Source organism: Scyliorhinus torazame, chromosome 15 (genome assembly GCF_047496885.1).
Source record: "Scyliorhinus torazame isolate Kashiwa2021f chromosome 15, sScyTor2.1, whole genome shotgun sequence".
NCBI lineage: Eukaryota > Metazoa > Chordata > Chondrichthyes > Carcharhiniformes > Scyliorhinidae > Scyliorhinus > Scyliorhinus torazame.
Window position 1 is genome coordinate 198084138 of NC_092721.1, and position 288358 is coordinate 198372495.

The 288358-nt window shown below is 47.1% G+C and overlaps 1 protein-coding gene and 1 long non-coding RNA gene across 2 annotated transcripts; one reads left to right on the forward strand and one right to left on the reverse strand.

The window, feature by feature from the left end:
- Positions 1–9714: 9714 nt before the first annotated feature.
- Positions 9715–211252, reverse strand: acer3 (alkaline ceramidase 3). Its single transcript, XM_072477389.1, has 11 exons — positions 211112–211252; positions 174136–174246; positions 135302–135354; positions 115436–115488; positions 106063–106144; positions 101854–101889; positions 36340–36398; positions 33300–33401; positions 26533–26640; positions 15788–15833; positions 9715–13646 (listed from the first exon to the last, which is right to left on the reverse strand). The coding sequence occupies exons 1-11, from the start codon at positions 211212–211214 to the stop codon at positions 13590–13592; spliced, it is 810 nt and encodes a 269-aa protein (XP_072333490.1). The 5' UTR covers positions 211215–211252; the 3' UTR covers positions 9715–13589.
- On the forward strand, positions 210990–220998 carry LOC140392105 (uncharacterized). The gene is made up of 2 exons (XR_011935248.1): positions 210990–211099; positions 220509–220998. It is a non-coding gene; the product is annotated as an uncharacterized lncRNA (long non-coding RNA).
- Positions 220999–288358: the final 67360 nt, after the last annotated feature.

The following is a 288358-nucleotide window of genomic DNA, read 5'->3' on the forward strand; positions in this document are numbered from 1 at the left end:
ATAATTCAGGTGGTCATTCCCGTTTTGTGGAGGGAGCTCTCTCACCTTTGTGGTTTCTGAAAGCAACTCCACATTGAATGGAAGGACGCTTTTAATGTCATCCTTTATCTTCCTGGTCTTCTTGTCTTGATTCTGCTGACATCATTAGGATGTCATTTTCATATGGTGGATAATTATACTGTGTGTGTGTGTGTGTGTGTGTGTGTGTGTCTGAGATAATGACTTAAGTTCACTGTGCAACATAAACACACTCCTGGAACAGATAGGGTATTGCCATTCAAAGCGTGGGTGAAGCGCTGTGGCCTCCATATTATAACCTCATTGAAACATATTCTTACAGGGCTCGCCAGGGTAGATGAGGCAGGTTCTGCAGTCTCAGAATCAGGGGCAGGCCGTTTGCGATTGAGATGAGGAATGTCTTTACTCAGAGGACGGTGAATCTTTGGGATTCTCTACCCCAGAGGCTGTGGAGGCTCAGTCATAGAATCATAGATAGAATCATAGAATTTACAGTGCAGAAGGAGGCCATTCGGCCCATCGAGTCTGCACCGGCCCTTAGAAAGAGCACCCTACTGAAGCTCACGTATGTACCCTATCCCCGTAACTCAGTAACCCCCACTTAACATTTTTTGGACACTCAGGGGCAATTTATCACGGCCAATTCACCTAACCTGCACATCTTTGGACTGTGGGAGGAAACCGGAGCACCCGGAGGAAACCCACGCAGACACGGGGAGAACGTGCAGACTCCACACAGTCACCCAAGCGGGAATCGAACCTGGGACCCTGGAGCTGTGAAGCAATTATGCTAACCACTGTGCTACCGTGCCGCCCTCTATGTTACTGTGCTGCTGTTTAAAGCAGAGGTCGATAGATTTCTAGATACCAATTGTAGAAGGTGAGCGACAATCCAGATATTTGGTGGGACAGACTCGAGGTGGCGAATGGCCAACTCCTCTCCTGTGTTCCTCTGAAATGGGGGATCACAGCACGATGGGGCTGACTAATGTGTGGCTTCCAAATGACAGAGGCAAGTGTGATTTCCACTCCCGTTCCAACTGAGGCAGATTTGGGGCTTCTCTCCTCACCTGTCCCTGAGAATGGAAGGCAATAATAACAAGGGACAGGAGGAGGCCATTCAGCCTATAGAGCCTCCCTTCGCCGTTTAATCAGATCACCCCCCCCCCCCCCCCCCCTCCCGCCCCGCCCGATCCCTGCGCTGGCAAATCAGGAAAGCAGCTCACCATGAGGCAGAAGCAGACAATTAACCGTGAACCCGCCTTTGGGCAGAGCGCACAGGAACTGGCAGACTGGGGAAGGTGCAGAAACAACTCACACGGATGATAACAGGGCCAGGGGCTTATGGCCATCGGGGAAGGCAGAACAGACTGAGGCCCTTTTCATCAGCAAAGGGGGTGTTTCAAATTGAGACCGTCGGAAATTATGAAGGGGTTCAATAGGGTAGGCGTAGAGAAATTATTTCCATTTCTGGGGAAAACAAAAATGGGGCCATCCAAAAAACAAAGAAAGATTACAGCACAGGAACAGGCCCTTCGGCCCTCCAAGCCCGTGCCGATCCAGATCTTCTATCTAAAACTGTCGCCTATTTTCTAAGGATCTGTATCCCTCTGCTCCCTGCCCATTCATATATCTGTCCAGATACATCTTAAATGACGCTATCGTGCCCGCCTCTACCACCTCCGCCGGCAATGCGTTCCAGGCACCCACCACCCTCTGCGTAAAGAACTTTCCACGCATATCTCCCTTAAACTTTTCCCCTCTCACCTTGAACTCATGACCCCTAGTAATTGAGTACCCCACTCTGGGAAAAAGCTTCTTGCTATCCACCCTGTCCATATCTCTCATGATTTTGTAGACCTCAATGAGGGCCCCCCTCAACCTCCGTCTTTCTAATGAAAATAATCCTAATCCACTCAACCTCTCTTCATAGCTAGCACCCTCCATACCAGGCAACATCCTGGTGAACCTCCTCTGCACCTTCTCCAAAGCATCCACATCCTTTTGGTAATGTGGCGACCAGAACTGTACGCAGTATTCCAAATGTGGCCGAACCAAAGTCCTATACTAACTGTAACATGACCTGCCAACTCTTGTACTCAATACCCCTTCCGATGAAGGAAAGCATGCCGTATGCCTTCTTGACCACTCTATCGACCAGCACAGCCACCTTCAGGGTACAATGGACCTGGACACCCAGATCTCTCTGTACATCAATTTTACCCAGGGCTTTTTCATTTACCGTATAGTTCGTTCTTGAATTGGATCTTCCAAAATGCATCACCTCGCATTTGCCCGGATTGAACTCCATCTGCCATTTCTCTGCCCAACTCTCCAATCTATCTATATTCTGCTGTATTCTCTGACAGTCCCCCTCGCTATCTGCAACTCCACCAATCCACATGGGACATTCACTGATAAATTCAATCAGGAATTGAGGGGTGCGATTTAACGGAAATACCTGTTTTGGCTGTGATTAGCCGGGTGATTCCCGATGCCGGCAGTGCCGAAAATGACCCCACTATTAAACGGGACTCTGCTTCATTCCTGGGCCTCGGTGAGGAAGGCCCCTCCGAGACCACACTTTGCCCCATTTCCTGCACGAAGGAGCTCTGCTCACCACTTCAGGAAGAGATCGGGGGCGTCATTTTTACATGGCAGCCTTATCGCTGAACTTTTCCCTACGGTCTCTGGACACCCCCCCCCCCCCCCCCCCCCCCAACTGAAGGGGTCCGTGAGACCCCCGTTCCCCACTCATAAGGGCAGGGCAACCCCGTTGCAGGCAAAATACCCCCTTGCCAGTCCCTGGATGACACCCAGGTGGCACTGCCAGGGTCAGGCTGGCATTGCCAAAGTGCACGGGTGGCATCAGGGGTGCCGGGGTACTACCCTGCCCAGAGCCCGACCACTCCTTAAGTGCCGGTACGTCTGATCCGCTTTGGTGGGGGTCGGTGCTCAACGGCATTTGCTCCGGGTCTCCGAGGCGCTGGGGCTAGATGGGGTCCAAATCGCGACGCTGCGTGAGATCTCGTTAGATCTCGGGAAGCATACCGAGTGCCAGGAGAAGTTTCTTTACCCAGAGACTAGTTGAGAATGTGGAACGTGTAAAATTAAAGCGCATGGGATTAGGAATCGTGTATTGAGATGGATAGAAAACTAGTTGGCAGACAGGAAAAAAAGATAGGACTGAATGGATCTTTTTCCAAATGGAAGGCAGTGACTAGTGGGGTACGACAGGGATCAGTGTTGGGACCCCAACTGTTCACAATATATATTAATGATTTAGATGAGGGAATGAAATGTAATATCTCCAAATTTGCAGATGACACAAAGCTGGGTGGTTTGAACAAGTTGAGTGAGTGGGAAAATGAATGGCAGACGCAGTGTAATTTGGATAAATGTGAGTTTAAACACTTTGGTAGCAGAAAACAAGAGGCAGATTATTATCTGAATGGCCATAAATTAGGAGACTGGAATGTGCAACGAGACCGGGTTGTCCTCGTACACCAGTCACTGAAGGTAAGCATGCAGGCGATAATGAAGGCCAATGGTATGTTGGCCTTCATAGCGAAAGGATTCGATGTCTTGCTGCAACTATACAGGGCCTTGGTGAGGCCACACCTGGAATATTGTGTGCAGATGGCTAGATAGCTGGTTCATGATGCAGAGCGAGGCCAGCAGTGCGGGTTCGATTCCCGGACCGGCTGAGGTTATTCATGAAGGCTCCGCCTTCTCAACCTTGCCCCTCGCCTGAGGTGTGGTGACCCTCAGGTTAAACCACCACCAATCAGCTCTCCCCCTCAAAGCGGAAAGCAGCATATGGTCATCTGGGGACTATAGTGACTTTACTTACTTACCATCGTGTGGCGTTTTGGTCTACTTATCTGAGGAAGGATGTTCTTGCTTCAGAGGGAGTGCAGCGAAGGCTTACCTCGTGTGGAAAATCCCACCTTTAATAATTTGTTAAGAAAAAAAACCACATCCTGAGAATGAATAATAAGTTAAAAAAATCTAAAACATGACAAACTCCCTTCCCATTCGAGACTGAAGAGCAGGTCCATTACATCTGCAATAAAAGATCGTAGTAAAGTCAGGCTTCAATTATTTATGTTACAAGAACATTCTGAATAATCTCGGAAAGAAACTCGGTCCCAGAAAATGTCAGTGTGGCCTTTTCAATAGAAAAACAGACCAGGTGAGTTTCAAACTGCAGCCAGCAAGACGGAACAAGTATGGGCACATCTTGATTATGAATCAAAACAGGTTATTGTAATGTGGCAAGGGCACAGGAAGCCTGGGAACTACCTTGATTTTAAAATTCTCATCCTTGATTTTAATCTCCACATGACCCCCAACCCTCCCTATTTCTGTAATCAGTATCTAGCCCAACAGCCCTCTGAGAGCACCATGCTACTTCAATCCTGCACATCGGTGACCATGCATTTAACTCTGGAATTCTAACACTAAGAACAAAGAAAAGGAGAGAAACAAAGAAAAACATCCTGCTCCAATGTTCCAGTGAAGCTCAACGCAAACTGGAGGAACAACAGATCTTCCGGTGAGGCACGCGACAGCCTTCCGGCCTCAACATCGAATTCAACAACTTCAGATGATTAGCTCTACCTCACCTCGACCCATTTGTTTTCATCCCATTTCATTTCAACTGTCTTTTACCATTTCTTTCTATCTTGTCTTTCTTAATATATATTTAACCCCCCCCCCCCCCCAATCTTATTCACCTTTCCTTACCCTTTCTCCTCTTTGCTTCCCCCTTCCCCTCTGTTCACCCTCTGATGTTAGGTTCTCTGCTGTTTGGCCTTTCACATCTTTTGTTCTCTCTGCCATTAGCACTCTTTCCCCTCGGTTTCTGTGGCCATTAGCACCCGGTTTCCCTGGGTTTCTCTGGCTATGACTCATCTTTCATTCTCACTCCACAGTATAAATATTTCCCGCTTTCTCTGTTAGCTTTGACAAAGAGTCATTGGACTCGAAACGTTGGCTCTTTTCTCTCCCTACAGATGTTGCCAGACCTGCTGAGATTTTCCAACATTTTCCCTTTCGTTTCAGATTCCAGCATCCGCAGTAATTTGCTTTTATTAAGAAAGGTACAGCACAGGAACAGGCCCTTCGGCCCTCCAAGCCTGCGCTGACCATGCTGCCCGTCTAAACTAAAATCTCCCACACTTCCGGGGTCCGTATCCCTCTATTCCCATCCAATTCATGTATTTGTCAAGATGCCCCTTAAACCTCTCCTTATCTTCCTCCAGGTCCCTACCTCTTTGACAATGTGTCCTAATGTCTCCTCAGAGGGTGACCACATTGAAGTGTACAATAGGAACAGGATTAGGCTATTCAGCCCATCAAGCGTACTCCACCATTAAATACGATTGTGGCTAATCAGGCACTTTGATGCCTTTTACAACCATTATTCCCCAAATCCTTCATGTTATTTTAATCGGAAATCTATCAGTCTCTGATTCAAAGATACTCAGTGACTGAGCTTCCACAGCCCTCTGAGGTAGAGAATTCCAATGATTCTGCGTAAAGAAATTTCTCCTCCCTTTGGTTCTAAGTGGTTTCCCCACCATCTTGAAATTGTTCCCCTGGTTCTAGACTCCCCAACCAGGGGAAACATCTTGGGCGGGATTTTCCGAGCCCGCGCCGGGTCGGAGAATCGCCGGGGACGCAGGAAATTGCCGTTATTCCTCTCCAACGCTGGGACTCGATTCTCTGGCGATCGGAGGATCGGCACCAATCGCGTCCGCGCGGTCGCCGGTTGGGGGCCGCTGAAAGAGGCCCCCGTGGCGGTTCTCCGCGGGCGACCAGCCGAACTCCCGCCGAGTTACGGCGGCGTGGTTCCAACCTGGTACCACCCGGCGGAAGCTCGACCCGCGGCCGGGGTGGATGTCCTGGTGGTGGTGGTGTGTGTGGGGGGGGGGGGCGCGGGGAATCTGACTCCAGGGGGGCCCTCCACAGGGTCCAGGCCCGTGATCGGGGGCTTCCGATCAGTGGGTGCCAGCGATCTGGAGGGGGCCAACCTCCTTCTGCGCGGGACCGCTGTAGGTCTCCGCCATGTTGCTCGACGCCAGCGTGAAGACGGCAACCACACGCACATACGATGACCTGCGGCGGCTATGCAGGGCCGCCTTTCGCAGCCAGAGCAGCGCTCAGCACTCTGGCGCTATGCTGGCCCCCTGAAGACCACTGAATTGCTGGGCCAGGACGCCCTTTGACGCCGGCATCAACACTTGGCCGGGATTTCGGAGAATCCCAGCCCTTGCCCCCATTTTCCCTGTCATTTCTTTAAGCATTTTGTAGGTTTCGATGAGATCACCTCTCATCTTCAAAACTCTAGAGAATTCAGGCCCAGTTTCCCTAATCCCTTACGATAAGACAGTCCCGCCACCCCGGGAACAAATCTGGTGAACGTTCCTTGCACTCTTTCTTTGGCAATAAGATCTTTCTCGAGATAAGGAGAATAAATCAGCCCACAGTATTGCAGGTGGGATCTAACCGAGGCTTCTATACAAGTGAAGCAAGACCTCGCTACTCCTGTACTCAAATCCTCGTGATAAAGACTAATATCCCATTAGGCTTCCTAATAGTTTGCTGCACCTACATGTTAGCCTTCAGTGATTTATGGATAAGGACACCCAGGGGCCTTTGTCCATCTACACTTTCTAATTTCTTGTAATTTATGAAATACACATCTGTTCCTTCTACCAAAGTGGATTACCTCACGTTTTTCCACGTTATATTCCATCTGCCATGTCCTTGCCCACTCCCGAAGTCTGTCCAAATCTTCCTGGAGCTGCTCGACATCTTCCTCACAACACACATTCCCGCCTCGCTTTGTATCATCCGTGAACTTGGAAATATTACATTTGGTTCCCACATCCAAATCATTGATATATATTGTGAACAGCCGGAGCCCAAGTATTGATCCTCGAGGTGCCCCACTGGCTGCAGCCTGCAAATGTGAGAATGGCCAGCATGCTGCAGTTTCTTTTTGAACAACATTCTGTTTTCCTATTCTACAGGGGAGGCAGCGGCAAAGTGGTATTGTCGCTGGACGAGTAAACCAGAGTAATGCCAGGTTCAAATCCCGCCACTGCACATGGAGAAATTTGAATTCAATAAAAATCTGGAATTAAAAAGTCCAATGACCACCATTGTCGATTGTTGTAAAAACCCATCTGGTTCGCCGATGTCCTTTAGGGAAGGAAATCTGCCGTCCTTACCCGGTCTGGTCAAGATGTGACTCCAGGCCCACAGCAATGTGGTTGACTCTGAACTGCTCCTCAGGGGCTTTTAGGGATAGGCAGGAAACGCGGGTCCAGCCAGCAACGCCCAAAGTGAATTTGAAAAAAATTTTTATCCTGCCAAAGTGGACAACCTCACAATACCACTGCAGTACTGATGCGAGATAAAACGAGGCACTGCCCAATTCCCAGGTTAGGTAACAACCCCATGGTATTAGTCCATAGAATGCCTTCTGCACTGTAGGACGCCATTTGGTCCACCAAGTCTGCATCAAACCCTAGACCCATTCCCCCGCCTTATCCCCATGACCCTGCGCATTGACCATGACCAATTCATCTAACCTGCGCATCTTTGGACTGTGGGAGGAAACCAAAGCAAACCCTCGCAGACACGGGGAGAACGTGCAGACTCCACACAGTCACCCAAGGCTGGAATCAAACCCGGGTGGGTCCCCGGCACAGTGAGGCAGCAGTGCTAACCACCGTGCCACCCATAAAGGGAAAACCCAGGATTGAACCAGGGAGCTGTAGATCTTCAGTCTAATGCTCTCCCAACTGAGTTTATTTCGGCTGATGTCTTGAAACGTTTACTGAATTAAAATCTCACCATCTGCAGTGATGGGATTACCCTGGGTCTAAGAATTACTCGTCCAGTGACAATATCACTACACCATTGCCTCATACTCCGAGGTTAGTTGATCTGTTTATCATGCCGCTGTTGTGGGAGCTTGCTGTGTACAAATCGGCTGCTATCTTTTCTATAGTATGTTAGAGACTCTTTCAAAAGAAAAGCAGTATATTTCAAAACTGGTGTTTTTGTGTGAATTAACAGAACAAAGGTGATTCCATGGAGTTGAGATTAGCCAAGATCTAACGGAACGGCAGAGTAGGTCTGAGGCTGAATGACCTCCGCTAGTTCCTACGATGCTCTGGAGCGTCTGGCTCCACGCGCCTCAGATTCATGAGTAATAGGGCGGCACGACGGCGCAGTGGTTAGCACTGCTACCTCCGGCTCCGAGGACCCAGGTTCAATCCAGGCCCCGTGTGGAGTTTGCACATTCTCCCAGTGTCTGCGTGGGTCTCACCACCACACGGCCAAAGCTGAGCAGGGTAGGTGGATTGGCCACGCAAAACTGTCCCTTAATTGGAAAAAAAAAAATTGGGTACTCTAAATTTTAAAAAGAGTTCACGAGTAAAAGTTCACCTGCGCACACTGAATGAGCCAAGATTCCAGAAATTGTACCTGCTGTCTGACAGAACAGGTTTGCTGGCCCCATGACCATTTTGTGCTGTGGGCAGCACGGTAGCATTGTGGATAGCACAATTGCTTCACAGCTCCAGGGTCCCAGGTTCGATTCCGGCTTGCGTCACTGTGTGCTGAGTCTGCACATCCTCCCCGTGTGTGCGTGAGTTTCCTCCGGGTGCTCCGGTTTCCTCCCACAGTCCAAAGATGTGCAGGTTAGGTGGATTGGCCATGATAAATTGCCCTTAGTGCCCAAAATTGCCCTTAGTGTTGGGTGGGGTTACTGGGTTATGGGGATAGGGTGAAGGTGTTGACCTTGGGTAGGGTGCTCTTTCCAAGAGCCGGTGCAGACTCGATGGGCCGAATGGCCTCCTTCTGCACTGTAAATTCTATGATGATAATCTCCTTCCATTCCAGGGTCATTGCTCGTCAAGCTAATTGTATTGAATTCTAAACATTGGATCGTATCTGGAATATAATCTCTGAAAAACAGCATCAGCGGCCATAACGTGAATGCTGAATAGGTGCCAGGGTAAACAATACCAACTTCAGCCCTGTTTACATGAGGGCTGACCCAGTTCAGTCAAAACAGACGCCAGACTACATCTTCCCTCCTACCCCTATTGCCATGGCCCAATCTACCTGTTCTGCCCTCACTACCACCCAAATAGCTGCTCAGATTGAAGAATAGATTTGTGTCGTTTGTGCAAGATTGGCTCTCAGAACAGCTCGACCAGAGAAAGGTAGGAATGATAACTTTTTAAAAACAAATTTAGAAAATAAATTGAGCGTGTGTAACTGGGGTAACGGGTGGACCAGCGTCTGCAAACTGTGCCTCATTAAAGACTCACGTGCAGTACCCGACCCTTATCGATCAAACCCATTTCGATGGCAATTAATAAGCTTGTTCCATTATTTAAACATTACTTGTGAGAAGGCATCATTCACATTAGAGGGGTGGTAGGTCTTCTTGAAGGACATTGGGACAAATAGGTTTGGTTTTTTTTGACAATCCGGCATCTTTTTCTGCAGCCATTTTCTCCGTAGCTAGCCCAAAAATGATCACCTGAATTCTAACAATTCGCTTATCATAATTAGCCACCACCGTTGAACTTAAGGACTCCAGGTGATTAGTCCAGTTACAGTTAAAATTATGGACATGCATATACACACACACACACACACACAATGTTCTTTCATTAGCTTTAATTTTTCACAAAAGTTAGTTACATTAATATTGAAATCTTATTATACATAATTCAAAATAGTGTATGATTTGAAGTCGTCATTTTATTCTTAACACTGGTGCTGTTTTTTTAATTAATGTTGTCTGTTCCTGGCACCTCGAGTGCGCCTTCTCAGCACACACCCATAAAGCTGCTATAGTCATCGCATTGGGCGGAGCAACATTCAACAGAGACACACTTTATAAACAAACGATTGCGGAAATTAGGTGAAGACAATTTGGTCAGTTCATGAATTGATTGTGGAATATTCTAATAACCCCTCCCACACGTGCAATACACTTCAGTGGTGTAGGGGTGTGCAGCAAGGGTTAGGGGCCAGTACAGGTTCACCCTGTAAGCCCGATGTGCGTCTGTTGCCAATGTGATCACATTCACATAGCAGATTGGAAGCCCTTTGAATTATCAGATCAGATAGGAAAGAATCGGGTAGCGACAACACAGGTGCACACTTCCAAAGACACATTCAAATAGGTTATGTCTTAAAGTTATAGAGTCACTCGAATTGGAGATTCATAGCCTTGGTCTGTGAGGACAGGGCACTTTGAAGTGTTATTTACTTGGTATCCAAGCAATGACACTGCATTGAGAGGCGAAAGGTCGTGAAGTGCTCCAATCCTGATCAACAGCACGATCGCAGCAATGTTTGTTTCGCTACATTTGGAATGTTTTCCTGCTCGAGTCATATTTTCAGGAGGAAATCCTCATTTTCAAAAGTATGCGAATTCCCCGCAATAGCGAAACAAACTCCACCAAAGTGACAAACCTCTTGTGTGCTCCAGTGTTCTGCAGTTATATGGAGTAGGCTTTACGTAAAGAAATTCTCAAACCCAAAAAGCAAAAACGAATCAATGAACTTCGGGGCCACATGATTTGCAGAAAATTTTGAAATAGTTACACAATATCGTCCTTCTCACAGCTGGCCACTTGGGGGTGTGACAGTGTGAAGTCAGGGTGGTTTCTGAGCATCAAAAGCAAGGAATCGGGCTCTATCCACAGCACCCTTGTGGCACCTCTCACCGTTGACCATTGCTTGAAATTCCGGCCTTCAGTCACAACACTGCTGAAGCATTTCAGCTGGTCAGGGTGAGTGCGATGGACATGGAGGATAGAGGTCTTTATTTATTGTCGTTTATGAAAGGTGCTCAAAGTCTTGATACAATGTCCATTCTTGGCAGAGCCAGCTAGAGATTTTCATTCTCCCCTTTTGAAATTGTCCCAAAATAAAGTCAAGCTCTCTACCCACATCACTGAACCCAAACCCAGCTACAAAACACAAATTTAAAAACAAGGCAATTCAAAACCCAGCGACGCTTCAGTTCCACAGGAACATAGTTCTCACGATGATGAAATGTCCTTTTTCCACAGTCATGTCCGGTCAGTGAAGCTAACAGTTATACAACAAATGCAGTTAAATTGTACTTGGCTAGTCACATTCTTGTTATTGGAGGAAAGAGCTTTTATTGAACTCAATTGTCTGATAATTGGCAGGTGTACGTTATAAAAGCTGCTTCACACCTGGCTGTTAGCTAGGGTTATCAAGCAGGAGGCAGGCAAACTAAATCGAGATGATGTTGCTGACTGATTTAACCCTCTTATTGAGTGTACACAATGCTCACTACGGCCAACCAATTGCAGGGGAGTGGGAGGGTGATGGATTGGTGTGTGTGTGCATGGGGGGGGGTGAAAAAGAGATGTGGGGCTGGGGGTGGGACTTGGGGGGGGGGGGGGGGGGAGAAAGAGATCCTTCTGGACTCGATACCTGGTCCACGTGTCTATTGTTGTGACTTTCAGACTTACAGTCACCTGGAAATAATGCAGCATTCTTAAGATTCCCAACTCCGTCCATTTTATCATAAATTAAAGCCCAGGCGAAGGTATCAGCAGCCCAAAGGAACACGCACAATATTACTGCATAAGTACCATCAACCATTAGTATCAACAACAATTGACAAGGGATTTGTGTCGCAGCCTCCCTGGAAAATCCCTGCAGAATCAACATTGGCACGTACTGTATGTAGCACTGCAGCCAGAGGTTAACAGAATGTGGCTGGCAAAAGGCACTGGACATGTTGACACGAAGAGGTGCAGACTACAGGACTACCGGGCATTCTCTCTGCTGCACTGATGTAGTGCAAAATTACCTCTTTATGACAGTCCCAACCCAAATCAGTAATCCCGCAAAGAACCACTGAACTGGAAAATATTGGGAAGCCGGAATACTTGGTTCCCTCGGCTAGAGTTGACAGAACGGCAGATTTTGAAGTACACGAGAATGCTTCCGTCTCATCTCTTTCTAAATGCAGATGGACAGGCTGTGCATTGCCAACACTCTTTCCTATATCTTTTAATTGAAAAAAAATCCTTGCAATCGCCGTTATTGGGTCCTATTTCACAGCGGCCAACAGGAGGGATGGACTGTGGTTTGGAGCTTTCAAACGCTTGCGTTACCAGGTGCGTGACATCTGGCTCGTTGACATAGGGATGTACTAGAATGGAGGCCCATTCACCCCTTCCATCAGGCCAGGGGCTTTATTCATCCATGAAAAAATAATTTTGGCGCATTCCATGGCGGTCCATTAGACCTACTCAATTAGAATTGATGTGGTGAAGTCTGGTGTGATGAGAGGGAACGCTAAGGAGCAGTTACCTCCCTGGGGAATTCTTATGGAAATTGTATTTACATTTCCTGACGATCCTGCGAATCCTGGCTGCAGAATGGGAAAATCCCTATTGAATTCTAGGCTCTAATAAACTTTAGCTAGAAAGCTCCAATATAAAAGGTTACTGAAATAAAAGTGAACACGATATTCAGATAAATATAATCCAAACGCAAGCACGCACACAATTTTCAGTTTTACTGTGACCGGCACAAACTGATTAAACTCTTAGAAAACAATAGCCCTGTTATGTCTGCACCACCCCCCCCCCCCCCCCCCTCCTCCCCTCCACCCTATCGTGTTTGTCCCCTCCCCGGCCCCACTATTACTGTTTGACTAGTTACTGAGGCGGGGCAGCAGTGACATTAATTCTCACTCGAATTCCCCCCCCCCACCCCCCACCCCCCCAACTACACCCAGCTCAACCGCGAAATATCCCACGCAATACTGAAACTTGGCGACCTGCCTCAGGAGTGGCGTTAAATGATCAGGAGCAAGGTGCTGGAGTAGGAGGAATGAAGGGGAAAAAATGATAGGCGGGGTACAGTTCCATTCTTCTTCACCCCCCCCAACCCAACTGTTTTGGGATTACCAGCCTCGACCCACACTCCAAGATCCAGAATGGCTTCCGCCTGCCCTCCAATGTATGTTTCTGAAACTCTGTGTTGAGGTACTGCACATCTCTCGAGTTGAGAGCGCAGGAATAATCTCAATAGTGAATCTGGTAGTATTGAAAGCGAGACACAAATAAGAAAAATCTGTTAGAAGGAACAGTGGATCAGTCAGTCTCAGTACATAACTTGTTCACTATTTTGGCCACATATATACCACGTTCAAAAGAACAAGAGCTGCTCTCAAATTAAATTGGTTATTGAAGTGTTATCAGAAACTACCAAACATCATCATACAAGCTGCGGTATTCCTTATTTTCCCCCTCGCACATAATTACCTCCCGTTTAATTCTACTACACCCGGCAGCATTTTCAAAAAAATTAAATACAAAAACTCGGCATGATGGAAATTTATCATCAGTGTTTTTTCTTCTCTTCATGATTCCGTTCAAACCTTTTCACTCATGTACACTCGCTCCGTAGAATCAGATAAAACAGCTCTCGGTGCTGAAGAGCAGCTGGCTCTGAATGGCTTTAGATTTCTGAAGTTTTTAGAGCTTCTTAGGAGGAGGTTCCACCCAGATAACAGGCCACACACCAAGCAGAAACTGCAATTAAAAAAAAACATAAAGTAGCAATGACAGAATGTAGAGAGTGCATCGTTATAATATCTTTCGCCATCTCTCACAGAGTCCTTTACTGCCAATGAAGTACTTTTGAGGTATGGTTGATTGTTGTAATGTCGAAACCTGTGACAATCAAAGTGGGCACAGAAAGTTGCCACCGTTCCTGGCCGTTACCGTGTTGTTGGCTTTTTGTAGTGATGTTGGTTGAGAGAACAATACTGGCTCTGGACCCCGTGGAGAACAGCCCAGATCATCTTCAAAATAGTCTCACTGGACCTTTTATATCCATCTGAAGGGGCAGGCAAGGCCTCACTTTAGCATCTCATCCGATAGTTGTTAGAGGTGCGATGATAGTGGATAAATAATCGGGGCCACATGTGCATACGCCGTGTATCAGCGAGCTGTACTAGTGAGTACATGTAAGAGGCTACAGAGACTGCACACAGTACTAGTGATTACATGGTAGGTTGCGCTATCTGTGGATAATTCTAATGAGTGCATGCTGCAAGTTAAAGAGAGCTCACACAAAGCTGGTGAGTGCATGTTAGGGGCTTCAGTATGGGCAGTGTAAATAGGTCTATGTTAGGGACTGCAGACTCTGTGGGCAGGGCTGGCAAATGCATGCTCGGTATTACAGAGACTGTGCTCCCCATACCACAATATATTAAAAGTTGTGGGTCAGGTGAACTCCATGATACACTTTGGGGTTCTCTAAACCCTGGCCCATAACCTAAGTAATCGCTATTTTTTGTGGAGAGCTTTTGGAAGAGAGGTGCTTACAAAAGGGGTGGGCGGGCTGTTGCCAGTGGGAACAGAGAATCCAAATGGCTGGAGAATTCCAGCTAGTATGCTTTTGAACTCGATCACAAGTAGTCGTGGTGAATGGCGTAGATTCATCCAAGGGGAAGTTAGATAAAACACGAAGGCGAAAGTAATTGAATAGCGTTTGATAAAGTGGCTCAGAGGTGGCCCATATGGAACCAGCCGGTCAATATGGCCCTTTTCTGTACTGCATATTTTGGGTAGTACTATGTAAATTTGCATAGTGCACAGTCTTACTCTATCTCATTAGATTCAAACAAGCCATGCTTCAGGTGCAACTGGCCTTACTTTTCTCCTCCCTTTTGCTCAGTGTTGCTACTTGTTCATAAGTTCCTGCATTTCAATAAGGATTTGTAGAAAGAATTGGCAAACACATTTGAGGAAAACATTGACAGAACTTTATACTGGGCCTTTTTTCTTTTGCATATAAAATATCTCCTGCCCCTACCTCCCAAAGGTACTGACTCATACTGGAGTGTAAACCCATCAGCATCGGTGGCCTCCAGCTCAACCTGGCAACTAGGGAACGGGGAAGCAATGCAGCCATGTCCACGTCACTTGAATCACAATTAAATGTATTTAAATAAAAAGGAAATTCTTGCCCGAAGGAATTCCGTATGCCGTGCCTTATCATTACTAGAGTTTGCAGTTACCTAGCACGGTGGGGCAAATGACCCACAGTACGGCTGGACGTTTCAGCAAAGTGCACAAAAATCAGACCAGAAGGTGCAGCTGAGCTGCTGAAGGGTCTCGACAACGTTCGCCAGCAAGCCCAAAACATCGCGAATGTTATAAACGAGGGCTGTGCTCACTGGAATTTAGAAAGATCAACGTTTTGAAGATATTCAGGTAGGGTATTCAGATAGAAACTATTTCCACAGCTCGGGGTGGTTGGGTGGCTAGAATTCGGCAGCATAGTCTAAACGTTACAGTCAGACCTTTCGGAAGTGAATGAGGAAACACGCCTACACACAAAGTGGGGTAGAGTTTGGAACTCCTCTTCCAGAAACAGCAGCAGTTAATGCTTGGTCAACTACTGATCTTAAACGGGAGATTGATAGATTTGGTGCTCACCAGAGGCAATGAAGAGATAGTAAACAAGGTGGGTGAATCAACTTCGGGCACAGAGCTGCCAAATTATCTGTTCTTATCCCTATAAAAGGATGGATAATTTGGCATCTGTACGTGTAATAAAGCCATTTTCCTCCCGCTCAATACAAAGACTGTGGGAAAGTATTACCTTGTTTTACAAAGCCTTTAAACTTATGGCCACCACTGACACATTACCAGTCTTGACTTACCTTCACTTTAGGTCTGTATTTCAAGTATAGAGTTCTTGTATACATACTGAAAAGGATAGAGAAGATAATTGGATCAGAGTTAGCAGTATATAAGTATATATCAGAGTTAGCAGTATATAACTATATATTGGAGTTAGCAGTACATAAATACACATGCAGGGTTGATAACTGAGGGGGTTAAATCACAATAAGTACAAGTGCACTTGATCATCATTATTGCGCTTAAGTATTCATGTTGCAACACTGTTTGACCCAAACCAGAATTCATGGTCGAATGTTCAGTTGCGTGTGCCAGGGCTCTTAATAAATACAAGTTGCAACACAATTTTCCTAATTTCAAGTTGACTCCTCTTCTGAAGGCACTGGCATTCTGCAACGCTGTTCTATGGCTACATGTCATCCTTTGGCACCCTGTCCCATGTCAGCTACGTGGTGTATTACGGATCTTTTTGACTTTGAAAGAATTCAACTCTTGATTGTCAGGTGAGATGTCGAACAGAGGCCCTGTTAGATATGTGAAAAAGATCATGGGTGCAATTCTCCATTCCAACGGCTAAGTGCCGGCGGCTGCGGAGAATCCGCGGGTGGATCACGATGGGAAAATCAGTGCGGTTCCAGGTACCGGCGCGGGGCTTGCACCGGCGCCACGTGAACCACCGCGGATCACGGCCGGAGAATCACCGGGTCCCGGGCCGCGCATGCGCAGGGCTGACGGCATGCCTGAAAACATGGCACCGGCCATGCTGGAACTCTAAACCATCCACCCCGACCCCACAGCCCACCCCTCACTCCCCCCAGCCCTAGATGCCTCCCGCCAGCGGCACGGATCCTGGACGGGTGTGGCGGTGCTGGACACTGTCCACAGCTGGCAGGCCGGGTTCCCGACTGCTGGATCCACACGTGGGCCGTGCCATCGGGAACTCGGCCCATCGGGGGCGGAGCATCGCGGGTGGGCCGGCGGAAGACGTGTCAACGGCCTTGCGACTGTGCGCGGCATGCACCCCGACGACGCTGATTTGGGGGGGGCAGAGCATCGCCAACCAGCGCCTGCCCAGTGTGCAGCGTCGGAAGCCATTCTCCGCCCGATCGCCAATCCCGATTTCGGCGTCTGGCTACGGAGATCTCCGCCCCATATGGCATTACCTCATACAAACATACAAATGAGGAACAGGAGTAGGCCACATGGCCCCTCGAGCCTGCTCCACCAATCAAGAAGATCATGGCCAATCTGACTGTAACCTCAACTCCACATTCCGGCCAATCCCGATAGCCTTTCACCCCCTTGCTTATCAAGAATCTGATTACCTCTGCCCTAACCAAAGACTCTGCTTCCACCACCTTTTGAGGAAGTGCGTTCCAAAGACGCATGACCCTTGGGAGAAGAATCTTCTCTTCATTGCTGTCCAAAATGGGTGACCCCTTATTTTTAAACAGTGACACCTAGTTCTAGGTGACGCCGGTGCAAGCCCTGCGCTGGTACCTGGAACCGCAGGGTCTTGTCTGTTTCAATCAAGTTGATGGCCTGGCGAGTTCCTGCAGGTGCACCGGCCAAAATGTATCACTCATTCAACCTCACTAAAAAAAATTCTGATCATTATCACATTGCCATTTGTGGGAGCTTGCTGTGCTCAAAGTAGTTGCGGCATTTCCTACATTACAATAGTGAATAGATTTCAAAAGTATTTCATGAGCTGTAAAGTGCTTTGGTACACCAGGTTCTACATAAATGCAAGTCTTTTCTTATTTGATATTTACACTTTGTATCTGGGGCAGCGAAATAGGAAAAGCCAGTAAACGTTGCGCCCTCGTAGCCCAAGGATTGCGGAGACAGATGCTAATTTATAGAACTCGGTCAACTCAGCCAAATCAACAGCTTGCATTTCCAATCACATCTTTTAAAAAAATATATTTTTATTCTCCTTTTTCACATATTCTCTCAAATATACACCCAACAATAAACAATAATCAGTAACAAATGTAATGTCAATCCCCATATCAATAACAACAATCCCACCCACCCACCAAACATTAGCCCGCATGTGAACATAAACAAATGACAAAAAGGAATCTGGAATCACCCATAGTCACCATTAACACACACAGTCCCCCTCCCCCCACTAATGCTCGATGTAATCCAATTCTCGAAAGTGCATAATGAATAACGCCCATGAATTGTAGAACCCCTCCATCCTTCCCCTCAGTTCAAATTTGACCTTTTCAAGTGTCAAGAATTCCAGCACGTCCCCCCGCCACGCCAGGACGAGGGTGGCGAGGTTGATCTCCACCCTATCAGGATCCACCTTCGGGCGATCAACGAGGCGAAGGCTACAACATCTGCCTCCGCGCCCGTTCCCAACCCTGGCTGGTCCGACACCCTGAATATGGCCTCCCGAGGGCTCGGGTCCAGTTACACGTGCACCACTTTAGAGATTACCCCAAAACCCTCCTTCCAGTAATCCTCCAGCTTTGGACAGGACCAAAACATACGAACGTGGTTTGCGGGCACCCCCCCCCCGCCCCGTTTTCCAATCACACCTTTAACGTGTTAAACTTCCCAAGGCACTTCCCAGGAGCTCAATCGGAAAACACTGGATTCCGAGCCACAGAGAGAAATTAGGGCGGATGAGCAAAGGGTCATCCAAGGAGGCAAGAGAGAGAAATCTTCCCCCAATTTACCTCTTAATAAAAAAAATCTCATTTTTGCCCGGTTCAACACTGGTCAGATTTATCTTTGCACTGCATTGTACCAAACCAGGATTTAAAAATATTTAGCATGTATGGGGCGGCACGGTAGTGCAGTAGTTAGCACTGCTGCCTCACAGCGCCAGGGACCCGGGTTCAATTTCGGCCTTGCATGACTCGTGTCGAGTTTGCACTTTCTCTCAGTGTCTGTGTGGGTTTCCTCCGGGTGCTCCGGTTTCCTTTCACAGTCCAAAGATGTGCAAGTTAGGTGAGGTTATGGGGATAGGGTGGGGGCGTGGGCCTAGGTAGGATGCTCTTTCAGAGGGTCAGTGCAGATTTAAATGGGCCGAATGGCCTCCATCTGCACGGTGGGGATTCCATGCATACTCGGTTTCTTTATGATATTACAGGTTTATTATAGCAGCTAAAGACTAAACCATGCAGGACCAGCAGGTCCCTTGGACAGAGATTTGGTTTATCTTACCTGCTCCAGTGGTGAAGGTAAACTTTAACGGCACTATTTCAAGAGCAGCATAGAGTACTAACCAAGTGCAGTGGACAATAATCCTCCCTCAACCTATACCACATAGATTGCAGATGATCCAGAACGTGGTTCATTACGATCTTCTCTGGAGCAATTAGCGATGGGCAATAAATGTTGGCCTGGCCTGCGACACCCACATCCCATGAACAAATAGCAAAAAAAAACCCATTAACAACAAAAAGGAAAACTATTGGTTATTCATCTCATCGAAGTTGGTGGGATATTGCTGGTGCAGAATGGTTGCAGTGCCTGCCTGCTAACATACAGACTTAATAGTCACTGCACTCCTAATATGGTATGACTATTCAACTTTTAACTATTAATCATATTGCTCTTGTTTCACTCTCTGCCTAGTACAAAAGGAATTCTTTGCATGTCTGAAAAGGAAAATAATAAAGTCTTGGATTCATAAAGCGTCTTTCTCAATCTCGGAATACCCCAGAATGCTTAATAGCTGGTGGAGTAATTTTTGAAGTGTGGTCACTGTTGTAATGGTGGTTACATGGATACACTGAACGACATTCACTGGTATTCAATTGTTAATAATTAACAAGGAGACATGATCCTCTGCTAGCATTAAACAAATTACAGTCCCACCCCAATTTGATATCGAGAAGCAACTGAGGGTTAACCACTGACATTAACATGCAATCTGAGAAGTTGCTTTCTCATTTGCGAAAGCTGGAAAACAATACTCCACCCCTCCCCTCCCCAACAGGTTCGCAGCAAACCATGGGCTGGTCTTGTGGCACTGGTTTTCAATGGCTGCCTCCCTTCTAGGCCTCATTCTTTTCTCTTCCACCCCTGCTCTTGTTCCTGGAATATGCCACAAAGTTCAGTACATCATTAACGTCAAGTGATATAAATTTGTCAGAATGACTTCACAAATTTGGTTTAAGGGGCTGAAATTTAAATTAGCGAATTCCTTCCCTGATGCGTTCAAAACATAAGCCTGTGTAATTAGAAAAATGAAAGGGAATGTGTACTGAGTTTCTCACAGTCTGAATCTGACCTTGCACATGACCCCAGGTCACCGTCTGGCTTTTTGATTCTAATCATTTCTCTGCAAAGTACCCCTTGACCCCTGCCTTCCACAGAATGTTTTCTAAACATTATGTAAAAATATGGATTTATTCATGTCCTCTTGTTCCAGACAGCGGTGCAGAAGGAATTAATAAGCGTGCTTCATCTGACATTAGCAAACATGTACATCAAACACACAACAGCATGAATATCAAGAGCAAGAAAATACCATTCATCAAGTCACACCTTTCCCATCCGGAATCAATATATGATTACTTTTATGATCTCCTACACGCTCCATACAACCCAACCACCGAATCAGGAGGAGAGACTAAGTAGACTGGGGCTGTACTCATTGGAATTTAGAAGAATGAAGGGGGATCTTATAGAAACATATTAAATTATGAAGGGAATAGATAGGACAGAAGCAGGGAGGTTGTTTTCACTGCGGGTGAAACTAGAACTAGGAGGCATAGCCTCAAAATAAGGGGGAGCAGATTTAGGACTGAGTTGAGGAGGAACTTCTTCACCCAACGGGTCGGGAATCTATGGAATTCCCTGCCCAGTGAGGCTACCTCGTTTAATGTTTTTAAGGCAAAGGTAGATAGATTTTTGAACAGCAAAGGAATAAAAGGTTACGGTGAGCGGGCGGGTAAGTGGAGCGAAGTCCACAAGAGGATCAGTCATGATCTTATTGAATGGCGGAGCAAGCCTACTCCTGCTCCTAGTTCGTATGTTCTTAATTGTTACGGGGCAGGAGGCTATTTGGCCCATCATGTCTGCACCGCCTCTCCAAATGACTGAGTGCCATTCCCCTGCTTTTTCCCCGCACCCCTGCACATTGTTTCTATTCAAATGATCATCCATATCCTCTTTGAATGCCTCAGTTGAACCTGCCTCCACACTTCCAGACAGTGTATCCCAGACCCCAATCATTTGTTGTGTAAAAGAGGTTTTTCTCACATCACATTTGCTTCTTTCGGAAATCAATTTAAATCTGTGCCCTCTCGTTCTTGATCCATCTTTGGGTTGTGGGGGTGAGACCCATGCAGACACGGGGAGAATGTGCAAACTCCCCACAGTGACCCGGGGCTGGGATCGAACCCGGGTCCTCGGCGCCGTGAGGCAGCAGTGCTAACCACTCCGCCATCGTGCCGTCCTATGCCTCTATTAATAAAGCCCAGGATAGGATGTCCTTCGTTAACTGCACTGTCCACCTGTCCTGCCGTCTTTAATGACTTATGCAAAGGCCCCTCTACTCCTGCATCCCCTTAAGAATTTTACTCCTTATTTCATGTTGTCTCTCCATGTTCTTCCTAGCAAAATGCATCACCTCAACACTTCTCCACATTGAACTTCATCTGCCACCAATCTGCCCAATCCACCAAATTGTCTGTGTCCTTTTAAAATTCTACACCATCCTCCTCACAGTTTACAATACTTCCAAATGAAATGAAATGAAAATCGCTTATTGTCACGAGTAGGCTTCAATTAAGTTACTGTGAAAAGCCCCTAGTCGCCACATTCCAGCGCCTGTTCGGGCATCTGCAAACTTTGAAATTGTCCCCTGCACACAAAGATCTAGATAATTAATATCAAGAAAAGCATCCCAATACCGGCCCCTGGGGAATACTACTACAAACCTTCCTCCATCCCGAAAAATATCCAATGACTATTACTCTCTGCTTCCTATTATTCAGCCAATTTTGTATCCACGTTGCTACTGTCCCCTTTATTCGATGAGTTGTAGTTTTTCTCACAAGTCTGTTGTGTGGCACTTTATCGAATGCCTTCTGAAAGTCTATAAACAGCACATCAACAGCATTATCCTCATCAACCCATTCTGCTACCGCCTCAAAAAACTCCAGCAAGTTAGTTAAACACGATTTCCCCTTTAGAAATCCCCTTTAGAAATTCCTAATCCTGCTGACGAAAATTTTCCTGAATACAATCTAGGAACATTTTCCCCTTTTCACCCTTTACACTACCACTGTCCTAGTCTACATTTGGATAATTAAAGTCCACCATTCTAATTACTCTATAATGTTTGCAGCTCTCTGTAGTTTCCCTGCAGACTTATTCTACTACATCCTTTTCACTTGTTGACACTCTATAGACAGAGCAGTGTAATTGTACCCTTACCGTTTCTTAGCTAACCATCCACGAGGGAAATAAGAACTGTATTTTATAAAACACCGTACAATCTCAGGATTGTCAGCAAAATGGTGTCACTGTGGCATATTTTACACATAGAACAGCATTTGAGCTAAACGATTAGATTATCTGTTTTAGGGCTATTATTTGAGGGATGAATGTTGGCCAGGACACCGGAACGGGGTGCGGATGTTGCCGGGGGGGGATACCCCTACTCTCATTAGGATCTCTCGTGACTACCTGAGACATCTAGATTGGGGCTTTGGTTTCACTTATTGTCTGAATGCAGCACCCCGACAGCAAAGCACTCCCTCAGTACTGCTGCACTGGAGAGTCAACCGTGATTACATGCTCAAGTCGGAGGAATGAGCTTTGAACCTACAACTTTCTGAAGCAGAGGTTAGAGTGCTACCAATGAGTCACAGCTGATGCTAACATCATGATTTGCTACTTCATTTTAAATTATTATATCTACATTAGGGAGTTTAAAAATCAAACCAATGATATATCTCTATACCTCTTGATGATCCCCCGCCATAGAAGTTAATTTAATCTAATTTTAAGGGTCCCAGTTAAGTCTAAATTAACTTTCTTCTTCAAGCTTGTTGCAAGTCTCCATTATTCTTGGGATGGGCAGTAAATGTTTTTTTTCTCTTATTTCTAATCTGCTTGTGATTTTTATACATGCCCAGTTGTGTTGTACTCTTGGTCCCTTCATCAGGAGCCAGTTTAGCTCAGTTGGCAGGACAGCTGATGCATGATGCAGAGCGAGACTAGCAGCGCGGATTCAATTCCTGTACCGGCTGAGGTTATTCATGAAGGCCCCGCCTTCTCAACCTGGCCCCTCGCCTGAGGTGTGATGACCCTCAGGTTAAATCACCGCCAGTCAGCTCTCCCCCTCAAAGGGGGAAGCAGCCTATGGTCATCTGGGATTATGGCAACTCTTGTCCAGGTTAAGTAGCCCTTTTCATGTCAGCCTTATTTATGCCTTTCATTATTTTGTTTCCCACTTGTTCCTTCAACCAAAAATATTCATAAATGTTAGTTTTAATTTATAATAAAGGAGGACAAACAAAACTGATATTGCAAAATAAAGTTCAAGCCAGAGTTGGAAGCCACGTCCTCAACTGGCTACATCCTCTTTGAAAGTTGGTTCATTACTTTATTAAGAATCAACATTAATTGCAAAGCTAACTCTGAAATGTGGCACGCAGCTTCACCTTATATCAAAGGATGAATTAAAAATGGGAGGTTTGCAGAGAAAAGTGAGCAGACTAGTTATAAACATTTGGGGACTAAGTTATAAGGAGTCTAAAGCAAAGGTCTAATTTTCGTTAGAGAATGGATAAGGGCATCAGATACCTGGGAACACCACCATCTGGAAACCCCCATCCAAGTCACTCACCATTCTGACTTGGAAATATACCAACGTTCCTTCATTGAGGTTGGGTCAAAATCCTGGAGCCCCCTCCCTAAACAGCACTGTGGGTGCACCTACAGCTCAGGGATGGCAGCGGTTCAAGAAGGCAGCTCCACCTTCTCAAGGGCATTTAGGGTAGGGCAATAAATGCTGGACCAGCCAGCATCCCAGAAATGAATAAAAAATACAACTGAGAGGAGCCAGGTTACAGGGTCGTCAAAACATTTAAAGTTATAGAAAAGGTTGATGTAAACAAGCTACTTAACTTGCACAAGATGGGAAGAAAAATACAAAATTTATCCAGCTCAATCCCGGGGAATTGAGAGTTAATGATATTGATAGTACAACTAAAAAAGCGAATCGCCAAGGGTAAAAGGTTATGTCACAACAATGACACACCACAACCCCCCCCCCCCCCCTCGTCCTTTTTGTTCGACCAGCAGCTACTTTAACACTTTCCCTTTCTCCTACAGACTTGCATCTGACCTTTCAACCCACCGCTGCAACTTGCTTCATCGTTCTTTGGTTTACTTTCTTAGTTATCTCCCTCAGTGCAAAGGTTCCACCTGCTTGCTTTTCTTACTCCTAACCCTGCACTGTTCCACGTGAGCACCTGCTGCTTAAACCCTTCACTTTGAGAAAGTCATTTCTTTTGGCTGATGTGACGGACGCCACTTTTCAAATGTGTAGCGAGCACACAATGAGTTACCAGCACCAATACAATGTGCAAGGAGGGTCAAATCCAGGATTTGTGACCACAATTTCCAACATGTTAAAGGTCACACCTCCATTGAGCTTCTCAACAGGACGATTCTCTAGTATCAGAAGCTTACAAGTCGGACATAGCGAAATAGCATGTTGGAGCAAACAAAACAGGATGCAAGATATTCACCGAAAACTGTCTACATTTCTCTATTCATATTACAATAGGCTGGCAAAATCTGAGTAAATGGTCATTTTGATAGTTAATATATTCGGCTATATTCCCAATTTTCCTTGCGCCAGACCTGGCAACATGCCTTCAGCTACCTAAGCTCTAGAATTCCCTCCTTCAATCTCTCCCGCTCTATCTTCTGCTTTCCATCACTCCTTATAACAAACTTCTCTGACCAAGTTTCAGTCACCTAACCTAGTATTTCTTTCAATTGACTTGGTGTCAAATTTTGCTTGCCAACGCTCCTCAGGCGACACGGTAGCACAGTGGTTAGCACTGTTGCGTGACAGCGCCGTGGTCCCATGCTCGATTCCTGGCTTGGATTGTGCGGAGTCTGCACGTTCTCCCTTCTGCGTCGGTTTCCTTCCACAAGTCCCGAAAGACGTGCTGTTAGGTGAATTGGACAATCTGAATTCTCCCTCAGTGTACCCGCACAGGCGCCTAGGGCCTTTCACAGTAACTTCAGTGCAGTGTTAATGTAAGCCTACTTCTGACACTAATAAAGATAATTATTATAAACACCCCTTGGGTCATTTGATTACATTAAAAGCACTATACAGATGCAAGCAGCTTTTGTTGAATACAAATGCAGAAGATTACCGTGTACAGATGGCCTAGATGGCCTGAAAGACTCCTGCCCGACAGTGTGGCTGTGTCTTTATGTTTCGCTGACAACAAAAACGTTAAGGGATACATCAATACTATTCCAGAGTCAGCATGTGTGGATTACAAATTCTAACATAATCCTCCTCAAAACAGCTCTACCTCAGAGTTTAAGAGTTTTTCTTCTGAGTTACATAGGAGAGTTTTCCCTTCTTTCTTCAAGAGTCTTCCCTCCAATACCTTGAAGTCACAATCTTCCCACCACGTTGCCTAAAACAGTCTTCCATTTGAGGTCATTACAAGATCTCCCTTCAAGTCCTTTACAAGATAAAATTCTCCTTCTGTCTTCCCTCAAGTTCCTTGGTTGCACATACTTACAGTACACTGTACATATAATCACTACCTGTTTCAAAGGCCTAAACCCCGATAGTTCCTCTATTAACCTCGCAGTCACAAACTTCCACATGACTTCCCCTTGCACACAACCTCCTAATTTAACCCTTTGCTACAAATGACCATTTGTGATTGATTAATCTGGTCAACTCCCTTCCAAAACCCGAAGAACTGTCTAAGAATTACAAATTGCAACAGTTTGCCCTCGAGGGCACATTCGTGTGAGTCACTTGTCACAGAATGCTCAGCCTCTGATCTGCCCTCACGGCCATAGTATGTGGCTGGCCCAGCTGAGTTTCTGATGAATGATGGTTCTTTTCTGCCACCTCCACAGCCTTCCTCCTGCACCCCCCACTCCCCCGCAGCAAACATTTTGATGGTGGGAGATCAGATGACTCTCATGGGGAAGTGGTAAGACACTTTCCCCTTGGAGATGGTGATTGCCTGGCATTTGTAGGATGTGAATATTACCTGCCACTTAGTAACCGTGCCTGAACGTTATCCAGGTCTTGCTGCACTCTGGCACAGACTGCTTCATTATCTGACAAGTTGCGAATGGTGCTGAACACTGCGCACTGAACATCCCTATTTCTGACCTTATGACGGAGGGAAGATTATCAATGCACTGAAGATGGCTGAGCCGAGATACTGCTCTGAGATACTCCTTCTGCATTGTCCTGATTGACCTCCAGCAACTACAACCATCTTCCTTTGTGCCAGATACGACTAGAACCGGCGGATAATTTATCTCCAATGCCCCATCCGATTCCAATTCCGAATTTACTAAGGCTCACTGAACACAAGTGTGCCATTCTTGAGGATCTGCGTTGGTGGAGTGAAAACAGGCACAGAGCCCTGGGTCTATGTTCGTTTAACAAACTGGAGACAGTGCATTCTGTATTTTCACGGGGGGGGGAAGGAGCTGAAACATAGTTTTTAAATAATTTTTCATCGTTAAGAAAGACAGCCAAGAACTTTGAAGTGAAACATACCTGAAGAGAATGTGCAAATAGGAGCCTAGGCCTGTTAGAATGTGCCACCAAGCGTGAAACTGTGTCACGGCACCTAGGAGATGGAATGATAACTTTTGCCGGATATCCCTTGGGAGAGGAAAGAATAATTACATTTCAAAAGTCATCCAAGGTCACATATTCTACCAATTTTGATGTCTATTGTTATATTTGCCAACCAATATTGGGATAGTTCCACGGAAGCTGGTGGCGCTTTCTGCCAGGAAAATTTCGCTCAGGAACGCCATTAACTAGTTCAACTTGGCCAAGACCAGCTGTGTCCTCATTTAAAATCAACAGACATAACCAAGGAACTGAGACATATATAATATATACACACAAATAACATGAATATTGGAATACAGAGTGATGTGTTAAGTAAGTTGGTTCAACGTTGACTGCAACTGGATGCAGTGAAACTAGAAACAGGCTTCTGACACAAGAGATGGTCCAACACTGTTTTATTGAACTTCCTGATTGCTGTACATAGTCTGCTGTGAGTTGACACTCTTATCAATCCAATTGACAACCTCCTACTGGCTTGACCAGACTAACTCTCGACCTCATGGTGATAGTGCTCACTGGCTTGTGCACTCTTACTATCTCAGTAGCTGTGTCCTGTAGAGAGAGGGAGAGTCTTAATGCCCTGTGTGCTTTATAGTGGTGGTGTCCTGTCTGGTGATTGGTTGTTCTGTGTCGTGTGTGTTCATTGGTTATCCTGTGTGTCAATCACTGCCTGTCTGCATCTCATTATATACATGAGTGGATATTATGACATCTCCCCTTTTTGAAGTAAATTTTGGAATGTGGCGATATATATACATGCATGATTATATACAAGTGGTGAGTGAATGAAGGTATGTACATGGGAAGGTGTCTATCGTGCAGATACAGAGCAAACTGAACAAAATTTACAAGATTTGAGTCTATAGATTCAGTCTGTGGCGGGCGACGAATTCTTGTCGATCGCCTCAGAGGTGGAGAGGGGACGCCGGCACTTGGACAGGTGGGATTGCTGCCATGTCGGTGGCCTCATGGTGAGGCGGGATCATTGCCAGATTGGTGGCCTCGTGGTGCGAGATGTCCGGAGGAGGCATGATGACATGCGGAAAAGTGCGGTCAGGCGGTGGGCAGGGAACTTTTCGTAGCGCCCTCCTGTTGCGCCGTAGAATGGAGCCATCAGCCATTTGGACAATGAAGGGTCTGGGGGCTGCCTGCCTGACAACAATAGCTGGGGCTGACCAACCTCCCTCAGGCAACTGGACGCGAACAACATCGTCTGGAGCCAGCGCAGGTAGATCCTTGGCATGAGCATCATACGTAATCTTCTACTGGTCCCTGGATCGCTGCACTTTCTGCAGCACCGTGAGGTGGTCAAGGTCTGGAACATGGATGGCTGGAACAGTCATCCTCAGGTTGCGGTTCATGAGCAGCTGCGCCGGAGACAAACCGGTCGACAGAGGGGTTGCCCTGTATGCCAACAGCGCCAGGTTGAAGTCCGAGGCTGAGTCCGCAGCCTTGCACAGCAACCGCTTGACAATATGGACCCCTTTTTCAGCCTTCCCGTTTGATTGCGGGGAATGGGAACTGGATGTGATGTGACTGAAGTGGACGTAATCAAGAGCACGTAATCACGCCCATTTGCGTGAAAGAGGTCTATCCTTTTGCCAGCCATGAGCAAGGTGTTGCATCACGCGCTGTGGTAGAGAATCTTTGGCAGTTTCTTCGCGTATCTGGACAACTCGTTCATCAGTGGCTGGGAGGTTGCTGGCACACAACTGCACCTGTGCCTCGATGTGGCGAATGAAGTCGCCCGGTTCACACGGCATGGTGATGGATCGGGATGGGGCATCCGCGACGATCAGCTCCTTGCCCGGTGTATAGACGAGTTCAAAGTCATATCGGCGGAGACGAAGAAGAATTCGCTGCAGCCAAGGTGTCATGTCATTTAAATCCTTCTGGATTATGTGGACTAAAGGCCTGTGGTCTATTTCCACCGTGAACTTCGGCAGACCGTATACATAGTCATGAAACTTGACTATTCCTGTCAGGAGACCCAGACACTCCTTTTCGATCTGGGCATACCGTTGTTCAGTCGGAGTCATGGCCCTGGAGGCATATGCCACTGGAGCCCAGGACGAGGAATCGTCTCGCTGGAGGAGCACCGCCCCAATGCCGTCCTGACTTGCGTCTGTGGATATCTTAGTATCCTTGGTTGGGTCAAAGAACGCCAGTACTGGGGGTGTGGTGAGCTTCGCCTTCAGCTCTAGCCACTCCGCTTGATGTGCGGGAAGCCACTGGAACACTGTTGACATTTTAACGAGATGCCAGAGGGCCATGGTGTGGGATGCCATGTTGGGAATGAATTTTCCAAGAACATTTCCCATCCCGAGGAAGCGGAGGACCGCCTTTTTGTCCTCCGGTGTCTTCATGGCATTGATTGCCAGCACCTTGTCGGCATCAGGTTGCACACCTTGCTGTGAAATGTGGTCACCTAAAAACTTGATAGCGGACCGCCCAAACGAGCATTTGGCCCTGTTGAGCTGGAGGCCATTTTCATGAATCCTCTGGAAAACCTGTTTGAGGCGAGCAATGTGATCCTCGGGCGTCGTGGACCAGATGATCACGTCATCCACATAGACTCGCACCCCCTCGATGCCCTCCATCATTTGCACCATTATGCGATGAAATACTTCAGAAGTTGCTGTGATACCAAAAGACATGCGGTTGTAGCAATACCTGCAAAAAGAAGTGTTAAAAGTGCACAGCTTCCGACTGGACTCGTCCAGCTGAATTTGCCAGAAGCCACGGGAGGCGTCCATCTTGGTAAAGAATTTGGCGTGAGCCATCTCACAGGTCAATTCTTCACGCTTCGGGATCGGGTAATGCTCTCGCATGTTGTTGCGATTCAGGTCTTTGGGATCAATGCAAATGCGGAGTTCGCCAGAGGGTTTCTTGACGCAGACCATGGAGCTGACCCAGTCTGTGGGTTCCGTGACCTTTGAGATGATGCCCTGGTCTTGGAGCTCTCGTAGCTGCGTTTTCAGACGATCCTCGAGAGGAGCCGGCACCAGGCGTGGTGCATAGATGACTGAGGTGGCATTTGGCTTGAGCAATATCTTGTAGCGATGTGGGAGCGTGCCCATCCCATCAAACACACCGCGGTATTGTGTGAGAATGTCGTCTATCTCAGCCTGGAGATTCGCATTGGGCGAGGCCGTCGCAGGTGTCGAGGACATGGCATGAATTCGCTGTACAAGATTTAGGAGTTTGCATGCGCGAGCACCGAGCAGGGATGCCTTGACAGGCCGGACGATCTCGAATCTCAACGTCGTCTTGATTGCCTTGTGAGAGACACCTAGCTGACACAACCCACTGGCAGCTATGGCATTACCATTGTAGTCAAGGAGCTGGCAGGCTGGTGGAAGAATGCTAGGTTGGTGTCGGATGCTGTCGAGGTCCGACTGTGATATGAGGTTTGCAGACGCGCCAGTGTCCAATTTAAATCTGATGCGAGACTGGTTGACCGTGATGACAGCACACCACTCGTCGTCAGGATCCACACTGAGGATCGAAAGGCGGTTGGCAGACACGGTAGAGACCAACTCACGTGTGGTGATGATGCCCACCCTATATGGAGACTCGAGGCAGTCAGCATCGGGGTCCTTTGGGCTGTCTGGATCAAAATCCTGCATGCCTTGTTGTACGCAGCGGACACGTCTGTGCCGTAGCTGGGATCGCTGGCTGTTGTTCGGTGGAGCGGATCTGCAGAAGGTCGTGTAGTGGCCAGGCTTTCCACACTGTAGACATCGCCTGCCTTTGGCTGGACATTGCCGCTTTAAATGGGCGGAGCCACAATTCGGACACGTCATGACACTGATGTCAGCACGTTCTGTGCGCCATTGCACATGCGCAGTACTGTCGGCCGACGTTCGCGCATGCGCATCAGGGTTTTCGGCCTCATCGTCCACCCGGTCATGGCGCGCATGCCTGGGGACCAGAGAAAAGCGCGCGAAACGGCCACTCTCCTTGATGCTCAGGCCTTGCATTTTCGCTATGGCCTGCACCCTTTCTGCCTCGTGGGAGGCCAGTTTTGTAGTTGCTGCTGCCCTGATGCGGGAGTAGCGATTTCTGGCATGCTCATGGACAACGCAGGTTCCGATAGTGACGGAGAGGGTTAACGGTTTGATTTTGAGGAGCTGCTCCCGCAGGGAGTCGGACTGGACCCCGAAAACGATCTGATCCTGGATCATGGAATCAGTCGTCGAGTCATAATTACATGACTGCGCTAGGATGCGGAGATGGGTCAAGAAGGACTGAAAAGGTTCATCCTTACCCTGAAGCCTCTGTTGGAAGATGTACCGTTCAAAGCTCTCATTCATCTCAATGTCGCAGTGACTGTCGTATTTCAGCAGAACTGTCTTGAACTTTGTCTTGTCTTCGCCATCGGTAAACGTAAGCAAGTTATAGACGTGGATGGCATGATCCCCCGCAGTTGACAGGAACAGTGCGATCTTTCTGGCATCCGATGCTGCCCTGAGGTCGGAGGCCTCGATGTACAGGAGGAACTTTTGTTTGAAGACTTTCCAGTTGGCGCCGAGGTTGCCGGAGATGCGAAGGAGGCTGGATGTTTTCCATGCCGCTGGATGGCTGCTTGCTGGTCGTTGCAGATGCACTCGAGGTAGGTTCGTTCGGATTACTAGCACTCTGGTATCATGATGTGTCAAGTAAGTTGGTTCAACGTTGACTGCAACTGGATGCAGTGAAACTAGAAACAGGCTTCTGACACAGGAGATGGTCCAACACTGTTTTATTGAACTTCCTGATTGCTGTACATAGTCTGCTGTGAGTTGACACTCTATCCAACTGATAACCTCTCACTGGCTTGACCAGACTAACTCTCGACCTCATGGTGATAGTGCTCACTGGCTTGTGCACTCTTACTATCTCAGTAGCTGTGTCCTGTAGAGAGAAGCAGAGTCTTAATGCCCTGTGTGCTATATAGTGGTGGTATCCTGTCTGGTGATTGGTTGTTATGTGTCGTGTGTGTTCATTGGTTATCCTGTGTGTCAATCACTGCCTGTCTGCATCTCATTATATACGAGTGGATATTATGACACAGAGTAGAGTGACAGTTCAAAATTTTCTGATGATCCCAAACTTGGAAGTATGGCAAACAGTGAGGATATTACAAATTGACTGTAATAGGATATATAAGGTAGCACAGTGGGCAGACACGGAGCAGATCGAATTTAATGCAAAGGAGTATGAGGTGTTGTATTTTGGCAGAAGGGAATATCGACAAGCGGACTTAGACATGATGGGAGAAATTACCTCTATGATTCTAGACTCAATGGGTTAATAGTTCTAAAGAGTGTGCACGGACAGATGGACTGGGGGTTCAGAGCTGTGCATTTACCTTTGAAGGTGGAAGGATGTATTGAGAGCAGCTAGGAAAGCATAGGTATCTTGCAATTCATAAAGTACAGAAGCAGGGAAGTTAACGGTAAAGCTTTACAAGACTCACGTTAGGCCACAATTAGAGGAGTGCATCCAGTTTGATCACCACACTTTAGGAATGATGAGAGCACTCTTCAGTGTCAGTGCATACAGAGAAAGTTTACCAGAATGGTTCTAAGGATGTGGGATTTCAGCCACAAGGTTAGGTTGTAGAAGTTGGTGTCATTCGCCTTAGAGGAAAGAGGTTAGATTTGATAGATGTGTACAAGATTAGGAGAAGCTATACTAAGAAAGGTCATTCCCATTATCTGTCGTACAAGGACCGTGGGTCATAGATTTAAGGTTTATGGTAAGAATTGCAGGATGGATGCAAGTGGTGATGATCAGGAACTTGTTGTCAACCTGAGGGAGGTAGAAGTGGAGACCATCAATGATTTCAAAAAGAAATTGGATGAGCCACTCAGGAAAATAAATTTACAGGACTATGGGGATAGAGCAGGGGAAGGGAGCTGACTGGATTGCGCTACACGGAGCTTGCATGAACTCAACAGGCCGAGTGGCCTCCGTTATGACTCTATGGCATAAGGCACTGAGACCAATTTCAGCTGTAATGACGGCACTGACTAAGATCAGCACAGATCGTTCTGGACATACGACCAAATACCACAATAAGCAAAACTACATCAAGTCTTCGAGAAGACTTGAAGGTTTTTTGCTTTGAAAAAATATACTAAGGAACAATTTACCAGCACACCATCCTCCTCCTCCCTACCTCTAAATTACTATCTTGATTGGTTAACTTTAACTCTCCCAGTAAAAGAAAGGATCACTTTAAGGGGCAGGGAGAATCTGCTTTATTCCCAACATTCACCGATACCTTTTGGACACAGCTCATGTCTGGGTTAGCATTCCCTGCATGAGTAGCAACCACTTGAGTGAGGTACCAGCAACAACTGATGAAGCTGAACTCAATCACAGTTGACACCGCCCAAGGATAAGAATGGAGAAAATTGCCAAGAAAGTGAAATAAAATTGAGGAAGCATTTATATTTGAGTCATGTCTTTGAATCATGTAACAAAAAAGGTGGTCTATTGGTCCATCGTGCTTGTACCAACACTTTGATAGGGCTAATCCACTTCATTGTGCATTCCCCATAGACCTGTATACTTTTCTTTTTAAGTATACATCGATTGAGATAGCTTCCATCAACCAGAGCGGCAATTTGCTCCTGGCCATAATAACTTGCTCTGGCAAAAAAATTCTCCCAATTAAAAGGCATAAAACATACCTCAAATTATCGCAGAAGATGTTGTCTACATTCCAGAGAATAAAGCCCATCAGAAATACACCTAATGATGTATAGGCAAGGGGCCTCAGCCAAGGATGAACCCTGGAAGAAAAACATTTTAAAAAATTATAAAGGTGACAAACTTACATCCACGTCTTCCATGCACTCAGAACATTACCGGGCCAGCAAAGTACTTGTGGTGTAGTCAAACGTGGGAGCCAAATTGCATGCAAGCCATAGAGAAATAAATGATTGGAAAATGGTAGTAATAAGTTCAACTTAGATCTGTAATCGCACTGCTTTTCTGAACTTGTATAGAAGATGCTGTGATCAGAGACTGACCCTGGAAATGATAATATTCAACATTCATATGCACTAGGGGCTTTTCACAGTAACTTCACACTTGTGACAATAAAAGATTATTATTGTGTGTCTCATAATGCCACACCAGCTCCACCAGAAACATTGTCTTCAAACAGTGTCACACAACTTCTAACAGATTGCAGGATTATAGAGAGGTCGGAAAATCTGTATAAATTGCCAAAGGTGTCGACAAAGGGATTTAAAAAAAAACTTTTGAAACAGCTTTTGGTTTAATAAGAATAGGCTGTCCTAACAAAACACAATGATTTCTAAACTTCTCTGATCCAATATTATAACCACATTCAGAAGCGACATGCAATGAGGATTCAATTGAAGATCAAGAAATTTGGAATTACTTCAAAGGGGAAGATGCAATGTGAAGCAGTATTTCTCTGGAAACTTTAAACCTCAAGAATAAAAGCCAGACATTCTTAATCCTGCTAATATTGCAGATTTAAAAAAAAACAGAATAAAGACGAAACATTAAGGCTTCCCATCATAGATGTTCCAACGAGTTATTTGTCGACTGCGTTCAGTGATGTGCATTTTGAGCCCAAAGCTACTATGCACAGATTAACGTTTGCTGGTAGGAAAATGATATGCCAGAGGAATGACCCTGTTCTTAATCACTCCTACACGGAATAGAAACATGGAACAAAGTGCTCTCAGGAGTTGAAATGAATTAAGGAGAGTGCCAGCCAAAGTTCAAGTTGACCAAAATTACATCAGAGTAGAGTATCTTTAACTTGTGTTCAAAACAAACAAAATGAAAACAAACATACAAACATCACAGGAAGAAATAATATTTTGGAAACCGTGCTCAGCAATGGATCTTGTATGCTCAATGCTGCGACTCAGCATTATTTATTTCCCTGTTTATCTTGCCTTCTCTATTCTCCTTTTAACCTTGATGGGATGCTGCACTCTTGGTTATTGTCTTTCAACTTGTTGGCTCAGTAACAGAATTGCAGCATTGTGCACCATATCCCTTCGATTTTAAATGAAAACTGCTAACAGATTTGGATTAAAGGTGCCTCGATCCATCTGAAACTACCCTGAGTGACAAGTAGACATTCTAATGCATGTTTCTTGGCTGCAGTGTTCTATTACCTGCCTGCGATCAGTTTAATTAGGACTCTTCCCTCTACAACACAAGAGATCATGCAGTTGATGTGGGATGCCATGCCCTAGAAAGAAAGAATGGACACTGGGCGAATTCCCCTGTTCCTCTTCAAACTTTACATCCACTTGGGAAGCCAAATGGAACTTCAGTTAAATGCAGTGCTGATGAAACATTGAAGTTCCTGCCCGGGTAATGTGCCAAGTCGTTGGAGTAAGGTTCCAACCCATGGTGTTCTGACTCAAGAAGTCATAATGTTACTTCTGGAGCTAAGGTAGACACACAAAACCCGAGTCAATGCTTAATTAGCTGATCTCAGGTGAGACGGTACCGACAGAACAAGAAAAGTCAGGCAGGGCTGCTTTTATTCTTGGGATGTAGGCAGCAATAGTAAGGCAGTATTAATCTCCCATTCCAAGTTGCCCAAAGGCTGTTGAGTTAACCACAGTGCAGTGACTGGAGTCACATGTAGGCTGGACCAGGTAGGTGCGCCAGGTTCCAGAAGAGCATTCAGTGTAATCTGGTAGCATTCATCATTATTTTCCTGGATTCGCACGACTAACGGAATTCAAATTCACAAGTTTCTGTGGTGAGCTGAAAACCTCTGGTTTTCTGGTCGAGGAGCATAACCACCAGGGTACTGTAGAATCACAGAAAGCTGTCCTTTGGCCCATCGCCTGTGCCGGCCATGAAGTACCTAACTATTCCAATCCCCTTTCTCCAGCACTTGCTCTGCAGCCTTGTGTGCGATGGTGTTTCAAGTGCTTATCGAAATATTTCTTAAATGTTATGAGGGTTCCTGTCTCCACCACCCTTTCAGGCAGCGAGTTCCGGATTTCCACCACCCTCTGGGTGAAAAGGTTTTTCCTCAAAACCCTCTAAATCTCCTGCCCCTTACCTTAAAACTATGCCCCTTGGTCATTGACCCCTCAACTAAGGGAAAATATTTCTTCCTTTCCACCCTATCTTCGTCAATCATAATTTGGTACACCTCAATAAGGTCCCCCCCCACTCAGCCTTCCCTGCTCTAAGAAGAGCAACCTTCAGAATGCCCTGCAGTTGTCCAGTGACATCCTGACCCTAGCACCAGGGGGGGTAACACACCATCCTGGAGTCACGTCTGTAGCTGAAGAAGCTGTAGCCTGCGCCCTTCACTACTGAGTCTCATACCACTCTTGCTCCTCCCCCCTAGTGTACCTGAGCCACCCATAGTTCCCCGAACTTGGTTCTGTTTGCACTCCCCAGAGGGACTACCACTTCCACGCTTTTCCATCAGGAAGCGGTTCTGGAGTGTGAAGCACTCTGGTACTTTCCTCCCCACCTCTTCTGACTTGTGGTCAGCCATTTCCTCTCTGACTGTACTTCCTTAAGCTGTGGGGTGACCACATCCACAGACGTGCTACCCTATGTGGTGTGATTTTGAACGGTCCACAAGATCATAATATGAGGCCGAGACCACGGAAAACCTTTGCAAACTCATAGACAGGTCCATGAAGCTCGGTTTGAAAACCAAGGGGCTCCAAAAAAGGGGCCGTGCTTTGTTTGAACGCTACTTACCACGTGACAATATACACCGATCGTAGAACTAGGCAGCCAACTAGAAAGCCGTACATGACCTGCAAAAGAGGATAGAAAAGGAAACATTGAGCACAAATAGGCAAGATACCTCTGAAATTAATGACTGCAAACAAATATGCCTTCCATTCATCAATTTAAACAAATATTTAAATCAGATGATATCAATATTTGTCTGGAAGAAAAAGGTTTCAAACTTTATATATTTCAGCACTGTCACAGATTTTACAGTGTCACTCATCGCTACACCAAGTTTATCTTGGTAGAGAACACTTAGTCTGCTTTAGAACTGTAACGCACCATCCAAGGAATTTTAGCTTGTTTGGGTTGTGGGGGTGAGACACAGGGAGAATGTGCAAACTCCACGTGGACAGTGGCCTGGGGTGGGATCAAACCTGGGTCCTCGATGCCGTGAGGCAGGAGTGCTAACCACTGCGCCACCGTGCCGTCCCAGTTCATTATCCGTTTATGATCCTGCATCATTCGAATGACACCTTACAGCTGAACAGTTGGGCTTGATAGCCCAGTAGGATAAAATTGTCCATCCCTGTACAGCCATATAGAGCAGTTGACAGACACTGAAACTGTAAAAAAAAAGAGTTGATCTTAGCCCAGAGCACAGCAATTGGTCCCAGTTATTCTTTGGGGAGGGAAAGAGAAGAAAAAAGGGGATACACAGAATCTGTGGACAACCATTGAGTGCAGTAACAAAGCTAAGTAGCCAGATTACAATGGGCCCCCCGTGCCCAGTATATCGTAAGGTTGATGATCAATTGCTCAAAGCTGCGATGCAAACATTCCCAAACAAGTTAAAAGAAAAAGGTCCTCTAGAGAGTAATCCGGTTTATTGAAATGCTCATTTATGCCACATCACAAATCACAAAAGATTCTCACTTTAGAAATAAAGACTAGCCAAATAAGGTCTACACCCACAAATCTACAAAAGGCTCAATATTGAAGTCTTTGCAACCTCATAAAAGTCACAGATATAACTCCTCAGTAAGCAGTATGGTCGAGCCAGACATTGTCCAACTGCGGTCTGAATTAAAGAGGTAATAACTAGATAATACAGGTTAGGCAATGCTGAGTTTCAGTTTGAAATCTTGTGGAAGCAACTGTGGAAAGTAAAGATTTCTGCTCATGAGGTACAAGTGTAGAAAACAGTACAATTAAGTTTGATTTGAATTCAGACACGGAGTAGGCAAACTAGAATACGTGGAAGACGAGCAAGGATGCAGAGATTATAGTAGACGGAAAACAATCATGAGTATCTCGGGAGGTAATTGAATATACATTATGAAACCATGATTCAGATAATAAGTTTATTGATGTGACATTAAAATAGTTTCTATGTCTGTGGACTAGGGCAGTTTATTTAACCTATAGCTATCCACATAACATATGGAAAATTCCATTCAGACTAACATCTTTTATTGCTGAGCCAAGGTATTCCTCAAGAACCTCAAATTGCTTCAAGCAGTAGCAAGATCTGTAAGCATAACTACTCCACCTTGTATTTTATGGACCCGAGTCTCATTGTTACTGAAAAACCAGTTGCATAAAGGTTACGGCTGTGCCAACACCCAGTGTTGCCTCTTTCCTCTCCTCCCTTGGGAGCTATAATGATGCATGTCAAACCTAGTAATTAAAACTTCAAATGCTGCCAACCACCTTGTGGAAAAGCTGAACATATTTCTAACCTGACTGAACGTGTGGAAGATTTGCTTCCAGAGTTTTAAATGCAGTGACCTTCCTTTGCTACAGTGTCCAAGTTTTATATCCATCCATTCTGATTCTGACATGAGGAGCTGCTGTTGGGGTTGGAGGGAAGGTGGGGGGAGGGGGGAATCTGCGATGTGCCAAAGGCTTATGGCCAGTCACTTCAAAGCATAATAACGTTTGGCTACTTAAAAGAGCTTGCTTAAGGTTTAGATGGTCCATGGATACAGGACTATTTTAGTCCAATGTAGCAGTTTATACAACTTATTAATATACCTTCAGGTAAAATCCATGAAGAGGGTCTTTGCATTTTTATCCTCTTTGCCAATGTTAACATCCTCTACTAGTTAAGATACAAACTCTTGCAAGGGTATTGTTCCATTGGTGCTACCAGCTCTGCAGGATCTGCCCCAACTCACCATATGGCCTTTCACTCCTCCCGAAAAAACCCGAAGCTTAATTCCAATGTCTGTTCCAGTAGGTTCCCAACAGGAGCCACGGGGATGATTCAAAACTAAAACTCCAATCCGCTCCAGGGTTTTACTAAAGACAAGTGCAGGATCACAACTGTGGTCTGGTTCAAATCACCCAACTCAGGCCGGACTGAGGATCTAAGACTGTCTTGCAGCAGAAACATATTCGCACTCAGCTCTTCATATTCATTCCAAACAGAATCAGACTTTCAGAAGGATGGTTTCCTTCTCTGCAGGACACACTGAAAAAGTTGGGTTTTTACAACATTTATGATCACCTTTCCCAATACCAGTTCTGCTCAATTTGAAGATTTTGTAAATTTAATTCAAATTCTCAAATTGCTATATTGGCATTTGAACTTGCATTCTCTGGATTATTAACCTTGCATCATACCTACTACGTGATTACATTCTTCCAACTTAGTTGCAGGTTTATGATTTATCTTCGAGCTGGATTCCTCAATGGAGCAAAGCATGGCATTTCCATGTCTCAGGTGTTTTATTTTTAAAGGCCTCTCCAAATTAGAACAAAACATGATTTGAATGAAATTAAGGCAACACCGTTGACATGGTGTCCACTGACCCCGCAGTTGAGATTGGCCAAAGGTATTTCTTACAAAACCTACTGGAAGGCAAACAGCATTGATTTTCAAGCTGCCCGTACAGCATGGATTGACATTTGAGGCTTGCAGGGGAATTGAAAGTGCCCAGACCTTTAGTAACCTGTATTTCCGAACGATTGCTTCATTATTAATTGCTCATGCACTCACTGCGCCCTCCTGTACCTCACTGGTTTTTAGTCGAGTCCTATTAAGTTAGTTTGCAGGGCGGTGAACTTTCTTATTCAAATAATTTTTTAAAAACAAGTTTCAAAGGGATTAGAACATGCAATATTCTGATAATAGATTCTGCAATGAAGTATAATAAAGTTCAATGAATTTTCACCTGAGGAAGGAACAGTGCTTTGAAAGCTAGTGAATCGAAACAAACCTGTTGGACTTTAACCTGGTGTTGTAAGATTTCTTACTATTCTTTTGGGCACTCTACTCCATACCATAATAGCTTGCTGCATAAAAAAAGTTCTCCTCAGCTCACCTTTTGCCAATTACTTTCAATCCATATCCTCTGGTTGCCAACCCTTCTTAGGGAAACCAATTTTCTTTAAACACTGCCAAAACCATTTGTGATTTTGAAGTTCATGAATCTTCTCTGTGGGTTAATCTCCGTAAGTGGATCTTACAATCTAGAGAGAACTTTTACTGGCCTGTATCTAGTAATACGGCAGCTTGGCTTAGGGACCGCAACAATAAGCTTCTTCACAATGGGGTACTTTATTCTATGATTCCACATTTACCATTACAAGCTGTCTTAACTCCCACGAGGAAACTATCATTGATCTCTACCTGGCACTTGTGGAGCGCAAGCTCCCCAGATAGGGGGTGGAGGCCACTCGCCTGGGGCTCATTAAGCACTAAGCTGGCCCAAAGCAGGGCCTGGTGTGGTAGCTCTCCCAGCAAGGACTGCCCTGCGAGCAATATGCTGCCTTGAGCAGAACTCTGTAAATAGTTCAATAAGTTAATGTTCATTTGCCACCGGCGTCCCCAAGTTACTAATGTCATGATATTCAAACATACATCATAACACATACATAATGATAGACAGACCAACGGATCAATTAGCGCACATAACACGACAGCCAATCACAGACAAGAGCAGACACAGTATAAGACAAGAAACACGACACTTCCTGGGCAGTCCATCTGGAGACAGCACAGGGCCAGGATCTCATAGCAAGACACTCACACCGTCACAACGTGCTGAGTACCAAGTCTGATGTATAAATAGTTAAATGGAATAAAACTGCGTTGTACCAATCGCAACCGTGTTGGTTCGTCTGTACCTCAGAGCATCCAACATTTCAACTAAACTGGCAACAAGGATTAAAGGAAACTCTGGACTCGATTGTAGAACCACCTGACTACCGCGAATTGCTGTTTGGGATGCAATGCCATAACCGTTTAAGATGCAAGATGCCGTTATTCTGAAAGTTGGATGCCTTTGATGCAGGCCTGCCAGATTGGAACCAGCATGCGGAGTGCAGGAGGTACTTTTTCCAGGCAAACGGATTTTGGGGGAGAAACGGTCAGAAGATCCTCCTCTTGACCCCGTGTAGGGTCCAGACATTTGGGATCATGACTTCTCTGGCGGCTCCAAATCTTTTGATGAGTTAGTCACATTGGTTTCGGAACACTATGATCCCAAGACATCTGTAATTATGCAGCGGTATTGTTTTAACATAGCAGTACGGTCTCCGGGCGAATCAGTTACTGACTCCTTGACCTACGTGAGAGGTCTGGCTGAACACAGAGTTCAAAGATTCTGAGGGACCGAGATGTCTGCAGTATCAACAACACGACCACACAGAGGAAGATATTGGTGGAACCCACCCTAGATTTGAAATGGGCCAATGAACTTTCACTATCACGAGAGCACGTGGAGAAAGGAGCTGTGAGGGCTACGAAGAATCCAGCATGAGTTGAAGGATAGAACATAGAAAAATACAGCGCAGAACAGGCCCTTCGGCCCACGATGCTGTGCCGAACCTTTGTCCTAGATTAATCATAGATTATCATAGAATTTAGTGCAGAAGGAGGCCATTCGGCCCATCGAGTCTGCACCGGCTCTTGGAAAGAGCACCCTACCCAAGGTCAACACCTCCATCCTCTCCCCATAACCCAGGAACCCCACCCAACATTAAGGGCAATTTTGGACACTAAGGGCAATTTATCATGGCCAATACACCTAACCTGCACATCTTTGGACTGTGGGAGGAAACCGGAGCACACGGAGGAAACCCACGCAGACACGGGGAGGATGTGCAGACTCCGCACGGACAGTGACCCAAACTGGAATCGAACCTCGGACCCTGGAGCTGTGAAGCAATTGTGCTATCCACAATGCTACCGTGCTGCCCTTAAGAACAAATTAATGTACACTATATCATTCTACCGTGATCCATGTACCTATCCAATAGTCGCTTGAAGCTCTCTAATGTTTCCAACTCAACTACTTCCACAGGCAGTGCATTCCATGCCCCCACTACTCTCTAGGTAAAGAACCTACCTCTGACATCCCCCCTATATCTTCCACCATTCACCTTAAATTTATGCCCCCTTGTAATGGTTTGTTCCACCCGGGGAAAAAGTCTCTGTCTACTCTATCTATCCCCCTGATCATCTTATAAACCTCTATCAAGTCGCCCCTCATCCTTCTCCGTTCTAATGAGAAAAGGCCTAGCACCCTCAACCTTTCCTCGTAAGACCTACTCTCCATTCCAGGCAACATCCTGGTAAATCTCCTTTGCACCTTTTCCAAAGCTTCCACATCCTTCCTAAAATGAGGTGACCAGAACTGTACACAGTACTCCAAATGTGGCCTTACTAAGGTTTTGTACAGCTGCATCATCACCCCACGGCTCTTAAATTCAATCCCTCTGTTAATGAACGCTAGCACACCACAGGCCTTCTTCACAGCTCTATCCACTTGAGTGGCAACTTTCAAAGATGTATGAGCATAGACCCAAGATCTCTCTGCTCCTCCACATTGCCAAGAACTCTACCGTTAACCCTGTATTCCGCATTCATATTTGTCCTTCCAAAATGGACAACCTCACACTTTTCAGGGTTAAATTCCATCTGCCACTTCTCAGCCTAGCTCTGCATCCTATCTATGTCTCTTTGCAGCCGACAACAGCCCTCCTCACTATCCACAACTCCACCAATCTTCGTATCGTCTGCAAATTTACTGACCCATCCTTCAACTCCCTCATTCAAGTCATTAATGAAAATCACAAACAGCAGAGGACCCAGAACTGATCCCTGCGGTACGTCACTGGTATCTGGGATCTAGGGTGAATATTTGCCATCCACCACCACTCTCTGACTTCTATCGATTAGCCAGCTCGTTAGCAACTGGCCAAATTTCCCACTATCCCATGCCTCCTTACTTTCTGCATAAGCCTACCATGGGGAACCTTATCAAATGCCTTACTAAAACCCATGTACACTACATCCACTGCTTTACCTTCATCCACATAGAAAGAAATAACATTTATTTACAATAACATATATATACAATAGCAGCAGCAACTCCTTTGCTGCTCACTCTCCTCTAGCCGTTCCAAACTGGTCAGCTTTATTTATGCAGGGAATCTGCTAATGGTTTCTCCGCCCCCTTCATTGGGGAAGCTCAAACTCCCAAAGGATTGTGGGATTCCCATTAGTCCCCAGCCTGTAGTAAGCAGGCAGGTTAGAACAGGAGTGCAGGAGCTGCCGGGGTCCATGAACTATGGTGACCATAGTTTGACTCGCCCTTCCTTCCAGACCCACTTGGCATCACGGGATGGGGCCAGTCTGGCCAGATTTGCTCCAAAGTGGCAGTCTGAGAAGCAATTCCGGAGTAGGATTAGAATCCCAGGTGCTACCTCTGACTGAGGATGATGGGGCAGCCGGTTGCATTGCCAATTGTGTGGGACGCAAACGCGTCACCGTCAGGGCCACCAGGTATGGCGCAGCATGTTAGACGTTTTAGTTGCTGTTATATGAAGAGTCTAAAGTTCTGTTCCCTTTTCACAAACACACATTTATTTCCTTCCAACACCCTTTGCACAAAACTCTCACTATACATTACCTGACAGAGGCCACCTGAAGCCCCTTTACATATCAGTGTCAATTAATGGATACTTAACATAAATGAGACAACTAATTGCAATGTCTCTTAACCCATTACTTAACACAGTGAACACCGTCCAGATAGCTGTGAACCAGGGCTTTGCACATGGGCACCCTGGATGAGGAAGACTGTTTAATGCAACTGAACAGTGTCATAGCTCCAAAGGTAGTACCGATCCGAGTCACACTGCAGGTTAATGGTCATCCAGTGACTGTGGAAATGGACACCGGTGCTGCCGTCCCCAGCTGTCTGGTGTTGTCTGTGAAAGCCCTGTCCCCACCTGAGGTGGATGAGGCAATTGCAACTCTCAATTTCATGGACAGCTTGCTGGTGACTGCTGCTCAGTGCGCATGTGGACACAACAAAACCTGGGACTGGTGAAGCTTTGCCTCATGCCGTTGAGTGGCAGGAAAAAGGAGGCCCCTCAGGTAACCCTACGGCCTTTCTCCCAGAAGTTCACTGAGCTTGGTGTAGAAGATGGCGTCATATTGTGGGGAGCCTGCCTGGTCGTCATCCTCCCCCTCCCCCCCCACATAGGGTCAGGAAGCCCTGCTCCAGGACCTTGGCCATCCATGAGCAACTAAAATGAAAATGTTGGCCCACAGTATATCGGGTGGCCTGATATCAATGGGGACACGGAAAGGATCCTGCGCAGCTACCCGGCGTATCAGGAACATACGAAACTCCACCAGCAGCCACCCTTCACCCTTGAAAATGGCCAGGACCCCCATGGGTACACCTACACTTGGGTTTTGCTGGACCGTTTCCGGGCTCAGTGGCTTTGTGGATGCTCACTCAAAATGGTTAGGGGCATGTAAGATGGCCTCCACAACGTCCAGGGCCATGATAGAGAAGCTTCAGGGCGTTTTTAGCACCCAGGGAATCCCAAAGGTCCTGGTGACAGGGGGGGGGGGGTTCATAACCCACACAAGGACCACGGGGAAACTATCATTGATCTCCCTGTGGGGTACGAGCCCCCTAGATAGAGGGTGGAGGCCACCCGCCTGGGGCTCATTATGCACAAATATAAAAACTGGCCCAAAGCAGGGCCTGGTGTGGTTAACTCTCCCAGCAAGGACTGTCCTGGGAGCGATACACTGCTTTGAGCAGAACTCTGTTAATTGTTCAACAAATTAATGTTCATTTATCACCGGCGTCCTCAAGTACTAAACATGCAAATATCCTCTGTCCTGGAAAACGAATTGCTGGTGAGACAAAGTCAATTATAAAACAATAAATCAATCAGCCTGTTTCATATACAAAAGAGGAATAAATAGAATATTTTTCTCAGTGAAGTTCAATCGATTTCACATCACTCCAGGGTCTTCCTCTCTAACATGCAGAAGAAGAAAGTGTGGACTCTTGTGCCAACAAGCAGGCCAGAACCTCTAAGAGGGAAGGGAGGGAGGAAGATATTTAAATAATGGTTGACACCTAGGTGAAGAAGTTCCATCTTCAGCAACAAGAGTTGGACTCTTAATTGATTAATTCATAAAGGAATAATACCAATAACCGCATCAAAACCAAAGACTTGAGTGCAATAGCACCATGAGGCCAGATCATGGAGTATCTTTAAGACAGAGATAGGTTCTTGATTAATGAGAGGATCAGGGGTTATGGGGAAAAGGCAGGGGAATGGGGTTGAGAAAAATATCAGCCATGATGGAACGGCGGAGCAGACTCGATGGGCCGAGTGGCCTAATTCTGCTCCTCTGTCTTTATGGTCTTTATGACAGAAACAATTATCTGGTATTTGGTTTCTTGTTCCACTACAAATGTTTGCCCAATGTTCTTTCGCATGCAGATAGAACCTTATTAAAACATCTAGGCAGCATCTACCCATGTTAAACCATGGAGCCCTTTGAGCCAATGGATGCCAAATAAAATATGATTATTACATCACCTGAAACCGTCAGCACGCTCTAATGCACTCCAATTTCTCACAAGCAAATCTAAATGTTCTTTTGATGCTCTTGGCAACGTTTAAAAAAATTATTACTCATGACTGGAGCATTACTGGCGAGGCCAGCATTTGTTCCCCAATCCTAATGGCCCTTGAGAAGTTTATGTTGAGAAGGTTATGTTCACCTGGTCAGTGATTTGTAAGCAAAACGTACCATGCTCCGATTGTGGCCAAGATCCATCACGTAATGTGGATCATGCAGAGGCTGCTTCATGAGAACCAGAGGGCTGGGGGAATGTTGTTAGCTCATGTTACCACAGCAACCCTGGTTACCCACGTTGAGGTAAAGCGAAGGACATTTACTGTGCAGCTGTAGTGAAGTGGATCGCAGAATGTTTGATTTAGACGAGGGAAAAAAATCCAATTCATAGTGCTTTAGATTAAGGCGCGCAGTGTCTTTATGTTGAAACTTTGCCATTGTCACGATAATTTAGCCTCTCTTTTCCCTTTGCACAATATAACTAACCATCATCAATGGGGCACATATGATGTTCAGCTTAACATCTGAGAATCATACAAATTCAAAATAACTTTTAATAAGCGCCAGAGGTAACCACAAAGTATGCATACATCATGAAATACAGATGAGCACAGTGCTTAGGCCATTCTAGTACATGTAGATGAAGAAATCTATCGCCCTTATCACAGCTTCCAAATACCCTTGAATTATACATTGCAGCTACTACTGTGGCTTCATTCAATAGCAGAACGAAGCTATAATTTCCAGCAAATGGTTAGCAACATCAGTCTAATTACATAGAATTCAAAGCACAGAAATAGATTACATGCCCAAATGGTCCATGCCGGTGTTTATACATCACACAGACCTCCTTTCATCCTATTTCATCTGTCAGCATATCCTTAATTAACAAATATTGCTGGAAATGTTAATGCTTGCTAATTTGCTATTATATATTACTGCAGTGCAGAACTGCAACAGTCCCTAGATTACATCGCAGGTCACTTTCCTAACTTGAGATTGTTAGGCATAAGTCTAGCTTAATTTTAAGAGGGACTCTGGTCTGATAAATTGCAGGTAAAAGCCACTGGACTCTGTCTCAGGTTACCTGATGTCTCTATTATCTATGGGTCTCCCCATGCCCTAGATCCCAAGGATATCGAAACTGGTCAAAACAGACAATAGTGAATAGGCAACCCATTTTGAATGTTTTCAAATTTCTCCATTGCTTCTCTCCTTCCCATTTCTGGACCTTCCTTAAGCCCTGGTAACCACCTAGGACCCAATACATGTGCAAACTGGGGCAGGGCTGCGACATTGCACCAACACTCTTCTCCATATTCCTCGCAGCAACACTCCACCCCGTCACCCTGAAGCTCCCCACTGGAGTGGAGCTAACCAACGGGACAAGTGGGAAACTGTTCAACCTCTGACGCCTCTAGGCCAGAACCAAGACCATCCCAGCCTCTTGTCATCGAGCTGCAGTATGCAGATGATGCCTGTGTGTGCGCACATTCAGAGACTGAGCTACAAATCATAGTCGACGTATTCACCAGGCATATGAGAGAATGGGCCTCAGGCTAAACATCTGGGAAACAAAGTTTCTCTACCAGGCCGCTCCAGCCACACAAAACTGCCCCTCAACTATCAAGATCCACAGTGAGCCCCTGGACAACGTGGATCATTCCCCATATCTCGGGAGCCTCCTCTTGGTGCGAGCAGGCATTGACGACAAAATCCAACATAGACTCCAATGAACCAGTGCAGTCTTCGGAAGCCTGAGGAACCGAGTGTTCGAAGACCCAAATCCAGCACCAAGCTCATGGTCTACAGAGCAGCCGTGGTCCCCGGCCTCCTGTATGCATCAGAAACATGGACAATGTACAGCAGACATCTCAAATCCTTGGAGAGACATCACCAATGTTGTCCCCGCAAAATCCTACCAACGTGACCATCCTACCCCAGGGCGATATCCCCAGTACTGAGGCGCTGGTCACGCTCGACCAGCTATGATGGGCGCGCCAAATTGTCCATATGCCCGACACGAAACAAGTGCTTTACTCCGAGCTCCACAATGGCAAGCAATCACTAGGGAGGGCCGAGGAAACGCTACAAGGACACTCTGAAAGCTTCTGTAAATAAATGTAGCATCCCCATCGACATGTGGGAATTGCTTGCCTTAGAACATAGAACAGTACAGCACAGAACAGGCCCTTTGACCCTCGATGTTAGAACACACAAACTGGAGAAAAAACATCCATGAAGGTGCCAATCACCTCAAACGTCACAGGGTGGAGCACGCGGAGGCCAAGCATAAATAGCGGAAAGAGAGCGCAAAATCCAGCACGTCCCACCCACCTCATCAAGCATCACCTGCCACACCTGTGACACAGTCTGCGGATCTGGGATTGGAATTTGCAGCCACCGCAAAACCCACCTCCCCGGAGTGGAAGCAAGTCATCCTCAATGCTGAGGGGCTGCTAAGAGAGAGAGGGTCTCCCAATGCCCTAGATCACAAGGGGATTGAAGCTGGTCAAAACAGCCAATAATGAATAGGCAACCGATTTTGTATGTTACTTTGTATTTGTTTTCAAATTCCTCCGTCGCCTCTCCCCTTCCTATTTCTGGAATCTCCTTAAGTCTTATTAACCCTCCCAAGACATTTGCATTTCTTCATCTTGGCTCTTGTGAATTCCTGCTGTTCATTGGTCCATCACTGGTAACCATGTCATCAACTGTCTAAGTCAGAAGCACTTGACTTTCCTCTCTAAACCTCTTCTCTCTATTGCTTTCTCCTACTCTTCTTAAAACCTAGCCCTTTGACTGATATTTTAGTCACTTGTTCAGATATTTCTTTGTAGTTTGGTGTCAAAATTTGTTTCGAACACTTTGGTGCGACTTCATCAGGCTTCATTTTACTGGAAACCATTGGCTGCTGGTCGCATTTTTAATTCAGCGTTGTTCAGTTGCAGTGTCGCGTCAGACTAACCATCTCGGGTCATTGACACTGCTTTTCAGAGGCCGAATGTGACCCCATGAGCGGGATTCTCCAACAATGGGGCTATGTCCCCACTCCAGCGACAAAACACGGGCGTTTCATTCTCGACTTTCTGCAGGAAAGTCCAGAGTGATTCACCAACCTGAAGGGGGCTAGCAGGGCCCCGGAGTACTCCTCGCAGCTCTGGCTGGCTGCTGATTCAGGAGTCTGCGCATGTGCACGGTGCAATGGCGGACTCTCACCGTGGACCCTCACCGTGGACCAGCCCCGAAAACATAGGGCCCCCCCCCCCCCCCCACCGAGATTGCATGCGCCCGCGGATCGGTGGCCCTGATCGCTAGCCTGGCTGTCCATGAGGCCCCCTCCCCCCGGGTGAAGGATCCCTCGGCCCCCACCCAGGGCGGCCGCAGACGGTCTCCGAAGCCCCCACTGGCCGTTCCCGACAGGCAAAATGTGGTTAGAACCACGGTGTCGGGAACTCGGCCAGTTTTCGTCTCAGAATCGCCGCGGGGGCCTCTGTCAATGGCCCCCTACCCACGCCGCAGATGGCACGATTTGTGGCAATTCTTCGGGGACCGGAGAATCGCGGGAGTGGCGTCACGTTGGATTTCGGCGTCAACGCCCATTCTCCGTCCTCGCCGATCGCGATTTTGGCACGGAGGCTCGGAGAATTACGCCCCATATTTCTCTGCAGCAGTTGCGAAGTCGTTTAGACTGCGGGTCTTCAGCTTAATGCACCACAAAAACTGCATTCATCCACAAACAGGAGTTCACGTATCTGAACATGTCTCACTTTGGTAGCTGTTCTCATTCCATCTGATCGAGTGCACGATAATACTCATCTCTGAAACCTCTTTCCAGGAAGGCGCACACGAGGACCGAGGAGATGATGTCAAATACAGTAATCCAAGAATATAAACACTGCTTTCATTCCACTCCACATTGTGATGTAGTCAGGTGTCATTCCATTGTAGGTGATTCTGCCTTTAATTTCACAGTGGAAAGATTTCATGATCTGGAGTGGTTCCAATCTGACCCGTGCGTGACTCCAAATGCGCAAGATGGTTGACGGCTTTCTGAAATAGCCTAACAAGCCACTCCATCCTATTCAAGTAGATTCAACACCCCAAAATGGCAATTCAAGCGGACAACGTATTCTGGCCTCGTCAGCCACGCCCACATCCCATAAATGGCTCTAAAAGAGATCCAGGTGCATTATGGCAGCATTATTTTTAACGCGCAGCTGCTGCAGATTCTAGAACAATCTGGTTTGGAGTCACATGCTGTCAAACTTAATGCAATTTTGCAACTCAAGCCTAGTAAAAGTTTCAAAGGAACGACGTGCGGCGATGGCCGGTTTTTCTTCTTTTTGTTTAAAGAAAAAAGCAAGCCAAAGGACGTTGTGCATGATGAAAGTGTCAGTCCACAAGTTAGAGAGCTGGGAGCCATTATTCACTGCAGCAGCGGGACGGAGTGGAAGTGGAATTTTATAAAGTAACAAAGACAGAATTGTCCAGGGTTTCAGTCGGCAAGGGGGGGAAAGAGACCTTTTTGGCATCAGGTTGAAAACTTTCAATTTCTAACCTGTTGGAATGTGCTATAAAAACTGTTCTTTTTGAAAAAGAGAAGTTGCAAACATGGCAAGTAATTGCTGCCATCTTTGGAGGATGTTTTAACATTCACTTAATAGTGTTTTCCATGCTAATCTCTTCCAAAGTCACTAATCGACCCAAGGATGGGTATACAGGTGCAGTGTCTCGAAACTGGCAACCTCAAGACCGAGGTCATACTGGATTTCAGATATTGCCGGATTTCAGGTCGGGCGGTTTGGGTCAAACTGTGTCAGATGGGGTCACGGGTTGCTTATAGCGTACAGGTAGACCGATGCGCAAGCAACAAAGGGGATAACTAGTCAGGTGCCTTATCCCGCCAATGCAGCACCAAGAATTTTCCAGGCAGTTTAAAAAATTTATTTAACTCAATTTAAAAAATTTGATACATGGCATATTTTTAAAACGTCCAGTTTTCAGACTGCCGGATTTGAGACACTGGCACTGTACTTGTCTTGGAGGAGATGTACCTTAGTTTGATCAGATTGATTCCTGGGATAGGAATCCTGCAAGGAGCACGTTTAAAAAAAAATAAAAAAATTGGCCAATGGAATGTTGGCATCACAAGCAAGACCAGCATTTATTGCCCACCCCTAATTGCCCTTGTGAAGGGGGTGGTGAGCCACCTTCTTGAACCACTATAGTCCAGGTGGTTGTAGGTAAACCCACAGTGCTGTTAGAGATGGAGCTCTGGGAATGAAGATTGAATAGAATTATCCTATCGTTTGGAGGTGGAATAATGGGAGAGTTCATTGACAAGTTTTCAGGGGCTGGAGAGTCTAGGAGGAGGGGGAACAGTCTCTGAAAAAAAGGACAACCTAGGACCGAAGAGAGGAATTGTCTCATTCAGAAGGTTGTGAAACTTTGGATTACTCTAGACCAGAGTGCTGCTGAATTGTTCCGTACGTTCATGGCTTCGTGGAGATAGATAAGATTTTTGGGCTCCGAAGAATTAAGGGATATAGGGATCGAAATGAAAGTGGTGAAGGTCAGATCAGGCATGATCTCATTCAATGGCTGAACAGGCTTGAGGGGCCATCTGTTCTGCTTCTTTTTCTTTTAAATGTTTTTACAATTCTTGGAATGCACATCACAATTTCTTCCAAGAGTTCCGACATTAGTTCTGTCGATGGTCTGATTAATAGAGGGATTTGAGCAACCAGAAAAACATCAAGCCAAGTATTAAAGTTAATACGTTCCCAACAGTGCCAGGATACTCTTTAGACCCACACCCTTCTGAAATGCTTGACCAACTGACAATTATAATGCCAATTAGATTTTAAATTACCCCCATCAGTTGTAATAAGCAACTGCACAATACAGGAACTTGGCAGAGTGAGCTGGGTATGCAGCATACCTCTTAACTTGCCCATTTCAGGCAATAAACTGTACCATTGACAAGAAAAGCACCATAAGCGTGTCAGGTTCCCAAGCCAAGAAATTTCAAAAAGACTCACCGGTCCCTCAGGAAATGGCTCTCGCTTCCAAAGTGACTTCCCTTTCAATATGTGGCGGGAGAATTTTGAGAATAAAATGCAAAATCTCTCTCTCTCTCATTTATACCAAAGAACAGAGCCATTCCATTGATATGCAAAATAACCCCTATTGACAGCCAAAGAGGCCATCAGACTAATAGCTGTTCAGGCAGGAGTGTCCCGAAGGACAATGGATCGGGAGCATCCGCTGTACGCCCACTAACAAGTTTTTAAGTCTGACTGGGGCAATGTAACTCGGCCAGGTGTGGGCGTATCCCTCTGACTCCATGCTAGCAGTTTTGTTTTTTTGCTTCAGTCTGTTTAACCCCCTAACTGTCTGCTACATTTTGGATCTATTTTCTGGACCCAAGTTCCTAATATCTCCCTCCCATAACAAAGTCAACATCATCGGAGAAAACAACTGAAAGATTGGGTAAAATCCTCAAGAGATTCAGTTACCCTGAACAACTGGTGAGTGAGTGATAATGGGCCGCAGTTCAGCTCTCAGGAGTTCATAAAGTACTTGAAGGAGAACGGAATTCAACACATCCGATCTACTCCTCATCATCCTGCCACAAATGGACTGGCAGAATGTTTCATCATCTGTACAAAACAATCAGTAAAGGTAACCAGTGAACAAGGTTCATTGTCTAAACGTTTGAGTCAGTTCCTGCTCACGTACAGGAATATTGCGCACTCGACAACCCAAGTTTCCCCGGCGTTGCTAATGGTTAACCATCAACTACACAGAGCATTTGATTTGCTAAAATTACCCAAGATAAAATAAATTGTCGAGAAAAAGCAGCAGGATCAGGTTATACGGTGGGAGAACAAGGCGAAACCTTGCGTTTTGCGCCAGGGTCAACAAGTTCCACCAAGAAATTATACCACAAGTGAAAAGTAGATTCCTGTCACTATCTCAGCACAGACAGGACCGGTCTCCTACAGTACAAACCTGAGATGGTGTAACATGGAGAAGGCACGCAGATCAACATTTGGCGACAAGAACCAATCCGCCAGGGGCAAAACTGACAAAAGTCCAAATCCAGCTGTGCCGAGAGATGACTTGGACTTTCCCGATAACTTGACACTAACCAAAACAACTGGGGAAAATTGGGAATCAAACACCGAGTCAAGCTCGACTATGTCTATGTCGACTCTGGTTAAGATAACACCAAGCCAAGATAACACCAGAGGATGCAGCAAGCATGAAAAGGCAGATGCCTGAAGTTCGCCGCCGACCACACAGAGACTGACGACCTCCAGAACATCTGACGTATTGACTGTTGTTGTTGGTTGATTGTTCATGTTGCTAATTGATTGTTAATTTTATGCTGGGTTTATTGTGTCAGGGAGAAATGTTGCGTGTTTTTAGTGTTCCTCACAAGCTACTTTGCAGCTGAACAGAAGCACTTTAAGAGAACGATGGGGGGGCGTCATTGGCCTTTTGCACATGAAAAGAGGAAGTGTAACATCGCAGCCTGTAGTGTTGACATCTTCTAAATAAAGCTCTACATTTTGGTTGATCCTCCAATTCAATCTAGACTCCACCAGAGACCTGTGGATTACTGGTCCTCCTTTGAGGAAGGACGTTACTAACATCTGGGGGCCTGTGCCAAAATTGGGAGAGCTGTCTTACAGACTAGTCATACTCATGGAACCATATCTTACGGATGACGTCCCAGTACCCACTCCATATGAAATCAAGAAACGGCTGAAGGCCTGAATACCGGAAAGGCTATGAGCCCTGACAATATTCCGGCAATAGTACTGACGACTTGTGCTCCAGAACTTGCCACACCCCTAGCAAAGCTGTTCCAGTACAGCTACAACACTGGCATTTGCCTGGCAATGTGGAAAATTGCCCAGGTGTGTCCTGTATACAAGAAACAGGACAAATCCAACCCAGCTAATTACTGCCCTATCAGTCTACTCTCCATCATCAGTAAAGTGATGGAAGGAGTCATCAACAGTGAGCAGGTTATTATTAAGTAACTGCCACTTGATAGTACTGATGCTCAGTTTGGGTCCCGCCAGGGTCGCTCAGCTCCTGACCTCATTACAGCCTTGGTTCAAACATGGACAAAAGAGCTGAACTCTGGAGGTGAGGTGAGAGTGACTGCCCTTGATATCAAGGTAGCATTTGGCTGAGTATGGCATCCAGCATCCCTAGCAAACCTGGAGTCAATGGGAATCAGGGGAAAACTCTCCACTAGTTGCGAGTCACACTTAGCACAAAGGAAGATGGTTGTGGTGGTTGGAGGTCAGTCATCTCAGTCCCTGGACACCACTGCAGGAGTTCTTCAGGGTAGTGTCCTAGGCCCAACCATCTTCAGCCATTTCATCAATGATCTTCCTTCCAACATGAGATCAGATGTGGGGATGTTCCACCATTCGCGACTCCTCAGATAATGAAGCAGTCCATGTGCAAATGCAGCAAGACCTGGACAATATCCAGGCTTGGGCTGACAAGTGGAGAGTAACATTCGCACCACACAAGTGCCAGGCAATGACCATCTCCAATAAGAGAGAATCAAAACTTTGCCCCATAACATTCAATGGCATTACCACAATTAACATCCTAGGGCTAACCAATGACCAGAAACTGGACTAGCCACAGTAATACTGTGGCAGCACGGTAGCACAGTGGTTAGCACAATTGCTTCACAACTCCAGGGTCCCAGGTTCGATTCCAGCTTGGGTCACTGTCTGTGCGGAGTCTGCACATCCTCCCCGTGTGTGCGTGGGTTTCCTCCGGGTGCTCCGGTTTCCTCCCACAGTCCAAAGATGTGCGGGTTAGGTGGATTGGCCATGATAAATTGCCCTTAGTGTCCAAAATTGACCTTAGTGTTGGGTGGGGTTACTGGGTTATGGGGATAGGGTGGTGGTGTTGACCTTGGGTAGGGTGCTCTTTCCAAGAGCCGGTGCAGACCCGATGGGCCGAATGGCCTCCTTCTGCACTGTAAATTCTATGATTAGGAATCCTGTGGCGAATAACTCACCTCCTGACTCCACACCGCCTGTCCACCTCCTGCAAGGCACAAGTCTGGAATGCGATGGAATACTCCCCACTTGCCTGGATGGGTACAGCTCCGCAACACTCAAGAAGTTCGACACCATCCAGGATAAAGCAGCCCATTTGATTGACACCCCATCCACAAACATTCACCCTTTCCACAAACATTCCCTCCCCTCCACTGGCAACGCACAGTAGCAGCCGTGTGTACCATCTACAAGATGCACTGCAGCAACTCAACAAGGCTCCTTAATCAGAACCTTCCAAACCCATGACCACGACCAAGGACAAGAGCAGCAGTTACCTAGGAACCCCACCCACTGGAAGTTCCCCTCCATTACCCCCGATCTTGACTTGGAAATCTATCACCGTTCCTTCACTGTTGCTGGGTCAAAATCCTGGAATCCTTCACTAACAGCACAATGGGTGTATCTACACCACATGGACTGCAGCGGTTCAAGGCGGCAGCTCACCACCACCACCTCAAGGACAATTAGGGATAAGCAACAAATGATGACCTCGTCAGCGAAGCTCACAGGCTGTAAAAATGAAGGGAAAAAAACCCATACGCACGTAACCACTAAGAAGGTGAATGGGGAGATGGTGGGTGAGTGGTAATGTCATTAGACCAGGAATCCAGACTGATGCTGCAAGGGCATGGGTTCAATTCCCCACCACGGCAGCTGCTGATATTTAAATTCAATTAACAAACCTGGAATTGAATTCAGTCGCAGTACTGGTGACCGGGAAACGAACAATTGTAGTAAAACCCATCTGGTTTGCTAATGTTTTGTCGGGAAGGAAATCTGCCATCCTCACCTGGTCTGGGACTCACAGCAATGTGGTTGATTCTTAACTACCCTCTGAAATGGTCAAACAAGTCACACAGTTCAGGACATTAGGGATGGGCAACAGACTGGCATTGTCATTGATCGCCACATCACATGAAAGAATCAAGAAAAAAAACACATAAATAATTGATACCTATATATAAACGAAGGGTAATAATCAAATGATATCCAATTCCTCCCTCATCCTCTTGATATGTAAAGGAATACGATAAGTAAATACAATTAAAACCATCCTGTTCCACACAAGGGAGAAGTATTTTATAAACTTCATCATCGCTTGTTGCGTTGATCAGTGTACATTCAATAGACTATACAGACCAAAAAAGGCTTCAGGCTCCATTATTCGTCTGCATTGGGTTAGCTGATCGCAAATGAAGCAACAGCAGGGGATTTATAAACAATGGAAGCACCCTGGGGTTCCAGAGGGGTGGGGGTAGAAGAAGAAAGTCAAAATTCTGGTTCTTGTGCTCACAATTCACTGCAGCAAGCAGATGTGCGGGCGTGCCAGTGACAACAGATTACCTCAGCCTGTGATGTCCACTCAAGAGATCAAGACTTCATTGTGAATAATGACCATTTGCCACAGGCAGCAGAGGGGTCAGCAAACCAGCACCTCAGTAAAGGGTCAAACAACCTCAGCCAGGAGAAAAGTTGGCGGAGTATTTTTTTTAAAATTAAGTCTTCAGCCAGCTGGTGTGTTGAGATACTGAGCAAGGGAGGAGGGCTTTTGAAATGGAGCCAAATAGCGTACTTGTGACAGAACACATCTGCAAAGAGGTTGGGGGCAGAGGTGGATTAAACTGGCCCAATTATTAAAATATTCAGCTCAGATTGCACAAAGGATTGCATGTTTAACATGTCCCAACAAGCCTGACAGGTTAATCACAACAATGTGCGCCAGCAGCTCTTGGCTTTCCGTGGTCATAAGATATCGCAGTCATGGGCGAGATAATAATTTCCTTTCGCCATTTGTTATTTCTCTTGCAAGTTTGTTTTTGTTCTTGTGGGTAGTTGGGGGGGGGGGGGGGGGGGGGGGCGGGGGAGGAGTTGACCCCACGTAAAAGCAATAGTCAGAACCATGTATTACCCAGCTGCTGATAAGGAGCCTGTAACTCAATAGATTTATTTCAGGGCCGAATTGTGCAATGAACGTGGTGGAGGCAGTAATGGCCCGATGTATTTTAACTTTCTTTTGAATGAAGTGCAGGCTGATTACTGGTGAAATAGAATATTCAGTTAGATGCCGCATCACAAAAGCAACTTCAATTTCCTCATTTTTATTTTTGTAACATTAGTTTGGCGGTGGGGGAGGAAATGCAGCACACCCATGACTGCTGTGCAGGGCCATAAAGAACAGAAGGTGCCACGTGATTTTGGTAAAAGCATAGTAATGCAGATGCTGAATCGGAAACAAAAACAAAATGCTGGACAATCTCAGCAGGTCTGACAGCAACTGTGGAGCTGACATTTCGAGTCTGGGTGACTCTTTGTTGGTCAGGTCGTCTCAGACAAGGGTGGGAACAGTTCCTGCAGATTGGAGGGTAGCTAATGTAACTCCAGTATTTAAAAAGGGAGGTAGAAAGAAAACAGGAAATTATGGACCAGTCAGCCTGACATCAGTAGTGGGAAAAATTCTAGAATCCATTATCAAAGATTTTATAGCAGAGCACTTCGAAAACAATGGCAGGATCGGACAGAGTCAGCATGGATTTATGAAGGGGAAATCATGCTTGACAAATCTATTGGAATTCTTTGAGGATGTAACTAGTAGAGGTGACGAGGGGAACCACTGGATGTGGCATACTTGGACTTTCAGAAGGCTTTCGTCAAAGTCCCACATAAGAGATTAGCGTATAAAATTAAAGCACATGGGATTAGCGATAGCGTATTGAGATTGTCAGAAAACTGGTTAACAGACAGGAAACAAAGAGTAGGAATTAATGGGTCTTTTTTGAATTGGCAGGCAGTGACTAGTGGGGTACCACAGGGATTGGTGCTAGTACCCCAGCTAGTCACAAATATATTTAGATGAGGCAACAAAACGCAATATCTCCAAATTTGCAGATGATTTAAAGGAGCGAGGGACAATACCCGAGGAGAAAATTGTTAAAAATATCAACCAACATGGGGACAAGGAAGGAAAGTTGGGTGGTCAGGTGTTCATTGGGAATAGAGTCGAGGGAGCAGGAGGTGGACAAGATGATTTTGGAGAGGATAGGAGAGAAACCAGACAAAGCGAGTTCAGGGTTAGAGCAGCTGTAAAGGGAAGAGGAAGTTTGGCCTGGTGGGCACCTGTATGTATGGACTCTACATTAACTCTGTTTCTCTCTCTACAGATGCTGTCAGACCTGCTGAATTTTTTTCCAGCATTTTCTGATTTTATTTCATATTTCCAGCATCCACAGTATTTTGCTTTTAATTTAGGAAGGAGATTGTGCCTTCCGGAAGCTAATTCTGCCAAAGGTCATTGACCGAGTCAACGAGGCGTTTTGAACACTTTACTTTCCCTTTTTTGAATTGGTCCCTTCAGTATCTCAATCATCGGTGCCTGTTGGCCAGCCTTCTCCCATTTCTCATCTACCTACTACCATTCAGTGATATCACCCGAAAGTGCAGTATTTGCTTTCACACATACGCTGAATGCACAGCTCTACCTCACTACCACCTTGCTCGACTCCTCCCTGTTGCTAAATTATCAAACTGTTTATCTGACAGCCAGTACTGGGTAATTGGGCAGAAATTTCCACCAACTGAATATTGGGGGGACCATAACCATTGTTTCCGGCCCCCGTTGCCTAGATACCGTTTCATCCTCGAGTCGGAGACAGAATCAGGCTGTTCACGATCTTGAAATCTTATTTGACCTGGGAGGAGAGCTTCCAACCACATATTTACAGCATCACTACGATCACCTATTTGCCTGACTTTGCCCTTTTCTCATCTTATCCGTTTGTTACCTGACTATTTTGGAGGGTCCACCCTCCAGAAACTTGAGGTATCTCAAAACACTGCTGCCCATGTCTTAACTCGCATAAAGATCTGTTCACCTATTATTCCTGTGCTCGCTGACTTGCGACATAAACATCCCACGAATGAATTTAAAAAGTCGGTTCTCATTACAATATGCTCTGTACTGGGGCAATTTATTATGGCCAATCCACCTAACCTGCACATATTTGGACTGTGGGAGGAAACCGGAGCACCCGGCAGAAACCTACGCAGACAACAAAAAGAAAGTGCAAACTCCACACAGTCACCCAAGACTGGGTCCCTGGAGCTGTGAGGCAGCAGTGCTAACCGCTGTGCCACCGTGCTGCCTCATCAATTTTACATCAATGATAGGCTGATAGGCCTGACCGCGTCTCTGAAAGATGTCACCTTCGACAGTATGGCATTCTGAGACACTACAGTGAAGTATTATGTGCTCAAGTCTTGGGAGCAAGTATGCTACCAGAGGCATGGCTGACATTTTTAATGAATAAATCATAAAATGCGAGGAACCAATACCATAGAATTCCTACAGTGCAAGAGGCCATTCAGCCCATCGAGTCTGCACCGACCCTCTGAAAAAGCACCCTAACTAGGCCCACTCCCCCGGCTTATCCCCGTAACCCCATCTAATCTGTGGGAGGGTACCGCAGTGCACGGAAGAAACCCACACAGGCACAAGAAGATACAAACTACACACAGCCCCCAAGGCCGTAATTGAACCTGAGTTCCTGGCATTGTGAGGCAGCAGTGCTAACTGCTGTGCCATTGTGCCGCCAAGGAGGCAGAAGTTTATGGAGGTGAACAAGGACTAGGTCAACAGGCGGCTGTTATTAGAAGACAGAAATAGAGCTCAGTGAGTTTTGAAAGTAGGGTCAAAGTGATCGAAATCCCTGGTGTCTACAGTGGAGTGAAATATGGCACAGGAAGCCAGAGTCAAAGAACCAAAAGGCACAAGGAAGTCATGTATGACAGGAAAAGGCCATAGAGGCGCAGAACCATGAAGTGATTAAAGATTTTAAATTAGATGTACACAGGGAAGAGATAACCATTGTAGGTCAGTGGCAACTAGGACAACATGTGTGTGGGATTTGATGGGAATTTAATGCTCCGGAATTTCATCTCTCTGACCAGGTTTTTGAGCACCATCCAATACCATTGTGTAGTTCAATGTCAAAAGTAAGATTCATGGGCGGCATGGGGCGCAGTGGTTAGCAGCGGGGCTGCGGCGCTGAGGACCCGTGTTCGAATCCCGGCCCAGGGTCACTGTCCGTGTGAAGTTTGCACATTCTCCCAGTGTCTGCGTGGGTTTCACCCCCACAACCCAAAGATGTGCAGGTTAGATGGAATGGCCACGCTAAATTGTCCCTTACTTGGAAAAAAAAAATTGGTATTCTAAATTTTAAAAAAGGAAAAAAAATATTAAGATTCATAATGTTCCTGTAAAATGCCTAGGGACATTTTACCACATTAAAAGGTGCTATATAAATCCAAGTTGTTGTTACTTATTCAAGTCTTGGTGCCACATAGGCAGAGCAACAGCACAAGATATTAATGGGGTCAAAAACAGGACAAGTTAGAGCTGCCTATCAGTGTAGATATGGAAATTAACCTTTTGTCTGTGGAGGAGAGAGATACCAAGTTTACGGCTATGGTCTGCAATGAGGTTACAGACTTGGTAAGGCCAACAAAATCTGGTTTTAATGGATTTGCTCATGTGTTGCTAAAAGGAAATTTCTATGAAGTTGCCTGGTCTGTATGGATTACTGCACTACTTGCAGCAGTGCCTACAATGTTGTGCTATAAAAGAGCAGAGGCTGAACTTTTAATCGCAAGGCATGCAGGCAATTAAAGGGTTAAGTGTCAACTCCAAGACAGCCTACATCATCTAACAAGACCACATGTTTAATGTTTTACAGAAACAGCATGACTCAAAGGAAACAGATCCCTCACCGAACTGCCAGAGGATTAATGCTGATTGGAACCAGATGAAGGGCTCAGGCAGGAGGAAAGTACCCGCTATAGGAGACCCTAAAGCTACTCCTTTAAACATCCAATGCTGCTGGTACGAGCTTAAAAAGAGTAGTTAAGGTTTTTTTCAAAAAAAGTACAATCTCGAGATTCTCACGAAAAGCTACACGACGACCCTGTCATTCCCCCGACTGTGGAGAAGCAGCTGTATTTTCTTGGTGCATCACCACAGTGAAACAGCAGCCATTCTGGGTAAAAGACTGCAGCCTCCAATTCATAGCTGTGATGCTGTCCATGGCCTAACAGCCCGTCAGCACATGCCATCTGTACTTCCACATGAAAAAGTGGACAAGGCAGTAGGACAGCTGGGGTTGGGTAAACCTCAGCCCAGCAGGAGTCGGTGATTTAAGGAGATCAATGCAGAGAATTGGAACCATACAGAGTGTTTGGAAAGGCACGATTTGTGACCTTGCATCAGGATTGGGAAGGATTACAACTTACAGGCTGAAGGTTATATGTTGCGCCTTTTTTCTCCTTGAGAAAATCAGGCCTTATTCCAAATGCATCACCACAGTAACTCCTTAAGCACCAGCAGCATCAACTGAGAAACAGGGCACACCTGGCACCAGCAAGTCTGGGGGTGCTGCATTTAGTGTTTAGTCTTTACTCCGCATCCTGGACACAAGTGATATATTTTACGAGTTGTTGCTGTTCATTGACGCACAGGCAGGAGTGGGGAGGGGGCTGGGGGCATTGTTTAAACCAACTATATTGTAAGATAGGTTTAATGACTTGAATTTGCTTTTTGAAATTAAACGGGCAGCATTTAAACGTGCTTGTCCGCTGTTGTATTCAGTCCTTCAGGCCAAGTCCCACAGATTCCTAGTCTGTGTAGCTAACTGGGGATAACTATAAAATTATAATTTGGCTGTGCAAGTGAAGCCAGGGAGCACTTCTCTGCACACATACATAACACGTGCTGAGTAGTGGAAGTGTGCATTGCAAGGGTGGCACGGGAGCACAGTAGTTAGCACTGTGCTTCACCCAGGTTCGATTCCTGGCTTGGGTCACTGTCTGTGTAGAGTCTGCATATTCTCCCCGTGGGTTTATATGAAACCCGTGGGTTTCCTCCAGGTGCTCCGGTTTCCTCCCACAGTCCAAAGATGTGCAGGTTAGGTGGATTGGCCGTGCTAAATTGCCCTTAGTGTCCAAAAAGGTGAGGTGGGGTTTCTGGGTTACGGGGATAGGGTGGAGGTGTGGGCTTAAGTAAGGTGCACTTTCCAAGGGCCGGTGCAGACATGATGGGCCGAATGGCTTCCTTCTGCGCTGTAAATTCTCCGACTCTCCTCCATAAAGTGGTCAACTGAAAGTCTTAAAATGGAGGTTGATACGGTTTTGGAGCGATAAGAGCCAGGGTGGGAATTATGAACGTTGGACAAGGTTCAGGAGGCTGAATGGTGCACTCGTTTCACGTTTCCTTTGTGTGTGTGTGAGAGAGAGAGAGCAAGAGCGTGTGAGTGAGAGAGTAAGTGTGTGAGTGAGAGATGGACGAGATTTCGGATTTAAAAAACAGGTTAAAGGGATATGGGGAACAGGTGGGGGGGTGGATTTGATACCAGGAAGAGATCAGCCATGATCTGATTGAATGGCGGAGCAGGCTCGAACGGCCGGATTCCCAACATCTGCTCCCAATTCCTATGTTCCTAAGAGAGAGCGAGAGAGAGAGGGGGAAAGAGAGAGAAACAAAACCAGCCCATATATCTGTTCCTGGTCACCATGGAACAATCTCTGCTGATACTGAATGAATAAATGTTGCATGAGAATGATTGGTTCCTTCAATCAAGGTCAAATAACCAGATGGAACCCACTACCTCACACCAAGAACAGCTAATTAAACAAAGTACCAGAAGGTTCTAGTTAAGACTAGTCAGCACCCTTGGGAGGAAGGGAGAACAGAATTAAAGGGAGAAAAAGCTCACAGTTAGCAGAGATCACGTAGTCATAACTATTGCACACCACAATTTTAACAATCCAGATAATGTGCTTTTCAGAGACACTCATTATTACTATCATGACTGGCAGTTAGACAGCTTCATTTCCTGAAAGGGGATAATAATAAATGCGTGCCTTTAAAGGAATTCCTCTGTCATGAAAACTGCAATGATCATGTGGCCGCAGGAAATGGAATGCATATTGTATTAATTTCTTAACTTAACAATAACCTTGTTGCATGCATTCTGTATTCAGTAGAATACAAGGCAGGCTCACATAACACATGAATTATGATAACTAACATTTCAGAGGGACAAATCTAGAGTAGCCTCCATTCTGTACACCAATCAGGAACAAGATGAAATGAAATGAAAATCGCTTATTGTCACATGTAGGCTTCAATGAAGTTACTGTGAAAAGCCCCTAGTCGCCACATTCTGGGGCCTGTTCGGGGAGGCTGGTACGGGTGATGTATGCAACACCAAATTTACATCTTTTCCAGACCTGTCGAAGGGCAGCACCGTAACACAAGTGGCTAGCACTGTGGCTTCACAGCACCAGGGTCTCAGGTTCGATTCCCCATTGGGCCACTGTCTGTGCGGAGTCTGCATGATCTCCCCGTCTCTGCGTGGGTTTCCTCCGGGTGCTCCAGTTTCCTCCCACAGTCCAAAGACGTGCAGGGTAGGTGGATTGGGCATGCTAAAATTGCCCTTAATGTTCAAAAAAGGTTAGGAGGAGTTATTAGGTTACGGGGATAGGGTGGAAGTGAGGGCTTAAGTGGGTCGGTGCAGACACGATGGGCCGAATGGCCTCCTTCTGCACTGTATGTTCTATCTTTCATACCTTTATCTGTCTCACTACCATCCACCCGTTTTTGCCTTGCACCATCATCCATTCTGCAATTTAATCAGACCTGTCCTCCAGCTTATTACAGACTTTCCTTCCATTCCATCTGGCTCTGCACTTGCACTTTGCTATTTTTCTAACTTCTAATTCTGATGAAAGGCCGTTGGGGCTGCCTGATCTGCTGACGGTTTCCACCATTTGGGTAATTTAAAGTGTTTTTTCAGGGCAGCATGGCGGCGGAGTGGTTAGCACTGCAGCATCACGACGTTGAGGTCCCAGGTTCGATCCCGGCTCTGGGTCACTGTCCGTGTGGAGTTTGCACATTCTCCCCGTTTTTGCGTGGGTTTCGCAGCCCCCCCCCCCCCCCCCCCCCCCCCCCGCCCAACCCAAAAATGTGCAGGGTAGATGGATTGGCCACGCTAAATTGCCTCTTAATTGGAAATAAATGAATTGGGTACTCTAAAATAAAATAAAAAATGTTTTTTCTAAATATTCCTAAATATAATATCTTCTCTGCTCCAACAAACCAAAATGATTAAACGTGGCTAATAATGATCAGACTGCAATGCTGAACCAGTCTCTCGGGACATTGACCCAGTTAAATACGGGTGTATTTCACTAACCTCTCACAGACATACATGTCTAGTATATAATGATATGGCAACAACTTACAATTATTTAGTAGTCACGAAACATCCTAAGATCCTTTACAAGAATTGACACCCAGGTTGTGGAATGCTTTGCCAGGGGAGGTTGTGGAAGCAGATACATTAACGGCGTTCAAAAGGCATCTTGACAAACACATGGATAGGATGGGTATAGAGAGATACAGCACAAGGAAGTCCTGAGGGTTTTGGCTAAGGTTGGCATCATGACCGGTGCAGGCTTGGAAGGCCGAAGGGCCTATTCCTGTGCTGTATTGTTTTTCATTCAGATACATAAAGCTAGGTCAATGAGGTAGGTTTGAAAGAGCATCTTGAAGGAGGAGAGAGAGGTGGAGGCAGAGGTTTGGGGGAAATGGTTTAACGATGAATGGTCGATTCTATGTTTCCATGCTTCTTAATGATAAGGCAACACCACGCAACGCACAGCATATCAAAACCACTTATTTACATTAATTGAACAAGGTTACATTTTGTTTTTATGATGTGTGAAAGCAGTACATCAGCAGCCTTGATTACGTATTCCTTAACATTCACACTGCAACAAAATAATTGCCACAATTTGTGCAGCCGTGCCAAACTGTAAAAGGAGCATTAACAGAGAGCTCAGAAACAGCCCGAAGTGAGAAACAAATATCTTCTTTACGGATTGTGCGTTTGGGATTTGGAATGCAGTGATCTATAGGGTGGGGGAAACAGGTTCAGCAGCAATTTTTCAAAGGAATTGGGAAAATATTTGGAGGAAATAAAACTGCAAGGATATGGTGAAGTCAGGGAATGGGGGAAATAGAAATAACTGCTCATTGAAATTTGTACTTGAGAGGGCTGTCGCAGATTCAATGGGCCGAATAGCCACCTTTTGTGCTGTACTATAATTCAATTTGAATATGGATTTTTATTGCTCCTCATTCTTAAAGCACAGGTAACACAGCACTGGTAGCACGGGGATGGGAATGCGACAGAAAATCAACTTGGCACTTTCCTGATCATTAGCTGTCCTTTTCCAGATATTCCCAGTGTCCCAGCATTATATTTTTGGCTCCATTTGCAGCCAGAAAAGGAAGATCACAGGCTGGAGATTCTGCAGCACTAACTCCTGACTCCCCTAAATCTGTCCACCACCTACAACACACAAATTAGTAATGTGATTGAATACCCTCCTCTTGTCTGAATGAGCACAGCTAAAACATTCTTGACACCCTTCCAGGTCTTATCAGCCCACTTTATCGGAACGCCACCCCCCATCTTAAACATTTCCTCCTTCCAGCAACTACACACAGCGAAGGCAGCGTACCTTCTACAAGATGCACTGCGGCAACATTCAGCAGCACCATCCAAACCTGCAGCCTCCACCACCTGGGAGAAAGGCAGCAGCCACCCAAAAGCTCCCCTCCAATTCACACAGCATCTTAATTTGGAAAGATATCGCTTGTCCTTCACTGTTGCAGTGTCACAAGTCTTGAAAATCTTTCCCCAACAGCACTGCGGCTGTAATTACGCCAGATAAACTGCAACAGTTCAAAGAGGGCGGCTCACCACCACCTTCTCAAGAGCAATTAGGGACAGCAATGCTCACACACAATGAATTATGAAATTGAAAGTTGGAAATAGGCCACAGCCAGTTGGGATGTTTCCCTTCTCCAGCTATCCTTCTCTGGGAGGTTGGTTAAGTGCTAAAATAGGGGTAATTCTGCTCAGTTGGTGGGCAGGGAGAAGAGAATGACAAAGAATTCTTGTTTCAATAACTACTTCTGAATTTGATAGGCTGTCCTTTTCTTCTATTGAGATATTTTCTGGATTGGTCACACAAGTCACTGGATTTTTACACAGGGCCTTTTTCACTCAAAACTACCTGTTTTCCTCTTGTTTCATTGGGATGGCATCTATGGGGCAGCACAAGTGGATAGCACTGTGACTTCACAGCGCCAGGGTCCCAGGTTCAATTCCCCGCCGGGTCACTGTCTGTGCGGAGTCTACACATTCTCCCCGTGTCTGTGTGGGTTTCCTCCGGGTGCTCCGGTTTCCTCGCACAGTCCAAAGACATGCAGGTTAGGTGGATTGGCCATGATAAATTGCCCTTGGTGACCAAAAATGTTAGATGGGGTTATTGGGTTACGGGGATAGGGTGGAAGTGAGGGCTTAAGTGGGTCGGTGCAGACTCGATGTGCCAAATGGCCTCCTTCTGCACTGTATGTTCGATCTGTTCAATTGTGTTTTCTCCCTATTTTATAAAAATGGAAATTTGAGTAAATCCAGTTTTGTATAGACTTTGTATGTCAAAAATGTGAAACTTGGGCTATGACACTGAAATGTAATGGATAGGATGTGTGTGTTTGTATACAGGGACTTGGAACAGGAGGAGGCCATTCATTCAAGCCATTCAATTGAAATATGTCTGATCTGTATCTTAACACTATCTACCTGCCTAGCTCCACAACTGAGAGCACACACTAACAGATTCGAAAACAGCTTCTTACCCGCTGTTACCAGACTCCTGAATGACTCTCTTATGGATCAAACTGATCTCTTCACACATCTACTCTACTGAGTAGTACTACACTCTAGGGTAAGGTAGATAGTCAACATATTTTCCCTAAGGTAAGGGGAGTCTAAAACTAGAAGGCATAGGTTTAAGGTGAGGGGGGGGGGGGGGGGGGGAAGAGATACACAAGGGTCCAGGGGGGCAATTTTTTTCCACACAGAGGGTGGTGAGTGTCTGGAACGAGCTGCCAGAGGCAGTAGTAGAGACGGGTACAATTTTGTCTTTTAAAAAGCATTTAGACAGTTAATTGGGTAAGATGGGGCAAGTGAGATATGGGCCAAATGCGGTCAATTGGGACTAGCTTAGTGGTAAAAACTGGATGGCATGGATAAGTTTGGCCGAAGGGCCTGTTTTCATGCTGTAAACCCCTATGACTCTCTGTGCTCACCCGTTGCCTGTGCCCATGTATTTACATTATGCATGTCCTATGTTTGTTTTTCATGTACGGAATGATCTGTCAGGACTGTATGCAGAACAATACTTGTCACTTTACCTTGGAACAAGTGACAATAAAAGAAATCCAAATCCCTCACTTGCTGTCTAACAAAAATCAGTCTCAGTTTTGAAATGTTCAATTGACTCCTAGTCTTAGCTTTTATTTTATTTTTTGTTGGGGGAGCGAAGGTGTTCCAGATTTCTGACAAAGTTCTTCCTGGCATCAAGCCTGAATGCCTACTTCCAAAGTCAACATTATGACCCTTTGTTTTGGCCTCCCTTAAGCGAGAAGATAATTTTTCTCTATCTGAGCAACATCGTTTATCATCTGAAACACCCGAATTGCATCACCTCTTAATTATCTAAATTAAAGAGGATACTAACCAAGTTTATGAAAACCGTCCTCGTGATACAACCCTTCCAGCCCCAGTAGCATTCTGATGATTCTGCACTGCAACCCCTCCAAGGCCAATATGTCCTTCCTACGGTCAGTGCCCTGAACTGAATGTACAGGTAAACGGAAAGGAAGATAAACCTGCTTTTATAAAGTACTCTTTGACCTCAGAATGTCCCAATGTAATTCACAGTTTATTTTGTACTTTTTAGAGTGTAGTCACTGTTGCAATGGAGGAAACTGGATAGTCATTTGCACACAATAAGATCCCACAAACAGCATTGGAACAATTGAGGGAATAATAGGATTCAGTTTTGCATTGGAGTGTCAAGTCCAGACTTGGTGCTCCTGTCCCTAGACTGGGACTCAAACTCAAAGTGTTCTGATGCATTAAACAACTGCGAGCCACAGATAACATTTTCTTTAATTTGAACATTTATCTTAAACACTATTTTCTGAAGTGAGCATGGACTATCAATTAAACTGATTAAGTTTGCGCTGTTTTATTAATGATCCTTTGTACATAATTTGGTTTCCAACCTTGCTATACAATGCACAATAAAAGGCGGGATGGTGAAATGTTATTTACTGCACAAGTCATCTGCTCAGTGATACTGTAATACTGTACCTGCATTGTGGTCATGCGACAGAAAAAATAATTTTATTTCTCACCTGATCTGTTTTGAACAAGGTGGACAGACTTCTATCTTTAGTTCCAAAAGCCCCAACCGCCCTACACCAATGGATCCAAATGGCCACTGGTGTACAAGTCCACACAGGCTACTTGAGCAGCACATCTGGGAGATATCACCCATGTAACATTTGCAGAAACATGTTATCACAACACCCAGGGCTAGTGCACAATCAAGCCCCACTTGACCCAGAGTTGCAACACGTGTGAAATGAGATTTTATTTGAAGTACCCAAGGTCCTTGGTTCAGTCCAACAAACTACAGTCACCAGCTTTTTAAACTTTAAAACACAAATGACCTTTTATTACATACAGTATTATCATTAAACTGACAGAAAATGTAACTGCGCTATTTAATACCCCTTTCCCAACTACCCCCACCATCTACACAAACACACAAACAATACGTAGGGAAAAAGGTGGTTGAGAGGGAAATAAAGTATTAATAAAAATAAAAGAATAAGGACCCTTAACGCACAGTGATGAATTCCAGTTGATGTCTTTCTGAACAGTAAGAAGCCTTACATCACCAGGTTAAAGTCCAACAGGTTTGTTTCGAATCACTAGCTTTCGGAGCACTGCTCCTTCCTCAGGCTCCTTCCTCAGAAGGAGCAGTGCTCCGAAAGCTAGTGATTCGAAACAAACCTTTGGACTTTAACCTGGTGTTGTAAGACTTCTTACTGTGCTCAATCCAGTCCAACACCGGCATCTCCACATCTATGTCTTTCTGAAGTTCAGGCTTTTGTTTTGTTACTTTGTTCTTTTAGGCTTGGGATGATTTCTCTGGCAAGGTTGTCTACTTTCTCTGCAGACTCTGGATCTGTTCAGGTTCACAGCAAAGGATGTGCCAGGAACTCATTGCTTTCAGAACAATCGAGGAGTTCTTTCACTTCATCCAGAAGGCAAGAGATAGAGAGAGATGGAGAGAGAGAGATCCTTTCACTTCCAAGGTCTAAATACCTTTGCCAGTTCTCTCAGAAGGCATCACGCGACAACCAATCACTGATCGTTGTCAGGCAGAACAATGAACCTGGCTAACCCGCCGTTGCCAGTTAACCAATCAAACTCCAAAGCTGGTTCCTAAGATCCACTCGGCGCCAAAGATGCTGGTTTCTCCTTTCCAAAATACAAAACCTGTTAACACCGTCCTGACAAGCAGGCTGTTTCACTTTGAATCTTCAGTTTAAAGGCACACCCCGATTATAAAAAACAAACAAAAAGAAATGGGAACAAAGGAAATAACAGATAGGACACTCAGATTAGTTTTCAGTTGGAGTCACTGGATAATGACACCAATTAGGAACAAAGTCCTGAATAATCTTTCCTTGGCCTGAAAGAGGTCAATTGCCTCAAGGTAAATCAGAAGCCAGGGATCCGAGTGAGTATTTTCCTGCTCCATTTGGTTCCCTATCATAGCAAGGAACAATGCATTTACTAACACACCGCCATTTTGTCCGACAGCCTCGATCTCTCTCCCCCCCCCCCGGCCCCGGCAGTATCAATCGGGATACCCTCACCCTGCCAGCCTGGGGGCACTGCCAAGGGACTGGCAGGGTGCCACCCTGCCCTGTCCAGACCACCCGGATATTTTGTTTTCTGCCATAACCTTCTTAATCTCTCTTGGTCTTTTGTCCATTACCTATATCTTGTCCTCTGGTTACTGAGCCCCTCTGTCAATAGAAACAGTTTTCGAACAAAACACCCCGCCTTTCTTGAATCTTCTCTCAACCTTCTCTGCTTTAAGAAGAACAATCCTGAGTTCTCTATTCCGAAGTCCCTCTTCCCAGTGACATTTCTATGACATGGGACCCGGGTTCGATTCTGACCTCGGGTGACTGTGTGGTGTTTGCACGTTCTCCCCCTGTCTGCAGGGGTTCCTCCGGGTGCTCCGGTTCCCTCCCACAGTTCAAAGATGTGCAGGTTAGGTGGATTGGGCCATTCTAAATTGCCCCTTAGTGTCCAAAAGGTGAGGTGAGGTTACTGGGATAGGGTGAGAGCATGGGTCTAGGTAGGGTGCTCTTTCGAAGGGTTGGTGCAGACTCGATGGGCTGAATGACCTCCTTCTACACCGTAGTATTTCTATGATTCTTTTTCTATGAAGCCTGGTCCACATGTGTGTGGACCAGTCCCAAACGGCGGGCTGATGAACATTTCTAGGTCCGGTCGTCGAGTCTGGGCGCAGGGTGAATCTGGCATCCGCTGCCTAAAGTTTTCATTGTGGAAATCCAGCAGCAGGTGATGTGTAGGCTATCATAGAATCCATACAGAGCAGAAGGCCATTCAGCCCATCGAGTCTGCATCGATCCACTTGGCCCTATCCGTGCAACCCCATAACCTAACCTGCACATATACCTGGACACTAAGGGACAATTCATTATGGTCAATCCACCTACCCCGTACATCTTTGGACTGTGGGAGGAAACTGGAGCACCCAGAGAAAACCCTCGCAGACACGGGAAGAAAGTGCAAACTCCACACAGACAGTGACCCAAGGCTGGATTGAACCCGGGTCCCTGGTGCTGTGAAGCAGCAGTGCTAACCACTTTGCCAAACGTGCTTGTTACATGTTAAATTCTAACCATATGTCAGAACGATACGGAGGCTCAAAGCTGTATCCATTTCTTTGTCACCTTGAGGCTTGACAGGATTCAATGCATTTCTGGCCAGACTCCCATTTTACGTCTCATCCCGTATTGCAACTCATTGGAAGCATGTCGTCTTGGTAATGGGGAGTACATGGGGTAGTAAACTCAGCTCAGGTCAAACACGATACCAAGGTTCAGAGCAATCACACATAACGGCCACCGAGACAGATGCAGATGATGATTAGGGAACATATCAAAGTTGATGGTTTTGGGTTGGAGAACATTTCTGCTCATGCTAATGTGTTGCACACAGAGTTAATCTACAAGCAACTGTTTGTGAAGCAGGATGAATTCACCACCATAGTGTTCATTTTCGCAGCTGTGAGTGTTTTCATACTTATGTGGGATAACATTAAACATCGGAAACAGCACAAACAACTCTAAGCCAAGTGTGATCTACAAATAAAATATGACAGTCCTTTGCTGGTGTCCTGGTGGCCTTTACTTGCAGACTTGGCATCTGAAGAAAAGTTAAGAGAACCTCTTCCTCAGAAAACAGCAAATATTTTATGCAACTATTCCCTGGAATATTCCCTCGAGGGGGAAGACTACATTTTAATGGCTCACACCCCCAACACCTGCACTGAAAATAGAAAAAAACAATCTGAACTACATCTGTTTGGCATGAAGTACTTTTATAGGGGCTGGTAATTCCTGGTGTGCAGACCTCTTCAGTACTGAAAATCACCTGCTACCGTGTAATGGGACAGTGGAAACCCCCTTTCTTGTCCACCTACAAATAAAAGTGAGAGCTGTGAGACAGACTACACTGGCGTAGCTCTCTTGGAACCCAAATTCCACTCAGATGCAAGAACATGTGTAGATGAGAGACTGTACTCTTGCCTACATACTTCCCCTGCACACTAATTTATTCTGTTTCCTCCTTTTTGCAGAGGGATCAAGAAAGTCAACATGTTTCTGTAGATGGAAGGGCAAAAACATTTGACAGAGAATGAGTAATGAAGAACTGCCAACTCATTATATGGCTTAGCCCATCATGCAGAGCGAAACATAAGAGCAGAGCTAATCCTCCAAAACACTTGATATGCACTGCACAAAGAGCCCAATGCTATTTCATGTGCAGGTTGAGGAATAAAAGTTCCATCTAATAAAGTAAAATTATAATTGAAAAGGGCTTAAATTACAGATTAACCAAGTTCTGAAAGACTGTTGTGAAACAGTACTGAAAACAGTACAGCATCACTAATGCCTGTGATAGGAAGCAGATGCACTTGAATCTCCTAGGGCTGAAATGTCACCACTGCACTGGTTTACTGAATATTCTTGAGGAGCTTTAGGGCCCAATGGTAGAGTGAGGTCAATGCGATCCCAAAAATTGATGATTAAAGTGTAATAAGAAAGACATTCATTGCATTAATTACCTGAATTAATATAATAGAATTATATAGCACAGAAAGAGGCCCGACACCCACTGCTGCTGGCACATTGAAAGATCTATCCAATGGGTCCAACACCCTGCTCTTCCTCCATAACCGTACAAATTTGACCCTTCAAGAATATATCCAATTCTCTTTTACAAGTTACAAATGAATCTGCTTCCACTGCCCCTTCATGCAGTGCTTTCTAGATTATAATGACTTTGCATAAAAATAAATTCTTATAACACCTCTGGTTCTTTTACCAATGATTTTAATCTGTATCTTCCAGTTACCAACCCTCCTGCCAGTGGAAACAGTCAAATTTTCTTCAGAATTCTGAACACCTCTGCCAAATCTCCGTGTGACTGTCTCCGCTCAAAGGAGATCCAGCTTCTCTAGTCTTTCCACATAATCTAAGTCCCTCAACCTTGGATTCATTCCCACAAATCTCCTTTACACTCACTCCAAGGCACTGACATCCTTCCTAAAGTGCTCACAACCAGACACAATGCTCCAACAGGGGCCTAATTATTAATTTATTAAGGTCTGGCATTATTACTTCCTTGCTTTTGAATTCTAGGTTAAAATTTAGTTTACACGTACCATACAATACTGCTGATCCCAGTGATTTCTTTACTTTTAGTTACTTATTACACGCTAATCATCAAAGGTCAAAAAAGGCCATTGTAGGAGATGGTAAAATTAAGAGACAAGTAGATCCCAGAATACAAACATTTCAATGCTTTCTGTAAGCTAAAGCCATCTTTGCTTGTCTGAGACACTTCCTGTGGTTTGCTTATAAAGTATTCACTGTTTTTGTACTCTTCCAGATGTAGTATGTTTAATTACAAAAGTCACTGCACTTTTGAGAGATAATTCATGTGTGAAGTACTGAAAAGTTTTGATATGATGGATGGAACGATCATCACTCTGGAAACCATATACAATCTACTTGCCAATGAAGCAGTCTGCCACAAATTCATCTAAACAGCATCTATAGCAGTTCACACATGAGAAGGGGCTTAACTACCCACACATGAGATGGGGCTTAACTACCAAGCATGATCATCCACAGCAGCACACTGGCTTAATGATGCTCAATAAGAGACCATTCAGAGTTTATGTCTTAAAAATGAAACGCTCGAAGAATCAGAAATCTGCTAAACACATCTCCTATAATCTGCTCCCATATCTGTCAGAATGACAAACTGGTGCCCCAGCTCAATGCCCAGAGATGGAATGACTCAATCCATAGATACTTCCAACAGATGTGGTCTTCTGGGGCAGTTTCACCATGCGCACTCTACAGTTTCGCTCTACAGCCTGTGCTGTCATTATCTACTCCAATATATTGAACCATGGTTATTTATTTGTGATTCAGGAATTCCTTCAAAAGTTACAATATAAAAGATGTAAATCAAATTTCCTTGCTGTTTTCTTTCTCACTCTGCCCCTCGCTATATCACTCAACGTCTCGTATTGACTTTTCTGACAGAATACCTTTTGTCGTCAGCTGCCCCTCGAACCTACGATTCGAGAATGATGTCTACTCGGAGCTGTGGGTCTTCTTGTAACTGAGCAGGCCGATTCTTAATCTTGGGGTACATGGGGCACCCGTCCCACGAAGAAGTGGGATCCAAAGTGCAAGATCTGCTTCCTTCCTTTCCTTCTCAGCTGCCATTTTGCCTTACCATCAAGACATTTGGACTCGAAGCATGATGCAGCTTTAAGTACAAGTTGTCACCATTTTGAACCACTGGGAGCAATGCTGCCATGCTTCAAGGAGAGCTCCACAGCATCGTTCTCCATCCTCACCTGGAATGCTGACCATTTGAGAGTTGAGAAAACAGGACGTGGCTTGGGGGGGGGGGGTTTAGACCTTTTTGGCCATCCGGACAGAATGTTCAGTGCATCATGGATCATTTTGTAGGAGCTTTGCCTGAATACTTGTGGAGCTGGCCTTCCATCACCAATATGGAGCATCACTTGTGGAGCAGGACACCATCGTTTGTTCGACGGTCATAGAGTCGTACAGTGCAGAAAAGACCCTTCGGCTTATTGAGTCTACACCAACAATAACTTACCAGCACTTGTCCCAGATCCTTGAATGTGATGGTGTTTCAAGTGCTCATCCAAGTCCTTTTTTAAAGGCTGTAAGGGTTCGAGCCTCCACTACCTTCATACAGGCAGTGCATTCCAGATTCTCACCACCCTTGAGTGAAACTTTCTTTTTTCAAATCCCCTCGGAATCTCCTGCCCCTCATCCTAAAACTATACTCCCTCGTGATTGACCCCTTAACCAAGGGAAACAGCTGCTTCCTATTTACCCTGTCCCAACTCCTCATAATCTTATATACCTCAATCGTATCCCCCCTCAGCCTTCTCTGTTCTAAAGAAAACAATCCAAACCTATCCAGTCTCTCCTTATAGCTCAGATGCTCCATCGCAGGTAACATCCTGGTGAATCTCCTCTACCACTGCAATCACTTCCTTCCTATAGTGAGGTGAGCAGAACTGTACCCAGTACTCCAGCTGCGACCTAACCAACATTCTGTACAACTCCAACATAACCTCCTTGCTCCTTATATTCTATGCCATGACGGATAACAGCAAGTGTCCCTTAAGCCTTCTTAATTACCCTATTCACCTGCTCTGTTGCCTTTAGGGATCTGTGAACAAGTACCCCAGATCTATCTGTGCCTCTGAGCTTCCTAGTGTCCTGCCATTCATTACATACTCCTGTGTTCTGTTTCTTCTTCCAAAGTACATCATCTTGCACTTATTAGGGTTAAATACTGTCTGCCATTGCTCTGCCCATCTGACCAACCCATCTATATCTTCCTATAACCTACGATTCTCTTCTTTACTGTTAACCGCCCTACCAATCTTAGTGTAATCTGCAAACTTACAAATTATTCCCCCCACGTTCTCGTCCATCTCATTGGAATCTTTAACAACCACCGGCCTCCAGTTACTCAGCCTTCTACCCCCACCCTTTGTGTCTCATTACTAATCCAGTTTCGGATCCATCTCGACAAATTTCCTTAAATTCCATGTGCTTCAACCTTCAGTCTCCCATATGGGACCTTGTCAAAGGCTTTGCTAAAATCCATATGAACTACATCAACTCATCGAATCTGGAGGATGCAGCATAGGCATTTCTGGTGGGATTTCTCCAGTGCTCTAATGTGTCATTGATAAACAATACAGTGGTGTATTGAAGACAACTGTTCTGCACACTAAAACGTTTGCAGACCTGTGGAGGTCTCTGTTGAAAAACCCTTGCTAGTGCAATTTAGAACATAGAACATAGAGTGCAGAAGGAGGCCATTCAGCCCATCGAGTCTGCACCGACCCACTTAAGCCCTCACTTCCACCCTATCCCCATAACCCAAGAACCCCTCCTATCCTTTTTGGACACTAAGGGCAATTTAGTATGGCCAATCCACCTAACCTGCAAGTCTTTGGACTGTGGGAGGAAACCGGAGCACCCGGAGGAAACCCACGCAGACACAGGGAGAACGTGCAGACTCTGCACAGACAGTGACCCAGCGGGGAATCGAACCTGGGACCCTGGCGCTGTGAAGCCACAGTGCTAGCCACCTGTGCTACCGTGCTGCCCTTTGTAGGAAGCTAAGCTGATGCTGTTGATCCGCTGTGGAATCGCCTCGTCAATGATGGCCTTTCAGAGGGATGGGTGCCAAGGTATGGGGAGTACTCAACATATTCCAGAGTCTCTTCAACATATATTGGTGGTGGAATACTCGATTGATCAGGTCTATCAAGTAAGAGCTTTGTTTTGGCAACTTTGAAGAACAGGCCGTGTCTTGTATGTCGAATTGTATGTGGAACCTGATGCAGAGTGGGCAACGACATTGCAGTCATCCACAACTGTATTTATGTTGGTCAATTTAGTTTTGTACAGAGGTGACGGTGGTTAAAGAGTTTTATATCTAGATGGTATTTAATACTCACACCAGAGGGCAGCTGATCTTTGAAGCCACTGTCACGTAGAATGTAATGCCTTCACTGATCCACCCAAATATAAGCCCTAGCTCAAAAGACAGTGATTAAGGACCTTCCGTTGAGGTTCACAGACTAACGAGCATCATCTACCTGTGAGAAATGGTAAGCAATGCTGAAGAAATGGTCTTATCCAAAACAGGCATATTCTTCCACCATAAATGTGGAGAGTCAAACAATTAATGTTTCAAATCAGTGAACTTTCATGAAAAAGACCTGAAATATTAACTGTTCCTCTCTCCTCAGATGTTATCAGACCTGATTCACTCTCAACTTCCCTCTAGTGTGGTCATTCCATCGTATCAAACCGGTCACCAGCAGTTCAAGGAGGAAGCCACCCACCATCTCCTCAAGGTAACTATTGATGGGCAATAAATACCGTTTTTTCTCACACTACTCGTGTTGCCAGAATGGCTGTGTATTTACAGCATTTTATGATTTTATTTAGTTCTGGGGGCCACACTATAAAGAAGGATGTGAACACATTTGGAGAGAGTACAGAAGAGTTTACAAGAATGGTTCCGGGGATGAGAAACTTCAGTTATGAGGAAAAATTGGAGAGGTTGGGACTGTTCTCCTTGGAGGGGAGGCCAAGAGGAGATTTGATAGAGATGTTCAAAACCATTAGGGGGGGGGGGGGGGGGGGGGGGGGGATGCACAGAGCAGATAGGGAGAAACTATTCCCGTTCATAAAAGGATCGAGAACAAGTGGGCACAGGTTTGCAAAAGAAGCAAATGTGACGTAAGAAAAAAAGGTTTTCACATAGCGAGTGGTTCGGGTCTAGAATGCAAGAATGCAAGGCCTGGAAGCGTGGTGGAGGCAGGTTCAATTGAGGCATTCAAGAGGGTATTAGATGATTACTTGAATGGAAACAATGTGCAGGGGTACGGGGAAAAGAAAGGGAATGACACTAAGTCAAAATGCTCATTTGGAGAGCTGGTGCAGCCACGATGGGCCAAATGGCCTCCTTCTGCACCCGTAACAATTCTGTGATTTCCAGCATCTAACATTTCCAGCATCTAATGCATTTTGCTTTTATATTCGTCCACCATCTGCTTTCAAACAGTTGGCATGAGGCGCAGCTCCCATTGCTGGGGTGACGAGATCACTGCTCTGTGAAGCTTGCCGAGCGGGACTTTTTCCACTATAGCAATGATTCCATTGAGTATGGAACAAGCTGCAGGACTGGAACACATTCGTGACTTTTGTGCCGTATAAAAAGGAAAATAAAGTCCTCTTTCTCCATCCTCCCATTATGCGAGAATAAGTATTTGTTCAGCCGTAAGTTTATGCACAAGGCTGTTACATTTTTTAAGCTCTTTTTGACCTCTGTCACCTCAACACTGTCAAGTTGCAAAGTTCAGATGAGGGACTAATCACATATCTGCATAATTCGTTAACTGACCATTTCAAACACTCAAAATATCAGACTGGCTGGTGTGAACAAGATCCATCAATTTATTTTAAAATACTGCCTTTATGTAGCGCTCCTCGCATTAAAGGAATGACAGTAGGATTGAAAAGGTCAAAAGGCAGAGAAAGGGAGCAGAGGGCACAGTTTAAAAATAAATGCTTCAAAGTTAGAGGGAAGAAGAGAATCCCATAAAACTTAGACACGGTGACTGAATGATTGGCCTCTGATCACAGAGCAGAGGGACTGGCAGTAACCCAGAGTTAGGAGAGAGAAGGGTGAGGGCAGAATGCTATGACCACGGAAGAATGCTCAGACAGGGTGGAGAAAGGCCAACAAAGAGCGTCTAGCTGATGGGAAGGATCACTAAAGAATTCTCGAAGCATCCAAGTACACTCTGGAAACATTTATGCCAATGTGAGGCACCAGTGCAGTTGTTAGCTACAAATATAGTTTTAGGCAAATATTATAAACATCAAACAAAGAAAGTGAGCACCAAGTAGGACCTCTAGGCTGGCCTGTAGGTTAAGGAAGGTGCTCAATACTATTCAGCTCATCTTGCTGACTGCTTATTACATTCCACCAGTGACCATGACTGAAGGCAGCTATGGTTAAATCTTTCTTTGATTCCTGACCAGCCAAACACTTTTCAGATTATCAGTTATTTTTATTAAATACAAATAGTGCAAGTTCCAGAAAGGCTGGTCTACAAAATTTCTCCGAAGTGTATGATATTTAAAAGGTGTGCTTGCGATCAAATTATGGTATATTTCATGTTGGAGGACTAAAAATTCCTTAAACTAGTTGTGAGGAACAAGCTTTAAAGGCAATGTAGTGCACTAAGTCACAACTATTAAACAGCAGAAACTTTATATTACAAACATTCAATGAAAGAATGAGTGAAGATGTTGCAAGGGCAGTTGCTTTCAACAAGACCAAGGACTATAGCATAAACCACCATGTATTGTAGTCATGCAGACAGATTGGACTGCAACATGCAGACTGATAGCAAATGGATAATAAAAGCTGAAAATGCTGGAAACCCTCAGCCAGTCTGACAGAATCTGTGGTCCAACCTGAAACTTCAACTGTTTCTCTTTCAGATTTCCAGCATCCGCAGCATTTTATTTCTGTGTTGCGGCAGCAAATTAGTCCTTTGATCAGAAGTTCATAATCTACAACACTGTTGAAGCTGACAAAGGGAGAAGAGCAAGGGGGGGGAAGAGAGCAAGGAGAAGTGGGTGCACTCCCCCAGGACCAACCAGGGAGGAAAGCATGGGGGGTGGGCGGGGGAGATGAGGAGGGGTTAGGGGAAGGGAGGGGGGTTGACACGCCGAACTAGACGGCAGCAATCTGTAAATAAAGTAACTTAAGACAAAAGCCTTTTTCCGTTACACTGTACAATAAATAAACACGAACGCCAATGTACACAATGTCAAAAATGCCCCCAAAAAGATAGTTTTAAAAAGAAGTTCATAATCTAAAGTTGCACCTGCGCCCTAGTTTAGCACTGGGAGCCAGGTAGAGGGGCCCTGCAAAGATAGACGAGATCCCTTGCGCAGTAAGCTACCGTCCTGTCAATTGGTGTCCCAGTGGGCAAGAAAATAAAATCCCACGGTACAATCTGAAAAATGAGGAGTTTGCTGAGAACAGTAGTACAATGCCTCCTCAATCACCAGCAACAACAAAAAAACTACCCACTGGTCATTCACTTCGTCGCTGTTTCTTGAGATCATGCGAGTCCAAATCGACTTACGTGGCATGTGCAGAAGTAATTTGCAACTTGAAAATATTTCACCACACAAGTTATTCCTTATTGCAAAGATTGTCAACCAAGTGGTTAAAATACTTTTTTTAAAAAAAAAACATTTACCTTCCCGCAATAGCCCCCGCCGCACTGCCCCCCCACCCCCACCTGCCACAAATGTGTTTATTCATTCTACTAAATTAACAAAAGCTCTAGTTGTCTGCAAGTGGAATCTGTGAACTCAACAAAGCAGTCACTGTGCAGATTCCTGTTACTGAATCTCCCTTGTGGTTACTGTGGAGTGTAGACTATGACTGCTAGGACCTCCGGTTACCCCCTGACTCAAATGCAAGTCACTGCGAACATCAGAAAATACATAAATCATTTTTGGAGAAGGAGAAAAACATTGTTCTTCAATATAAATGATAGCATTCGGCCTTCTCACAAGTCCACACAATCAGACATACTAGTTTCCAGTCATGCAATCCAAAGGAACAATTGAATACATTCAACAGTGTCATGACAACATCCCAGTCTACTGTTGAAGGCCTGTCAGCGCAGCTACTTACTTCCTCAGCCAAACCTCCAGTTCTAACTCGACACTGACACCTTTCCAATAATTTGGAATATCATCAAGGTATTTCCCACCCACATTAATCAGGCTAAACCAGCCAATTGCCACACCATCATCACAATTAATGCTGGAAAGTCATCGATATCAAGTCGATATCATCGATATTGATATAAAGTCATCAGCAGCGCAATGGCACAGTGGTTAGCACTGATGCCTCACAGCTCCAGGGACCCGGGTTCAATTCCGGCCTCGAGTCAGAGTCTGTGTGGAGTCTGCACGTTCTCCCCATGTCTGCGTGGGTTTTCCTCCAGGTGCTCCGGCTTCCTCCCACAGTCCAAAGATGTGCAGGTTAGGTGGATTGGCCATGCTAAATTGCCCCTTCGTATCCAAAATGTTAGGTGGGGTTACTGGGTTACACGGATAGGGTGGAGGAGTGGGCTTAGGTAGGGTGCTCTTTCCAAGGGCTGGTGCAGACTCGATGGGCCAAATGGCTTCCTTCTGCACAGTAAGGATTCTATGATTCTATGATCCTCGTGCCAGTGGGCAATGTCTAGTTACCAATAACCTGCTTACTGACACTTGGTTAGTGTTCCGCAAGAACCACTCTGCTCCAGAACTCATTTCAGCCTGAATCACGGACAGAGTGGTGAATGCCAGAGTGACGACATAAAGGCAGCACTCAATCAGATTTGATATCATGGAGTCTAAGAGGGCAATGAGTACACCCGGTGCATGTGGGAAAAGTATGACAATTCCTTCACCTTCAGTCTCCCAAACCTCCAGGGGCCCATGTGCTCCATAAACCTCTTAAGCTCATTCGCTACTGCCCCGACAACTTCACCGACCTCGAAAGAAACATCAAACCGCAACCACCCCCTCTTGGCTTCACTCCTGTCAACGAGCCCGCCCAGCTAGTATGGTGGCCCCTGCCCAAGGCCTCCAACTTCCCTGCCCCCCAATTCCCCTCCCACCCCGTCCATACCCACTAAAGAGCAACAAAAGGTACACTCACCCTTGATGTTCCCTGCAGAAACCCCGCCGTCAAAAACTCTTGAAAGAAAAAACTTTTTAAAAAAACAAACACACGCACCAACTTCTCCAAAGGTCAATGTCCTCACTCTTCTCCCAGTCCATTGTCCCTCGTGAACTCCATCGCCTCTTCTGGCATGCCAAAATAGCACCCGCGCTTCTGGAAAGTCACCCAGAGGTCGGTCAGGTACAATACTCTGAGCCTCACCCCCTTTTTAAAGTGGGCAGCCATGACCCGGTTAAACCCGATAATCCTCTTCACCAGCTCCGCACCCAGGTCCTGATAAACCTACAGCTCGTTCCCTTCCCAGGTGCATATCCTCATCTGTCTCCCCCACAAGAGGATTTTCTCCTTATCCAGAAAGCGGTGTAACCCGCACCATCATCGCCCTTGGCGGCTCTCCCACCTGCGGCCTCATCAACAACCTGTACGCTCAGTCGATCTCCAGGGGCAGGTAAAGGCCCCCTCCCCAATCAGCTTTTCCAACATTTTGGGCATGTAGGTGCCGGCTTCTGCACCTTCGATGCCTTCGGGCACCCCCACCATTCTCAGGTTTTGTCTTCTGGAGTGATTTTCCAGATCCTCCACCTTCTCCTTCCGTCTCTTTTGGGTCTCCCGCATCACTCCCACCAACGAGGCCAACTGCTCCTCGTGCTCCCTCACCGTCTCCTCCACTTTCTGGATCACCCGGCCCCGGGACTCCAGCCGCTGCTCCACTCTCTCGATCCACGACTTAATCGGTTCCACCACTTTGGCCAAGTCTTCCAGGGCCTTCTTCCTCTGCTGACGGAACTTTGCATTTACAAACTCTATTAGCTGCTCCATTGCCCACTGGAATTGCCCTCCGCCATCTTATCCTGTGGTACACCACGAAGACTCTCCTGTTCCAGCAGCATTTTTCTTCTTGCCCCACTCCGAGTTCGTGGATCCATCCACCAGCCGAACCAGAGGAGTAAAACCTCCCCCAGGCACTCCTGCATCTCCTGCCATCAAATACTTCACCCTTTCGGTGGGGAAAAGACCAAAAATATCGCCTGGAGCGGGAGCCACCAAATGTGCTACCAACATTACATGGGTGCTTCCAGAAGTCTACATTTTCAGTTCAAAGCAAATCTGACAGTGGTATCGACTCCCAATTTTTACAGGGTCTCCCGATTTGCCACAGGTTCATGAAGGAGACACACTGAACTCCCATTAGTATGCTTGTAACAATGACCTGCATTTATATATCACCTTTGACATAGTAAAGCAGCCCAAGGCGCATCACACGAGTGTTATCAAACAAAATTTGATACCCAGCCATGTAGGCCGATATTAGGATGAGTACATTTTACGGGACAGCCGAGCTGAAAGAGGTAAATAAGGAGGGAGATTTTTGCAGGAACTTAGACTTGGACAGCTGGAGGCAGGGCCACCATTGGTGGAGCGATGGAAATCGTAGATGTAGAAGAAGCCAGTAGTGGTGCAGTGCAGAGGTCTCAGTGGATTGTAATGCTGGAGGAGGTTACTGCTACAAGGGTGGGGAGCAAGGCCCTGGCGGGGTTCTGAAAACAGGGTTAATATTTACATCATGATAGAGATGCTGATACATGTCTGCTCAGTAAATGTTAGCGTGTTGACTTATCGTGCATGCGCAGTAGAAAATCAATGGTGAATGCGTGAAACAATGGGTTTGTGCTGGGGAGGTGGCCTGAACAGAAGCCAGCTCCACTTCAGTGGGTAAATCCAGCAGAATTGCAACCAAAACAACACAGCCGATACTTGGAACCAAACTGAAGGGAGCCTCTCCTGAACTTTTCAGCTTCTTGGCTTTTTGGCTAAGACCAAGTATCGGATCAAGTGAGAGATCAGGTGCAATACCTGTTCCTGTCAGCCTGGATCTAAATATGGTCCTCTTGTGGAGACCATGAATTGAACTTGTTTTTTGTAGCAAGTAAGGAGATGGGTTAGGGGCTTGCCCGGTCCACTCTGCTCATTGCCTTTGTAACTCTGAGAAAGGAACAATATAACATTTTAATTTATAAAAAAAAAAAATTCTTCGGCACTTTAACACAACCAGCTAGCTCGAACAGGGAGCACTAATAATAATAATAATAATAATCACTTATTGTCACAAGTAGGCTTCAATGAAGTTACTGTGAAAAGCCCCTAGTCGCCACATTCCGGCGCCTGTTCGGGGAGGCCGGTACGGGAATTGAACCCGCGCTGCTGACCTTGTTCTGCATTACAAGCCAGCTGTTTAGCCCACTGTGCTAATATAGCTAAACCAGCAACTGACAACAACCTGGAAACAGGTTGCGGAGTTACTCACAGAATGGCAGAATAATGCCGGACAAAAGAGGCCCTTCAGCCCATCGAGTCTGCACCGACTCATGAAAGACACCTAATCCCATCTGCCAGCACTTGGCCCATAACCTTAAATGTTATGATGGGCCAAATGCTCATCCAGGTATTTTTTGAAGGATGTGAGGCAACCCGTCTCTACCACCCTCCCAGGCAATGTGTTTCAGAACGTCACCAGCCTCTGGGTAAAAAAGGTTTGTCGGCATATCATCCTCCTGCTCCTCAACTTGAACTTGTGTGCCCTCGTAACTGTCCATGCATCTCATAATCTTGCACACCTCAATCAGTCTTCTCTGCTCCAGTGAAAACTACCCAAGCCTATCCAACCTCACTTCATAACTTAAAAGTTCCATTCCCAGGCAGCATTTCTGGTGAATTCTCTCTGCACACCCTCCAATGCAATCCTATAATGTGGCAACCAGAATTGCAAAACATATTCCAGCTGTGGCCTCACCAAAATTCTATACAACTCCAACATGACCTCCCTGCTTTTGTAATCTATACCACGATTGATAAAGGCAAGTGACCCATATGCCTTTTTCATCACCCTAATAACCTGCCCTTCTGCCTTCAGAGATCAATGGACAAACATGCCAAGGTCCCTTTGTTCCTCGGAACTTCCCAGTCTCAGGCCATTGTTATGGGCCAGGGCTTAGAAATTCCGAAGTGTATTATGAAGTTCACCTGATCTACAACTTTTATTTTGAATTTGGCTAGGATGAGCCCAAGAGCCTTCACTTCAGGTGTGATTCATCAGACTTCCTAGGCACTTTTATCAAAACAAAGTTTATTATAATGTAGTTAACATATATAAAACACAGCAAGAATTTATCAATTACAAACATAAAGAAAACACAACAGCTACAGTAATCTATGTATATGACTCTTAATGAATCCCCCTTCGTAGCTGTTCCAATTCAATACAAAATCCAATAAACCAAAACCCCTTTCAAGGACGTGGCCCAGCACACTGTAATCTACTTAACTGTGGTTAGCACAGTTGCTTCACAGTTCCATGGTCCCAGGTTTGATTCCCGGCTGGGTCACTGTTTGTGCGAAGTCTGCATGTCCTCCGTGTCTGCATGGGTTTCCTCCGGGTGCTCCGGTTTCCTCCCACAGACCAAAGATGTGCAGGTTAGATGGATTGGTCATGATAAATTGCCCTTAGTGTCCAAAAAAGGTTAGGTGGGGTTATTGGTTTATAGGGATAGGGTGGAAGTGTGGGATTAGGTGGGGTGCTTTTCTGATGGGCCGAAATGCCTCCTTCTGAACTGTAAATTCTGAGGTCCATGGGACTGGTCCTTTCCCTGAGATCCAGCCTCCAACTAGCAGATTCTAAACTCTTTCCGGAAAGGAACTCTATCTTTAAAGTTACCAAGGCAGTTTGCCATACCTAATGTGCTTGCAGTTCCCTGGAACAGCTTTAACATGAAAACAGGGAAACACTGCTTCTCTTCTGCAGTGCGAAGCAACAAACCAAAACTGAAACCCAAACACCGACACCCCTTCTCACCTGACAGCCACAGCCCAACTCCACCCACAAATGCCATCACTGCAGCCGTGCTACAAGGTAAGACAAAACCTTTCTTCAAGGAACACTCACATGACACCATTCATTGAATACTTCCTTATCAATTGTATCACCTCACACTTTTCAGAGTTAAACTCCATCTGCCACTTTTCTGCCCATATGACCATCCCGTCTATATCTTCCTGTAACTCAAGGCACTCAACCTCACTGTTAACCGCCCGGCCAATCTTTGTGTCACCCGCAAATATACTGATTCTACCCCCCTTGTTGAACAGAAAAGCGCAAGAGAACCGGGTTAATAAACTTACGCATTCACACTACATTCATTTTTGCACCACTGAATATTATCACTCTTCTTATCGGCTCCATCACAGTCTGCTTTAAACTCAGTAACCCGCACCAAATCAGTTCCTTTAATGAGGTCATGGCACTCGTTGTTCAAACCTAATTAAATAAATAGTCAGAATATTTCTTTTAATAAAAAGTGATTTGATTGATTTTCTGCATTGAAAAAGCTTATGTGCAAAGTCCTTCCATTCATAGTTAACAGGATTTAACATCTATAAGATTAGCTTCTAAATTGCCCTGTACAGCCCAACTTAAAAAAACAATGCCTATTTCTTATGCGCAGTTTTAAATTTTGTGGGCCTGGAGGTTTAGAGAGAACTCTTAGTATAGCTGGCATTCTGGAGGATAATTTTAAAAATCAGAACAGCAACATGAGATACACCAGATACATAAGAGTTGTTTTGTTCCTGATATTTCTCCTCGTGTGTTTCGTATAATTCCTTCAGGTGAGTTCTTGGTTCCGACATCCTCAAGACAGATACTTAGGGAAGTTTCAAAAGATCTTTTGGTAAATGGAAAACTCTCAAGATTACTTCAGTCATTGAATCAATCCTGCGTTTCCATAGGTTCCTTTTGATCTTTAAAAAGTGGCAATGTAACTCTCTAACAAGTATCAACTGCCAAACAAATTTAACAAATAGCCATTCAAATAAACAGGAACAGAAACATAGTTACTAAGTTTATTCCTACTGCAACAGAAAATAAATAGCTTTCATGCTCAACTGAATTTGAATATATCACTGCATCTAATGTGGAACTATTTGACTAGTCAGCGTTCTCTGCGCTTTTCAGACAGAGTCACTTGAAAGATTACATATTTCTTTGAAAGTTCCAGACAGAAGTCTTGGTTTGAAAAGAACAAGCTGATGAATTCCTTTGAAACAATTTCCGGAGTCAAGTGGAGATCAAACAACCATTTTCCTGAAGAGTCTGTTCAGAAAGCATATTTGAACAAATCAAATAGCATATTTGGTTTCAAATTTTAGGGGCTCAAATTTTACCTCCTTCGGGTAACTATTTGATGAGCCAATCAAGCAATTGTTGCAACAATGCTTTAATTTACACAGGGGCATTATTTGTCTTCGGGGAAGGTAGCTTTTAATACCTTACATTCCTCAATAAGCAGCAAAAACCAAGGAAGCTTTTGGACAAAAATGCAACCTTTTTGTCATGATGTGCAAATTGTTTGCAACATGGTTCTGATGAAAATTCATCGACCTGAAACGTTTAACTCCATTTTCCAACATTTTCTGTTGTTATTAATGAAGGGAACATGGATTTGCAAAGCTCGTGTAGATCTACGGAACATAGCAATGCAAACCACGGAAAACAAATAGCTTTAGCTTGAACATCCCTCTCTCGCCATCCCTCGATATCTCTTGTCTCACAAGAGATGGGGTGGAATGGTATACGATTGGGTGAGAGTCCAATCTCAAGTAGTCTCACAGTTGCACCCTATCCACCTCCTTAAGCAGTCAGTCCCTTCACCAGCTGAGATTCTCTTAAATGTATCCATTCACAGGGTGTGGGCACCACTGGCTAGGCCAGCATTTGTTATCCATCCCTAATTTCCATCAAGAAAGTGCTGAGGTGGGCTGCACGGTAGCATTGTGGATAGCACAATTGCTTCACAGCTCCAGGGTCCCAGCTTCGATTCCCGGTTTGGGTCACTGTCTGTGCGGAGCCTGCACGTTCTCCCCATGTGTGCGTGGGTTTCCTCCGGGTGCTCCGGTTTCCTCCCACAGTCCAAAGATGTGCAGGTTAGGTGGATTGGCCATGCTCAATTGCCCTTTGTGTCCAAAATTGCCCTTAGGGTGGGGTTACTGGGTTATGGGTAAAGGGTGGAGGTGTGGGCTTGGGTAGGGAGTTCTTTCAAAGAGCTGGTGCAGACGCGATGGGCCGAATTGCCTCCTTCTGCACTGTAAATTCTATGATGAGCCACCTTCTTGAACTGCTGCAGGTACACCCAAAGCATTCCAGGATTTTGGCCCAGCGACAGTGAAGGGACAGCAATTTAGTTCCAAGTCAGGATGGTGTGCTGCTTGGAGGGGAATGGTGCGGTTCCCATGCATCCGCTGTTCTTGTCCTTCCAGGTGGCAGATGGTCATGGGTTTGCCATTGGAGTCTTGGCAAGTTGTTGGCGTGCATTTTGTAGATAGTATACCATGCAGCCAATGTGAGTTGGTGCCAGAGGGAATGAATATTTAAAGGTGCTGGATGGGGTGCCAATCAAGCGAGCTGCTTTGTCGTGGATGGTATTGAGCTTTTTGAGTGATGTTGGGAGCTGCACTCATCAAGGCAAATGGAGAATTTCCATCACAATCCCAGCCTGTGCTTTGTGGATGGTGGACAGGCTTTGGGGAGTCAGGATGCGAGTTACTCGCCACAGAATTGCTCGTCTCTGACCTGCTGTTGCAGCCATAGTATTTATATAACTGGCCCACTTTAGATTCTGGTCAATGGTAACCCCCAGGATGTTGATTGTGGAGGATTCAGTGATGGTCATAGCATTGAATATCATGGGGGATGGTTACATTCTCTCTTGCTGGAGATGGCCATTGCCTGGCAGTTGTGTGGCACAAATGTTACTTGCCACTTATCAGCCCAGCCCTGAAGGTTGTTTGCGGATTATTGTACCGTGTACAACTCTATTTGCAATTCCTCAAATACTGAAGCAGTCTGTGCCCACATGCCACAAGACCTGGACAACATTCAGACTTGAGCTTATAACTGGCAACTAAAATGCACCCCAAACAAGTAGCACGTTAGCACTGTTGCTTCACAGCGCCAGGGTCCCAGGTTCGATTCCCGGCTTGGGTCACTGTCTGTACGGAGTCTGCATGTTCTCCCCGTGTCTGCGTGGGTTTCCTCTGGATGATCCGGTTTTCCACCACAAGTCCCGAAAGACTTGCTCTGAATTCTTCCTCACTGCACCCGAACAGTCACCGGAATGTGGCAACTAGGGAATTTTCTCAGTAGCTTCAGTGCACTGTTAATTTAAGCCGACTTGTGACAATATAAACATTATTATTATCTCCAACAAGATACAACCAGACCATCTTCCATTAACATTCAACAGTGTTACCATTGCCAAATTCCTTGCCATCAACATTCTGGGGATTTCCATCGAGAAGAAACTGAACTAGACCAGTCATATAAATACTGTGCTACAAGAGCAAGTCAGAGTCTGAGGCAAGTAACTCATCCCCTGACTCCTCAAAGCCACCATTTACAAGGCACAGATCAGGTATGATGGAATATTCCCCACTTGCCTGGACAAGTGCTCAAGAAGCTCAACACCATTCAGCACAAAAGAGCCTGGTTGATTACTCCCCGTCTCCACCAGCAATACACCATGATTTCAGCGGCTACTGTCCACAAAATGCATTGCAGCCACTTGCCAAGGTATCGGGCGGCACAGTGGTTAGCACAGTTGCTTCACAGCTCAAGGGTCCCAGGTTCGATTCCCGCCTTGCATCACTGTCTGTACCTTCTCCCCGTGTCTGCGTGGGTTTCCTCCGGATTCTCCGGTTTCCTCCCACAGTCCAAAGATAGAACATAGAACAGTACAGCACAGAACAGGCCCTTCGGCCCTCGATGTTGTGCCGAGCATTGTCCGAAACCAAGATCAAGCTATCCCACTCCCTATCATTCTGGTGTGCTCCATGTGCCTATCCAATAAAGATGTGCAGGTTAGGTGGATTGGACATGCTAAATTGCCCTTACTGTCCAAAAAGGGGTGGGGTTACAGGGATAAGGTGGCGATATCGGCTTGGGGAGAGTTCTCTTTCCAGAGGCCGGTGCAGACCCGATGACCCGAATGGCCTCCTTCTGCACTGTAGATTCTATGATCTTCAATGGGGCTTCCCAAATTTGTAGAACCTTGAAGGGCAAAGGCAGCTGGCATGTGGGAATACCACCATCTGCAAATGACAAAACATCTCGGCTTGGAACTATATCACCACTTCTTCACTGTCAATGGGTGAAACTCTCGACCCACACCTCAGAGTATCTGCATGAACTGCAACTGTTTGAGGAGGAGGCACACTTCAACCTTACCAAAAGCAAGTTCTGGTTTCATTTGTGTCACACACATCTCTCATGAGCAAATAAAACTACCTTTCATGTCAACCTCGGAGAGCAGATTTTCTCTCATCTGAACGATGGCACCTTTGACAGTACAAAAGTACTGTCCTGACAGGACAGCCTTGATTCTATGCTCGACTCTGGAGTGGAGCTTGTACCCATTACATTTGGATCCATGTCAGCTGTGAGTGCAACCACTGACCGAAGTCTAAATCAGGAACATCTGGAGACTAATACAGCTGGAGTTTAAAATTTAAAGTTTATTCATCAAAATAAGCAAATCTTTTCTGTTGGCTTTCAGCAGGCAGCCTTTTGGCCAAACAACATCATGTTCAGACATCCTCTAAAATCTACGATGTTTACACTCACAGAGCTACTCCTGCTGGTTTATCCTGTGGTAAATAAAACCTCCAGTTGCTTTTGGCCACTTTAATTGGAAAAGCTTAAGAGGGACTTTGGCACAATAGCCAGTGAAAGTCATCTCACAAATACAACAATTCCAAAAAAGTTAAAGATGGTACCAAACCTAAAGAGAAAATGCAGAATTGCGCAACGATGGATGGCAGGTCAGAAGATTGGACAGAATATAAAAAACAGCAAAGAATAATTAAAACATTAATAAGGATGGTAAAAATAGAGTGAGAGAGAAAGCTAACTAGAGATATAAAGCCAGATCATTAGTCCTATAGAAGGTAGGTCTGGAGAATTAATAATAGAGATGGCAAATAAATTTAACAGGTATTTTGCATCAGTCTTCACTATAGAGGACACAAGTAGCATCCTAGATATGGCTGTAAATCAGGGGTTAGAAGGGAAGAACTCAGGAAAATTGATCACTAGGGAAGTGGCACTGAGCAAAATGTTGGAAGTGCAGGTTGACAAGTCCCTGGGTTGCCAGTGATTTCATCCCAGAGTCTTAAAACAACTGGCTAGTGAGGTTGTTGATTCCTTGCTTTTAATTTTCCAAATTTCACAAGATACGGGAAGGTTGCATCAGATTGGAAAATAGCAAATTCAAATAAAGGAGGGTGACAGAAGGCAGAAACTATGGACTAGTTAGCTTAACATCTGTCATCGGGAGAATGTTAGAGGTTATTATTAAAGAAGTTATAGCAGGGCACTTAGATAAATTCAAGGTGATCAGGCAGAGTCCACATGGTTTTGTGAAAGGAAAATCATGTTTAACCAATTTACTGGAGTTCTTTGAAGTAACAGGTGCTGTGTATAAATGGGAATCAGAAAGCATGTGATAAGCTGCCTCATCAAGGTTGATGGCGGGAAATAACAGGTCATGGTGTAGGGGGTAACATATTGGCAGGAAAAGAAGATTGGCTAGCTAATAGGAAACAGTAGATTTTCTGGTTGACAGGATGTGTCAAATCCTGTGCCACAAGGATCAGTGCTGGGCCTCAACACTTTACAATTTATATAAATGATTTGGATGAAGGGACCAATGGTATGGCTACTAAATTTGTTGATGACACAAAGATAGATAGGAAAATAAGTTCTGAAGAGAAGACTACAAAAGAATATGGATAGATTAGGTGAGTGGGCAAAAATCTGGCAAAAGGATTATAATGTGGGAAAATGTGGGGTTGTCCATTTTCGCAGCATAAATAAAAAAAGCATATTATTTAAATGGTGAGAGACTACAGAGCTCCGAGATGCAGAGGGTTCTGCGTGTCCAAGTGGCTGAATCGCAAAAGGTTAGTATGTAGGTGCAGCAAGTAATTACCAAAGCGGCACGGCGTCACGGGCCGTCATTGCAGTCTCTCCGCACCAGAGGCCCGGTTCAATTCCAGCCTCGGGTCACTGTCTGTGAGGAGTTTGCACTTTCTCCCCGTGTCTGTGTGGGTTTCCTCCGGGTGCTCCGGTTTCCTCCCACAGCACAAAGATATGCAGGTTAGGTGGATTGGCCATGCTAAATTTCCCCTAGTGGGATTACGGCTATTGGGCCTAGGTGGGGTGCTCTTTCAGGGGGCTGGTGCAGACCCGATGGGCCGAATGGCCTATTTCTGCACTGTAGGGATTCTATGAATATTGTTTATTGCGAGGGGAACTGAATACAACAATAGGGAGGATATGCTTCACTTATACAGGTTTTAGTGACACCACATCTGGAGTACTGTGCAATAACTGTTCTCCTTACTTAAGAAAAGATGTAAATGCATTGGAAGCAGTTCAGAGAAGGTTTACTAGACTAATACCTGGAATGGCCGGGTTGTCTCAAGAAGAAAGAGTGGACAGGCTGGTATTTTCTGGAGTTTAGAAGAGCATGAAGTGACTTGATTGAAACACATATGATCCCGAGGGGTACTGACAGCTTGGATGTGGGAAGGGTGTTTCCTCTTGTGAGAGAATCTAGAACAAGGGGTCACTGTTTCAAGAGAGAGAGATGAGGAGAAATTTTGTCTCTCAGAGGATTGGGAGTCTTTGGGATTTTCTTACTCAAAATGGGGTTGAGGCAGAATATTTGAATTTCTTTGAGGCAGAAGCAGGGTGAGGTACTAAATGTGTTCTTTGCATCAGTGTTCACTAAAGAAAGGGACTTTGTGGAAGATGATTCTTGGGTAGGGTGTGTGAACAGTCTGGATCATGTTGACATCGAAAAGGAGGTATTGGTCTTTTAAAAGATATTAAGGTAGATAAGTCTCCTGGGCTGGATGGGATTTACCCCAGAATACTGAGGGAAGGAAGGGAGGAAACTGCTGGGGCCTTGACTGACATTTTTTTATCCTCATTGGCTATAGGTGAGATCTGAGAGGACTGGAGAATAGCTAATGTGGTTCCACTGTTTAAGAAAGGTAGCAGAGATAATCTTGGAAACTATAGATTAGTTTCAAAAGGGAGTAATTCCCTACAAATTAGCTACAAAAGGGAGTAATTCCCTACAAAAGGGGCTGGTTTAGCACCCTGGGCTAAATAGCTGGCTTGTAATGCAGAACAAGGCAGCAGCGCGGCCTCCCCAAACAGGCGCCGGAATGTGGCGACTAGGGGCTTTTCACAGTAACTTCATTGAAACCTACTTGGTGAGCCTCACTTCGGTAGGAGGTAAATTATTGGAGAGAATTCTCAGGGACAGAATTTGGAAACAAATGGACTCATAAACGATGGGCAGCATGGTTTTGTGAAGGGGAAGTCGTGCTTCACTAACTTGATCGTGTTTTTTGAGGAAGTGACAAAGATAATTGATGAGGGAAAGGTGGCGGATGTTGTTTATATGGGCTTCAGTAAAGCCTTTGACAAGGTGCCTCATGGTAGACTGGTACAAAAGGTGAAGTCACATGGGATCAGAGGTGAGGTGGTAAGATGGATACAGAACTGGCTCGGTCACAGAAGGAAAAGGGTAGTAGTAGAAGGGTGATTTTCTGAATGGAAGGTTGTGACTTGTGGTGTTCCACAGAGATCTGTGCTTGGGCCTCTGTTGTTTTTAGTGTACATAAACGATTTGGAGGAAGATGTATCCGGTCTGATTAGTAAGTTTGCGGATGACACCAAGGTTGGTGGAGTGCAGATAGTGTTGAGGATTGTCAGAAGATATAGCAGGACATAGATAGGTTGGAGATTTGGGCAGAGAAATGGCAAATGGAGTTTAATCCGGACAAATGTGAGGGGCTGGTTTAGCACAGTGGGCTAAACAACTGGCTTGTAATCCAGAACAATGCCAGCAGCGTGGGTTCAATTCCCGTGCCAGCCTCCCCGAACAGGAGCCGGAATGTGGCGACTAGGGGCTTTTCACAGTAACTTCATTGAAGCCTACTTGGGACAATAAATGATTATTATTATTATCTTTGCAAGTGGCAACACAAGTGGACAAGGTAGTCAAGAAAGCATATGGAATGCTTGCCTTCATTGGACAAGGCATCGAGTATAAAAACTGGCACGTCATGCTACAGTTGTATAGAACCTTGGTCAGGCCGCACTTGGAATATTGCGCACAATTCTGGTCGCCAAACTACCAGAAGGATGTGCAGGTCTTGGAGAGGGTGCAGAGGAGGTATACCAGGATGTTGCCTGGTCTGGAGGGTGTTGGCTATGAATAGACTCGGACTGTTTTCATTAGAAAGACGGAGGTTGAGGGGTGACCTGATAGAAGTCTACGAGATTATAAGGGGCGTGGATAGAATGGATGGGCAGGCACTCTTTCCCAGGGTGGAGGGGTCAGTCACCAGGGGGCATACGTTTAAGATCCATGGGCAAAGTTTTGAGGAAATGTGCGAGGCAGTTTTTTTTTTTTGCACAGAGGGTGGTGAGTGCCTGGAACGGTTTGTCAGGGGAAGTTGTTGATGCAGATACATTAACGGCATTCAAAAGGCATCTTGACAACCACATGGATAGGATGGGTATAGAGGGATACGGCACAAGGAAAGGCAGAGGGTTTTGGCAACGGTTGGTATCATGACCGGTACAGGCTTGGAGGGCAGAAGGGTCTGTCCTGTTACAGTCAGATCAGCCATGATCTTATTGAATGGTGCAGCAGACTCAAGGGCAGGAGTGACCCACTCCTGCTCCTAATTCATATATTTGTATGTCCGTAATTACAGAGCGTGTACAGCATATGCCACTTTATTTAAGTAGTCCATGTCAGCCTTTATTTTCCATCCAAACGTCCACTCATCCTGCTTCATGTAACTCACAGCATAATCTCTTATTCCATTCTCCCTCATGGGTCTATTTGGCTTCCCTTTAAAAGCATCAATATTATTCATCTGAATAATAATAATCGCTTATTGTCACAAGTAGGTTTCAATGAAGTTACTGTGAAAAGCCCCTAGTCGCCACATTCCGGCTCCTGTTTGGGGAGGCCGGTACGGGAATTGAACCCGCGCTGCTGCCTTGTTCTGCATTACAAGCCAGCCTATTTAGCCCAGTGTGCTAAACCAGCCCCTTTTGTAGGGAATTACTCCCTTTTGTAGCAAGGTCTACATTCTCACCGCTCTCTGGGTCAAGATTGTGCTGAGTTCCCCAGTTGATTTCTTGATGACTATCTCACGGTAGCACGGTAGCATTGTGGATAGCACAATTGCTTCACAGCTCCACTTCGATTCCCGGCTTGGGTCACTGTCTGTGCGGAGTCTGCACATTCTCCCCGTGTCTGCGTGGATTTCCTCCGGGTGCTCCGATTTCCTCCCACAGTCCAAAGGTGTGCAGGTTAGGTGCATTGGCCATGATAAATTGCCCATAGTGTCCAAAATTGCCCTTAGTGTTGGGTGGGGTTACTGGGTTATGGGGATAGGGTGGAGGTGTGGACCTTGGGTAGGGTGCTCTTTCCAAGAGCCGGTGCAGACTCGATGGGCCGAATGGCATCCTTCTGCACTGTAAATTCTATGATTCTATGATTCTGCTCTTCACCTCACTCCCTGTGTCTCCTTCATTAAAATCTTCCATAATTTTGAAGGTTACTGTTCAGCCTTCTGTTTTAAAAGACCCTGCTTATTCATGCTTTCTAGTTATTTATAGTACTTAAGTATTGAGATTGTTCTTGGAAATCTTTTTTCGCATCCTTTCTAGTATCTCTGCATCCTTTTTTGTTGAAACATGGAACCTAGAACGGGCTCCAGGTTTGGTCCAACACATTTAAACAATGTCTCTACTTTTCAATTCTATCCCTCTGGAAATAAACTCCAGTGGTTGGTGCAGTTTAAAAAAAAAAACAGCCTGACTGATTTGCTCAATAAGTCTGGTCCAGGTAACAGTTGTAAAGCCACTAACCAGTACTTATTTATTCCACAGTTCCTCAGATCATACACCATTATTTGTTGGGATTTGCTTGCCACATAGCTACAGACTTCTCGGGCCTCTTTCCCTATTCATTTATAAGCAGTGGTCAACCGAAATAACAAAAAAAGGGTCAATCAGAGAATCACAGAATAATACTGGGCAGAATAGGCCCTTCGGCCCATCGAGTCTGCACCCACGCATGAAAGACTCTTGACCTGCCAACCTAATCCCATTTGCCAGCACTAGGTCCATAGCCTTGAATGTTATGACGTGCCAAGTGCTCAGCCAGGTACTTTTTAAAGGATGTGAGGCAACCCGCCTCTACCACCCTCCTGGCACTGCATTCCAGAACGTTACCACCCTCGGGGTTAAAGGAAAATTTCCTTAAATCCCACCTAAACCTCCTGCCCCTCACCTTGAACTTATGTCCCCTCGTAACTGATCCTTCAACTAAGGGGAACAGCTGCGCCCTATCCACCCTCATAATCTTATCCATCTCGATCAGGTCACCCCTCCAGCGAAAACAGCCCAAGCCTATCCAACCTCTCTTCATAACTTAAACGTTCCATCCCAGGCAACATCCTGGTGAATCTTCTCTGCACCCTCTACAAGTGCATTCATCGTTCCTATGATGTGGCTACCAGAATTGCGCATAGTACTCCAGATGTGGCCTCACCAAATTTCTATACAACTGCAACATGACCTCCCTGCTTTTGTACTCTATACCTCGATTGAGAAAGGCAAGTGTCCCACATGCCTTTTTCACCAGCCTATTAACCTGCCCTTCTGCCTTCAGAGATCTACGGACAAACACACCAAGGTCACTTTGTTTCTCGGAACTTCCCAGTGTCAGGCCATTCATTGAATACTTCCTTGCCAAATTACTCTTTCCAAATTGCATCACCTCACACTTTTCAGGGTTAAATTCTACCTGTCACTTTTCTGCCATTTGACCATCCCGTCTATATCTTCCTGTAACCTAAGACACTCAACCTCACTGTTAACCACTCGGCCAATCTTTGTATCATCCGCAAACCCTAACCCCCAAATAGTCATTAATGTTGTTTTTATAAATGACAAGCAATAGGGGACCCAGATCAGAACCCTGCTGCCCAAAAGAAATGTTCCTGAACTAGAAAGAAATGAAACTGATTCAGTTATAAAATGAAGAGCTTGAAGTTCTGACCTCCATAACACACCAATGTGACAGGGTAGATGTAGAGATCACACCTGAAACAGGAGCAGTTTAAAGTATCAACTCAACCAAGGTAGTTGTATTTGATCATATCCATCCCACCTCATTAAGATTGGCAACTCTGGTTGGCAGCATTCCTAGATGTTTGATCACATAACATCCTGACCACAATACATCCAAACATGGGGTGGGATTCTCTAATCCCGCGGCAGAGTGTCCACGCCGCTGTAAACGTCGTCGCGTTTTTCGACAGCGTGAACGGGCCGACCCGCCGACTAATTCTGGCCCGCAAAAGGGGCCAGCACGACACTGGAGCGGTTCACGTCGCTCCAGCTGCTGATCCCGGCGCGAATTGGGCGCCGCGGGATCCGCGCATGCGCAGTGGCACCGGTGCCAACGCGCGCATGCACAGTGCCTTCCTTCAACGTGCCGGCCCCAAACCAACATGGCGCAGGACTCCAGGGGCCGGCGGAAAAAACGAGGACCCCAGCCAGAGAGGCCGGCCTGCCGATCGGTGGGCCCCGATCGCGGGCCTGGCCACATCGGAGGCCCGCCCTGGGGTCGGACACTCCCTCCCCCTCGCCACAGCCCCCCCCCCCCCCCCCCGACCCTTCCACGCTGGGGTGCCGCCGGCTGAGAGCAGGTGTGGACGGCGCCGGCGGGACTCGGCGTTTTCACGACAGCCGCTCGGCCCATCCTGGGCCAAGAATCGGCCGGATGGCTGGCGCCGCGTCAACCACGCCGGCGCCAATGGCACCGATTCTTTGCTCTGCGGAGAATCGCGTGCTGCGTCGGGGCTCCGTGACACGATTCACGGGGATTCTCCGGCCCGGCCCCGGACTGAGGGAATCCCACCCATGATACCTGATCAAGTGATATCCGATATGATCAAATATACATCCGATTTCCTTTGAAATTAATTTTTCTACCTCAATCGTCATGTGATGAAGGGCCATGTAATCTAATAGCCTTCAGTTCAAGAACCTTTCTCTTCCCCCACCCCTCTCCCCATTTACCCATCAGTATATATTGACACATTCTACCAAAAACGAAATCAGTCAACGTAGACACCAGCCTCGAGTTGGGATTTTGAACATCAAAGCACTCTTATTTCAAATAGTCAATGAGTCATGTCTTTCACCAGAACATCCCCTACCCTCCCCATCCCACCCGCTTTCCCCCACACCTCAGCAAGAGCATGAAAAGAAAACTGCAATAGTCAACAGTAAGGAGAAGCAGCCTTCCAGTTATCTGTTCTCACTTTCCGTAGAACTCAAATAATTTAGTTACATTATTTTCCATGTTTACTTCTGTCAAAGGTTATTCGCCACTTTTATTTTCAAGTACCTCCCCTGCTCCCATTACAATGCCTGACCAGACCCCCAGTGGCTGCATACTGGACCGAAACCTCAATATTTTAGTTTATTTTTAAGACTGTGAAAAGAACGAATTGCTCCAGGAGTGATTGCATGAAGAAATGGAGATTTGGTATTTTTAAAACAAAACTTTATTATGAATACAATATTAACACTTTAAAAAAACTTAAACACCCAAAAGCTTACAATTACCCCCTTAAACACTACTACTCAATTTCTCATAAACAACAAAATAAATATACAGCTCTCAATCTATCTTACTGTGGAAAAATTGTGGACTCAACATCAGGCAGATCAGAATGCAATTCCTCTGTCCAAGGCTTTCTCCAAAAACTGTTCTCTAAAGGTTTTCAAAATGCCTCTTTGCATTCCTTGGCTCCACCCAGCAATGACCTCATCTCCCCAAGCTAAAAAAAAAAAGATCTGTGCAGGCTGGAAAGCACATTAACTCCCCAGGGACTTTCCCAGTCAAACCACAATCCATTAGACCAGACTAAAAAGCACATTCCTTTGTCAATTTCACCTTCTGGCTGCTAAAAACACCCAGGCTCAGCAAATCAGAATTATTTATTGAAAAAACATGACCATTGCAATTAAACACACTCTATCTTCTGGCTTTTAACCTTTAAATTGCCTCAGACTTAGAATCCAATATTCCTAAAGTCTTCCAGTCGTCACATTCCATAAACCCTCCAAACTGAGGTGGAAAATGTAGCCAAAGGCCTCTGGCAATTGATATCAAGCAATTGGTGTTTCTGGAATTGGGTGAGTGATGCCCACAGGGAACTCATTCACCAGCGGTATCCTCCTCTCCAACATGAGGATGTGTCTGCTTCCGTATCCCCAAACATCCGAGAAGGGTAAACATGATCTCTTGTCAAACCATGTCATGCGAAAGAATGAGGATTCTTCAACAGCGTGTTAACTGTTTAATGCAAGATAGGTAACCAAAACATCAACCTACCTATGCAAACAAATAAAGCAATTTAAAACTGAAGAATATTTTCTCCTCTCCCTATTGCTCTGGCACATCATTCCCACCTTTTCACCTGAAGGTCCCGTAGCTGGACTAAGAGGAGAGGCCAGAGGAGTAAATGTGGTATCTTAGCTGATCCTGCTCCCATCCACATGTGCACTTCCCAGAAGGGAGCAGGAATATGAATCGTAGCTGCTTTCTCCTCTTCCAGGCTCTGTAGGATTCAAAATAAATTGTAGTATTCTTACGACTGTCCCAGGTAAATTCTGTGATCTCTCTAACTCAGTGCTATACCATTTATCTCCTAAGCCAATAAGGGACAGTCTTAAATATCATGCTTAAATGGCATGAAATAATTCACTCAAACATAAAGCAACAACTTTTCTTCTTGTAGATTATCATAAGACCATAAAGACATAGGAGCAGAATTAGGCCACTCGGCCCATCGAGTCTGCTCCGCCATTCCATCACGGCTGATATTTTTCTCATCCTCATTCTCCTGTCATCATAGATTATCATAGAATTTACAGTGCAGAAGGAGGCCATTCGGCCCATCGAGTCTGCACCGGCTCTTGGAAAGAGCACCGTACCCAAGGTCAACACCTCCACCCTATCCCCATAACCCACTAACCCCACCCAACACAAAGGGCAATTTTGGACTCTAAGGGAAGTTTATCATGGCCAATCCACCTAACCTGCACATCTTTGGACTGTGGGAGGAAACCGGAGCACCCGGAGGAAACCCACGCACACACGGGGAGGATGTCCAGACTCCGCACAGACAGTGACCCAAGCTGGTATCGAACCTGGGACCCTGGAGCTGTGAAGCAATTGTGCTATCCACAATGCTACCGTGCTGCCCTTTTCCCCATAACCTCGCCCCCCTTATTCATCAAGAACCTATCTATCTCTGTCTTAAAGATACTCCATGATCTGGCCTCCACAGCCTTCTAAGGCAAAGAGTTCCACAGATTCACCACCCTCTGGCTGAAGAAATTCCTCCTCATTTCTGTTATAAAGGATCGTCCCTTTAGTCTGAGATTGTGTCCTCTGCTTCTAATTTTTCCTCCAAGTGGAAACATCTTCTCCACGTCCACTCTATCCAGGCCTCGCAGTATCCTGTAAGTTTCAATAAGATCCCCCCTCATCCTTCTAAACTCCAATGAGTACAGACCCAGAGTCCTCAACCGTTCCTCATACTCTTCATTCCACAGATCATTCTTGTGAACCTCAGATTATTCATTTAATGGAATGGATTCTATCAACACAAGGAAGAAGAGCTGAAGTAGGCCATACAGCCTCTCAAGTTTGTTCCACCGTTCAGTAAGTTCATGGCTGATTCAATTCAATTATACTTCCTGCCTCATCCCCATGTCCCTCGGTTGCCTTCGAGTTAAAAAGTCCATCAATGGCACTCAAAACTGAGCATCTACAATTCTGTGGGGAAGAGAATTACAAAAATTCCCAATGCGGTGAAGGAATTCTTATCTCAGCCCTAAATGACCTGCCTATTCTGCATCCACAAACGCTAGCTCTAAACTATCCAGCCAGGGCAAACAGCCTCTATCTGGTCAAGTCCTCGAAGAATTTTATACATTTCACTAGCTTAGTCGCACTTTTCCAATTACAAACTGCATAAACATTACTCCACCCAGACTTTCCTTCAATTGGTCAAAGGGAAATGTAAGTGTTGCATTTTATTTAGGATAATTTCCCAGTTCCCACGCTCATGTACTTGCCTGCAGCAAAAGCAAAGTTAATTTCATGCTACCCACACCCAGTCTGTGGTTTCCTAGCAGACAAAATAGGGAGTGTCATACCATAAGTGGCAGAGCTAATTGCTTAATGGTGAAACAATGTGGTTTTCAGGATAACAAAACTGTAAGTAGTTTTTTAAAAACTACAGTCCATATATCCATCACAATATAACAGGTATTACCCAATGGAAGTCAACATGATAGAACTCAGAATCAGAAATTGCAGAAATGTTCCCAAATAGTCAAACTCTTAACTCTGCTGCCTTTTGAGACACGTGTGCCATGGCAAGTTGCTCATTAGTGATTTAACAGGATAGGTTTTCCCCCTTCCCCCAAACTACTCAGCTTGCTCTCCTTAAAATGCTGACTTTTAGCAGGTACAGCTCCAAGATTCCAACGGTGCATTGAAAAGGTTACATACAAAATGGATGAAAGTCATCATGGGATTGTTTACCATATGCCCAGGAAACAAGTAGTTATGTTTATAATCCATAAACGAAGAAAATCCATTGATATTTCAAATAACGATTGAGCAGCAGAGAATCAAAGGAGCCCAGAACCGAACAATCACAAGAGAAAAGCTCACTTTGCACTCCCATGAAAGCACCACTGCCTTGAGCTCATGTGCATGCACAGACACAGGCACGCCCACAGCAGGCAGAATTTAAACTTATTTTAAATCTGGAATGCAGCGTTTAGCAACTGACTAATATTCAGGGCGTTCTCAGCAATTTTATACAATGTTATCAGTTAGCAGGAGTACATAGTTTAGTGAGATGGGCAGGCATAGCACATTGATTACATGACTGCAGTGCTGGGTTATTCATTATAGTACTTTAAATACAGGGTGGGTAACAGAAACATATTTTGATACAATATGTATTAGTGCTTGCTCCAGTATAATGCTGAGAGTCCAAACTTCTAGCAGTCAAGCTGAAGCTGCATTCATTATTGCTCAGAACTCGGCTGGAGTGTGGAGTACAATTCCACAAAATAAATGTCTGGGAACAGCAACAAAGTTGATCCCATGTTCCAAATTAATGAACTAAGAATGGCTTGATATACTCGGATTCCTATTCATAAATTACTTTGAAGTGGCCCTTATAGACCTGTAGTGGATACTTATTGGGATATTTACGTCAGGGACCAGTTTAGCTCAGTTGGCTGGACAGGTGGTTTGTGATGCAGAGTGATGCCAAGAGCGCAATGTTCAATTCTCGGACCGGCTGAGGTTATTCATGAAGACCTCCACCTTTTCAACCTTGCCCCTCGCCCGAGGTGTGGTGATCAGCACCAGTCAGCTCTCCCCCTCAAATGGGAATGCACACAATGGTCATCTGGGATTATGTCGACTTTACTTACTTTTATTTGGGGTTGGGGAGCAGGGAACTTAGGACAATACTTTTAGTTATGCCAAGGCAGCAGGACAAAGAAACACTAGCTTGGGCCAATTTAATGAAATTCCAGGAACAATTTCTCTATGGAGAGACTGATCGCAGCTGGAACAGATAAACAATAATGATTTTAAGGGACAGGGCACAGATGAAATAATACATTGCTGCAGCTACAAACTGGGGAATTGTAAAGTTGGCAGTCTGGATCGACATTTGTAAGTTTAATAATATTGAGGTCAAATTGTGAGTATTTAAGGTAAAATCATGACTGCAGGTCATAGGTTACAAGCACGAACTAGTGGGTGTATGTTCAAGACTGAAGTCAGGAAGCAAATCTTCATACAGACTGGTTAATGCTTGGAGTCTTCTTGCAGGTAGAATGGAGAAGGTAAAATTGTTTAAAACTATTCCTGTGATTCAAAGAAGGGGGAGAGAAACACTTGGGAGTTTCTTGAGATGTATAAATTAGATGGGCCAAATGGTCTCCATCGCGATTATGTGATTTTCAGATATGAAGAGAAAGAACCATCATATTTTTCATTATAATTTTTTTTTAAATAAAAGTGATCGCTGTATCTTTCTTCTCATTCAAAGATATTTTGGGCGAGGGATGTTTCCAAAAGCAATCTTTAGCTTTACTAACCTGGTGAAACACTGGCTCCTTCCACTGGAGATATACCTGTTCAAAACAAGAACAAAGTAACTGGAACACAGAACAAACCACAAAGCGTTTAATAATAACTACTGGATCATTAAATATTCAGAATTGCTCTTCGATCAAACACCCAAGGGGCAACAACGAAGACTGCTGGAGCAGTTATTAGAGTAGATTAAGCTGGAAGATAAAGCTTTCTTCCAGTTCCATGCAGAATTCCATAGTTCCAACATGCAAGAGCGCAAATATTTTGTTGCCTTGCCTAAATGCAATGCACTAGAAAAGCAGAGGGAGTGTTTAAATTTCCTCTATTTTCCCTTAGCTACCGTAACTTTTAATTTCACATGTACTGCACTAGATACAGATGTGAATCAAGTTGCAGAGTATGGCATTGCGACAGCACATCAAAATCCCTGAACAATGATGAGCACATGCAATCCCCCATGTTGCCAGGCTTCCCAACACCACTGTGGGCAGGACAGATTACTCAGGTTTTGCCATCATCTTCAAATGGCTCAAGAGCAGTAATGGTGGGATCTCTTACTGTATTTAGACAGAATACGGTCAATGAAAAGCCATACTCCTTAATGGTCAGCTGTGACTCCATTGATAGCCCACTCACCTCGGAGTCAGAATCTCGTTGGTTCAAGGCCTGCTGTAGAGACTAGAGCACAAAATTCAGGCCGACACTGAGAGTGCTGCACTGATGGAGATACCGACTTTCACATGGGATGTTAACCAAGGCCAAATCTGCCCTCTCAGATGAATGTAAAAGACCCTATGTCATAAGTAAAAGGAGGTGAGTTCCCTCCAATGCCCTGGCTATTGTTTATCCAAGCAACACCACTAAAACAGTTCATCTGATCACTTATCTCACTGCAGCTTGTAGGACCTTGCAGTGTGAAAACTGTCTTCCCTACATTACAATGACTACGTTTTAAAAGTATTTATTGGCTGAGAAGCCCTTTGGGGTATCCTGAGATGGTGGTAGCACAGTGGTTAGCATTGTCGCTTCACAGCTCCATGGTCCCAGGTTCGATTCCCGGCTTGGGTCACTGTCTGTGCGGAGTCTGCATGTTCTCCCCGTGTCTGCGTGGGTTTCCTCCGGGTGCTCCGGTTTCCTCCCACAGTCCAAAGACGTGCAGGTTAGGTGGATTGGCCGCGCTAAATTGCCCTTAGTGTCCAAAGGGGTTGGGTGGGGTTGCTGGTTACGGGAGTGGGGCGGAGTTCTGGGGTGCTCTTTCCAAGGGCTGGTGCAGGCTCGATGGGCCGAATGGCCTCCTTCTGCACTGTAAATTCTATGTCTATGTCAGAGTGGAGATGTAAAAAAAACGGGAGCGGAGATGTAAAAAGAGCGGGAGCTTAGAGTCAGAGCAGAGATGTAAAAAGAGCGGGAGTTGAGAGTCAGAGCGGAGATTTAAAAAGAGTGGGAGCTGAGAGTCAGAGCGTAGATGCAAAAAGAGCGGGAGCTGAGAGTCAGAGCGGAGATTTAAAAAGAGCGGGAGCTGAGAGTCAGTGCGGAGATTTAAAAAGAGCGGGAGCTGAGAGTCAGAGCGTAGATGCAAAAAGAGCGGGAGCTGAGAGTCAGAGTGGAGATTTAAAAAGAGCGGGAGCTGAGAGTCAGAGCGTAGATTTAAAAAGAGCGGGAGCTGAGAGTCAGAGCGTAGATGCAAAAAGAGCGGGAGCTGAGAGTCAGAGTGGAGATTTAAAAAGAGCGGGAGCTGAGAGTCAGAGCGGAGATTTAAAAAGAGCGGGAGCTGAGAGTCAGAGTGGAGATGTAAAAAGAGCGGGAGCTTAGAGTCACAGTGGAGATGTAAAAAGAGTGGGAGCTGAGAGCCAGAGCGGAGATGTAAAAAGAGCGGGAGCTGAGCGTCAGAGCGGAGATTTAAAAAGAGCGGGAGCTGAGAGTCAGAGCGGAGATTTAAAAAGAGCGGGAGCTGAGAGTCAGAGTGGAGATGTAAAAAGAGCGGGAGCTTAGAGTCACAGTGGAGATGTAAAAAGAGTGGGAGCTGAGAGCCAGAGCGGAGATGTAAAAAGAGCGGGAGCTGAGAGTCAGAGTGGAGATGTAAAAAGAGCGGGCGCTGCGAGTCAGAACAAAGATTTAAATAGAGCAAGAGCTGAGAAACGACGGTGATTAAAAAGAGCGGGAGCTGAGAGGGATACCTCTCGGCAGCCAGCTGAGTTTTTAAAAAAAAATCCAGGAGTCACTTCATAGGAAAATGGTAAGTTCATTGGCTGGTAAGTAACTGCTAATTTGTATGACCTGTTCTAAATTGCTTTTGGATTAAAAGGTAAAAAGATAAATATTTCACAGATTAGAAAGACTAAAATCTAGCTGGAAATTTTAAAAAACCCAAATTAAATAAAAGAGAGATGCAGGGCCAGATAATGTGTTCTTCCTGCATGACGTGGGAGCTGGTGGACCCCATTGTGGTTCTCAGTGACCACATCGGTAGTAAGTGTTTGTTGCTTGAGGAACCCCGGCTCAGAGTTGATGAGCTGGATTCGGAACTTCGGACGCTGCTACACATCTGGGAGGGGGAAGAGTTACCTGAACACTGTTTCATGAGGCGGTCATACCCCTTCGACTAACTAACTTGAATTTGGATAGTGGTCAGTGACAAGTGGGTGAGTCTTCAAGTGAGGCAGGTAAAGGGATCCAGGAAGTAAGGTGGCAGGAGCCTCAGTCCTTGACCAACTGGTTCAAGATTCTTCCTCTTGGACAGGAACGGGGATTGCAGAGAGGATGAGCAAACTGACCACAACACCATGGTACAGGAGCCACTACTTGTGATACTAATAAAGATTATTATTACAATGTGAAACGGTGTGAGTTGTGCACTTTGGTGGGAAGAATAGAGGCATAGACTATTTTCTAAATGGGAAACGGCTTCAGAAATCAGAAGGACAAAGGGACTTAGGAGTCCTAGTTCAGGATTCTCTCAAGGTTAACATGCAGATTCAGTTGGCAGTTTGGAAGGCAAATACAATGTTCGCATTCATGATGAGAAGGCTATGGCACGGAAGCACAGTGGTTACCACTGTTGCTTCACAGCGCCAGGGTCCGAGGTTCGATTCCCGCTTGAGTCACTGACTGTGCAGATTCTGCGTGGGTTTCCTCTGGGTGCTCCAGTTTCCTCACACAAGTCCTGAAGGACGTGCTTGTTAGGTAAATTGAGCATTCTGAATTCTCCCTCCGTGTACCCGAACAGGCGCCGGAGTGTGGTGACTAGGGGATTTTCACAGAAACTTCTTTGCAGTGTCAATGTAAGCCTACTTGTGACAATAATAAAGATTATTATGATGATTATTTTATTAGAATACAACAGCAGGGATGTACCATTGATGCTGCATAAAGCTCTGGTCAAATCACATTTGGAATATTGAGGAGTTTAGGGTCCCGTATCTAAGGAAGGATGTGCTGGCCTTGGAAATGGTCCAGAGGAGGTTCACAAGACTGACCCCCGGAATGAAGAGCTTGTCGTATGAGGAACGGTTGAGTCTCTGGGTCTGTACTCGATAGCGTTTAGAAGGATGAGGGAGGATCTTAATGAAACTTACAGGATACTGCGAGGCCTGGATAGAGTGAACGTGGAGAGGATGTTTCTACTAGTAAGAAAAACTAGAACCTGAGGGCACAGCCTCAGACTGAAGGGACGATCCTTTAAAACTGAGATGAGGAGGAATTTCTTCAGCTAGAGGGTGGTGAATCTGTGGAACTCTGTGCTACAGAAGGCTGTGGAGGCCAAATCACTGAGTGTCTTTAAGGCAGAGATAGATAGGATCTTGATTGATAAGGGGATCAGGAGTTATGGGGAGAAAGCAGGAGGGTGGGGATGAGCAAAATATCAGCCATGACTGAATGGCGGAGCAGACTCGATGGGCTGAATGGCCTAATTCTGCTCCTATGTCTTGTGGTCTTCCAAGAGGGAAAAGAGAACAGTGCAGTTGCTGGCTTCTTTCCGTGCCAGCACATTAACTGGATTCTGATGCTTACTCTTGCTACCTGGCACCATTCCAACTCTCACTTTAGTTAATAATGTGCTGGGATTAAGGGCAGTGGAAAAACACTTAAACTGAGGCCTTTGAGTCCTTGGTGAATTTTCAATGATCATTGGAAGAAACAGATATCATTATGCAATATAAAAATGAATATCCTGCACAGAAAGCAATTTATAGAAAGGAATATAAACTTACTATAGTCACTAGCCCACTGAATAGTACCAGTATAAAAGCTAGAAGGTAGTTACGCGTGTTCTTGTGTTTGAAGCATTCGTACCTGAACAAAATAACAGAATATTAGACTCAAGACTAAAAGGTCACAAACCCATTGTTGATCAAAATGCTGTCGACACAGTTGGGAAAACAGAGATCATAATTTTCGATGGTATTTGCCGAGGATCAATTTCTATTTTTATTTTGTATTTTGCAGTATTTCACCATCTTCTATGCACACAACATCCAGCCTCAGAAATCGCTCTGGACTCCCAAGATTTTTTGGCTTTCACTATTTCTCGCTTCAAGATAGTGGCCAGCGAGATGGAACTGTTGAGTTCAACAAGGCGCAGGGAGCAGAGGTCTGCTACCCAACCCAAGTGTGCAGTTGTTAATGTGCGTACTCACATAAAGATATCGTGAGGCTACGGTGGTGGGGAAGGTCCGTAGAACTGGATCCTTCCCTTACCCAAAAAAACTTTATGGATGATAATGGCATAGTGTAGGTTAGATGGCTTTTGTTTCGGTGCAACATCGTGGGCCGAAGGGCCTGTACTGCGCTGTATCGTTTTATGTATGCCAGATTTAGGGATAAGGAATGGGAACTCATTTGGATGCTCTCACTCTTTTGATACAGTGCTCTTGGCCAGAAGAATACTGTCCCTGCACCGTTCTAAAAGTTGTCAGCTAGCAAAGGAAAGGGCAAGGATTTAGCACTTAGTCTTCCTTGTCTGAACTGAACAACATCACCTAATGCAATATCCTCGGAGTAAACGGAGGCAGCCTGAAATCACTCCATTCCTCTGCTGGGATTGTGTGCGGGGGGGAGGGGGTTAGTTTATGTTTTTCAGTGCCTTCACAAGTTGAAATATTTGAGGACTGCACCTCCCGCCCTCAAAATATCCTTTAAAAAAAACATACTCACACACCACTTCTCCAAATTAGGTTAACTTGGCAACCTGGCCACGTTTTTAAAAACTCGAGTAGTCAATTTAGCTCAGTCACAAGTACCTCTCGAGACTGATGGCTGGGGTTCAAACCCCAAACCATGGGCTTGCGCTTGTACCCTAGGGCTGACACTCCAATACAGAGATCTGCACTAGCGTTTCAGCTGGATATTAAGAACTTGTTGAAATGTTCAAAGTGGAGTGAGGATACTGGTGGTCTCCTGGTCAAATATTTCCCAGTCTCCCGGTCAAATATTTCACAATCTGCCAGATCAGGAAAAATAAAATATTGATTGGTTTGTGAAAAGTACTGCAGTTGTTACCAAATTTCCATCATTCTAGTCACTGCAGTTCGAAAAATGATTTATTCTGTGAAGTTAACGCGGTGGCCCAGTGGTTAGCACTGCTGCCTCATGGCGCTGAGGACACGGGTTCGATCCCGGCCCCAGGTCACTGTCTGTGTGGAGTTTGCACATTCTCCCCGTGTCTGCGTGGGTCTCACCCCCACAACTTCAAAGATGTGCAGGGTAGGCGGATTGGCCAAACTAAATTACCCCTTAATTGGAAATACATAATTGGGTGCTCTAAATTTTTTTTTTTAAATTCAGAGAAATGTTTTAAGATGTTTCAATGTGGCACGGTGTCCCATTACAATGCATAGAAACAGATTATTCAGCCCGAAAGTTGCATGATGTTTTCATTCTCCACACAAACCTTCACCTGTCGTATTTCATCGCATCCCTTCAAATCCTTCCTTCCTCATGTACGTATCTAGCTTCCCCTTAAATGCACCCACTCAATTTCGCTCTTATGAGACGCTGGAGATATAAAATAAAAGGAAGGATGGAGAGATAAGGGGTGGGTGTACGGAGAAAGATGACCAATGAGGTGAGCAGCACAAAGAGGGGGACTGGAGGGAAGGTCTCACCGATATTGACAAAGTAGCAGACAAGCAAGCAAGTTATATCATAACTGAAAACGGGGGAGTGAGCTCTAAGGGCCAATGTAGAAGAGCATATTGAAGCTGCATTGTCAGTTACCATGATATTACACAAAAAATTCCTCCTGATTCTGTTTATGGTATGTATTGGGCCTCATTACAGCTTAATTGTGAGTTAGGAACTTGAAATGAAAACACCCCTTGCATTTTACTGTAACGTCTGAAAATGGTAAAATGTGTTCAGTTACACCACAAGGCGTGTTTTAAAGAGCAAGAGTAGAGTAACAAACCTCCAAATTGGAATGGTTACAACCTGTACCTTGAATAGGGGGCTGCATTGTGAAATTCTATTAATTACTGAACAAAGAAGTCATTGAGGCAGCAACCAACAATCACTTCATCATCTGTAAAAGATACACTCATCACCTCCCAAACACTGGTATATTTTTTCTCAATATTGAATTTGGAAGCTTGCCCTGTTTAGAGACAAGGACTGAATTGCATGAGACCCGACCACAAGAAATAGGCCATTCGGCCCATCGAGCCTGCTCTGCCATTCAAAATGATCATGACGGATCTTGGACTTCAACTCCATTTTCCCGTCCACTCCCCTTAATTTCCTGAGACACCAAAAATCTGTCTATCTATCCCCAGCCTTAAATGCATTCAATCAGGGGGGGGGGGGGGGGGGGGGGGGGATGTACACAACCCTCTGGGGCAGAGAATTTCAATGGTTCGCAACCCTTTTGAGTGAAGGAATTTCTCCTCATCCCAGTCCCTAATCCTGAGGCAGTGCCCCCTTGTTTTAGGTTTCCTAACCAGGATTTTGTTCCTCAAGGTCAAATTCATTATGGGGGCCCAAACGGCTGAAAGATTGGTGAAGGTAGATTTGTTCTCTTCGAGCAATGCAACAAAGGTTTGCTAGACTGATCCTTGGGATCAGAAGGATTGTCCTGTAAAATGAGATTTGGTGGACTCAGCTTATACAGTCAGGTCTACAGCTCAGAAAGGCCCTTCGGCCCATCGCATCTGCACGTTCAAAACCAGTCACCCAAGTATTCTAATCCCTTTTTGCAGCACTTGGTCCATAGCCTTGTGTGCCTTGGCATAGGAAGTGCACATCTAAATATTTCTTAAATGTTAGGAGAGTCTCTGCTTTATTTCCTATAATTGAGAAGGATGGCAGACGATCTAATTGAAGCATGTAAAATTAAGGGGTTTGACAGGGTGGATACTGGCAGGATGTTTTCCATGGCTACAGAGTCTAGGGCAAAAGTCTCAGAATAAGGGGCGTCATTCTCCGACCCCCCCATCGGGTCGGAGAATGGCCGTTGGCCGCCGTGAATCCCGCCCCCGCCGGTTGCCGAAGTCTCCGGTACCGGAGATTGGGCGGGGGCGGGAATCGGGCCGCGCCAGTTGGTGGGCCCCCCCGCTCGATTCTCCGGCCCGGATGGGCCGAAGTCCCGCCAATAAATTGCCTGTCCCGCCGGCGTAAATTAGAGTTGCTATTTACCGGCGGGACAAGGCGGCGCGGGCGGGCTCCGGGGTCCTGGGGGGGGCGCAGGGCGATCTGGCCCCGGGGGGTGCCCCCATGGTGGCCTGGCCCGCGATCGGGGCCCACCGATCCGCGGGCGGGCCTGTGCCGTGGGGGCACTCTTTCCCTTCCGCCTCCGCCACGGTCTCCACCATGGCGGAGGCGGAAAAGACTCTCCCCACTGCGCATGCGTGGGAAACTGTCAGCGGCCGCTGACGCTCCCGCGCATGCGCCGCCCGGAGATGTCATTTCCCGCCAACTGGCGGGGCAACAAACGCCGTTTCCGCCAGCTGGCGGGGCGGAAATTCCTCCGGCGTCGGCCTAGCCCCTCAATTTTGGGGCTCGGCCCCCAAAGATGCGGAGCATTCCGCACCTTTGGGGCGGCGCGATGCCCGTCTGATTGGCGCCGTTTCTTCAGTGTCAGAAATAGCGACCATGGGGCAGATGATCAGATGGGACAGTACTGGGATTGGCTTGGAGGCCCCTTGACTTTCCTTCCATCATAAGGTCAGTAGTAGGGATGTTCACTGAAGACTGCACAATGTTCAGCACTATTCACTACTCCTCAGATACTGAAGCAGTCCATGTCCAGTGCAGCAAGATCTGGACAATGTGCTGGCAAGTGGCAAGTAACATTCGCACCACACATGAGCCAGGCAACAACCACCTCCAACAAGAGGGGATCTAACCATCGCCCCATGACATAAAATGGCATTACCATCGCTGAAACCCCCACAATCAATGGGAGTTACCATTGAGAATAAACGGAACTAGAACTAGCCATATAAATACTGTGGCTGCAAGAGCAGGTCAAAGGCTCGGACTCCTGCAGTGAGTAACTCACCTTCTGACTCCCCAAAGCCTGTCCACCATATACAAGGTGTAAGTCAGGAGTATGATGGAACATTTTCCACTTCCTGGATGAGTACAGCTCCAACAACACTCCAGACGCTCAACACCATCCAGGACAAAGCAGCCTGCTTGATTGCTCCCCCTTTCACAAACATTCAATCCCTCCACCACTGACAAACAGTGAAAACAGTGTGTACAATCTACAAGACACACTGCAGTAATTCACCTTAGGCAGCGTCTTCCAAACCCATGATCACCACCATCTAGAAGAGCAAAGGCACCAAATACCTGGGAACACCACCTGAAAGTTCCCTTCCAAAGTCACTCACCATCCTGACTTGGGAAAATATCGCCGCTCCTTCACTGTCGCTAGGTCTAAATCCTGGAATTCCTTCCCGAAGGGCAATGGCAGTATACCTACACATCAGGGACTACAGCGGTTCAAAAAGGCAGTTCACCAACACCTAGCCAGCAATGCGCACATCACGTAAATGAATTTTAAAAAGAAAATGCGCACACGATTTTCTTTCTTGCCTTTATCATTGCCTGGCTAAATTAAATCAATTCCAAGACCTGATCACTGCCTCCAATAGACCCTGCAAAATGGTGGGTGAACAAACCATTGCTGCCCGTTCTCCAATGCCACCCCCCACCCCTGCTCTCAAAGCTCTACCTGCCCTTCTCCCACCCACCAGCTGAGGCAATTTTTAAACTTCAAAATGGGGTCACAGTGGGAGCAAAGTTTGGAAGCACTGTCTTATGTTCTTATCTACAGTTCCATCTTTTTTTTTTTTTTTTACAAGGCTTGTAGGTGCATTGAGCTCTTCTGTAAAATTTAGGGACCTAGAGTACAAATAATACCCGTTACCTGTTTGACTCACTGATGGGCTGTAACCTGACAGACGATTCATTAACCCACACATATATGGGTTAAATTCTGCCTCCAGATATGTTGCTACATTTTTGGTTGAATTATTTAAATCGGATGAATCTGGAATTCAAATATACTGCTCAATGACAGTTCTACAAAAATAAAATGGAAGGAAAATTCTAAGTAAGGGAATCTCACAATTTCACACAATTCCAACTAATGGTATACCACTCTTTTCCTTTTGGATGCAAGGCCGAGAATTTTTTTCTTTTTAAATTTAAAGTACCCAATTCATTTTTTCCAATTAAGGGGCAATTTTAGCGAGGCCAGTCCACCTACCCTGCACATCTTTTGGGCTGTGGGGACGAAACCCACACAAACACGGTGAGAATGTGCAAACTCCACACGGACAATGACCCGGGGCCGGAATCAAACCGGGTCCTCAGTGCCGTGAGGCAGCAGTGCTAACCACTGCACCAAAGGCCGAGAAAAATTACATCAAAATATTACATGTTCAATAAGAAGAGGATAGGGTGGAGGCGTGGGCTTAAGTAGGGTGCTCTTTCCAAGGGCCTGTGCAGACCCGATGGGCCGAATGGCCTCCTTCTGCACTGTAAATTCTATGATTCTATGATATACTCTATGCCCCTATTAATAAAGCCGCAGATGCTGTATACTTTATTAACCGCGCTCTCATCCCGTCCTATCACCTCTACTAATTTATGCACATAAATATCTGGGTTTCCATGTTTCTGCAAACCCTTTAAAATACTTAACCCTCAATCAGCACCACTAATAGGGACCCCCCCCCCCCCCATCTACATCAATGGCTCCGAAGTGGAGATGGTTGATAGCTTTCAGTTCCTGGGGGTCACCATCACCAACAGTCTGTCCTGGTCCACTCGCATTGATGCAACAGTCAAGAAAGCCCAACAATGTCTCTAGTTCCTACGGAAGCTAAAGAAATTTGGCATGTCTGCATCGACTCTCACTTACTTCTACAGATGTGCCATGGAGAGCATCCTATACGGCTGTGTGGTGAGCTCAGCCCAACTCATCACACAAGCTTGCCATCCTCCTATTGATTCTGTACACACATCGCGCTGCCTCAGAAAGGCAGGCAGTATTGTCAGAGACCCCTCCATCAGGCAGAAGATACAGAAGTCTGAAGATCCGCACATCCAGACATAGGAACAGCTTCTTCCCCACAGCTACTAGACTCCTCAATGACTCTCCCTTGGACTGATCTGTTCCCTGTAAGAACACGATTCACGACGCCCTACGCTGCTCTTGTTTGGCCTTGTTCCACACTGTAACCAATCACTATTTGTTGATGCACCACTGTCAATGTACTCTGTAGATTATTCTTTTGTCTACTATATACGTACTGTGTACGTTCCCTTGGCCGCAGAAAAATACTTTTCACTGTACTTCGGTACATGTGACAATAAATATCAATCAATCAATTTATTCCACTGCATCCCTGCTGCCATGACTTACTTTGAAAGTGCAATTGTGCATAACGGGCCCATTTACCCAGTCATAAAATCCAGATTCTGAGTATTGCCAGTTGCATCACAGATATGAGCAAGTCAACCATTCATGTGTAAAAATGTATTCAAACCCGAGAGTTTAGTTTTGCCTGCCAAGCCAAGGCAAACAATGCTTCATGAAAGAAGCACAGTCCAGTCAGACAGGAATCCGCAGAAATACCTGCCTTACCGACTTAGGATTCACAATTAGTTAAGGGCTCAAAGTAAAATGAGTTCAGTTTATTTTTCTAAGTCATCCAGGCGTGTGTCATATATTAACTGGTGCTCCTTAATGTTTGAAATAACTGACTGGCATGTGTCCCTGGTTTGACTAATGCTGAGAATCAAAGTAATCCTTTGCTCCAGCAAGGAAACAAGTAGTCCCCATCATGCTCAGAAACATGCAGCCATTCAACCCATCATGTCTATGCTGGCCCTTTCTCCAGAGCCCTGCATTGTTTTTTTACTCTTAATAAATATTTATTTAATCCTCTTTTGAAAGTTACGATGGAATCTGCTTTCATTATTCTTTCAGGAAGCTCTTTCCCATTGTAATTCTGCATTAAAAACTCATCTTTTCCCAGGCTTTATTGCCAATTATTTTCAATCTGTGCCCTTTGGTTACTGAACCTCCTGCCAAAGGAAATGCCTTTTCCCATCTACTTCATCAAATGCCTTTAAATATCCCTTTAAATCTCCCAGAATTCAAATACAATTCTAGGTAGCTTTGGATTCTCGGTAGCTCTGGATACCATTTTAAGACTACCCTATCAGAATCTCTGAATGGGCCTCACCACCAGGGGACACAGGATCAACCTCCAAGTGGAAACAAGAGGAAACAGTGCGACTATCACAGAAGGTCATCAGTTCGAATATGCAAAATACTACAAAAAGCCTTTACTCCCCAAACAACCACTTTATTTTTTTCAGTACTTTCTTTGTGGTATCATGGGAGTGTACCTTTAAGAAATGTTTTTGTCTCTTCACACATCGCTTCAGTGATGTCAATGTGTCGGTGGAGCTGGGCTGTGGCTCGGACAGTTTTTACTTTTGGACTGGTTTGAACTGCACAGGTTGAAAGAAGTGTCTCTCTATCTTCATTTTAAAAGCTGTTTCCGGACTGCTTGATAACTTAAAAGAGATAATTGCTTTCTGGAAGAAATTCAAACCTGCTGTTTGAAAAGGGGAACAGAGTATCAATAGCAAACTTATATCAGTAAGAATGCCGTGTGCTGGGCAACACCTTTGAAAAGGGGTTTCTGGTTTTACTTGGATTGTGTTATTGAATTGGAACACTTATGGGGGAATTCATTAAGGATTATACATAGATTCCTGTAACTGTGGGTCTTTATGGTTGTAGTTGATAAAAATTCTTACTGTGTGTTTATACAAATGTTAAGGCAGCACGGTAGCATAGTGGTTAGCACAATTGCTTCACAGCTCCAGTGTCCCAGGTTCGATTCCCGGCTTGTGTCACTGTCTGTGCGGAGTCTGCACGTCTTCCCCGTGTGTGCGTGGGTTTCCTCCGGGTGCTCCAGTTTCCTCCCACAGTCCAAAGATGTGCAGGTTAGGTGGATTGGCCATGCTAAATTGCCCTTAGTGTCCAAAATTGCCCTTAGTGTTGGGTGGGGTTACTGAGTTAGGGGGATAGGGTGGATGTGTGGGGTTGGGTAGGGTGCTTTTTCTAAGAGCCGGTGCAGACTCAATGGGCCGAATGGCCTCCTTCTGCACTGTAAAATCTATGAAAATTAACTAAATTTGTAGAATAAAGATTGTTTTTTGATTAAAAATGTCTAAGAACTCTGTTGAATAACACCTGAAAGGCAGGCTCTTGTGCTCATCGTAGCCAAAATCAATAAACAGTTAGAGGTCAGGTGAACTCCATGATATACTTTGGAGTTTTCTAAGCCCTGGTCCATAACAGTGGCAAGTAACTCACATCCTGACTCTTCAAAAGCCTGTCCACCATCTACAAGGCACAAGTCAAGAGTGTGAAGGAATATTCTCCACTTGCCTGGATGAGCGCAGCTCCAGCAACACAAAGCAGCCCGCTTGATTTGTATCCCGTCCACCTTAAACATTCACTCTCTCCGCCATTGGCATATGGATGGTGTGTGTGCACTACTATTCATTAAGCAACTCGCAGAAAACTTTATTTAACAAGATAACTGCTTTCCCAACTCTGGATTTGTCTGTCAGGCTGGTTTCATATTGTGGCTCCTTTTGTTTTGACCGGAGCAGCTTAGCAGTGAGAGAGAGAAGAGAAAGAGAGAGAGACTGCAGTTGCCTCCAAGAAAGGTGAAAATGAGAGCTTTTTTTAAAAGGTTACGTACTTCAATTGCAGTATAACGAAATATGCAAAGCGGTAGTCTTTTGAAATAAAAGTGCTTATATATTCCTTCCTCTTTCAATGTGCTAATTATAGCCAAAATACAGCCACTGTACTGACAGGTACACATACACACTGTCAAAAATGTGCACTTTATGGGAACAGAAGCAGTTAATACAACGGAAAAGGGAGAACACTGGGGGAGAAATTGCGGTTAAACTAGATTTCTTCATCACAGGTCAGTCTGTTTAATTAAGAATTTGAATGATTCACAAGACCTGGATTAGGAATTCTAATTGCCATTATTAGTTAGCAACTCTGATGAGAATCCATACTAGTCAAGTACTTACAGGCAGTAGACAAATATACAGCAGCTGTAGATCATGGGAAGTTCATCCAACAACTGGAACAAAGATTTAAAAAAATAACAGAATGAGTTTCACCAGTAACAGAGTGTTTCGAACAAACTCCCTACATAAAATACGCCACTAAATGAATGTACCTGTTATATTGCATTTTTAATGAGAATAAAATGGCTTCTACAGATGTCATCAATGGAATAAAACACTTTTTTGAAATCAACTTGCATTTCCATTTAAAAGCCACATAATTAGCTTTCACACATTTCCTCAAATTGCTCATCGCTCATGCCTGCATAATCAATTTGAGCAGCAAATACGCCCATTGGTTATCCAACGCTTTAAGTGTGCACGTTGGGAGAGGAGCAGAGATTTGAAAATTCAAAGCAAACAGTGCAATGCAGAATTACTATTTTAATCACTTCAACGAGACTTCTTGTGAAGGTCTTGGAAACCTTTTTAAAGAATAGCAATAACGTGCCAGTCAATGCCATCAAATTTTCACAATCCGTGACGCTGGTGGAAAAAAAGGTTATAATTCTTTACAAAATTACCTGATTTTAGCCGATGATTTTATACTTAAGTCAACTTTTTCTAATTAACACATTTGGAGAGGAGAAAGATGGGTATTGAAGACCACAATTAGCACTCAAAGGGCTGGAGTATCATCATAAAATAATTTTCTTCAGAAAGAAACTTATCACAAAATAAATTTGATTCACTTTTTAAAAAATGTACAAAAACTGATTTTAAACGCTCCTATTTCAAGGAAACCTTCTTCCACATTTTCCCCCTACTTTATGGATGCAGCAGCTCCCAGTGAATAATGACGACGAGATTGATGAGCACCACCACCAAACCAGGGACCCATCAAATGTATTAGATTGCAGGAAAACATTGCAAGTCACACTTTTATCTGTGTGTCAAATCCATGAGCCTGTAGGTTACGCAGATTAGGGCAGAATGATGAGATTTCTTCCCCAGTCACCTTCCGGATTTGGATATTGCCGGCAAAGCCTGTCCTTATTGCCTATCCCGATTTGTTATTTGAGAAAGTGGCAGTGATCTACCACTTTGAACTGTTATAGTCCATGTACTAGGTAGGGAATGCCAGGATATTAACCCAGTGATGATAAAGAAACCATGACGCATGTCCAAGTCAGGATGATGTGGGACTTGGTTTTACCCCATGCTCCTCCTGCTCTTGTCCTTTACCATAATAAAATGGGAAGTGGATTAAATTGGACGATGGAAGGGGAAGAGTTAAAATTGGAGAGATGGCAAGGGGCAAATCTGAGATGTGGTGAAAGAGTAAATTAGATGGAAATGTAGGAACCTCTGAAACGTGATTTATTCATGGCCTACGGCGTATAAACATTTACTGGTGAAGAAAAGAAGCCCTTCGGAAGAAGAATGTCCAAGTCAATGAGAGACCCTCATTTCCATAGTTTCAACAGAAAAAAATCTAATGAATGAGGGCTCTGTCTCTACACAGAAGTGCATCGAGTGGATTTAATTCCTGCAAGAGCCAAGAACAACGTGCTTAAAAAATTTCTGCTCTTGGCAGATTGCATGCCTCAGTGTGTAAATGCACCACCTCGGACTTCCGGTGGCGCCCTCGAGGAAGCAGGTCGCAGGTTGGATCGATCTCGCCCGCGATGGGCAAACGGACCTGTTCAACGGACTTTTGTGGGACCTGGCGACCTGGTTAGGTTGAGGGGACGATAGGGAAGAGGCCCCCCCCCCCCCAGCCCACCGGGTATGAGCAGCTGGACCAGCAGGGACCCCAAGCCAGGCGGCGAAACATGCCGGACGGCAGGGACCAGGGAGCGGAGGCTCACTGGCCAAGGGAGCAGCAGATGGAGTTTTTAAAGAACTGCTTCGCCGAATTGAAGAGGGACGCGTTGGACCCGATGAGGGCGGTGATGGACCGAATGGTTGAGGCACAGGCGGTCCAGGAGAAGGCGCTCAGGGAGGTCGAGGTGAAGCTCTCCAGCCTGGCGGACATGGTGGCGGAGCTGGAGCATGAGGTGGAAGAGCTGAACGCCTGCCAGAGGAGGATGCAGGAGCAGCTTGAAGAGCTGGGGAACAGAACCAGGAGGCAGAATTTGAGGATCATTGGCCTCCCCGAGGGCTGCAAGGGATCGGATGCGGGTGCATACGTGACGGGTATGCTCGAGGCGCTGATGGGGCCGGAGGCCTTCCCCCGACCCCTGGAGTTGGATGGGGCACATAGAGCCCCCGCAAGGAAGCCCAGGATGGGCGACCGACCGAGGGCCTTGGTGGTCCGCTTTCACCGGCTTGCTGACAGGCAACGTGTGCTGCGATGGGCCAAGGCGGAGAGGAGCAGCAGATGGGAGAATTGTGAGGTGCACATCTACCAGGACTTGGGAACGGAGCTGGCGAAGAGGCGTGCAGGATTTATCAAGGTAAAGGCAGTCCTCTACAAAAAGGAGGTGAGGTTTGGAATGCTGTATCCTGCGAAGCTTTGGGGTACGTTTGAGGAACTCCATCACTACTTTGAGACACCAGAACAGGTTTGGACTTATTTTAAAGAAAAGAAGCTGGACTTGAACTAACGGGCACTTAGTTTTCTCAGTGCTGTACAGTGACGGCGGTCTGTTAACCTAATTTGCTCTGACTAGATGTGGACATTTATTAAAAGAAGAAGCTGGACTTCCGGGTGCGGCGATGACCAGCTGAGTCGCACGTTTCGGCAGCTCCCTGTGAAACGGACTTTTGGGCTCTTGATAGGAGCCCCAACGGCAATTTTGACGGCTAAAAACACTGTGCGGTAAACCAGAAGGGAATCCCCCCTGGATACGGATGGAAAAAGGAGGAGTGGCCAGATTGCAGTGGATCCTTTAGAACAGCGGCAAGGAAGGCAAGCAAAAACCAAGATGGCGTCGGAAGGTGGCAGTTTAACATGGGGCCCTGAACAACAAGAGTTCTTGAAATGCTGTGTGGAAGAGATCAAAAAGGAAATGAAGAAAGAGCTGTTGGCCCCGATACTACAGGTGATCGAAGGGCTAAAGGAGGAACAAAAGACCCAGGAGCGGGAGCTTCGGGTCGTGAAGGCAAAGGCAGCCGAGAATGAGGACGATATACAGGGCCTGGTGGTGAAGACGGAGACGCAGGAGGCACATCAGAAACGATGTGTGGAAAGGTTGGAGGCACTGGAAAAAAACGCAAGGAGGAACAACCTGAGGATTCTTGGTCTTCCTGAAGGTGTGGAGGGAGCGGATGTTGGGGCATATGTGAGCACGATGCTGCACTCGTTAATGGGAGCGGAGGCCCCGGCGGGTCCATTGGAGGTGGAGGGAGCATACCGAGTGATGGCGCGAGGACCGAGAGCAGGAGAAATTCCCAGAGCCATAGTGGTGAGATTCCTCCGTTTTAAGGATAGAGAAATGGTCCTTAGATGGGCGAAGAAAACTCGGAGCAGTAAATGGGAGAACGCGGTGATCCGCGTTTATCAAGACTGGAGTGCGGAGGTGGCGAGAAGGAGGGCGAGCTTTAATCGGGCCAAGGCGGTGCTTCATAAAAAGAAGATAAAATTTGGAATGCTGCAACCGGCAAGACTGTGGGTCACATATCGAGGGAGGCACCACTACTTTGAGACGGCGGATGAAGCGTGGACTTTTATTGTGGAAGAAAAACTGGAATGAGCGGGTTTTTAAAAAGAACGTTCGAACAAAGTGGTGGGGCGAATGTGGGGGGCAAAGAGGGGTTTTATGTACTAATCCTGCGATGTGGTAACTTTTCTCTCTCCCACAGGTGGTGATGGAGGGAGGAGGGGAGGTGGAGGAGATGGGGCGTTGGCCATTGGGGGCGGGGCCAAGGGAGAAGCACGGGCTTGGTTCCCGCGCTATGATAATCATGGCGGGAATAGAGAAGCAGGAAGGAGGGGGCGTCGCACGGTGCGAGCCGAGGTCACGGGGGGAAGCCGAGGTCAGCCAGAGTTTGCTGACTTCTGGGAGCAACATGGGGGGAGTAATTACGCTAGCGGGGGATCTAGCGGGGGGGGTGGGAGGGGGGAATTACTGGGTTGCTGCTGCTGGGGAGAGGGGGGAGCTGGTATGGGAGAGGATGGGCGGGGGGGCACCGCCTGGGGGAGATACAGCTGCGTGGGAACCGGGTGAGGAGCTGGAAAAAGGTGATGGCTAATCGACAAGGGGGGGGGGGGTAGGAAGCCCCCCAACTCAGCTGATCACGTGGAACGTGAGAGGGCTGAACGGGCCGATAAAGAGGGCACGGGTACTCGCACACCTTAAGAAACTTAAGGCAGATGTGGTTATGTTACAGGAAACGCACCTGAAACTGATAGACCAGGTTAGGCTACGCAAAGGATGGGTGGGGCAGGTGTTCCATTCGGGGCTAGATGCGAAAAACAGGGGGGTGGCTATATTAGTGGGGAAGCGAGTAATGTTCGAGGCAAAGACTATAGTGGCGGATAACGGGGGCAGATACGTGATGGTGAGTGGCAAACTACAGGGGGAGACGGTGGTTTTGGTAAACGTATATGCCCCGAACTGGGATGATGCCAATTTTATGAGGCGGATGCTAGGACGCATTCCGGACCTAGAGATGGGAAAGCTGATAATGGGGGGAGATTTTAATACGGTGTTGGAACCAGGGCTGGATAGGTCGAAGTCCAGGACTGGAAGGAGGCCGGCAGCAGCCAAGGTACTTAAAGATTTTATGGAGCAGATGGGAGGTGTAGACCCGTGGAGATTTAGCAGACCTACGAGTAAGGAGTTCTCGTTTTTCTCCTATGTCCATAAAGTCTACTCGCGAATAGACTTTTTTGTGCTGGGTAGGGCATTGATCCCGAAGGTGAGGGGAACGGAGTATACGGCTATAGCCATTTCGGATCACGCTCCACACTGGGTGGACTTGGAGATAGGGGAGGAAACAGGAGGGCGCCCACCCTGGAGAATGGACATGGGACTAATGGCAGATGAGGGTGTGTGTCTAAGGGTGAGGGGGTGCATTGAAAAGTACTTGGAACTCAATGATAATGGGGAGGTCCAGGTGGGAGTGGTCTGGGAGGCGTTGAAGGCGGTGGTTAGAGGGGAGCTGATATCAATAAGGGCACATAAAGGGAAGCAGGAGAGTAAGGAACGGGAGCGGTTGCTGCAAGAACTTTTGAGGGTGGACAGACAATATGCGGAAGCACCGGAGGAGGGACTGTACAGGGAAAGGCAAAGGCTACATGTAGAATTTGACTTGCTGACTACAGGCACTGCAGAGGCACAATGGAGGAAGGCACAGGGTGTACAGTACGAATATGGGGAGAAGGCGAGCAGGTTGCTGGCACACCAATTGAGGAAAAGGGGAGCAGCGAGGGAAATAGGGGGAGTGAGGGATGAGGAAGGAGAGATGGAGCGGGGAGCGGAGAGTGTGAATGGAGTGTTCAAGACATTTTATAAAAAATTATATGAAGCTCAACCCCCGGATGGGAGGGAGAGAATGATGGGCTTCTTGGATCGGCTGGAATTTCCCAAGGTGGAAGAGCAGGAAAGGGTGGGACTGGGAGCACAGATCGAGGTAGAAGAAGTGGTGAAAGGAATTAGGAGCATGCAGGCGGGAAAGGCCCCGGGACCGGATGGATTCCCAGTCGAATTCTATAGAAAATATGTGGACTTGCTCGCCCCGGTACTGACGAGGACCTTTAATGAGGCAAAGGAAAGGGGACAACTGCCCCCGACTATGTCTGAAGCAACGATATCGCTTCTCTTAAAGAAGGAAAAGGACCTGCTACAATGCGGGTCCTATAGACCTATTTCCCTCCTAAATGTAGATGCCAAGGTCCTGGCCAAGGTAATGGCAATGAGAATAGAGGAATGTGTCCCGGGGGTGGTCCACGAGGACCAAACTGGGTTTGTGAAGGGGAGACAGCTGAACACGAATATACGGAGGTTGTTAGGGGTAATGATGATGGCCCCACCAGAGGGAGAAACGGAGATAGTAGTGGCGATGGATGCCGAGAAAGCATTTGATAGAGTGGAGTGGGATTATTTGTGGGAGGTGTTGAGGAGATTTGGTTTTGGAGAGGGGTATGTTAGATGGGTGCAGCTGTTGTATAGGGCCCCAGTGGCGAGCGTGGTCACGAATGGACGGGGATCTGCATATTTTCGGCTCCATAGAGGGACAAGGCAGGGATGCCCTCTGTCCCCATTATTGTTTGCACTGGCGATTGAGCCCCTGGCGATAGCGTTGAGGGGTTCCAAGAAGTGGAGGGGAGTACTGAGGGGAGGAGAAGAGCACCGGGTATCTTTGTATGCGGACGATTTGCTACTATACGTGGCGGACCCGGCGGAGGGGATGCCAGAAATAATGCGGATATTTGGGGAGTTTGGGGATTTTTCAGGGTATAAATTGAACATGGGGAAAAGTGAGTTGTTTGTGGTGCATCCAGGGGAGCAGAGTAGAGAAATAGAGGACCTACCGTTGAGGAAGGTAACAAGGGACTTTCGTTACCTGGGGATCCAGATAGCTAAGAATTGAGGCACATTGCATAGGTTAAATTTAACGCGGTTGGTGGAACAGATGGAGGAGGATTTCAAGAGATGGGATATGGTATCCCTGTCAATGGCAGGGAGGGTGCAGGCGGTTAAGATGGTGGTCCTCCCGAGATTCCTCTTTGTGTTTCAGTGCCTCCCGGTGGTGATCACGAAGGCTTTTTTTAAAAGGATTGAAAAGAGCATCATGGGTTTTGTGTGGGCCGGGAAGACCCCGAGAGTGAGGAAGGGATTCTTACAGCGTAGCAGGGATAGGGGGGGGGCTGGCACTACCGAGCCTGAGTATTATTGGGCCGCTAATATTTCAATGGTGAGTAAGTGGATGGGAGAGGAGGAGGGAGCGGCGTGGAAGAGATTAGAGAGGGCGTCCTGTAGGGGGACTAGCCTACAGGCTATGGTGACAGCCCCATTGCCGTTCTCACCGAGGAACTACACCACAAGCCCGGTGGTGGTGGCTACACTGCAGATTTGGGGACAGTGGAGACGACATAGGGGAAAGACCGGAGCACTGGGGGGGTCCCCGATAAGAAACAACCATAGGTTTGCCCCGGGGGGAATGGATGGGGGATATGGAATGTGGCAAAGAGCAGGAATAACGCAACTGAAAGATCTGTTTGTGGATGGGAAGTTCGCGAGTCTGGGAGCGCTGACCGAGAAATATGGGTTGCCCCAAGGGAATGCATTCAGGTATATGCAACTGAGGGCTTTTGCGAGGCAACAGGTGAGGGAATTCCCGCAGCTCCCGACACAAGAGGTGCAGGACAGAGTGATCTCAAAGACATGGGTGGGGGATGGTAAGGTGTCAGATATATATAGGGAAATAAGGGACGAAGGGGAGACTATGGTAGATGAACTAAAAGGGAAATGGGAAGAAGAGCTGGGGGAGGAGATCGAGGAGGGGCTGTGGGCAGATGCCCTAAGCAGGGTAAACTCGTCGTCCTCGTGTGCCAGGCGAAGCCTGATTCAGTTTAAGGTATTACACAGGGCACAAATGACTGGAGCACGGCTCAGTAAATTTTTTGGGGTGGAGGATAGGTGTGCGAGGTGCTCGAGAAGCCCAGCGAATCATACCCATATGTTTTGGTCATGCCCGGCACTACAGGGGTTTTGGATGGGGGTGACAAAGGTGCTTTCAAAAGTAGTAGGAGTCCGGGTCGAACCAAGCTGGGGGTTGGCTATATTTGGGGTTGCACAAGAGCCGGGAGTGCAGGAGGCGAGAGAGGCCGATGTTTTGGCCTTTGCGTCCCTAGTAGCCCGGCGCAGGATATTGCTAATGTGGAAAGAAGCCAAGCCCCCGGGGGTGGAGACCTGGATAAATGACATGGCGGGGTTTATAAAGCTAGAGCGGATTAAGTTCGTCCTAAGGGGGTCGGCTCAAGGGTTCACCAGGCGGTGGCAACCGTTCGTCGAATACCTCGCAGAAAGATAGACGGAATGGGAAAAAGAAGGCAGCAGCAGCCGGGGGGGGGGGGGGGGGGGGAGGAACCAGAAGGACTCTCAGGGTTGTTAATATATACTGTATAGTATGTATAGGTCGTTGCTACAGATAATTATATATTGGACTGTTAAATTATATTTTTGGAGAGTGTTACTTGTGACAAGGCAGTTGCCAATTAGGGTTAGTTTTCATTTTTGTTATTTATTATTTATTCATTTTTTGTTCATAAAATAGGTCATTGTTATTTGTGTTGTTATAATATAGTGTAAAGGATGCACAATGTACTGTGTTGGTTGACCAAAAATTTTCAATAAAATATTTAATTAAAAAAAAAGAAGAAGCTGGACTTGAACTAAAGGACTCTGGGCTCACAGAGCTTTTGTGTGGCGGCGGTTCGTTAAATTATCCTGTACTGTAATGTTCTATCCAAGATTGTTTTCAGCCGGGACAGAGAGCAGGGGCTGGAGGGCGCATTGTGTAGGGTGTTCTTGGAGGATAGCATGGGGGGTTGGGGGGCGGGGAGCCCTGCAAAGGGGGCCCTGCACTTGGTACTTTTTGGCGGGAGATCGGGGCCTCGGAGAGGGGAATGGGCTAGGGGCTGGTTAAGGGACTTGAAAGGGCACGGGGAGATACAATCAGGATAATGGTGTGTGGGGGGAGGGCCGGAGCACTCGGGCGGGAGACCGACAGGCGCCAAGGGCAGGGGTCAGCGTGGCTAGCGTAGGTCAGGGTGCCCCAGGGAGAGTAGGAGGAGGGGCGGGCTAGGGCCAATCGCAGGGCTGGCCTGGCAGGTCGGGCCTCGGGGGGTAGGGGAGGTTGGGAGAGGGCAGCCGGGAATGAGAGCAGAGAAGACTTAAGTGGGCAGGGGGGGGTCTAGGGATCCCCGGGGTGGAAGGTGGCTTGCAGACTCTCAGGGAACAGCGCAGGAAACTGACAGCAGCGGCACCTGAGGGGGGGGGGGGGGGGGGGGGGGGGGGCTCGGAGCCACGTTAGTTTAGTTGAACACGTGGGGCATGGCAAACAGAGCTGACAGGGGAAGTGCTTCATTAACATGTTTATTCTTTCCCACTGTTTGTTTTCACTATGTTAAGGCTCTTTGCATACGGCCTGTTTTCTCTCTGGAAATGTTACAAATGTTTTAAATAAAAAATTTTAAAAACAAAAAAAGTAAATGCACCACCTCGCAATTAGCAGGTCTGGACTATGATAGCAATGCTAGCTGGATTGATCAGTGTGCTCCTGAAATAACATGGGAACACAAAGGCAGCCAGGGCTCCTAGCCCCAATTTGTATCCTTCATTCTTGCTGGAGACTCTGGACCCAATTTGTTGTGCTCTCCTATTCAAACAGCTTGTCAACTCCAACAGCCTAGCCTCACTCCTTTGTGAGGGATACCAGAAGGCTGTTGCAACCTGTGGAAGTGTATCTCAATAACTGGAGGAGAAGGAAGAAATCATTTATGTTTTAAAAGGTCTATTCAGCACATATGTGATAGTGGTTGTCAGAATATGTGGATTTCACTAGATGGTGCTATAGAGCAACCATATAAATATCACACGCCTCCTTGACTCCTGGGAGAGTGGGAGAGTGCAAGAGACGTAGAGAGAGTAGGTGTGAGATAGTTTAACTGATAGCATAGTTTTGTATTGTAGATGTGTAGTGTAATCTTTATTTAACTAATTCCTTAGTAATATGCTTAAATCTAATCCAGTGTAGTGTAATAAATTAGCTTTGTTTGTTAAACACTGCTTGCTGTTCTTTGTTAACACTACAACCTTTACCCTTTACCATCCTGGGAGAACAAAAACAAAGAATACAACAGCGGCCTCTACAAGATTTAACAGCAGGTCAAATTTCTGGATTACGTCCATCACGTACAAAAGCTTCACACTGTGGTTTATAGAGTCATGAACTTTAATTGAAAGATTCCTTTATAACAATTGACTGTCATTTAACCATAACCTTAGTTAATTATATCAGAATTTTACAAGCGTATGCCAACAGTGAACAAGCTAACTGTGGTCACTGGGCTGAAATTAATGGCAACATGAGTTATTTGAAAATCAATCCACAGCAAGTGCATAAAATTAAAATAAATGGATCATCTGTATTCTCTCAACATTCGTACAAGCACGGCAAGCAAGGTTGAAATTCAGAAAAGATGTCTCCAATAAAACGGAAAAAGAAAAGGAATCTCATGAGAGTTTGTACACAAATAGAAAGCATCCTATCTGGCTGCATCACAGCTTGATATGGCAACTGCTCGGCCCAAGACCGTAAGAAACTACAGAGTCGTGAACACCGCCCAGTCCATCACACAAACCCGCCTCCCATCAATTGACTCTGTCTACAGCTCCCGCTGCCTTGGGAAAGCGGGCAGCATAATCAAAGACCCCTCCCACCCAGATTATTCTCTCTTCCATTGGGCAGAAGATACGAAAGTCGGTGAACACGCTCATATAGATGGACCTTAACAAACCCATCACACTATTGGAAGATTAGCAAGATATTCTTCTGGCGTCATATTACCCCACGTTAGAAAAGCAAATTAACTTGTCATTCATTCATCTCATTCGGTATTGGTGGGACAGTGTGTACAAATTGACTGCCCTTCCCTGACACTGCACCTCAAAAATGCTTAGTTGGCATTAACTACTTCGAGATGCCCCGAGCATGTGAAAGTTTGCTCTTCAAGTGCAAGTTCTTTGGTCAGCGACAAAGTTGACATGCAGGAGCTCACCAGAATATTTAAAAATCACAAAGCTAAGCACTGAGAGATGGAATGCACACTCGCTCCCTAATGGGATACTTCACAAGTCCAGAGCCCATTTCTACACATTGTAGAGCCAAAGGTACATTTCAGCTTCTAGTCAATGATGCAGAAAAACTGGACTCAGACTAAGGGTCGGGGATAAGGGGTCGCGGTGGAGGGATGGTTGGGGATTGTTGGATTGTGTTTCGAGGGGGGGGTTCTTTGGTTTTTTTGGGGTTGATTGGGCATTGTTTTAATTAGGTCTACCGGGCGGGCTCGTGGGGGGGGTAGGTAAACTGCTTGGGGGGTTGATGGTCAGTAGGGGAGAAGGGGCCCCGTGGGGTGGGGGGCAGAGGCCTGAGTTGGGGGTAGTGGGACCGGGCCTGGAAAGGGTGCTGCGCCAGTGGAGGCGGGGTCGGGCGAGTGGAAAGCGCAAGGGGGGGGGGGTAGCCTCCTGATCCGGCTGATAACCTGGAATGTAAGGGGACTGAATGGGCCGGTCAAGCGGGCCCGGGTGTTCGTGCACCTGAAGGGGCTGAAGGCGGATGTGGCCATACTTCAGGAGACGCACCTGAGGGTGGCGGATCAGGTAAGGTTGAGAAAGGGGTGGGTAGGGCAGGTGTTTCATTCGGGTTTGGATGCAAAACATCGGGGGTTGGCGACCTTGGTGGGGAAGAGAGTGTTATACGAGGATTCGAGCATTGTGGCAGACAATGGCGGTAGGTATGTGATGGTAAGTGGCAAGCTGCAGGGGGAGCGGGTGGTGTTGGTCAATGTATATGCCCCGAATTGGGACGATGCGGGGTTCATGCGGCTTATGCTGGGCCGGATTCCGGACCTGGAGACAGGGGGCCTGATAATGGGGGGGGGGATTTCAACACGGTGCTGGATCCGACATTGGATCGCGCTAGGTCTAGGGCAGGAGGCCGGCAGCGGCCAAGGTGCTGAGGGGGTTCATGGACCAGATGGGAGGGATGGATCCGTGGAGGTTTGCGAGGCCGGGTGCCAGGGAATTTTCATTCTTCTCCCATGTTCACAAGGCCTACTCCCGGATTGACTTTTTTGTCATGAGCAGGGCGCTGATTCCGAGGGTGGAGGATACGGAGTACTCGGCGATAGCCATTTCTGATCATGCTCCGCACTGGGTGGACCTCGAGTTGGGGGAGGAGAGGGACCAGCGCCCTCTGTGGCGCCTCGAGGTGGGGTTGCTGGCGGACGAGGAGGTGAGCGGGCGGGTCCGGAAGTGTATAGAGAGGTACCTGGAGGCTAATGACAATGGGAAGGTGCAAGTAGGGGTGGTCTGGGAGGCTCTGAAGGCGGTGGTCAGAGGAGAGCTGATCTCCATTAGGACACACAAGGAGAGGGGGGAAGAGGAGAGAGAGGGAGAGGTTGGTGGGGGAGATGGTGAGGGTGGATAGGAGGTATGCGGAGGCCCTGGAGGAGGGATTGTTTAGGGAGCGGCGTAGCCTCCAGGCTGAGTTCGATTTGGTGACCACCAGGAAGGAGGAGGCGCAGTGGAGGAAGGCGCAGGGGGCGGTATATGAATACGGAGAAAAGGCGCACCAGCTTCGGAAGCGAGAGGCAGGTAGGGAGATCGGGGGAGTTAGGGATGGAGGAGGGAACACGGTGCGAAGTTCGGTGGGTATCAATGGGGTCTTCAGGGACTTCTACGGGGAACTGTACCAGTCTGAGCCCCCACGGGAAGAGGGAGGGATGGGTCGCTTTCTGGACCGGCTGAGGTTTCCGAGGGTGGAGGAGGGGCAGGTGGCGGGGTTGAGTTGGAGGAGTTGGTCAAAGGGCTAGGGAACATGCAGGTGGGGAAGGCACCGGGGCCGGATGGGTTCCCAGTTGAATTTTACAAGAAGTATGCGGACCTGCTGGGCCCGCTGTTGGTAAGGACCTTTAACGAAGCAAGGGAAGGGGGGGCTCTGCCCCCGATGATGCCTAGAGTGCTAGACATAGGGAGCGCTGATTTCCCTGATCCTGAAGCGGGACAAGGGTCCCTACAGTGTGGGTCATACAGACCGATCTCACTCTTAAATGTAGACGCAAAGTTGCTGGCAAAGATTTTGGCCATGAGGATGGAGGACTGTGTGCCGCAGGTCATACACGAGGATCAGACGGGGTTCGTGAAAGGGAGGCAGTTGAATACCAATGTACGGAGGCTCTTGAATGTTATAATAATGCCGGCGATGGAAGGGGAGGCGGAGATAGTGGCGGCGATGGATGCGGAGAAGGCCTTTGATAGGGTGGAGTGGGGGTACCTGTGGGAGGCGTTGGAAAGGTTCGGGTTCGGGGAGGGGTTCGTCAGGTGGGTGAGGCTGCTGTATGAGGCCCCGGTGGCGAGTGTGGCCACGAACAGAAGGAGGTCAGAGTATTACCGGCTACACCGGGGGACGAGGCAGGGGTGTTCCCTGTCCCCCCTGCTCTTTGCGCTGGCGATTGAACCCCTGGCCATGGCGTTGAGGGAGTCGAGGAACTGGAGGGGGCTGGTGCGGGGTGGGGAGGAGCACCGGGTGTCGCTCTATGCAGATGATTTGCTGCTATATGTGGCGGACCCGGTGGGGGGAATGCCGGAGGTGATGAGGATCCTTCGGGAGTTTGGAGATTTCTCCGGGTACAAGCTCAATATGGGGAAGAGCGAGCTGTTCGTAGTTCAGCTAGGGGACCAGGAGAGGGGGATTGGAGAGCTCCCACTAAAAAGGGCGGAGAGGAGCTTCAGCTATTTGGGGGTCCAGGTGGCCAGGAGCTGGGGGGCCCTGCATAAGCTTAATTTCACGAGGCTGGTGGAGCAGATAGAGGAGGAGTTTAAGAGGTGGGACGTGCTGCCACTCTCCCTGGCGGGTAGAGTGCAGTCAATTAAAATTTTGGTGCTCCTGAAGTTTCTGTTCCTGTTCCAATGCCTCCCCATCCTGATCCCTAGGGCCTTCTTCAGGCGGATTAACAGGAGCGTTATGGGGCTTGTATGGCCGCAGAAGACCCCGAGGGTGAGAAGGGTGTTCCTGGAGCCGTGCAGGGATATTGGGGGGGGGGGGGGGTTTGGCGCTGTCTAACCTCTGTGGTATTATTGGGCCGCCAACGTGGCAATGGTGCGTAAGTGGGTGATGAAGGGGATGAGGCAGCATGGAAGAGGCTGGAGATGGCGTCCTGTGTGGGCACGAGCCTGCAGGCGCTGGTGACGGCGCCGCTGCCACTTCCTCCAACGAGGTACACCATGAGCCCGATGATGGCAGCTACCCTCAAAATGTGGGGGCAATGGAGACGTCACAGGGGGGAGGTGGGGGCCTCGGTGTGGTCCCCGATTCGGGGGAACCACCGGTTTGTCCTGGGGAGGATGGATGGAAGGTTTTTGAGCTGGCACAGGGTAGGTATTAGAAGGATGGGGGACCTGTTTGTGGACGGGAAGTTCGCGAGCCTGGGTGAGCTGGAGGAGAAATTTGGGCTCCCCCCGGGGAACATGTTCAGATATATGCAGGTAAGGGTGTTTGTTCAGCGGCAGGTGGTGGAGTTCCCACTGCTGCCGCCACGCTGGGTCCAGGACAGGGTGCAGTCGGGGGTGTGGGTTGGAGAGGGAAGGATCTTGGCAACGTATCAGGTGATGCAGGAGGAGGAGGAGGCCTCGGTGGAGGAGCTAAAGGGTAAGTGGGAGGAGGAGTTGGGTGAGGAGATTGATGAGGGGATGTGGGCGGATGCCCTGGGGAGGGTGAACTCTTCCTCCTCTTGCGCGAGGCTCAGCCTCGTACAATTTAAGATGCTGCATAGGGCTCACATGACTGGGGCAAGGATACGCCGTTTTTTTGGGTGCAAGGACAGGTGTGCTAGGTGCTCAGGGAGCTCAGCAAATCACACCCATCAATCCCTGCCCAGCGCTGGAGGACATTTGGAAGGGTGTAGCAAGGACGGTGTCGAGGGTGGTAGGTTCCAGGGTCAAGCCGGGCTGGGGGCTCGCAATATTTGGGGTGGCAGAGGAGCCGGGAGTGCAGGAGGCGAAAGAGGCCGCTATTCTGGCCTTTGCGTCCCTGGTAGCCCGGCGAAGGATTCTTCTTCAGTGGAAGGATGCGAGGCCCCCAAGCGTGGAATCCTGGATCAGCGATATGGCGGGGTTCATTAAATTGGAGAGGGTGAAATTTGCCTTAAGGTCAATATGGGGTGGTAGGATCCAGGGTCAAACCGGGCTGGGGGTTCGCAATATTTGGGGTGGCAGAGGAGCCGGGAATGCAGGAGGCGAAAGAGGCTGGAATTCTGGCCTTTGCGTCCCTGGTAGCCCGGCGAAGGATTCTCCTTCAGTGGAAAGATGCGAGGCCCCCAAGCGTGGAATCCTGGATCAGCGATATGGCGGGGTTCATTAAATTGGAGAGGGTGAAATTCGCCTTGAGAGGGTCGGTACAAGGGTTCTTTAGGCGGTGGCAACCGTTCTTAGACTTCCTGGCAGAACGATAGACATTGGTCAATGGCAGCAGCAGCTCGGGGCGGGTTTACTTTATTTTTGTTTATGTTATTTATATTGGAAGGGTCTGAGTGGCCACCTGTTGTGTTAAGTCGGGGTGTTAATGTTAATTTATTATTTAGGTACGGGGGGGAGGGGTTTGGGGGGTTGCTTTTTTAGATTGTGTTTTGTACTTAACCCTGTTGGGTTCTTTTTTCTTTCTCATTTTGTTATTGATATTTTATGAAAACCTTTAATAAAAAATGTTTTTTTTTTTAAAAAAGGGACTTGCAATGTTACAAACATTATTATGTTTCAGAAAACAACAAAGGGCCACCAAAATGCTGATCAAATGGGGGGGGAAATAGCGTGAGAGTACAGTAGCCAGGAATTCAAAAACAGATCGCAAGATCTTCTACAAAGGTATATGAAAAGGGAGAGAGCAGTTAAAGCACTGTTGCTTCACAGCGCCAGTTTCAATTCCGGCTTGGGTCACTGTCTGTGCGGAGTCTGCACGTTCTCCCCGTGTCTGCGTGGGTTTCCTCCGGGTGCTCCGGTTTCCTCCCACTAGTCCCGAAAGGCGTGCTTGTTAGGTAATTTGGATATTCTGAATTCTCCCTTAGTGTACCCGAACAGGTGCTGGAATGTGGCGACTAGGGGCTTTTCAAAGTAACCTCATTACAGTGATAATGTAAGCCTACTTGTGACAATAAAGATTATGTTATTATAAATGACAGGCACATTCACGTATTTTATGCCTGTCTTCACAGTAGAAGGCATAAGTTCCATACGAGGATTAGAGGGGAACTGAGAGGTTAATGAGAGAGTGAAGAAATAAAGGTAATTAATATTTGCAGAGAAAAAGTATAGGAGAGATGCAAGGACTAAAATCCAGCAAATCCCCAAGACCTGATGGGGTGCAGCCGAGGGTTCTAAGAGATAGCTGCAGAGATTGTGGATGAGCCAGCTACGATTTTCCAGTTTGTAGATTTTTGGCTTCATTGGATTGGAATTTGCAAACGTAACACTGCTTTTGAAGAGAGGGAGAGAGAAAACAGGGAACTGAAGGCCAGCTAGCAAACACAGGCTTGTCCAAGCTTTTTGCTCGGGGGGCGGGCTACATTTGTATGTTTTTCCCACTCAAGGGGCCGATAAGTAAATTTCCGAAAGGATGGTTTGGCACAACAATAAACTGAATTTCAAAAAAAAGTTGAGGATTTAAGGAAAGAAACAATTCATAGAATCATAGAAAGTACAGTACAGAAGGAGGCCATTCGGCCCATCGAGTCTTCACCGGCCCTTGGAAAGAGCACCCTAATTAAGCCCACACCTCCACCCTATCCCCGTAATCCAGTAACCCCACCTACCCTTTTTGGACACTAAGGGCAATTTAGCATGGCCAATCCACCTACCGTGCACATTTCTGGACTGTGGGAGGAAACCGGAGCACCCGGAGGAAACCCACGCAGACTCAGGGAGAACGTGCAGACTCCGCACAGACAGTGACTCAAGTCGGGAATCGAACCTGGGCCCTGGAGCTGTGAAGCAAAAGTGCTAACTACTTTGCGACCGTGCCACCAAGGAAAGTTGCCTTGCGAGCACCAGGCCAGCTGGGAGTGCTCTACATCAACTGGAAAGGGTTCCGCTCCCTGAATATAAAACAAATCATGGACGTGTGTGCACGCTTCCCAGGGAATGTGCACGACAGCTACATGCCGGGGCAGTCAGACATCCCCAGCCTCTTCGAGGACCATCCCAGGATGGCCAGTTTGCTCTTGTGGGTAAGGAGGACGCCAGTACGGAGGCCGGAGACCCGATACAACGAGGCCCATGTGGCCGCCCGAGCTTCCATTGAGCAGTGCAGTGCATCGGACGGCTTAAAATATGCTACCGATGCCTCGACCGCTCTGGTGGTGCCCTGCAGTATAACCCCTGGAGGGTTGCCCGCTTTGTGGTGATTTGCTGTGTCCTCCACAACCTGATACAGCAGCGAGGCTATTTTCTGGAGGTGGGAGATGAAGAACCTGTGGCCACCGAGGAAGAAGAGGAGGATGAGGGTGATGATGAGGCACCGGGGCTGCAGGACGATCCAGGCTGCAGGGCAGGCAGCCATGGCAAGGGTCCGGTTAAGGCCGGAGGGCCAGGAAGGCCCTCATACTCACCCACTTCACGTAGGGTGTGGCATGGTCGGGAGGGGGGGTGGGGGTTCATGCCTGAAGAGAAGGGCCAGAAGTTCAGAGGTCGGTCTGCATCGAGGAAGAAGGTGACCGAGGAGTCATACTGATTGTGGTGAAGGGTTTCTAATGTATCATTAGTGTCCCACAATGCCCCACTCTCCCCTCCATGCACTCACGCCTCCCTCATCCCCGACCTACCCCCTTATTCCCCACCCCCCTCACCCAGTGATCCTCAACACGCCTTCCTTGCTCTACCGCTGCGTCTAGGTGTGTCCCCAGGATGGACATCAGGTGGAGGCAGCCAGCTGCTTACCACGTCCCGTGGGCTTCAATGCCCCTGGTGGGTGTCCTCTCGGGAATCTGGGGCCTCGGCGCACTTGTCAGCAGCACATGCAGAGCCTTTCGACCCTGTCCCATGTGCTGACTGCGAGATGTGCTGAGCAAATGTAAATCAACGCCATAGTAATAAACTGTTGAGTTTTTAAAAAGTAACAAAAATGATCAGAATGTTTGGAGGGTCAGTGTATGTGGATACATGTGTGTGCATGTGTTGGTGAGAGTGAGAGTGAGGAAACGGAGACTGGGCGCAAGGCAGACTCGCAATCATCCCCACCCACTCACTCAGTCACACAGAGTTATTCAATCTTTCTGAAAAATACTCAAGACAAAACAACGGCAAAAACACAGACCAATAGTTAGCTTAACAGGGCAAATGCTATCATTATAATGCATGAAACTGTTCCTTGGCTCTCTCCCAGGAAAAACCATTATCCAGGCAAAATGTGCACTATACAGTGCTTTACCCTTATGTCTGTTGACAAATTTGTATATGCTTTATTTATTCAACCATAGTCATATTTTTCTCAGTTCCTTGCACATCGCAATCACATTATCATTCAAATTTACCAAGTGAAAGAAAATCTCCTTCAAGTCACTGCTCCACAGGACCCCACCACAACACTAGCACCAAGGAATATCTCATTACAAACTCAAATGTAAAGTGGCAGTGTTTATTGGAGAGAGCTGTACATCACCTGCATATACAATAGGGCAGAGTTCTAAGCCGCTCCTCCAGTACTTCAGTTCTTGGTCAGTATATATACTTTGTCAAATCTTTAAGCCAACAGTTCAGTTCTGCTGAACCTACCGCAGTTATAACAGAACATGATTCATCAAAAACAACCAATGGTGTGTGTGAAATTCATGCATGCATTGTTTTTTCTAATAAATTTAGAGTACCCAATTCTTTTTTGCCAAATAAGGGGCAAATTTATAATAATAATCTTTACTGTCACAAGTAGGCTTACATTAACATTGCAATGAAGTTACTGTGAAAATCCCCTTGTTGCCACACCGTGCCTGTTCGGGTACACAGTGGGAGAATTCAGAATGTCCAATTCAGCGCTAACCACTGTGCCACAGTACCATTAACACAGTAAAATGTCTCAAGACACTACACGAGTATTGTCAGCAGAAATTGGTCCCATGCAAAAGGAGATATTGTAACCAACGTTAGACCAAAAGCTTAGTCAAAGCGGTAGGCATTAAGCAGCATGTTAAAGGAGCGTCAGTAGAGATTTTGTAAAAAGAATTCCAGAGCGTCAGTCTCAAGATGGCTGGAGGAGCATCATAAGTTGCATATCTAACCAGATGACTCTGACTGTAGTTCTCCTCTGATATCATGGGAAGTATAGTGAAGAACAAAGTCTCAATCCAAACATGAACACACAGATGGATTTCACAACAAATGCACCTGACTATCTAAGGCAACCATGTGGTATAAGACGAGGTAGAGGATGAATGAATGGTCATTTATTCTGAAGTAAATCCTAATAGGCAATTGTGTCAAAAGTGACGTGGATTCAATTAGCTGAATCAGATGTCAAAGCGGATAGTGGGTATTTGTGTTTGTTTGGAACTGGACATTTTTTATATTTACAATCTACGTCAATGACTTAGATGAGGTGACTGAGTGTAACGTATTCAAGTTGCTGGCGATACAGAGTTAGGCAGGAAAATAAGCTGTGAGAAGTGCACAAAGAGACACGTGCAGGTTAAGTGAGTGGGTAAGAACATGGCTGATGGACTACAGCGTGGGTGCGTATATAAATTTATCCACTTTGGAAGGGAAAGTGGAAAAGTAGAATATATTTTTAAACAGTGAAGTATTTAAAGTAGGATGTTGGCATTCACCATGGCCTTAGTACCATTGCAAACAGATCACTGAATGTCAATATGCAGGCACAGTAAGCAATTAGGAAAGAAAATCAGCATAAATAAGGGAACTAAAAGCAATATGCAGATACTGTGGGAAGGTGGAGTTGAGGTAGAAGATCAGCTTGATCATTATTGTATAATGGAGCAGGTTTGAGGGGCCAAATGCTCTTATCGGCAATGGTGCTCATGTGTCAAGTTATGATGTTAACAGGATGTGTGTTAAAGCATTGTAATAACCAAGAATATTCAAAACGTCAATTGGGTCTGAAAGGCAGTCAAGAAACCAAAACTGAATTGAATAAGATGGTTATGCAGTTGCTCACCTGCATTTCATATTTCAATGTCATGTGGAAGCACCAGGAACCTATTCCCACAGCTGAAACAATAAAAGGACAAGAATTAAAAGACATTGATGGGAGAAACATAGGGTTAAAATGGACAAATTTTAGTATTTTGACATAACAATGGCTGCACAGAGCACAGTAAATTGCTCCACAGCTTGCATATGCTCCAGATGAATGTCAAAAAGTTCTGTCATTTTGTACCATTGATATTACAAGCAGCACGGTAGCATTGTGGATAACACAATTGCTTCACAGCTCCAGGGTCCCAGGTTCGATTCCCGGCTTGGGTCACTGTCTGTGCGGAGTCTGCACATCCTCCCAGTGTGTGCGTGGGTTTCCTCCGGGTGCTCCGGTTTCCTCCCACAGTCCAAAGATGTGCAGGTTAGGTGGATTGGTCATGATAAATTGCCCTTAGTGTCCACAATTGCCCTTAGTGGGGTTACTGGGTTATGGGGATAGGGTGGAGCTGTTGACCTTGGGTAGGGTGCTCTTTCCAAGAGCCGGTGCAGACTCGATGGGCCGAATGGCCTCCTTCTGCACTGTAAATTCTATGATCTATTACACTGGAGGTTTTAGCTCATTTTTAGCATTGGTGAATCGCATGAGATTTTGCCATGTTTCAGTTAAATTAAAAAAATTGGTGCTTCAAAACAACTCTGTTGTCTGCCACGGTACCATGCTGTCACAGATGTGCAGCACAGCAGAAAGCTAACCAGCACCCATTTAAGATGATTCCATTTGAGCACGTCCATTGATGGAAAATGCAGGTGGGCTGAAAATCCCACAGAACAAATTAAAAGCTGGTTCTTGTGGCGCACATTATTTTGTTAACTGCATGTTGCTAACAAAAAAACACTCCTCCATTAATAACACTGATTCCTTTGGGTAGCTGACACAATTCGGCATAAATGAGTACACAGTTGCCTATAAATAATAATAATATTCGCTTATTGTCACAAGTAGGCTTCAATGAAGTTACTGTGAAAAGCCCCGAGTCGCCACATTCCAACGCCTGTTTGGGGAGGCCGGTACGGGAATTGAACCTGCGCTGCTGGCACTGTTCTGCATGACAAGCCAGCTGTTTAGCCCACTGTGCTAAACCAGCCCCAATGCAGGTGAGATGTGGGCGGGAGACCACTTGGGGGCACATCAGGATTCAACCTCCTTGAAAAATGTGAAACTGTTTGAAAAGTTTAGAGTGGGAGATTTTAGCACCAAAAGAGGCTCTCCAGCAAGTGTCAGCTCTGAGACGACAGCGTGTTATTTGGATCCCCATATCTGCTCTCTTCTCATGCACTTTTAGGTGGGGTTACTGGGTTATGGGGATAGGGTGGTGGCGTGGGCTGAAGTGGCGTGCTCTTTCCAAGGGTCAGCGCACTCGATGGGCCAAATGGACTCCTTTTGCACTGTAAATTCTATGAAAAAGAAAATGTAAAATTTGTTTTGCACCCTTTAATTTTTCTTGGAACTATTTATTTAATTCCCTCTTGCAAGTCCTCATTCACCTGGTTTGAATAACAGCAGTTGGCAAAATATCCTAAGTGCCTTTTCCACAAAGAAAAGCTCTTTTTCCCTCAAGTTCAAGCTCTCTCACAGCACTAATCCTGAATTAGTGCCAGTTGTTATTTGGCAGGACATACTGAGGGGCTCATCACTTCTCCACTTCGGTTTCCTTCTCCTCTGTATATGATCCTGGCCGCAACATTTACACATACGCAAGGTTTAGAGTTTTCTCAGACAGAACGTAGAGAAATGCTGAGCTGGCACCTTCAGCAACTGTGCTTCAGTAAAACCATATTCTCTGCACCCCACCAGTCCCCACACATTGCCAACACGGATTACCCAAACATCCATTAAACTTACTTCCTGTCTAAAATCACAACAGAGGCTATTTAATTGCTAGTAAACTGCTTGAATTAACTCGGTTTCATTCTAATTGCCCATTTATGTTACACAGTCACATTTGAACGAGACTTTGTGCTTTGAGAGTTCTTGGCAGATATAGAAAAGCAGGTCCAGGCATCCTAATGAGTCAGGATACTTTACTCCTCAGCCTCGTTCCAATACCAGGGACAAGAGCTTTTCATTCACACCTCTTAGTACATATTTCTCCACGAGGTTTCTCTGACAAGTCTTCAGGAGGGAAGAAATATCTCATTGAAATTCCAGGTTGCTGGATTTTTTTGTAGACTAAACAGATTAATTAGGTCATTGCCTAAACCTCCACTTTATTCCTTACCTAATTGGCGCCAACATCTCAGCCGTCCATCAGACCTCACCTCTTCCCAATGTCCTGATCTCCTTGGTCCAGATGCCCAAATCATCATCTTCTTGGGAAATCCCTTGGGATCAAGGATGACATGGTTCCACTCCAGGGAGGTGGGTTCTGCTATGGCTGAATAGTCCGATCCTGGATCTGCAAACTCTGCCACAGGTTTGGCAGGTGGTGTTTGATGAGGTGGGTGGGACGCTCTGGATTCTGCGCTCTCGATCTGCTATTTATGCTTGTCCTCCTCGTGCTCCACCCTGTGACGTTCGAGGTGATTGGCACCTTCGCGATGCTTCTTCTCCAGTTTGTGTGTCCTAAGGCAAGAGATTCCCATGTGTCAATGGGGATGTTGCATTTATTTACAGAAGCTTTCAGAGTGTCCTTGGAGCGATTCCACTGCTCTCCTAGTGATCGCGTGTCATTGCGGAGCTCAGAGAGCACTTGTTTCGGAGTCTTGTGTTGGGGATGCGGACAATGTGGCCCATCCAATGCAGCTGGTCGAGCACGGCCAGTGCCTCGATATTGGCCTGGGAGAGGACGCTAACGTTTGTATGCCTAGCCTGCCAGTTGATTTGCAGGATTTTGCGGAGGCAACTTTGGTGATATCCTCCAGAGATTTGGGATGCCTGTTGTACATTGTCCATGTCTCTGATGCGTACAGGAGAGTGGAAACCATGGTTGCCCTGTAGACCATGAGCTTGATGCTGGATTTGAGGTCTCGGTCTTCAAACACTCTGTTCCTCAGACTGCACAGGTGCACTGGAGTCCATGCTGGATTTATTCAATGTCTGCTCGCGCAGAGAGCAGGCTCCCGAGGTATGGGAAATGATCCACATTGTCCGTGGATCTTGATGGTCGGGGTGGGGGCAGTTTTCTGTGGCAGGAGCGGGCTGGTAAGGACCTTTGTTTTCTGGATGTTTAGTCTGAGGCCCATGTCTCCTATGCCTGAGTGAATGCATCGACTATGGTTTGTAGCTCAGCCTCTGAACGTGCGCACAGGCAGGCATCATCTGAATACTTCAGCTCGATGATAGAAGTTGGGATGGTCTTGGTTCTGGCCTGGAGGCGTCGGAGGTTGAACAGTTTCCCGTTTGTCTGGTAGGTTAGCTCCACTCCAGTGCGGAACTTTAGGGCGATGGAGTGGAGCGTTGCAGTGATGAATATGGAGATGCGCAGCCCTGTTTGACCCCTGTTTTCACACTTATTGGGTCTGCGGTGGTTACATTGGTGAGGATCACAGCTTGCATGTCATCGTGGCACTGGCAGAGAAATGTAACTTTTTGGGGGGGCAGGCGAAATTGAGGAGCTTGTTCCACAATCCCTTATGGTTGACAGCCTTTGGGAGATCGAAGAAGGACATGTAAACAGGTTGATTCTGCTCCCTGCACTTTTCCTGGATTTGTTGCACGCTGATGATCAGGTCCATTGAGCCTCTTGATGGGCGGAAGCCGCACGGAGATTCAGGGAGAAGCTCTACAGCCACCTGGAGGAGGCGGTTGAGGAGGATTCTCGCGATGATCTTTCCCGTGGCAGAAAGTAGGGAAATCGTCTGTAATATCCGCAGAAGGACAGGTCTCCTTTCTTGAAGGTAGTCACAATTAAGGCATCTTGATTACCCGACATGATATATTCCTTCAAGATAAGGGTGATGAGGTTGTGGATTCTTGTCAAGAATGTTTCTCCGTCACTTTGAATACTTTTGCAGGGATTCCATCTGCACCTGAGGCCTTGTTTTCAAGCTGTCAGGTGGCTTTTTGACCTCACGGAAAGCTGGGCTTGCACCGAAATGGTGGCAGGTAGCGTGTTGCGGGATGGTGTGGAGGCCACCTGCGTCTTGGTTCAGGAGGTCCTCAAAGTGCTCTCTCCAGCAGGCGCTGACTGCCTCGCCGTCATTGAGGAGGTCCTCGAAGTGCTCTCTCCAGCAGGCGCTGACTGCCTCGCTGTCATTGAGGAGGTCCTCGAAGTGCTCTCTCCAGCAGGCAGACTGTCTCGCTGTCATTGATGATCACTTCTCCGTTTTTGTCTCAGAGGGGTGGTTCCCTGGGTACTGGTGGTTTTAATTGAACTGAAGCGGCGCACATTGTGGCTGTCAGCAGGTTGCCGAGTCTCCTGCACTCTTTTCACCCACCATCGGTTCTTTAGGTCACGCATTCTTTGTTGCACCTCGTACTTTAGTTGCCTATAGGCTTGCTTCCTTTGACTTGGGTTTTAGTGGAGCTGCCAGCTCAGGAACGCCTTGCATTTGCGGTCAAGATCCTGGATCGCCTGGTCATTCCCGTTGAACCAGTCTTGGTGTTTCCTGGTCAAGAGCCCGAGCGTCTCCTCGCAGCTGCTGACTACGGTGGCTTTTAAGGCGGACTAGGCATTGTGGGAATTCTGCGGCTCCGGCTCGTTGGTCATCGCCAGGTTAGCTGTGAGAGGCCAACTGAGTAGCTCTTTCTTCTCAGGGAGAGTCCAGGTACATGGAGTCTCCTGTGGCTGATTTGTTTCTGCCTGTGCCACTTTGGGGCCAGGGTGATGGAGATGGTAGAGCGGATTTGTCAATGGTCAGCCCAGCGGTCATTGTGTCCAATCATGGCCTGGGTGATGCAGACATCTTTGCCGTCTCTTGCTCGGACGATGATTCGTCTATTCCGTTCCAGTGCTTGGAACAGAGGGTTTGTAATGACCAGGTCATGTTCTAAACATTTTGTCAGGAGGAGAACTCCGTTGCCATTTGTTTTCCCCACGCCTTCCCTGCCGAACACACCTTTACAAAAGTTTGCTTCCCTCCCGACACTAGCATTGACATCGCCGAGGAGAACCAGTTCAGCTCCCTTCGGGATGCGGGACAGCAATTGGTCACGGCTAGGGTCGGATCACCTGTCAAGAGGCTGAGTGGACAAACCTCTGTTCTTATTTGTTTCCTGATTAAACGCTAAAAGTCAATATTATGGACTTCTTCTGGATAGACCCCACTCGTCGAATAGATATCACTTACTGCTTCACACACTACGTTTGCTTAAAATATTCTGATAGAATTAATTGAATGAAATTCCAGAAATAGAGCTTAAAGCGATGGAGAAAGGCTGGATGGTTTTCACTAAAATACGGATTGAGTGGGTTTGAGGTTTTCAAAGATCCAAAAGATTTTCAAATGGAAATGGAAAGAACTGTTCCACTGGTTAACAAATCAGTGACAAGGGTCATGGACTCCACGAGAAGAATAGTGGGAAATTATAGAAATAATTTTTCAGGCAGAGTAGCTGTTGAGTAAGAAATAAAAACAATTAAGATGGAATTGAATACAATTAGAAAAAGCATCTAAAAATACTGAATATAAGGAAAGGATAGTGAATGAAGAAGGAAACAAGAATGGATAGCGGCACAATGGGCTTGTGTATTGTAACCTCCTTAGATTTTGGGTTTAAAAACATACAATATCCAGGATTTTGGTAACTTCAAGATTTTACTGCATCCACTGCAAGTCCCTAAGCCCGCAGTAAATGGGGAGCTGTTAATTTGGGGTTAGTTGTTTCCCGAGGGAGGAGGTAAATCAAACGCCAACTTCCAATGAAACCAACTTAGTGAAGACTTTGGCCCAGCTTAAATGTGTGCTACTGCAAAATGTTGGATTGGAACAAAACCGGGGCAAAAGTCATAAACTATCTGCGCTCCCACATGCTTTTAATCTGCAACTGGCAAAAAAATGAATTTCAACTTGTATCTTTCAAAACTGCTGCATGACTTAATGCACTTGAGATAATGAAGGTTTTTTTTTTAAAAATGTGTCGTCAATGCCGTAGCAAGAAACATAGTAGCCTACTTGCGCACAGCAAGCTCCCACAAACAGCAATGAGACAAGAAGCATGATAACCTGTTTCACAGTGGTGTTGATTGAGTGATAAGTATTTGCCAGGTCAACGAGGAGAATTTCACTGCTTTTTAAAAAATCATGTCCACTTGAAACTGCAGACAGGGAGCTTGGTTTAATGCCTCATCCAAAAGGTGTCGCCGGAGTGCAGCACTCCCCCAGCTGAAACATCCGAGTTACTGATTTGCCTTTGTTTTGCTCCACAACTCAAAGAAGTAATGTGATGCCAATCAAAGTCTACTAATCTCTGACCCGTCTTCATGTTGTGTGCTAAAACAGGAAACCGATTTGTCTGGAAACTGCCAGTAATTTATCTCAAACTGCATTGCAACTTTAAGTCAAGTTGGCTGCAGAACAAAATGTCTGCGCTACACAACGAGGAACAATATCTATGAAATTGCAAGTACACAAAAAAGTTAAACTTGGTACAACAAAATCCTGTTGATAAGACTTCTTTCTGCAATGCTTTCTGGCTACCGTTTTCAATCAAAATGGAACTGGCAGAGAAAGTGAGATTAAAAAATGGCCGGGGGGGGGGGAAAGAGAGAGAGAGAAAGAGAGAGAGAGAGAGGGGGGCGGCTGGGATGGAAGGACTGGAAAGACTGGAGGAAATACCAGGAGGCATTACACTCCTAGCTGCAAGCTCAGAAATTATATGAACAGTGTTCCTGGCATGGGTGCAACAAATGCACAAAGAACTCACTCAATCTTTGAATCCATAACCAAAAACAAATGGCATCCGATCATCTCTATCTTGTCTCTCCCTCAAGTTCTTTCACATCACAGTAATCTCAGCCAAACTCCTCTATTAGATTTGGATTCCAGGGTATAGCAGGAAAAGACCATTTGGTCTTAAGCATTGCTTTTTAAAAATTAAATTTAGAGTACCCAATTATTTTTTCCAATTAAGGAGCAATTCAGTGTGGCCAATTCACCCACCCTGCACACCATTTGGGTTGTGGGGGTGAAACCCGCGCAGACACGGGGAGAACGTGCAAACTCCACACGGACAGTGACCCAGGGCTGGGATTCGACCCGGGTCCTCAGCGCCATAGGCAGCAATGCTAACCACTGCACCAACGTGCTGCCCGGTCTTAAGCATCGCTGAAATGTTGCCGAAGCTTTCAGTCCTGCACTCATCAACACTAACACACAAACGGTCACAACAATTTATACCACAGGAGAAAAGGGTGCTGGTTGGTTGGCAAGTCAGCTCTGACCGGCCAAGGCATTATCATGGAGAAAGCAACAGGGGACAAAAGGGGCTCCCAACGTTCCCAGGTAATTCAAAAAGTGGAGCATGGTTTGAACATTTGCATTCAGAGAACAGGTCCCAGTGCATGAGGGTTTGCTGCTTAATCTAGCAAATGCAAAGGAGCTACATTGTGAGATCAAAGTCACGTCTAACTGCCGACAGTTTGGGTGGGATTCTCCGTCAGCCGACGCTGGAATCGGGAAACATGATTGGGCGGAGACTTCGGCGTCAGCTGAAAATAGAGTTTGCAGCACGGAATAATAATAATAATCTTTATCGTCACAAGTAGGCTTACATTAACGCTGCTATGAAGTTACTGTGAAAAGCCTCTTGTCGCCACATTCCGGCGCCTGTTCGGGTACACGGAGGGAGAATTCAGAATTTCCAATTCACCTAACAAGTCCTTCGGGACTTGTGGGAGGAAACCGGAGCACCCGGCGGAAACCCATGCAGACACGGGGAGAACGTGCAGACTCCACACAGACAGTGACCCAAGCTGGGAATCGAACCTGGGACCCTGGAGCTGTGAAGCAACAGTGCTAACCACTGTGCCACCAAAATGCCATGCTCCGGTGCCTCAACAGCGGCGTGAATGCGTTTCATGCCGCATGTCGGCGTGGGCATGCAAATTAAACAGTAAAAGCCTCTGGCATATTAGCAGGCCCGACTCAGCATTTTCCCAGCCTGGTGATGCTCCACCTCTGCTAGCAGGAATTACCGACGGCGAGGTTCACTTGTGGTATTTCATATCGGGACATCGGCGCCATGGCTGCTGAGGGGGTACAAACAGTGTCCAACATCGCTATACTTTCTCCCAAAGGCACTGATTCTTCACTGGAACATGGTTCCATAGGTGCCAGCAGCATCAGTACTCCCTCAAGTAGATCTGATTCATGTGCGAACTGGAAAGTAATATGATGGTGAAGGTTAGCAGAGAAGAGCAGGGATTCCATTCTCATCTCGCATTCCAGAAGGATGGTGAGCAGAAAATGGCAACCTAGACTGGTTTGACTTTGAACTGTAGCATCCTAACCTCTGACCTAGCTAGAACAAGCATTCACTAGCTGTGAATTTCCGATTCATTTCTCTCTGGACAATCCCAGCCAGGGGATTCATCATTTAAATGGTCAATTACCACATCAAGTGCTAACTTTACCCACAATCATTGGAGGAACTATTAGCCACCTTTATAATGAAGCTCACATTAAGGATGAAACTCTGTTGCACTATTCTGATCAGAAAGATGTCAGGTGGGGGGGGGGGGGGGGGGTAAGGGAGCAAGATGCAAGGAGAGGGGTTTAGAAACTGATCAAACATAGAACATACAGTGCAGAAGGAGGCCATTCGGCCCATCGAGTGTGCACTGACCCATCCAAGCCCTCACTTCCACCCTATCCCCCTAACCCAATAACTCTTCCTAACCTTTTTGGACACTCAGGACAGTTTATCATGGCCAATCTACCTAACCTGCACGTCTTTGGACTGAGAGAGGAAACCCGAGCACCCGGAGGAACCCCACGCAGACACGGGGGGAATGTGCAGACTCCGCACAGACAGTGAGTGACTATGGCCTGTAAGGACAATCTGTCTATTGTCTCTACTGGCAATGAAAGAAAGACTATTTTGGGAGTGTATGTGCACAGACTTAGACGGTGGCAGGGCAAACTGAGACAGCTGGTTTTATAAATAGGTGCGCAGAGTTATGCTTCACCTTTGTAGAACACTGGTTAAGCCCAGCTGGGATATTGCGGTCAAATTTGGACACCAAACTTGAGGAAGGATGTCAAGGCCTTGCAGTGGGTGCAGATGTGATTCGCCAGAGTAGCCCAAAGATGAATGGTGTCTGTTACATGGAGAAAACACACTTGTTGCAACTTGTCAAGATACCTTTGATGGCACTTCCCAAGCCCATGACTTCTATCATTTATAAGGACAAGGGCAGCAGGCACATGGGACCACCACCCCCATGTCTCCCTCTATCCTGACTTTGAAATAAGTCACTGCTCCTTTATTGCTACTGGGTTTAATCCTAGAAACCGCTGCCTCACAGCACTCTGGGAGTACCTTCATCACACAGTTGTTCAAGGCAGTGGCTCACCACCCCTTCGCAAGGACAATTAGAAATGAGTAGCAGATGCTGGCCCGACCAACGCAACTCACATTACGTGAATGAATAAATGGTTTAAAAGATTTTCGGTGCTCTGTTTCTCCTAGCATGGCAATATCTTTCGAAACACATTCTCCCTCTTTTAAGACTGGAAGATTTGAGCTTTCAATGCGTCTTATTCAGCAGGTTATTCAAGGTCAGCATGAATCAGGAAGTGAGAACAAAATACATTATTTGAGCACTTGAGCAGTCTGGTTTCAAAGTTAGATTTCACAGACATACTGTGTTATTCAACTTGAAAGCAAGACTGCAATATTTCTCAAAGTGCAGCCAATGTCATTGTTGTGACTAGAATTTCAATAATTGCAGTGCAGGGTGTGTGCAAGTTTCACAGTCAGGCTATCTGAAATATGGAAATACATTGCACTAAAATCATGAATTTTGCTCTTCCAAGGATGGTTTGTGATTTTTTAATTAAATCTTCCACATATACAATGTCTTTAATGTAATTAAAAAGTCCCAAGGTACATTACAGGAGCATCATGAAGTAAAACTTAATATCGAGCCGTATAAAGAGGTATTAGACCAGACAACCAAAAGCTTGCTTCAAATGGTACATCTTAAAGAGCTTCGGAAAGAGAGGACAACACAACAAAGTTATAACTGAAGGAAATCCAGAGTTCGGGCCCAGGCATTTGAAGCCACATTCACCAACGACAATGTGATTAAAATCAGGGATTTGATTTGATATTATTTGATTTGATTTATTATTGTCACATGTATTGGTATACAGTGAAAAGTGTTGTTTCTTACATGCTATTCAGACAACGCATACCGTACATAGGGAAGGAAGGAGAGACTGCAGAATGTAATGTTACAGTCATAACTAGGATGTAGAGAAAAGATCAACTTAATACGAGGTAGGTCCATTCAAAAGTCTGATGGCAGTAGGGAAGAAGCTGTTCTTTAGTCGGTTGGTACGTGACCTCAAACTTTTGTATCTTTTTCCTGACGGAAGAAGGTGGAAGAGAGTATGTCCGGAGTGCATGGGGTCCTTAACTATGCTGGCTGCCTTTCTGAGGCAGCGGGAATTATAGATAGAGTCGATGGATGGGAGGCTGGTTTGCGTGATGGACTGGGCTACATTCACGACCTTTTGTAATTTCCTTTGGTCTTGGGCAGAGCAGGCTCCATACCAAGCTGTGATACAACCAGAAAGAATGCTTTCAATGGTGCATCTGTAAAAGTTGGTGAGAGTCGTAGGTGACATGCCAAATTTCCTTAGTCTTCTGAGAAAGTAGAGTCGTTGGTGGGCTTTCTTAACTAGTGTCGGCATGGGGGGGACCAGGACAGGCTGTTGGTGATCTGTACACCTAAAAACTTGAAGCTCTCGACCCTTTCTACTTCGTTCCCATTGATGTAGACAGGGGCATGTTCGCCACTACGCTTCCTGAAGTCGATGACAATCTCCTTCGTTTTGTTGACATTGAGGGAGAGATTATTGTTGTCGCACCAGTTCACCAGATTCTCTCTCTCATTCCTGTACTCTGTCTCGTCATTGTTTGAAATCCGACCCACTATGGAGGCATCATCAGCAAATTTGAAAATCGAGTTGGAGGGGAATTTAGCCACACAGTCATAGGTGTATAAGGAATATGGTAGGGGGCTGAGGACATAGCCTTGTGGGGCACCGGTGTTGATGATGATCGTGGAGGAGGTGTTGTTGCCTATCCTTACTGATTGTGGTCGGCGGGTTAGAAAGTTCAGGATCCAGTCAAAGAGGGAGGAGCCGGGGCCATGGCGTTTGGAGATGGGTTTCATAGAACATACAGTGCAGAAGGAGGCCATTCGGCCCATCAAGTCTGCGCCGACCCACTTAAGCCCTCACTTCCACCCTATCCCCGTAACCCAATAATCCCTCCTAACCTTTTTGGTCACTAAGGCTAATTTAACATGGCCAATCCACCTAACCTGCATGTCTTTGGACTGTGGGAGGAAACCGGAGCACCCGGAGGAAACCCACGCAGACACGGGGAGAATGTGCAGACTCCGCACAGACAGTGACCCAGCGGGGAATCGAACCTGGGACCCTGGCACTGTGAAGCCACAGTGCTATCCACTTGTGCTACTGTGCTGCCCAACGGAATAATAGTGTTGAAGGCTGAGCTGCAGTCAATAAATAGGAGTCTGACATAGGTGTCTTTGTTATCTAGGTGTTCCAGTATTGAGTGCAGGGCCAGGGAGATGGCGTCTGACTTCAGGAAGCATTGAGGAGAACATGCCCCTATCTAGATCAGAGGGAACGAAGTAGAAAGGGTCGAGAGCTTCAAGTTTTTAGATGTCCAGATTACCAACAACCTGTCCTGGTCCTCCCATGCCAACATTATAGTTAAGAAAGCCCATCAACGACTCTACTTTCTCAGAAGACTAAGGAAATTTGTTGCAGCTGTAGGCGAACTGTAGTGGATCATGGCAATCCAGGAGGCTGGAGTTGATTCGTGCCATGACTAACCTTTCGAAGCACTTCATAATGATGGATGTCAGAGCCACTGGACGAGTCATCAACGCACGCTGCTTGCTGAAAAGGCCAGAATTAAAGAAGCATAGGCATCTCGGAGACATGCAGAGCTGGAGGAGATTATAGAGAGAGGGAGGGACAGGGCCATGGAGAAATCTGGAAACGAATATGAGGGTTTTATAGTCAAGGTGGTGCGTAACCATGCGAGAACATAGGTCAGCAGGCTCAAGGCTAACAGCTGAATGGGACTTGGTGCAAGTAAGGGCGCGGGGCAGCAGAATTCTGGATGTCCTCAAGTTTATGGAGGGTAGTGCCAACATTTCAGATTATTTGGTCACACATGTATTTGCTGTTTATGAGACCTTGTTGTGTGCAAATCAGCACGTACCTTTGTAACAACAGTGACTAGGCTCAGACCGACTCACTTGGTTGTAAATTACTTCGGGGCACTGAGAATTCAGAAGGTGACCAAAACAATGTTGAAAAGATAAGCTGCATAGAATTTTTAATATATGTCACAAGGCAGTAAGGTTTAGGGAGGGAATACCCGAGGCTAGAATTCTAGAGACTGACGTCTCAACCATTAATGAAAGCACTCTGGAGAGTGGATGGGGAGGGAAGGGGAACAGGATGTGAAGGATGGGAGTGTTTGGGAGTTAATTGCCAGCGCCATTAAGTGAAAGTTGTGACATAGGATTATCGGGGGTTGCAGAAACATGCCTAGCAAGGTCATAAACGAATATGAGAGTAAGGAAAAGGATTCCAAACATTGTGTGTTGAAGGAATAGAGAGCAAACGTTGGCTAGTAACAAGTGAGTGGAACTGATCTCTTAGTCCCAGTAAACTAATTTCACCTCATCAGAGAAATCTTTTTCAGTTGCCATCCCACTCCACACCCCCATTCCTCAATGCTGGAATATTTATTCTGACTCTTCGTTCCACTTTCAAAGGCCAATGTTCAGTCACAATACTCTACCATTTGGAGTGTAAAAAACAAATTCAAACAAATTCCTTGCATGATTGGAGCAGTACCAGAAATACGGAATTGGTATAAAAGGAAGAAAAGGGCTGGGGAGGGAGGTTGTCCAAACAAGTAGCTGCAGAAAAACTTCCCCACTTTTATATTTCTCCTGCAAAGATTGCCAACATTAATTTTCCTTTCCGATCACTTACTGTAACGTATATTATGGGATTAATGTGCTAGGACACCCAAATCCCTCAGTGCTGAGTTCCGCACCTTTCTCCATTTAAATAGTATGCTGCTTTTCGATTCTTCCTGCCAAAGTAGGCAAGTTCACATTTACCCACTTTGTATTCCATCTGCCAAATTTTGGTCCACCCACCTAAACCGGCTAAATCCCTTTGCAGACTCCCCACTTCTTCTTTACAACTTGCTACAATTGAAGGAGAATTTGATTGTTAACTGGAACGGAAGAATGTTCAGGGTTACAGGGAGAAGGTAGGGGAATGAAATTAGGTGAGTTGTTCATTCCGAGAGCTGATGCGTACGCGATGGGCTAAACGGCATCCTTCTGCGTCGTGACTATTCTGTGATTCGGTGATACTTTCCTACCTCCTACCTATCTTGATGTCATCGGCAAATTTAGGGATCGTTTCTTTGGTCTCTTCATCCAAGTCATTAATGTCGATTGAAACTGTTGAGAACCCAGCACGATCCCTGTGGCACTTCACTAATTACAGCTTGCCAATCTGAAAAAGACCCATTTACCCCTACTCTCTAGTTCCTGTTAGCCGGTCAATCCGTTATCCATTCTAATATGTTACCCCCTACACCATACTCCCTTATCTTGTGTAGTAACCTTTGATCTATCACCTTATCAACTGCCTTTTGGAAATCGAGGTACACCACATCCACTGGTTCTCCATTATTCACCTTGCATATTACTTCATACAAAAGCTCTAATCGATTTTCCTTTGAAAAAGCCACGTTGGCTCTCCCCGACCACATCCTGATTTTCCAAGTGTCCGGATTGTTGCTCGTTTTAGCCTTAGTTTAATTGCTCTTGTTCTATCACCTTTGCTCGAGTCGTCAGGTATCTTTCTGATACCGCCACGTGGTTCAAGTCTGAGTAATGATCAATAATCCAACACACCGCTTAGTAAGAGTTAAATCAACGCACATTTATTATATACAGCAATCAATATTTATACATTAATTCTACTTCTAAGCTACTTCCTACAACAGGCCAATACTTAACTTTGGAAATGGCCCACCAGGTCAGGGAGACGAATGGCCTTTCGTATGGGTTCTGAGCCTGCGGGATTCAAAGCGGGTACAGGTCGATAGTCAGGAGTGCCTATCTCGTAGCGAGCGTTGGAGTAAGACTTACGGTTCTCGCGGCTGTTGTAGGTCAGCAGAAGGGTCTCGAAGGGTGCGGAGAGGAGAAGAAGGGTCGATTTGAACTTGGCCCCTATTCTTATAGTCCCCAGGGCTTCCCGCCTTTCGGGGCGGACCTTGTACCTGGTTCCAAGTAATTGGACTTGGTCCCAATCACTTGGTTCGATATTCTCCAATGCTGGAGCGATTCCTTGATCGATGGGCAGTTTCGAGGTGGTCATTCACCTCTCTTTGTGTAAGCTCCTGTTGGCGCCAAAAAGTCTGGGTTGGCTTTGTGTGTCTAATTTGTAGCATATTGTTCCCGGGGATTGTTAATTAGTATTCAGATGGCTGGTGTGTTGTTATGTTGATGGCTGCAGGTATCGATTCTGTCTGGCCTCCCCAGAGGCGAATACACAGTTTTGCCTGCAGCTGCCTGTTTGAGTCCTACATAGAACATAGAACATAGAACAATACAGCGCAGTACAGGCCCTTCGGCCCACGATGTTGCACCGAAACAAAAGCCATCTAACCTACACTATGCCATTATCATCCATATGTTTATCCAATAAACTTTTAAATGCCCTCAATGTTGGCGAGTTCACTACTGTAGCAGGTAGGGCATTCCACGGCCTCACTACTCTTTGCGTAAAGAACCTACCTCTGACCTCTGTCCTATATCTATTACCCCTCAGTTTAAAGTTATGTCCCCTCGTGCCAGCCATATCCATCCGCAGGAGAAGGCTCTCACTGTCCACCCTATCCAACCCCCTGATCATTTTGTATGCCTCTATTAAGTCTCCTCTTAACCTTCTTCTCTCCAACGAAAACAACCTCAAGTCCGTCAGCCTTTCCTCATAAGATTTTCCCTCCATACCAGGCAACATCCTGGTAAATCTCCTCTGCACCCGCTCCAAAGCCTCCACGTCCTTCCTATAATGCGGTGACCAGAACTGTACGCAATACTCCAAATGCGGCCGGACCAGAGTTCTGTACAGCTGCAACATGACCTCCCGACTCCGGAACTCAATCCCTCTACCAATAAAGGCCAACACTCCATAGGCCTTCTTCACAACCCTATCAACCTGGGTGGCAACTTTCAGGGATCTATGTACATGGACACCTAGATCCCTCTGCTCAGCCACACTTTCAAGAACTTTACCATTAGCCAAATATTCCGCATTCCTGTTATTCCTTCCAAAGTGAATCACCTCACACTTCTCTACATTAAACTCCATTTGCCACCTCTCAGCCCAGCTCTGCAGCTTATTCTATATCCCTCTGTAACCTGCTACATCCTTCCACACTATCGACAACACCACCGACTTTAGTATCGTCTGCAAATTTACTCACCCACCCTTCTGCACCTTCCTCTAGGTCATTGATAAAAATGACAAACAGCAACGGCCCCAGAACAGATCCTTGTGGTACTCCACTTGTGACTGTACTCCATTCTGAACATTTCCCATCAACCACCACCCTCTGTCTTCTTTCAGCTAGCCAATTTCTGATCCACATCTCTAAATCACCCTCAATCCCCAGCCTCCGTATTTTTTGCAATAGCCTACCGTGGGGAACCTTATCAAACGCTTTGCTGAAATCCATATACACCACATCAACTGCTCTACCCTCGTCTACCTGTTCAGTCACCTTCTCAAAGAACTCAATAAGGTTTGTGAGGCATGACCTACCCTTCACAAAGCCATGCTGACTATCCCTGATCATATTATTCCTATCTAGATGATTATAAATCTTGTCCCTTATAATCCCCTCCAAGACTTTACCCACAACAGACGTGAGGCTCACCGGTCTATAGTTGCCGGGGTTGTCTCTGCTCCCCTTTTTGAACAAAGGGACCACATTTGCTGTCCTCCAGTCCTCTGGCACTATTCCTGTAGCCAATGATGACATAAAAATCAAAGCCAAAGGTCCAGCAATCTCTTCCCTGGCCTCCCATAGAATCCTAGGATAAATCCCATCAGGTCCCGGGGACTTATCTATTTTCAGCCTGTCCAGAATGGCCAACACCTCTTCCCTACGTACCTCAATGCCATCTATTCTATTAGCCTGGGGCTCAGCATTCTCCTCCACAACATTATCTTTTTCCTGAGTGAATACTGACGAAAAATATTCATTTAGTATCTCGCCTATCTCTTCAGACTCCACACACAATTTCCCATCCCTGTCCTTGACTGGTCCTACTCTTTCCCTAGTCATTCGCTTATTCCTGACATACCTATAGAAAGCTTTTGGGTTTTCCTTGATCCTTCCTGCCAAATACTTCTCATGTCCCCTCCTTGCTCGTCTTAGCTCTCTCTTTAGATCCTTCCTCGCTACCTTGTAACTATCCATCGCCCCAACCGAAACTTCACACTTCATCTTCACATAGGCCTTCTTCTTCCTCTTAACAAGAGATTCCACTTCCCTGGTAAACCACGGTTCCCTCGCTCGACGCCTTCCTCCCTGTCTGACCGGTACATACTTATCAAGAACACGCAGTAGCTGATCCTTGAACAAGCCCCACTTATCCAGTGTGCCCAACACTTGCAGCCTACTTCTCCACCTTATCCCCCCCAAGTCACGTCTAATGGCATCATAATTGCCCTTCCCCCAGCTATAACTCTTGCCCTGCGGTGTATACTTATCCCTTTCCATCATTAACGTAAACGTCCCCGAATTGTGGTCACTGTCCCCAAAGTGCTCTCCTACCTCCAAATCCAACACCTGGCCTGGTTCATTACCCAAAACCAAATCCAACGTGGCCTCGCCTCTTGTTGGCCTGTCAACATATTGTTTCAGGAAACCCTCCTGCACACACTGTACAAAAAACGACCCATCTATTGTACTCGAACTATATATTTTCCAGTCAATATTTGGAAAGTTAAAGTCTCCCATAATAACTACCCTGTTACTTTCGCTCATATCCAGAATCATCTTCGCCATCCTTTCCTCTACATCCCTAGAACTATTAGGAGGCCTATAAAAAACTCCCAACAGGGTGACCTCTCCTTTCCTGTTTCTAACTTCAGCCAATACTACCTCGGAAGAAGAGTCCCCATCTAGCATCCTCTCCGCCACCGTAATACTGCTCTTGACTAGCAGCGCCACACCTCCCCCTCTTTTGCCTCCTACTCTGAGCTTACTAAAACACCTAAACCCCGGAACCTGCAACATCCATTCCTGTCCCTGCTCTATCCATGTCTCCGAAATGGCCACAACATCGAAGTCCCAGGTACCAACCCACGCTGCCAGTTCCCCTACCTTGTTTCGTATACTCCTGGCATTGAAGTAGACACACTTCAAACCACCTACCTGAACGCTGGCCCCCTCCTGCGACGTCAAATCTGTGCTCCTGACCTCTATACTCTCATTCTCCCTTACCCTAAAACTACAATCCAGGTTCCCATGCCCCTGCTGCATTAGTTTAAACCCCCCCAAAGAGCACTAACAAATCTCCCCCCCAGGATATTTGTGCCCCTCAGGTTCAGATGTAGACCATCCTGTCTGTAGAGGTCCCACCTTCCCCAGAAAGAGCCCCAGTTATCCAAAAATCTGAAACCCTCCCGCCTGCACCATCCCTGTAGCCACGTGTTTAAATGCTCTCTCTCCCTATTCCTCATCTCACTATCACGTAGCACGGGCAACAACCCAGAGATAACAACTCTGTTTGTTCTAGTTCTGAGCTTCCATCCTAGCTCCCTGAAAGCCTGCCTGAAAGTCCTGTTGGCTGATTTTCTCATCAGCCTCTTCCGTTCGCCATTTTAAATCGGGGTTTGGCCATTCTAATCGGGAGTTAGCCATTTTAACCGGCTACAGGATATAACCTCCTTAACAATGGATTTTAGCACTTTGCCATTGACATATGTTAAGCTAACTGGCCTATACATTTCTGCTTTCTGCCTCCCTCCTTTTTTGAATTATGGTGTCACATGAGCTACTTTCCAATCCACTGGGACCCTTCCAGAATCTAAAGAACTTTGGAAGATTATAACCAATGCACCTACTGTGCTGTCACTCATTGAGACCCCAGGATGCAGGCCATCCAATTCTGGGGACTACTGCTAGGGGGCCTATAAACTACTCCCACAAGTAACCTCTTACCGTTATTATTTCTCATCTCGACCAAAACTGATTTTACACCCTGATCGTTCAAGCTAAGATCACCTCTCAATACCAAACTAAGGCTACCCTTAATTAACAGAGCTACCGCGCCACCTTTTCTTAGATTCCAGTCATTGAGATCTGTCAAACACCCTTCAACATTTAGGTCCCAGCCTCGGTCACATTTCAACCATGTCTCTGTAATGCTTATCAGGTCATACATGTTTTTACCTAACTGTGCTAACAATACATCCTTCTGCACTGTAAATTCTATGATAATCTATGATAATCCCTTTTGTTACAAATGCGGTGTGCAATTACAGGGCCTTTAATAATTTCTGCAATCACCTGCCTTATCTGCTGATGCACTCATCCGATTGTATGTTCTGTCCCTTCTTGTCACTCCCTGCTTTATTACTTTCCTGTTTCTCTTGCATGATCCCTTATCCCACTTTTTGGTTTAAATCTCTCTCTACTGCCCTAGTTATATGATCCGTCAGGACCCCCGTTGACTGCAGAGATCTCTGGCCGTATAGCTGAAAGCTATTGCTGCTCGGGAATTGACAATTGTGGTTAAGTGAGCACTTCACACAACCCAAGTGGATTCCTGTGGGTTGGTGGGCCATGTAGCATGTGGGAGTCATTGCCAAACATCCCAATCACACCTTGATGCCTGGACATTGTGCTTGAACACTGCGGGAGGCAACACCACACACACAGTAGCCAACATCCAGGGTATGGGACACAGCTCCGGCAATATATCCACGGCCAAAGGCTGGGTGAGTGCTACGGGGAGGGGGCGATGCCTGGAGAGATGGGCCAAGGGTTCGGAGGTCAGGCCACATTGCAGAAGAAAGTGATAGGAGGCATCATAGTCACAGGAAGGGCAGCACGGTGGCGCAGTGGTTAGCACTGCTGCCTCACGGCGCCGAGGTCCCAAGTTCGATCCCGGCCATGGGTCACTGTCCGTGTGGAGTTTGCACACTCTCCCCGTGTTTGCGTAGGTTTCGCCCCCACAACCCAAAGATATGCAGGCTAGGTGGATTGGCCACGCTAAATTGGAAAAAAAATGAATTGGGTACTCGAAATCTTTTGGCCCCTTAATTGGAAAAAATGAATTGGGTACTCTAAATCTTTTTTAAATGTGTCACAGGTGTCCAACAATGCCCCACATTCCCGAAGGTGCCGCCGCCTCACTCTCCTCCCGCTCGGTGCTCACCTCACAACGGAGGGCAACTGGTACAAGCCCCGGCTGCCGCTGCATCTTCTGGCCCTGCCAGCTTCCCGATGTCTGCACCATCGTGTTGACGCTCTCGTTAGTAATTGCATTCTCTGCAGCACCTCGGCAATGCCCATCTGAGACAGGGACAGGCTGCGCATGCCTTGGACACCTCCACTAATGGTGGCGACGTCATGCGCCAGGCTCTCCACTGTGGTTGCCACCCTGGCAGTATTGGCCTCAAGTGCCACGCATCGCTGGCGACGTCTCCTCCTCACGTAGCCTCTGGGACTCCTCCAATCAGCTATGGACCTGCTGCAGTGTCGCTGACATCGCCCTGTGAATGTCCCAGCTGCTCCCGAACGTCTCCATCAGCTCCGGGTAACCCTGTCCCAGAGGCTCAGCATCTGGCTAGTTCCCAGCTGGGAGGGGTGTACAAAATTATGAGGGATATAGGTAGGGTAGATAGGAAGAAACATTTTCACTTAGCGGAGGGTCAATAACCAGGAGGCATAGATTTAAGGTAAGAAGATTGAGAAGGGATTTGAGGGGGAACTTTTTCCACCAAGACAGTTGTGGTGGGAATCTGGAACCCACTGCCTGAACAGGTAGTAGAGGCAGGAACCCTCAGCATTTAAAAAAAATTTAGTTGAGCACTTAAAACACCACAGCATATAAGGCTACGGACCAAGTGCTAGATATGGGATTAGAATAGATAGGTGTTTGATGACCAGCACAGACACAATGGGCCGAAGGGCCTCTTTCTGTAAAACTTTGACTCTAAGGAAGCTTTAGTGATGGAAACAGCAGTAGTTGACACGTGCTCGGAAACAGCAACAGTCAGCACCTGCTACTGAACACAATCCAGGGACTGTCATCTAAACACAAGCAAAACGCAGAACAAATATGGCTTTCAGGATGCATCCAACAGCTCTCTTCTGTCGCAGGAGTCTTCCTACTGAAGCAGAATAATTAATTAAATTCAGCCTCAGCAGATCCAAATTGCTTAATAAGCCAAACATCCTGATTTGCTTTACTGTCACCAATGACAGATGTCCAGGAGTTTCTGCTATTGAAGGCATTGTGCACCATCAGAAAAGGAGAAGGCATTGGCCTGCATTCCACAGCACTGCCTCAGGATCCTGGTTACATGGAAATTGCAGAGGCAATTGTTTTCAGTCTTAAGTCGAGACTTTACTGGGACCAACATAGTTTCATCAGTGGCCTGGAAGTAAATGTGTAGAAAGCCAGCAGATACAAATAAAAACAAAAAATGCTAAACTCCACATCTGACAGTATTCATTTTAACTCTTGTGTTGCTCTGTCCATAGATGTAACCTGACCTGCTGAACATTTCCAGCTTTTTCTGACTGTCTTGTGTGGAGTTTGCACTTTCTCCCCGTGTGTGCGTGGGTTTCCTCCGGATGCTCCGGTTTCCTCCCACAGTCCAAAGATGTGCAGGTTAGGTGGACTGGCCATGTTAAATTGCTCCTTAAGTGTCCAAATGGTTAGTTGGGGCTGCTCAGTTATGGGGATAGGGTGGAGGTGTGCTCCTCCCAAGGGATGGTGCAGACTTGATGGGCCGAATGGCCTCCTTCTGCACTGTAGGGATTCTATGATTTTATGTAGTGGTCAATTTAGGGGTTAACAGCCTGAGGGCAAAACTCCCACACCTGGTCTGCATTACATTATCACATTCAGACTTGAACACATTAATGGGAGATAGGATACCACTGTTCAGCCGGCGTGATTCACTCAAGATCCATTGTCCTCTGGGACACCGTCTGACCAGCCATGAGCCCATTGCGGAGTATGATGGCCTTTTATGTCCATAAATTGGATGTTAGTTGCATATTCATAGCATAGCCCTGTTCTTTTGTGATAACAGGAGTGGCTAATCAAAAGTCAGATAGCGATGATGAGTTAAAACCATCTTTGAGGGGCTGAGTGGAGCTGAGAGTGATAAAAGAATCCTGTTTGAACAGGTGGGAGGAGGAGGATTTGGAGAAGAATCGGGAGAAGTCATGAAAAGCTGTCACAGAGACAGGCTTTCGGACAGGGTCTGAAGGAGCTTCACTCCCAGCAGGAATATGCTCTGTAATTCTAGCATCATTTTGCCTGCCTCTGTAAGTGGAGTTGAGAGCTGTATTTTCATTTTATCTGCTGTTTAATAGGAAATTGTGTGTTATGGTTGAGAAGTACGTGCAAGCTGTTCTGGTTAGGTTTGAAGTTTAAAAGTTTAAATATTGTTTTTCCTTTTGTTATAATAAAGTTTTGTTTGCAAAAATAACTGCGCCCTATTTCTCATGCAATCACTCCTGGAACAAATCGATCTTTCCACACAGTCTCAAAAATAAAAAACATTGGGGTTCTGGTCTAGTACCTTAGATACTGTTGAGATCTGGTCAGGCGTCCGTAACACTAGGCGTTGGAAATGACAACAGCAAACCCAGCCCTGACAAACCTGCAAAGTCCTCCTTACTTCTTGCGCTTGTGCCAACATTGGGTGAGCTCTCTCACAGACTGGTCAAGCAACAGCCTGATGTAGTCATACTCATGCAATCATGCCTTAAAGATAATGCCCCAGACACCATCATTCTTGAGTATGTCCTATCCCATCAGCAGGACAGACCAAGGAGAGAAGGTGTACAGCCGGGAAGGGTTTGAGCTGGGAGGGGTTTGACCTGGGTGTCCTCAATATCAAGTCTGGACCCCATGAAGTCTCATTGCATCAGGTCAAACATGGGCAAGGAGCCCTGCTGCTGATTATCACCCCCCGTCCCCCTCAGCTAATGAATCAATAGACTTCCGTTTTGAACGCCACTTGGAGGAAGCACAGGGAGTGGCAAGGGCACAGAATATGCTCTGGGTGGGGGACTTCAATGTCCATCAGCAAGAGTGGGACTCGGTAGCACCACCCAAGACCAAGCTGGTTAGGTCTTAAAGGACATAGATGCTGGACTGGGACTGCAGCAGGTGGTGGGGGGACCAACAAGAAGGAAAGACATACTTGATCTCATCCTCACCAACCTGCCTGCCGCAGATGTATCTGTCCATGACAGTATCAGTAGGAGTGGCCACCCAACAGTCTTGGTGAAAACAAAGTTGTGTCTTCACATTGATGATATTGTAGGCCTCGTCAAAAAGAAAAAGGAGGCATTTGTCAGGGCTAAAAGGCTGGGAACAGACGAAGCCCGTGTGGAATATAAGGAAAGTAGGAAGGAACTTAAGCAAGGAGTCAGGAGGGCTAGAAGGGGTCACGAAAAGTCATTGGCAAATAGGGTTAAGGAAAATCCCAAGGCTTTTTACACATACGTAAAAAGCAAGAGGGTAGCCAGGGAAAGGGTTGGCCCACTGAAGGATAGGCAAGGGAATCTATGTGTGGAGCCAGAGGAAATGGGCGAGGTACTAAATGAATACTTTGCATCAGTATTGGTGGACGGAATTGGTGGACGTTGAGTCTGGAGAAGGGTGTGTAGATAGCCTGGGTCACATTGAGATCCAAAAAGACGAGGTGTTGGGCGTCTTGAAAAATATTAAGGTCGATAAGTCACCAGGGCCTGATGGGATCTACCCCAGAATACTGAAGGAGGCTAGAGAGGAAATTGCTGAGGCCTTGACAGAAATCTTTGGATCCTCATTGTCTTCAGGTAATGTCCCGGAGGACTGGAGAATAGCCAATGTTGTTCCTCTGTTTAAGAAGGGTAGCAAGGATAATCCAGGGAACTACAGGCCGGTGAGCCCCTACGTCAGTGGTAGGGAAATTACTGGAGAGAATTCTTCGAGACAGGATCTACTCCCATTTGGAAGCAAATGGACGTATTAGTGAGAGGCAGCATGGTTTTGTGAAGGGGAGGCCGTGTCTCACTAACTTGATAGAGTATTTTGAGGAGGTCACAAAGATGATTGATGCAGGTAGGGCAGTGGATGTTGTCTATATGGACTTCAGTAAGGCCTTTGACAAGGTCCCTCATGGTAGCCTAGTACAAAAGATACAGAACTGGCTAGGTCATAGAAGGCAGAGAGTAGCAATGGAAGGATGCTTTTCTAATTGGAAGGCTGTGACTAGTGGTGTTCTGCAGGGATCAGTGCTGGGACCTTTGCTGTTTGTAGTATATATAAATGATTTGGAGGAAAATGTAACTGGTCTGATTAGTAAGTTTGCAGACGACACAAAGGTTGGTGGAATTGCAGATAGCGATGAGGACTGTCAGAGGATACAGCAGGATTTAGATCGTTTGGAGACTTGGGCGGAGAGAAGGCAGATGGAGTTTAATCCGGACAAATGTGAGGTAATGCATTTTGGAAGGTCTAATGCAGGAAGGGAATATACAGTGAATAGTAGAACCCTCAAGAGTATTGAAAGTCAGAGAGATCTAGGTGTACAGGTCCACAGATCACTGAAAGGGGCAACACAGGTGGAGAAGGTAGTCAAGAAGGCATACGGCATGCTTGCCTTCATTGGCCGGGGCATTGAGTAGAAGAATTGGCAAGTCATGTTGCAACTGTATAGAACCTTAGTTAGGCCACACTTGGAGTATAGTATTCGATTCTGGTCGCCACACTACCAGAAGGATGTGGAGGCTTTAGAGAGGGTGCAGAAGAGATTTACCAGAATGTTGCCTAATATGGGGGGCATTAGCTATGAGGAGCGGTTGAATAAACTTGGTTTGTTCTTACTGGAACGACGGAGGTTGAGGGGCGACCTGATAGAGGTCTACAAAATTATGAGGGGCATAGACAGAGTGGATAGTCAGAGGCTTTTCCCCAGGGTAGAGGGGTCAATTACTAGGGGGGCATAGGTTTAAGGTGCGAGGGGCAAGGTTTAGAGTTGATGTACGAGGCAATTTTTTTTTTTTTTTTTTTTTTTACACAGAGGGTAGTGGGCGCCTGGAACTCGCTTTATCTTAAAAACATTTAATGAAGGAGCCTCGACTGCTTCACTGGGCAAGGAATTCGATAGATTCACAACCCTTTGGGTGAAGAGGTTTCTCCTAAACTCAGTCCTAAATCTACTTCCCCTTATTTTGAGGCGATGCCCCCTTGTTCTGCTTTCACCCGCCAGCGGAAACAACCTGCCTGCATCTATCCTGTCTATTCCCTTCATAGTCTTATATGTTTCTATAAGATCCCCCCTCATCCTTCTAAATTCCAACGAGTACAGTCCCAGTCTACTCAACCTCTCCTCGTAATCTTAGTAAACCTAGTGAATCTCCTCTGCACACCCTCCAGTGCCAGTACGTCCTTTCTCAAGTAAGGAGACCAAAACTGAACACAATACTCAAGGTGTGGCCTCACTAACACCTTATACAATTGCAGCAGAACCTCCCTAGTCTTAAACTCCATCCCTCTAGCAATGAAGGACAAAATTCCACTTGCCTTCTTAATCACCTGTTGCACCTGTAACCCAACTTTTTGCGACTCATGCACTAGCACACCCAGGTCTCTCTGCACAGCAGCATGTTTTAATATTTTATCATTTAAATAATAATCCCTTTTGCTGTTATTCCTACCAAAATGGATAACCTCACATTTGTCAACATTGTATTCCATCTACCAGACCCTAGCCCATTCACTTAGCCTATCCAAATCCCTCTGCAGACTTCCAGTATCCTCTGCACTTTTTGCTTTACCACTTACCTTAGTGTCGTCTGCAAACTTGGACACATTGCCCTTGGTCCCCAACTCCAAATCATCTATGTAAATTGTGAACAGTGATTGCCAACCAGAGAAACACCCATTAATCCCCACTCTTTGCTTTCTATTAATTAACCAATCCTCTATCCATGCTACTACTTTCCCCTTAATGCCATGCATCTTTATCTTATGCAGCAATCTTTTGTGTGGCACCTTGTCAAAGGCTTTCTGGAAATCCAGATATACCACATCCATTGGCTCCCCGTTATCTACCGCACTGTTAATGTCCTCAAAAAATTCCACTAAATTAGTTAGTCATGACCAGCCCTTTATGAACCCATGCTGCGTCTGCCCAATAGGACAATTTCCATCCAGATGCCTCGCTATTTCTTCCTTGATGATAGATTCCAGCATCTTCCCTACTACCGAAGTTAAGCGCACTGGCCTATAATTACCCGCTTTCTGCCTACCTCCTTTTTTAAACAGTGGTGTCACGTTTGCTAATTTCCAATCTGCCGGGACCACCCCAGAGTCTAGTGAATTTTGGTAAATTATTACTAGTGCATTTGCAATTTCCCTAGCCATCTCTTTTAGCACTCTGGGATGCATTCCATCAGGTCCTGGAGACATGTCTACCTTTAGCCCCATTAGCTTGCCCATCACTACCTCCTTAGTGATAACAATCCTCTCCAGGTCCTCACCTGTCATAGCCTTATTTCCATCAGTCACTGGCATTTCATTTGTGTCTTCCACTGTGAAGACCGACCCAAAAAACCTGTTCAGTTCCTCAGCCATTTCCTCATCTCCCATTATTAAATCTCCCCTCTCATCCTCTAAAGGACCAATATTTACCTTAGCCACTCTTTTTTGTTTTATGTATTTGTAGAAACGTTTACTATCTGTTTTTATATTCTGAGCAAGTTTACTCTCATAATCTATCTTTCTCTTCTTTGTAGCTTTTTTAGTAGCTTTCTGTTGCCCCCTAAAGATTTCCCAGTCCTCTAGTCTCCCACTGATCTTTGCTACTTTGTATGTTTTTTCCTTCAATTTGATACTCTCCCTTATTGCCTTAGATATCCACGGTCGATTTGCCCTCTTTTTACCGTCCTTCCTTTTTGTTGGTATAAACCTTTGCTGAGCACTGTGAAAAATCACTTGGAAGGTTCTCCACTGTTCCTCAACTGTTTCACCATAAAGTCTTTGCTCCCAGTCTACCTTAGCTAGTTCTTCTCTCATCCCATTGTAATCTCCTTTGTTTAAGCACAAAACACTAGTGCTTGATTTTACCTTCTCACCCTCCATCTGTATTTTAAATTCCACCATATTGTGATCACTCCTTCCGAGAGGATCCCTAACTATGAGATCCTGAATCAATCCTGTCTCATTACACAGGACCAGATCTAGGACCGCTTGTTCCCTTGTAGGTTCCATCACATACTGTTCTAGGAAACTATTGCTGATACATTCTATAAACTCCTCCTCGAGGCTGCCTTGACCGACCTGGTTAAACCAATCAACATGTAGATTAAAACCCCCATGATAACTGCTGTACCATTTCTACATGCATCCATTATTTCTTTGTTTATTGCCTGCCCCACCATAATGTTACTATTTGGTGGCCTATAGATTACTCCTATCAGTGACTTATTCGCCTTACTATTCCTGATTTCCACCCAAATGGATTCAACCTTATCCTCCATAGCACCGATGTCATCCCTTACTGTTGCCCGGATGTCATCCTTAAATAACAGAGCTACACCACCTCCCTTAACATCCACTCTGTCCTTCCGAAAAGTATGATACCTACTCTGACTAGCTCGTGGCACTGGTAGCAATCCTGAGATTACTCCCTTTGAGGTCCTACTTTTTAGTTTAACTCCTAGCTCCCTAAATTCAGCTTGTAGGACCTCGTCCCGTTTTTTACCTATATCGTTGGTACCTATGTGCACCACGACAGCTGGCTGTTCACCCTCCCCCGCCCCCCCCAGAATGCCCTGCAGCCGCTCCAAGACATCCTTGACCCTTGCACCAGGGAGGCAACATACCATCCTGGAGTCTCGATTGCGTCCGCAGAACCGCCTGTCTATTCCCCTTGCAATTGAGTCCCCTATCACTATAGCCCTGCCATTCTTCTTCCTGCCCAGCTGCACAGCAGAGCCAGCCATGGTGCCATGAACCTGGCTGCTGCTGCCTTCCCCTGGTGAGCCATCTCCCTCAACAGTATCCAAAGCGGTATATCTGTTTTGCAGGGAGATGACCGCAGAGAACACCTGCACTGTCTTCCTACTCTTGCTCTGTCTTTTAGTCACCCATTTTCTATCTCCCTCAGTACTTTTCACCTGTGGTGTGACCAACTCGCTAAACGTGCTATCCACGACGTCCTCATCATCGCGGATGCTCCAAAGTGAGTCCATCCGCAGCTCCAGAGCCATCAAGCGGTCTAACAGGAGCTGCAACTGGACACACTTCTTGCACGTGAAGGAGCCAGGGACAGTGGACGTGACCCTTAGCTCCCACATCGCACACGAGGAGCATGACACGGGTCTGAGATTTCCTGCCATGTCTTAAACCTTCGGTTAACTTCAACAACTACAATTTCAACAAAAAATAACAACAAAGAAAAAATAAATAAATATACCAATGAAAAGAAACAGAAAAACAGAAACACTACTTACCAGTCACTTACCAGGGATAAAAAGCACTTCCTCCCCACCCAGCTTTGAATTCCCACCTAGATTCAAATTCCCAAACTCACTCTTAGCTGTGTCTCACTCCTGGCTCTGTCTTCTGTGGCTCACTGGGAGAACTCACTGGGAGTGAGTTTACAAGTTGCTCTTTTTAAACTGTCCTGAATTGACTCCCCTCCCCCACCTGCTTTTAGATCAAGGTAGATTTAAGTGACTGACACTTAACTGCCAACCAGTTATGTGAGTGGGTGGGGCAGCCCTTGTTAACCCACACTGCACAATACTAGCTTAATTTAAACTCCTGAAATTTAAAAGGAGCTGCCTTGCTGATTTAATTCAATTCCCACCTAGATTCAAATTCCCAAACTCACTCTTAGCTGTGTCTCACTCCTGGCTCTATCTTCTCTGGCTCACTGGGAGAACTCACTGGGGATAGGGTGGAGGCATGGGCTTAGGTAGGGTCCTATAAGGGGGAAGGGAGGGGGGGGGGGGGGCAGGGAAGATAGGGATGATTGTATGCTGAGCCAGACGGCGACAGACTGTAAAAAGAGAAACCTCAGAAGAAACATTTGTGACTGTACAGTAAATGAAATCGAACGACAATGTATATAATTTTGAAAATGCCAATAAAAAGATTTTTTTCAAAAGTAGGGTCCTCTATCTGAAGACTGGTGCAGACACGATGGGCCGAATGGCCTCCTTCTGCACTGTAAATTCTATAATTATAGGAAGGATCTAAAAGTAATGGTTAATATCTGGTGAATATTCACTAGAATAATGGCAGAAATGAGATGCTTGAAGTTTTTCACTGAAGCTGAGAGTGTCCAATAAAAGGTTTTCAAGATTATAAACGGTTACGATAAGTTTGTTTCCATTGTCCTATAACATGGCACAAGGATACTATTTTTTTTAAATTAAAATGAAAGCCAAAATAAATTCTGACAAAGTGTTGGTTTAAATAGAGTTTATACGGAATTTTAAACAATTTGGTTGTTGATTGAAAAATGAATATTAAAAAGGGGTTTCAGAACAAGTGAGAGTGGTATTAGGGGGGGCGGGGCGGGGCACCAATACAAACTTGGTTGGGTACAGCGAGAGGACACCTCAGAGGGCAGTGAGGCTATATGGGTAGAGATCAGGAATAAGAAGGGTGCAGTCACAATGTTGGGGGTATACTACAGGCCTCCCAACAGCCAGCGGGAGATAGAGGAGCAGATAGGTAGACAGATTTTGGAAAAGAGTAAAAACAACAGGGTTGTGGTGATGGGAGACTTCAACTTCCCCAATATTGACTGGGACTCACTTAGTGCCAGGGGCTTAGACGGGGCAGAGTTTGTAAGGAGCATCCAGGAGGGCTTCTTAAAACAATATGTAAACAGTCCAACTAGGGAAGGGGCGGTACTGGACCTGGTATTGGGGAATGAGCCCGGCCAGGTGGTAGATGTTTCAGTAGGGGAGCATTTCGGTAACAGTGACCACAATTCAGTAAGTTTTAAAGTACTGGTGGACAAGGATAAGAGTGGTCCGAGGATGAATGTGCTAAATTGGGGGAAGGCTAATTATAACAATATTAGGCGGGAACTGAAGAACATAGATTGGGGGCGGATGTTTGAGGGCAAATCAACATCTGACATGTGGGAGGCTTTCAAGTGTCAGTTGAAAGGAATACAGGACAGGCATGTTCCTGTGAGGAAGAAAGATAAATACGGCAATTTTCGGGAACCTTGGATGACGAGTGATATTGTAGGCCTCGTCAAAAAGAAAAAGGAGGCATTTGTCAGGGCTAAAAGGCTGGGAACAGACGAAGCCTGTGTGGCATATAAGGAAAGTAGGAAGGAACTTAAGCAAGGAGTCAGGAGGGCTAGAAGGGGTCATGAAAAGTCATTGGCAAATAGGGTTAAGGAAAATCCCAAGGCTTTTTACACTTACATAAAAAGCAAGAGGGTAGCCAGGGAAAGGGTTGGCCCACTGAAGGATAGGCAAGGGAATCTATGTGTGGAGCCAGAGGAAATGGGCGAGGTACTAAATGAATACTTTGCATCAGTATTCACCAAAGAGAAGGAATTGGTAGATGTTGAGTCTGGAGAAGGGGGTGTAGATAGCCTGGGTCACATTGTGATCCAAAAAGACGAGGTGTTGGGTGTCTTAAAAAATATTAAGGTAGATAAGTCCCCAGGGCCGGATGGGATCTACCCCAGAATACTGAAGGAGGCTGGAGAGGAAATTGCTGAGGCCTTGACAGAAATCTTTGGATCCTCGCTGTCTTCAGGGGATGTCCCGGAGGACTGGAGAATAGCCAATGTTGTTCCTCTGTTTAAGAAGGGTGGCAGGGATAATCCCGGGAACTACAGGCCGGTGAGCCTTACTTCAGTGGTAGGGAAATTACTGGAGAGAATTCTTCGAGACAGGATCTACTCCCATTTGGAAGCAAATGGACGTATTAGTGAGAGGCAGCACGGTTTTGTGAAGGGGAGGTCGTGTCTCACTAACTTGATAGAGTTTTTCGAGGAGGTCACTAAGATGATTGATGCAGGTAGGGCAGTAGATGTTGTCTATATGGACTTCAGTAAGGCCTTTGACAAGGTCCCTCATGGTAGACTAGTACAAAAGGTGAAGTCACACGGGATCAGGGGTGAGCTGGCAAGGTGGATACAGAACTGGCTAGGCCATAGAAGGCAGAGGGTAGCAATGGAGGGATGCTTTTCTAATTGGAGGGCTGTGACCAGTGGTGTTCCACAGGGATCAGTGCTGGGACCTTTGCTCTTTGTAGTATATATAAATGATTTGGAGGAAAATGTAACTGGTCTGATTAGTAAGTTTGCAGACGACACAAAGGTTGGTGGAATTGCGGATAGCGATGAGGACTGTCTGAGGATACAGCAGGATTTAGATTGTCTGGAGACTTGGGCGGAGAGATGGCAGATGGAGTTTAACCTGGACAAATGTGAGGTAATGCATTTTGGAAGGGCTAATGCAGGTAGGGAATATACAGTGAATGGTAGAACCCTCAAGAGTATTGAAAGTCAAAGAGATCTAGGAGTACAGGTCCACAGATCACTGAAAGGGGCCACACAGGTGGAGAAGGTAGTCAAGAAGGCATACGGCATGCTTGCCTTCATTGGCCGGGGCATTGAGTATAAGAATTGGCAAGTCATGTTGCAGCTGTATAGAACCTTAGTTAGGCCACACTTGGAGTATAGTATTCAATTCTGGTCGCCACACTACCAGAAGGATGTGGAGGCTTTAGAGAGGGTGCAGAAGAGATTTACCAGAATGTTGCCTGGTATGGAGGGCATAAGCTATGAGGAGCGATTGAATAAACTCGGTTTGTTCTCACTGGAACGAAGGAGGTTGAGGGGCGACCTGATAGAGGTATACAAAATCATGAGGGGCATAGACAGAGTGGATAGTCAGAGGCTTTTCCCCAGGGTAGAGGGGTCAATTACTAGGGGGCATAGGTTTAAGGTGAGAGGGGCAAAGTTTAGAGTAGATGTACGAGGCAAGTTTTTTACGCAGAGGGTAGTGGGTGCCTGGAACTCACTACCGGAGGAGGTAGTGGAGGCAGGGACGATAGGGACATTTAAGGGGCATCTTGACAAATATATGAATAGGATGGGAATAGAAGGATACGGACCCAGGAAGTGTAGAAGATTGTAGTTTAGTCGGGCAGTATGGTCGGCACGGGCTTGGAGGGCCGAAGGGCCTGTTCCTGTGCTGTACATTTCTTTGTTCTTTGTTCTTGTTCTTTGTTTCTGAGCTCCAGCCTTCTATGATTCACTCTTTCCCTGCTTCATCAGCCATAACCCAAAAGTATATATTTTAGAGCACTTGAGTGGCAGCCTAACCTCAGTGGTTGACATAAAAGCAAAATACTGCAGATGCTGGAAATCTAAAATAAAAATAGAAAATGCTCTAGCATCTCTGGAGATAAAAACAGAGTTAAAAAAGGTCTTTGATCTTTCACCAGTGTCTTCTGTTTTTATTAGTCAGTTTAATCCGATTCCTATCCAATGTGCAAAAAAAACAATTAGAGCAGGTAGGTATTTGACCCACCTTTGTTCATCCTTCCTAAAGGTTCTGCTGTTCCACCCCACATTCAACTTTTTCTTAAAAGATTCCAAGGTCTTCATCTATAGTATCCAAACTGCAAGTGCAATGTGTTCATCACTTTCTTTGTGAACAACTTCTTACATTCGTCCCAGCTTGATTAGTTTTAACATGCAACATAAATGAAGGATCTTTAGTGCTATGTAAGGGAGTTTTAAAAATTGCACAGAGCACCCATTTTAAGATTACAACTATCGCAATTGTTAAGAGCATAGCTGATGTTAAATGCTAGAGCATTTCAAATCTCAGAAGGGAAGCTTGAAATGCCTGTTCTCAACTGTATTTTGCAATTTGGTATGTGAGGAAAGATGTGAAGACCAGCGAAGGATGTCCCAGATGCTTTTAAAAAGAATAAATATTTTTTAAACCATAAAACACAGAAGAAAGTCAACTAAAAATACACTTAACTAGATTAACACGGGGAGGCGGTGGCGTAATGGTATTGTCACTGGGCTAGAATCCAGAAACCCAGGGTAATGCTCTGGGGACACTAGTTCGAACTCCAGATAGTGGAATTTGAATTCAATAAAAATCGAGAATTTAAAAGAAAAATCTAATGACCATGAAACCATTGTCGATTATCATAAAAAACCCATCTGGTTCATGACTCCAGACCCACATAAACGTGGTTGACACTTAATTGCTCTCTGTAGTGACCTAGCCAGCTACTCAGTTCAAAGGCAATTAGGGTTGGCCCTACCAGCAATACCCACATCCCATAAACTAATGAAATTAAAAGTATTAATTTAAATTTACCCAGTTCCACATCCCTCTATTTTCCTAACCAGAGAGCTAAACCTCCCCAAACAACATCCCATAAGTTGAATAAAGCAATAGTTATCACACCAACCCTCTTGGGCTGCTTCTGACTTCGGATAGAGATAACTGCCCGACTTCTTAAACACACTTTCTCCAGCCACAGCTTGTTTGGCGTTGACACAGCTAGCTACTTGCGGAGTGTGGGCTGCAGTTTCAAACCAGTTCCCTTAGGGTGAATTTGCGTCTGATAAGCTGTTTTTCCTTTTGATCTTCCCTTACCCAAACTAACCTTCTCAGAAGTCACTCTTAAAGAATCGTTTTTTACCAGTTCACCTTTTAGACTGCAAGTGTGAAATTCACCCCATCTTCTCTTTTAAACTCTTACCATCTTTAACACTATGTCCCTTTGTTACCAACATGCCTCAAGGGAGATAAGTATTTGTTCACGATTTCCGAACACAATAAGTGCCTTGTCTAAACTAGATGCACGAGGGAGAGGATAGGTCTTTACATTCATATGTAAAATGCTAAAAGGAATTAATTTTGTGTTTGCGTTTGACAGGCAGCTTTCAACAGGTTTTCATTCACATCAACCAGTGCAGAAAACAGAGACAAAACAAATTAATCAGTTTATGTAGAATTCAAAAGGCATCAGATTACTATCTAATCTGAATTGCAAGTGGTGAAGTATTATGATCGTCAGTAACAACCAGTCAATAGGCAGAGAGGAATAAGCCTGTAACATTGTCAATTACTTTCTTTTGATATGACAGAGACCTTGTCCCAAATCTTCCTTGAGGTCTGTGATTCAGGAGGGAACTAGACGGGTTCTTCACAGGGGCAGAGTTCGCATAATATCAAAATCAAATGGTTGAAGAACAAAAGAAATTGAAGCTGGAGTATGCCATTCAGCCCTTCAAGCCTGTGCCACTGTTCAATAACATCACGGTTGTTGTGCGACCTTAACTTCACCTACCTGTACTATTTCCATAACCTTAATTCCCTCAGTATCCAAAAGCTATCTATCACAGTCAACGAATGAGCATCCAGAGCTCTCTGGGGTAGAGAATTCCAAAGATCCTCAAGCCTGGGAGTTCAGACATTAATTCCCTACAGAGATAACACTTGCTCCATAATTTCTCCTGGACTGTCTTCAAACACCCGAGGGAGTCGGAGCTAGATTTTTCCTGAGTTTTGTTCCACGTACTGGTCCTCTTTGCTATATTTCTGTCTCTCCAAGGATACTATATTAGGGAGTGCGTGTGTGTGTGTGTGTGTGTGTGGTGGGGGGGGGGGGGGGACAGGGACAGAGGGTGGAATGGAAGGATATCTAAATATGATGCTCTACCCATCATGATGTGGGAAAGTTTGATTGATATTTTTTATCAAACGTGATCACTGCGGTCAAACACACTCTAACCACTGACTTTTAACCCTTAAATTGCCAATACTTAGAATCCAACATTCGTAAAGTCTTCCAGTCTTCACAGTAGGCACTGACTTTAATTTTTTTTTTTTTTTAAGTGTTTCAGTCCAAATCTCTCACCTATTTATGCTGCTATACATATAAATATGTAACAGTAGGAAAGTGGAGCAGCAACAGAAGCAAAGTTGGCATAAAGAAGTGGTATTAAGAACGCAAAGTCAATTTCAGCACTGTGTGTCAGCAATAACCAAAGTAGCAATATTAATGTTTTTTTTTAAACAACAAGATAAAGGAATCCAGAGCATCAGATTTAACCTGCGTCATCAGGTCTGCATTCATTTTTCTATAGAAACAGATTTTTAAGGCAGCACAGTGGCTAGCACTGCTGTCTACGGCTCAGAGGACCCGGGTTCGATCCCGACCTCGGATCACTCTCTGTGTGGAGTTTGTACGGTCTCCTTGTGTCTGCATGGGTCTCACCCCCACAACTCAAAGATGTGCAGACTAGATGGGTTGGCCATGACAAATTGCCTCTTAATTGGAAAAGAATAATTGGGTACTGTAAATTTCTTTTTAAAAAGACACAGATTTTTAGCATCGCATAAAACCAAGATGGTAATAGCTCACATGGAGATATGCTTAATGCATGTGGACTTGGTGCCAACTCAGGAATACACCAAGATGTAGAATCACACCGAGGTAAACTCAGCAACCGCATCATTCAATGTGCCTGCCACCCAGCTCACTAAATCAATCCATTTCCATTCTTTCACCAGATACAAACCATGAGTAATTTTAAATTCGACCTGAATCACACATCTGCCATAGACCCAAGTGTTGCAACTTCCCAGGTTGGCCTCCATAAAAGGTACCATTGAATTTTGACTGCAAACTACAATCTTCTGCGGGTTAGGGCAGCACAGTGGAGCAGTGGGTTAGCCCTGCTGCCTCACGGCACCGAGGTCACTGTCCATGTGGAGTTTGCACATTCTCCCCGTGTTTGCGTGGGTTTCACCCCCACAATCCAAAGATGTGCAGGTTAGGTGGATTGGCCATGCTAAATTGGCCCTTAATTGGAAAAAAGTAATTGGGTACTCTAAATGTTTTTTAAACATCTTCTGCAGGTTAATTTTTAAAAAAAATTTATAGTACCCAATTCAGGATCGAACCCGGGTCCTCAGCGCCATGAGGCAACAGTGTGAACTGCGTCACCGTGCAGCCCCTTCTGCAGCTTAATATTAATGAGCATTTGCACACATTACAAGTAAAGAACATGTGCTTAATATTAATGAGATTTTTGGATTCTGGTCTTGGCACAGTGAATTCCATGCACCAAGACCAGCCTCCATTTGAAATTCCATATCAATCTAATCTTCACTTTGTGGCTTGTGGTCAAGGCATCACAGAATATTCTCTTTAAAATGTTAGTTGCTGTGCGTGGTCTGTTTTATTTATTGCGTGGTCCCTTTTAATTTTCTTTGCACGCCTGCAAACAAGACTGGCATGGCTGTTTTCAGGTAACATTGAACTGTCACACAGATAAATCCCAATTGGATTTAATGTTACATTCCTAACGTTTTTTTTTGAATCAAGCAAGTGGGTGGCACGGTGGTTAGCACTGCTGCCTCACAGGACCAGGAACCCGGGTTCAATCCCAGCCTCGGGAGACTGTGCGGAGTCTGCACGTTCCCCCCATGTGTGCGTGGGTTTCCTCCGGGAGCTCCGGTTTCCTTCCACAGTCCAAAGATGTGCAGGTTAGGTGGATTGGCCATGCTGGCACGTTAGCACAAGTGGTTAGCACTGTTGCTTCACAGCGCCAGGGACCTGGATTTGATTCCCGACTTGGATCACTGTCTGTGCGAAGTCTGCATGTTCCCAGTATATAATTCAAGCCAACTCTGCGATACTATCAAACATAAACCGAGATACGGCTCTTGAGAGAATACTGAAGCTACTGTTAAAGATATGCTTGGTGGGTCAGAGGATTAGAATTCTGTAAGGATTAGATTAAATAGGTCAAAGGACCACCTCTCCTAAACAGATCTAATTTAAATTTAACTTCAAGGATACCTAAATTCTCTGTACAAAAGTAAACTTCCAATTCAGTTACTGGACTGTCATTACTTTTTTGTTTAAATTTAAACTCAATTCTTGTTTTCCAATTAAGGGGCAAACTCCATACGGCCAGTGACCCGGGGCGGGGATCGAACCCGGGTCCTCAGTGCCGTGAGGCAGCAGTGCTAACCACTGCGCCATCATGCCGCCCTTGTGGTCTGTCAATCCTGTAATGGTTCAATCATCCGTTTCATCTTTTTCACATTTTGTGTTAAACCACAAATATTAACAGGGAAGAGAGAGCTCAGCTAAAATACATACATAAACAAGTTCAAAAAAATGGAACTAAACTGTGAATCATTCCCTCTGCTTAAAAGCTCCCTCCTAATGTGAAATAGGTCTGTGGATTAACATAGAAAATACAAGCCACAAACGTTCACGGGGTTGATAGTTTATCTGTGCTATTAGCTAATCTCTGCCACACCAGTCATGCGACAGTAAAAACCGCCTTCAGCATTCCAAGCGTGCACACAAGCGGGGATCTCTACAGTTCCACACCTGACTGTTGTCCAAAGTCCCTTTTGGAGTGTACAAAACTGTGGCCATGCAGTTTAGGTCAAAATCCAGGAAGCAATGTCAACACAGAGCTTGATCTGGATATCTCAGTCTCCACATCTGAGTAATCTGTCAACACTCAGTGTTATGAGGCAGTAACCTGGGCTAATATTTATCTTACAACCAACATAAAAGAAACAAATGGCCCAGTCATTATTACATCGCTGTTTGTGAGACATTATTGTTCAAACTGGCTGCCAAGTTTCTTACATTAAAACTGTGACCACACTTCAAAAACAACTAATTGGCTGTAATGTTCTTTTGAGATGTCCTGAGGTTACTAAAGGCACAATATATTAATATATAAATTAGAGTCCTTTTTCGTTTCTTTCACAACCAGTTATTTTTGGCAATCATAGAATCCCTACAGTGCAGGAGGCCATTTGGCCCATCAAGTCTGCACCGACACTTCGAAAGACCACCCTACCTAGGCCCAGTCCCTCACCCTATTCCTGAAACCCCACCCTAAGGAAAAATTTAGCGTAGCCAATTCACCTAACCTGTACATCTTTGGATGAAAGACTAGACACCACTGACTTAGCAAGACTCCTTTCCCCTCCAAGAAGTTTCATGTTTGTATGAGTGATTTCATCCTGGGTTTCCCGACTGCAGCCTGCTGAGCAGAGGATTAAACAGCAGATGGTCGGTGTGGTGTAAACTAGTACAGAATCAACCACAGTCTCCAGTAGACCCTCACCTCCAGTGATTAATGTCATGAGGCACACAACAGAAATAATCATTTTGGTCATTTTTAGGATGATTTTCTCGGACAGCCAGGAGCAAAATTCGAGCAGAGAGACACACAGAGGGCGGGATTCTCCCAACGGGAGTCTAAGTGCCGACACCAGAGTAAAAACCGGAGTGTTTTACTCCGGCGTCGGTGCCCGTTCCCAGACCCCTATTCTCCCCCCTCCGTGGGGCTAGCAGGGGCGTTGCACAATTTACGGGGGTGGGGCCTCGGTGCGGCGTCAGCCGGCGCCTTGGGCCCCGCGCATGCGCAGTTTGGCCGGCGCCAACTAGCGTATGCGCGGTGGCCGTCCTCCCCCAGGCTGCCCCGCACAAACATGGCGGATGGATCCAGGCTCGCCGGCAGAAGAAAGGAGGCCTGCCTACAGAGAGGCCAGCCCGCCGATCAGTGGGTCCCGTTCGCATACCAGGCCACTCCGGAGGTCCCCCCCCAGGAGCCCCCCCCCACCAGGCCGTCCCCCAAGCCTTGTACCCGCCCGCAGCTACCAGGTGTGGACGGCGTCGGCGGGACTAGGCCGTTTATGCGCGGCCGCTCGGCCCATCCGGGCCGGAGAATCGCCGCTTGCGGCGATTCTCTGAGCGGCCCGGCGCGATTTGCGCACCGCTGGTTTCGGGGGGTGGGAGAATCGCGTGCGGGTGTCGGGGCGGCGTGGCGCGATTCGCGCGGCGCCCCAGCAATTCTCCCACCCGGCGGGGGGGAAATACCGCCCAGAGTATGGGCTCCCTAAGCCAGCTCTTCCAGCGCCATCAAAAGAAAAATATAAATTCTCTTTTCAATTGAAGGGACCAAAGGTTGTGGTCAGTGGACTTAAAACGTACCTTTGTGATTTATGGAAGTCACCATAGTATTTTTTCACACGAGGGTGAAGATTTTATGTATTGTTAGGGCATTTTGGAGGAGGGCAGGGAAGAGAGCAGAGAGGAGTAAAAAGAGTACTCAATACTAGTATTGGGAGTAAGTTGTAGAAAACATGTTCCATTCCCCAGCACTTGTATTCCTCAGTGCTCAGCAGTAAATGGAAATACACAAATATGCAAAATGGAACATTTCCAGTTCTTAACACCAAATATCACAAATGGGAAAAGAAATAACATTTTAAATAAGTGAACATGAACATACCTGCAAGACCCAAAAATGCAGCTATGTAGCGAGTTTCAAGGCCATCTTTTACAGTCTGAATCGCACCATAGATAGGAGGCAGAATCATAATCAGGTTACTTACAGTATTCCCTGCAGAATGAAAAAAAATGGAGAAAGTGAGGGTTAGTGCCAAGTACCCAACAACTGCTGCTGTGTCTGGTCTGCACATAAAGTACAGCTGAATTCAGTGTGCAAATGAATATGTTGGGGTTTAAGTACAAATCTTGGCCAACAATTTCCACAAATGAGTTAGAAAGCTCCTCTGGTGATATAACAACTTTAACAAACCAAGTAGCTGAGCCACACAAACCAGAAAGGCTGTGATCCATGCTAAGTGAGAACTAGCTGATCTCAGCCAGGACGGCAGAGATACTATAACTAACTTCAGTACACTGCATGTTTCTTTTGTTCTACTCGGAATATCATAACATCTTTAATTTCCACCTGAACCACTGGGACAAGCCTCAAGATTATATTTGAGTCATTTTTAATTCAATAAGAGGGTTTTGTCACTGGCAAGGCTGACATTTATTTCCCATCCCTAGATGCCCTTCAAAGGTGGTGGGCACGATTCTCTAATAATGGGGCTATGTCCCCACTCCGGCGTGAAAATCGACGCCAACGACTCCGGCGTCAACGGCCCCCGAAAGTGAGAAATTCTCCCTTTTCTAGGGGGCTAGATTGCCGCTGGAGTCGACCCCGCAGCTCCAGCCAGCGCGGAACGGCCGGCGTATTTCCGCGCATGCACAGGGATCCCCTTCTCCGCACCGGCCCCCGGGCAATATGGCGGAGCCCTACAGGGGCCCGGCGTGGAGTAAAGAAGGCCCCCAAGGAACCAGCCTGCCCGCTGATCGGTAGGCCCCGATCGCGGGCCAGGCCACCGTGGGGACACCCTCCCCCTGGGGTCGGATCCCCCCCTCCCCCATGATGGCCCCCGCACACCCACCTTCCAGAGAGAAGTTGCTGAACTCAGCGGGTCTGGTGGCTTGAAGTGCATATGTTTTAATGCAAGAAGTAAGGCAGATGAACTTAGAGCTTGGATTAGTACTTGGAACTATGATGTTGTTGCCATTACAGAGACCTGGTTGAGGGAAGGGCAGGATTGGCAGCTAAACGTTCCAGGATTTAGATGTTTCAGGTGGGATAGAGGGGGATGTAAAAGGGGTGGCGGAGTTGCGCGACTGGTTAGGGAGGATATCACAGCTGTACTACGGGAGGACACCTCAGAGGGCAGTGAGGCTATATGGGTAGAGATCAGGAATAAGAAGGGTGCAGTCACAATGTTGGGGGTTTACTACAGGCCTCCCAACAGCCAGCGGGAGATAGAGGAGCAGATAGGTAGACAGATTTTGGAAAAGAGTAAAAACAACAGGGTTGTGGTGATGGGAGACTTCAACTTCCCCAATATTGACTGGCACTCACTTAGTGCCAGGGACTTAGATGGGGCAGAGTTTGTAAGGAGCATCCAGGAGGGCTTCTTAAAATAATATGTAGACAGCCCAACTAGGGAAGGGGCGGTGCTGGACCTGGTATTGGGGAATGAGCCCGGCCAGGTGGTAGAAGTTTCAGTAGGGGAGCATTTCGGGAACAGTGACCACAATTCAGTAAGTTTTAAAGTGCTGGTGGACAAGGATAAGAGTGGTCCAAGGGTGAATGTGCTAAATTGGGGGAAGGCTAATTATAACAATATTAGGCGGGAACTGAAGAACCTAGATTGGGGGTGGATGTTTGAGGGCAACTCAACATCTGACATGTGGGAGGCTTTCAAGTGGCAGTTGAAAGGAATTCAGGACCGGCATGTTCCTGTGAGGAAGAAGAATAAATACGGCAATTTTCGGGAACCTTGGATAACGAGAGACATTGTAGGCCTCGTCAAAAAGAAAAAGGAGGCATTTGTCAGTGCTAAAAGGCTGGGAACAGACAAAGCCTGTGTGGAATATAAGGAAAGTAGGAAGGGACTTAAGCAAGGAGTCAGGAGGGCTAGAAGGGGTCACGAAAAGTCATTGGCAAATAGGGTTAAGGAAAATCCCAAGGCTTTTTACACATACGTAAAAAGCAAGAGGGTAGCCAGGGAAAGGGTTGGCCCACTGAAGGATAGGCAAGGGAATCTATGTGTGGAGCCAGAGGAAATGGGCGAGGTACTAAATGAATACTTTGCATCAGTATTCACCAAAGAGAAGGAATTGGTAGATGTTGAGTCTGGAGAAGGGTGTGTAGATAGCCTGGGTCACATTGAGATCCAAAAAGACGAGGTGTTGGGCGGCTTAAAAAATATTAAGGTAGCTAAGTCCCCAGGGCCTGGTGGGATCTACCCCAGAATACTGAAGGAGGCTGGAGAGGAAATTGCTGAGGCCTTGACAGAAATCTTTGGATCCTCACTGTCTTCAGGTGATGTCCCGGAGGACTGGAGAATAGCCAATGTTGTTCCTCTGTTTAAGAAGGGTAGCAAGGATAATCCAGGGAACTACAGGCCGGTGAGCCTTACTTCAGTGGTAGGGAAATTACTGGAGAGAATTCTTCGAGACAGGATCTACTCCCATTTGAAAGCAAATGGACGTATTAGTGAGAGGCAGCATGGTTGTGTGAAGGGGAGGTCGTGTCTCACTAACTTGATAGAGTTTTTCGAGGAGGTTCACAGAGCTGATTGATGCAGGTAGGGCAGTGGATGTTGTCTATATGGACTTCATTAAGGCCTTTGACAAGGTCCCTCATGGTAGACTAGTACAAAAAGTGAAGTCACACGGGATCAGGGGTGAGCTGGCAAGGTGGATACAGAACTGGCTAGATCATAGAAGGCAGAGAGTAGCAATGGAAGGATGCTTTTCTAATTGGAGGGCTGTGACCAGTGGTGTTCCGCAGGGATCAGTGCTGGGACCTTTTCTCTTTGTAGTATATATAAATGATTTGGAGGAAAATGTAACTGGTCTGATTAGTAAGTTTGCAGACGACACAAAGGTTAGTGGAATTGCGGATAGCGATGAGGACTGTCAGAGGATACAGCAGGATTTAGATTGTTTGGAGACTTGGGCGGAGAGATGGCAGATGGAGTTTAATCCGGACAAATGTGAGGTAATGCGTTTTGGAAGGTCTAATGCAGGTAAAAAATATAAAGTGAATGGTAGAACCCTCAAGATTATTGAAAGTCAGAGAGATCTAGGAGTACAGGTCCACAGGTCACTGAAAGGGACAACACAGGTGGAGAAGGTAGTCAAGAAGGCGTACGGCATGCATGCCTTCATTGGCCGGGGCATTGAGTATAAGAATTGGCAAGTCATGTTGCAGCTGTATAGAACCTTAGTTAGACCACACATGGAGTATAGTGTTCAATTCTGGTCGCCACACTACCAGAAGGATGTGGAGGCTTTAGGGAGGGTGCAGAAGAGATTTACCAGAATGTTGCCTGGTATGGAGGGCATTAGCTATGAGGAGCGGTTGAATAAACTCGGTTTGTTCTCACTGGAACGACGGAGGTTGAGGGGCGACCTGATAGAGGTGTACAAAATTATGAGGGGCATAGACAGAGTGGATAGTCAGAGGCTTTTCCCCAGGGTAGAGGGGTCAATTACTAGGGGGCATAGGTTTAAGGTGAGAGGGGCAAGGTTTAGAGTAGATGTACGAGGCAAGTTTTTTTTTTTACACAGAGGGTAGTGGGTGCCTGAAACTCGCTACCGGAGGAGGTAGTTGAAGCAAAGACGATAGTGACATTTAACGGCATCTTGACAAATACATGAATAGGATGGGAATAGAGGCATACGGACCCAGGAAGTGTAGAAGATTGTAGTTTAGTCGGGCAGCATGGTCGGCACGGGCTTGGAGGGCCGAAGGGCCTGTTCCTGTGCTGTACATTTCTTTGTTTTTTGTCCCGCTGTGTGGGAGGTGAGTAATCCACGCCGGCAGGACTGGGCAAACTCGTCGCCCACTCAGCCCCCGACCGGCGTGGCGGCACTCGAAAATCAGCGTCGGGCCTGACAATCCCAGCCGGTGAGTAGGGCCATCCTGCTGAACCACTGCAGTGTGTGTATTCTTTGTATCAGCTTGATACGACTGACTAACTTTCTAGGCCACTCCAGAAGAGTTTTGCCATGTTGGCATGGGACTGGATAGAGGCAAGACTGATTAAGGACAGCAAGTTTCCCTCCCCAAAAAATGACCTCAAGCAAACCAGCTGGGATTTTCATGGTCACCTTCACTGATGTTCTTGTCAAGCAGGTGCAAGGCCGTGGAACAGCCTGAAAGGTACTGTACCGTGCAGGCCTTATTCAGTGAAAAAAGGATTCAATAGCCCATGCACACTGACCAAATTTTAAAGGGATCATTGAGGACAGCTTCAAGATTTGTTTATTTTTAATAATAATAATCTTTATTGTCACAAGTAGGCTTACATTTACACTGCAATTTAGTTACTGTGAAAAGCCAAAACAGAATTTCAACACTTCAAACTGCTATCGAGTGATCTGAACATCTGGATCATTAACCCAGGACTGTGGACCCCCAGTCTAGCAACATAACCACTCTTCTACATTGCACATTTAATATTCGCTGGAAGATGTTTGGAACAGAACAGCGTTCCCTCAATACTGCAACAGGCCACCACCATAGATTGAGTTCAAACCCTCAAAGTGGAACTTGAGCCCATGGCACTTAACTGCACGATAAGAAAGCTACCGTTGGCCAGTTGGTATAGAAAGTCACAAGGCCCGTCACGCAATGCCGTGACTCAAGCATTCATTTGCTCAATCTGAAACACATTTTATAATAACGATAAGGTTTATTTACCAATCACCTCTAATCATTGAGCAGATAAGGAGCCACTAAAAATTACAACAGTAGATGGCTGTCGGTTACAAAATTTGTTACCTGCTGTTGTGTAGCATTCTGCAGGTAAGTGAGAAACAAAAGGAACAGCGCTACACAATAAACTGCCACAACAGCCTCTCATGCATAACACTTTCATTTGTTTGGAGCCTGCCGCACTTTTAATTTTTTGTTTGCAGCTTTGAAAAACGTAACCAAACAGAATATAAACTTGTTCCTCTCCATCGTTTACAAGGCTCAAGTGAAACATGTTATTGAGCATTCACCACATTCCTGGATGAGTGCAGCTGCCCTCAGGACCCAAAGGATGCACTGGTGCAACTCACAAAGCTTAATTCACCAGCATCTCATAGCCCGGCAACCTCTACCACCAAGAAGAAAAAGAGCAAAAGAACATCGCAGGAAACTTGCAGGTAATGATACTCCCTGCCACGTACCTTCCCGATTTGGATATATGCCAGTGGTCACCAGATCAAAATCCGAGCTTTCTTATTCATCAACACAAGAACAAAGTAAGACTACTACCAAGGCTATAAAATAACTTGTTGAGTTAAGTTCAAATAAAAGTTTTAAAAGGAAAGTTGGTAATTCTTTTAAAAATAAATTTAGAGTACCCAATTATTTATTTTCAATTAAGGGGCAATTTAGCATTGACCTGTTTTAATAATCAGAGTATCCACAGCCCCCCCCCCCATCCCCGTACATTGGTAGTGAGGGGAGGGTACCCTGTTTCTCCAACACAAAATTAGTGTTTGTAACGTTTGGCCTTGTATATATTTTTTACTGTTTTAATAAAAAGATATGGCCAATCCACCTACCTTGCACATCTTTGGGTTGCGAGGGTGAAACCCACGCAGATACGGGGAGAATGTGCAAACTTCACATAGACACTGACCCGGGGCCGGGATCAAACTGGGGTCCTCAGCGGCACTGCACCACCGTGCCGCCACAGTAAGATTTTTGTCTCAGAATATTTAAGACTGAGATGAGAAGAAATTTCTTCTCTCAGAGGGTTGAGAATCTTTGGAACTCCTGGCCACAGAGAGCTGTGGGCAGAATCTGTGCGTATATTTAAGGCGGAGATAGATAGATTCCTGATCAGCAAGGGAATCTAGGGTTACAGGGAAAGAGCAGGGAAGTGGACATTCGGAATGCCAGATCAGCCATGATCCTATTGAATGGCAGAGCGGGTTCGAGGGAACAAACAGCCTTCTCCTGTTCCTATTTCTTAAGGTTTTTTAAAAATAAATTTAGAGTGCCCAATTAAGGGGCAATTTGGTGTGGCCAATTCACCTACCCTGCATATCATTTTGGGTTGTGGGGGTGAGACCCACGCAGACACGGGGAGAATGTGCAAACTCCACACGGACACTGGCCCGGGGCCAGGATCAAACCCAGGTCCTCGGCGCCATGAGGCAGCAGTGCTAACCACTGCGCCAGGACTTATGGTCTTAGTATTAAATAGTAGAGAATGTTGAGGTACAGGTCAGCCATGATCCAGTTGAATGGTGAAACAGATTTGACCTACGTCTGCTCCTATGTGCGAGGGCAAGGACTGAAGCAGTTCAAAGAGTAGGCTTACCAAGGCCAGCTACGGGCAAAAGAGGAAGGAACAATTAATGTGACATGTCCAGTGTCATCCACGCCCTGAGAACATATGATGTCACCTTTATCGTAGAAAAATATCCATGGCTTCAGGGAAAAGAAAGATACCATCAGATAGGATGACTAAAAGTTTGGTTACATTAGAGTTGTATTTAAACTAGTGTTCAAAGGAGACAATGACAGGAAGCTATTGAAGATGCTGAGACTTGCTGGTGAGAGCCATGCCACTGCCCCAGCAGTTCGGGCAGCATCCTGAGCTAACAAAGAGATCATAATAAAGATATCAATGAATGCCAATTGAAATTGCATCTTTTCTAAGGCATAAAACAGCATCAAGGTCCCTCAACCCTCCAGAAGATTATTAAACCACTGATCCCAAGTAAACAATGTTGCACTTGCAACACCTCCAGAGTCTACAGGCCTAACCACCACTGGCATACTGAAGTCAATGTGGCTTGCTGCAGTCACAGCCATCTAAAGAGGAGTTCCACCAGTGCTCTAAGCTGCAGCAGCCTCCCCCACACATCCAATATAGATCCCATCACTGGAAGACCAAGGAAAGTGGACAGAGGGCTTTACTTTCAAGCAACTGGGTCTACAGATCAGTTTGTCCTTCCAAACTTCATTCTAGGGATGTGGGTGTTGCTGACATATGTCATTTATTGTCCATCCTTGGTTGTCCTGAGGTGTTGCACTGGCCTTCTTCTTCATGGTCATTTTTACTGATATCAACTTTTAGTTCCAGATTTTCTCAAACTTCCATGATTTACATCCACTAGATTACCAGTCTCGGCCTCAGATTCCCAGTCTAGTAACATCCATAACACTACCCGCGATATCCTCTGCTCAGATGCTATGACGTCTATCTCCAGCAACAGTTTCCTCATATTCGCCATCAAGACAACAGACGTAGCACCACTCTGCATTACTGGACTCCATAAGTCTTCTAGCATCAAATGTTAGAATTCCTACAATTCAGAAGGAGGCCATTCAGCCCAATTTTTCCGGACCGACCCAGGGCGGCACGGTGGCGCAGTTGCTAGCAGCGCTGCCTCACGGCGCCGAGGACCCGGGTTCACTGTCCGTGTGGAGTTTGCACATTCTCCATGTATCTGCATGGGTCTCCCAAAGATGTGCAGGGTAGGTGGATCGGCCACGCTAAATTGCCCCTTAATTGGAAAAATAAAGAATTGGGAACTTTAAATTTATTTGTAAAAAGTCTGCACTGACCCTCCGAAAGAGCAGGCCCACTCCCCCGCCCTATCTCCGTAACCTAACCTGCACAACTCTGGACACTCAGGAGCAATTTAGCATGGTCAAACCACCTAACCTGCAAATATCTGGACTGTGGGATGAAACCCACGCAGACATGGGGAGAACGTGCAAACACCACACAGACAGTCACACAAGGCTGGAATCAAACCCGCTCTGTGGCTCAGTGAGGCAGCAATGCTAACCACTGTGCCATCGTGCGTCCACTAATGCATACTACTCCTGGAAACAACTCAACACATTCTGGTATACTGTCCGTTTCTCCTGTTCTAGTGAGTTTCTCCTGTTCCATCTCTCTGGAATTCTCTCCCTTCCTTCGAAAGCCTCCTTAAAATCTACATCTCCAAACTAGTATCCAGTTACTTCGCCACGTCCATACCACTTCAGCAATGCAACTTACATTTATACAGTGTCTTTATTGTAGTAAAAGGTCCAAAACCTTTTGCAGGAGCGACATCAGATAAAATTTGATTGAGCCAGGTGAACAAAAGCTTGGTCAAAGAGACAGATTTAAGAAGAATGAAAATGAGAGTCCGAAAGATTTATGGAGAGAATAAGGAAGAGAGGTGACTTGGTGTACAAGGTGATGAGAGGCATGGATAGAGTGGATAGCCAGAGACTTTTCCCCAGGGTGGAAATGGCTGTCACGAGGCGACATAATTTTAAGGTGATTGGAGGAAGGTATAGGGGTGATGTCAGAGGTAGGTTCTTTACACAGAGAGCGGTGGGTGCGTGGAATGCACTGCCAGCAGAGGTGGTGGAGTCAGAGTCATTAGGGACATTTAAGCGACTTTTGGACAGGCACATGGACAGCAGTAAATTGAAGGGGTGTAGGTTAGGTTGACCTTATATTAGGATAAACGGTCAGCACAACATCGTGGGCCGAAGGGCCTGTACTGTGCTGTACTGTTCTATGTTCTATGTTCTAATTCCAGAGCTTAGAGCCTACACAGCTGAAATTCAGCTACCTCCTGGAGCAATGAATATTGGCCATGCTCTGGGCCAGAGGTGAGAATTTTGGGAGTGCAGTGAGCCTGAAGAGTTACAGGGCTATAGGAGGTTACAGAGATAGGGAGGTTTGAATCTATTAAGAGCTTTAAAAGTAATGATCCAATTTTTAAAAAAAAAATTTTTTTTTTTTTTAAATGTTGCTAGACCAGGAGGCAATTCTGTAAATTGAGTACAGCATTTAGTTTGTGCCCCGACAATAAAATAATCTTTTTTAAAACAGCCCAACTGGAATCAGTGGATTCGAAGCTTGCAGTTTTTGAGACAGGGATTGAAAAGGGAAACTGTTCCAGATTCCAAGGAGGATTGGATTTTGCTTATTGTCACATGTACCGGGGTACAGTGAAAGGTATTTTTTTTGCGAACAGCTCAACAGATCATTAAATACATGAAAAGAAAAGAAAATGCATAATAGGGCAACACAAGGTACACAATGTAACTACATAAACACCGGCTTCAGGTGAAGCATACAGGGTGTAGTGTTAATCAGGTCAGTCCATAAAAGGGTCGTTTAGGAGTCTGGTAACAGCGGGGAAGAAGCTGTTTTTGAGTCTTGATAAGGTTTTGATACGGCTGAAATGGAGATTGGAAACCAAAACTTCTGTTGAGTCAGGAACTGTCCTTAGAAAGGACATTTAATGTAATTTCATGATCAAATTATAATCAAAGACCCCTCCCACCCGGCTTACTCACTCTTCCAACTTCTTCCATCGGGCAGGAGAAACAAAATTCTGAGAACTCGCACCAACAGGTTCAAAAACAGCTTCTTCCCCGCTGTTACCTGACTTCTAAACGGCCCTCTTATGGATTGACCTGATTCACACTACATCCCTGTATGCTTCACCCGATGCCGGTGTTATGTAGTTACATTGTGTACTTTGTGTTGCCCTTTTATGTATTTTCTTTTTCTTTTCTTTTATTTTCTTGTACTTAATGGTCTGTTGAGCTGCTCGCAGAAAAATGCTTTTCACTGTATCTCAGTACACATGACAATAAACCGAACCAAATTTAGTTTATAATCACCCGCAATTTCCCTGTTAATTCATGATTAACCCAAGTTGATTCTGGATTTTAGAATCTGGTGCCACCCAAGAGAGTAATTACCATCCGCCTTGTTTGACTCTTGTTTAGTAAAAATTCTTTTGGTTTCAATAATGGAATCTTGTGGCTTTGTTCTTTCAGTAAATCACTGGGATTTCAGATTTCTTCTCTTTCATGATCTGAGTTTTTGCTTTGCTCTATTTCTTTCCGATTCAAGTTGCTGCATCTTAAACTGAATCTTAGTTAACTCAATTTGTTATCAGACTTCTCTTCGTTCAATTCCAAATGTTGCTCTATTGGCCGAATTGCTTCTGCTTTTTTATGCCCCGTCCTTAACTGTAACTTCCGCTTTTCTGCTAATGCTCTTAACTTAATTTTTGTTAATTATTGCAAATCACTTGGGGATGAAACTTCCCTCTTTCCTCTTCAGGAAAGTCTTAGCTATTGCCAAAGACATTCTGCTTTCCAATAAGTACAGTAAAATTCACCACAAAATACTACTAGCCTAAACATTGATAAATCCCATAAAAGAGCCCCCAATTTTGTTACAAACTCGGTCAAGACTTCTTTTTGAAAAGTAGAAGAAATGAAAATCCAAAATCCCAGTGATTTACTCAAAGAATTAAGCCACAAGAATCCATAGTTTAAACCAAAACAGTTTTCACTACACAAGAGTAAAACCAAGCTAACGCTAAATCCTACCTTAGGCAACCACCTATATTCTAGAACCTCGATTCAACTGAAGTTAAACATGAATTAACAGGCAAATTGCACTCAATTCCAAACTAGAAATATTAAGTGGCAAATAGATGTTACGAAATGCCTCAGCATATTTACCACCAATCTTGGTCAACCATGTTCTCCAAAACTCTATCTTTCTCATACAGAATTATAACTCTATCTAGGTTTTAGCCTTATCGCCAACTGACAGCAGCATGCAACTGGCGTTCCACAGGCCCTGCTTTCACCATAAATGATGTGGAGATGGCGGCATTGGACTGAGGTGGGCTCAGTAAGAAGTCTTACAACACCAGGTTAAAGTCCAACAGGTTTGTTTCGAATCACTAGTTCTCGGAGCGCAGCTCCCTCATCAGGTGAGTGAAGAGGTGGGTTCCACACACACATATATAGACAAAGTCAATGATGCAAGATGATACTTTGAATGCGAGAAAGAGGTGTGTACAGTACTTTGCTTCCTGAACGCAATGACCAGCTCTTTAGTTTTGCTGGCATTGAGGGAGAGATTGGTGTCGTTACACCACTCCACTAGGTTCTCTATCTCCCTCCTGTATTCTGACTCGTTGTTGTTCGAGATCCGACCCACTATGGCTCTAGCATATGATATAGACAAGAAATCGGTGGCGCAATCTGAGAGGAAGACCTGGATGAGGTGACTCCCACTGGAAAACTGACCATTTTACACTTTTGTCTCTAACTTCTCAAAACTCTTGAGATTTGGCTGGGTAGAGATCTTTCATCTCGGAGATACCCAACGGAGGCAGAGTCTGAAAGATTTGGTCCGAAACTCAACGACTGACTCTGAAGCCACTCAAGAACTACTGGAGGTAAGATGGCAGAGTCAGCATCTTCTCCAACCACTCCACGAACGGCCCGAGCTATCACCAAATTTTGGCGATCAAGCTCAATAAACGCTGACAAAACACGTTGGTGGATCTTAAAAGATCAATTGAAGAGGCCTTGGCCCCCATTTGTTTAGTTCTTGAAACCACGAGTAAGCCACAATTCAGGGCATGGAGGCCGCATGGACACTGAGAAACATTTGACAGGGTGGAGTGGAAATATTTATGAGATTCTCGGGAGATTTGGAGTCGGCCATAAATTTGCCTCTTGGATTGGCTTATTATTTCATAGAATAGATTTCATAGAATTTACAGTGCAGAAGGAGGCCATTCGGCCCATCGAGTCTGCACCAGCCCTTGGAAAGGGCACTCTAACTAAGCCCACACCTGCACAACCCAGTAACTGTACCTAGCCCTTTTGGGACACTAAGGGCAATTTAGCATGGTCAATCCACCTAACCTGCACATCTTTGAAATGTGGGAGGAAACCGGAGCACCAGGAGGACACCCATGCAGACACGGGGAGAACGTGCAGACTCCACACAATGACCCAAGCTGCAATCGAACCTGGGACCCTGGGGCTGTGAAGCAACAGTGCTAACCATTGGGGTACCGAGCCACCCATGATCAAAGATGGTAGCCATAATAGGGAGTGACAAATACATAGAGATTTTCCCAGCAAAGAGAGAGTTAAATAAATGTATTTTATATGAATGTAACATGTTTAATGTTCATCAAAGTTGACAAACTGGTCGACAGTCTTCTTTGTTGTCAGACGCTGCCACATTTGCTACACTTAACAGGTTGGACTATTAGCAGTGGTCATGGTTATGTGTTCCTACCCAGTATCCCAACACCTCTTTTTCACCTTTAAATTCCCCTCCCCACTCACCACCCCACAAATGACTTTAATTGTTCATAAAATTTCTGAAAGAAAACATTTCTATTCATTGCTTAACCACAGCCTGGTCAAGTAAAGGTGCCGACTGACCCCACGTCCACTGCTGCAAGTGAATTTTCAAACCAGAAGTAGCTACGGCTCAGGAAAACAGGATCGCTCATGACAGAAAATATCATGGCCCCTTGGCCAGCGTTCACATAAGCCCCCAGACTAATATTGTTTGGTTGGAGGTCTCCCAATCCACCCAGTGCCTCTGGCTGGGTTGGGGATGTCCTTCTTACACTTGGAGGAAATTAAATTCGCCATCAGGGGTTTAGTGGAGAGGTTCGACCCGTGATGGCAACCATTTATTTCCTTCTTTAAGGATCTAGGGTTTTAGATGTAGTGTTTAAGTTAATTGGAATTCTTATTTTTGTCGTTGCTTGTACTTTTTGCATTCTTGTGTTTTAGTTGGTTGTTTGTTATTATTTAAAACTTTAATAAACATCTTATTAGGGAATAACTCTTTAGAGATTCGGAAATGAGAAAAGTAAAAACATTATCTCACATGACGGGATACTTTTCATCAGGTGCACATGTAGAGACAAGAGTGCTGAATTTGGTGCATTTTGAGTGCTATAGTAAGAGTTTGGTGACCGAGGGAGTGCTGAATTTGGTGCATTTTGAGTACTATAGTAAGAGTTTGGTGACCGAGGGAGTGCTGAATTTGGTGCATTTTGAGTGCTACGGTAAGAGTTTGGTGACCGAGGGAGTGCTGAATTTGGTGCATTTTGAGTGCTATAGTAAGAGTTTGGTGACCGAGGGAGTTAGGTGAGGAGGGAGTAAGGTGCTCCTTTCATTTTGTTTCCGACATTTCCGCAAAGAGTGAGAAGAGAGCCAGGAGTTTACAGAAAGTGTAGCTGACTGGGAGCAGAGTCGGAGGGCGGAGATCTAGTTAGTCCACAGGGCAGCTATATTCTGTCAGGTAAGAGGGGATGGAGGCTAGGCCAGTTGCATGCTCCTCCTGTAGGATGTGGGTGGTGAGGGATACCACCGGTGTCCCCGTTGACTATACCTGCGGGAAGTGCACCCAAATTCAGCTCCTCAAAGACCGTGTTAGGGAACTGGAGCTGAAGATGGATGAACTTCGGATCATCCGGGAGGCAGAGGGGGTGATTGAGAAGAGTTACAGGGTGGTAACCACACCTAAGGTACAGGACAAGAATAGCTGGGTTACAGTCAGGGGGAAAAAAACAAACAGGCAGACAGTGCAGGGATCCCTCGTGGCCGTTCCCCTTCAAAACAAGTATACCGTTTTGGATGCTGTTGGGGGGGGATGACCTACCGGGGGAAGGCCCTAGCGGCCAGGTCTCTGGCACTGAGTCTGGCTCTGGGGTTCAGAAGGGAAGGGGGGAGAATAGAAAAGCAATAGTTGTAGGAGATTCAATGGTTAGGGGAATAGATAGGAGATTCTGTGGTCCCGAGCGAGACTCCCGGAAGGTATTATGCCTCCCGGGTGCCAGGGGCAGGGATGTCTCGGATCGTGTCTTCAGGATCCTTAAGGGGGAGGGGGAGCAGCCAGAAGTCGTGGTGCACATTGGTACCAACGACACAGGTAGGAAAAGGGGTGTGGAGGTAATAAACGAGTTTAGGAAGTTAGGCTGGAAGTTAAAAGCCAGGACAGACAGAGTTGTCATCTCTGGTTTGTTGCCGGTGCCACGTGATAGCGAGGCTAGGAATAGGGAGAGAGTGCAGTTGAACACATGGCTGCAGGAATGGTGTAGGAGGGAGGGCTTCAGGTATTTGGATAATTGGAGCGCATTCTGGGGAAGGTGGGACCTGTACAAGCAGGACGGGTTGCATCTGAACCAGAGGGGCACCAATATCCTGGGAGGGAGGTTTTCTAGTACTCTTCGGGAGGGTTTAAACTAATTTGGCTGGGGAATGGGAACCGGATTTGTAGTCCAGCAACTAAGGTAGCCGATATTCAGGACACCAAAGCGTGTAATGAGGCAGTGGGGAAGGGAACACTGACAAAGGAGAGTACTTGCAGGCACGGAGATGGGTTGAAGTGTGTATACTTCAACGCAAGAAGCATCAGGAATAAGGTGGGTGAACTTAAGGCATGGATCGGTACTTGGGACTAAGATGTGGTAGCCATCACAGAAACTTGGATAGAGGAGGGGCAGAAATGGTTGTTGGAGGTCCCTGGTTATAGATGTTTCAATAAGATTAGGGAGGGTGGTAAAATAGGTGGGGGGGTGGCATTGTTAATTAGAGATAGTATAACAGCTGCAGAAAGGCAGTTCGAGGAGTATCACCCTAATGAGGTAGTATGGGTTGAAGTCAGAAATAGGAAAGGAGCAGTCACCTTGTTAGGAGTTTTCTATAGGCCCCCCAATAGTAGCAGAGATGTGGAGAAACAGATTTTGGAAAGGTGCAGAAGTCACAGGGTAGTAGTCATGGGTGACTTTAACTTCCCAAATATTGAGTGGAAACTCTTTAGATCAAATAGTTTGGATGGGGTGGTGTTTGTGCAGTGTGTCCAGGAAGCTTTTCTAACACAGTATGTAGATTGTCCGACCAGAGGAGGGGCAATATTGGGTTTAGTACTTGGTAATGAACCAGGGCAAGTGATAGATTTGTTAGTGGGGGAGCATTTTGGAGATAGTGACCACAATTCTGTGACTTTCACTTTAGTAATGGCGAGGGATAGGTGCGTGCAACAGGGCAAGGTTTACAATTGGGGGAAGGGTAAATACGATGTTGTCAGACAAGAATTGAAGTGCATAAGTTGGGACCATAGGCTGTCAGGGAAGGATGTCAGGGAAGGACACAAGTGAAATGTGGAACTTGTTCAAGGAACAGGTACTACGTGTCCTTAATATGTATGTCCCTGTCAGGCAGGGAAGAGATGGTCGAGTGAGGGAACCATGGTTGACAAGAGAGGTTGAATGTCTTGTTAAGAGGAAAAAGGAGACTTATGTAAGGCTGAGGAAACAAGGTTCAGACAGGCATTGGAGGGATACAAGATAGCCAGGAGGGAACTGAAGAAAGGGATTAGGAGAGCTAAGAGAGGGCATGAACAATCTTTGGCGGGTAGGATCAAGGAAAACCCCAAGGCCTTTTACACATATGTGAGAAATATGAGAATGACTAGAGCGAGGGTAGGTCCGATCAAGGACAGTAGCGGGAGATTGTGTATTGAGTCTGAAGAGATAGGAGAGGTCTTGAACGAGTACTTTTCTTCTGTATTTACAAATGAGAGGGGCGATATTGTTGGAGAGGACAGTGTGAAGCAGATTGGTAAGCTCGAGGAAATACTTGTTAGGAAGGAAGATGTGTTGGGCATTTTGAAAAACTTGAGGATAGACAAGTCCCCCGGGCCTGACGGGATATATCCAAGGATTCTATGGGAAGAAGATGAAATTGCAGAGCCGTTGGCAATGATCTTTTCGTCCTCACTGTCAACAGGGGTGGTACCAGGGGATTGGAGAGTGGCGAATGTCGTGCCCCTGTTCAAAAAAGGGACTAGGGATAACCCTGGGAATTACAGGCCAGTTAGTCTTACTTCGGTGGTAGGCAAAGTAATGGAAAGGGTACTGAAGGATAGGATTTCTCAGCATCTGGAAAGACACTGCTTGATTAGGGATAGTCAGCACGGATTTGTGAGGGGTAGGTCTTGCCTTACAAGTCTTATTGAATTCTTTGAGGAGGTGACCAAGCATGTGGATGAAGGTAAAGCAGTGGATGTAGTGTACATGGAGTTTAGTAAGGCATTTGATAAGGTTCCCCATGGTAGGCTTCTGCAGAAAGTAAGGAGGCATGGGATAGTGGGAAATTTGGCCAGTTGGATAACGAACTGGCTAACCGATAGAAGTCAGAGAGTGGTGGTGGATGGCAAATATTCAGCCTGGATCCCAGTTACCAGTGGCGTACCGCAGGGATCAGTTCTGGGTCCTCTGCTGTTTGTGATTTTCATTAATGACTTGGATGAGGGAGTTGAAGGGTGGGTCAGTAAATTTGCAGACGATACGAAGATTGGTGGAGTTGCGGATAGTAAGGAGGGCTGTTGTCGGCTGCAAAGAGACATAGATAGGATGCAGAGCTGGGCTGAGAAGTGGCAGATGGAGTTTAACCCTGAAAAGTGTGAGGTTGTCCATTTTGGAAGGACAAACATGAATGCGGAATACAGGGTTAACGGTAGAGTTCTTGGCAATGTGGAGGAGCAGAGAGATCTTGGGGTCTATGTTCATACATCTTTGAAAGTTGCCACTCAAGTGGATAGAGCTGTGAAGAAGGCCTATGGTGTGCTCGCGTTCATTAACAGAGGGATTGAATTTAAGAGCCGTGAGGTGATGATGCAGCTGTACAAAACTTTGGTAAGGCCACATTTGGAGTACTGTGTACAGTTCTGGTCGCCTCATTTTAGGAAGGATGTGGAAGCATTGGAAAAGGTGCAAAGGAGATTTACCAGGATGTTGCCTGGAATGGAGAGTAGGTCTTACGAGGAAAGGTTGAGGGTGCTAGGCCTTTTCTCATTAGAACGGAGAAGGATGAGGGGCGACTTGATAGAGGTTTATAAGATGATCAGGGGAATAGATAGAGTAGACAGTCAGAGACTGTTTCCCCGGATGGAACAAACCCTTACAAGGGGACATGAATTTAAGATGAAAGGTGGAAGATATAGGAGGGATATCAGAGGTAGGTTCTTTACCCAGAGAGTAGTGGGGGCATGGAATGCACTGCCTGTGGAAGTAGTTGAGTCGGAAACATTAGGGACCTTCAAGCAGCTATTGCATAGGTACATGGATTACGGTAAAATGATATAGTGTAGATTTATTTGTTCTTAAGGGCAGCACGGTAGCATTGTGGATGGCGCAGTTGCTTCACAGCTTCGGGGTCCCAGGTTCGATTCCGGCTTGGGTTGCTGTCTGTGCGGAGTCTGCGCGTCCTCCCCGTGTCTGCGTGGGTTTCCTCCGGGTGCTCCGGTTTCCTCCCACAGTCCAAAGATGTGCAGGTTGGGTGGATTGGCCATGATAAATTGCCCTTGGTGTCCAAAATTGCCCTTGGTGTTGGGTGGAGGTGTTGAGTTTGGGTAGGGTGCTCTTTTCAAGAGCCGGTGCAGACTTAAAGGGCCGAATGGCCTCCTTCTGCACTGTAAATTCAATGATAATCTATGATTAATCTAGGACAAAGGTTCAGCACAACATAGTGGGCCGAAGGGCCTGTTCTGTGCTGTATTTTCTATGTTCTATGTTGGTCAAAGGCGCGAGTTTCAAGAAAAAGGTTTGAAAGGAAGAATCAGAGGTAGAGATGGAGAGATTTAGGGAGGGTATTGCGGAGTTTAGGGCATTGACAGTAGTTAACGGTGGAGTAATTAAAATCAGAGATGCTCAAGTGATCAGACAGGAGCTCAGATTATCCCAAAGGGTTGCGGGAGCACAAGTGCTTCTGAGTAAACTCTGTTTTCTTTGCTGAATAAGTGAACCCTCTCTGCTCCAAGTCCTGCCCCATATCCAATTCATTGATTAGCATAGTGGTGTCAAGCCAGCACGATTATGCAATTTTAATGTTACAAAGGTGTCATGATGATTATGGGGACATGCAAATTTAAGTTATCGTATTTTATCATTACAGCAAATATCCTTGTCCCTTTATTAATATTTACTGTAAAGTCATTTTCAGGTTGTAGTTGTGTGTGGCAATTTCCAAACACTGATATCCGTACATAAGAAATAGGAGTAGGCCATTCGGTCCCTTGACCCTGCTCCGCCATTCGCTACGATCATGGCTAATCTTCTTCAATTCCACAATGCCTGATTTTTCGATTCCTTCCCCACCCCTGAACATATTCAACAATGGAGCATTCCACAATCCTGGTTCCAAAGACACACAATCCTTTGAGTGAACAGTTTTCTCCTCATCACAGTCCTAAATGGTCGATTCCTTACCCTGAGGCTGTGCCTGTGTTCTAGATACCTTGGCCAGGTAGAACAACTTCTCTGCGTCTAACCTCTCAAACTTCGTCAGGAGCTTGCAGGTTTCAATTAGATCACTTGTCATTCTTCTGAACTCCTGAGAGTATAAGTCCAATTTACTAGGCCTGTCATCTTTGGGCAATCCTCACCCCACAAACTATTCCAGTGAACATTCACTGTATCACCTCCAACGTAAATATATCCTTCCTTAGATGTGGAAATCAAAACTGCACACAGAGCGTTTAGCTATATAATAATTATGCCACAGAAAAATCAGCGGCAGTTCCTAGGTAAAAATTATGATTACAGCTAGAGGGCAGCATGGTGGCGCAGTGGTTAGCATTGCTGCCTCACGGCGCCAGTTCCCAGGTTCGACCCCGGCTCTGGGTCACTGTCCGTGTGGAGTTTGCACAGTCTCCCCGTGTCTGCGTGGGTTTCGCCCCCACAACCCAAAGATGTGCAGGGTAGGTGGATTAGCCATGCTAAATTGCCCCTTAATTGGAAAAAATGAATTGGGTACTCTAAATTTATCCAAAAAAAATATGATTGCAGCTAGGGCTACCTGCAATCATAGCTACAGCACAGTGGTTAGCACTGTTGCTTCACAGCGCCAGGGTCCAGGTTCGATTCCCGGCTTGGGTCATTGTCTGTGTGGAGTCTACACGTTCTCCCCATGTCCGCGTGGGTTTCCACCGGGTGCTCCGGTTTCCTCTCACAAGTCCCGAAATACATGCTTGTTAGGTGAATTGGACATTCTGAATTCTCCCACTGGAATGTGGCGACTAGGGGCTTTTCACAGTAACTTCATTGCAGTGTTAATGTAAGCCTACTTGTGACACTAATAAAGATTACCTGGTGCTGAGAATGAATGCCTGTGTTCTGTGGCTTGCTCTCACTCCCCTCCCCAGAGTTCAGAGTCTCCATGGGGTATGGTTGCACCAAGCATCTACACGTGTGCCCACTGCAGTCAAGAGATAGCAATCAGGAGTGAGAACCGCTCTCCCTCCTTGTCCACTTGGACCAACTGCAACATTCCAATTGGTGCTCTCGCCGAGATAGGCTAATTGTGCATGCCAGGATAAAAGATCAGACAGAACTGCTTCAATACAACTTCTCTCAGAGGTGGTCACGAGGATCCAGAGCTATGCTTTTTACAATTGTATTACTCTGAAAAATAGTTAAATGGCACTATTGTTCTGCAGGGAACAGTTGGCCAGAAAATCTGACACCCACATAAAACACCAAACAATCAATAGCCTTAGCTGCAGCATGTAAAATTCTGCAACAAAGCAACTATTGGCCCACCACTGCTTCAAGTTTTGAGAAAAGATTTCGTGTTTGCCAGATTAAAATTTCAAAAGTGCAGATATTTCTTACAGACCTCCCCCAGCAGTAACTGCAAATTCCACTTGCAGTGTCAACAATGAACAGAAATGGTTGATACTTTGGGATCAACATTAACTACACAGACATAATTTGATGGTGGGGCAATTGGCTCTGGAAGAGAGAAGGCGGAGAGGTGACCTAAAAAAGTTATGAAAGGGTTTGATAGGATAGACAGAGAATCATAGACACAGCAAGTCATACAGCACAGGAGGCAGCCATTGAGCCATCCAGTCTGTGCCGATGTGGGGGTGGCTAAAACTAGAAGTCATAAATAAAAAATTGCTACTATTTAATCCAATGGGAAATTTGAGAGAAACTTATTTTACCCTAAGTGTGGCAAGATTATGGAATTTACTACCACAGCGAGTGGTTGAGGTGAACAGCAAAGATACATTGAAGGGGAAGCTATATAAACATAAGGGAGAAAGGAGTAGAAGGATATATCAATATGCTGAGATGAAGTAGAATTGGAGAAGGCTCTGGTGCAAACACCAGGACAGACCTATTGGGCCAAACAACCTGATTCTGTGCTGGAAATTCTATATGGGCAGATTCCTCTTTGGGTAAGTAGCTACTAATTCAGCTGAATTGTTGTTCCACTTCAAACACCTCTTAGTTGTAGCACTTTTCATACCTACCAAAGCATTTTGCTTCCTCTTTCCTGCCAAACACTTCCCTCCACCCCTTCAAATCAACATTTAGTCTGGCAACATTGGGTGGCACGTGGCGCAGTGGGTAGCACAGCTGCCTACGGCGCTGAGGACCCAGGTTCGAATCCCAGCCCTGGGTCACTGTCCGTGTCGAGTTTGCACATTCTCCCCGTATCTGCGTGAGTTTCACCCCACAACTCAAAGATGTGCAGGGTAGGTGGATTGGCCACGCCAAACTGCCCCTTAATTGGAAGAAAAAATAATTGGATACTCTAAATTTTGTTTTTTAAATCTGGCAACATTTGACTCTTTATAAGATGCCAATTCAACAAAGACTTCAACACTATCTTCCATATTGGGGGAGGGGGGGATGCTCTTTCTATTCGACTTTGTATCTATTATGCTTGTTTATCCTCTCTTTAGTGTCAATGGCAGCTAAGGGGCTTTTCACAGTAACTTCATTGAAGCCTACTTGCGACAATAAGTGATTATTTTACCCAGTCAAATGGTTGTGGGTTTAGGTGTACTCCTGTGATTCAAGCACAAACTGGGCTGACACATCCCAGTGCAGTACCAATGAAGTGCTACAAGTCAGGTGTGCGGTCTATCAGATAAGATATTAAGCAAAGTCTCAGTCTGCCCTCTCAGCTGGACAGAAATTATCCCATGGTTATTCCCCAAAATAACAGGGGAACAGTAGCTGCTCCACGTTTCCTACAGTATAACAGTGACTATTAAAACAATTTACAATATCCAGTTATATTTTAACATTCAGGGTTAATGTATGGTACATGTGAAGTACAGTGAGGACGGAACAATTGGCCAAACAAAGCAAATACATGAGCAAGAGCAGCATAGGGCATCGTGAATAGTGTTCTTACAGGAAACAGATCAGTCTGAGGGGGAGTTGTTGAGGAGTCTTGAGCTGTGGGAAGAAGCTGTTCCTATGTCTGGATGTGCGGGTCTTCAGACTTCTGTACCTTCTGCCTGATGGAGGGGTCTGGAAGAAGGCAATGCCTGGGTGGGAGCGGTCTCTGATAATGCTGTCTGCCTTCCTGAGGCAATGGGAGGTGTATACAGAATCAATGTGGGGGTGGCAAGCTTGTGTGATGCATTGGGCTGAGTTCACCACACTCTGCAGTTTATTGCGATCCTGGACCGAGCAGTTGCCATACCAGGCTGTGATGCAGCCGGATAGGATGCTCTTTATCGCACATCTGTAGAAGTTTGAGAGAGTCGATGTGGACATGCCAAATTTCTTTAGCTTCCGTAGGGCTTTCTTGACTGTTACATCAACGTGAGTGGACGTGAGTGGACCAGGACAGACTGTTGGTGATAGTGACCCCCAGGAACTTAAAACTGTTGACCATGTGCACTTCGGAGCCATTGATGTAGACTGGAGTGTGTGTCGTGCTACGCTTCCTGAAGTCGATGATCAGTTCCTTGGTCTTTCCAACATGTAGAGAGAGGTTGTTTTCAGTACACCATGCAACCAAGCAATTTATCTCCCTCCTGTAGTTCCAAGTGAACGAGATGTCAAACCCACAAGGCGAAGAAACGCCGGCGACACCGGAACAAGAGGGATCAACAAGCCGCACATGGAGCTTCCCATCGCCAGAGGGTGGATGGAAACCGTTCCCCACCAGGGAGCTAAGGGAGCTCAAAGAAGACATCAGGCCAAAATAAAAGCAGCAGTCAGGGTGACGGTCACGGAGGCCCTGGCCACCATGCAGGTGGCCCTGGACAAGGCAGAGGAGGCAACTGGAGATCCAGGAGAACACCATTAAAGAATTGGAAAGGGTCTCAAAAGACCAGAGCGAACGGATCGTCACCCGAGAGACGGAGATAGTGAGGTCAATGGCGACACAGAGAAGCCTAAAGGCGAAGATAGAGGACCAGGAGAACTGATCTGAGGATAGGGATCCGTAGGGAACCAAAGGCAGGAACCCCAGAGACTACGTGGCCCAGATTCTGGGAAACCTGGTGGGAAGGGAGATCTTTCCCAACCCGCCAGAGATAGAGCCCACAAGTCACTCCGAGGCCAGGGAGCAACCGAGGGCCATAATTGCCAAGATGTACCGGTACCAGGATCGGGAAAGAATCCTGCGCTGGGCCAGACTGACAAAGGCCTGCAACTGGAAACGACACCATATATGGATAAATCGGGACATTGACGCAGACCTGTCCAAGCCCAGAGTACTTAAGAAAGTGGCCTGAGAAATAGTGGACGCATTGGTGATCATTTTCCAGCATTCCATAGACTCTGGAAATGTTCCAATGGATTGGAGGGTAGTTAATGTAACCCCACTTTTTAAAAAAGGAGGAAGAGAGAAAATGGGGAATTATAGACCGGCAAGCCTGACATCAGTGGAAAATGCTGGAGTCAATTGTTAAGGATGAAATAACTGAGCATTTGGAAAGTGGGGACAGGATCGGTCCAAGTCAGCATAGATTCACTAAAGGAAAATCACGCTTGACAAATCTTCTGGAATTTTTTGAGGATGTGACCAGTAGAGTGGACAAGGGTGAACCAGTGAACGTTGTGTATCTGGATTTCAAAAGGCTTTTGACAAGATCCCACACAAATGATTAGTGAGCAAAATAAAAGCTCATGGAATTGGGGGTAATGTATTGACTGGTTGGTAGACAGGAAGCAGAGAGTGGGAATAAACGGGTCCTTTTCAGAGTGGCAGGCAGTGACTAGTGGTGGGTATTGCAGGGTTCAGTGCTGGGACCCCAGTTGTTCACAATATACATGAATGATCTGGACGAAGGAATTACATGCAATATCCCCAAATTTGCAGGTGACACTAAGCTAGGAGGCAGTGTGTGCTGTGAGGAGGATGCAAAGAGGCTGAAGGGTGTCTTGGACAGATTGGCTGAGTGGGCAAATACTTGGCAAATGCAATATAATGTGGGTAAATGCAAGGTTATCCTCATTGGTGGCAAAACAGGAAGCAGATTATCTGAATGGTGGCAGTTTAGGAAAAGGGGAAGTGCAAAGAGACCTGGGTGTCATGATGGAACAGTCTCTGAAGGTTGGCACGCAGTTACAGCAGGCAGTGAGGAAAGCTAATGGTATGCTGGAGGATTTGAGTATAGGAGCAGGGATGTCTTGCTGCAGTTATACAGGGTCTTGGAGAGGCCACACCTCGAGTATTGTGTGGGTCACTCTACTGTATGGCCCCTGCGGACACAGACATATTTGTCCAAGAGAACGGGAAGGCAACGGTGAAAAGTTCACCCGGAGAGACGAAAGCACTAATTGACAATTTGAGCAGGACTGTGCCATCTTGCTCTGAACCTGGGAGCCAAAATGCAGAAAAGAAGGAGAGAGGACAGCTGAGCACAGGAGAGGGTGAGGAGGGAAGAGAAAAGTAGGTGAAGGATAGGCTTAGAGCGACCCCAGGATGGGGGCCGCCACACTAGCAAGGAAGCTAGCGCCAGGTGGATGAGTGAGGGGGTGGGGATACACACTATCAATGGGGAGATAGTTAAGGGGGTAAACCGAGGGGGGTGTAGGAGAAGCAGAACAAAGGGGGAAGGGTTATAGGCTAGCTACAACAGGTCGCACATGACAACAAGAAACAAATGGGAGGGCAGCACAGTGGCGCAGTGATTAGCACTGGGACTAAGGCATTGAGGACCCGGGTTCCTGGCCCTGGGTCACTGTCCGTGTGGAGTTTGCACATTCTCCCAGTGTTTGCGTGGGTCTCACCCCCACAACCCAAAGATGTGCAGGTTAGGTGGATTGGCCACGCTAAATTGCCCCTTAATTCGAAAAATAGAATAATAATTGGGTACTCTAAATTTATGAAAAAAAGAAACAAAATGGGACTGCAGACAGCCACTTCGGAGGGTCCCCAAAGGGAAATGCTGGTGTGCAGGGGCTCACCCACATGGCGTACACATGGTTGGCGGTCATGTTGGATATCCCTGGACAAAGGGAGAGGGGCCCGACCTCATGGTGAGAATGGTGACCGCAGCCATTTTGCATGGCCCCCTAACAAAGGGAAACCCCGGAGTGCAGGGGCGCATCCACCAGGTAAGTATGGTTGATCCCACAGGACGGGGGGGGGGGGACAAAACAACCCCATCAGAATAGTCACCTGGAATGTCAGGGGACTTAATGGCATGAAAAGATTCAGAGTCTGCACCCACCTGAAAAGTATAAAAGCCAACATAGTCTTCCTCCAAGAGACACACCTGAGGCAGAAGGACAGACTGTGGGTAAGAAAATGGCTGGGTGGGACAGACATACCATTATTGCAACGGGACGAGAGTTTGGGGATAGCCATACTGCCTAATAAGATCAAGGTGGTTACTGCAACAAGGACGGTTACGGACCCAGGTGGATGGTACGTCATGGTCAGCGGTGTCCTGGAAGGGGCACAGTGGTTCTCGTTAATGCGTACGCTCCCAACTGGGACAACACGGAATTCACAAAGAAGACCATGGGAGGAAATCCCCGACATAGACATGCACCGTCTAATCATGGAGGAGGAGGATAGTAAGAGTGGAATACTCCACGATCGTGATCTCCGTCCACACTATATGGATGTGAGGTTGGAGAGGGGCCATGCCCAACAATTTCCCTTTGTTTGGGGGCCCTCTAAAGTGGCTGTCTGCAGTGCCATTTCGTTTCTTTTTTTTCATAAATTTAGAGGTTGGACACAGCCCTCCTTGCCGACAAGGTTTTATACCACACACATGGACTGATCTTCATGGGTTTACTTAAAATGGAATATTCTTCAAATCACAGGAGACTTGTAGGTGCATGCTAATATACAACATCCATTACATCATTCTCTCTCAATGTCTCTCTCTTCAGCTTTCTCCTCCCCACCTTCTGCAGGTAACGAGACATGCTGGGCTATAGTTCCACTAAATTTTTAGTATCTTACCTAGGTGACCAATCACAAGTGATTTTTGGCAAGGAGTGGCAGCAAGCTAAGAGGCCCATCAAAGCTAAGCAATAGCCTGTCCTCATCCAACCTTGACACTAGTGCATTTTGCAGCAAAAGTCACTGGTTAACAATCAGGAGCAGAAAATCCTCCTGGAAGATTTTATTTTACTCCATATTATACGGATGCTGAAGCCAATTGTTCTACCTCGACTACAGTCTCAGCTGAGATTGGAAAACTCAATACAGACCAGGATCAAACCTGCGACCACGCTCATCTGTATCACACTAGATTAAGCATTTGCCTACTGACTCTCAGAGGGACTTAGGAGAGTCCCAGCATTTGACATTATTTACGATTATTTAATTGTTGGAATTAAGGGTGGCAAAGTAGCACAGTGGTTAGCACTGTTGCTTCACAGCTCCGGGGTCCCAGGTTCGATTCCCGGCTTGGGTCACTGTCTGTGCGGAGTCTGCATGCTCTCCCCTTGTCTGCTTGAGTTTTCTCCGAGTGCTCCAGTTTCCTCGATCAGTCCAAAGATGCGCAGGTTAGGTGGACTGGCCATGCTAAATTGCCCTTAGTGTCCAAAAAGGTTAGGTGGGGTTACTGGGTTACGGTGATAAGGTGAAGGTGTGGGCTTAAGTGGGGTCCTCTTTCTAAGGGCCGGCGCAGGCTCGATGGGCCGAATGGCCTCCTTCTGCACTATAAATGTTATGTCTATGATCTACATTCATTTCTGCAGGGGAGGTAACTGATGCAGAGGTTGCCCGAAATGCTGCTGAGCTAAGGAGATCACCTAGTCAGGCAGGCCTATCCGCATATTGGCCGAAACGCCCAGTCAGCTGTTTTACCAGGGCATGTATCTCGCAGCTAATTTCCCTCTTTTCCCCGACATGGCAGTCTCCCCAGTGTTATCGGCAGTATTTCAGCCAGCCTTGGGACTCAGCTGTTCTGCCAGAGCGTAAACAAAGAGGGTGAAAAGAATGATCACAAGGCATTACATCATGCCCTGTTCACGCAATGGTTAGAAGAGACATTCTCAAAACTGATTCGAATGTTGGCGTTGGTTTGGGGAGAAACGTCACAGAGTAAGAGTCAAACAGCAACAGTCAGCTGTGATTTCCATATGATGGACAAATTGATAGATCAATTTCCATAAATGATATATTTTTTTGACAGACATGTCCCAATTTGGCAGCTTTTATATTGATAAATCTATTTTTAGCTATTCTCTACCATCCTGTGACATGCATGATTGCTCACCCCAGTCACCAGCTGCAGAATGACTACATTTCAGTATAGCACAGTCCGTATCTTAGATCATGTCATTGTCTCCTGTCACAGCAAGTTCCTACAGAGTGAACATACAAAAAAAAACGCTGACAGGAAAAGACCTGCCACCGAGCATGTCCTATAGGATTTTGATACTTCGCGCCAAAACCTGGGCATCTCATCTCCTGGAGGAGGTGAAAAAAAAGTGTTGTAAAGCAAGGTTAATTAGGGAAAATAAATCTGTGAAATTTCTCTCCAGCTTCCACCGATCGCCCCCACCAATAACACTAAACCAGTAGGCCACTCTAGCCCAGAGTGATGTAGTTACACCTCCTGTACAAAATGATTTCATCCCAGCCAGAAGACATTGGGCCATGACTTCCACCAAGTGACAATCAGCAGAGGAGGCTTACCTGCGCTTAAATTCTTAAGCACCTGTCTCGCTCCATCTTCCCAACTCAGGCTGGGTGAAACTCAAGCAGCGAAGCGCGTTCCCGGCACCAGCAGGAAAGTGCAAAAGAATTGGATCTAAGGAGGGAAAACACCTCTTTTTACAGCACTAGCTTCCGTCGTGAAGCAGGTGAGTTTAAATGTCCCATACAAAATAACAGTCCAGGCAGAAGGTAAATTTCCACGGCAAGTGAATGGAATGTGGGATTCGGACATAGGTTGTGGGGAAGAGGGCGGGGGGGGGGGGGGGGTAGGTCAGACTGGGGCTATGTTGGGGAGGAGCGATTGTCAGGCTGGTGGGGCTTTGGGTCTGGTCAGGTCAGGGGGTGTCAGGTGTCAGAAGGGGGCACGGTGGTTAGCACTGCTGCCTCACGCCGCCGAGGACCCGGGTTTGATCCCAGCCCCAGGTCACTGTCCGTGTGGAGTTTGCACATTCTCCCAGTGTCTGCGTGGGTCTCACCCCCACAACCCAAAAGATGTGCAGGGTAGGATTGGCCACGCTAAATTGCCCCTTAATTCGAAACAAAAAATAATTGAGTACTCTAAATTTTTTTTTAAAAAGGTCAGTGGGTGTCAGGTCGAAGGGAAAGTGGGACTTGGCCTGGGTCTTTAAATTGTTCCGCTGAAGTTAGAAGTGCTTTTATTTCTTCAACTCTTTCCGAGTAACTATCAGTGTAAGACTGGCAGTACCGCCCAAAGTTAACGATTCAAATCGCTTTGTTGGATGATTCCCAGCACAGCGCAATTGTCCAGGGGAAGTTAGCGAGTCTGGAGAACTGCTGGTTAAACCCTTACCTGGGAACTTATTTATCTTTGGTGCAGCTCCCAAATCTGACACTGGGAAGCCAGGAAGTTATGGGCCATTTTAAAATAAGTTTGTAATCGAAGCTCGCACAATATAAAAAGAGGATACGCAACCTGAGACTTGTGGAAATCTGCATTATTCACAAGCTTAGGAAACTGAGCTAATGAAGTATGGCAAATACCCCTGAAGCCATGGAAATGTTTATGTCTTTGCCTCAGAAATATATCTGTGGGCAGCACAGTGGTGCAGTGGTTAGCACTACTGCCTTACGGCACCAGGTCCGATCCTGGCCCTGGATCACTGTCCGTTGTTCTCCCCGTGTTTGCATGGGTTTCGCCCCCACAACCCAAAGATGTGCAGGGTAGGATTAATTAGAATAAATGAATTGGGTATTAAAAAAAAGAAATGCATCTGTTAACACGGGTCTCTGCATTATACATGTCAACTCCTCTTAATTCAAAGGCATTTAATTCAACTGATTTCATTTTTGTTAAACAATACAATCGCATTTTGCAGTGTTATTTACATTGCTTAATTCTAATTATTGGACCCAGAAATTAGTATTTTGTGTAAAGATTCTACTAATTTGCCAAAAGTGTTCTGCATCAAAGATTTAGTTGATGCTAAAACACTGAACAGATTTGCTGAAAGCTTTTCATCTTGCCCTCATTAGGACAAATTTCAAACAATCACAATTTCCAATGATCTGATCAGTGTAGCCTTTATCCTGCTGGATAGTTTTAATGTGCCTTTTTGGGCTTTAAACATGCATGTTGAGCAAATGGCTCAGGCCCTATTTACCAGATTGCCGATAAAGTAAATCTTATGTGTTAAAGCGATAGAAACTTTAATCCCAGAAACAGATTTTCATTTAAAAAATTCACAGGTGCAGAAAAATTATGTAGCACACAGCGAGACGCACAACATGTGATTGAATAGACTGATTTTATATTCCATGAGACTTATGCTACTACTGCAAGTTCCAACACAGCCAGTGAAAGTTTCAAAATAAATTCTTTAGGTCGGCTAACACTTGCTGTTGAGAAAACCCAAGACAAAAAAAAAACCTTTCTAATAATAAAAAACCTTTCTAATAATAATCTTTATTATTGTCACAAGTAGGCTTACATTAACACCTCAATGAAGTTACTGTGAAAAGCCCTTAGTCGCCACACTCCGGCGCCTGTTAGGGTACACCGAGGGAGAATTCAGAATGTCCAAGTTATCTCACAAGCACATCTTTCGGGGCATGTGGGAGGAAACCGGTGCGCCCGGAGGAAACCCACGCAGACACGGGGAAAACGTGCAGACTCAGCAAAGGCAGTGACCCAACTTTCATAAGCAAGCATCTAATTGGTCATTATTTTATTTCTAAATTTAGAGAACCCAATTATTTTTTTTTCCCAATTAAGGGTCAATTTAGCATCGCCAATCCACCTACCCTGCACATTTTTGGGTTGTGGGCATGAAGCCCACACAGACACGGGGAGGATGTGCAAACTCCACACAGACAGTGACCCGGGGCTGGGATCGAACCTGGGTCCTCAGCGCTGTAGACAGCAGTGCTAACCACTGCGTCACTGTGCCACCCACTAAATGGCTTATTAAACTGTAAATAAATTGCAATTTGCAGGAAGCAAAAGGAACAAAAGATTTCAATAGAAGCTGGAAGGAATTTTACTATAGTCTCACATCATCATTCGATGCTGCTAGTGCATCTGCTGCAGATTAACACTGTCAAAATAAGCTTCTTTCCAAATACATATTTTGAGGTCACGGATAATACCATTACTTTTTGACCAACTTGAAGCCGATTTAAATAATAGTACTGAGATGACCTTGGATTGTTAGATTAATAGATTGTGCAACTGTAAATGTTGCAGGAAAACACTGGCATCTCCCCGAGAATGTGGAAAATAGCCCAGGTCTGGCCTGTCTACAAGAAGCAGGGCAAATCCAATCAAATCCATCAGTCTACTTTCAATCATCAGCAAAGTGATGGAAGGTGTCATCGACAGCACTATCAAGCAGCCCTTACTCACCAATAACCTGTTCACCAAAACTCAGTTTGGGTTCTGCCATGGCCACCCACTCAGCTCCTGACATCATTACAGCCTTGGTGCAAACATTGACAAATGAGCTGAACTCCAGAGTGAGCTGAGAGTGACTGTCCTTGACATCAAAGCAGCATTTGATCAAGTATGGCATCAAAGAGCCCTGGCAAAATAGATCAGGAGGAAATCTCTTTGCTATCTGGAATCACAGCCAGTACAAAGGAAGATGGTTGTTGAAAGCCAACCATCTCAGCCCCAGGAGCTCCTCAAGGCAGCAACCTAAACACATCTCTCTTCAAGTGTATACCTCCCCTTCATCTTAAAAGATCAGAAAAACAGATGCTCACTTTGGATTGCACAATATCCAACTCCAATTGCAATGAAGCAATCCGTGCCCACATCAAGACAAAGAGAATCCAAACATCTCTCCATCACATTTAATAGCATCACCTTCACAAATTCTCCAACCCCCTGGAAGTCATCATTGACCAGACGCTCACTGGACCAGCTGCATTAGTGCAATGGTCCTAGATCAAATCACCATCTGGGTATTCGGTTGCAAATGACTTGACTGTCCACACCATCTACAAATCATAAATCAGGAGTGTGATGGGTCCAGCTGCAATAAGATGCTTGACACCATCCAGGAAAAAGCAGTATACTTGATTGACAGGTTGTCCAGCATCCATTCCCTGCAGTGTCACTGCAGCATGTATCCACAGGATGCAATACAACAACACACCAGCACCTCCCAAAACTGTGCCCTCTACCACTGAGTAGTACTACCTAGCAGAACAAGGTTAGCAGGTACATGGGAATGCCACTAACTACAAGTTCCCCTCCACGTGAGAACGACCCAGACTATAATCGCTATTCCTTCATTGTTGCGGAGTCAAAATCCTAGAACACCCTCCCAGCAACACTGCAGATGTATTTACACCATGTGGAGTGCAACAGTTTAAAACAGCGGCTCACCACCACATTCTCAAATGGCAGCAAGGACAGCCAATAAATGCTGGACTTGCCAAAAACATTCATATCCAGAGAATGTTCTTTTTACCAAACTTGCGTCATTCTGAAAAAAAAAACTGTTGAAATTTTTCATCTTGAATTCATCAGGAGAGATGTAAGAATGCCAAATCTCATGAGGAGAAATAATTTATATTGCAGGAGAAAAGGTTGCTGACTGGTTAGCAAGTCAACTGATTGGCCAAGCCATCGCCATGAAGAACGCACCAGGGAACTATTGTCCCCCATGTTTCTGTTTAATCAAAAAATATATAATGACTGAACATGTTACTTTTGTCTGCAGAGGACAAGGTCTTTGGCAATTAATCTATGTAGCTTCTAGCAACATTACAAGCTTGATTGATAATGATAGTTCAGCAAGTGCTGCCCAATCACAGAATCACATCATGCCCCTTTCTTCAACTAAGGAACATAGGGGCAGGAATAGGCCATTTGGCCCTTCAAATCTGTTGCACCATTTGATAAGATCATGGCTAATCTTGTTCCGGTCTCAGGTCCACTATTCTGTCTGTCAGACTCCCTTGCCTGACAGAAATTTGTCTTACTCAGCCTCCACTGTTTCTGGGGAAAATAATTCCACCTACCAATGACCCTTTGGAAGGAAAGAAAATTCCACATCTCGGTCTTAAAAAGGCAAACCTTTTATAAACTTCTATCAGCCTCCATCTCTCGAGGGAGAACAATCCCAGTTTATTCCATCTCGCCTCATAGCTAATACCCTCCCTATCAGGCAACATCCTGGTAAACCTTTTTTGTACTCTCTTCTGGAAGTACAGTGGCCAGAATTGGACACAGTATTCCAAATGTGGCCTAACCAACGTTCCCGTACCGGCCTCCCCGAACAGGCGCTGGAATATGGCGACTAGGGGCTTTTCACAGTAACTTCATTGAAGCCTACTTGTGACAATAAGCAATTATTATTATATAATTGTAACATAAATTTCGAGCTTTTATACTCTTTACCCCGTCCTATGAAGGCAAGCATGCCAAATGCTTTCTTTACCACCATTTCCACCTGTGCTGCCACTTTTAAGGATCTGTGGACCTGCACGCCCAGATCTCTCTGTGTCTCTATGCTCCTGATGGTTCTGCCATTTATTTTATAGCTCACACCCGAATTGGATCTAACAAAATACATCACCTCGCATTTGTCCGGGTTTCATTCCATCTGCCATTTCTCTGCCCAATTTTGCAGCCTATCTATATCCTGTTGCATTCTCTGACAATCTTCATCATTATCCGCAACTCCTGCAATCTTAGTATCATCCGCAAATTTGCTAATCAGACCCGTTACATTTTCTTCCAAGTAATTTATATATATTACAAAGAGCAGAGGTCCCAGTACTGATCCCTGGGGAACACCACTAATTACAGACCTCCATTCGGAAAAACACCCTTCCACTGCTACCCTCTGTCTTCTATAGCCAAGCCAGTTCTGGATTGATCCAGCTAGTTCACCCCTGACCCCATGTGATCTAATCTTTTGCACCAGTCTGCCATGAGGGACCTTATCAAATGCTTTACTAAAGTCCATGTGGACAACATCGACAGCCCTTCCCTCGTCAATCAATTTTGTCACCTCCTCAAAAAATTCAATCAAATTAGTGAGACATGACCTCCCTCGTACAAAACCATGCCGCCTGTCGCTAATAAGACCATTCATTTCCAAATATGCATAGATCCTATCTCTGAGAATCTTTTCCAATAACTTTACTCTCACTGACATCAAGCTCACTGGTTTATAATTACCCGGATTATCCTTGCAACCCTTCTTAAAAAACAGTACAATATTGGCTATCCTCCAATCCTCTGGGTTCTCACCTGTGGCCAGTGAGGACACAAAGATTTCTTTGTCAGAGGTCCAGCAATTTTGTCTCTGGCTTCCCTCAGTAATATGCGATGGATGCCATCTGGCCTTGGGGATTTGTCTACCTGAATGCTTTTTAACACACCTAACACTTCTTCCCTCGTAATAACGACCTGTTCTAAAGTGTTTACACATCCCTCTGAGACACCACCAATCAGCGAGTCCCTCTCCTTTGTGAATACAAAAGTAAAATACTCATTAAGGACCTCAACCTTCTTCCTCTGCTTCTACACATAATTTCCCTCCTTTGTCCTTGAGTGGACCAACTCTTTCTCTAGCTACCCTCTTATTCCTAATATACATAACAAATGCCTTGGGATTCTCCTTAATCCTGTCTGCCAAGGACATTTTGTGACCCCTTTTTGCCCTCTAACTCCCTGCTTGGGCTCTTTTCTACTTTCCTTGTATTCCTCAAGTGCTTTATCTGTTTTTAGTTGCCTGTACCTCACATATGCATCTTTTTTCTTTTTGACAAGATTCTCAATTTCCCTGGTGATCCATGGTCCCGAATCCTGCCTTTCCTGTCCTTCCTTTTTACCAGTACATGCCTGTCCTGCACTCCCATCAACTGCTCCTTAAAAGACTCCCACATGCCAAATGTGGATTTACCCTCAAACAGCCTCTCCCAAACAACAGCCTCCAAATCCTGCCTAAGTGGTTGTAGTTAGCCTTCCCCCAATTTAGCACCTTAACCCTAGAACTACACTCGTCCTTTTCCTTGAGTATACGAAAGCTTACGGAATTGTGGTCACTGTTCGCCACATGTTCTCCCAGTGCAACTTTGATGACCTGGCCAGGCTCGTTCCCTAGTACTAGGTCCAGTATAGCCCTCTATCTAGTCGGACTATCCACATATTGTTCCAAAAAACCTTCTTGGACCCAGTTAACAAATTCCTCACCATCCAGTCCCCTAGCCCTAAGGGATTTCCAGTCAATGAGGAAAATTAAAGTCTCCCATTACAACAACCCTATTATTTCTACATCTATCCAGAATCTAATTACATATCTGTTCTTCAACTTCCCGTGGGAAGATCTGTAGTACACCCCCATCATAGTGGCTGCCCCCATCCTGTTTCAGAGCTCTACCCACAGTGCCTCATTACTTGATTCTTGCATGATTAATTGTAATATTTCCAAATTTGCTGATTAAATCAAACTGAGCAGGGATATTGTGAGGGCGATACAAGGAGGCTTCAAGAGGACTTGGACAGGCTAAGGGAATGGGCTAAAATATTCCTACATTATCCATCTGCCATAAGTATGAAGTTATTCACTTTGGTAGAAAAGGAGGCAGAATATTATTAAAAGGTGACAGATTGGGACGAGACGTCCAAAGGGCCTTGGGTGTCCTTGTTCATGAGTTACTAAAAGCTAGAATGCAGGTGCAGCAAGTAATTAGGAAGGTAAATGGCATGTTGGCCCTCATCCCGAGGGAAACTTGAGTGCAGGAGAAAGGATTTCTTACTGTAGAGTCTTGATGAGACCTCACCTGGAGTGTCCTTATCTAGGAAAGGACATACTCGCCAAAGAAGGAGTGCAACAAGGTTTGCCAGATTAATCATAGAATTTACAGTGCAGAAGGAGGCCATTCGGCCCATCGAGTATGCATCAGCTCTTGGAAAGAGCATCCCTACCCAAGCCCACACCTCCACGCTATCCCCATAACCCGTAACCCTACCCAACACTAAGGGCAATTTTGGATACCAAGGGCAATTTATCATGGCCAAGCCACCTAACCTGCACATCTTTGGACTGTGGGAGGAAACCGGAGCACCCGGAGGAAACCCACGCACACACGGGGAGAACATGCAGACTCCGCACAGACAGACAATTATTAATGCATTGGAATGTGGGATTGTTTTACGAGGAGAAACTGAGATTATTGGGTCTGTATTCCCTAGAATTTTGAAGGAGGGGTGGACTCATTGAAACTTACAAAACCTTTTACAGGCATCTAACAGGGTGCATGTTGATAAATTGCTTCTTTTGGCACCAGGGAACACAATCTCATAAGGGGCAGGCAATTCAAGACTGACACGAGGAGAAATTTCTTCACTCAGAGGATGGTGAATCTTTGGAATTCTCTATTAGAGGGGTGGTGGAAGTTCAATCATCGAACATGTTCAAGACAGGAAGATTTCCGGAGACTAATGTCATGGGCGGAGCGGTAGCAGTGGTTAGCACTGTTGTTTCACAGCGCCAGGGTCCGAGGTTCGATTCCTGGCTTGTGTCACTGTCTGTGCAGAGTCTGCATGTTTTCCTCCCACACGTCCCGCAAGACGTGTTGTTAGGTGAATTGGACATTCTGAATTCTCCCTCTGATTACCCAAACAGGCACTGGTGTGGGGGGATTTTCACAATATCATAGCAGTGTTAATGTAAGCCTACTTGTGACACTAACAAAGATTATTATTACATTAAGGGAGGGGGCAGCACGGTGGCACAGTGGGTTAGTCCTGCTGCCTCACGGCGCTGAGGTCCCAGGTTCGATCCCGGCTCTGGGTCACTGTCCGCGTGGAGTTTGCACATTCTCCCCGTGTTTGCGTGGGTTTCGCCCGCACAACCCAAAAATGTGCAGGGTAGATGAATTGGCCACACTAAATTGCCCCTTAATTGGAAAAAAATGAATTGGGTACTCTAAATTTATTTATTTTAAAAAATGATTACATTAAGGGATATGGAGATAGAGCGTGAAAGTGGTAAAAAGACAATTGGTATTGAGGCAGACGATCAACCAGGATCACATTGAATGCTGGAGCAGGCTTGGCCAGCCTAAAGGCCTATTCCTGTGTCAAACATTAAAGTTAAGCCCTTTCAACAGACTGTATCCTTGCCATCAACTCTATATTCTTCTCTGATTTCTCTCCAGTTGAGTCGAATTGCATGTAAACTCCAGATTCTATTTGGCCCCAAAACCTATCAAACTTCCATTTCTGCCCATCTACACCTTTACGTTTTTCAAAACGTATACCTTGACCACCTGTTGGCTAAACTTTTCTATCCAAAGATGTGCGGGTTAGGTAGATTGGCCATACTAAATTGCCCATAGTGTCCAAAATTGCACTTAGTGTTGGGTGGGGTTACTGGGTTATGGGGATAGGGTGGAGGTGTGGACCTTGGGTAGGGTGCTCTTTCCAAGAGCCGGTGCAGACTCGATGGGCCGAATGGCCTCCTTCTGCACTGTAAATTCTATGAAATTCTACGATCTTAAAAAGTGGCTTAGAAATGTACGATTGCTTGGCCATATATTTTTGGCACACTCTGAAGTAACCTGGGTTTAAATTATCAATACCATTTTATATAGCTTTCATGCTGTTAAACTGCCTCCACAATATCACTGCAGAACCATTAGGAAAACTGACATTGGAAAAACTAACAAATATTTTGGCACAAATTACTATACTGTAGTAGTTTTGTTTTGTCCAAATATGGATGTTAAAATGTTATTTTTAAACATAAAATTTTCCTGCAACTATATTACTGTACACACCCAGCAAACTGATATTGCACAGTGACAATTCTACTCGCCCCATGCTTTCCATAGCAGAGGGGGACCAAAACAACACAGCAAAATCATGGAAACACCCCAGATAAACAGCTTAGGCGCACTCCACCTTTCTAATATTGCTGAGCCAAAAGTCTTGACAGCCCCACCTAATACCATCACCCCAAAGGACTGACAGTTGAAGGACACACCTTCAATAAAAAAAATAACTTTGTCAGTGTCCCCCAACACCCCCAGAAAAACAAATTATTATTTTTTTAAAACTAGGAAGCTGGAAATCGTTTTTTAAAATGTTTTGAAGGATCAAAAGTAGTTTTGTACAACAGATGAATGGCATACATATTTATTTCACTGAAGTCATTTAAAGGACAAATGAAATGCAACCAGTATTCAGGGGCATGCCAGCCCTTACACCAACGTTTTACACATAACACATAAAGACAATGATGAAATAAGCGTGCCACAATCTAAAGAGAGCGAAAAAGGGGGAAACTTTGCGATTCCAACACAATTCCCTTGAAAATAAAAACTTATAAGGCGGCCGGCACATGCGCAGTAGCATCCGGCCGGCACGTTTCGCTTCCTTTTAAACTAAAAAAGGTTAGAAATAATTTTATATTTCATGAGGGGGTGGTCGGGGTTTTTTTTAAATAAAAAGGCGCTGGTCGATTTTTAAAAAAAAAAAGAAAATAAAGGGTGAGGTTTGGACTCCGGGTCACTTGGTGGAGGAGGTCGGGAGGGTGGCAGGCCTCAGGCTGCTCGGAGGATTTATCTTTCTGGAGGAGGGTTAAAATAAAAAGAGAGCGAGAGAGAGAAAATAAAGACTCGTCAGGGAAAGGTGAGGACTTACAGAACTCGGCAATGTAATAGGACACGGCGTAATTCTCCTCGCACCAGTCCAAAGTGGAGGTGGGCTCCCCCCAGAAGCCTGGCCGGTCATAGACGGGCGCCATGTTTGAAGGAGGAGGAGGCGCGGCGGGACTAGGCCCCGTCACCATGGCAACCCTCCCCTGCCCTGCAGCCAGCTCCAGCCCAGTCTCAGCCCTGCCTCACTGGCACCTTCACAGTCTCTCACTCTTTCTGAAACATTCCTTCCTGATTGAAATAAGAAATAGCTTCCCTCACTCGAAAGTTTTTTTGTTAAAACTTAAAGTAACCAATCCTTTCTCTGCTCCCCCCCCCCCCCCCCCCGAAAAAAAAGGGGCAATTTAGCTCCACCAATCCCACGCATCTTTTTTGCTGGGGGCAGACACACGCAGACAGGGGGGGGGGGAGAATGTGCAAACTCCACACGGACAGTGACCCGGGGCCGGATCGAACCTGGGTCTTTGACGCTGTGAGGCAGCAGTGTTTCATGGAATTTACAGTGCAGTAGGAGGCCATTCAGCCCATCGAGACTGCAACGGCCCTTGGAAAGCCCACACCTCCACCCTATCCACATCACCCAGTAACCCCACCCAACCTTTTTGGACACAAAGGGCAATTTAGCATAGCCAATCCACCTAACCTGCATATCTTTGGACAGTGGGAGGAAACCGGAGCACACAGGGAGAACGTGCAGATTCCGCACAGACAGTGACCCAAGCCGGGGATCGAACCTGGGACCCTGGAGCTGTGAAGCAACTGTGCTATCCACTGTGCTACCGTTTGCCGTCCTCCCCCTTGTTCAAAAGTTGACCTCCGCTTCACTTGTAGAGATAGGTTGGAGAAGTTAGGACTGTTTTGGTTGGAGAAAGGAAGGCATGTGCTGGGGGGGGGTAGGGTGCTCAAAATCATGAGGGGTCGGGACAGTGTAGACTGGGAGAAACTTGTTCCGGCTCACGGAAGGATCACGAACGAGAGGGCACAGATTTAAAGCAAAAAAAAGTGGCATGCGGTGAGTGGGTTGGGGTCTGGAATGCCACTGGCTGAGTGTGTGGTGGAGGCAGGTGCAATTGAAGCATTCAAAAGAGAATTTGACTCCTATCTGAAAAGGAAGAATGTACAAAGTTACGGGAAGAAGGTGGGGTGGGTGGCTGGAGGGGTGAGTAGATCATCTGGAGAACTGGTGCAGACACAATGGGCAGGATTCTCCGGCCACACCAGCCCTACAACCGTAAATTCCTGCCCGATGTCAATGGATCTATATGGCCCGCGTCTCGCCCATGGCGATCTTGCGGCGGGCGGAGCGGAAGAATCCAGCCCAATGGGCCAAATGGCCTCATTCTATGCCATACCAATTCTTTTCCAATCCTCTCCCCCAAAATTCTAAAGGATGAGATTCTGCATTTTCAATAATTATGTTCCCATTGGCAGGAGTTTGTTTTTTAATGTTTTTTTATTCAAATTTTTAACATTTGAAAAACATTACATCACAAAGATAGTAATAATAATCTTTATTAGTGTCACAAGTAGACTTACGTTAACCTTGCAATGAAGTTACTGTGAAAAACTCAACACAAAACCTCACCCCTGTTTTCCCCCCTATTCCCCCAAACCACCTCTTTTTTTCCCCCCCCATCCCCCGCCCCAAACAGTTGACGGTAACTAGTTCTCCAAAATGCAGAATGAACAAACCTCGCCTCTTATAACCCCTCATTCACCCCTCTTGGGGTAAATTTCACCTTCTCTAAATGCAGAAACTCCATTACATCACCCAGCCACACCGAGGCACAGGGTGGAGAAGCTGAGCTCCACCTCAACAAAACCCACCTGCGAGCGATAAGCGAGGCGAAGGCTAAACCATCAGCTCCCACACCTGCCTGCAACACTGGCAGGTCTGACACCCCGAATATGGCCCCCAGGGGACTAGGCTCCAAGTCGACATGCAAGATCACCGACATGGTGCTGAAAAACAACCTCCAAAATTTCTCCAACTTCGGGCAGGATATGTACATGATGTACATATGTACATGATTAGCTGGGCCCCTCCCTCACTGTTCACAAATATCCTCTATTCCTTCAAACTGCCGGCTCATCCTCGACTCCATCAGGTGCGCCCTGTGTACCATCTTTAGCTATATCAACCCCAGCCTCGCACACGTGGTCGAGCCATTCACCCTCCACAGCACTTCACACCACAATCCTTCCTCTAGCACCATCCACAGCTCCTCCACCCACTTGACCTTAGCCCCCTTCCAGAGACACCTTGGGCGGGATTCTCTGTTGGTCGACGCCAAAATCAGGAAAGGTGATTCGGCGGATTTTGTGAGGGCCACGAAGAATCCAGCACGAGTTTTAAGGACACAAAGTAAACATTTATTTACAATAACATATATATGTAGCAGTAACTTCCCTTGCTACATACTCCTTCCTGCTGGTTCCTGAACTGGCCAGCTTTATTTATACTAGGAGTTTACTAATGGTTTCTCCCCCCCCCCCCTCATTGGGGAAGCTCATACTCCCACAGGATTGTGGGATTGTCATTAGTCCCCAGCCAATGGTAAGTAGGCAGGTTATAACATCCCCCCCCCCAAAGTCCAAGGAATCCACCAAAGACCCTGGCGAAGGAGGGCGTCGGACTCGTTTGGCCGCAGGCCGGACACCATTTGCACGCGGCGCTGTGTCAGGCGGCGTGTAACGAGACAGAGACCGGCGCTTCCGTGATGAACGGCGCAACGATTGTACATCCACGGCCCGTGGACCCGAGGATTCCCCCTCTGATGCATCCTGTGTCTCCATCTCGGAGTCAGAGTCTGCTGCCTCCGTCATGTCAGCGTCTCTATCTCCATTCGGTTCCATAACGACCTTCGCAGTGCTTCGAGTGAGGCACCAGTGGAAGATTGTGAGGACTACCTTCCTTTGTCTCTGGTCTCTGCGGCTGTAGAAATGAGCTCCGGGGGCAGGGAATCTTTTGAGGGGATAGTCTTCTAGACCGAACGTGGTCTACATGTTTGCGCTGGAGACGACCCTGGGCTTGCACCTGGTAAGATATAGGGCCCGTTTGGCGAAAGATTACACCAGGAACCCATTGGGCACCACCAGCAAAATTCCGAACGAACACTGGGTCACCGGGCGCAAACTGCCGAATCGGCCGATGCCGAGAACTTCCCTGTCCCTGCCGTTCTTGTGTGAGGCGTACCTTTGCGCCAATGTCCGGGAAAACCATACTAAGGCGGGTGCGAAGTCTCGGGCCCATTAGGAGTTCTACGGGAGCTACCCCAGTCACTGCATGGGGGGTGGTCCTGTACGTAAACAAAAAGCGAGCCAGTCTCGTGTCCGTTGATCCGGAAGACTGCTTCTTTAGGCCTCTTTTGAATGTCTGCACTGCGCGCTCTGCCAACCTATTTGAAGCCGGGTGGTAAGGGGCAGTGCGGATATGGCGGATGCCGTTCATCTTCGTGAACCTCGCAAACACCTCACTCGTGAATGGAGTGCCGTTATCCGTGACCAGCACCTCGGGGAGGCCATGCGTACTAAACAATAAACAAATCTTTTCAATTGTTGCGCAGGACGTTGTCCCCTGCATCTTATGCACCTCTAGCCATTTAGACTGGGCGTCAATTAGTAGAAGGAACATGGATCCTTGAAAAGGGCATGCAAAATCTGCATGCAAGCGTGCCCAAGGCCGCCCTGGCCATTCCCAGTGATGTAGAGGCGCGGCCGGCGGAAGCTTCTGATGCTCCTGGCAAATGGAGCAGTTTTGGGCCACCTTCTCAATGTCGGTGTCGAGGCCTGGCCACCAGACATAACTCCGTGCCAACATTTTCATTTTGGTCACACCAGGATGCCCATTGTGCAAGTCTGTCAGTATCAGCTCCTGGCCTTTTTCCGGGACAATCACACGCGTCCCCCACAAGAGGATGCCGTCTTCCACGCTGAATTCTGACCGCTTGGAGGAAAATGCCCGCAACTCGCCTGGGAGCTGTCTATGCTGCCCACCATACAGGACTATGTGCCGAACCTTTGACAGGACTGGCTCCGTCTGGGTCCACTCACGGATCTGTGATGCCGTGACAGGCAAGGTGTCCATAAAATTTAGGGTTGCAACCACCTCACCGGTCGTGGGGGTCGACATGGGGCCTGTCGATAAAGGCAATCAGCTCAGTGCGTCGGCATTTGCTATCTGCGTACCTGGTTTGTGCACCAGAGAATACTTGTATGCAGCAAGCAACAAAGCCCAGCGCTGGATCCGTGCAGAAGCAATGGGCGGTATTGGCTTATCCTCTCTGAAAAGTCCCAGCAGAGGCTTATGATCAGTCACGATAGTGAAATGGCGGCCATACACGTATTGGTGGAAGCGTTTCACCGCAAAAACCACTGCCAGGCCCTCCTTCTCGATCTGCGCGTACTTTTTCTCCGCTGCAGTCAATGTGCGGGAGGCAAAAGCTATCGGTCGCTCGGCCCCGTTCTCCATCTTATGGGACAGGACGGCCCCAATACCATGCGGGGATGCATCACATGTGACGAGCAAAGGCTTTCCAGGATCATAGTGGGTTAGTAACCCAGACGATGACAATTGTTGCTTTACCCGCCGGAAAGTGGTTTCTTGCGGCTGGCCCCAAACCCAGGTGTGATTTTTCTTTAGCAGAAGGTGCAAAGGGGCCAGCGTAGTTGGCAGATTGGGGAGGAACTTCCCGTAATAGTTTACGAGACCGAGAAAAGAACGAAGATGCGAAGTGTCAGTCGGGGCGGGGGCATGTTGAATTGCACGCACCTTCTCTGCGACGGGGTGCAAACCTTCGCGGTCCACCCGATAACCTAGGTAGACTACTTCCTTTGCCTGAAATACGCACTTTGTGCGACGTAAACGGACTCCAGCCTCCGAAAGGCGTCTAAGGACAGCCTCCAGATTTTCCAAATGTTCCTGCTCCGACGTCCCTGTAATCAAAACGTCATCTAGGTATACAGCCACACGTGGTAAACCTCTCAAAATGCCCTCCATAACACGTTTAAAAATTGCGCAGGCAGAGGATACTCCAAAGGGCAACCGTGTATATTCATACAGGCCCCGGTGTGTATTAATCGTTACATATGGTCGGGAGGCAGGGTCCAGCTCCAACTGCAGGTAGGCGTGACTCATATCTAATTTTGTGAACGAGAGTCCACCTGCAAGTTTCGCGTAGAGATCCTCTATGCGAGGCATTGGATATCGGTCGAGTCAGGAAACTGTATTCACTGTAAGTTTATAGTCATCACACAAGCGAACTGTGGCATCTGGCTTCATTACAGGTACAATTGGTGCTGCCCAGTCAGCAAAACGGACGGGCCTGATAATACCCAAACTCTCCAAACGAGTGAGCTCCCCTTCTACCTTCTCGAGCAAGGTGTATGGCACTGGGCGCGCCCGGAAATAGCGCGGCATGGCTCCTGGTTCGACTTGGATACGGGCTACGGCCCCTTTTATTTTCCCCAAACCAGGCTGGAATACATCTGGGTATCGTCCTAGCACCTCAGTCAACCCTTCAGAAACTGTTTGGAGGATGTGCTGCCATTGCAACCGCAAATGGCGCAACCAGTCCCGACCCAACAGGCTGGGCCCATGGCCGCGCACCACGATAAGTGGGAAACGCCCCTCCTGGCGTCCATAAACAACAGGGGTCATTGTAGTTCCTGCAATGTCCAGTGGTTCCCCCGTGTAGGTTAATGTAAGGGTCTGTATACCCTGCTTGATGCGGTCGAATGTCCTCTGGGCGATCACGGAGACCGCTGCGCCAGTATCCAACTCCATCTCAAGCGGGTGGCCATTCACCCGTACTGTCACCTTTTTGGGGGCCACACGGGGAGCTGCCACACAATGCAGCTGCAGGCAGTCGTCCTCCGTCTCCACGTCCTCAGGAGTAGTCGCCACAGGTTCATCCACATGGAAGGTAGGCCCCTGGGCTGGTCCCAGTTACGGCCCCTGGGCTGGTCCTAGTTTTGGTCGGAACGACTGCGCCTCTGGACCCCCCAGGACCGCCGTCCGCGACGGGGTCGGCGCCTACAAGTCTGACACGGACATGGCTCCTCATCCATTGGTTCTGGAGAAGGCTCCCTTCGGGGAGGAATGTCCGACGGCCACTGGCGTCGGTCCGGACGTTGCCTCGCCCAAGGTCCGCAGGAGTGCGGGGGGACGTTTTCGGACGGAAGGGGTTTCGCCCCAAGGCATGCACTTCCATTCCCTGTAGCTCCTGCACTCCTCGTTCTGTGCCCTCTCGGGACAATACTATTTGAATGGCCTGTTGAAAAGTCAATGTTGGCTCAGCTAACAACTTTCTCTGGGTGGCCGCATTGTTAATACCGCAAACCAAACGGTCGCGTAACATTTCTGACAAGGTCTCACCATAGGAGGAGGTGCTGGAAGTCTTAAAGCGCATCAAGGTAGATAAATCCCCGGGACCTGATGAAATGTATCCCAGGATGTTGTGGGAGGCTAGGGAGGAAATTGCGGGTCCCCTAACCGAGATATTTGAATCATCGGCAGCCACAGGTGAGGTGCCTGAAGATTGGAGAGTGGCGAATGTTGTGCCCTTGTTTAAGAAGGGCAGCAGGGAAAAGCCTGGGAACTACAGACCGGTGAGCCTAACGTCTGTAGTAGGTAAGTTGCTAGAAGGTATTCTGAGAGACAGGATTTACAAGCATTTAGAGAGGCAAGGACTGATTCGGGGCAGTCAGCATGGCTTTGTGCGTGGAAAATCATGTCTCACAAATTTGATTGAGTTTTTTGAGGGAGTGACCAAGAAGGTAGATGAGGGTAGTGCAGTAGACGTTGTCTACATGGACTTTAGCAAAGCCTTTGACAAGGTACCGCATGGTAGGTTGTTGCAGAAGGTTAAAGCTCACGGGATCCAGGGTGAGGTTGCCAATTGGATTCAAAATTGGCTGGACGACAGAAGGCAGAGGGTGGTTGTAGAGGGTTGTTTTTCAAACTGGAGGCCTGTGACCAGTGGTGTGCCTCAGGGATCGGTGCTGGGTCCACTGTTATTTGTGATTTATATTAATGATTTGGATGAGAATTTAGGAGGCATGGTTAGTAAGTTTGCAGATGACACCAAGATTGGTGGCATAGTGGATAGTGAAGAAGGTTATCTAGGATTGCAACGGGATCTTGATCAATTAGGCCAGTGGGCCGACGAATGGCAGATGGAGTTTAATTTAGATAAATGTGAGGTGATGCATTTTGGCAGATCGAATCAGGCCAGGACCTACTCAGTTAATGGTATGGCGTTGGGGAGAGTTATAGAACAAAGAGATCTAGGAGTACAGGTTCATAGCTCCTTGAAGGTGGAGTCGCAGGTGGACAGGGTGGTGAAGAAGGCATTCGGCATGCTTGGTTTCATTGGTCAGAACATTGAATATAGGAGTTGGGACGTCTTGTTGAAGTTGTACAAGACATTGGTACGGCCACACTTGGAATACTTTGTGCAGTTCTGGTCACCCTATTATAGAAAGGATATTATTAAACTAGAAAGAGTGCAGAAAAGATTTACTAGGATGTTGCCGGGACTTGATGGTTTGAGTTATAAGGAGAGGCTGGATAGACTGGGACTTTTTTCCCTGGAGCGTAGGAGGCTTAGGGGTGATCTTATAGAGGTCTATAAAATAATGAGGGGCATAGATAAGGTAGATAGTCAACATCTTTTCCCAAAGGTAGGGGAGTCTAAAACTAGAGGGCATAGGTTTAAGGTGAGAGGGGAGAGATTCAGAAGGGCCCAGAGGGGCAATTTCTTCACTCAGAGGGTAGTGAGTGTCTGGAATGGGCTGCCAGAGGTAGTAGTAGAAGCGGGTACAATTGTGTCTTTCAAAAAGCATTTAGATGGTTACATGGGTAAGATGGGTATAGAGGGTTATGGGCCAAGTGCGGGCAACTGGGACTAGCTTAATGGTAAAAAACTGGGCGGCATGGACTGGTTGGGCCGAAGGGCCTGTTTCCATGCTGTAAACTTCTATGATTCTATGAGTCACAGTACTCCGCAATCCTGCGTAGCCTGGATAGTAAATCGGCAAGGGATTCTCCAGGGGTCCTCTCAGCGGTATTAAACCGGTAACGCTGAACTATCGTGGACGGGGTTGGGTTAAAATGTTGCCCCACTATATTCACAAGTTCATCAAACGTTTTGGTGTCCGGCGCAGCTGGGTACGTAAGGCTCCTAATCACTTCAAACGTATGCGGGCCGCAGGCGGTGAGCAATATGACCACCTGGCGCTCGTTTTCGGTGATATTGTTTGCCCGGAAATAGTAACGCATCCGTTGTGTGTACTGGTTCCAGCTTTCCAGTGCAGCATCAAAAACATCCAAACGTCCGTACAGAGGCATGATATAATAGAAAACAACTTCCAACCTGTATCCAGCAAAAATCCAGGGAGGTGGCTTCAGCAGTGTAGACAGCTATTCACTTTAACCTTCGTCGCCAGTTTTGTGAGGGCCACGAAGAATCCAGCATGTGTTTTAAGGATACAAAGTAATCACATTTATTTACAATAACATATATATATATATATATAACAGTAGCAGTAACTTCCCTTGCTACATACTCCCTGCTGGTTCCTGAACTGGCCAGCTTTATTTATACTAGGAGTTTACTAATGGTTTCTCCGCCCCCCCCTCATTGAGGAAGCTCATACTCCCACAGGATTGTGGGATTGTCATTAGTCCCCAGCCAATGGTAAGTAGGCAGGTTATAACAGCGGAGAATTGGCTCTGACGCCAAAATCGTGGCATGCGCTGATTTGATACCAAATCGCGATTCTCTGTCACCTCGATAGTGGACTCAATGCGTACAGTACAGTAAATACCGTTTGCATGCCATTAGCGGGCCCGATCTGGTGTTCTCAAAGGGCCTCCATGTTTCTCCGCCTCCGATGGGCCGAGTTCCCGAATGCGCGGTTCACTTGTGCTTTTAAAAATCGTGAAACCGGCGTGGTGGCTGCTGAGCGAGAGAGGGAGAGGAGGTAAGACTCGGAAAGGAGCGGCTGCAGGCTGCCGGCCCGGACACTGGACGTGCTGACACCGGCTGCACGGGTGCCCCCATCCCCGCACACCACCCCCTGCGTCAAACCCCCTTTCCCTCAACCCCAACCCGGCCACCACACACTGGCAGCCCATCCAGGACGACACCCACAGTAGTCCCTGGTGAGGGCAGTGCCAACCAACAGTATCCCTGGCATTAGGGACAGGCGCCAGAGCCAGAGGTCCCCATGATGCCGGGTACCGATGGGACCAGGGGTGGGGGGAGGGACATGTGGGGGCAGATTTCACAGTGCCAACTGGGGCCGCCATGTAGCCCGATGGACCTGGTTGGGCACGCGGGTATGCAACACGCTAACATGCCGACCTTTCCCCCCTGCAGACACAAATATTGGAATACAACCAGCAACGATGGCCTTCCTGCTGGTCGCCACAGCTCTGGGGGATGTCCTGCGGCTGTACGAGCAGGCTCTGCTCGAGGAGGAGGAGGAAGGTGCAACAGTAGAGTGTGCAGAGCGGGCAGCAGCAGTGTGTGCAGCAGAGGGGCAGGTGGCAGCCGCCCAGGTTGGAGAGCCGGCTGCCCAACTGACCGAGGAAGAGGAGGAGCCAAGGAGGTGCCACATGCAGCCTCTTGTGTACCGGCACCGCCTGTCATTCGAGGACCTGCCAGACCAGGCATGCCGTCGAAGATTCCAGAGAGACAGTGCGACATATCTGTCAGATGATGGCGCACCTGGCACCGTAGGGGTATGGGGGAGGACACCCATTCCCAGTCGCAGTTATGGTGACGGTCACCCTGAACCTTTACGCGATGGGGTCCTTCCAGGCGCCGAGTGAAATGAAAATGAAATGAAAATCGCTTATTGTCACAAGTAGGCTTCAATGAAGTTACTGTGAAAAGCCCCTAGTCGCCACATTCCGGCGCCTGTTCGGGGAGGCTGGTACGGGAATTGAACCGTGCTGCTGGCCTGCCTTGGTCTGCTTTCAAAGCCAGCTATTTAGTCCTGTGCTAAACCAACCCCAGAGTGGGGACCGGTCCGGGATCTCACAGTCCTCTGTGCACAGGTGCATCCACGTCGTCACGGAGGCCCTATATGCCCAAGCGGATCAATACATCTATTTCAAAGTCGACCAAACCCACCAGGATGCATGGCGGCACGGTAGCACAGTGGTTAGCATTGTCGCTTCACAGCTCCAGGGTCCCAGGTTCGATTCCCAGCTTGGGTCACTGTCTGTGCGGAGTCTGCACGTTCTCCCCGTGTGTGCGTGAGTTTCCTCCGGGTGCTCCGGTTTCCTCCCACAGTCCAAAGACGTGCAGGTTAGGTGGATTGGCCATGCTAAATTGCCCTTAGTGTCCAAAGCGGTTGGGTGGGGTTGCTGGGTTACGGGTATGGGGTGGAGTTCTGGGCTTAAAATGGGGGTGCTCTTTCCAAAGGCCGGTGCAGGTTCGATGGGCTGAATGGCCTCCTTCTGCACTGTAAATTCTATGTAATCTATGATGCCCGGGCAGCAGGGTTCACCGCCATCACTGGGAGGCTCTGGGTCCAGTGGGTGGTTAGCGGGATGCATGTCCCCCTACTAGCACCTGCAGATGACAGGCTGCTCTACAAAAATCTAAAAGGATTCCACTCGATGAACGTGCAGCTGATATGTGACCATCAGCTGCTTATCATTCACGTCTGCGCCCAATATCCGGGCAGTGTGCACAACGCCTTCATCCTGGCACATTCGACGATTCCTGACATGTTCAAGACATCGTTGCCCCCCCTCCACCCCCTGGCTGAGGGGTCGGCTGCTGGGTGACGGGTTGTCCACTGGTCGTGGCTGTTGACACCTATCCGGAGGCCACAGACCAATGCGGAGACCCGCTACACGACACCCATGCAGCGACCTGGAGTGTGATCGAGCGGTGCTTCGGCGTCCTGAAGATGCAGTTCAGGTGCTTGGACCGTTCTGGAGGCGCCCTCCACTATGATGCTGAGAGGGTCGCCCTCATCGAGGCGACCTGCTGCGTCCCCCACAACACCGCACAGCAGAGGGGCGACCTGCTGGTGGAGGAGGAGGAATGCCAGGCTTCGTCCGATGAGGAGAATGTGAAGGAGGGCGAGAGTGGGCAGAACATGGAGCCCAGGCAGGCACGGGAGGCCGCACGACGTGTGCTCCACGTCCAAAGCGCACGGAATGCTCTGATCGCCTCCAGGTTCACCGACTAAGAGGGGGGGGGCGACTTGCCAGGGGCACAGACACTGCATACCAACCCCACACCACCTCACTTCCCATCCTGCACACCCCTCCGTTATGCATACATGCCGGTGGGGGCCCTGGGTTGGCAGTAATACCGGGTCTGGTCCATGGGATAGAGGCTGATGACAACCCGCTCTGCCCACGATAGCACTTTCCACCATCCACCTTTGTATCTTCTACCCAGTGGAAGAGGTTGGAAGAGAGAATAACCCGGGTGGGAGGGGTCTTTGATTAACGCTGCCCGCTTTCCCAAGGCAGCGGGAAGTGTAGACAGAGTCATTGGATGGGGGCGTGGGCCCGTGTGATGGACTGGGCTGTTTTCACGACTCTCTGAAGTTTCTTCCGCTCTTGGGCCGAGCAGTTGCCATACCAGGTTGTGATGCAGCCAGATAGGATGCTTTCTATGATGCATCTGTAAATATTGTAAATTTATTGGTCCCAGAGGTTCATTTTTTAAGAAAAAGAAAAGATCGGGGCAACAAACTACATCCAGTGAGCATTATTTTCCAGATTGGGGCAAGTCAAAAGAGGCTATGTCTTTATTCTGCCAAAAGAAACAATTCACCCTCCCAAAGGTGGATGTTTTGGAAAAATCATTAAAGCAATCAAGCACCTGGTAATTACACATAGCGAATCAATGGTATTAGTCAGCAGAGACAGGAGGTTTAATTGGTCAGCACTTTAGCAAGCAGGAACACCATGCCTGAATTGTCACCAAGTCGGAAGGATTCGGCCCTTAAGAATAGTGGGCAGGTGCGGATTCTGGGATTACCGATCCCATTCTTGGGCTGTCCAATTTTTGGAAGTGCCTTTAAAGGGTGTGGAATAGTTCCTGTCAAGAGCACACACCCGACACTCCTGACCTGGCCGGTTCCATTGCAGATAGAGGCATGTCCTACTTCACCACAATATTCATGGAGTCAGGCCAGGTTTTTAAAGAGTTGTGGTTTTCATGGTGCCTCAGGTGAGTCATGAACCCTGGTGTCCATGAGGAGACCTTTTAAAAAGTGAATTCTAAAGATCATCCTCACGCCTCCTATATCAAGGTAAGCGGCGAACCCCCAATGGCCCCTCCCCCCCCCCCAAGCCAATGTAGGACCCCCACCCAACTCCTCGTGGCCCTTCATGCATCACTGTCAGAGTAAGCACGGTAGCATAGTGGTTAGCACAATTGCTTCACAGCTCCAGGGTCCCAGGTTCAATTCCCGGCTTGGATCACTGTCTGTGCGGAGTCTGCACATTCTCCCCGTGCCTGCGTGGGTTTCCTCCGGGTGCTCCGGTTTCCTCCCACAGTCCAAAGATGTGCAGGTTAGGTGGATTGGCCATGCTAAATTACCCTTAGCGTCCAAAATTGCCCTTAGTGTTGCGTGAGGTTATGGGGATAGGGTGGAGGTGTTGACCTTGGGTAGGGTGCTCTTTCCAAGAGCCGGTGCAGACTCGATGGGCCGAATGGCCGTCCTCCTGCACTGTAAATTCGATAAGGCCCACACCCAACACGACGTTTCAAGCCCCCATGCCAAGCGATACCCACTGCCATGGCCACTCATACCCCCATAACAAACTCTGGCTTGCCACTCATTCCCCCTCCGCATCCATGGCCCCTCATGTACCCTATAGCAAGCTATGCTATCGCATTTCCATTCCCGATCACGGAGGAAAGGGTGGGGGAGGGTTAGATAGGAGGAGCAAGAGCTGCCACGCTGGCAGGTAATGCTGGTGAACGGAAGTGAGGTGGGGGAGATGGTGGCAAAAGTTGGCCGTGGGGAGGGGGTGGAGAGGGGGATGCGATGTGGCAGTGTTGGAGGAGACGCGTGGTGATGGGCAGAGAAGGGGGCCATCTTGGATGGGGCCGGGTATCGGGTGAAATTGAAGGGGACAGAAGCGACAGGGAAGCATGCCGGGCAGTTGAGGGGAATGGAGACGCAAGCCGAGAGGTGTTGATCAATGTGGTGTGGATGGAGTATGTGGGAATCGTAATTTCTACGGACGCGGAGAAGACTTTTGACTGAGTGGAGTTGCGGTACCTGGTCGAGGTGCTGGGATGCTTTGGGTTTGGGCCGAAGTTTGTGGTACGGGTGTGTCTGCTGTATGTGGGTCCAGTGGCCACGCCATTGTGTAAGAACCACGTGTTCAAGCGGGGGGAGACGATGGCATGTACAGGAGGTGGAGTGAGGTGAGGCTGGTGAAGGCAAGGATTTATCTTTGGAGGAGAGCTTCACAAGTTTGGAAGACCTGGGGAGAGGAGAGAGCTCCCAAAGGGAAGTGAATTTAGGTATACACAAGTGAGGGACTTTGCACGGAAGGTGTAGAAAGGGTTTCCCAGGCTGCCAAAATATGCCCTATTGGAACGGTTGCTGCTTCCAGGGGGGGGAGGGGGGGGGGGGGGGGTGGTAGGATTGGGGACATATGCGTAAGGGCGGGGAGGCAGGTGGTGAGGATTAAGGAGAATTGGGAGGAGTTAGAGGGGGAGATAGGGTGTGGAGTGAGGTGCTGCGCAGGGTGAATTCGACCTCTTCATGTGCGAGGATGAGTTTGATTCAGTTTAAGCTGGTACACAGGGTACACATGACTCGGGCGAGGATGTGTGTGTTCTTCCAGGAGGTGGCAGATGGGTGTGAGAAGTGTGGGCGAGGGCCAGCAAACCACACGCATATGTTTTGGGAGTGTGAGAAGTTGGAGAGGGGACTGGGCAGGGGTGTTTGGGACGCTAGCAAAGATCGTGGGGGTAGAGTCCGGACCGGAACCCTTTAGTGGCGATTTTTGGGGTGTTGGAAATGCAGGAGCTGATGGAGGGGAGGAAGGCCAATGTCGTGGCCTTCACCTCTCTGGTTGCCCAGTGAAGAATTTTGGTGGATTGGCAGTCGGCAACGCCTCCGGGGCTGGCAGCCTGGCTGCGGGACCTGTACAACTTCCTCCGGTTGGAGAAGATTAAGTTTGAATTGAGGGGATCAGCAGAGGGCTTTTAGCAGGACCAATCCATCTAACCTGCACATCTTTGGACTGGGAGGAACCCGGAGCACCCAGAGGAAACCCACGCAGACACGGGGAGAAAGTGCAAACTCCACACAGACAGTCACCCAAGACCAGAATCGAACCTGGGTCCCTGGCGCTGTGAAGTAGCCGTGCTAACCACTGTGCCACCGTGCTGGACTGACTGCAACCCCAGCAATGAAGATCCAGCCTTTGCAGCCACTTCTCCCAAGATGGGTGGGCCTAGCTGACAATTTACCTAACTCCTGCTACTTGCCGCAGGGATGGAAATTCAGGCCCATAGGTAGACGCCCATGGAGATTTGGTGGAAAATATTCCAGCAGATATGAAGTCCAAAATTGAAATACAACAGCAGAATAGAATATTCAACACAGCAACAACAACTTTCATTTATACAGCACCTTTAACATAAGGAAACATCCCAATGCACTTCATAGAATCCCTATTGAGCATGCACCGATCCTCTGAAACACCCCACCTAGGCCCCCACCTTATTCCCATCACCCAATAACTTCACTCAACCTTTTTAGAACTGAGGGGCAATTTTAGCATGGCCAATCCAACTAATCTGTACACCTTTGGACTATGGGAGGAAACCGGAGCACCCACAGGAAACCCCCACAGACATGGGGATAACAAACTCCGCACAGACAGTGACCCAAGGTCAGAATGGAACCCGGGTTCCTGTGAGGCAGCGGTGGTATAACCGCTGTGCCACCACTTCACAGAAGCATTTCGTAACAATGTAGTGTACCAAACCACAAAGGAGAAATTAGGTTAGATGATCAAAGATTTGGTCAGAGAGGTAGGTTTTAAGAAGTGTCTTAAAGGAAGAAAGTGAGGTGGAGAGGTGTCGGGAAAGATTTCCAGAGCCTCGGGGCTCAGGCAGCTGAAGGCACTGCCGCCATTGGTGGAGCAATTGTAATCGGGATGCACAAGGGGCCAAAATTGGAGGAGGGCAGACATCTTGGGGGATTCTGGGCTTGAGATTCCAGACATAGGGAGGGGCGAGGCCATATAAGGATTTGAAAACCTGCAAACATTAGCCATTAAAGCATTAAATAAGCAACAGTGGCAGAGTTTGTTTATGCCGCATTTTAAGGTTGCCAAATCTCCAGGATCGCCCTGGAGACTCCAGGGTTTAGATATTAATCTCCAGGACATGTCTTTGATCAACTCTGAAGAAAATCAGAAGGTCACTTTTTAAAAATGTGTTTTCCTTTAAACATTTCAGTTGATTAGCCATAAAAACATTGCAGATTCGTAAAAAAATAAATTGCTGTTTGAGCGATGGCATTCATCCATGAAGTCCTTTTTATAAAAGAAGGAAGGACTTTAATTTATCTAGTACCTTTCATGCCTTCAGGACTTCCCAAAGCTTTGGGACATTTACTGTATTAAATGTACTCCACGATGCAAGCTATTGTTGTCATTGTGTTATTATTCTAAAGGTACCATAAATATATGGTGGTCACTAATACAATAAGGAATTCAGGAGAAACATCTCTACCCAGAGAGTTTTAAAATGTAGAACTTCTTACCCCGAGGAGTAGTTGAGATGAACAACTTGGGTGCACTGAAGGGGAAGTTAGGTAAGGATATGAGGTGATAAGGATATGCAGACAGGGTGAGGTGAAGTGGGTTGGAGGAGGCTCTTGGGGAGCATTAACACTTGCATGGAATCAGTTGCCCTGTTCCTGTGCTGTAAATGCGATGGAATTTTACATGTTCAAGAATTCATTAACTGGGCCAGCATTTAGCCCACCTTAACTCCCCTCCATTTTAGAGGGTATTTGAGAGTGAACCACATCGCTGTGGGTCTGGAGTCACATGTAGGCCAGACCGGGTAAGGATGGCAGATTTCCTTCCCGAAAGGACGTTAGTGAACCTTTTTCTGAATATAAATTTAAAGGACCCAATTCTTTATTTTTCCAATTCAGGGCAGCACGGTGGCGCAGACCTGCTGCCTCACGGCCTCGAGGTCGCAGGTTCGATCCCGGCTCTGGGTCACTGTCTGTGTGGAGTTTGTACATTCTCCCTGTGTTTGCGTGGGTTTCGCCCCCACAACCCAAAGATGTGCAGGGTAGATGGATTGGCCACGCTAAATTGCCCCTTAATTGGAAAAAATGAGTTGGGTACTCTAAATTTATAAAATAAAAAATAAAAATTTCCAATTTAACGAGGCACCTAACCTGCACATCTTTGGGTTGAGGGGATGAGACCCACGCTGACACGGGGAGAATATGCAAACTTCACACAGACAGTGACCCGGGGCCGGGATTGAACCCAGGACCTCAGTGCCCTGAGGCAACAGTGCTAACCACTGCGCTGCCTGGACATTAGTGAACCTGATGGGTTTTTACAACAATTATTTTTTGGTCATCGTTAGACTTTTAATTCCAGATTTTTATTGAGTTAACATTTCAGCATCTGCCATGGTGGGATTTGAACCAGGTCTCCAGTTCTCACCTCGGGCCTCTGGATTATTAGTCTGATGACAATACCAGTATGCCACCACCTCTGCTAAATGTAATGCGTGCCTAGTTTTGTTCTTATACTGCAGGCAGTCCAGCTGCCAACACTTCCTTCCTCGAGAACACTCACACTCTTGCCGTTGTTTCCAAAAGACCAACACCAATTCCAGGTTTTGCTATCTGAAGTCACCGCGGTCGGTTGGATCTCCAAACAACATCTTCCAACTATCCTTGCCAAGGTCATAGCTACTTCTCCCATACATATGCAATCAATACTAGCCTTGATATTTAAAAAAATCATTGAATCCTGTAGGACCACTCACGCCTTTCAACACAAAAATCTTTAACATTTCTTAGGTTCATAATTGAATTGTTCAAAATGATAAAGAGATTTTGTGTCCACCGGCAGGAGGGTTGTTAACCAGATTTAAATAATTGGTAAAAGAACCAGAGAGGACCTGAGGAGAATTTTTCTTTAAAAGTTGTCGGAAACTTTTTTAATTGAATGCACTGAGTTGATAGGGGGCTGGTTTGCTCAGTTGGCTAACGTGTGTGTTTCAGAGAAATGCCAAGTTCCTGTTCAGACTGAGGTAGACTTGGAACCTGGCCTCTCCTCGTCCTGTCCCTGAGGGTGGGACACGCTGGCAAACCACAACTGACAAAAACTGCCAGGAAAAGCGGCTGAGGATGCAGCATCATCAGACAATGGGCCAATGATTTATCTGCCTTCAGGCAGAGCATACACAAATTAATGAGGGAGTTGATATGATCTGGAATGCACTCCATGAAAAGCTATCTCTCTCTACCTCTGGTCACTAGTCACTCCAAACACGAAGAGGCACAAACTCTCCTTGAGTTTATCTTTTATACCCATCTCTTGTGCTGCTATCAAGTGGTTATCTAGCTGTTACTTCTGTATATTAACCCTTTACATATACACAGATATGCAGATCACTACATCCCCCCCTTTTTTAGACATTTTTTATACTTGTAAAGAAAATTGTACAACACATTAAGATAAATAGATAAATAATGATATGTATATCTGGACAAATATGACGATAATGATGACTATAAATAGCATTTATGAGTCCATTCTTTACAAATTGAGTCTGTTAGGTTTTTTACCTCCTGCTGTTTGATCTTCTCAACTGTTGAAGTGGTGAGTCTGAAATCTTTGTGAATGTCATCTGTTTTCTTGCTGTTAAGTAGATTTTGTCAAAAAAGTGATTCATTGAAACTTAATGGAGGAAAAGTCTGGTTGAAGTTGAATCTTCAGTAAATCTCGTCTGTTGCATTGAAAGATTGCTCCATCAGCAGATTTGATGATATTGTATCAGGGTGCTGCTTGCCTGAGTACAGTGGCTGGAGCAGACCATCCTCCCTCTGTATTCTTTAGTCTGACAGTGTCATCTTTTGTCAGTGGGACTAGTTTGATCGCATGCTGATCATAGTATAGCCTCTGTTTTGAACGTTGTTCAGTGATTTTCTTGAGAACTGGTATGTGATCAGGATCTTGAAATTGTATTGCTGGGGGGCAGCACGTGGCGCAGTGGTAGCACTGCAGTCTTACAGTGCCAAGGTCCCAGGTTCAATCCCGGCTCTGGGTCACTGTCCATGTGGAGTTTGCACATTCTCCCTGTGTTTGCGTGGGTTTCGCCCCACAACCCAAAAATGTGCAGGGTAGGTGGATTGAACACACTAAATTGCCCCTTAATTGGAAAATAATTAATTGGGTACTCTAAATTTTTTTTTAAAATTATATTGCTGGTAAAGAGGTTCTGATGTCTCTATTAAAATGAATTTGTGCTGGTGATAGTCCTGAAACTAATGGAGTTGCTTTGTACTTTAATAAAGGCTAATATATGTCAGATTGTGAATCACTCGCTTTCTTGATAATTTGTTTAATGATGTGAACACCTTTTTCTACCTTTCCCTTGGATTATGGAAATTCCTCCTCATGTCTGTTTTAAAGGATCATCCCTTTAGTTTGAGATTGTGTCCTCTGCTTCTAGTGTGGACTAGATGTCACAAGTCGAAAATTGTAGTTGTTTGAAAACTCTGTCCGTTCCCAACTAGCGAAACAAGGACCATTATCCGACATTACAGTTTGTGGAATTTATGTCGCGAAAATGTTTCCTTACATGCCTTGATGACGGATGAAGACATAAGATCATGAAGTTTCATAACCTCCAGATAGTTTGAATAGTAATCCATGATGAGAACATAGTCACGACCAGTTGCATGGAAAGGGTTGATCTCTACTTTTGTCCATGGTGATCTAATTAGTTCATGTTGTTGAAGCTTGGTTGGTGCTCCTGACAGGTTTCACATGTTATGACCATGTATTCACCAAAGAGAAGGAATTGATGGATGTTGAGACTGGAGAAGGGTGTGTAGATAGCCTGGGTCACATTGAGATCCAAAAAGACGAGGTTTTAGGCGTCTTGAAAAATATTATGGTGGATAAGTCCCCAGGGTCTAATGGGATCTACCCCAGAATACTGAAGGAGGCAAGAGAGGAAATTGCTGAGGCCTTGACAGAAATCTTTGGATCCTCACTGTCTTCAGGTGATGTCCCGGAGGACTGGGGAATAGCCAATGTTGTTCCTCTGTTTAAGAAGGGTAGCAAGGATAATCCAGAGAACTATAGGCCGGTGAGCCTTACGTCAGTGGTAGGGAAATTACTGGAGAGAATTCTTCGAGACAGATCTACTCCCATTTGGAAGCAAGTGGACGTATTTGCGAGAGGCAGCATGGTTTTGCGAAGGGAAGGTCGTGTCTCACTGACCTGATAAGAGTTTTTCGAGGAGGTCACAAAGATGGTTGATGCAAGTAGGGCAGTGGATGTTGTCTAAATGGACTTCAGTAAAGCCTTTGACAAGGTCCCTCATGGCAGACTGGTACAAACGGTGAAGTCACATGGGATCAGAGGTGAGCCTGCAAGATGGATACTGAACTGGCTAGGTCATAGAAGGCAGAGAGTAACAATAGAAGGGTGCTTTTCTGATTGGAAGGCTGTGATTAGTGGTGCTCCGCAGGGATCAGTGCTGGGACATTTGCTGTTCATAGTATATATCAATGATTTGGAGGAAAATGTAACTGGTCTGATTAGTAAGTTTGCGGACGACACAAAGGTTGGTGGAATTGTGGATAGCAATGAGTACTGTCAGAGGATACAGCAGGATTTAGATCGTTTGGAGACTTGGGCAGAGAGATGGCAGATGGAGTTTAATCCGGACAAATGTGAGGTAATGCATTTTGGAAGGTCTAATGCAGGTAGGGAACATACAGTGAATGGTAGAACCCTCAAGAGTATTGACAATCAGAGAGATCTAGGTGTACAGGTCCACAGGTCACTGAAAGGGGCAACACAGGTGGAGAATCATAGATTATAGAATTTCCAGTGCAGAAGGAGGCCATTCGGCCCATCGAGTCTGCACCGGCTCTTGGAAAGAGCACCCTAACCAAGGTCAACACCTCCACCATATCCCCATAACCCAGTAACCCCACCCACCACTAAGGGCAATTTTGGACACTAAGGGCAATTTATCATGGCCAATCCACCTAACCTGCTCATCTTTGGACTGTGGGAGGAAATCGGAGCACCCGGAGGAAACCCACGCACACATGGGGAGGATGTGCAGACTCCGCACAGACAGTGACCCAAGCCGGAATCGAACCTGGGACCCTGGAGCTGTGAAGCAATTGTGCTGTCCACAATGCTACCGTGCTGCCCGTAGTCAAGAAGGCATATGGCATGCTTGCCTTCATTGGCCAGGGCATGGCATTGAGTATAAAAATTGGCAAGTCATGTTGCAGCTATATAGAACCTTAGGCCACACTTGGAGTATAGTGTTCAATTCTGGTCGCCACACTACCTGAAGGATGTGGAGGCTTTAGAGAGGGTGCAGAAGAGATTTACCAGGATGTTGCCTGGTATGGAGGGCATTAGCTATGAGGTGAGGTTGAATAAACTCAGTTTGTTCTCACTGGAACAACGGAGGTTGAGGGGTGACCTGATAGAGGTCTACAAAATTATGAGGGGCATAGACAGAGTGGATAGTCAGAGACTTTTTCCCAGGGTAGAGGGGTCAATTACTAGGGGGCATCGGTTTAAGGTGCGAGGGGCAAGGTTTAGAGGAGATACACGAGGCAAGTTTTTTACACAGAGGGTAGTGTAGTGGGTACCTGGAACTCGCTGCCGGAGGAGGTGGTGGAAGCAGAGACGATAGTGACGTTTAAGGGGCATCTTGACAAATACATGAATAGGATGGGAATAGAGGGATACGGACCCCGGAAGTGTCGAAGATTTTAATTTAGACGGGCAGCATGGTCGGCGCAAGCTTGGAGGGCCGAAGGGCCTCTTCCTGTGCTGTACCTTTCTTTGTTAAGTTGCAGTGGGCCTTGGAGTGCAACATTCATGTCTCCCTTGGTTAATGAGTGCCCATGGAGCATCATTGGCATGTACTGTGGCACTACAGGCGGAAGTCAATGCGGTCTTACGACCTGTTGGCTGGCACCCTCTTTTGGAAGTTCGTCAGGATAGATGGAGGGAGTCTTTTTCTTTTAAAAATTGCACATCCATGGAATGTTCAGGGGTCAAAATTCTACTTTTTTTATTCATTCACAGGTTGTGGGCATTACTGACAAAGCTGGCATTTATTGCCCATCCCTAATTGCCCTTGGGAAAATGGTGATTTTGAATACAACTGAGTGGCTTGTTAGACCATTAAGAGTCAATTACATTGCTGTGGGTCTGGAGTCACATACAGGCTGGAGCAAATAGGTGTACATAGATTACATTCCCGGATAACCAGACTGGTCTGTAATGAGAATGTAGCGTTTTCATAGATACCATAATTGCACTGGCTTTTTAATTCAAGATATATTTAATTGCATTTAAGTTCTCCAGTTGCCAAGGTGGGATTTGAACCCTGGATCATTACTCTAAATTTCTGGATTGCCACTTTAGTAACATAATCACTATGCTGCTGAACCATTTTGAGTTGTGGCTGAGCCTGACCCATGAATCATTATTCCGCAGCGATTGTGCTTCAAAGTTCCTGTGGCTGTGTAACGTGGCAATACCGAAATTTTCCTCAACCCATGAAAATGAATTTACCATTCTTAAAAATGACAAATGCTCTGAATATCTGCTGAGACAAAGATTCTCCAATCCGAGTGCTCAAGTACACAGAAATGTAACATCAATAATACTGCAAAGGTCAGCTGTTGTTTCCTGAATTGCTATGGTAACCCCTCGGGCAGCATTATGCATCAATTGCAGTATTATGCTCGTCCGTCATTTCCATTCTCTTAAATTCTGAAATTAAACATGTAAATCGAGGGAGAAAGAAAGACTTGCATTTGTATAGTTCATTTAGCAACGTCACAACGTTCCAAAGAGCTTTATGGCCAATGGAGTACTTTTGCAGGGTCATAGCTGTTGTGATGGTGGTGCAGTGATAACATCGCTGGACTACTGATCTAGGCTAATAGCTTGGAATAAGGATTCAAATCCCTCCAAGGCAGCAATTTAAGTGTAATTTAAAAAAAAAAAAAATTTAGAGTACCCAATTCATTTTTTCCAATTAACGGGCAATATAGCGAGGCCAATCCACCTATCCTGCACATCTTTAGGTTGTGGGGGTGAAACCCACGCAAACAGGGGGAGAATGTGCAAACTCCACACGGACAGTGACCCAGGGCCAGGATCAAATCTGGGACCTCGACACCATGGAAGGAATAACAGGAAGACAGAGTACTGGGCTAATGGTAAGATTCTTGGCAGTGTGGATGAGCAGAGAGATCTCGGTGTCCATGTACATAGATCCCTGAAAGTTGCCACCCAGGTTGAGAGGGTTGTTAAGAAGGCGTACGGTGTGTTACCTTTTATTGGTAGAGGGATTGAGTTTTGGAGCCATGAGGTCATGTTGCAGCTGTACAAAACTCTGCAGCCGCATTTGGAGTATTGCGTGCAATTCTGGTCGCCGCATTATAGGAAGGATGTGGAAACATTGGAAAGGGTGCAGAGGAGATTTACCAGAATGTTGCCTGGTATGGAGGGAAGATCTTATGAGGAAAGGCTGAGGGACTTGAGGCTGTTTTCGTTAGAGAGAAGAAGGTTAAGAGGTGACTTAATTGAGGCATACAAGATGATCAAAGGATTGGATAGGGTGGACAGTGAGAGCCTTTTTCCTCAGATGGTGATGTCTAGCACGAGGGGACATAGCTTTAAATTGAGGGGAGATAGATATAGGACAGATGTCAGAGGTAGGTTCTTTACTCAGAGAGTAGTAAGGGCATGGAATGCCCTGCCTGCAACAGTAGTGGACTCGCCAACACTAAGGGCATTCAAATGGTCATTGGATAGACATATGGACGATAAAGGAATAGTGTAGATGGGCTTTAGAATGGTTTCACAGGTCGGCGCAACATCGAGGGCCGAAGGGCCTGTACTGCGCTGTAATGCTCTATGTTCTATGAGGCAGTAATGATAACCACTGCGCCACCATGCTGCCCTAATTTGATAATTATTCTAAAAAAAACGGAACAAAGGCTACTATCTATAATGGTGACCACGATACAAACCACCATCAATTGTTAAAACCCAGCTGTTTTACTAATAGCCTGAAGGGAAGGGAATCTGCCGTCCTTACCGAGTCTGGTCGACATTTGACTCCAGACCCACAGCAATGTGAATGAATCTGAACTGCCCTCAAAGGGCAATAATGGTTGGGCAACAAATGCTAGCCTTGCCAGCAATGCCTAAATCTGTGACAGAATTTAAAAGATATTGAAAACACAGCTGCCAAACTGTGGACAACAGTGTGATACTGGTCAGAGAATCTGCTTCTTAGTGATGGGGTGAGGGATAAATATTGGACAGACACTAGGGAGAACTCTCCTGCTGTTTTTCTTCGAAAGTATGTAACATTCACCTCAGAGGCAGGACAGGCTTTTAACACATCAGCTCTGCAGCACTCCCTTCATACTGCACTGAAGTGTCAACCGAGAATGATGTGCTCTGGTCTGGAACGGGAAGTGAACACATGCCTTTTAGCTGAGAGAAGAGTGCTCTCAGTGAGTCAGAGTTGACACCAGATCGAGCTGGCTCAGGAAGCTTCCCTGGCCTACACACACACACACACACACACATCAGTACACATACAACTGCATCCATATCTATGTTTATATTAGTGCTTGTGTTAAATGGAATTATGAGAGACCAGCGCCCATGAGATGCCTCCTGGAGTTTACGCAAAAAGGCACCAGCCTACTTCTGATGTTTACTCATGGTTAAAAAGTAAAAGGAGGAGCAGTGACATGGCTGTACTTGATCCTGACCTAAATTCTGGACCATTCTCCTAGTCGAATTGACAATGCATCCTCAGAGTGGTCTGACCAGAGCATTGTAGAATTTGACCATGATGAACTTGGAGCAGGAGTGGGCAATTCAGCCACTCGAGCCTGCTCCGCCATTCAATATGAGAATGGCAGATCTCATCCTCTGGACATTCCGCTCTCCCGTGTTAAATTTTACCTTTTGCAGGCTGTTCCACCAGTGCCTATTCCCTAAAATCTGGATTTCACTCCCCAAAACCCTCCACCTCGCTTACATCCTTTAAGAAGCTTGTTAAGTCCTGTTTCTTTGACCAAGTTTATGGTCACCTGCCCGAATAAATCCTAATGTCAAATTTTGTCTGAGAGTGACTCTTGTGAAGTGCCGTGGGACATTTTACTCTGTTAATGATGCTATATGAATGCAAGTTATTACAGTCATAGTTTTACAGCACAGAAAGAGGCCATTCTGCATCAGCCAATTATTCTTCACTTTCATGATGTTACTCTAGAGGGCCTTGAAATAAGGGGCGCGATAAAACGGAACATTTCTATGTGTCATTTTGGGCGTGATTGGCGAGGTGTTTCTCGACGATTGTGTTGGCAAGACCGCGGCCCATGTTTAAGGGCACCTGGTGCCAGAAATGAGCCTCCATGAGCTTTTCACCATTATTGACTGTCTCTGCCGTCTGATTCGCCAGACTCGTGCCTCAGCAGCTCAATACAAACAAGGGGGAGCTTTTAAATGCTCCCTCAACACTCACTCCCAGTCAACACACAAGCATGACACCACGTAGACCTGCTCCTTGCTTTGGCACGCTGTGGAGGCAAGACGGGACATCCTGTTCCCCCTGAGGGAGTCAGAGGGCCAGCAGCAGGGCTACCAATACCATTTGGAGGCAGGGCAGTGGCTGTCAGGGCAGGCAGCATGACCAGGAGGACAGCCGTCCAATGTAGGAAGAAGACCAACGACCTCCACTGAGCTGCAAGGGTGAGTTACCACCTCTCTCCTGGCATCAGTTCCGCCTGCCACCCCTCAAATTCCCAACCCCCCCGCCCCCAAACACACCTCGCACCCTCCCCACATCCAATCTTCGTGCTTGTTATTCAGCACCCCCTGGCACCCACAAGCATAAACCTCACATGTCTAGTTGCGATGTCCACACATCCCACCTGCCATAGACACCCCCAGATCCATCAAGTGCACGGCTCACAAAGCCCTCTCTTCGTCCCCGCAGGAGAAGATAGCACATAATAAGTGGGAAAAGTCCAAGATGGGGCGGGATGCCAGAGATCCAAGTCCTCACCCCCTATGAGGAACAGGCCCTGGAGATCGCGGGGTTGACCAAGGAAAGAGCAGTCACTCCAGAGCGTGTCCCAGTTGCTGAGTGATATATCCCAGATGCAGGTGAACATTGCCAGGGCACTGCAGAACACGACCCAGTCACTGAGGATCATCACTGAGGCCATTGACACCATGGTGCAGACAAAGGGGAGCCACCAGGGTGAGCAGAGCCAGATGATCCAGAGGCCCCTGGAGCTCATTCCAGCTGCCCCTCCATCTCACGGAGACCCCAGGCCCTGGGAGACCCCGCCATGGTGCCATTTAGCACTGGTGCACACAAATGTGGAACAGGTGTAGCAGCACCTAGGGGAGTCTCATGATCCATCGGAGGCCCCCTGGGTGGTTGGGCTCTGGGTAGGGTGGTACCCTGCCACTCACACTGGCGCCTGGGCACCTTGGAACTGCCAGGTTGGCAGGGGCATTGCCAGGTTGGTAAGGCACTCAGGTGCTAAGTTCTTGCCCGGGATCAGGCCCGGGGATGTCCTGCCCTTATGAGGTATGGTGAGGGGAGGCTCGAGGACCCTCTAATAGGTATATTAGGGCATTGGGGGGGGGGGGGGGGAGAGGGCGTCTGGAGGTCACGGTGGGGAATCCGAGGGGAGTCGAGAGATCGAGGCAGCATTTCAAAACGGTGCCCAATCTCTTCCTGCACCGATCAGCTAAACTCGTCAGTGCAGGAAGCAAGGTAAGTGCGGCTTTGGCGGGCATTCCTCACCGAGGCCAAAAAAAGAGAACTGTTTGATAGCGGGGTCATTCTTGATGCTGCAGGCGCAGAGAAACACGCCGCTAAACGTGTCTAAAATGGGACTCTGTTTTTCCCCGTTGAATCACGCCCTCTGTCACGTTAATCTTCACAGCAGGCCTGCCTTCATCCCCCACCCCGTATTGACCTCTTTTCCCCCCAACCACTGCCTCCCGGGCACAATGGTCCAAAATCAAACCCTCTTGAAGCAGACCCCATTCAGACGATGGGTGTAAGTAGAAAGACAGAGTCAGACTTTAGCAGAAGCTAAGGAGCACCAGATATTTCCTCACAGTGAGTTCTCATCACTCTCCTGCCTTGTATGTTGTCCCACTGAAAATGGGGGGAGGGGGTGAGCTGATGGACAAAACCTCGCCCTACGAGAAGCGGGTGAGATTGAGACCTCTCTGGTCCTCCAGGCATGCCGGGCCCTTACCTCCGTCTGTCCTCTATCCTCTGGCTCCTCCTGCAGGTCCTCCCCAGGCTCCTCCACCATCCCCTCCTGGTCCGCCTCCTTGGACGAGGCTGCATGTCCATCCTCCTCCAGCATGCTGCCCCACTGCTGTGCCAGGTTGTGGAGGGCACAGCAGACCACCACCCTCTGGAGTGTACATTGCAGCGCACAACTAGAGTGGTCCAAGCATTAGAAACGCATTTTCAAAAGTCCGATGCACCTCTCAATGACAGCACGGGTGGCAACAAAGGTCTCGTTATATCGAGTCTCCACCTTTGTCTCCGGCCTCCGTACTGCAACATTAGCCAGGACCTCAGCGGGTACCGCTTCCCATAAAGGCCAATCCATCATCTTGGAGTGGTCCTCAAAGACGCCAAGGATCTCTGAGTGTCCTAGCATGTAGCTGTCATGACCGCACCCTGTGAAGCATGCACACATGTGCATGATCCGGATGTTTTGTCATGCTCTTGACGTAGCATAAGCTGCTTCCTTGATGTGCACTCTGACAAAGGAAAGTGCAGACTTGGAGATAGCTTTAACACGATTATTAAACTATTAACAATTCTCCTACTTGGATTCAACGCTACTGTTAATCCTTCTATAGCTACTCAGACTGACGAACCAGTCTGCTACAATCCATGTGGTGGGTGTGATGTTCAATCAACCCTGTGTCTACTCACTGAGTGTCTCCACTGGAAAGAGGAAGATCATGGGTGGGATTCTCCACTCCCGCGCCGAAGTGCCCACGCCGTTGTGAACCTCAACGGCGTTCACGACGGCGCGAAATGGCCCCTATCCCGACCGATTTAGGGCCTGATAATGGGCTAGGAGCAGGGCCGTGTCATTTACACGCGCCAGGCCTTGTCGGCACGTAAAGGCGGTGCCGCATACATGACGCGGCCGGCGACGCATATCTGGCGTCACCCGCGCATGCGTGGTTGCCGTCCACTCCGAGTTCGCCCCGCAAGAAGATGGCAGGCAGATCTTGCGGGGCTGCGGAAGAAAGGAGGTCCTCCTTCAGAGAGGATGGCCCAACGATCGGTGGGCACCGATAGCGGGCTAGACCCCATTTGAGGTACCCCCCGGTGCAGATTCCCCCCCCCCCCCCCCCCGCAGGCCACCCCCCCCCCCCCAGCGTTCCCATGCTGTTCCCGACGGCAGCGACCAGGTGAGGATGGCGCCGGGGGGAACCCGCCATTTTGGCCTGGCCGCTCGGCTCATCCGGGCCTGAGAATAGCAGGGGTGCCGGAGAATCGCCATTTTGGGTGTCTCGGGCGATTCTCCGGCCTGCGCCACGCGGAACTCGACAGGGCCGTTCCTGCCACTTGGGAGAATCGCGGGAGGACCTCGGACCGGCGTCACGGGAAAATTTGGCGGCCCAGGCAATTCTCCGAACCGGCGCGGGAGTGGAGAATCGCGCCCCATGTGTGCTGTGTCCTTATATATGGGTTGGTGTAATGCCCTCCTGTGGTAATGTCACCTCTATGTGTATCGTGAATGCCCATTGGTCGTGTCCTATCTTACTGACCTATTGGTTGAATGTCTGTGTGTCATGTCTCTGGTGCTCCCTCTAGTGTCTAGCTAGTCTACGTGTATTTACATTAACCCCTTGTGTACTTACAGTGATACATATCACCACACCGGAGGCAGTGGTCGCACACAAGTTGAACATTCAGGGAGTGAAACTCCTTCCTGTTAATGAAGGGCGCTCCCATCCTTATGTGTCCCGTCTTCTCTCAGAGTGCCATCCAACAAGTCAGCCGTACTGGAAAATCTCGCTCTGCACACTCACCCTCAGCCCCAGCAGGAGCCCCTAGACCCCAGACCACTGATGGGAACATGTTCAGGTGCCCTCCCCTGATCCACACACTCACCCTTTGGTCACAAGGATATCCCCAGTGCTGAAGCCCAGCTCTTGAATGTTTGATTGTTGGCTGCTGCCTCTACGCTGTTGACACTTCTAGAGTTTATGCAAACTATTCGGACTTCAAAGTTTGATTGAAATGCAATGCAAAAATCATCATCTGAGACATGGCACGTGTGCCCGTGAGAAACACTTGAGGATATTTTGTTTAATAAACTGTCAACAGTAACAAAGATTTGAAAATCGATTACATAACATTCCACATATCACACTAACCATTAAATAACAAGGAAATGTCACCGTTCAATCTTGATACCAATTCAAAGCTATTTCACCTAATTTTCACACAAAAAACAAATGGTATCACCCCTCGCAGGTTCCTCAACAGAAACGGAGGATAAGCCTCAGAATGTGTCAAGTGTCGTAGAAATGATCTGTCCATCAATGTGTGACTTGTTCCACGTATCAGTGCCATTCTCCGTCCAGGAGCCAAGGCTGTGCAGGCCCCTCCCACACGGCCCAATCTCACCGGAACCAAATCACATGTTGAACTGGTGCTTAAGGTGCAGTTGAACATCCTTGACTTCCAGCGGTGTTTAACTTGCGGTGATGTGCCAGTTACATGCAGCACTCACCACACCAGCAACAAAAGCATCACCAATCTGCAACGGTATGTCTTCAATGGCGTCATCAGTGGCCCATTTGGCTCAATGTCGCACACCAGGTCCTGCAGCATCTTCTTGCTACAAACCGGATTGCCTTCTGGACTCAAACGTCCCCCTGAGCCCAGTGTTCCAGGACCTAGGTATCTTATTAAAAATTGTCCTTCTTTCCGGCTACAGAAAAAGACGGAAAGAGCAACAGCAGCCTCCAGGCTTCAGCAGCCACCAACAGGAGCAAGCAGCAAACACAACCTGCAGCTGCGAAGTGCTCGCACAACTAACAAGGCTTATTAGCAATATTAGCTCCTTATTAGCAAAAGCCTTCAGCTGTGAAGCTAAAGGCTACTCACAGTCAAAGGGAGTTAAAGTGACCATCAGCACAGAACCAAGATCAGGGCTCTGTCCTGGGAGTGTTTATTCAGACAGGCGGCAGATGTAGTTACCCCTGTTATGGGCATCCATAATATTTAAAGATGGCTTGAAGGCCTCACATACTAAAGCCCCTCAACAACCACTCTTGGGCCCAGGGGTGACCCATGACCTGGAACGCTTCAAACCCTGACCAAGCCCAACCCCCTCTGAAGCTCTCCCCCCCCCCCCCCCCCCCCCCCCCCCCCGCCCCCGCACTGAGCACTGGTGTAGCAGCTCCGGTGCCCTTGAGCTGCGTGCTGAAAAATGGAAATGGCTACTCACCTCCTCAGTTCCGTTCCGCAGCCATTGTGCCAGCTTCACGTTTTGTGATTTCTCACTAGGGAGCCGGTTAATTCCCGGGATGCCATTACATTTGACTTTAATCTCACTAATGAGATAGAAATTGATGCAAACTGGGGTCAATGATATGCTTGCCATATTCGGGTGTGATCCGGAACTCGGCATTGGGAGTGGGCCGGTTCGATAGCAAAGGATCGAATCTCGATTTTGGCCTGTCCCGTTATTTAACCAGCACGGCCAGACCCGCGGCGGGCGCAAGGTGGTGGTTAAACTGCGCCTAAGGTCTCAAAAGTGGCATCTTAACCATCTTCAACCTACTACAAGGTTGAACAAGGAAGAGTTCCCGTACCAGCCTCCCAGAACAGGCGCCGGAATGTGGCGACTAGGGGCTTTTCACAGTAACTTCATTTGAAGCCTACTTGTGACAATAAGCGATTTTCATTTTCATTTTTTTTTTCACATGGACAATAATGGGCAGAAATTCACAGACCTCATTGCTGTTGGGTTAATAGAGATATGAAGGGGGGGCGATGATTGTTGATTCTAACTTTCAGGAAAGTAATGATCTGATTGCTGGGTATAAGTAAAGTCAAATGCAATTTATAATTTCAAATTTGAAAGTAATCTGTCAAATTTTGAAGTTCAAAAAATATTTTTTTTTAAAACCTGAAAGGTTACATTCTAAATTTCCCGAAGGAGCAAATCTATGAAAATAGGTAAACAAATCAGGTACAAAGAAGACTTGGAAGGAGTTAATACAATTTTAAATTTGTTACAAATGCCACTGATTGTATGTGATTCAATCTGAAGCACTCTGAGTGATTGATAACACACAGCACAGATGTCAAGTTTTCCTTATCTATTCGCATTCTTGACCTATCTCTGTTGACCTCACATGGAACTCTATCGACTCCTACAAGTAGCTCAGTTTCTTCTTTTGTGTCAAACACCCGTTCTCCCTCGACAGATCTGATCTCACTGTGAAGCAGTTACTTCCCTCTGATGCTTTTCTCAACCACCTTATATCTGTGCCTATCGACCCTTTAGCCAATGGAAACAGTTCCCTTTTATTTACTCCATGGAAACCCTTGATGATTATAAACAGTCTGTCTGTTCTCCTCTTAGCCTTCTCTTTTTAAAAAAATAATTTTTATTAAAGGTTTTCATAAAATATCAATAACAAAATGAGAAAGAAAAAAGAAACCAACAGGGTTAAGTACAACTTAACCTTCTCAATGAAAAGTAGAACAACCCCAGCTTCACCAGTTTATGTACATAACCGTGTAACCCCTGAAACCATTTCAGTAAATCTCCTCTGCAACCTCTTCAAACCCTCTGTAAAATGTGGTGCACTGAGTTAGACACAATGTTCCATCTGGGATTGTTTTTTTTTAGATTTAATATTAAATCTTGGCTTTTCACTTCTAAGGCTGGTGGTAATGTCTAGTATTAAGTCTACAAGGCGATGTGTTGCGACCTTGAATTACCTTGCCAAGGTCAATGCCGACCAGCTGTTCCTGTAAGAGTGTGATACTGCAGCTCAGCTCCTGCAGGCAATGGTTGCATTGGTGGTCCCAGGGGCCACCAATCTGGTCAGGAGGAAATGACTCGCATTCCTCCGGCCTTGGTATTCTGTTGTGGGGGTGGGGCAACTTCGCCATCTCCGAAGTTGAGGTGGTGGGTGGGTGGGTGGGTGGGTGCCTCCTAGTAACAGACATATTGTACAAGAATGAATTAATGTGTATACCCCGGCTAAAACAGTGAGCAGCTGGTTGTCCTTCAGCAGCTTCCACTGGTGCTGGCGACTTACAGGCCGGTCATTCAGGGCGATGACTTCAACTGCGTCATCGATATAGCTGGACAATCCGGCAGTGCTAACAGGAGACTGGACGCCACATCCAGCCACCTGATGGAGACAGTACAAGATGCCAACCTGCATGACGCCTTCAACCCTGCAGACTGAGCAAAACATAGATACACCTGGTCCAGACCAGATGGATCCATCCGTTCCAGGATAGACTTCCTGTTTGTGTCCCGGATAATCAGGCTCAGATCCACTGATGTCAAGCCAGTGTGCTTCTCACACCTCCTACTGGCCACCTGACACTTCCAAGAAGACCAGAAGGTTGGCAGGGGCGACATAGAAGCTGAAAGTGCACCTGTTGAACACAGAGAACATTGAGGAGCTCAAAAGGGGTTACAAAGATTGGAGAGTCTCAGAGGCCTCGATGTACTGGTGAAAAGTGATCAAGGAGAACGTCAAGAGGTTTTTCATCCTCAAAGGTGTTCAGAAGGCTAGACAGGAACAGAGAGAAATGACCCAACCCCAGAAAAGCATGCAGAATCTGCTCCAGCTGGAGTCAATGAAGGTCAATGTCAGGGAGGATTTCCAAGAGTGAAGAGCCAGCAAGCCTCACTCATATCCCCGGAGGCCTCCTTAGTCAGCTTGTAGTCCAGAATCCTCTCCTAGGAGCAAGATGAGACATGCTCACTTTTCTTCTTTCAAAGCTACACAAAGAGAAAATTCTGTGACGAGCAGCCTGAAGGGGGAAAACAGCTCTGTAAAGTCATTGCAGCTGACATTTTGAGGATTAGCAAATCCTTTTATATCAGAATGTATGATGTTAAGCCCGTAGACAGCACAATCTTTCAGTCTTTGTACCCTCTGTCATGGAGGTCTTAGATGACAGCACGCAGGAGAGTATGGGCAAATGCTGACTCTGGATAAGCCAAATAAGGCCCTCGAATCCTTTGAGAAGAGTAAAGCTCCTCGAAGCGGTGGATTTCTGGCTGAGTTGTATTCAGCTCTGTCGGACTGGATCAGCCAGACGTCCTGGAAGTGTACAAGAATATGCTCCTGGACAACAGCATGACAGACGCCATGAGGAAAGACATCATTACCTCATCTACAGGCAGAAGGGGAAAAGGGATTGTTGCTGATTTTCTCCTTGGTTCAATTGCTCTGTTTTATTACCTTTGCTCTCGAGTCACCACGTATCTTTATGATACCGCCACGAGGTTCAAGTCCGAGTAATGATCAATAACCCAATACACCGATTAGTAACATTTAAATCAAAGCACATTTATTATACACAGTAATCGCTACTCATGCACAAATTCTACGTCTAAGCTACTTCTAACTAACAGGCCTATACTTAACTTCGGACTGGCCCACCAGGCCAGGGGAACAAATGGCCTTTCGTTCGGATTCTGAGTCTGCGGAATTCGAAGTTGGTACGGATTGGTAGCTAGGAGCGCCTGTACCACTGCACCGGTCACGGTCAATGTTGGTTCGTATTGCTGGGTGACCCGGGCAGGAAGAAGAGAGAGCGATTTGAACTTGAGGCTCAACTCTTATAGTCCCCAGGGGCTTCCCACCTTTCGGGGCGGACCCTGTACCTGGTCCCAAGTGATTGGATTTTGTCCCAATCGCTTGGTTCGATTTTCTCCAATACTGGAGTGGTTCCCTGATCGATGGGCAGTCTCGAGGTGCTCGTTCACCTCCTTTGTGTTGGCTCCTGCTGTTGCCGAGGAGTCTGGCTTTGCTTTGTGTGTCCAAAATGTAACTTATTGTTCCCGGGGTTTGCTCATCAGTATGCAGATGGCTTCTACTTTGTTATGCTGATGGCCGCTGGTATCGATGTTGTCTGGTTTTTGCAGAGGTAAATACACAGCAAACCTGCAGCCACTGGTTTCTGTCTTGTTGGCTGACTTTCCCATCAGCCTTTGCCGTTCGCTATTTTAAATCGGGAGTAGGCCAATTTAGGTGGCTACATTCCCTCCTTGTGATCCTAACTCGAAGCGTGAAGGATCACATAACTATGTTGCTCTCCATTCCCTGACCTGGGGGGCACTTCTTTCATGGCCTCTACACTGACCATAACTATGCAAAAAAATTTTTAACTGACAATTCTAAGGGGCGCTATGTCAAATAGGGACATGCATTACAAAACAATAAAAAAGGGAAACTCTAACTATTCTTAATACACTACACTCACTTAAACATTTCATTATTCTAACTTCCTCAACCATACAAACAAAATCATAGCAGTTTATACACATTTTTCCTGGCTTGGCAGTCAAGCTCAGGATCGTACAATTTGCTCATGAACATTTCTTTACATTTCTTTATTTACAATAAAACCGCAAATGAATGCTCTTTATTTTAGATCGCGGGGGTCGGGGGTCTGGTCGTATCCGAAAATAGGGGATCTGATCCTATATACCGGGGTTCGAGCGCGGTAGGCTCTCCTTCTCCATTTTCTTAGACGCATAGTCTGCATGATGCAGCAGAGTATCGCCAATACTAGTAAGGCACAGGATTCTCCGATATCGGCGCGATGTCCGCCGACCGGCACCAAAAACAGCGCGAATCAGTCCGGCATCGCGCCGCTCCAAAGGTGCGGAAGTCTCCGCATCTTGAGGGGCTGAGCCCTCACCTTGAGGGGTGAGGCCCGCGCCGGACTGATTTCCGCCCCTCCAGCTGGCGGGAAAGGCCTTTGGTGTCCCGCCAGCTGGCGTGGAAATGACTTTGCCGTGCGGCGCATCCGTGGGAGCGTCAGCGGCCGCTCACAGCATCCCCGCGCATGCGCAGTGGAGGGGGTCTCTTCCGCCTCCGCCATGGTGGAGACCATGCCGAAGGCGGAAGGAAAAGTGTGCCCCCACGGCACAGGCCCGCCCACGGATCGGTGGGCCCCGATCGCGGGCCAGGCCACCGTGGGGGCACCCCCCGGGGCCAGATCGCCCCGCGCGCCCCCCAGGAGCCCGCCCGCGCCGCCATGTCCCGCCGGTAAGAAAGGTGGTTTGATTCTCGCCGGCGGGACAGGAATTCCAGCAGTGGGACTTCGGCCCATCGCGGGCCGGAGAATCGCCGGGGGGGGGAGGCCACCAACCGGCGCGGCGCGATTCCCACCCCCGCCGAATATCCGGTGCCGGAGAACTCGGCAACCGGCGGGGGCGGGATTCACGCCAGCCCCCGGCGATTCTCGAACCCGGCGGGGGGTCGGAGAATCCCGCCCATGGTTTCTATTACATATGACAGAGAGTACCAGGTTATAAACCTGGCACACCAAGATGGTGTGGCGTCGCTGGTGACTGGGCTCTGGATACTGTGGTGAAGTGAAACATTAACGGATGGGGGGCTCGAGGTCATGGGGTTCGCGTTCACTCGCAACCAAATGTCCATTAGCATGATGATGACCCATGTGAAGGAAGTCCTCATGGCTCTTTTTTCTTTTGAAATGAAATGAAAATGAAAATGAAATGAAAATCGCTTATTGTCACAAGTAGGCTTCAATGAAGTTACTGTGAAAAGCCCGTAGTCGCCACATTCCGGCGCCTGTTCGGGGAGGCTGGTACGGGAATCGAACCGTGCTGCTAGCCTGCCTTGGTCTGCTTTAAAAGCCAGCGATTTAGCAGAGTGTGCTAAACCAGCCCCTTTTCTTCTCTTCTCCGGTCCTGGAGCTTCTGGAGTTCTGTGGAAACAAGCATAGTGTCTGTAACTATCTTGGTTTAACATCTCGTACGATAGTCTGTCTGTCCCTTAGTGCCAATTACTCCCTTTATAATTGGTCACTATGTGTGACTCCCTCATTTTTTTTCAAAACCGAATTTTAGGACAAGACACACTTCCAACTAATGAACCAATGCGAGCCGTCTCGCAGACTGTGCAATTTACCATCCAAATGTTTCAGGATGTAAATAGCATGTGGTTGGCAACCTAAAGGTTACCTGAAACAAAGCAAAACTTTTTGAACTAACATTTCCAAAATGAGGTGCGTATGGGCCGCGACGGGCAAGAGTTGGATGGAGTCCCCGGGTAGGACAGCTACCAATGCCGTGTCTCCCCTACCCGAGCGTAGTTGACCAGAGGGGGGTTCCCAGGCAGGGCGGGTCCCAAGCCGTTTCTCCACTGCTTGAGCAACCGACAAGAACGTGCAAGAAATGTAGTCATCGTGGCGGGGCTGCCGTAGTGGTTCTTCCCTCGAACCAGAAGGGCAGTTATGAACGGGCGTGTGTTACCTTAACAAGTCTCCACAGACAAACTAATTCCGCTGAACTAGCGTCTGGCCAATAGCAAATCTCTGTGGGCAAGTCCTCCGAGGTTTCGGCCGAAAAGACGTGGGGCTGTGAAAAAAAAATTTGTGGTCTGACATACAACATTTAGCAAAACGTTACAAACAACATAAAACATGCTGCAGGTTCCATCAGAAAGGACATCACTTCTCCCAAGCGGTTCCTTTTAAAACATCATCTGGACACCTCAGTTCTCGGTTGCGAACAGGGTCATAAGAACATAAGAACTAGGAGCAGGAGTAGGCCACCTGGCCCCTCGAGCCTGCTCCACCATTCAATGAGATCATGGCTGATCTTTTGTGGACTCAGCTCCACTTTCCGGCCCGAACACCATAACCCTTAATCCCTTTATTCTTCAAAAAACTATCTATCTTTATCTTAAAAACATTTAATGAAGGAGCCTCTACTGCTTCACTGGGCAAGGAATTCCATAGATTCACAACCCTTTGGGTGAAGAAGTTCCTCCTACACTCAGTCCTAAATCTACTTCCCCTTATTTTGAGGCTATGCCCCCTAGTTCTGCTTTCACCCGCCAGTGGAAACAACCTGCCCGCATCTATCCTGTCTATTCACTTCATAATCTTATATGTTTCTATAAGATCCCCCCTCATCCTTCTGAATTCCAACGAGTACAGTCCCAGTCTACTCAACCTCTCCTCGTAATCCAACCCCTTCAGCTCTGGGATTAACCGAGTGAATCTCCTCTGCACACCCTCCAGTGCCAGTACGTCCTTTCTCAAGTAAGGAGACCAAAACTAAACACAATACTCCAGGTAGGGCCTCACTAACACCTTATACAATTGCAGCAGAACCTCCCTAGTCTTAAACTCCATCCCTCTAGCAATGAAGGACAAAATTCCATTTGCCTTCTTAATCACCTGTTGCACCTGTAAACCAACTTTTTGCGACTCGTGCACTAGCACACCCAGGTCTCTCTGCACAGCAGCATGTTTTAATACTTTATCATTTAAATAATAATCCCTTTTGCTGTTATTCCTACCAAAATGGATAACCTCACATTTGTCAATATTGTATTCCATCTGCCAGACCCTAGCCCATTCACTTAGCCTATCCAAATCCCTCTGCAGACTTCCAGTATCCTCTGCACTTTTTGCTTTACCACTTATCTTAGTGTCGTCTGTAAACTTGGACACATTGCCCTTGGTCCCCAACTCCAAATCATCTATGTAAACTGTGAACAGTTGTGGGCCCAACACTGATCCCTGAGGGACACCACTAGCTACTGATTGCCAACCAGAGAAACACCCATTAATCCCCACTCTTTGCTTTCTATTAATTAACCAATCCTCTATCCAGCTACTACTTTCCCCTTAATGCCATGCATCTTTATCTTATGCAGCAACCTTTTGTGTGGCACCTTGTCAAAGGCTTTCTGGAAATCCAGATATACCACATCCATTGGCTCCCCGTTATCTACCGCACTGTTAATGTCCTCAAAAAATTCCACTAAATTAGTTAGGCATGACCTGCCCTTTATGAATCCATGCTGCGTCTGCCCAATGGGACAATTCCATCCAGATGCCTTGCTATTTCTTCCTTGATGATAGATTCCAGCATCTTCCCTACTACCGAAGTTAAGCTCACTGGCCTATAATTACCCGCTTTCTGCCTACCTCCTTTTTTAACCAGTGGTGTCACGTTTGCTAATTTCCAATCTGCCGGGACCACCCCAGAGTCTAGTGAATTTTGGTAAATTATCACTAGTGCATTTGCAATTTCCCTAGCCATCTTTTTTAGCACTCTGGGATGCATTCCATCAGGTCCAGGAGACTTGTCTACCTTTAGCCCCATTAGCTTGCCCATCACTACCTCCTTGGTGATAACAATCCTCTCAAGGTCCTCACCTGTCATAGCGTCATTTCCACCAGTCACTGGCATGTTATTTGTGTCTTCCACTGTGAAGACCGACCCAAAAAACCTTTTCAGTTCCTCAGCCATTTCCTCATCTCACATTATTAAATCTCCCTTATCATCCTCTAAAGGACCAATATTTACCTTAGCCACTCTTTTTTGTTTTATGTATTTGTAGAAACTTTTACTATCTGTTTTTATATTCTGAGCAAGTTTACTCTCATAATCTATCTTACTCTTCTTTATAGCTTTTTTAGCAGCTTTCTGTTGCCCGCTTTCTGTCGCAAAGGGGTTCTCGGTTTGGGAGTCAGACCCAAGGTCGTCATCTTTTCCCAGGTGCCAAACTCTTGAGTATATCAGGGCTGAAAGGGCTGCATAGTGTGAGGTGGGATTGCTCTCGTCGTTGCGGATGAGTCGGAACGAGTTATCTCGGTGCCAATAGTTGGTGTCTAGATGTGTGGGGACAGAATCGGGGTCGTCATGGTAGTTCGGTGGTCGGTGGTGGGGTTTGTTTAGGAAAGTGATCATGAAGGGATCACTCGGATCATAGTCGGAATCGCTGGGTGTGGGTCCTGTTGCATGGGGATAGTAGGGAGGCGTGCTGTGGCTATCTTCCAAGTCACAGTCGCTGTCTCTGCTGCTGCAGTCTGTATATTTCGGGGGTGGAGTCAAGGTCGAGTCCGTGGCTGGGCTGGACGTGGGGGATGGTAGGGTTACATTGGCTTTGGGCGGGGCGTGGTGTGCTGCGTCGAGCATGACGTGGAGTGCGTGGTTAGACTGTTCCGTATGCCTTCAGCTGGTTGATATGGAACCACGCAGTCTTACCGTTTGGGATACTTTATTTTATATACGGAAGGGCTTTGTCCGCAATGGAGTACGGACCCGAGTATTTTGGTGACAGGAATGTGCTGGGGTTATATACGGAGAGCATGACTTGCTGTCCTATACTGTACTCAGTCGCATGCACTCTCTTGTCGAAACAAGCCTTGCTCTGTTTCTTCCTTGTGCCCAATTTTACTGCGGCTGCTAGCTGAGCCGTTTTAACATTTTCAACTAATTGCTCTACTGCTTTCTCGTGTGTGAGGGCCGTCACCTCGGGGCTGGTCAAGTCTAAACCTAACAAAAATTCCGTGCCTTTCTTGGGGCGTCCGGTCATGAGGGTATGTGAGGTGTAACCTGTGGAAGTAGAAATTGTGTTACGCAAAAACATCAGTGCAAAGGGGAGGACGGAGTCCCAAGTGGTGTTGTATTGCAGGACCATTTTTCTGAGGGTGGATTTTAGGGTCCGATTCATGCGCTCCACGATACCACTCGACTGTGGGTGATATACTATGTGGAATTTTTGGGTGATGCCAAATATCGTGAGGACATTCTGCATGACACGTCCCGTAAAATGGGAACCTTGGTCAGATTCAATGCTTCGGGGGAGTCCCCATCTTGTAAAGATGTGGTGGGTCAAAATCTTGCCTGTGGTTTTTGCAGTGTTTGTGCGGGCTGGGAATGCTTCCACCCATTTCGTAAATGTGGCAATCACCACGAGTACATATTTATAGCCATTCCTGCAAGGGGGCAATGGTCCTATAAAATCGATCTGGAGGTTAGTCCAGGGTCCATTAACGGGTCAGGAGTGGCTGAGTTGAGCCTTTTTGGCATATCTGTCCGGATTATTCTGGGCACAGATAAGACAATTCTCGATGTAGTGGTTTAGATAATCCTTTAAATTCGGCCACCAACAAAGCTGCTTGAGATGGGCTGTAGTGGGATCGATTCCCTGATGTCCATGACCGTCATGGAACAAACAAATCAGTTGATTCCTGTCCTGTTCAGGAACCACATAAAGGGTGTCTTTTAACACCACACCGCATGTGTGGTCAGTGCATTTTTGAACCTCTCATAGGGTGCTGGATATTTTCCTTTTACAATCTCCCTGAGATTGCTGTCCTGCTTCTGGCCTCCACTAGATCCTCGATCTTTGTCTGTGAGACCTGAACTGCACTCACTGGTGCGCTTTCGAGGGGTGTCCAAAAATATCCATGTCTGGAACCTGCTTTAGCCAGTGCGTCGGCTTTCACATTTCCAGGGGGGGAGGAACGATGGTGACTACGAACCTTGACTATCCCAAAAGTCCTGTTCTGTGCTCTCTCTGAAATGTGACGGAGCAATGGGGCTGAGGGGAGGGGTTTTCCATCTGCGGAAACAAATCCTCTTGCTTTCCACAGGGGCAGGAATTCCGTGAGGCTGTTGCAGACATAGAGGCTGTCCGAGTATATGTCTGCTGGGCTGGGGAAGGAATCTGGGTGTTCCACTATATACACGATGGCCGCGAGCTCTACTGCCTGCGCACCTGAAAGTTTTAACGATATTTCCTCAAGGGCGCGTCCCTGCCCGTCCTCGACATAGATACCGCAACCTGTTATGCGCTTCCCATCCAAGACACGTGTTCGTGTGCTGGGGGCTCTGGGTTGAACTACCTATCTGTCTGGGGGGTGTTTTAGCGATAAAGGGGCCTGTGTTGTGGTGTGGAGAGATAATTTCACATTCATGGGGGGTTCCGGGGTACTGTAAGTTGTCGGCTAAAAAGGTGTGCGTCTTTGTCCTTTTCACAGTGATGTCCCGTCCCTGCAAGAGAAGGTTCCATCTAGCTGCTCTAATCTGGCTTACTGTACCGTCCTTGAGTCGTCCGTTCAGTAAAAGTTGGGTGGGGGTGTGTTCGGTGAGAATTGTGATGGGGTTCAGTCTGGTAATATATGAAAAATACTGCACTGCCCAAAATACTGCGAGCAGGTACCTCTCACAGGCTGAAAATCCCTGCTCCACAGCATCTAAAATTCTGGAGGCATAAGCTACGGGCCTCAACTGGTCGTGCCGTTCCTGGAGGAGCACGGGCGAAAGGGTGCGGTCTGTGGTCGCTACCTCTATGGTGTAATGGGAAAGCGGGTCTGGAACTTGTAGTGCGGGGGGCTGCTATGAGTGCCTGTTTTAAAGAGTCCACAGCATCCGTCTGCTGCGGAAGCCATTCCCAGGGGGCTCCTTTCTTTAGGAGGTCTGAGAGGGGTGCTGCCTTGCTGGTGAAACCGTCAATGTGGTTTCGGCAGTAGCCAACCAGTCCTAAAAACGACCAGAGGGCTGAAACGTTCTGGGGAAGGGGAAATTTAGCAATCGAGTCAATCCTTTTATGCTCGTTCTCGTGTTTACCATGTGTGATAATTGTTCCCAAATATATCACTTTATCTTCCAAAATCTGGGCCTTTTTGGGGTTGACTTTACAACCGATTGAGTGTAAGAGTTCCAGGAGTTCGGACAGAAGCTCAATGTGCTCTTCCTTGATGTCTGTCTGCAGTAGTAGGTCGTCTACGTACTGAACGAGACATTTGGGGCGAGAGAATTTGGCTAAGCCATTTGCCAGCCGTCGGTGGAAAATGGAGGGGGAGTTGTGGAAGCCTTGTGGCAGGCATGTCCACATGTACTGCTGTGCTTTAAAGGTGAAGGCAAATTTGTACTGGCACGCCTTTGCCAATGGAATGGACCAGAATCCATTACTGACGTCCAAAACCGTAAAGAATCGGGAATTGAGTCCCTGCTTGAGCATGGTCTTGGGACTTGTGGCTACTGTGGGGGCTGCTGCGGGGGTGATTTTGTTGAGTTCCCGGTAATCGATGGTCAGTCGCCATGATCCATCGGGCTTTCTCACTGGCCAAATCGGGGCATTATTAGTGGAGGCTACTGATCTAAGTACGCCCTGCTCTAATAAGCTTTCTATTACCGTGGAGATTTCTCCCTCTGCGTCTTGGAGAAATCCATACTGTTTTTGGAGTCTAGTGTCAGGTCCTGTTATTTGTACGGAGCCAGTCATCCGTCCACAGTCGTGCTTGTGGGTCGCGAATGCTGCCCTGTTCTTTTGCAGAACTGCCCTAACCTGCTTATCCGTACTAAGCGTGGTCGGGTTGAACCAAAATTCGCCTACTGCGCTAATTTTGTTTGCGTACTCTCCTATGTTGAGCATTGCGGGGGCTCTTGCGGATTTTGCCATCTTCCAGACACACTGGTTGACTGGATCAAATGAAAGATTGTGGGAATTCATGAAATCGATTCCCAGAATGTGTTCTGCTGTGTGGGGCAGGTCAACTAAAACCATGGGGTACTTGGTGGTGATGGTACCGATTTGAATTGGTACAGGGGCTGTGATGAGTCCCTGCTGTGAGTGGCCTGTGAAGCCGCTGAGGGTGATAGTGGCTGTAGTGGGCCACGTGTCTTTTTGAAACAGGGTGGAGGAATTTATTTTGGTGTGGGACCCTCCTGTGTCCCAGAGAAATTCGATGGGCTGTCCCGAATTTTTGCTGCAACTACCGGTCGTCCGGACCTATCCCAAAGGGTGTCGCAGACCCTACTGGGGGAGCCCGTACACCGTCAGTCCGTTCCGGTCATGTCCGTCTGATCTGAATGGGCACTAACTGTGGTAGTATGTATTGGGGGTCATGTGGGACTGGAAGCCCTAATGTCATTGGCTGACAGATCCCGGGTCCTGGTTGGCCGTTGACCTCATGCTCCGCCCTGAAGGCGAAGTATAAGAAGCCGGTGCCTTCCCCCGCAGGCCAGTTTACTATCGGGCTGCTGGGGAACAGACACGCTTTATAAAGCCTCATCGACTTCACTCTATTCGTCTCACGGAGTCTTTGTGCGCTACAATTTATTAAGCGTGCCTAAAAAGGACTATGGAGCTCAGGATCATTCCAGAATGCCTGAGGATCAGCCCCCACGCAGTGAATGCGGCAGCAGCCTTCAAACACTGGCAGACTTGCTTCGAGGCCTACATCAGATCGACCACAGGCCGAGTCTCAGACGAACAAAAACTGCAGGTCCTGCACTCGAGGGTGAGCAAGGAGATTTTCACCCTCATTGAAGACACCCACGATTTCCAGACGGCGTTCACAGCACTGAGAAGTCTCTACGTTCGCCCAGTTAACCAAATCTACGCTCGCTACCAGCTCGCGACAAGACGGCAAGCTCCCGGAGAATCGATGAACGAGTTCTACGCCGCGCTGCTGATTTTGGGAAGAGCCTGCAGCTGCCCGTCGGTGAATGCAAACGAACATACGGACATGTTAATGCGCAACGCTTTTGTGGCAGGTATGCAATCCTCCCAAATCCGCCAAAGACTTCTAGAAAAAGAGTCGCTAGGACTCTCAGAGGGACGGGCCCTGGCAGCCTCGCTGGACGTAGCCGCGCGTAATACCCGCGCTAACGGCCCCGACCGCGCGGCAGGCCATTGGGCCCCGTACGTACCCGTCGCGGCAAACCCCCTACCCTCCCCCCCCCCCCCCCCCCCCCGGACACCCCACAGGCTTGCGCAGTCCAAACGCCGAGTCGCACCGGGGGCGCCCGCTGTTATTTCTGCGGCCAGGCGAAGCACCCCCGACAACGCTGTCCGGCCCGCGCATCCATCTGCAAAAGCTGCGGGAAAAAGGGCCACTATGCGGTTGTGTGCCGATCCCGCGAGGTCGCCGCCGTCCCGGGGCCACAGGGAGCCCTACAGGCAGTCTATGCCTCCCAACCCCCCCAGCACGCCATGTGCGACCCGCAGACGCCGCCATTTTGGGTCCCGACCACCGCGGTCCCGGGAGAACTGGGAGCCCTGCACGCCGCCTACGCTCCCCAACCCCCCTCCCCGCAGTCCATGTACGACCCGCCGCTGGCGCTCCCAATTTGGGTGCCGGCCAACACTCTCCATGGAGAGGAGGGGGTTTTTCGCATCTCTAACGCCACCCTCACCCCCGTCCCGCGCCCCACGCCTGACCCGCCGGCGCAACCTACCTGGACCCCGACCACCGCTGCCCCCGGCGAGGGAGCTCCGCACGGTCCCAGCGCTCGCGGCCCCACGACTGACCCGCCGGCGCCACCGAACTGGGCCCTCACCCCCGTCCCGCGCCCCACGCCTGACCCGCCGGTGCAACCTACCTGGACCCCGACCACCGCTGTCCCCGGCGAGGGCGCTCCGCACGGTCCCAGCGCTCGCGGCCCCACGACTGACCCGCCGGCGCCGCTGACCTGGGCCCTCACCCGCGCCCCACGCCTGACCCGCCGGTGCAACCTACCTGGACCCCGACCACCGCTGTCCCCGGCGAGGGAGCTCCGCGCGGTCCGAGCGCCCGCAGCCCTGGCGCTCGCGGTGAGGGAGCTCCACGCGGTCCTAGCGCCCGCGGCCCTGGCGCTCGCAGTGCAGGAACTCCGCGCGGTCCTAGCGCTTCCCAGACCCCCCAGCACACCCTGTGCGACCCGCAGACGCCGCCATATTGGGTCCCGACCACCACGTGGGGAGGAGGGGCGCCGCCATCTTGGATCGCCCCCGACCTGTACGACGCATGGGGGCGGCCATTTTGTCCACCCCCGACGCCATCTTGTGACCCCTCAGCCACGTGCGATGTATGGGGGTGGCCATTTTGTCCATCCCCGACGCCATCTTGGACGGCAACAACGGACCCCACCCCACTACTACAACCACGGCTCGCTTCGGTTACGCTCGATCAGGCTCGGCCCCGGACTCTCCAGACGACGACGACGACAACGGTCCTAATTAACGGCCACGAGACGCCATGCCTCGTCGACTCCGGGAGCACGGAAAGTTTTATACATCCCGACACGGTAAGACGCTGTTCCTTAACTACCTACCCCAGCGCACAAAAGATTTGCCTAGCTGCAGGATCCCACTCCGTACAGATCCAGGGATTCTGCATAGTTACCCTAACGGTACAGGGGAGGGAATTCAAAAACTACAAACTTAACGTCCTTCCCCAACTCTGTGCCCCCACCTTGCTGGGCTTAGATTTTCAATGTAACCTACAGAGCCTTACGTTTAAATTCGGCGGCCCCATACCCCCACTCACTATCTGCGGCCTCGCCACCCTCAAGGTGCAACCCCCGTCCTTGTTTGCGAACCTCACCCCGGATTGCAAACCCGTCGCCACTAGGAGCAGACGGTACAGCGCCCAGGACCGGACCTTCATTCGCTCCGAAGTCCAGCGGCTACTAAAGGAGGGCATAATCCAGGCCAGCAATAGTCCCTGGAGAGCGCAGGTGGTAGTAGTGAAGACAGGGGAGAAACAAAGGATGGTCATTGACTATAGCCAGACCATCAACAGGTACACACAACTAGACGCGTACCCTCTCCCCCGCATATCCGACATGGTCAATCGGATTGCCCAGTATAAAGTCTTCTCCACCGTGGACCTCAAGTCCGCCTACCATCAGCTCCCCATCCGCCCAAGTGACCGCAAGTACACAGCCTTCGAGGCAGACGGGCGATTATACCATTTCCTACGGGTCCCTTTTGGCGTCACAAACGGGGTCTCGGTCTTCCAACGGGAGATGGACCGAATGGTTGATCAACATGGGTTACGGGCCACGTTCCCGTACCTCGACAATGTAACCATCTGCGGCCACGATCAGCAGGACCACGACGCCAACCTCCAAAAATTCCTCCAGACCGCCAAAGCCTTGAACCTCACGTACAACGAGGACAAGTGCGTTTTTAGCACCGATCAGCAAGCCATTCTAGGCTACATAGTGCGCAATGGGATAATAGGCCCCGACCCCGAACGTATGCGCGCACTCATGGAATTTCCCCTCCCGCACTGCCCAAAAGCCCTGAAACGCTGCCTGGGGTTCTTTTCGTACTACGCCCAGTGGGTCCCCCAGTACGCAGACAAGGCCCGCCCCCTAATACAGACCACGACTTTCCCTCTGTCGACAGAGGCTTGCCAGGCCTTCAGCCACATCAAAGCGGACATCGCAAAGGCCACGATGCGCGCCATCGACGAGTCCCTCCCCTTCCAGGTCGAGAGCGACGCCTCTGACGTAGCTCTAGCGGCTACCCTTAACCAAGCGGGCAGACCAGTGGCCTTCTTCTCCCGAACCCTCCACGCCTCAGAAATCCGCCACTCCTCAGTGGAAAAGGAAGCCCAAGCCATAGTGGAAGCTGTGCGACATTGGAGGCATTACCTGGCCGGCAGGAGATTCACTCTCCTCACTGACCAACGGTCGGTAGCCTTCATGTTCGATAATGCACAGCGGGGCAAGATCAAGAACGACAAGCTCTTGCGGTGGAGGATCGAACTCTCCACCTTCAACTATGAGATCTTGTACCGGCCCGGAAAGCTGAACGAGCCGTCCGATGCCCTATCCCGCGGCACATGTGCCAACGCACAAATTGACCGCCTCCAAGCCCTCCACGAGGACCTCTGCCACCCGGGGGTCACTCGGTTTTACCACTTCATCAAGTCCCGCAATCTCCCATACTCCTTAGAGGAGGTCCTCCCGGACGCTCTCCATTCCATCCGGTCGTTATTATGTACAAGCACTAATCAAACGCCTCACGAGCGTCTCCTTGTCTTCCCTAGCAGGTCCTCCTCTGGAACGTCGCAGCCGACCTGGCTGGCGGCCCCAGGACCCATCCTGCTCCGAAAGCACGTGCGGGCACATAAGGCGGACCCGTTGGTCGAAAGGGTTCACCTCCTCCACGCAAACCCCCAGTACGCCTACGTGGAGTACCCCGACGGCCGACAGGACACGGTCTCCCTGCGGGATCTGGCGCCCGCCGGCACCACGCACACCCCCCCAACACCATCAACCCAACCGCCCCCCTTCCTGCCACCGCCGCACCCCGCGACCGCCCCCTTCCCAGGAGGATCAGTCCCCCTCCCCTTTGCACCGACAGCTGAAACCGTGCGGCTCCCGGAGGCGACAACGCTGGTACAAGCACCACCACCGCCGGGGCCGAGGCGATCGACACGGACGACCAAACCGCCCGACCGACTCGTGGCGTCGATGTAAAACAAAGATGGACTGTCCAATGAACATTTTGTTTTCCTATACCCTCTGTAAATAGTTGTAACAGGACGATACTGTCCAATACTGTACTACCATGTAACTGTTCTATCCTCCCAGGACCAGCCCTGTAAACCCTTACCACCATACGAAGCATCACCCCGCCGGGTTCATTTTTGACAAGGGGTGAATGTGGTAGTATGTATTGGGGGTCATGTGGGACTGGAAGCCCTAATGTCATTTACTGACAGATCCCGGGTCCTGGTTGGCCGTTGACCTCATGTTCCGCCCTGAAGGCAAAGTATAAGAAGCCAGTGCCTTCCCCCGCAGGCCAGTTTACTATCGGGCTGCTGGGGAACAGACACGCTTAATAAAGCCTCATCGACTTCACTCTATTCGTCTCACGGAGTCTTTGTGCGCTACACTAACATTATGAATGGGCTCTGTCTTCTTCTTACTCAGAGTGCCCGTCTGCTGGGCTCTCTGTGGCTTTCTAGGGGCATTGCACTCTCTTGCGAAGTGTCCCAACTGTCCACAGTTGTAACACTCCTGTGACTTGGGGGGGGGGGGGGGGGGGGGGGGGGCGCTGTTCTTTCCTTCATTCACCCATGCGGGGTTCTGGTGTGTTGTAACTGCCTGTATATCTGCGGCTGCCTGCTTTTCTTCGGGATTCTTGACTGCGGGTTTGCTTTGTATAGATTGCTCCCAAGGGCGGGACAATCATTTCACTACCCACTTCTCGTTATGGGCCTCCTCTGAGGGATCATAACTCGCGCAAGCTTTCTGTCCTGTTTCTGTGGCATGGGAGATAAGGGTGCGGGTCCATTTGACCATGTTGTCTGGGGACAAATGGGCACGGTCTAAGTCTCCAAAAACTGCTGCAAAGTGGATCCACAGGCGTCCAGCAAACGCTGTGGGGTGCTCAGATTTCTTTTGCCTACATTTGTTGAGGCCATCTACGGGCTCACCCCGGTTATACCCGATCGCATCCAGGATCGCGGTATGCATTTCTGCAAGGGTGCCTCCTCCTACATTCTGTGGGTCGGGAAGGGCTGCTGCTACTGAAGGGTCTAAACTTAAAACTGTGAGCTTTACATGCTCTCGCTCATCCAGGCCGTACATGGTCGCCTGATGCTTTACAGTGGCAAAGAAATGGTGGGGGTCTGAGGTGGGGAGGAACAGTGTGATTTTCTCGCACGCGTCCGGTAATTGGGTCACTGTTAAGGGGGTGGAGTATAGAAATTCTGCATCATCCGAAGAGGCTGTGCGGTGGGTGGTGACTGGGTTCATTGGAGCCTGAACTATCTGCTCTGTGGGGGGTTGGGGCACTTTCCTCTTTTGTGGCTTTCCCTGCGCACATATTCCCTGAACATATCTCTGCGCTGTTTCATTCAATTCTTCCCAATCAGGGCCGTCTTCCTGATCTAATTTCGCTCCAAAGATTTCTGGAAGCCTTTCTGAATTGAAAGCAGCGATTGCAGCTCTGCAATCTGCTTCCGCCACTTTGCATGATAGAACATAGAACATAGAACAATACAGCGCAGTACAGGCCCTTCGGCCCACGATGTTGCACCGAAACAAAAGCCATCTAACCTACACTATACCATTATCATCCATATGTTTATCCAATAAACTTTTAAATGCCCTCAATGTTGGCGAGTTCACTACTGTAGCAGGTAGGGCATTCCACGGCCTCACTACTCTTTGCATAAAGAACCTACCTCTGACCTCTGTCCTATATCTATTACCCCTCAGCTTAAAGCTATGTCCCCTCGTGCCAGCCATTTCCATCTGCGGGAGAAGGCTCTCACTGTCCACCCTATCCAACCCCCTGATCATTTTGTATGCCTCTATTAAGTCTCCTCTTAACCTTCTTCTCTCCAACGAAAACAACCTCAAGTCCATCAGCCTTTCCTCATAAGATTTTCCCTCCATACCAGGCAACATCCTGGTAAATCTCCTCTGCACCCGCTCCAAAGCCTCCACGTCCTTCCTATAATGCGGTGACCAGAACTGTACGCAATACTCCAAATGCGGCCGTACCAGAGTTCTGTACAGCTGCAACATGACCTCCTGACTCCGGAACTCAATCCCTCTACCAATAAAGGCCAACACTCCATAGGCCTTCTTCACCACCCTATCAACCTGGGTGGCAACTTTCAGGGATCTATGTACATGGACACCTAGATCCCTCTGCTCATCCACACTTTCAAGTACTTTACCATTAGCCAAATATTCCACATTCCTGTTATTCCTTCCAAAGTGAATTACCTCACACTTCTCTACATTAAACTCCATTTGCCACCTCTCAGCCCAGCTCTGCAGCTTATCTATATCCCTCTGTAACCTGCTACATCCTTCCACACTATCGACAACACCACCGACTTTAGTATCGTCTGCAAATTTACTCACCCACCCTTCTGCACCTTCCTCTAGGTCATTGATAAAAATGACAAACAGCAACGGCCCCAGAACAGATCCTTGTGGTACTCCACTTGCGACTGAACTCCATTCTGAACATTTCCCATCAACCACCACCCTCTGTCTTCTTTCAGCTAGCCAATTTCTGATCCACATCTCTAAATCACCCTCAATCCCCAGCCTCCGTATTTTCTGCAACAGCCTACCGTGGGGAACCTTATCAAACGCTTTGCTGAAATCCATATACACCACATCAACTGCTCTACCCTCGTCTACCTGTTCAGTCACCTTCTCAAAGAACTCAATAAGGTTTGTGAGGCATGACCTACCCTTCACAAAGCCATGCTGACTATCCCTGATCATATTATTCCTGTCTAGATGATTATAAATCTTGTCTCTTATAATCCCCTCCAAGACTTTACCCACTACAGACGTGAGGCTCACCGGTCTATAGTTGCCGGGGTTGTCTCTGCTCCCCTTTTTGAACAAAGGGACCACATTTGCTATCCTCCAGTCCTCTGGCACTATTCCTGTAGCCAATGATGACATAAAAATCAAAGCCAATGGTCCAGCAATCTCTTCCCTGGCCTCCCAGAGAATCCTAGGATAAATCCCATCAGGTCCCGGGGACTTATCTATTTTCAGCCTGTCCAGAATTGCCAACACCTCTTCCCTACGTACCTCAATGCCATCTAATCTATTTACCTGGAGCTCAGCATTCTCCTCCACAACATTGTCTTTTTCCTGAGTGAATACTGACGAAAAATATTCATTTAGTATCTCGCCTATCTCTTCAGACTCTACACACAACTTCCCATCCCTGCCCTTGACTGGTCCTACTCTTTCCCTAGTCATTCGCTTATTCCTGACATACCTATAGAAAGCTTTTGGGTTTTCCTTGATCCTTCCTGCCAAATACTTCTCATGTCCCCTCCTTGCTCGTCTTAGCTCTCTCTTTAGATCCTTCCTCACTACCTTGTAACTATCCATCGCCCCAACTGAAACTTCACACCTCATCTTCACATAGGCGTCCTTCTTCCTCTTAACAAGAGATTCCACTTCTTTGGTAAACCACGGTTCCCTCGCTCGGCACCTTCCTCCCTGCCTGACCGGTACATACTTATCAAGAACACGCAGTAGCTGATCCTTGAACAAGCTCCACTTATCCAGTGTGTCCAACACTTGCAGCCTACTTCTCCACCTTATCCCCCCCAAGTCACGACTAATGGCATCATAATTTCCCTTCCCCCAGCTATAACTCTTGCCCTGCGGTGTATACTTATCCCTTTCCATCCTTAACGTAAACGTCACCGAATTGTGGTCACTGTCCCCAAAGTACTCACCTACCTCCAAATCCAACACCTGGCCTGGTTCATTACCCAAAACCAAATCCAATGTGGCCTCGCCTCTTGTTGGCCTGTCAACATATTGTTTCAGGAAACCCTCCTGCACACACTGTACAAAAAACGACCCATCTAATGTACTCGAACTATATCTTTTCCAGTCAATATTTGGAAAGTTAAAGTCTCCCATAATTTCTACCCTGTTACTTTCGCTCTTATCCAGGATCATCCTCGCCATCCTTTCCTCTACATCCCTAGAACTATTTGGAGGCCTATAGAAGACTCCCAACAGTGTGACCTCTCCTTTCATGTTTCTAACCTCAGCCCATACTACCTCGGAAGAGGAGTCCCCATCTAGCATCCTCTCCGCCACCGTAATACTGCTCTTGACTAGCAGCGCCACACCTCCCCCTCTTTTGCCTCCTTCTCTGAGCTTACTAAAACACCTAAACCCCGGAACCTGCAACATCCATTCCTGTCCCTGCTCTATCCATGTCTCCGAAATGGCCACAACATCGAAGTCCCAGGTACCAACCCATGCTGCCAGTTCCCCTACCTTATTTCGTATACTCCTGGCATTGAAGTAGACACACTTCAAACCACCTACCTGAACACTGGCCCCCTCCTGCGACGTCAAATCTGTGCTCCTGACCTCTATACTCTCATTCTTCCTTACCCTAAAACTACAATCCAGGTTCCCATGCCCCTGCTGCATTAGTTTAAACCCCCCCAAAGGGCACTAACAAATCTCCCCCCCCAGGATATTTGTGCCCCTCAGGTTCAGATGTAGACCATCCTGTCTGTAGAGGTCCCACCTTCCCCAGAAAGAGCCCCAGTTATCCAGAAATCTGAATCCCTCCCGCCTGCACCATCCCTGTAGCCACATGTTTAATTGCTCTCTCTCCCTATTCCTCATCTCACTATCACGTGGCACGGGCAACAACCCAGAGATAACAACTCTGTTTGTTCTAGTTCTGAGCTTCCATCCTAGCTCCCTGAAAGCCTGCCTGACATCCTTATCCCCTTTCCTACCTATGTCGTTAGTGCCAATGTGGACCACGACTTGGGGCTGCTCCCCCTCCCCCTTAAGGACCCGGAAAACACGATCCGAGACATCACGTACCCTTGCACCTGGGAGGCAACATACCAAACGTGAGTCTCTCACGCTCCCACAAAATCTCCTATCTGTGCCCCTGACTATCGAGTCCCCAATTACTAATGCTCTGCTCCTCTCCCCCCTTCCCTTCTGAGCAACAGGGACAGACTCCGTGCCAGACGCCCGTACCCCATGGCTTACCCCTGGTAAGTCCCCCCCCCCACAAGTATCCAAAGCGGTATACTTGTTTCTCAGGGGAACGACCGCAGGGGATCCCTGCACTGACTGCTTTTTCCCAGTCCCTCTTACAGTTACCCATCTATCTCCAATCTTTGGTGTAACTAATTCCCTGAAGCTGCTATCTATGACCCCCTCTGCCTCCCGAATGATCCGAAGTTCTTCCAACTCCAGCTCCAGTTCCCTAACTCGGTCTTGGAGGAGCTGGAGATGGCAGCACTTCCTGCAGGTAAAATCAGCAGGGACACTAACGGCATCCCTCACCTCAAACATCCTGCAGGAGGAACATTGCACTCCCTTCCCTGCCATCCCTCTAACTTTCTACCAAGATCTGGCTAACAACTAAATTAAATTTTAAAAACAAAAAAAAAATTAATAACAATAATAAAATATGGTACTTACCTCACACCAATGGGTTTTGTTATTAGGTTAGAGGAGGAGGGCGGGTGGGAGACACTACACGTGTAGTGTCTCGGGTTTCCTCTCCACCAGAATTTATTGGTGAGGGTCTTCCCAGAAGTCCGCGGGTCGACTTCCTGTTCCCACCTTAAACACTAAAATTAAAAAAAAAAAATTTAAAGGAGAGACTTACCTCCCAGAAATCACTTCCGCACTGCCCCCGCTGAAATGGACTAGCCTGCTCCGCTCCTGCTGAAATCGACTGGTCCTGCAAGGTAAGTAAGTAGTTAATCAGTACTTACCTCACCCAGGCAGCGACCTTTTAAACGGTCCCCTCTGCCTCGCAGCTCCCCCGCTTTTTCAAATTCCCGCGCTGTTTCTAAGGTCCCGGCTCTCTCTCCCGAACTAAACAGCTGACCTGCAAGGTAAGTAAGTAGTTAATCAGTACTTACCTCACCCAGGCAGCGACCTTTTAAACGGTCCCCTCTGCCTCGCAGCTCCCGCGCTTTTTCAAATTCCCGCGCTGTTTCTAAGGTCCCGGCTCTCACTCCCGAACTAAACAGCTGACCTGCAAGGTAAGTAAGTAGTTAATCAGTACTTACCTCACCCAGGCAGCGACCTTTTAAACGGTCCCCTCTGCCTCGCAGCTCCCGCGCTTTTTCAAATTCCCGCGCTGTTTCTAAGGTCCCGGCTCTCACTCCCGAACTAAACAGCTGACCTGCAAGGTAAGTAAGTAGTTAATCAGTCTAGCGTACTTTGTCTTTGTTCTGTGGTGGCAGCATGGAGTGCTCTTAATGCTGCCTTTAGGTCACTACACTGTCTCTGTAATGCCTCTACCTGATTTTCTGTTTCTTCACGTACCAGGACTGCACGTTGCGTGTCCTGATAGGCCTTTTCATATTGGGACTGGAAGCTGCTTAAGTGCGCCAGAGAAGACTGGTGCGCCCTTTTGGCATCCTCCACCTCTCCATCTTTTGCTGCCAACGTCCTTCTCAATTCCAAATTCTCCTTTTCTACCTCACTTACATCGATCTTACTCATTCGATCTATGCCCTCAACTTCTTTCCAGAGCGTCCTAACGATCTCCTCTGTGCCTCGCAATTGTGCCAAGCAGGACACGATTGCCATCGGCTTGCGAGCTTTCCCTAAGCTCTTTTTGTGGATCTCGCTCAGGTTCTCCCACCAAGTATGTCCTATACTCCCGGGACCTGATTCCCCGTTGTCACAGAATTCATTCCAAAGGGGCCATCCTTTCCTTTTGAGATATTTCCTGATCTCTTCCTCCCAAATGGGACATTGTCCCACTCTACTGCTGCTGGTCGCTGCGACCGCAAATTCCTCTGGGTTCATTAGGCGCTGCATTGCCTGCATTGCCATCTTTCCTATCCGAATGCTGCTCTTCAAATTTGGGACAGGGGTATTAATCCGAATGCTGCTCTTCAAATTTGGGACAGGGGTATTAAGGCGGTGCTATAAATACGGGTACGGCTTCTTTCCGATATACAAACTTCCGACAGTTTTGTCGCAACAAAAAATCTATCAGTTTTACCTTATCGCCCTGTTAGTTACGCATGCATACACACGCTTCCGAATTATGAGTATTGATCAGAACTGCTTGAACACTGGTGGTTTTCTGTTTCCAATTGGATCTCTAATTCAAATTCTGGGTTCTCCCGGAGTGGTTTTCCAATTCTAGATTGGGTCCCGTCAGCTGTCGCCAAATAATGTTGCTGATTTTCTCCTTGGTTCAATTGCTCTGTTTTATTACCTTTGCTCTCGAGTCGCCACGTGTCTTTATGATACCGCCACGAGGTTCAAGTCCGAGTAATGATCAATAACCTAATACACCGATTAGTAAGATTTAAATCAAAGCACATTTATTATACACAGTAATCGCTACTCATGCACAAATTCTACGTCTAAGCTACTCCTATAACTAACAGGCCTATACTTAACTTCGAACTGGCCCACCAGGTCAGGGGAACAAATGGCCTTTCGTTCGGGTTCTGAGTCTGCGGGATTCGAAGTTGGTACGGATTGGTAGCTAGGAGCGCCTATCTCGTAGCGAGCGTTGAATTAAGACTTACAATTTCGATGATCACTGGAGTCACTGCACCGGTCACGGTCAATGTTGATTCGTGTTGCTGGGTGACCCGGGCAGGAAGAAGAGAGAGCAATTTGAACTTGGGGCTCAACTCTTATAGTCCCCAGGGGCTTCCCGCCTTTCGGGGCGGACCCTGTACCTGGTTCCAAGTGATTGGACTTTGTCCCAATCACTTGGTTCGATTTTCTCCAATGCTGGAACGGTTCCCTGATCGATGGGCGGTCCTGAGGTGGTCGTTCACCTCCCATTGTGTAGGCTTCTGCTGGCGCCAAAGAGTCTGGTTTGGCTTTGTGTTTCTAAATGTTGCTCATTGTTCCCGGGGATTGCTCATTAGTATGCAGATGGCTGCTACTTTGTTATGCTGATGGCCGCTGGTATCGATGTTTTCTGGTTTTTGCAGAGGTAAATACACAGCAAACCTGCAGCCTCTGGTTTCTGTCTTGTTGGCTGACTTTCCCATCAGCCTTTGCCGTTCGCCATTTTAAATCGGGAATTGGCCAATTTAGGTGGCTACAGGATGAAATTAGAAATTGGCGGCCTATTTCACTATTTTAAAAAATAAATTTAGAGTACCCAATTCATTTTTTCCAATTAAGGGACAATTTATCGTGGCCAATTGTCCTACCCTGCACATCTTTGGGTTGTGGTGGCGAAATCCAACACAAACACGGAGAGAATGTGCAAACCCCACACGAACAGTGACCCAGAGCCGGGTTTGAACCTGGGACCTTGGTGCCGTGAGGCAGCAGTGTTAACCACTGCGCCAACTTGCTGTCCCTGGCCCATTTCACTGTTGACCATAAGACCATAAGATATAGGATCAGAATTAGGCCATTCAGCCCATCGAGTCTTCTCTGCCATTTGATCATAACTGACATGTTCCTCATCTCCATTCTCCTGTCTTCTCCCCATAACCCATGATCTCCGTATTAATCAGGATATCCCGTTACTAATCAAGAACACCAGATGTGTGTTTGAGGTGCTGTTACCTACAGGGCTACAGATCAAGAGCTGGAAGGTGGAATTAGACAGAATAGTTCTTTCTCAGAATATAAGAACTAGGAGCAGGAGCAAGCAATTTAGCCTCTCGTGAAAGTTTTTTTGGTTCAATTAAGGAGCAACTTAGCATGGCCAGTCCACCTAACCTGCACATCTTTGGGTTGTGGGAATGAGACCCATGCAGACACGGGGAGAATATGCAAACTGAACACAGACAGTGACCCGGGGTCGGCGCCATGAATGTGGACTATAAAGCTAAGTCCAATATCATCAGCAATTAAGTCAAGTCTGCTGTGCAGTTGATTCACCCTGACCAGACCTGCACTGTACCTGGCAGGAAGATCTCTGATAGCCTTGCATTACTGAGGATACGATTGTCTATGTACAGGACAGGGGTGTGGATACCTGCCTTATTTGCCGGTACCAGGAGTATGACCTTTGACAGAATATCGCACACGTACATGATGGATGTGCTCTCCAAAACGGGGTTTGGAGAGGGAATCCACAATTGGATCCAACTGCTGTAATAAGCATCAGTAGGGCAGTTTCAATCAATTGATGGCAACTGGAATCTTTCCAATTAAATCTGGAGTCAGGCAGGGTTGCCCTCTCTCCCCTATCCTGTTCATGTGTTGCATAAAGCCCTTACTTGAGCCCATCAGGCCGTACCAGCCTCCCCGAACAGGCGCCGGAATGTGGCGACTAGTGGCTTTTCACAGTAACTTAATTGAAGCCTACTCGTGACAGTAAGCGATAATAATAATTATTAATTATTATTAGGAGGAGTGACAATCCCAGGCAGTGGAGGCATTCAGGTGAAAGTTTCCCTGTACATGCACAATGTCACCGTCTTCTGCTCAGATTGGCTGTGTGCAGACTGATCACATCTGTGACCAGTTCAAATAGGCCTCAGGAGCCAAAGTAAATCGTGGCAAGAACGAGGTCATGCTCTTTGAGAACATGGCTGACCGATCCCATGTCGCCTTTACCATCAGGTCAGGCGGCCTGAAGATGCTGGGGATATGGTTTCGAGGGACCAGGGCATGTTTTAAAACTGGAAGGAGCAAGTAGCTATAGTCAAACAAAAACTGAGCATGTGGGAGTGATGCTCCCTCTCCGTTGCAGATGAGAACTTGGCCATCTGGTGTGAGTGTTGCTGTATGTACATTGAAACATAAATAGAAAATAGAAGGAGAAGGAGGCCAATGGGCCCTTCGAGCCTGTTCCGCCATTCATTATGATCATGGCTGATCATCGAGTTCAATACCCTGATCCTGCCTTCCCCCCATATCCCTTGAACAATTTAGCCCCAAGAGCTATGTCTAATTCCTTCTTGTAATTATACAATGTTTCGTCTCAACTACTTTCTGTGGTGGCGAATTACACAGATTCACCACTCTCTGGGTGAAGAAAGTGCTCCTCACCTCAATCCTAAAAGGTTTACCCCTTATCCTCAAACTATGACCCCGAGTTCTGGATTGCCCCCATAATCGGGAACATTCTTTCTGAATCTACCCTGTCTAATCCTGTTGGAATTTTAGAAATTTCTATGAGATCCCCTCTCACTCTTCTAAATTCCAATTAATATCATCCTAACCGATTCAATCTCTCCTCATACGTCAATCCTGCCATCCCAGGAATTAGCCTGGCAAACCTTCGCTGCACTCCCTCCATAGCAAGAACATCCTTCTTCAGATAAGGACACCAAAACTGCACACAATACTCCAGGTGTGGCCTCACCAATGCCCGAGACAATTGCAGTAAAACATCCCTATTCCTATACTCAAATCCTCTCGCTATGACGGCCAACATACCATTTGCCTTCTTTACTGCCTGCTGTACATGCGCACTTACTTCCAGCAACTGATGCACGAGGACACCAAGGTCTCGCTGAGTATCCACCTCTCTTAATTTACACCCGTTCAAATAATAATCTGCCTCAAGGCTGACCCATTCCTCATTCCTGTCCTGTAGTGATCACCCAAACCATAATCTGCTTAATCTGGAGGTCAGAAATGGACCACATTTGCATGGACACGATGTTCAAATCTCTAGATAAAGGGGAAAAAAGTACCAAACATTACCCTCATCCTGATGGCCATCTTTGTGTGTGGCTGCATCAGGCTGTACGTAGATCTACGGGATGCAAACACCATATGCTGAGGATCTTTTTAAAAAAAAAATTTAGAGTACCCAATACTTTTTTTTCCAATTAAGGGGTCATTTAGTGTGGCCTATCCACCTACTCTGCACATCTTTGGGTTGTGGGGGTGAGACCCACGCAGACACGGGGGGAATGTGCTAACTCCACACGGACGGTGACCCGGGGCTGGGATTCAAACTCGGGTCCTCAGCGCCGTGAGGCAGCAGTGCTAACGATTGCGCCACCGTGCCGCCCGACAAACACCTTTGAACACAAGTCCCCCAGGCAGTGGTCTGCACATAACATCCTAGAGGCCCTGTGGGAAAAGGAGATGGTGGATCCTGTCGGATGGTGCCCTGAGCAGACTGTGAAAATAATTTTGCAAAACACCTCTGTGGTGAATGTATTCACCAAAGTATGAACTGTCTGTATAGTGCTGTGACCTATGACCTGGAAATGATAATACGGTCTACTTCCAGGTACTGTACTGGAACCCCGGTGGGCTCCGCCCTCACCGGGGGGGGGGATATATAGACCGGCCACCTGTGGGTGGCACTCAGTTGTACAGCAGATACTGGCAAGCAAGTTCCTGGATAGTAAAGCCTTAGATTCACTCGTTCTCAAGGTCTCACAGTGGATTAACGGTATAACAGCCTCACTGCCAGAACTTTCCATCAAGTTCCTCCTCCTTCCCTGCCACCCCCCCCCCCCCCCCCCCCCCTCTCCGGTCTGCCTTGTTTCAGTGTGCACAGCACAGGCTCTGAACTGTTTAGACCTAAAATAGTGATTGGGGCCCTACTCATATTGTAATAGACCTGGTAAAATGGGATTTGAAGGCACTACTAGTATTAACGAGGCAGGTAAAACTCTTTGGGCTTGAGCTGTACATCACACACATGATTACCCAGTGAAGCTCTTTGAAGTGAATGGCACATTTTTTTAAATAAAGAATTTTTGAGACTATTATTGTCAGTTGAAGGCAGTGAAAATCTACCCCGGGTAACTATCCAGTGGCCTCTGCTGGGAACCACGAGGGGTAGTTCAGCCTACCCTGCAATGCCCTCAACAGTTTCATAGCCTCTCGATACCCACCAGTGGGGCAGGGTGAATGGTCATATGAGTGAGGATGTGGTTGGAAGTGGCCCTCTGATGGATTTGTACTCCAGCAAGATGTATCAGAGGGTGAGGCAGACTGGTATTGAGATAGGCAAATGGTGAAATGGCATTTTAGAGCAGTGTAGAGTAGCGTTTTTTTTCCTGAAACCCATTTTTACCAACCAGTCAACTTTCGGGACCCACGCCAGCTGACTTTCGCGACCCACGCCGGCTGACATTTGTGACCCACCATTTTCTCTTATGTCTAATGCAAGAGGTGAGCCTCCTTAGTCCTCACAATCTCACTCCAATCAGGTTCAGAGGAGGAGAGGGTTATGCGCATATTGGGTGCAGGATTCAGCCGGTTCCTTTGTGCTGGCTTCATCTTTGTGAGGACGGAAAATCCAACCTCGCACAGGTAGGTCGTTGTGAAGGGCAAAAGCAACAAAGTTATTGTTTTACTCAGCTCCGGTTACTCCTCAGGGATGCTACTCCAGAATGCTGACAACCTCATTGACTTGTGCCGTGTTTATAATGTGCTGTCACAGCTGAGGCGCAGAAGCTCAGTTTCTTCATTTGGAGTCAGCTGCATGTTAAGAACTGATTCTGGGGTCTCAAACTCAAAGGGATTTTTCACCCATCTCTTCTCTCTCAAAATCTTAAACTTCTCCTCTGGAAAGTAGTGACCAAAATTGTTGATCAGCGCAGCCAGATGCAACTGAATAAGGCTTGCCAGTCCATTTACAGTTTCCTTACTAATGCTGTTTTCTTTGATGTGTCGTAGCATTGTGGCAAACGTGTAGTAATTTTGGCTTTGCACTCGCAATTGCCAAACTTTCAATGTCTTTTGGAATGCTTCGATTTCTTCACAGTGCCGAAAGCAATCATCATCCTTCCCTTGCAATTTCAGGTTCAGTTCATTTAGAATTTAAAAGATGTCTGCAAGGTAAGACATAGTTAGCATGTAAGTTTCATCAGCAAACAAATCAGCTAGAGGGGACAATTTCTCGAGGAGGAAAGCGTGGATCATGTACCTCAGTTCGTAAACTCTGAGTAGCACCCGACACCTTGACAGCCAACGTACGTCTGTGTGGAACAATAAATATGTGTGCCCAGCCCCCATATTGGAACACAGAGTGTCAAAAAGTCTGGTATTGAGTGGGCTGCATTTAATGAAATTCACAACTTTCACTATTCCTTTCAACACCACTTCAAGATCGATGGAATTCCTTTCGATGCCAGTGCCTCATGATGAATAAAACAATGATTCCAAACAAAGTCCTGACCAGCTGCCTCCTTAATCCTTACTGTAACGCAGCTGTTTTTCCCAGTCATGTTGGCTCCATCTGCAACAAACCCAGTCAGGCCCGCATTTTCCAACCACAAAACTATTCAACGCTTCAAAAATCTCTGCGCCAGTCGTGTGGGTTGGTAAAGTCAGGTTGCACAGCAAATCTTCAACAAATTCAACAATAATTGTGCCAAACATACCTAACATAAACTAGCAAGGTTGCCTGAAACGTCTGTACTTTCACCCAGTTGTATTGAGAACTCCTGCGCTGATTTTAAATGAGAAATAAGCTGGGCTTCTAAATTCTCAGCAATATCACAAATTCGGCGAGCTGATGATTTAGGTTCTCGTTGTCTCCTTTGACAAATATCAAGAGGTTTGTCCTCGAACTCGCCATGTTTAGTCTTCAAATGTCTTTGAAGTTTTGAGGATTCTAAACTTTCATTTGCCAGCACTTCCCTGCATAAAACACACATGGGCCTTGCATCCCGATTTGCATCGGCACAATTAATAAATCCATACCTAAAGCAGCACGTGGTGCAGTGGTTAGCACTGGGACTGCGGCGCTGAGGACCCGGGTTCGAATCCCGGCCCTGGGTCACTGTCCGTGTGGAGTTTGCACATTCTCCCCGTGTCTGCGTGGGTTTCACCCCCACAAACCAAAGATATGCAGGTTAGGTGGATTGGCCACGCTAAATTGCCTCTTCATTGGAAAAAAAAAAATTGGGTATTCTAAATTTCAAAAAAATAAATAAATCCATACCTTAAAAAATCGTCTTTAGACTGCTTTGTGCCTGATTTCAGATTCTTCTTAATGAACTGTTCACCAGAGGTCCTTGAGCTCACACCAGCACTGCTTTGTCCTGTTGTGGATTCTCATGTACAGCTCACATCACCACTGCTTTGTCCTGTTGTGGATTCTCATGTACAGCTCACATCACCACTGCTTTGTCCTGTTGTGGGTTCTCCTGGAGCTCACACCAGCACTGCTTTGTCCTGTTGTGGATTCTCTTGAACAGCTCACACCATCACTGCTTTGTCCTGTTGTGGATTCTCCTGGAGCTCACACCAGCTCTGCTTTGTCCTGTTGTGGATTCTCTTGAACAGCTCACACCATCACTGCTTTGTCCTGTTGTGTATTCTCCTGAGCCACTCTCTCCAGCAGGTTTAGTTGTGAGATCCTGGCCTGTTTGTGTCTCTGGCCCTCTCTTCCTGATAACAAAATGATCCATTTTAAATATTACTTGTTTGCTGCTGACACAATGGAGCAACCACAATCGCCCCCAAAGCACGTGACGCTAGTGTTCGGGACGCGTGACCTGCTCTCTGCCATCACTTCAGGTAGGAAGATTACAATGAATTAAAAACAAAATCTGCTCCTCTGCCAGCGCGCTGATGTCAGGAGGAGGTGGTGCTTCTCGCTGGGTTCTGCACATGCTCACCGATGAGCGGGCAGGCGTGCGCAGTGTGTCCGCATTTTTTTATCTGGTCTCTGCCGTCATTTTCAAAGCCGCTCGCAGGCAGCATTATTAAAAGCCGGCTGCTGCAGCTGGTCCCGCGATTGGGAACACTGCGATGGACGGCTCCGCGACCCTCCCAACACCAGCCCGTGACCCACCCGCAGGTCGCGACCCCCACTTTGAAAATGCCTGGTCTCGGGTAAGCAACCAGTTGTCAGTGGTTTTGCAACCTTTCCAACCAACCGAGTACTTTTGAAGTAGTCATTGTTGCAATGTAGGAAACATGGCAGCCAATTTACGCACAGCAAGCTCCCACACACAGTAATGAGATAATAACCAGATAATTTGTTTCAGCGATGAAGTGATAAATATTTACCAGGAACCTGAGGGGCAACTCCCTCACTCGTCTTCCAAGCAGTGCTGTGGGATCTTTAATGCTCACCGGAGAGGGAAAATGGACCTAGATTTCATATCCCATCCAAAAGCTCTGATTAGATTCAGCTTCTCAACAACCTTAATCATTTTCATGCATTATTATGGGGGATGAATAACAGGACTCAATGGCAAGCATATAAACCAATGGGTGTGTTGTATTGTGCCAATTCAAATCACCTAACCAAAAGAAGTACAAATAAGTTAAACGTTGGTTTAATATTTTGTAAGAGTCGCATCGTATTCAGCCAGGTGAATGTGTGCTGCCATGCCATTGATAAAAGTTTCTTGCTTGATATGCTGATCAGGCTGTAATGTTCTCTTTTTTTTTTAAATGCAGTTCCCTTCATAGAGCTCCACTGTGCAATCCCATTTGTGACGCAGGGCTCAAGCCCACAGAGCCTCCCTATTAAAATGTTCCAGTCCCTCACCAGCTCCTCCTCTTTCTTGCAAACACAGTGCCTCATGCATTCTATGCCCAGCAGGAGCTTCAAAGACTATTTCAGGAGCACAACTTGTTTTTTCTTAAAATAACTCGCATTGGAACAGCTCAGCTTCTTCCCCATTACTTCGGTGCAAAGTACCTTCTGTCAATACTTGCGTGCATTTGGTGTGTTTGTTGAAGGGGTGGAGAGGAAGATCACGGTTTGGTGTGGGTGCAAAGCAAGGGAAAAAAGATGCAGTTAAAGCTCGCCATACAGAGGGACCAGTAGGATTGTGACTGAAACACTTTTACTGTTGTGAGGTGGCAGATGCAAACGGCTTTCTGCATGGAGCGAAACAGCTCCGTTAGTCCAATTATGACCAAATTGGGATATCACTTCTTGGCCTTTTGGCTAAGATCGAGCATAGATCAAGTCCGAGATCAGGCGTAATGCCTGTGCTTCTCAGTTTGGATCTAAGTACGTCTCTTGTGGGCACCATGAACTGGATTCAATTTGAATTTAAATTATTTTGGGGGGGAAGCAAGGAGATGGATTAAGGGCTTGCCCTGTCCACTCAGCACATTGGTTTGTAACTGAGAAAGGAATACATTTTATTTTTAGAATTTAAAGAAAGATTTGCATTTTTATAAAATGCTCCTAACAACTTCAGGATGACCTCATAGGCTTTTCTATCCAATTATGTACTTTTGAGGATGAACCACTGTAGTAATTCAGGCAATGCTTACATGCTTTTCAAACCTGGAGGCACTTTCAGGCATCCAGTCACCTTCTTGGTGACGTTAGCTGGCAGGTCCTCAATGAACTAGCGCACAGCAAGGCCACTTGCAGGTCATCAACTTAATGATGTGGCCACGTCTTTCATAAATACTTGAGGGACAACCCAAAGACCATAGAACCCACACAGTAGCACAGTGGTCAGTACTGTTGTTTCACGGTGCCAGGGTCCCGGGTTTGATCCCTGGCTTGGGTCACTGCCTGTGCGGAGTCTGCACGTTCTCCCTGTGTCTGCATGGGTTTCCTCCGGGTGCTCTGGTTTCCTCCCACAAGTCCCGAAAGACGTGCTGTTAGGTAATTTGGGCATTCTGAATTCTCCTTCTGTGTACCTGAACAGGTGCCGGAATGTGGCGACTAGGGGCTTTTCACAGTAACTTCATTGCAGTGTTATTGTAAGCCTACTTGTGACAATAAAGATTATTATTCAATCTGCCCCTGTTGCGGGAGGCACCTCACTTCTCCACTAAGCGTATAAAGAGGTTGTTGAATGGATAGCTAAATTCAATGTCCGGTGGGAACTTTTCCCATCACAAGAATGTAGTAATAATGCAGGAACTATAGCAATTTTCACACTAAAAGAAAAAATGGGAAAATATGTCATTTGAAACATGGAAGTCTGGCAATACCTGACCTAAAGGTACATGAGAGAATGTAGGGAAAAATCCCACGAAGGGTTAACAGCAGCTGTAAAAGAAGGTTTTGAAATGCAGATAGCCTTTATCAAACAGGCGTTAAGAAAACAGCTTGTGACTATTCAAGCTGTAAAACTGGTGCATGTCTTTCAAATCTAAGCAGATTGAACTTTTAGTTATATGGAAAAAAGCAATATTTTGCACCTTATTTGAAGTTAATTATTTTAGTAAACAGCTAAAAAAGAATTGCTAGAATCTTCAGTTGAATTGGGTGACAAATGTTTAGTGTGAAATTCTGCTGACACCAGATGAATATGGGAAGCTGGAGACAACGTGACAATGGGAACACACGTTAACCCCAAATCGGAGTCAGAGTTCTGAGCTAAGGGCACTATTTGATAATAAAGCAACTTTAGAAATGAAAGAAACCAGATGTAACTCCCCTCTGGGATCAAAGCACTTTTGAATATCACAAAGGAAACAATGTAAACAGAGTTCGATGAGCTGAAGTCATGCTCAATATGAATACATAGTCGTGTTAGAAATAATTCAGATTAAAGGTACCTTGTACAATCAAGAGTAAAATAAAGATCCTTTACGATAATGTCATATAAACTTAATAACTGCTAGAAAGGGAATATAAACCCTAAAAAAGGGGACAGCCAGCAGAGTCAGCTCTCATAGCTCGGTCATGGGAAGAATAGAAGATAGCAACCGAGCAGAACAGCGAATCATTCTGAGGAAGACCAAAAGCTAAAGAAGAGAGATTGTCAAGGTGGACCTGAAGGTCTTTTCAACCAACCAAGAGAATCCAGAAGCAAGATATTTTTACTTTTCTGTAAAGACAGTGATTGCACCTTTTAAAAGAAAAAAATATAATAATAAAATAACTTAAAGTTTTAAACCTGAAACGGTGGTTATTACAAAGGCTACTTTACTTACTTAGCAATGCGGGTCCCAGGATCGATGCTACTAAGTGGTAAGTAGATAAAAAATTTCTATGAAGATATGGGTTATACCGGGGGATAACTTGAAAATATAGTTTGATCCGAATAGCACCCACCTAAGTCTGCATAGGAGTCAGGGAGTGAGAATCAAGTTCACCATATAGCATGTCTTATTGACCCTTTTTGGTATAGGGGGAATTCTAAGAATAGTGGTGAGTTTTTTTACTTCAACACAGCAAGATCCCACAGACAGCAACATGATAATGACCAGATCATTTTCTGTTGAAAGTGAAGTTAGTTGATTGGATTGGATTGGATTTGTTTATTGTCACGTGTACAGAGGTAGTTTTCTGTGAGCAGCTCCACAGATCATTAGGTACACGAAAAGAAAAGGAAATAAAAGAAAATACATAATAGGGCAACACAAGGTACACAATGTAACTCCATAAGCACTGCATCGGGTGAAGCATACAGGGTGTAGTGTTAATGAGGTCAGCCCATAAGAAGGTCATTTATGAGTCTGGTAACAGCGAGGAAGAAGCTGTTTTGGGGTTCATTCTCAGACTTCTCTATCTCCTTCCCGATGGAAGAAGTTGGAAGAGTGAGTAAGCCGGGTGGGAGGGGTCTTTGATTATGCTGCCCTCTTTCCCCAGGCGGCGGGAGGTGTAGATGGAGTCAATGGATGGGAGGCAGGTTCATGTGATGGAATGGGCTGTGTTCACGACTCTCTGAAGTTTCTTGCGGTCCTGGGCCGAGCAGTTGCCATACCAGGCTGTGATGCATCCCGATAGGATGCTTTCTATGGTGCATCTGTAAAAGTTGGTAAAAGTTAATGTGGACATCCAAATTTCCTTAGTTTCCTGAGGAAGTATAGGCGCTGTTGTGCTTTCTTGGTGGTAGCGTCGACGTGGGTGGACCAGGACAGATTTTTGGAGATGTGTACCCCATGGAATTTGAAACTGCTAACCATCTCCACCTCGGCCCCATTAATGCTGACAGGGGTGTGTACAGTACTTTGCTTTCTGAAGTCAATGACCAGCTCTTTAGTTTTGCTGGCATTGAGGGAGAGATTGTTGTCGCTGCACCACTCCACTCTACCTCCCTCCTGTATTCTGACATAAATATTGGCTAAGACCAGGGAGAACTCACAAGCTTTTCTTAAAAATTGTGCTTTTTCTCTACATCCATCTGAGGGGGTGGACTTGGTCTCAGTTTTAACATTGCATTCGACAAATGGAACTTCCAACAGTGCAGCATTCCCTCAACACTGCACTGGGAGTGCTGTAGTCTCTGAAGTGGGACTTGAACCTATGACCTACTGGCTCAAAAAAGCAAGAGTTAAGCCACTGCTGCCACATTAACAATACATTGTAGAAATGATTGCAGTGTGGCACTGGGCCATAACCTCTATAAGCCAAATAAGAGGACAGGGAATATTCCACATCTGAAGGTTGAGTTACAGAATGGTTCTCGTTGTAAACATGAATGTAACTGCAAGAGTTCAAAGATCAAGGGGAAGGACCCTTTAATTTTTGAACTTTAACTAATGCCATCTGTAGCAACATGCCTTTTTAAAATATAAAATACTCACCTCACCACAGCAATCCAGAAGGTTAGTGGATAAAGGCACCACCTTGTAATGCAGAACTAAGATCAAGTCAAAGTTCAGTAAATCAGCCAGAGCTGATGCGATGAATGTAGGAATTTCTATTATATGGTAAGTATTAGGTGCAGTAAGGGTTAAAAGCCTGGGTTAGGGTGGCGCAGTGGTTAGCACTGCTGCCCCATGGTGCTGAAGACCTGGGTTCAATCCCGACCCCGGGTTACTGTCCGTGTGGAGTTTGCACATTCTCCCCATGTCTGTGTGAGTCTCACCCCCACAACCCAAAGATGTGCAGGGTAAATTGCCCCTTAATTGGAAAAAGAGAATTGGGTACTCTAATTTTTTTTTTAATGGCCTGGGTTAGCGTGTGTGTGACTGTTTTAAAAGAAATCCTACTTTGAAAGGCAAGTATATTTTGGGAGCCAGGGGTGCAATTAAAACATCATAAAAAGCTTGGCCTAATGGAAAATTCTTTGGATTAAGTGGAGTTAATTAGATTTCAGCTTGCTGGGTGAAGCTAAGGCATCAGGCATTTTGTAGAAAGCAGTTCAGTTGAATGAAGCTGTGACCAGACGTGAAGCAGTTTTGCCCTCACTGCAGTTCAGTTAAAAGAGATTAATAGTCTTTAAAGCAGTGCAGACTTGTCTGAGAACAAGGGGAGCTGAAACAAGCTGAAACATCTTACAGCCAGAGTTTCTGCAAGGGTGTGACAGGAGTTAGATCTTTTTTTTAAGCAGTGTCAGATCTCTTTCTCAAAGAACTTCTTTGTAAAGCAAGTATTCCTGAGTGCCATTGGTATTTAATAGTAGATTGAGAGATAAGGGCCGGGATTCTCCGAAATCCCGGGTAAGTGTTGATGCTAGCGTAAACACTGGAATGTTTCAGGCCGGTGTCAACGGGCCTCCTGGCCCAGTGGTTCGTCGGCCCTCAGGGGGCCAGCATGGCGCCGGAGTGCTCCACACAGTTCCGGCGCCGTTACGTAGCCCTGCGGAAGGAGGTAGGCCCCCTCCAGATCGCAGGCGCCCAATGATTGGCAGCCCCCAATCGCGGGCCTGGACGTCATGGAGGCCCTTCCTAGAGTCTGATTCCCCTACCCCCCCACCAGGACGGCCCCGGGCCTGAGCTCCCGCCGGGTGGGACCATGTTGGAACCACGCCAGTAGGACTTGACGGAACTCAGCGGGAATTCGGCCGGTCGACTGGGAGAATCGCCGCGGGGGCCTTTTCAGTGGCCCCCGACCGGTGCCGCGTCGACCACTGCCGCCGATTCTCCGGTTGCCGGAGAATCACGTCCCAGCACCTGAGCGGCGTGGCGGAAAGCACAGGGGGCGACGTATGAGTATGGGGAGAAGGCGAGCCGGATGCTGGCACACCAGCTCCGTAAGAGGGTGGCAGCGAGGGAGATAGGTGGAGTTAAGGATAGCAGGGGGAATACGGTGCGGAGTGCGGTGAGAGTAAATGAGGTATTTAAGGACTTCTATGAGGAGCTGTACAGATCTGAGCCCCCAGCGGGGGAAGAGGGTATGCGACGATTTTTGGATCAACTGAGGTTCCCGAGGGTGGAGGAGCAGGAGGTGGCTGGTTTAGGGGCGCCAATTGGGTTGGAGGAGCTGGTTAAAGGATTGGGGAACATGCAGGCGGGGAAGGCCCCGGGGCCAGATGGGTTCCCGGTCGAGTTTTATAGGAAATATGTGGACCTGCTAGGCCCGTTGTTAGTGAAGACTTTCAATGTGGCAAGGGAGGGGGGGACCCTGCCCCCGACAATGTCCGGGGCGCTGATCTCGTTGATTCTGAAGCGGGAGAAGGACCCACTACAATGTGGGTCGTATAGACCGATCTCGCTCCTCAATGTGGATGCTAAGTTGCTGGCAAAAGTGCTGGCTATGAGAATTGAGGACTGTGTCCCTGGGGTGATTTATGAGGACCAGACGGGATTTGTCAAGGGCAGGCAGCTAAACACCAATGTGCGGAGGCTCCTCAACGTGATTATGATGCCATCGGTGGAGGGAGAGGCGGAGGTAGTGGCAGCTATGGACGCGGAGAAGGCCTTCGACCGGGTGGAGTGGGAGTATCTTTGGGAAGTGTTGCAGAGGTTTGGGTTCGGGGAGAGGTTTATTAGGTGGGTCAGGCTCCTATATAGAGCCCTGGTGGCGAGTGTGGCTACGAATCGGTGGAGGTCGGAGCACTTTCGGCTGTACCGAGGGACGAGGCAGGGGTGCCCCCTGTCCCCCTTGTTGTTTGCATTGGCAATCGAGCCTTTGGCCATGGCACTAAGGGAGTCCAGGAAATGGAGGGGGTTGGTCCGAGAGGGAGAGGAACATCAGGTGTCGCTGTATGCGGACGACCTGTTGCTGTACGTGGCAGATCCAGTGGAGGGGATGGTGGAGGTCATGCGAATCCTAAGGGAGTTTGGAGACTTCTCGGGCTATAAGCTTAAAGTAGGGAAAAGTGAGCTCTTTGTGGTGCATCCAGGGGACCAGTGAAGGGGGATAGACGACCTACCATTGAAGAGGGCAGAAAGGAACTTTCGGTACTTGGGGATCCAGGTGGCTGGGAGTTGGGGGGCCCTGCACAAGCTCAATTTGACGCGGTTGGTGGAGCAGATGGAGGAGGATTTCAAAAGATGGGATGTGCTGCCACTCTCGGCCGCTAGCGGGCAGGGTACAGTCGGTTAAAATGATGGTCCGCCCGAGGTTTCTTTTTGTGTTCCAGTGCCTTCCCATTATGATTACCAAGGCGGACTTCCGGTTGCGGCGATGCGGGGCTAAGCCGCGTGCTTCGGCAGCTCCCGCGACTACGGACTTTCGGGCTCTCCAGAGGAGCCCCAACGGAGCTGTTTTGATTTAATCCCGTGTGGGAAGGTGCAGTGATGTCCCCCCTCACAATATAAGGCAGAGATCAGCGGTGGAGCGACGAGGAAAGAGGCCCTGGAGCAGAGACCAAAACGAGGGGAATAAGACAAGATGGCGGAGGGCGGAGAGCGAGCAGCGTGGGGGCCAGACCAGCAGGAGTTCCTCAAGCGATGTGTGGAGGAGCTGAAAAAGGAGGTGTTGGTGCCAATGCTGTTGGCGATCGAGGGGCTGAAGGAGACCCAGAAGACCCAGGCGGTGGAGCTTCGTGTGGTGAATGAGAAAGTGAATACCAACGAGGACGAGATCCTGGGCCTGGCGGTAAAAATGGAGGCGCACAAGGCGGTGCACAGGAGGTGGGCCGAGAGAATTGAGGTCCTGGAGAACAGGTCGAGAACGAATAACCTCCGGATTCTGGGTCTTCCCGAAGGAGTGGAGGGAGCTGATGCCGGGGCATACGTGAGTACGATGCTCCATTCGCTGATGGGTGCGGAGGCCTCTCCGACCCCCCTGGAGCTGGAAGGAGCTCATCGGGTCCTGGCGAGGAGACCCAAGGCAGATGAGCCGCCAAGGGCGATAGTGGCAAGGTTCCACCACTTCGCGGACAAAGAAAGTGTGCTGAGATGGGCCAAGAAGGTACGGAGCAGTAGATGGGAGAACGCGGTGATCCGAGTATACCAGGATTGGAGCGCGGAGGTGGCAAAGAGGAGAGCTGGCTGCAACCGGGCCAAGGCGATGCTGCATTAAAAAAAGAGTCAGGTTCGGCATGCTGTAGCCTGCGAGACTGTGGGTTACTTATCAGGACCGACACCATTATTTTGAAACGACTCGAACTGAGGAGATGTGGTTGTACAGGGGGTTGTAAATATGGGTAAAGAATATTGCATGGGTGGGATGATGGATGGGGATGTGGGTAGAGTCCTGGTTAAAATTCCTAAAATTTCCTTTTTTCTTTTCTGTAGACAAGATGATGATGATGGGGAATGTGGGCGTCGGTGCTGGAGGGAGATGAGACTCGGGGATGAGGGAACTGGGATAATGGCCGCAATAGGAGCTGCGCCATAGGGGGCGGGGCTGGCTCAGGAAAGCGCGGGCTTTTTCCTGCGCCAAAAGGGGCGGGGATGGAGGAAGGTAAAGAGGAGGAGAGACTCCCACACGGGGAGATCAACGGGAAGGCGGGGGAAGCCGGGGTCAGCAGAAGTCAGCTGACTCACGGAAGTAATATGGGGGGAGCAAAAGAGCTAGATGTGGATCTAGCGGGGGGGGGGGGGGGGGGCGGGAGTTTAGGGTTGCTGCTGCACTGTCCAAGGGGGAACTGAAAATGGAAGAGGTGGTCGGGGCGGGGATCCCCCGCCTGGGGGACTGGAGGGTGTGGGAGGCGCGAGCACGGGACTGGCCTAAGATAGGAGATGGCTAGTCGACGGGGGGGGGAGGGGGGGGGGGGATTGGGGGGGGGGGGGGCGGGGGGGGTAGGTAACCCCCCAATCCGGCTGATCACATGGAATGTGAGAGGTCTAAATGGGCCGGTTAAGAGGGCCCGAGTGTTCGCGCACCTAAAGGGACTGAAGGCAGACGTGGTCATGCTTCAGGAGACACATCTGAAGGTGGCAGATCAGGTCAGGTTAAGGAAGGGATGGGTGGGACAGGTGTTCCATTTGGGGCTGGATGCGAAGAATAGAGTGGTGGCAATACTGGTGGGAAAGGGGGTGTCGTTTGTAGCCAAGAACATAGTAGCGGACAAGGGAGGTCGCTACGTGATGGTGAGTGATAGGTTGCAGGGGACGGAGGTGTTACTGGTGAATGTATATGCCCAAACTGGGACGATGCTGGATTCATGAAACGGATGTTGGGGCGTATTCCGGACCTGGAGGTAGGGAGTTTGATAATGGGTGGGGATTTTAACACGGTGCTGGATCCAGCATTAGATCGCTCCAGATCAAAGACGGGGAAGAGGCCGGCTGTGGCCAAGGTGCTTAGGGGGTTTATGGATCAGATGGGGGAGTAGATCCGTGGAGATTTGCCAGGCCTTTGGCCAGAGAATTTTCTTTTTTCTCCCACGTTCATAAGGCCTACTCCCGGATAGATATTTTTGTTCTGGGCAGGCCATTGATCCCGGAAGTGGAGGGAACGGAGTATTCGGCCATAGCCATTTCAGACCATGCCCCGCACTGGGTGGAGCTGGAGTTGGGGGAGGAGAGGGACCAACGCCCGTTGTGGAGTTTGGATGTGGGACTGCTGGCAGACGAGGAAGTGTGCGGGAGGGTGCGGGGGTGTGTTGAAAGGTACCTGGAGGCTAACGACAACGGGGAGGTGCAGGTGGGAGTAGTATGGGAGGCGCTGAAGGCGCTGGTCAGGGGAGAGTTTATCTCTATCAGGGCTCACAAGGTGAAGAGAGAGGGCAGGGAAAGGGAGAGGTTAGTGGGGGAGATTTTAAGGGTGGACAGGAGTTATGCGGAGGCTCCGGATGAGGGACTACTCAGGGAGAGACAAAGTCTCCAGACGGAGTTTGACCTGTTGACCACAGGGAAGGCAGAGGCACAGTGGAGGAAGGCACAGGGGGCGATATACGAATATGGGGAGAAGGCGAGTCGGATGCTGGCACATCAGCTCCGTAAGAGGATGGCAGTGAGGGAAATAGGTGGAGTCCAAGATGGCAGGGGAACTACGGTGCGGAGGGCAGGGAAAGTGAATGAGGCTTTTAAGGCGTTTTATGAGGAACTGTATAGGTCCCAGCCCCCAGGGGGAAAAGAGGGGATGCGGCGATTCTTGGATCAATTGAGGTTCCCAAGGATGGAGGTGCAGGAGGTGGCTGGTTTGGGGGCGCTAATTGGGGTGGAGGAGCTGGTTAAAGGACTGGGGAGCATGCAGGCAGGGAAGGCCCCGGGGCCGAATGGGTTCCCGGTGGAGTTCTACAGGAAATATGTAGACCTGTTAGCCCCATTGCTGGTAAGGACCTTCAATGAATCAAGGGAGGGGGGGACCCTGCCCCCGACAATGTCGGAGGCGACGATCTCTTTGATCTTGAAGCGGGATAAGGACCCACTGCAATGTGGGTCGTATAGACCGATCTCGCTCCTTAATGTAGACGCTAAGTTGCTGGCAAAAATGTTGGCCATGAGGATTGATGACTGTGTCCCGGGGGTGATTCATGAGGACCAGACGGGATTCGTAAAGGGTAGGCAGTTAAATACTAATGTGCGAAGGCTCCTAAATGTGATAATGATGCCATCGGTGGAGGGAGAAGCGGAGATAGTGACAGCCATGGACGCGGAGAAGGCCTTCGATCGGGTAGAGTGGGAATATCTCTGGGAAGTGTTGAGGAAGTTTGGGTTCGGGGGAGAGTTTATCAGTTGGGTTAAGCTCCTGTATAAAGCCCCGGTGGCGAGTGTGGTCACGAACCGGCAGAGGTTGGAGTATTTCCGGCTGTATCGAGGAACGAGGCAGGGGTGCCCCTGTCCCCTCTGCTGTTCGCATTAGCAATTGAACCTTTGGCCATGGCGTTAAGGGAGTTGGGGAAATGGAAGGGGGTGGTTTGAGGGGGAGAGGAACATCGAGTGTCGCTGTACGCAGACGACCTGTTGCTGTATGTGACGGATCCAGTGGAGGGGATGGTTGAGGTTATACAGATCCTACGGGCGTTTGGAGACTTTTCGGGCTATAAGCTCAATGTGGGAAAGAATGAGCTCTTTGTGATCCATCCGGGGGACCAGGGAAGATGGATAGACGACCTACCGTTGAGGAGGGCGGAAAGGAGCTTTCGATAATTGGGGATTCAGGTAGCTAGGAGCTGGGGGGCACTGCACAAACTTAATTTGTCGCGGTTGGTGGAACAGATGGAGGAGGATTTTAAAAGGTGGGACATGTTGCCACTCTCGCTGGCGGGTAGGGTACAGTCGGTTAAAATGGTGGTCCTCCCGAGATTTCTGTTTGTATTCCAATGCCTCCCAATTGTGATCACTAAGGCCTTTTTTTAAGAGGGTAAGCAGGAGCATTACGGGATTTGTGTGGGCAAGCAAGACCCCGAGGGTAAGGAGGGGGTTCTTGGAGCGTAGCAGAGATAGAGGAGGGTTGGCGTTGCCGAATTTGGCTGGTTACTATTGGGCAGCCAACATGCCAATGATCCGTAAGTGGGTGATGGAGGGAGAGATGGCGGTGAAGAAGAGGTCGGAGATGGCGCCTGCAAAGGAACAAGCCTGGGGGCGCTGGTGACGGCACTGCTGCCGCTCTCGCCGACAAGGTATACCACGAGCCCGGTGGTGGCGGCAACGCTAAGGATCTGGGGGCAGTGGAGACGGCATAGGGGTGCGACGGGAGCCTCGGTGTGGTCCCCGATTAGAGACAACCATCGGTTTGTCCCAGGAAGGATGGATGGGGGATTTCAGAGCTGGCATCGGGTAGGGATTAGACGAATGGGGGACCTGTTCATTGACGGGACGTTTGCGAGCTTAGGGGTGCTGGAGGAGAAGTTTGGGCTACCCCCGGGAAACGCCTTCAGGTACATGCAAGTGAGGGCGTTTGTGAGGCGGCAGGTGAGGGAATTTCCGCTGCTCCCGGCACAGGGGATTCAAGATAGGGTAATTTCAGGCGTATGGGTCGGGGAGGGCAAGGTGTTGGCAATATACCAGGAGATAAAAGAAGCGGGGGAGGCTTTGGTAGAGGAGCTGAAGGGTAAATGGGAGGCGGAGTTGGGGGAGGAGATTGAGGAGGGGCTAAGGGCTGATGCCCTCAGTGGGGTTAATTCCTCTTCCTCGTGTGCCAGGCTTAGCCTGATACAATTTAAGGTGGTTCATAGAGCGCATATGACGGGGGCGAGGCTGAGCAGGTTCTTTGGGGTGGAGGACAGATGTGGAAGGTGCTCAGGAAGTCCGGCGAACCATGTCCGTATGTTTTGGTCATGTCCGGCACTGGAGGGGCTCTGGAAGGGAGTGGCGGGAACAGTATCTAAGGTGGTGAAAGCCCGGGCCAAGCCAAGCTGGGGGCTAGCAATATTTGGAGTAGTGGACGAGCCGGGAGTGCAGGAGGCGAAAGAGGCCGGCATTCTGGCCTTTGCGTCCCTAGTAGCCCGGCGAAGGACCTTGCTAATGTGGGAGGAGGCGAATCCCCCAGTGTGGAGGCCTGGATAAATGATATGGCAGGGTTTATCAAGTTGGAAAGGATAAAGTTTGCCTTGAGAGGGTCTGCGCAGGGGTTCTACAGGTGGTGGCAACCGTTCCTAGACCATTTTGCGGAGCATTAGAGGAAGGTCGGACAGCAGCAACAGCAACCCGGGGGGGGAGGGGGGGACATCGGTTGGGGGGGGAGGGGAGTGAGGGGGGGGAGGGGAGTGAGGGGGGGGGAAGGTTTTTTTTCCTGGGGGGCATTTGAGCAAGAAAACACATGGTAGATCCGGAAACTGACATGTACGGGAAGAATCCACGGTACAAAGTTTTGTATCTTATTGACTTGCCATGTTCATGTCTTGCCACGCGAGTTCTTTTTTCTTTTTTTTGTTGGGGGGGGGGTTTGTTTGTAAGGTAGCAAATATTGTTATTGAAAAATTCTTAATAAAAACATACTTTTTGAAAAAAATGATTACCAAGGCCTTTTTTAAACGGGTAGGTAGGAGTATCATGGGTTTTGTGTGGGCAAATATGACCCCGAGGGTAAAGAAGGTGTTTCTGGAGCATAGCAGGGACAGGGCTGGCGCTGCCGAATCTGTGCGGCTACTGTTGGGCAGCCAACGTGGCGATGATCCGTAAGTGGGTAATAGAGGGAGAGGGGGAGTCGTGGAAGAGGTTAGAGATGGCGTCCTGTAGGGGCACGAGGCTGAGGGCGCTGGTGACGGCACCGCTGCCGCTCTCGTCGACAAGGTGCACCACGAGTCCGGTGGTGGCGGCAACGTTGAAGATCTGGGGGCAGTGGAGACGGCATAGGGGCGAGATGGGAGCCTCGGTGTGGTCCCCGATTCGGGAGAACCATCGGTTCGTCCCGGGAAGGATGGATGAGGGGTTTCGGAGCTGGCATCGGGCAGGGATTAGAAGAATGGGGGACCTGTTTATAGATGGGACGTTTGCGAGCCTAGGGGCGCTGGAGGAGAAGTTTGGGTTACCTCCAGGAAATGCGTTCAGGTATATGCAAGTGAGGGCGTTTGTGAGGCGGCAGGTGAGGGAATTCCCGTTGCTCCCGGCACAGAGGATTCAAGACAGGGTGATTTTGGGTGTATGGGTTGGAGAGGGCAGGGTCTCGGCGATCTACCAGGAGCTGAAAGAAGAGGAGAAGGCCGCAGTAGAGGAGCTAAAGGGCAAGTGGGAGGAGGGGCTTGGGGAGGAGATAGATGAGGATCTATGGGCTGATGCCCTGAGTAGGGTTAAATTCTTCCTCCTCTTGCGCCAGGCTCAGCCTAATACAATTCAAGGTTGTTCACAGAGCGCATATGACAGGGGCGAGGATGAGTAGGGTCTTTGGGGTGGAGGACAGGTGTGGGAGGTGCTCGGGGAGTCCGGCAAATCATGTCCACATGTTCTGGTCGTGCCCGGCACTGGATGGGTTTTGGAGGGGTCTTGCGAGGACTACGTCCAAGGTGGTGAAAGTCCAGGTCAAGCCGAGTTGGGGTTTGCCATTATTTGGGGTAACGGACGAGCCGGGAGTGCAGGAGGCGAAAGAGGCCGGTATCCTGGCCTTTGCGTCCCTGGTAGCCCGACGGAGGATCTTGTTATTATGGAAGGACGCGAAGCCCCCCCAGTGTGAAAGCCTGGATAAATGACATGGCAGAGTTCATTAAGCTGGAGAGGATAAAGCTTGCCTTACGAGTGTCTGTGCAGGGGTTCTTCAGGCGGTGGCAACCGTTCCTAGACTATCTCGCGGAGCGTTAGGAGGAGGTCAGCAGCAGCAGCAGGAGGGGGGTGACAGGGGGGGTGTCTCTTTCGGGGGGGGTATTTGGGCGGGGGGGGGGGTTCCCCAAGGGTACTGTTGAATGTCATATGGGGGGGTTAATATATGTGGGAGAAACCCAATGTATAAGTAGTTTATTATTTGTGAATGTGGGGTTTGTGTTTTTTCTTCTTTTTGTTAGGGGGGGCTTTGCTTGTTATAAAAATTTGTTGGAAAAATTTGAACAAACATATTTTAAAAAATAAAAAAATTAAATATTAGGGATTCTGTCCAGTATCCTAGCCACTGTTGGGGCCTGGTCTGGGATTATAATACTGAGCTGCAACTTGCTGCTGTATTGTTTTACCTCAGTGACCGTGCTCTAAAGAGGAGGGGTAAATAAATCAGAGCACAGGAGGCCATTTGTCCCACTCTGCCTGTGCTGGAACTAAGAGCTGCTCAATTACTCTTACTTCCCTGCGTCATCCTAAGGGTCTGAGGGAAAGGGTAAATCTAAGAAAAATCTAAGGTTTTCATTGCTAATCACAATCCAGTTACACCTATCAGAAACTGAGTGTGGATATTGAGCAAAATCAGTTTGAAACTTAGCTGTGATGCCCTCTGCAGTGCAATAGCCCAAAAATAAATACACAAATAAGGGGAAGTACTCAAGCATGTGATTGAAAAGCACTTGCCGCACATTCTTCCCATGTCTGTGTGGGTTTCACCCCCACAACCCAAAGATGTGCAGGTTAGGTGGATTGGCCACGCTAAATTGACCCTTAATTGGAGAAAAAAATAATTGGGTACTCTAAAATTTAATAAAAAGCACTTGCCTCTCTGCTGTGATCAATGTTTGTAAACATTGGGGTTTCACGACTGAGAGTCACTAATCCATGAAGGGTGATGAAAGGTTCAAGGCTGCAGCTGGTTTGTGGGAGCTGGCAAGCACAACCCACTACTAGAAAGTTATGAATGGTTGGATTTGTTTATTGTCACATGTACCAAGGTACAGTGAAAAGTATTTTTCTGCGAGCAGCTCAACAGATCATTAAGTACATGGGAAGAAAAGGGAGTAAAAGAAAATACATAATAAGGCAACACAAGGTATACAATGTAACTACATAAGCACCGGCATCGGATGAAGCATACAGGGTGTAGTGTTAATGAGGTCAGTCCATAAGAGGGTCATTTTGGAGTCTGGTAGCAGTGGGGAAGAAGCTGTTTTTGAGACTGTTCGTGCGTGTTCTCAGACTTCTGTATGTCCTGCCCGATGGAAGAAGTTGGAAGAGAGAGTAAGCCGGGTGGGAGGGTCTTTGATTATGCTGCCCGCTTTCCCCAGGCATCAGGAGATGTAGATGGAATCAATGGATGGGAGGCAGGTTCGTGTGATGGACTGGGCTGTGTTCACAACTCTCTGAAGTTTCTTGCGGTCCTGGGCCGAGCAGTTGCCATACCAGGCTTTGATGCAGCCCGATAGGATGCTTTCTATGGTGCATCTGTAAAGGTTGGTAA

Coding starts and splice junctions, on each gene's coding strand:
- acer3 (XM_072477389.1), bottom strand. CDS start 211,214: ATGGCGCCCGTCTATGACCGGCCAGGCTTCTGGGGGGAGCCCACCTCC. Junction 174,247..211,111: donor CTATTACATTGCCGAGTTCT/GTAAGTCCTCAC, acceptor TTCATTCTGCAG/GGAATACTGTAAGTAACCTG. Junction 106,145..115,435: donor TGTATATTTGTCTACTGCCT/GTAAGTACTTGA, acceptor TATTTTGTTCAG/GTACGAATGCTTCAAACACA.